Source organism: Agelaius phoeniceus, chromosome Z (genome assembly GCF_051311805.1).
Source record: "Agelaius phoeniceus isolate bAgePho1 chromosome Z, bAgePho1.hap1, whole genome shotgun sequence".
Classification (NCBI taxonomy): Eukaryota; Metazoa; Chordata; class Aves; order Passeriformes; family Icteridae; genus Agelaius; species Agelaius phoeniceus.
Window position 1 is genome coordinate 56,194,332 of NC_135303.1, and position 226,370 is coordinate 56,420,701.

Sequence of the window (226,370 nt, forward strand, 5' to 3'; positions counted from 1 at the left end):
GCCGCGCCAGCAGCGGCGAGCTCAGGAGGGTGGCTGTAGTCTGTCTGGCACACGTGCCCACACCGGATGGTCCCGGCCCGCACGGAGAAGGGAGCCTCAGCCACTGGCAGCGCTCTCGGGCACCTCACAAAGCAAATGCTTACGTGCTGTTTGCAGGTATTCTCTCACCAGGACAAAGTAATCACCATTTTCCAAAATACAAGATACAGTCTACTCCCTCTATAGGGTGTTGCACCTTATATTTGGTGTTTTCATGTCATCTTATGTGCTTCTGTCACTTCTCTGGCTCAGATTTCCCAGCACTTCACATTTTCTGCAGTATATTGGTCCCATGCCAAGTTGAGTACTGATTACATTCTGGACACAAGTGCTTTTTCTGTTTTCCTCCATCCATTTTGTTCAGCCTTTGAAAAGTACATGACGTCACATAACTGAGCAACTTTAAAGTTCCATCTGAACTTCGGAGTTGTTCAGAGAGAGAATTGCTCATCAAAGGTAAAAGGAAGTTCAATGCACTCATATGATTTCACTCCTGCTTGATTTAGCTCTTGAAAGAGCCTAACCTTCAGATACAGGTCAACAAGTACAGAATCCCTGATATTTTCTATATGAGTTACAGCATGACCTTGTGGAAGTGTCAGAAATGTTTTTCACTTCCACTGAAGTTATCTGTAAATTGAAGGGAGGGTATTTGGTTGGATTGCTGGATGTGAAGTTACACAACAAAGAGTTTAGATCAAGAACTATGCACCCTTCTATCATTTACAGCCAAAGATGCAGGAGTATGGATGCTCTGCCTTTTCTTCAGCCCATCTTCTACATGTTTAACAGGTTTTCAAAGTCATGACTCGCACAGTTTACGCTGTCAGATTTTCAACACAGCTCCAGGCTTTTAACTAACACAGGATTCAGGTTCAAAAGTTCATTTTGGTTTGGAGATTGCTCCTTTGCTGAAAATAAGGACAACCAGTGTAGCCAGTCCACGGAATTTCCAACACTCTAACCTTGCTTGATTCTTCAGGCTTTTTAACTTCTTTACTTCAGGATGTTTTATGGGGGCCCTGAGCTCATAGAAGAGTAATATTTCTTGTACCTTGTATGTATTTTGCATTGCAAGCAGTGCTCAAACATGCAATTCAGTACTAGTCTTTATGTACCAACCCTGCTTCAACTAAAGGAAATGGAATTTTGCTATTGATACAAGTAAAGCATGTGCACATTGGAATCAATACACAATAACTGAGATAATTACCAAGATGCAAAGGAACAACAGAAAAATTAATTGCTTAAATGTTTCTCTTTCCCCTTTCATTAAATAACTCTATTAGAAGATGGAAATCTTGCAACTGACACCTGTCCATCTAGGTCTGTGATGCCTGAATTCTGTTGTCCAGGCCCCTCAGTGACCACAGGGCTGTGTTTGAATCTCTTGTGGCAGCAGCAACAGCACAGGTCACCACGCTGTATGCATGAGGAGGAGTCATGCTTCACGTGACTGAAGTCAGCCACAACGCCATATCCCTGCCATGGCATACACAGATACAAAAGAGGAGGTTTGCCAACAGAAGCACTGTTCCTGTTTCTTCAGAGGAGTACTCACCTGGTTTTGTTTGATGCAGTCATCTTTTAAAGGGCTTGCCAGTTCCTGGTGGGACTCATCTGGCAGTCTGGGAACAGTTAGTCCTGGTGAGAACCCAGTCCCATTGCTGTGCCTTCAAAATGCTCATCGATGTTTATGAGAATTATTGGATTGTACATGCAGTAAATGGAATAAATAATTCTAAATTGCTGTCAAATATAATACAGCAACTGTGATTTTGGTTTATGCTTACAGGTTTAATAGCATATTGGATGAAGTCCAGCCCTAATAAACTTGGTGGCAGAATCTCCATGATTTCATAGTTCCATGATTTCAAGCCAGTGTGATTTTTTCACTTACTGTAATATAACAAAAATAATAAAGTAAGATTAACTCCTTGCTAACACCATTGTAAATCAGGAGTGATAGTGGTTATTTCAGTGTGAAAGAGGCTCAGGAGCAAGATTAGTAACAACAAATGTGTTTTCAAAGGAGTGATTTGTGCCTGCCAGATAACTACGTGAAGTGTCTCATACGTTTTGTTGTGTTGAAAAGCAAGTGTCCCGTTTCTCAGTAAATATTACAAAGAATCAAACTTGCAAATATGTGTATCGCCCAGCAGCGTTAAGTGAAAAGAAAGCTACATTGTTTCTGCAAGTCAAGTGACGTGTAGCACTCTTTAGCCACTTGGCTCCTGAACCTACCCGGCCTTTTCTACACAAAGTTAACAGACAAGGAGGCATATTAAGTGTATTGTTTCAGGATAAGTCTTTTCAATATCACTGTCAAATTATTTTCTGGCATCCAGGTAACATATCTCTCCTAACAATGTAAGATCCCAATTATGGCAAAGAACACAAATTACTTAGGCTGGATATTACTTCTTCTGTGTATAGTTTTCTTTTCGAGATCTGTGTTTGTTTTCAGCATGACTACGAAGCAATTTCCTGGGTTATGTGTGATAACCTCTGCTGATTTATAGGTTTTCCATCCCTATTTTAATTTCTTACAAAGCAGTCTAGTTACTGGTCTCAAAAATTGAGCTTCTCTATCCATCATAAACATCAGGGATGATAGCACAATTGAAAGGTGACAATCGGTGTCACAGAGCCACTTAGTCTTAGTAAACCCAAAGCACTTCTCCTAGAAAAGTTGCTCCAGGTGTGCCAGTGCATTTTGTGATTAGGTCTTGCATCACTCAGAAAGTAGACAGAAAACACTGATTCAAAAAGGCCTAAAGCTGCTGACAAGGTAGGACCTCTAGCCTCACAAGGCAGTACTTTTAGGGCAGTAACTAGACTCAGCTAAGTGGTGCAGAGTAAGTTTTTCTAGGTGGGAAAATAATTCCTTAGCCTTTCAATCAGTAAAAAAACTACTATGTTGTTTAAAATTGCAAAAATTCATTTAATTGCTGTCTTTTGGAAGACATATAGAAATAAAGTTCATAGAAAATTATCAGCATCACTGTTCTGGAAGTATCTCAGACTGATTAGTGCCTTTTTTATTCTCTAGGTCAGTTCCTCAGGGAAAAAAAAAAGGAAAAAAAAGTTTTTTCATCTCCCAAGAGACTTACAGCTAACCCAGCACCTGTAAACTCATGTGTTTATTCATCAGGGACCTGTACCATGTACATACCCCAACACGTGCTCTTCTCTACTGAAAAATACAAGCTGTTGATGAAAATAGGAAGAATTACATCTGTGGTGGAGAGATCATTTTCCCTGAAGCTGAACTGTGATCTGTGATGAAAACTTTTGACAAATGACCCAAGAATTATCACTAATCAAAATCAGGGCTAAATAGCAATTAGCATTCCTTTGAATTATAATAAATAGCATTCCTTTGAATTATAATAATTCTCACTTGTAGGTTTGGTCTCTGTGTTATTGTATGTTTCTTTATACAAAATAATCTGCAAATGCTTGATTTGAATTTTTTGTCAGAACTGTTTCTTTCTGAAAAGAATGTTTACTCCAAATCAAAACATTTTGACAAAGATTGTGTTAATCTATCATTTCAATGAGGTAGATGTATATTTTCTTATGTTTAGTCAAAATATCACTTTTAATAGTATATCTTTTTGTTGCATATTGGATAACATATTCTGTGGGGCAAAAATATATATGTTCTAAAGTAGCACAACTAAATCCTTTGTTTTTTTGACTTTTTAATTCTGAGCTCAAACAGTTGGTTTCCTACAAAAACAAAATAAAATAAATATGTAACTACATTTTTCATAAATTTTCTTGAGTCAGGCCAAAGGATATTCTAAATCTATACTTGAAAGTAGAAGTCAACACGGGTAATTCCCATGCTACCTCAAGAAATTTACAGGGACCATGAGGGACTTGTTTGTACTCTATATTGCACTATAAACCTTGAACTTGACTGTCATTTCAGTATTGTGATATGCATGTTTAATAATAAATTTTATAACATTTGCTGTGATAAAACCATGAGCTTTGCATCAGTTTTATGCAATAGGCATTAGATTTCCTGCCACTCAGTTTTGAAATATAAAAGTTCATCAGACCTACCAGTAATGTATGATACAACAAAAACTTATTTGCACTGATCAGTAAGTTTCATGAAGTAATGGATGACAGGATGAGAGAGATTTCCTGTTCTGTATTTATGTCTATTTATTCTCTTTTCTTTTTTAAGGGAATCTCTACAGTTCCAATCAGTATAGAAACAAAGAAATCAAGGTATACATATGTACAAAAGAAAAAAAACATTTAATAAGAGAACTTAAATTTATACAATTACTTTCATTCAGTGCTCCTCAAATACTTTGCAAACGTTGGTTCCTTTAATTATCCTCTCCTACACCTCTGTAACAGTTAGGTGTAAAGTAATTTTACTTGTAGATTCTGAACAGGTACTCCATGCATTCACCATACACGAGAACCAGCTTTAGAGAAACCCATGTGAAGGGTAGAAGAGATTGGTGGGATAGTGCCTGTGGCAGTTTATTTTGGTGCTCTAACTCACCAAACTTCCCACTCCACTTTCCTGCTGATGTCAGGTGTTAGAAGGTAAATGTGCCTGGTGACATGTGGCCTTGGCTCGTTGCCTGCCAAAGCCACCTGTGGGTTCAAATTCCTTTGGCATGGTAAAGTAATGTGGCGGTCATAACCTTATCCTTAGAAATAAATGCTGAGTAGTGTTTAATGTATAATTTTACAGATAAGGCATGGGAAATGCAGGCTGGATATAGAGTTTAATCCCCAAACCATGGATGTATATTTAGCTGCTGAAAATATTTTTTCTTTTTTAGCAAAGCATGACTAAACTGTACATGAAGAATGTCTGTAGGATCTGCATGATGTGCACAGTATAAGACTTGAAATAAGTGATGATGATTGAAAAAAGATGTTATCCTAACACTTAACTCCTTATTCCAATTAGAGTCTAAGACTGTCTCTGTCAGATACCGTGAGACAAGACACCTACACAGTAGTGTTTCCTTCAAGGATGCACTGTGAAAATCTGGATTTAAAGCCATTAATGCTTTTAAATGCTGCCCTGGATTTTTCCTGTCTCAGCAAATCTGGCTTGACAGATATACTACTGTGGAGTCCATAAAAAATACCTTGTTACTACAGCAAGTGTTACTATCTCTTTGGTTTTGAAAGCACATTTACCACAGGAATCTCAAATCTGTATACACTCATCAAAACCTCAGTCTTCATACTGGTGCTTGCATGTGCCTGTCACAATTTTTGTTGGAGAAAAGCTGATAATGCAAGACTAGTGTTAAACCAGAACAGATTTAGCAGGTGATATTTAAAGGTAGAAATGTGGGAGACTTCTTTTGTGGGACTAGTACATGATCCAGGTTGCTCAAAGTACTGGGGAATCAAGGGCAGCAGTTTGAAAATCATGAACTGGAAGAACGCATCAGCTGCCCAGCACCCTGACAACCTATAGGTGTTGTGTTAAAGGAGTAGCACTCTCCAGCTATTTGTGAAATGCCTATGTGTGAAATCATTGACATATGAAAAAAAAAAAAGCTCTCTTGCAGCCTTTGCTCTGTGTATTTGGGCATTTCTGAAAACAAATCAACCCTAAGCATGAATCTACAACAAACAGAATTTGTATAGAATTGTCTTCTAGATGTTAGGGAGCTAAAGTAATCATCTGTGGCATGTTTCATGCCCATACATTCCATCTGCCTATCTTGCTTACATGTACAGCAGACAATGAAATAATTGTGCTTAATTTCTGAAGAGAGAAATTGGAATTTTGTGTTCAGTTTCCTTTGTGTGAGGTTAATTTGCCAGGTATTGCCCACAACACAATCTGATTGTGCTGAGTGCTTCTCTGTGCGTGTGTATGTCATACAGAGAACTAGACAGAAGCACAACTAAACTTCTGCAAACTGGGGATTCATCAAGCAAGAGGAAAAAAAACCACAAGAGGCTTCTGTTATGTAAATTACACATAATCTTGGAGAGCTGATTAAGAGATGCTGTATATTGTTCAAATACTCTAATCAAGTCACTTGTAAGTTTCCTGTGGTATAAAAAAAAGTCCGTCCTGATGAAATTCCGAGTTTCAGAGCTTGATCTTTAAGTTTGCCTGGTATAAGTGGTACTGGTTGTGATGCTCCACCATTGCCTGCTGAAGTTTGTTTCCCCAGACTCTCCCCCTCCACTTTATTTTACCTAGTTGCATTGTTAGTTCAAGGTAACACAACCTTGATATGTCCAACCTTGCTGTGGATGGTTACAAAAGCCTGATGAGGATCAGAGAGCCAGACAGTTTACCTCATAGCACCTCTTTGCTGCTGTAGCTGGGAGTAAAAATGGTGGAGGAAGGACTCTGGGACAAAATAATAATTTCAAAATTAACACAGGGTGTATGTGTAACGTTGAGGACCAGTATTGAACTCTTCCCATGATGTGTGGTTCAGAGTGTATTAAAAGGAGTGTTAAAACCATTTTTCTCAGCTGAATGAACCCTTTCCAGAATGCCTTCAAATAATTTTGTACTTCATCTCTTAAATTGATTTATTATTGTATCACAAATAAAGCTGAACAAATGACTTGAGTTCAGGTACTACAATGGATGGGTTACTGTTGTATATTTTAGTGATTATCTTCTTTCTGTACAATTTTCAAAGGAAAAGCAGCAGCCATATACATACATACTCAACTGTCCCAGTAGGATTTTACATCCTGAGTCCCTGAAGGATTTTCCTTCTCCATATACCCTAGAGGCTTCTCAGTTACAAACAGAACAGGTGTGAAAAGTGAGGGTACTGCTGTATTGCAAAAACCAATATATATTTTATTATTTATTAGTCATTGTCACAGCTTCCTATTAGTATGGAAACTTCTTACAGGAATCTGAACCTGAGATTCAGGCAAAGCAGATCTGGAGGTCTAGATGTTAGGCATAGCAGTATCAGCTGTTAATCTGGTAGAGTAAACCACTGCTTACATTAGTACAGGCTGGAGAGTTTGTAATCACTCCGCTGGGTGAGCATCTCAGTGTGTAGTATCCTGTAGAATGAAGGGTGAAAGTCAAACTTATGTGCTTAAATAAAGGGACTGCTTTTCAAATCCAGAATCTCACCCTGACTACAAGACATAGGGAGCAGCATGGGTCCACCATTTAAATAAAGAATGTCATTCTAGCATTCTCATAAGAAAAGTAGCATCATGATTCATTCCTATTCACACTACAAAAATCATACATTATTTATATGCGTATTGCTCAAATAGATACCATTGTATCCATAAAGAATTACTAAATGGGAAGTAAGCATTCAGAACATCTTATTCTTGAATTAACAAAGACATGCATTAACAATGATGGGTCTTGTACCTGAAACCATATTTAGCAACTAATTTAACTGACAGGCAAGGAGAAATAGTTCTGTCATACAGACATGACCTTCAGCTATCAGATTGTTGCAAAAACCTAATGCATAATATTATGTGAAGCACTTTCAAAGCTCCTTTTTCTTTCTCTCTCTCTCTCTATTTTATTTTTTTTAACATTAGATACCAGTATTTAGACAAGCAAAGATATTTTACAATCTGGCCAATAAGAAAAAAAATCTAGTGATGATACATGAAAGAATAACAAAGACATATGAGTAAATTCAGATTAAATACTAGAAATTACTATTTAAAACCCGGTTTTAAATAGTATATTCTATATAATATAGAATATTGCTCAAGGGGAGAGACTGTCTTGAACACAAGCAAGGGAGATAGGTGGGTTGGTGACTCAGCTTCACAAACAGGACCTCTGTCTCTGGAGCAAAAGCAGTGGTAATGGAGAAGGACTGGGACCAGAGGAGGAGGAATGAGGAAGCTCATGTCTCTGCCATGGCCTTGGAAAATCTGCAGCTGCATTGTCTTTCATGACCAGTGAGAACATAAAGAAACACCAGAGAACACTAATCTCTATTCCAAATGAAGTGAAAACTATTCTGTAATATTAAACATCAGAAAGTTTTCCAGGGCTAGTTCTTCAGCTGCTGTTAATCAGTATGATAAACTGTTTCAGTTCTGTAAAGTAATGGAACCAGGATAATTTAAACAAGGTCAGTATTTAACAGTAATTAACTGTTTAACCACTTGACTTAGGAGGATTTAGTGCTAAAGAAAAGGCATGTGTGAATCCAGTGTTGGAGAAATATCCAGACAGTTCAAATGCCTGGCTAGATACTGAGCGTGAGAGTGGAAATGGTACATTGTTTCAGAATAATTGCATGGAAGCCAGGATTTTTCCTTTCCTGGTACAAGCCTGTTAAAATTAGATTACATTGTGTTCCAGTGTTCAGACTTGGGAGTGTGTTCTGCAAGCTCTCCTTGGCCTGTTTGTCTGCTACGGAGGTGTTAATTTTGAAGTTGCTGTGGTGCAAAGGAAAGGTGACACTCTGAATTAATGCAACAGCACTTAACCTAAGAAAATCAGGGTTGTATTTCAAATCTGATATTGTTTTGGCAATGAGGGGCTAGTGCAGGTGCTTGTTTCCATCTCTCCCAAGAGACAGAGAGCAGTGCTGTAGAGCTGACACCAGCAGTTAGTGCATGTGCAGAAGAGATATGAGAGTGCGGATGGACAGCTGCTCACAGGCATTGTCAAAGGGGACCGGACTGGAAACATTTCAGGCAGCACATCCTGTGCTTCCTCAGCACACTGAGAATTCACTTGTCGTCTCTATACCTGTCAAAACAACAACTATTGCATCCTCCACCCCAAAACATGCAGATGAATAAAGGCTGGGGGTGGGGAGGTTTTGCTGATTATTGACTCTAATGAAGGAGAGTGGGTGGTGATAGCACATAGCAGAAACCTAGAAGAAAGGCAGTATGATATAATTTCACCCTGGGAATCTATTGCTATGGCAACAAAGAACAGATTTTTTTTTTCTTTTTTTTATAGGGTTCAATACAAGTATCACAAAAGGAGAAATCACATTTTTGACAAACCCTTCCTCTTCCTTGCTTGTATTTTCTTCATTTGTATTTGTATTCATTTGTACAGAAATATTTGTAAATGTGAAAAATAAATGTTTGTGGCCACTAACATTTCTCTTAAAAGAAATAAAGTATGGTTGTGTTAGCTTTATTGACTTGGTATGAAGTGACAGCAAATTTCCTGTTTATGTTCTCAATGTCCAGGCTATAGACCACTTACATTTTTACATTTCTTTAACAGCTATTGAAGTGTTTCTCGAGATTTAACAAGATGTGACTGAGGTCAGAATTTGCTCTGCACCATATTCTATTCTATACAGATAAAAAATTAATGAAAATAATTACTTCTGGTTAAAGCTACAGAAGTAGGTTTTGATGGCCATTACAAGACATCCTGGCAGCAACATTTCTCTTTAGGAACTGCGGCAGCTTGGGATGGTGAATAGGTGCTTAGGGAGCCAATTTTCTACATTTTCTCTGTGAGAAAGGTTAAAGCTTTGCAACAACATTAAATGAAGGAACAGTTCTAATCGTGCCTCTTCAGGAAGAATTAAAGCCTTTTATCAGAATGCCAGATTAATATTGCATGGCTCTGTGCCAGCAATGCCTGCCAAAGCCCTGGGATCACCACTCTGTCTGCTGGAGACAGGCTGCTGTTACAAGGAAGAGTGACCAGTTCTGGGTTTACTTCCCTCTTCAGGGTTTAAATGAGGATTGTGATCTACTAGCTAGATGAGCTAAGGATTAGCCTTACTGGAGATCTGCTCCCCCGTTTCCCCTTTGAGGCATCTTCATTTCATGACTTTAGGCTTTATCTCACCCTGTTCTCCTAATGCCTGCACTATGGAAAAAATAATTTGCTATCTTTGCTCAGAAACAATGTTAATTTCAATTGTGTGTTCATGTTTATACTATTTTAGCTCTACACCAGGTGTAATTCTATTTTTTTACTATATTTTGTATTTTGAAATATCTGCAAGTTTTTGTATGATATTAAAATGATATTTTTCCACACCTTTTTTCTGACACAGATCTCCCAGAAGAGGTATCTGCTGCTGTGAGATACCCTAAGCTCCATGAACAAAAAACCCCTGGGAGCAGCAATAATATTGATAGTTAAAATACAAATTTAGTGAAGAAAGGCAGTACACCTATGGCAAGAGACATTGATTCAAACAGAGCAATTTCTTTCTATGACTAATTTGTATAAAACACAAACAAACCAGACCCAAACTGAAACAAGAACAGAGAAGAACAAATAAGAGCCAGGGACACAATCTGACAGAAGACAAAGCTAATGTACATTAGCTTTGATATAGGACCCTAACGGGTTTTTCCCTCCAATATGATGATGAAAAAAGGATGCTGTTCTGTTAAAAAACTCAGTTTAGAAGTACCTACCAAGCTGGGAGGTGCAGAAATACTAATTTACCACATTTTCACTATATTTAGCATGCATTTATAGCAGATTAGGTTCGCAGGCATTACTCAGCTTTTGACCATTTCAAAAAGCTGTTGGGATCTGAGTACCATAGAGGGATCTGTGGTTGTTGAGTATAGGAATCTGTGGTTGACATTGACCTTACTCATACAGCTCTGGAGCACTTCCTCATCTTTGTTGGCAAACAAGGCTGTAAACAAACCTTAGCATGTGTTAGGTGTCCTGAAATGAAAATCTCTGGCAAAGAGGGAAGTCTTCTTAGGGCATATTACGCAGTGTCAGCCTTTGTCCAGAAAAGAACATCTGCAAGGACCAGTGCTGCTGAGATATTTTCTGAGCTCAATTTTCACTCTCTCTTCAAGTGTCTTGCCTATAAATTATGAATTTTCAATCAAAGGACTCTATCTGGCAGACAAAGATTCTGCCCCAGAATTACTGCTCACAGGAACTGCAATACTTCTATCTGGATGTAAAGGCACTGAATTACACGTCTGTGACACTGAAGAAGTAAAACTTGGTCTCAGAGTTCTTGCTGCATAAAGAACAGGGACAACCTTATGTGCTTTTTGGCCTGGTATCTGCTTTTAATGTTTATGTGCTCTTCATGTTCTCACAACATCACTACCAGTTTTCCTGCTGGCAGGCCCTCTGGCAGGAAGCCCAGGCCCTCAGATGTGAGTGAGCCTTGGCACTGCTGCTAGTGTCAAGTGGAGTACCAGCTTCTTCTATCCCTTTGTGCTGCTAATGAAGCTTTAAATGAGCATGGCTTTCCAATGTGTTTATACAGAACTTCACATTGTTTTTTTTCAGAGTTGTACTTGACTTGTTTTTTAAGCACTAACCACGAGCACCTAAATTCACCTGTGCTATTACTATACCCTAGCAATAATATATGGCAGGCACAAATCCACTCTTTTTCTTCTTCTAAGGCTGATAATAAAGAGACCTCTGTGAATACTGTGGAGTACTTTGAGGTTGATGTTAGTTAAGCCTAAGTTATAATATTTTTTGAAACAAAGTGTGTTTAGTATGAACTGATTTTTGTTGAATATCAAATGCTTAGAATTTATGCAGCAGAAACCTCCCACCTTGTATGTAACAGAACAGTAGCAATTTTACCTTCTATTAAACAATACACATATATTCTGCCTTGTATCTGTGTAGGCTGCAGTAAGTGTGCATGTTTTTTCAATGGAAAATTCTTATTGAATTTAACAAGAAAGAAATCAGTAATATTCCATAGAAATTTAGTGCAGCTAATACCTATGAATGGAGAATTACATCCCTGCTACATTGTTCTCTGGGTAGTTTTAACCATTCAATAGAAAGCTTGTCATTCCTTATTAAACTCCATAGAAATTTCCCCTAAATGTTGGTTTTTGAGCTATTGCTACTGGAAGTAGATGCTAAGCATTGCAAGCACCATAATTTTACTGGACAATTAAAAGCTATTTTTTAGTTTGCCTTACATAGGTATCATTCTTCTGGGACCAAAAGACAATCCAAAATCTGAATTCCTTTATAGTGGTGCACTATAGCAGTGCCAGTGTAACAGGGGGAGAAAAGGTGGAATGTGTGGGATGTCATCACAGCTTTAACCTGGTAGAAAGAAGATAAATAGGATGCTCCGTCTTGTCTTTAACTCCAAAACAACAATACAACCCCCACTATACTGTACAGCTACACTACTTCAGCATTGATTATCGTTTAGGGTTCAGCAAATGAACATATTGTTAGGTAGGTTTTAATAAATACTGTGGTGTGAGAGCTGGAATTCTTTCTGCCTGTGGGCTGCAGGAAACCCTAGTGTACATCCAGGGATTGCACTTCTCTGAATGACACTGAGCCTATGTGATTCTAGTATCATAGCAATATCCATGAGTGACAATCTTTTTTTCTGAGATTTGTTTATACAAAAAACACTGTTAGTATGAGTCTTGCCCTTCTACTCTTCACCACAGTGAAAAGAAGGACTGCAAAGTGGTCCCACCAGCTTCAGTGTGAGTCACGGGGGAGTTCTCTGTGGTGGAAACCGCTTTGTGCTCGGTGCCTGTACAGGTATCAGCGCACACTGAGCTTAAATCACAAAAAGGCTTGGTTTGCAATGGCACAGAAAATAAAGAAATAACACTTATAACAATACTCAAATGTGCTTTCCTAAGAATAAGAAGGAATATAAGGAGTTATTGTGCCTGAACAATGTAAAGTCATATGGCTAGCCTTTTTCTTTGTGCTCACCAGGTCACGCTGTGTGCACTGCTCAGGAGAACTCAGCTCCAGAGAAGGAGTAGTGCTACTCCTGTAGCAGCTGAGAGTAAGCGATTTGCTTTGCCTAGGCTCTTCTCAGGTTAGAGAATGGAACCTCAGGTCTACACACTCCTCACTTCTTCCCTAACAAATGCAATAGAATTAGTGAACAGAGACTTTGCTTTAAATCAGGCCCACCAAGAAAGCAAAGGGGTGAAATTGGTGTAGTGAGGCTTTTGTTATCCTCTGCTTTGGCAGGTGAACACACTGAAGATGGTGCTGGAATTTGCTCATACATAGCAACACAGAAACACAATGCTGACTGTGTAGAAGAATAACTGTAGCATGAGTCCTTGGTCTTACAACTTTTGGTCAGGCTACTGCTTCCATTCAGTCCTGACACTTCTGTGCAAGAGGAAATGCTTTCATTAACAATTTCTCCAGGAAATTATAATCTACCACAGTGTCAACTATTGCACAGAGAGGAGACCAAGCAGGAAAATGCAAGGTAACCATAAATATCTATTTATTTCATTTTGTCTGCTGTCATATTAGTTCATGCATTTGTTTAAAGTGTAAAATAACCAGTTGTCATGACTTAGGAATAGCACTCCTCAATTCAGTGTCCCCCACCAAGACTCTCCCAAATGAGACACCACTAATTTGCTCACCCTACTTCCCCTTCCCCTTCTCTCTCAGGGGATGGAATTGAGAATTGGAGGCACAAAAACATGAAAATTGCAGGTTGAGATAGGAACAATTTATGGGAAACAGCAATGAGATAAGAAAATGAACAGTTACAGCAACAATATTAATATCAAAAGAGTACAAAGAGAGGCTGATATACATGGAAATTGCTCACCAAAGCCAGGAACATGGACAACAAGGTGGAAGGACCCTTGCCATACCCATGGCTGTGCTAGCTGTCCTGACTGGAAAGGGCCACCATTTTCAGAAGAGTGAGAGTGCCTTTCCCTCTGCCCTGGCAATGATGTAAGATAGTATTTAATAACATGATCTTGGTCATGCCTGCTGTCACTGATCTGGACAGGAACCAGGACACCACTTCTTAGAGCCACTGAACTTAGATGATATTGGCTGAAAAGAATGCACATTAAAACCTTCAAGCTATGTAGAGGGCAACAAAAACATACTGACTTTGTGCAATAAAACAGAGGGAATATTACATCAAATACATTATAAATTTTCATAAAATGGAAGAGATGTTTTAAATTTAAATTACTGATTCTGGCATATGGCAACATAGATACCACTGCAAAGAGAAAGCTAGTGCTAACTTAAGAGCTCAACCTTGCCAGACAAAGAGTGCTGTAGACACAAAAAAGCCTCAGGGTTCTTCATCCTCCAAATGAAAATTGGTTTTGCTGGGAACATGAACATTTTTGATCCTAATTCAAAATGTGGCCTTTGACAATAAACTAATTTTGATACTTCAGAGTTGAGCTAAACTACAAGGGATCAGAAATTAACAGTAAAGATGAAGATGAGGCATATGATATCATTGTAGGTGAAAAAAACAGTACTTCAGATCATAACTAAAGAACCTGGAAAGAAATGTAAGTTCTTGTCAGTGCTACAAGAAAGAATCTCCACACGCGCTTGTGCAGAGATAGGTGATGGTTCCACATGTGCATGCAGTAACCTCCAGCATTTCAGGAGGTTTGGGCTACAGGTAGTTAAAAATTAGTCCTGGAATTCTACAGTGGTCAAGTCACATCCATACTTCACACTTTCATTTGTGTTGTTAAGAGAGAGGTAAAAGATGTGAGTGATGCTGCGCTTGTGCATGAACCAAGTGTTTTGCTTTCAGGGAAATACTAACATACTTTACTGCTGAGCAGTCCAGGTCAGAGCTCTAAATTTTTAGCAGTTCTTTCTCCTTTACCCCAATGTGAAACTGGTAAGAGAAACATTTTTTTTTTCACATGATTTATCTATTATGTAGTATATCTGCTACATCAGTTATCTTTATTAAATATTGTAGACAGCTCTGGCAAGTAAGCCACAGTTCCTTACAGTCTGAACTATCTATATTATTTCTCAACAAGGTAGGGCATCCTGAGGAAATGGTAGAGATTGTAGAAGTCTTCCAGGGAGGAATGTGTGCCCTTGCTGATTCCCCTGGGATTTCTTCTTCCTGGAATTACAGGTGGACTATCTAGAAGAGCCTGACATTGTGTAACCCTCCTTTATTTTGAAATTTATTCATTTATTTCTATAGGAAGCTTGTTTTTATATCCATTTCACCCAGTTTAATCTCCTTGTATCTCTTCATCTGGCTTGGTTTCCTATCCTGTACTTTGGTTGCTGTTTTTGGTTGCTAGAGGCTCTTTCTGCCTTGAACACTTCCCAGCACCTGGGCTCTGTCTCAGGCAGCTGAGACTCAGTGCACCGCCTGATCCCACAGACCAGGGCCAGAGCTACACCCTGGTACAGCCCTGTGCTTCCTTCCTATGGCCTTAGACCATCAGTTATGAACTGCTCTTGATCTATCAGTCTGGGACCAGGGAACTTTGAGCCTTGACCTGCGATCCTCTTCCTCTTTTCAGTGATTCTAGAAATTAGAAAGAACACTGTCAGCATCTGTCTGAATTTTCTGTGAAAATCCTAGTAAAAAGGATGTTGACACCTTTCCTATTTTAATTCTACTTTGCAGTCATTATTTCTCAAAAACAATAATGAATTCCTGGCCTCTGATTTCCTCTGTTAACAGGGCTCATTAGTGGGACCTTGCAGTGCTTGGCAGCACCAGACACCAGCCCTTGTTTCTTCCTGACATTTATCAATCACTGAGGTGGTAATCTCTTTACATCTCATGAAAACCTATTTGCCTTACATGATGCTGCTGTCCTTGATCACAAAATGAGGGAACACTGTAGCACCTGGCTTTTTATGACTCTAAAGGGAAACATAGGAGCAATGGCACTGAGAGATAAATGGAAAAGAGACAAACAGGTGCTTGAAATGATGATAGGATGATGGAAAAAAAGTGTTGCCTCTTGAATAAAGTAGATAGTATCCAGGAAGTTGGTAACAAAAGCAAATCCATCAAATGAAGCAGATTTCCACAGCGGTTATATATGTTTTGAGAGCAAAAGATCTTTTGGGGAATCTCTTGCCTCAGATATAGTTGTGAAGGACACAAAGAGGAACCTCAGTTAAACATTTGCAGATTAGTCAAAACATTGGACCATCAGGGTTTTCATGTAATTGTTCATATAACAATGAAGTTGGCTCCTCCAACAGAAAAGAAAAGATCAATGGCTAACAACAGGATCTTGACATAAGAGATTACTTCTGCTGTTTCTACAAAATGTTCCCAGTTTGCAGACCATAAGAGAGAGAAGGCCTTCCCACACAGTTTCTGAATAAAAGAACAAGATAACAGAAGTCATACCCATGGTTGCCAGGATTTACCTCTTGACTACTTTAGCCATTGAGATTCCCAGCAAAGACCCCTATACTAGTCTTAAAAGGCCCCTTGTGGAAAGGAGAACAGTAACGTCCGTTTCCAGGTTTTTCCTATTCTCAATTGTTGTGAGGGGCTGCTAGTGGATAGAGTAGCTATTGCCTGCAAAACCAGAAATACTCTTATTTCAACACTTATGAAAAGAGCTGAAAAGTTATGCCTCATCAAAACAGGTGTCTTACTTTCATTCATTAGGTAGGGAGAAGGAGTAAAAAGGATAAGAGGGATAGTTCTTCCTTGTCCAGAATGAGACTATGTTTGTTAACTGCTCCAGATCTAAGAGCTCATGAGGTCTGTCTGTTTGAGAAAGTTTGCTGATAATAGACCCCTGACACCTGTTTGCAGCTGTGGGAATCAACAGAATCATCACACAGATGACTTAGGGTAACCACAAAAAGCCTGCAGCTGAAATGAGAATAAGTTTATTCCATTACCTCTCTGACTGGAGGATCCTGAAACAAGGCTGGGCAGCAGCGACACGAGTGAGGGCACAGGCACCATCAGGCTCAGCCCAATCCTAGCGGGTGGCAGGGCTGCGGCTGTGCCCATTTATCCGGGGCCTGAGCACGTGTAGTTTAGCACCATGCTGTGACCTCCCTGTGCTTTTTATGGTCTCTGCTTTGATCTTTCTCCCAACAGGGAGCTGAAGCATGTCTGGGATAGGGCCTACAAGTCTCTGTAAACACTTATGTTATCTCTACACGGAAATTCTACTTCTCCAAACAGATAGGGGAAAAACAGCAGTAGGTTTCACATGTGGTTTAACATTGATATTCTCCAGGCCTTGGCATTCCCAGCTGTAAGACCACTTAAGTGAATCCACCATCTTCCTTGCCATTCTTCCCCTTTTAACCCTTTCCTTCCAAGAGCAGAGCTTTAGGAAGACAGCGCCTCTCCTTGTAGTTAGGCTTGAATCTTTTCATAATTTGATTCTGGGTACTTAGAAGTTATAGGGAGTGACCACTACAGGTAGCTCAGTTATTCAGTTTAGATCCTTTAGTCCAACACACAACTTCATCTCCCTTCAGTCTGCTTCGTTCTCCCTTCAGCTAGACTACAATTTCTACATCGCATTTTCATCTACTTTCTGTGCAGTTCAGATTGTGAGATGGAGTTCACTTCCAAATGAGGTAGGTTATGTTAGGTTCTGTAATTCTCTCCCAACAGGAGAAAGATTGCTCACTGAGGAAGCTGCTAAAGTTGCCTTTGATTAGTACCTTTTCCTTTTAGTGGTGAGTCACCCCGCTCTTTCCTCCTGTGAAAGCTAATCTTGGTTGTTGTTTTTGGACAAATACTTTACAACTGCAAAGTTATTCACCAGCAGTGAACTCAATGTCTTTCTATTTACAGCAAATTTCTACACTCTGCTGTCTTGTGATAGATCTGAACTTAACAGAATCTCAGAGGATGGTACGCCCTTCTGCACTGAAAAAAGCTCAAGAAAAAACTGTGTGATACAGGAAGCAGAAAAGTGGTAAAGGGCAATGGAATACTCTTCCATGGAGATGTTTTGAAACATACATTTGTTTCTGAGGAGGTGAAAAGGAAGCTGAAGTAATAAAAAACAATGGGCCATTCATTAGCCCCTCACTATCCAAACTCAAGAAATCCTATGTCCCAGATTAGTAGAACATCTCTTAATACACAGCAAAACATCATCATGATGGAGAAGGTGAATCCACCTAAGAAAGGTAAGGCCTTGAAAGAAATGCTGTCATGGTCAATAATTAAGTTGTATGACTGTGTAAACACAGATAACTCTGTATGCCAAAAAAGTTTTGCTTTCTGATGGGGAAATTGTCAGTGATCAGAAAGTGTCTCCACCTCTGTTACAGGGAAGTGTAAGATCTGTTTAAATGTGTGTAATGGAAAAGACTGAGAACTAGAAAGCAATTAGCTGTCCAGGCTGTAGTGACAGTGGAATCTATCAACTTAATGTAGAGCTTTGTTAACCCTCTGTGTGTCCCAGAATGGGCAAGGTTGGGGGGGACCACAATGGGCCATCTGGCCCAACCTCCCTGCTCAAGCAGGTTCATTCCAGAGCACAGGGCACAGAATTGTGTCTGGCCAGTTCTTGAATATCTCCCGTGAGGTAGATTTCACAACCTCACTGGACAATCTGTTCCAGTGCCTGTTCACCTGCACAGTAAAGAATTTCTCGCTCATGTTCAGCTGGAACTTCCTGTTCATCAGTTTGTGCCTGTTGCCTCTTGTGCTGTTGCTCGGCACCACCAAGCAGAGCCTGGATCCATGCCCTTGAAACACCCACTTCAGATACTCACAGACATTGATTCCTTTGGTTCCCTCTCAGTCATCACTTCTTGAGCTGGAACAGGTGCAGCTCGCTCAGCCTTTCCTTAGACTAGAGATGCTCCAGTCCCATAATTTTCTTTGTGTTCTTCCACTGGACTCTCTCCAGCACCTTCATGTCTCTTTATATAGTAGAATCATGAATAGATTTGGTTGAAAGGGACCATATATTTTCAACCCCTGACTTTGGCAGGGACATCCCCCACTAGACCAGGTTGCTCAAAGCTGCATCCAATCTGGCCTTCAGCACTTCCAAGGGTTCATTGTTAGATGCTACTGTATTTCAAGCATGAGTTATTTATACGTTTTTCCAGGTTAAATGCACTAAAGTGGGAATGCAGTCTGAAGACCTAATAGCAGGGAAAGGAGACATCTGCAACTAATGTATTTTTGCACAGAACTGGTATCCAGGCTAACAAAGGTTTGTCAGTGCTGGCCTGGGGCACTTCACCCCCATCCTGCCATGGGACTATCATGAGTTTGGTTTGACTTCCAAGAAACTATACCCCTGATATGGCTTGATGAGATTGTGCAATATCTTTATATTGATGGTTGCTTCTCCAGAAAGCCTCATCCTGCTCTCATTTGCTGCTTTTGAGACAATCCTAGCATTACAGTATCAGAGTTGTTTACATGGTCCAGGACTACAGCTTGTAAAAGAAAATATTTATCACATTCTGTCTTCACCATTACCTATTGACACAAGATAGAATCCTGCAGTTGTTTTGCCTTTAAAAAAAAAAGAGAGACAATTGTAGCAATGGGAAAGGCACAATCTGGTCTTGAAACTTGCTCATGCTGCCTTATTAAGACATTTTGCTTTCTGAATCTAAGGATCTCTTACTCTTCATCATCACTGTACACCATCCTTGTGGAGATTACTTGCAAGGAAACAATTTTATAAAAGAATGAACCCATTTCTAGCACCACTTCTAGGTGGACCCATTTAGTCCACCTAAGTGGGTAAGAAATAAGGAGAAAAACCATGTCAATGAGCTCATTCAGTTCTTCACTGACAAGTGTGAGATTCTGAGCAAGAAAGTTTTGGTGGTAGGCAAATGTCTAAAAATTGCTTATTCTTACTTCCCTCTAAACTTTCCATTGAATATAATTTACCCCTTACCAAATAATGTTTACTTCTCTTTAGAAGTATTCTGCTGTTTTGGGTTCTAGATTTCTGTTCCAATGCATTTCAGGTGCCTAACTCTAATAGTTGGAAATGGGAGTCTGAAGAGATCTGAGTGTTGGGCCACAAAGTTAAGCGTATATTCCTAAGTTTAGATTTTTCCAAAACATGAAACCAAAAACCAGACAAGTTGTAGAATGTGGGATCTAGCAGCTCGTTCCTTTTTTTCTTTTTCTTTTCTTTCTTCTTTTTTTTTTTAGTATACTACAGTCACTTATGGAAGCAGTGCACATGTGCTTTCACACATATGTAGCTTTTGGATGGACAAGACCTGATTCTGCAGTTTGCCCAGGATATAAGGAATTAAGGAATCAAGGTAAAACATTGGTGCTCACAGGCAAATTGTTCACAAGTTTGTTTTAGTGTCTAGATGCAGAAAGATCACGACTTCATGTCTGCAGGAGTTAAATACTATCAGGCATAAATTCAAAGGAAATTCTCTATAATTTTTGTAATTCAAAGCAGTTTGCAGTATTTGCTGCCAGCACAGAATGTTCAGGTTTGGATGTTAACTAAACGATTAAAAAATACAAGCTCTGCAAAACTGGTCATTAACTGGTGAAGACAACTAAATGTTTACAGTGGAAGGCAAAAAACATGCACTTACTTTCTACATCACTCTCTCTGTACCTTCACTCTCCTTGACCACTTATTTCCTATCCCCAGGGCATTTCACTACAACTGTACCCTGGCCTTTACAAACTGCCCTTCTTAACTAGCATTTGGTGCCTTTAATAGACGTTCCAAGTCATGCTGGTTTGCAACAGCTCTGTAATATATGCAAAAGAGGAAAAACAGGATCAGAGCCACATGTTTGTGTTTGCTTGTAGCCTAGGGAGAAATTCGAACTTACGTTTGCAGGAGGAACAGGCCTTATCTTTATTTTTACAATTCACAGTATGTTTCAAAAATTGTTATGGCTTAAAGCCCACAGCTTAAAGCCTGTTGTTGAATTTGTGCTTCTTTTGATAAGAAAAAACCCACCCCACTGTGCTTGTGCAGGTTTGAAAGAACATAAAACATAGTGCCAAATGTAGTTCTTTTATGCAGGCAGGCAAAAATGCACTGCTCACTTACTGTTTTCTAAGATCTTTCGACAAATTGAGGCATGCCCTTTATGAAAAACTGTTCCCTGCTTCTGAAAGAACTCTGCATGAGTTCTGGCTTAGTAACTCAGGACACAAAGTAGGGTGGAACAAGACTTGCATTTTGCAAATTATTATGCATTTGATCATCTATAGTTAATGCTGGTCATAAGAACAGCAGTGCTAGGCCAGTGAATTCTCCAGTGAAAAGTCTGGCCTGTGTATTTACTCACAAAAAAAGCAATCCTGAGTGTCTCAGGAGGGAAGGGATGGGAGTTTCTACTCAAACAGCAAGGCTGCTGCTCTGCCCTCCAGTCAGCTGTGTGGTAAGGAGGCATTCGCTATTCCAAAAATGCCCAAGAAGGAAAGCACAGCAATGTAACTAATGCTCCTCTTCCTCATAGATCCTGCCAGGGTCAAGAGAGAAAATCTTTCCTAAGTCCAAATCTGACAGTTGTTTACGGGCTATCTGAGCAGGTGTCAGAAAGCTTCAGGTCTTTCAGCAAGTGATCTCTGCTGTGCAAGGTAGTTATGGATTCCACTGCAAATGTAACATGCAGATCAAAGTATACCTGGATAGCACAGTACACAGACAAACTGTGTGGGACAAATCCCAGACATTCTTGAATGAGGGTTTATCTTGGAGATTGAGAGTTATTATTTTCTTCTCTGACTTGCTGTGCAAAATTTTGAGAAGATAATGGTAACACTGTTCAGCTGCTCTTAAAAAAATACTTGAATGTAAATCCAAAACACTTCCTACAGTACTATTGATGCAAAGGTCAGAAAACAGTCATTTGACTATTATGAATAGACAACTATTGTGTGACTATTTAATCTATAATTTCATTCTAAATATTTATTTTCAAAATCTAAGTCAAGGGTCTACAAATGTGACAGAATTAATTCAAAATGAAACAGGATTTGATTCAGGTGATTTTAGTCATACTTTTACACACTGAAAATAAATTGATACAATATTCTGCATACTGTCAGGATAAAATGACTATTTAGTAGAATAATGTAACCATCTAGACAGTTATTATCAGTTGCTATTACGTGCTTACTTGGACTCTTCCTAACTGTCATTTACAAGGAGCTAAATTTTCAAATACTGTATTTCTATGAATTTCACTATATAAATATTTAATTTGAAGAACATATGTACGTAATATAAGGCTGAACACTTTTCCTAACTGGAAGCCAGAGCAAGCAAATTGAAAGGAAACATAAGGACAAAGACAGATTGATCCCTACAAAGTAGTGGATTAGTGCCTTATAACTGCTACATTTGGTAAATACAGCATTTCATTAATAAGTCTAATGTAAAACTGGAAGACTCATATATGCTGATGTATTTTATATTCTTTGAATTCAGAAAATTCTTTCATTAGTAAGATTCTGAGATTTGATTCAGAGCTCACTGGACACTGAGGTTCTGCTTTTATAAAAAGAGTTTTCTGACCTGTATGCATTAAAAAATGAGGATTCAAAAACCTGTGGGGTGTGCAATATTCCTAATCCCGTTCTTTTAAGTACTCTGTCAATTCAGGAAGAGTTATTTCTATCCAGACCTACTGTATTTTCGACTTACTCTGCTTCCTTCTCTCTGCTCACAATAAACAGTTCTTGCTGCTTGAATGGAAGGAGCCCTTTGATCCCTATTTGTCGTGTCAGCATTGTCTGTTTGTTGAATGAAAGAAAATTATGTGAAGCATCAACCCTCAGCTCATTCTCTTTTGGGGTCGAAAGACGTCTGTGCAACCATCAGCCTTAAGGCATCTCTTTGAGAAAGACTCCAGGCAGCTTTATACTCTTCTTCATTTTCAGGCCTCTCTCCTGCAGATGGAAGTTAGCCAACTCCCCACCAATCATTTTGGATCTGATAAATTCTAAGGTACCAGCTGTGCAACTCTGTCTCTGTAAGTAACTCTGCTCTTAAACACAGCAGGATTATCAGTTCATGTCAGAGAAAATGCTTTGAATTCTATTATTGTTCATTGACATGCATTACTCCAACTCTCTTCAAAAGTGCTTGCTCTGGAGCATGAATATTCACTCATTGTGCCAAACTTGTTTCTAAAACTAAAAGACACTGAGGCTGTGTAAATTTACAATTAAATAATTTATATTCTGACTTATTGTTTGATGCTTTTTTCTATATGAATATTTCAGAAGATATAAGTTACTCTGACAAATGCTGTTTCTATGTTGTGCATTCCATGTTGATAGTCAACACTCTTATCAAATTAAGTAAATGCTTTAATTCTTGCCCTTTAATTGTCACACTTGAAACAGAATACTACTGTGTGTGAGCTATTATTTAGCATACTTATTTATTTCTGTTTTTTGGAAAAGATGAGTAGCACATAAATACATAATACAGAAAAAAACAAGCTACAGTTTTTTAAAATTTGTTAGTAGGGGCATTTTACATAGGTTCAAGTATTGTTTGCTGAGACTTTTCAGCACAACTTGATAGCAAGAAGTAAAATATTTTAGAAGAAATATACATTTTTTTCTGTTCAGGTAAGCTCTCTTTTCATGAAGTAGCATTTTTAACTATAGAATATGGGTATTTTTTGATCTGTAAGTCCATACAGTGCAGCTGCTCTGGGGAAAAACTGTCTCCTCAATCAAAATGATGGTGAATTTCCTATACTATTGTTTTTTTCAGTAAAGTGATAGTACATTTGGATTCATTTAGAGTTGTTTCTATTTTCTTATTCTCATGGACCTTCAGCTTTAAAGTAGACAAGATACTGTATTTTCTTCCTCCTGGAAATAAAAGTACCATCATCAAAAGGATGATCAGCTTCTTTTAAGATACATAATTAATGCACACAGAGACATTTTTCTTACTCCCACAGTAGTTCAAGAGGCAAGTTTTCTCTCTATGCAAGCTCAAGATGAGAAGTATGTCTCCACCTATGCAGACAGCATTGGTTCAGCATGAATGCTGACAAATGCAACATGTTATTGCACAAGACAGGACCAGCACTCCTGCCTTTGCAATCCTTCTCTTCCAAGAATGCTTGCTGTATTGGTCACTGTCCCATGTCTTGCTTCCTCAGTCATTACCCTGAAGCCTGCAGAGATATCAGGCAGAGGATATTGAGTAATGTATTCTTTTACTAGCCTTCCTTGCCTTTAAGAGAGAAGACGGTGACCATAGTAACCACCATAATGGGAACAAGTGTTTGTGGCAATAAGAATGTAGAGACATTCCTTTCCATATCTCATCTTATAATGGAGTATCTGTTTTGTCATGCAAGATGCTGGAAAATTTTATTTTCACCCAGAATGCCAAGTTAAAAAAAAAAAAAGACTGGAAAATTGTAAGTAAGTGTGATGTGATTACAAAAACAAAGTTGCCTTGCAATGATGCCTACTCAATCTCACATGCTAATATCAAAAGAGAAGAATATCCCTTGTTTCCTCACATGCTTTATAATTAGTCATGAAAGAGATACTGAAGTTCTATCTATTCCTAGAGATACAGCAGGATTAGGAACTGTTACACTATTTCAAGCATTGGCTACAAAGAAAATGGAGACTTTTTTACAAGGAGTCACACAGAACAGGCAAGGCGTAATATGTACAAGTTACTCCTGGGAAGGTTGTAACACATGACACATGTTTAACACATGAGAACAGTGAGCCATTGACAAAATCGCCCCAGGGAAGTGTTGGATTTCCCAACACTGAACAGTTTTCAGCGGAGCAAGTTGCTGGGCTATCTTGTCTAGACTGTGCATTGGCCAAAATTTGGACCTTGAGGTCCCCTCCAAATCTGATATTCTATGATTCCATGATCTAAATAGAAAAATTCCATCATCCTATGCATCTGAATTCTCCTCATAAAATTCTTGGCTTTTCACCTGCATCCAAAGAAGCATTTACTTATGGCTTGCTGATGAACATTTTCATTGAAGTATATCATTAAATAAAAGGTGCTGTGCTAAAAATTAATTCTGTTATGCAGTGCCCAGCCTCCAGAGTAGCCAGGAAGCAGACCTACATGAATCAAAGTCCGGGACACTGGGTCTAAAAACTGGCCTGATTGCTTAATGTGTCTTTGCATCTGCAAGGTTGTATTCTGAAGCCAGACCTTGGTAACACATGGGAGGAGAAGTTTACTAACACTTTACTAATATTGACAGAGACTGTTGACTCCAGAAAGAAACCCCCAACAAAATAACTATCAGGTAACAATACTCTTTTAAAAACATCAAAGGATTAAACAAGTTTGCAACACCTTAGACCCTTCAGCCTTTTTTTCTTGAAGGCCAGAAAGCCAAAATTACAAAGACCCCATGCTAGAATACAAGCCAGTAAAAAAAAAAAAAAAAAGTTTGTGCATGTATTAGGGAGTAGGTAGGGAGTAGGGGAGTATCACAGAGAAATGACAACCTGCTTCCACCTCCCCATGGGAAGCCATGGGAAAGGCAATGCAGAGATCCGAAAAGACTGTATATGGATGTCCAGCTTCCAATGAGACATGCTGGAAACACTGGCAGACAAAACAGCTTTTGCAATATACTTCTCAAGCTGGTTAAAAGTTCTTGGCTAGGTGGGTGCCCTTGCATGGATCGCTGATAGCACAGTAGGTTCTGTCCCCATCCACCCAGCTCACAAAGCAGGGGTTAAGTAAAGAAATTTAAGTAAAATTAACCTTGGTAATTAAAGCCCGATCTGTGTCTTTTTATCCTGGAAGACTAGATGAGGATAGCTCTTGTTTTTTAATCCTGTATTGTTTTTTAATTTACAGGCTGTTGCACACTGGCATGGGTAACTGCAAACTGCTGTTGGAGACATTTAGTTTTGTAAAGCACAGAAGAAGCACAAAAAACAATGACAGAAGGTGAATCACATTGTCAACCATCACGTGGAACTTCTAAGGATGGTAGGATTTTTGCCCTAATGATATCACCAGCAGGCCTTATGGAAATGTGTCATTTCACAAGATGGGTGATACAGACCAAAGTGACCATACAGACCAAAGAGACTTCTGTTTGGCACCATCCCAAGAGTTGTAGCAGTTCTCTGACCATCCTAACACAGCATGCCTTGAGGTGAGAAAACGTTGTAAACCTTTGCCATGAGACTTAAGTAGAAACCATGGCAACAGTTACTGTGGCTGTGCCTTATCAACATTTAACTTTGTATTCCGGCAGAGTTTTAACTTTTCCAAGTCTAGAGTGACCAGCTGGCATGGGCACACATTTCCTCATCTCTTGGCTAGGTATGTTGGCTGAATTGCTTAAAAAATTACTTATGGAGTTACAGGTTCCTCTTTTACCTGGATTTTTCTTCCTAATATTCTACAAGGAATTTTTTTCTATGTATAATTGCAACCACAACCTACCATTCATATTGTAATTCATTATTTACTAGACCTATGCAAGGACTAAGATGGTCACTGGGTGAGTGATTTCTTCCTTAAAGAACTACCAATCTCATACATACCCCAGCATTTTATTAATTGCTAAAAACCACAGGCAAATGGGGAAAAAAAAGCCCCAGCACTGTGTGTGCTTTGCCTTCAAGAGATATTATCACAAAAACTAAATTCTTTGTGCATATCAATAAAAAATGTTATCAGGGCAGATCTGCTATGGAAAAACCCTACTAGACAGAAAGCAATTCCAAAAACTAAGGTTATGTAAGTTCAAAAAAGGTCTAATGCTAAAGAGAGATGAAAGCCATACAAATAATTTGCTTTCATTACAAGTGCTTCTGCTCTACATGGTACAAATTACCCTTCCTGCTGAAAATGTAGCTTGAGCATGAAGGCATATCCATAGAGATTAAAGGATACAGCATTGCTTTCTGCTTGTACTGTCCCTGTTCTATTTTTGCATTTCATAAACAACTTTCTCATAAAATAGCTGTGATTTTACAAGGCTTCATTCTGCAGGGCTCACCATCTCTCCTCCAGATTTGTGTTACAATAGGAACAAGGTTAGACAAAACCTCATGGAAAAAAAATCCTTCCAAGAGCTACCTCCTTGCTGACAAGCAAACCTTGATACCAAGCCATGCAATTTGCACAGGTACTTGTGTAAAATAGCAAACACTGACTATCAGACCTAGCTACATATGCAGCATCTTCCCAAACTAAGGCTTTACTCTCAGACCCTAGAGCCTTAACACACGGTCTTTGGCCTTGCTCTAAGCAAGTACTCCAATATAGTGTATGTTCCTCTTTCTCCATTTTCTGTGGACATTCTCTATTTCCAGTTGAATGTCCTGTACTTCTGAAGGTAGAGTCGTCAGACATTCTGACCTCCCTTCAGAGCCTTGCCTTTTTTGATTGATAAGGCTCCTTTTACCTCACACAAATACAATCTAATTTCTTGAAAGCTGCAGATAGATAAAAATACTAGTGGCCTTGACCACAATCATCCTGGTACTTGCAGGGTCACATCGTCTTTCCTGTACTATGGATAATGCAAATGCAGTAGATCGATAGGGCAGCTTGGCGACTTGGGGCAACAGAGAACTGCAATACACTGTCATGCAGCCATGAAAAGTCTACCACAAGCTGTGCCACATGGCTCCACTAGAAACTGCTGGGCCAGAGCTCCTTATTCAGCTGTTCCTCTCCAGCCATGCGTTGTATCTAGTAAGACAGGATCCATGTATGAGAAGAGCCCAAGTTAAAAAGAGAAAGCTGTAGACAACCTAGTAAAAGAGCAATATTGCAAACATTCACCATTGCAAACATTTAACTATGCATGCAGTTAAAACAAGGCATTCCTTAACATTATTCTGTTGCTGTGTTTTCCACCTTTGCTAGGGCTTGTCTAACCAAGGCCTTGTTAAAACAAGGAATGCCTTGTTTTAACTGCATGCATAGTTTCTTTAAGCAGTGTTACATATATATAAGCTGCTATTACCTTCTGTATCAACACTATTCTAAATCTTGGATTCTCTTTCTCAGAGTTTTATTTGGCCTATTTAGCATAATCCTTGAAATGGGACTCTGGAATAGATCCCAAAACCATTGAAAAATGCTTTGAATTGATTTTCTGAAACAAATCTTCATATGACTGCTTCATGTGGAGAATGATGTCTCTTTTAAATATAATGGAATATACCAGATGCTATGGTACGTTATTGAAATTTACATTGCCAGAAGTTTCTAGTGTGTTGGTCAGAGTAACATACAAAAGCTTCTATTTATACTTTGAAGCTATTCTTTCATCAGTATCTTAATCACCTCCTACTTTTACTCAGGGAATTTATTTTGAGGAGTATGTAGGAGAACAGCAATATTATTTGAAGGGAAAATATGAAAGAAATCTACAGGTTTCTGACAGCTTGGTCAGAAATGAAAGGGAAGCATGGAGAACAAGGCCACTGGTAAAAAAGCCACTTCTATTATGGCATGGGTGAAGACTTATTTCCCACAGAAATGTGTTGTTTCTTGGCATTTATCACAGTCTCTTAGTTAATATTTGAGATGAAATCAACTGCTGTTCATTCTTGAATGATACAGGTACAGACAATCTCCCCTCTCAGCACCAACACTGACAAAAAAAATCTTGCATTGATGTGGTGGTCTATCCTGGAGAGGACAGGCTGTGAAACAGCCATACCACAGGTAACAGTATTGGACCATGGACAGTGGGATGCCAGGATAGATAACATCCACTCAGGTTATGGTGAGAGGTGGGTGAGAAGAAAAGAATGATGGGAACAATTTTTTAAATTAAGTTGTTCCTTATGAGATTATGCTCTGAACCCTGCCCTCTGATTGGTTCTATATAAAGTAATGTTTCTATTTCTCTTTGTTCATTGGTTCCCTGCCCTGACTTAATGTCTATATAAGGTTATGTTTGCTTTATTTTGTTGTCTTCTGGAGTAGCTCTACATAATGTACACCTTATGTTTTGTTTGCACCCTTTTATTTTCCTTTATTAAACTTTGATTTTCAGGCGCTTCAGTCATTCCCATCCCTATTTATTTATTGCCACTCTCCTGGCTGATCTGGTCCTGGGGTTTCACGCCATGAACACTCTGAGTGTTGTCGCTCTGTTTCTCCGAGAGCACCTGTTTGGTCAGTAATACAAATGAAAATCAAGAAAGAACAGTCAGATAGTAATAGCCCCTGGAGAAAAAACCACATGAAAGCTAGGCACCTGGGTAAAAATACTGCCAGATACTGTTCTTGCAGCACAACACCAGAAATAAATGCTAACAAAACATGATAAGTAATAAATTCATAAGGGTTTCTTTGTTTTGCTAATTCAGAAAGCTTTGAAAGGTCAGTACAATGTTGTCATACATTCCTAAGCTTCTAGATGATTGGGTTTCATCATAATTAGTGAGTGTAGTTTTTCTAGATCTTTGTTAAGTCTTAGATACTGTCACTTACAGAATGTTCTGGACAAGTTATCTAGCTGTGAAATGATCAGGTTCACTGGGTGCTGGATGAAAAACCGGCTGAATGTCAGAACTTCAGGGGTTTTAGTGTGTGGGGCTGCATCTGCCTGGTGAGCAATCACCAGTGGTATTCCTCAGGAATTCACTGTAGGACCAGTTCTGGTCAACAACCTTATCAATGATCTGGATGCAGGACTTGAATGCACCATTAGCAAGTGTGCCAATGATACCAAACTGAGAGGTGCTGCTGACTCTCTCAAAGCACAAGAGCCTTGCAGAGGGATCTGAAATAGATTGGAACACTGGGTAATTATCAGTGGCAAGAAATTAAACAAGAACAAATCCAGATTCTGCCCCCTGGGATGCAGTAAAGCTGGGCAGAGGAGTGTGTGTAGAGCAGTATAAGCTGGGAGAGGAGTGTGTGTAGAGCAGCCCTGCCAAAGGGATCTGGGGGTGCTGGTGGGCAGCAGCTCAGGGTGAGCCAGCAGTGTGTGCCCGGGCAGCCAGGAGGGCAAACCCCATCCCGGGGTGCAGCAGACACAGCATCACCAGCTGGGATTGGGATCATCCCGCTGGATCCAGCCCTGGTGCGCCTCACCCTGAGTCCTGTGTGCAGTGCTGGGCCCCACACTCTGAGAAGGGTGGGAAGAAGGTCCTGGGATGGTCCAGAGGAGGACAACAGAGCTGGTGGCAGGGCTGGAAGGCACATCCTGTGAGGAGGGGCTGAGGGCTCTGGGTCTGTCTGGGCTGGAGAGAAGGAGGCTCAGGGGTGACCTCATTGCTCTGTACAGCTCCCTGGGCAGGGGACCTAGAGAGGGAATGCTGCTGTGTTTCTGGCATCTAGCAAAATGGAATAGGAATGGCTCAAAGCTGCATCAGGGGAAGTTCAGACTGGATATCAGGAAACATCTCTTTACCAAGAGGGTGGTGAAACACTTGAACACACTTCCTTAGGAGGTAACTGATATCCCAAACCTGTCAGAGTTTATGAGGAATTTGCACAAGGCTCTTCATAACTTGCTTTTATACAGCCCTGAATTGGTCAGTAGTGGGACTAGATGATTGTATTATGTCCATTACAACTGAAATATTCTATTCTATTCTATTCTATTCTATTCTATTCTATTCTATTCTCAGTATTTTAGTCTTGCAGATTTAGGGGCAATTTCTAAGGATCTGAAAAGGTGAGGGAAATATGTCCACTGTCAAAGGGCTGGAATTTAGTACACAGGACCACGTATACCCATCTGAAATCTTCTACATGTTCACAAGATTATAATTTAATATCAATTTTGTGCAAGATTGTCTTGAGGTTTTTTTAAAAGGAAAAGATATCCATTCTTGCTCTTTAAAGCCAAGTAGCTCCTACCCTGGGGAAATGTTTTGAAAAGCTCTCATTGCCATTTTTGTGACATCCAGTCTGACTATAAAGGTTAGAAATTGAAAGATTAGTAGGTGTTGCTCCTTTTTTTTCACTTAGTCTTTTAGCTTACACTTCAAAAAAAATAAAAGAAAATAAAATGAACACTATATTATATCCAACATCTTATGCTGCAACCACTTTATATATTATATCCACATATAGAGTGGGACCTGAATGAAAAAGCTGCCCCAACAAGGCTGGGGCAGATGTGTCTGACTATTGGCATGAGCTGTCTGCCACCAGCTAGTCCTTTCCAAAGCAATATTTTCACATGCCTTGGAATAGCTGCAGGATATGAACTTCTCTAAAGGGGCCCCACAGATGAAAATAAACTACTCCAGAGTGCAAAAAAGCTCAGCTATAAGAATTTAAGGCAAGATTTAATGCCAGACAATGGTCCCTGGCCAATTTTATGCACTACCGTAGACATAAACTAGGCTTGGTTTGACAAAGTAAACCCAGCTGTTGAAACAGCTACCAAAATGGTGGACTGCTCTTTCCAGAGTTGTCCCATTTAATCTTGATGTCCAGATCCAAGCAACAACTTTCCACAAGTCCTTCAACAGCATCTCAGCAACAGACTTTAGTTGCAGAATGCTAGCTGACAAAAGCTAACAGCTGAATCTGTTCTCCAGTGTCACACAGAAGTTTGCTTTTTATATTCCAGACTGGCTAGCCAGCAGCCCTGGGGAAAGTCACTGCAAATTTCCTGAAATATAATATAAATGCAGTTCTGTTTATCCTCTGCATTTCACAGAATACAGGAAAGGTTAAATGAAGAGCTCTATGCGCTGATTATTAAGGATTACAATTGAAGGTGAAGAGCATTTTAGACTTATAGCTGCTATTGTTCCACTTTTGAAAAGAGAGCTCTTTTTTTCAAATTGCAAAATACAGGTTAAAATGCTTGTCAGCTCAGAAAGATGACAAAATTCACACAAGAATGAGATAGGAATTATGGGGTGGTCATATCTTAGCTTTTTAATCTAGAATTAAAGGAAATCATGGGCAGTCTTCCACAGTCATTTGGTGCACTAAGTACAAAAATTCTTAAGTTTCCAATATATAATCTGTAGAATTGTTGCATGAGCATCTCCAGTCTTGATAAACTGGATACATCAACAACTGGACATACTAGAAACTGGAGACCAAAGGACTCAGCTAGTAACTAAAATGTTCTGCTCAGATTCTACACATTCTGGAATAACAAATGATACAAGTAATTATTTGTCTCTGAAAATTGCAACATTTATGAAGTGTAGTGTGCTATTATGGTCCAGAGCTTGGTTTTGTTTATTTTTTATTGAAGGTTTTTTTAATGGCCAAAAGGCAGTAAGATAATTGAAAATTGAAATGTCATGACAACAAATCTTTGCCATTGGCAATAGCAGCTGGTGATACACAAATAATTTTTAAGTCACAGAATACTAGAGGGGCACATTTCTATTATGTCAATCTTTCAATGTGATTGCACTTCTAAATAAACATGTATTTTGAGATAGATTTTTTTGTTTTCTGGTTTCAGGTTGCACTCCTTATTTATGTGCTTCATTGTAAGATATGCTAATTGTGTTAAGAGTCTGAAAGCCGGTGGCACAAAATGCTTTAGCTGAACTGTGGATCAAGCCATGCAGGTTTTTAACAAATAAATTGTGCCTCCCTTCTCATAGAAGTTTGAGGAACTTTATACAAAGTGAAACATCAAAGGTAAAAGCCTTGCTTCATTAATTGTACTTCTTTAAAGTGAAAAGCATGGGAATTTTGGTTAAGTAGGATCCAGGTAATTGGATTAGTTAGCTGTCTGCAGCTGTAGCTGCACAAACTGGGAATTTTTGGTTTCAAAATGGAAACTTCATTGCTTATTCTATGACTGCATCCTTCCCCTTGATATGAATCAACCATGCCTTAGTGCTCTTGATTTGTCAGTCAGTGACAAGGAGACTTCTGCCCAGGCAAAAATATCAATATATGTTCCTTAAACTTCTCCTTTTCTCATCATCAGTATGCATTGTTCAGTTCAGGATCTTCCACAGCAATTCTGCTCTCAAAGCTGTCATTGCATTCTAACTGTGGGCAACTGACAAGGTCATATAATCCAGTCTTCCTTAAGAAAATGAATGTAATAAATATTATACGATATGGTATGTGATGTTCTATCTGCAGATTTTTTCTTATTATCCTTAGGGTTTTAATAATCTTTATTACTTTTGCTGGGTCCTATCTGATATAGCATTCTTGTTTATCTCAAGCCAGAAAAATCTGTTTCCATATTTCATAATGATTCCTAAGAAGAACTTTAGAGAAATTAGAAATTCCTATTACAGTTCGACCTAAATAGCAGAGACACTTGCATGGCACAGCTGTGCTCCAAGAACACTTGTGTATTTTACTCACAATGATCTCTATAAGTGGATTTCTCAGTGCATGGATTACTGGAAATGGACATGTTCTTGTACTGGAAATTAAAAAACCAGTATCTTCTTTGTTCAGAAACATCCTTGAGAAACAAATCTTGGGTAAAGATCATTTAGCATTACTGAAATTGTTTCACTAAGACATGCTTTCATTGATGATCTATGTTGACAAATGGAAATTTTGTAGCATTTCCCACTTGCACTTGAACAGTCTTGCTTTGAGCGCTGCACCCTGTGTACTGCAACTGTCTAGAGGTACAGGGTAAGGTAAAGATACTGTTCTTTGCTTTTTGCAAAAAGTGCAGGACGACATCAGTGCTCGACTATGCAGAAAGGCAGCTCTGCTACTTTCTCAAGTACAGATTTTCCTCCAAACCAGAACAGACTTATCTGTTAAATGATCTTACTTGTGGAAGTAAAGGTGCTTTTTCTCACTCCCTTAAGAAGCATTTCAGACTGCTGAATGCATCCAGATCAGTTTTTCTACCAAACTTCTTCCTTTCTGCTACTAAACACACTGCCAGGTATCCTGTATTTCAGGGTAGGGAAGAGTAGTAAGAACCACCAAAAGTCTTTAAGGAAGAGAAAGAGAGAAAAAATAAACTATGACTCAAGGTAATATTTTCCATGGAACTAGGCAGGTGAAGGAAGTCTGTTTTCTGTCATAAATATGGGAAAGAAGTGCCTATATTTTAATGTCTGCAGCTAGAGGGCTGTTTTATTTTTTTGCTAACCAGTGAAAAATACAGATTTCCACTAAAAATCTTCCCTTGTGCAGATATATAGATGAGTGTCTAAAAACTAGTATTTTCAGAGTTTGACACAAAAATTGAATTTATTTCATAGAAGTCCGTGCTTAATTTCACATCTAATGCTCCAGTGACAATATTTGTGAAAACCTTTAATCCACTCTACTCAGCACAAAAAAGCCAAGGACTATCTGCACAGCCTCCTGGAGAAATGTCTTCACACTGTGCTGAATACAACAACTTGTCAGAAGCCTCAAGAGTATCTCACAATATTTTTCTCCCTTAGGTTATCAGGAAACCTGCTACTATACCTGTCTCTTTGTCACATTAAGCAGGTAAATCATGGAAAGAAGAAACTTCTCTTAAAACCATGAGTTCTATTTAAAAAAATCTAATTTACATAAACATTAGGCAGCCATCTTAGAATAATGAAGAAACAACCTGGATGCTCAGTGCAAAGTACCATTTTCTCTGAATCCCAGACACACAGATGCATTTAAGCATCATGTTTCATGTGAGACTTTCTGCCTCAGCCTGAACGCCTTCATTCTTCACCAGTGCTACTTGATTCCTGCCCTTTGATGTACTGCTCTGCCACCCACTGGCCTCTCTATTCCTGACAGTGTAGTGCAAGAAAAAACCCGATTTTCCTATATACCTCAAACTGATTATTTGAAGCAGATCCACCGGAATCATCTTGACAGCAAATGAAGCATTATTTCAATGTGGCACCCGTACCTTTCCAAAAATGAAGAAGTCTGTCTAAATGAAGTGTTGCTAAGGAGTGGGACAGGGGCCATCCAGCACTCCAGACTACCTGGGTCACACCTATCCCGGGTACCACTGGGATACTGAACTTTCCATGCACTTGACTCCTTCAAAACAGTGATGAGTAATTTCCACTGGCATTAAAAGGGAAATATGAATGACCCATGCCTCAGAAGGCTAAGACCAATAGGTATTTAATTGTGGACTGAACACTTAGCTATCTAAAGTGAGGCTACATATTCTAAAATCAAAACTTAAGGGTTAAGAAGCCTTGAGTTCTACTTACCTGCATATATGAGTTAATACCAAATGTGGGAAGAGAAATTCCCACAGACTGGAAAGGTCTCTCTTGCCATTGCAGAAATTGCAAGTGTCTTATGGCCGTGCTTTGCATGTTAAAGATCATGTTGCTTGTCCATGGAAGCACTAACATTAGATAATAAAGCTTATTGCACTTCTAACTCCTCACAAGCTATTTTTATGTTTTGAAAATTAAAATGATACTACTGAAACAGAACTATTAGGCACTTAAAATATTTTGGAAAGCTTTTACAGTTTTAAAGAAAAATGTAAAATATCTCCCCAGTATTAGAAACAATTAGCAGATTGTTAATGGTTTCTATTTTGACCTGTGAAAGAATTGATACTCATGGATTTTTTATTTCATATAAGGCATAACTATGATACCTATATTTCCATATTCATGTGAAAGCACAGCTTTTTGTAAAGGACATCCAATATTCTGCTATGATTAATGAAACCCCTTTCTGTAGCACACATCCAGACAACTCATGGACACCAAATGTTCATACTGCCCTACCACTTAAGTAAGAGTGCTCATTCCTGAATTCATGTCCTGATCATTAGAAGAATAGTAATCTTAAACAGCATCAAAAGTGTTACTCCTCTTGTCTTAGATAGTGTATCCTTTGAAGCTACTTTACCAAAGTACATTCTATTCTATTCTATATATAGAATATATAGAATATATATATACCCCACAACTGGCTTACACTTCTGCTTTCATTAATGAAGCATGGTAAGCATTAAGATGCAGTTACCCAGCCAACTTGAGAGCATGGTACATGCATTTATTAGAGAACAGAATAGTTACAGTTTTCATAGCCACCAAATTGACCCTGTTTTTAAGTGGTTTAAATTCTTCAGGGCTAAAACACAGCTCTGTGGTTTTGTCTTGTAATAATGAAGAACATGTTCCTTTTAATGATGGTCATATTAGACATTCTCTCAATCATTGTTACTTGGAAGCAATTACATTAAATCAGTTCCATGAAATATAGGGAAAGAGAAGACAAAGATCAAGATGTAACTCTGATACTATGAACAAACTACTGATGAACACAGAACAAAGGAGCTGGATAAAAAAAGTAATTCTCAATTAAAATGTATAAACAGTGATGAGACCCCAGAAGCAGCATCAACTACCACTGAAGCAGCATCAACTACCACCAAGTGAGGGATCTAGGTGAACGGTGAACCCTTGCACATTCTATGTAGAGGCCCAACCAAGTGTCAGGACCTGAAGCTGTGAACTGCTGCATCAGGAGAGGGAAGAGACCTGTACACCATCCAATGTCATTGATCAGACCACACAGCAATTCAAAAACAGGATCACCTTAGTTTCTGAAGTATTATTCAGCATGAAGGTCCTGTAGCTAATGTCTACCAAAACATGACACATATAATAGGGCACAATTGCTTTTCAACAGGCCAAAAGCAGATTTCTGCTAACACATCTGAGGCAAAGCTAAGTTGTTGAAATACTGAGAAGTCCAGGAATTTTACTACAACAAACGAAAACCAGGGAGAAACAGATCAGACATTAAGAGAAACAGATTGGCAAAATTTGTGAAATTATCTTCACTGACTCCTGATCCAAGCAGCACCCTTGTTAGCTCATTTCTATTCAGTGTTTATCTTATTGTTACCTAGCTAGACTTAAAAGTTATGTTACCACCATAGAAATTAAACAAAATCTCATTGTGTGTTAATTAAGTTTACTTCATGGGAATTTTGCCTTCAGGACAGAAGCAAGAGAATCAGACTCACAGGTTTTGGTGGTAATTACCTGTGCTAAAGTGCTTGCTCCACAGACTTACACTAAGGTACCATATGTAGCATTCTGCTGACCCCTTTGAATCAGATATTCAGCAGAATAAAATATTGTGTTAGTTTCATTATTCTGTTTTAATATAAATTAATATACTTTTAATATAATTTTAGTACACTCTACTACTTAATACTTTCATGTAAGACAATGTTCTAGTTGTCACAAAACTGGGAGAAGTTCAGCCACAACTGGAGATGCTGATCCCCATTTTTCCCTGCCTGGCAAAATGTCCCCTTGGACAGGTCAAGAAGTGGTAACTGGGCTTACTATCAGTTACCCACAAGCAATTGCTCTTCAGGTCTCAATCATGTGGGTGAAGTGAACCACCTACTGATGTTCTGAGTTGGAGGGAAGCAGGACTTTTGTTTGATCTTGACAATAGATTTACAGTTGTTCTCCTATCTTTACCTATGACTGATCACACTTGTGTAGACACTGAGCTCCAGAGCATCTACAAAAGAGAAAAAAACCTAAATTTCAGTATTTCTGTTATCTTGAGACATACTTTCTCTTAGCTATCTTCAGGTCCGCAATCAATTTGTCTTTTTAGCTCAGATTATTCCCAACTTGGGGAAAAAGCTGTCAGAGATATTTTTTTAACAAGCACCATGCCTGCCCATATCACTCTGCCAATAATTGTAAATCTGGATTGCTTTCTGTGGATTGTGTGTCAGGCAAAAGTGAAAAGAAATAAATTAGAGGTATTATAGTAGCCGAGATCACAGATTTTGAATGAAGCTGTTTGGTGCAGTATTTTAGATTCACATTTGTTAAAAATAGCTGTCAAGGTTTTATGTCAATCTGTTAGCACAATGTTCAATTTCTCTTTCTCAGCAAGGTTGCCTGGAAACAGGGAAATAGCCTGAGAAATCTTTTTCTGAAAGTGTTGTAACACGGGAGAAATCAATATGGCCACTTCGGTTTTATTCAGAGATTTAGAACCTCTGAGATTAAAAACAAAACCAAAAACAAACAACCAACTTGTAGTGATCTTAAACACACCTGGTGCAACTAGCAATTTGGAGACAAGTCTTTGTTCATCACCCACCGATCTGTCACTTTCACAATTAGAGTGTACACTGGTATCTCTCCTGGTGCAAGTAATTAACACATTCAAGGCAGAGTTCATCTTGTAATATATAAACTTAGGGATGATTGGCATCACAGGAAGAAATAAAAGCAAATTATTTGTAGCCACAAACCATGAAATTGCAGAATGAGGTGCAGCAAGACCACAGAAGTATCTGTACTCGGAAGATAAACAGAAGTCTTATGTCCAGAGTAGCTCATTCAAGTGATGCTGCTGAAGAAACACACACCGAGGTGTGTTGTCATTTCATATACTGTTTCATGTCATGCATGGCTGATAAGGGCAAGTAGGTAATAACAGGCAGCAATAGAGCGATGGCTGGGTCAGTTATATTAACTGGTCAAGGGGAGAGATGATCATGCGAGGCTTTTTAGAAAGAGTCCCAAACTGTGAGTCTCTCACTTGACTGTGCTGGAGTCTGTGCTGATGAATAATGGCCTTCAGGGAACACTTACAAAACATAAGCATCACTCACAGCAAAGAGCTTTTTGAGAAAAACAGCTAGGTTTCAGGATTTTTTTCTAATGCCAAAGGTATACCAAAACTTTTATTTTTTTCTTTATTGGATTCTAAAGAGGTTAAATAATCCAATACACCCTTAATTATATGAAAAAACATAATCACACAGGTTATTCACCTGAAGTTCTTGGGACACATGTATGAGTTTAAATGAGCCTTGATCAGGCTCCACAAGTTTTTGACAGCTGCAGCTTGACACAGGTGACCCTGTTCCACACCACCCCCTACTCCCTGCAGTTGTGCTCTTCTATTTTCCACATTTCTCAGTATTTTGCATTTGTAGATACTAGAAAAGCACAAAAAATGCTGAACTATGAATATACTGAATGTTAAACCATGAATGCAACAAGCACAGGTGGATGGAAAATGTTTCAGTGGGGTCAGTTGTACCATTGTCTAGTCAGGACTCCAGGCAGATGCAGGTAGAGCAAAAAAGAACAGTAGGAGAAGACAGTGTCTGCTGGAAGAGCAGGGTTAACAGTTTATATTGAATAATTAATATGCTGTGTCTCACTATTCTCATTCTTCACAGGTTATCTGTCAGCAGGCTCATTAGTATCCTTTTAATTTTCTGAGGTGAAAAAAGATCCAGCTTGATTTCTGTCAGTGATGTTTTTTGCCATCAGTGGGGACAAGAGGGAGCACTCAGGATGCAGACTCATCAGTTATACTACGGTCCTTTAGACCGTACAAACATGCCTGTTTTCTGTCTCCTTGCATGGAGAGTGCCATTCTCCAAAACCTGGTCCTGCTAGAACTAAATTTACTCCAGAATTACCATTGACTTGATATGAAATATCCTGCAGTCATATGCTCAAATCAAATCAGTGCAGCATGGCTACTTACAATGAAAATAAAAACAAAGCCTCAAAGAAGAGTTTATACCCCACATATATGAATTTTCCTGTCCAAAAGGTTAATTGTGCAGGGAGGACATGACAATAACATGAGTAGATCAATTCCTGTTCTTATTCATAACTGAGAAGGAGAAGTGTATATTCAAAAATTGTTGTACTTTATATATTTAAGGAGGAGAAGTGTAATTCATATTCAAAAGCTGTTGCACTTTAGATATTTAACAGCAAAATTCCACACAGGGCAGGACAGCCAAGAGTCCCAAGCAACCCTTTTGAGTTTTGTGGCCTTCAGCTAGAGCTATGATGACTCAAATAATATAACATGCAATTTCAATAACCCTACAGGGATGCTGTTCATGAGTAAATGCAAATTATGGTGAACTTATGCATCCCTGGAGATTTACTCAGAGAGCATACAGAGATGATTGCCTTTGGGATGAATGAAAACTGCAGTACGCACTGTGCTATACCCACATTAGCTTCTGTGAGCAAGACATGAAGAATGATGGCAACAGAAAGAAGAGAATTGTTCTCAGGAGGGTTCCAAAAGAGCTGCTCCACGAGTGAACGCTCATTAGAGAAGCTGGGGTATCTCCAGGGCAACTTGTTTCTATGACGCTCATGCCACAAGCATAAGGTATTGACCCGTACAACCCTATAGATGGAGGCCTTGGATTTCAGCAGTCTCTCAATATAGCCTCTGCATGCACTTTGCTGTAGCACTGTTTTCAAGAGCAGTTAATTCATGGAGCAAACTCGGCAGCTCTCATATGGACCCCAGCATATGCACACAGATAGATATAGCCTCTTCTCTACTGACGCAGATGTTTGTTTGCTAAGGTGCTCAAGGATACAGGGGAAATTTTAAGCATAGGCAGAACAAGAAACAGTCATCAGGAAACAATTATCAAGTAAAAAACCCATGGATTAGAATGTGTGGGTTTTTCAGGGAAATTAACCGTAAATGGTATTTAATTTATAATTTACCAATGTAAGGATCACTCTGAACCTTTTTCCTAATAATGAATGATATAAATGCTAGTACTTCAAGAGGCTCTGTGTGTGAATTGCAGTCCCATTCACCTGAGTTCCACTTCACCCCATATCACCTACTACCTCTAATGACCACTTCCTGTAGTCTGCTTTGTTGCTCAAGGCTGGTGGGAGGGTGTGCTAAAGTTTTACTCCCCAAAAGCTCCATTCACCTCACCGAAGTGTTATTACACTTGAAAACAGAGTAGTGCTAATTAATTTCAGACAGAGACAAGTGAAGTGGCTACAAAGTAAAACAGTGTCTTTTCTGTAGTGCCTTGTCTTTGTTGTGTTCCACAAGATGGTCACCCACAAAAGAGACTTTTCAGAGGGCACTCCTAACTGTTCAAGCAGAAGGCTTTATTCAGAGGGATCTTTAATTAGAGGCTGTAAGAAATGGTGGTGTGGAAAGTAGCATAGAATACGCTTGGGGTTATAAAACTGGAAGCAAAGGAAGAACTTGAACATTGTGGCAAGATAACAGAAGAGGGATATGGGTTAGAAATTACAGATGAGTTTTCGGGATGACTTGGTTGGGCCACTCACTGAAACTGATCTTTATACAGCCTACTTGAGATTTCTTGCCCAAGTATTGCAAGTTGCATGCTAACTTGATCAGATCAGAAGCTCTGATTAAGATCAGAAATGATCTTCTGGTTTGCCTTGCCACTTGCAGGTACTTATTATACACAACAGGTGCTTTGTGAATGGCTAAGAGTAGCTGAATTTTATTAGCAATGATAAGTTCAGTAAGTCTGAAACTCAGATGATGTCTAAGACCTTACCATAGATTTTCATACTTTGTTGGTCACATGGCTTCTGCATACACATGTTGTACTGACTAAATAGTCTGAAATTCTCTGTGGAAAAAAAATCTTATACAAAGACAAGGTGGGTTTCACTGACTTATTAGCCCTCCTTCCTTAGATACAACCAGCCACTGCATTTAGAGTAATTATACTTTGCACGGTCCATGAAATTTCTTGTCTACATGAGGAAGCCGGATTTGAAATCCATTTATTTCAGGAGTGCAGGGGAGGCCTCCTCCCTCATTGTGTTTCACATTCCTCTCCAAATCTCAATTGAACATATTGTTGTATTACAACAAATCAACAAAACCAAAAATGTTTCCTTTTTGGGTTGTCCATTTCATGGAAGGAGGAGGACGGAAATAGCCTGTTACTACATTTGCAGAATTTCCTTGTGTCTTCATCCTGAACAGTTTTATTCTCGTTCTGATACTGAACAGGAAAGAGTGCAGAGGAGATCTAAAAAAGAACCTGAAGACTGATTGACACGGAGAAATTCAGAAAGCTGCTGCGTCCTCGTGCTCTCCCTCCGCTTCCCGTTTTATTAAGAAACTGCGAAAACGGGAAAGAACGCCAAATATGACATCAGCACAATGGAAAACGTGCTGCCGTCCTCAGGCAACCTGCCGTGAGGAGCTCACAGCTGCCTTCAGGCCAGACACTAACGCCGGACGGCGCCACTACAAAAAATAACACTATTTAATTTTAAAAGCCAAGCCAGAACTCGGGAACAAAAAGCCGGTCACCGCAGCCCCCAAGCCGGATACGCGTCCGCTGCCCCTGTGAGGGCACGGCGGGGGCCGCAGCGGCTTCCTCTGCTCCCCTCTAGGGCCTTAAAATGGCGGCGGCCGAGCTGCGAAGTGGGGGGGAGTTGTGCCGGCATGGGCGCTCGCAGACCCTCCTGACAGGGGCTTAGACTGTGCTGCTGTGAGGAGGGAGTTGAGGGACTGCTGTGTAGCTGACAAGCACCTGCCTCAGGCAAAAGGCACTCCGGGTGGCGGGGGGCGAAGGGGTAAGAGGGGGACACGCAGCACTCGCAGCCCTCCCTCCTTTCCTTTCTTCGCTCTGCGCCGCCCGAAGCAGCGCACGCCAGAGCCAGCTGGGGAGAGTCGTTTGTGTCGGGGAAAAGCTCAGCCGAGAGAACAGTAATTAAGAATTTAAACAAAGTACCGGTGGTGGCTTTTTCCGGTGGGGTTTGTTGCTTTTGTTTTTTGTTGTTGTTTTGGTATTGATTTTTGGTTTTGAGGTTTTTTGCCTGTTTCCTTCAAACTTACAGACAGAAACTAATAGGCCTTGTATGATCTAATGGTAGAGTGGCTTTTCCTTCTTGTCATTTTTGCCTATGATCTTGGGAGCCCAGGAGATAATCACTGCTTAAATAATACATGAGTATACGCTGCACTTGATAGATAACCAGAATTTAGGCATGTTCAGGAACAATTATTTTTGCACTGGTTTCTCAAGGTGCTCAGGCCTGACCGATGACTAGTTATGTGACCTGAGGGAATGGCCTTAAGCTGTGTCAGGGGACGGTTAGGTTGGACATTAGGAAAGGATTTTTCATCCAGAGGGTGTTTGGGCACTGGAACAGCTCCCCAGTGAAATGGTCACCGCACCAGCCTGACAGAGTTCAAGAAGCATTTGGACAATGCTCCCAGTGCATGGTGTAACTCTTGGGGGTGGTGCTCTGTGTAGGGCCAGGGATAATTAGATGGTTCTTGTGGCTACTTTCCAACTCAGCGTATGCTGTCATTCTATAAAGTCAGGTTGAGCATGGCACAGGTGGAAAGATTTGTTTGCAAAAGCACAACCTTGTAACAACTGTAGCCACCCCTTTTTTTGGGTGTGAAATAAACCGTAGGATGCACACAGACAGTGTCAAGAGAGCACAGAGCCCTGCACTCATTTTGGATGGACTCCCTACTTAAAGCTGCTGTAGCTAGAGATGGGAAAGTAGGAAATACTTCTTATGTATCACTGAGCTCCGTCAGGTGGGATTACTGGCTGACATCTGTTCAACTCTGTCTTGAGTCCAGACAGCTGGCTGTCAGGCTGGACTGTCCAATTTAGGGAGGCAGTCAGTCTCAAGAGAAAATTTTGTAGTTCTTTATGTTCACAGAAACACAGAATAAACTGAAGGGACCCACAAGGATCATTGAATACAACTGGCCCTGCACAGGACCAGCCCCAGGAGTCACACCGTTTGCCTGAGAACACTGAGAGCTGTGACCACTTCCCTGGGGGTCCTGTTCCAGTGCTTGACTACTCCCTGGGTGAAGAACCTTTCTCTGATATTCAGCCTAAGCATCCCCTGATACAACTTCAGGCCATTCCCTCACGTTTGTCACTGGTTGCCACAGAGAAGAGATCAGTGCCTGCCCCTCCTCTCCTCTCACAGGGAAGTTGTAACTGCAGTGAGGTCTGTCCTCAGTCTCCTCTGGGCTGAGCAGACCAAGTGATCATACCTGCTCCTTGTACAGCTTCCCCTTAAGGCCCTTTTACCTTAAATTAATAATTACCTTAATGTCTTTCTCATGTTGTGGCACTCAAAACTACCCCCAGCACTCAAGGTGATGCCACCCCAGTGCAGAACAGAGCGGAAAAATCCCCTCCCTTGCCCAGCTGGAGATGCTGTGCCTGGTTCCCCCCTGGCTGCCAGGGCACTGCTGGCTCATGACCAGGACCCCCAGGTCCCTTTCCATGGCACTGCTTTCCAGCATCTCATTCCCAGTCCGTCCATACATCCAGGGTTGCCTCATCCAGCACTTTCTCCCCTGTTGATCTTCGTATGGTTGGTAATTTCCCTGGTTCTCTAATTTGTTGAGGTCTCTCAGCAAGGCCTCCCTGCCCTCAAGGGAGTCAACGTCCCCTCAGTTTTGTATCATCTGTAAACTTAGTACCCCTTCCAGTCCTTTGTTCAGGATATTGAAGAGCATGGGCCCTAGAGCTCCTAAGATGGAGCTCTATGGTTGACCACAGTTTCATCCCCCAGTCTCAGCCCTCACTTCTTCCCAGACCTGGGAAAAAAGCTCCTTTTAGCCCACTATTTTGCAGATCCAGGGAATTCAGTTGAAGATTGGCTTAAGTATTTAAATTTGCTGATTTCCTACTGTACTTTGATTTGCCTTTCATGGATTTTGCTGCAGCTACCACTAATGAGAAGCTTCAAGTGTAAATCTAGGATGGGATTCAGAGTAAAGTTCTCATTTTGGTACAGTGTAAGGCGTCTGTTATGAATTCAGGACATGCAACCTCTCTCACTGATGCTGAAAGAAATTATGGGAAATGAGTAGAAGGCATGCCACATACATGACCTGAGCAAGCCAGTTTATACTCTCAATTACACTGCTGTAAAAATAAGGTAGTTCATTAAATTCTAGTGAGGCCAGGTTTATACCATGGCAACAGTCATATATATGTATATATAAAAATGTATTTGCATTTTTCTTTAGCGTGATTGATCTAAGGCTTGGAAAGGCAGCTTGTGAGTTTACAGAACATTCACCGTTCATCCACAGAGTGGTGCTGTTGGCATATTCTGGAGGTACTGCAGCAGAGTACAGATGTTTCTTTAGACTGTTTAATTTAGCTTTTGTCCAGATGGCATTGTAACTAAGGACAGAATTTAAACAAAATACATTTATTTTCCAGGCATTCAGGCTTTCTGAACAATAAGGGTTCTATTCTAATTGCAATTCCATGTATCCAGATTAGTTTTTTGTGTTTTCAGGCAGGTTCATATAATGTTATTTGTTGTTTATAAGTGAAAGCTAGTATTCTTTGGCCCAGTGCAGGACTGGAGAGGACTGTCTGTTGTTGTCACATCTTTTGTCTTCAATGTATGAAGAAGTGTGACCTGAGGGTTTTAGCTGTGGACTCTACTGTCTGGAAAGGCTTCTGCCAGAGTGAGACTCTGCATACAGGGGAGCCATGTGGAGGAGCCAGGGTAACACCTCTTCCTCACCAACTGACGTGTGATAGTTACTGGTATTCTCTACTTCATGACTATGAAGAAACACAGCGTGGGTCAAATTTCTCTACATTATGTCACTACGTGCTTTTGTCTAAATTCGGCTATGACAGTTTAACTCTCTGAGAAGAAAAGAATATTTTGGTTCTGATGCCCATAAACTCTTGGCCTTTCTGAGGCAATTACCAGTAAATCCTGTTTATACCATTCTGTACCACACTAATAAATTACTCTTGCTCCTTTAAAATTTACTGCTGCATTGGTTATTGTGGAGAATTAGGCTACCTTTACCTGAATGACTTAACAGCTGCAAATTCACAAGAATCAATTTCTTTATATCTTCTCAGATAATCAGCCCTCGCAGGCCTTTCTGCCCTTTCCTGCATTCTCTTTTCCATGTACTTTGACTCCTTGACTGTTAATTTCAGAAGGAGGAAAGTAACTGCTGCTTCACAAAACAGTATATCCTGATTTTTCTTGGGTGTCACTGCATAGTTTGGCTTGGATCTCCCCTGATTGTACAGTCATAGTGTAAGTCCAGACTTTTTTGTCATAATTGTGAAGTAGAATTTCAGACAGTTTGGGTTTGAGATCTCAGTTGATGTGGCCAGTTCTATGAGAATCACTCTGACCTAGTTTTTAATCAGTGCTTTCCCAGCTGGCTTAAAATATTTACAAGATATTTGTGTGAATGTATTCTGAGGGACACTTGATGTATTTTATCAAAAATTTAATTCCTATTCTAGAATGGATAAAAGATTTCTAAAAATCTATGCAAGTTGAAACAAGAAGACTAGATCTCCTGAGGACAGAGTTAACCTTTTTATGAGAAATTTGGAGCAAATTCTGTGCAGAGTCTGTATTTCTTTACAGGGAAGATGCTTATTTTATGTCTGTAAGAAGGACTATGTGTATTAAGGCTGCACAGAGAATGTTGCAAAACATTGATGAAAATAGAACACATTGTCAGTGGAACACTTGACTAATGTGGACCATGAATCAGGTGATTTCTTATCTCTGCATCAGAATATACAAGGTCTAACTTCATGAAAGCTGACCATCATTTTTTCTTTGCTTAAACTTACTTTAAGATATACTTCAGTATCTAACTCTTCATTGTTTTGCTTATAAACTGTAAATTGCATATTACAAATTTCATTAAAATACACAAACTTTGCCAGTGGCAAGTTGTGAAAAACCTTTATTTGAAAGAGTAGTTTCTTTAGCTATGTCATACTTCCAATATGACTGCCACTGTTCTCTGAGATGCTGTTTTCAGTTGCCAGAAAGTTCACATCTTGAGGAGGAGAACTGTTCTGTGTTATGTGTCTGGTTGGGGCTGATATGAATCTAAAGTTTAAGCTCAAGAAGGTCTGCCTTTTCTGGGAATATGTACAGGAGAATAAACATTCTTTGTTGTTATTGAGAAGACCTGCATGCTTTCTAGAAAAGTTCTTGATGTGGCAGGTAGATTGCTCTTTTGCCAGATGGTGCTTTCTCTAGACTTGATCTGGTCAGGTTGTACCTTTGAAGAAACTTGATTTGTGCTCGCTCAATAAAATCTTTTTTGGGGCTCTGAGCTGAATTTTGCCTAGAGATCTCAGCTTGCACTGGGGGTTCTGTATCCTCTGTCACATCTTTCCAGCTGCCCATAATGTATACCAGTATGAGGCCCACAGAACAGCAAGAGCATACTTCCTTCCAAGATGAGCATTTTTCAGTACTTGCCCCACTGGGTATGTTAAGGGCTTCTTCCAGATCGGATGCTAGAACAGATAGGATAGCTCTCATCACTATCAGGGCAAAGCAGCATAAGGATCTTGTTGAAAAACCATTCCCTCAGGTAGAAAATGCTTTCTGCCAGAATTTGAGAGTTGAATGTGGAGTTTCCAATCTGCACTCTCCTCCATGGCCAGACAATTACGTTGAAATAGACTGGCAAAATATGTTTCATATTTTCCTTTATTGGCTTATCTAGTTAAGCATGCATAAGCAAGGGCTCTTTTAGCCCCAAACAAGAATCTGTATGGTTTGGAATTTCTATTTTTGCAGCTAAAGAGCAAAGTTGATAACATTACTTAATTAAAGAAATTTAATGCTCCAAAGTTAAGCACTCCACTCACTCAGATTTGTGATCTGCAGTCATTCCTCTTCTTGCCTTATTTTCTATGACTCTTCCAGATCCTACAACAAATAATTCAGGGATTCTGGAGACAGCAGCCTTATTTACTGGATAGCTTTCCTGCATTCCCAAACCATCTGTTCTCTACCCTGAATTTTGCAGAGGCTATTTGGAAAAACAGGCTATACTCATATGCTTAAAAACAGCAGAGTAGAATCTGCACAAAGGGGCCAAGTTTTAACAACCTTAGTATTCTTAGCTTCTACCTGAAGATTTTACACTGAAGAGTGTTGGATTTTCCTGAGTTTAATTTAACTTCATAGATGGAAAAGAGGTTGTTAGAGTAACTGAAGAAAGCCAAAATACTGATGCAGGAATAATCTTACATTGTTTGAAGTGGAAATAAACCAGATATCAGAACTGCAGGAATGGTGTGATGTAAACAGATTTCTCCCTTTAAATATTTATTAAATTTCCTTTAAGTTTCATTTTGTTTCCTTTCCCCACTGGTTATAATTAATGAAGAACTGGTGAGCTGCAATTTTATAAAAAGGCACAGGCTTAATTTCTTAAAGTACTTAGTTAAGAAAATGATCTTTGTAAGAAAGTATGCATCTGTTTAGTTCAAGTAACAGGAAGGCATTGGGCACTGGCCAGTGCCTGGAAGTCTGGGGCTGTGATCTTTGCAGGCACAGCTCCAGTGACTCCCCCAAATAAGCCCAAACACTCTCCTACTGTTTTTACTTTCTTTTCTCTCGAAATGGAATTTGGCATGGCTGCATTTCTGATCCTGTGGTGCTCTGACACATACTGGTGCAAAGCCCAAGGACTGCAGGTGGGGAGTGTTGTACATAGCCATGCAGAGTTAAACAGTGACAGCAATTCTGCGCTAGCAGTTGTTACACATCCTAATTTTGTGGTCAGCTCTTGAATTGTGTATCTATGACTGTGCTTCATGTACTGTTTTAACAAAGTAAAGAAAGGGAACTCTTTTCTGGCCTTTAAAATATTCTCCTTCCCTACTGTTAAACACTAGCCAGAATCAATGAGAGTATCTTTGGAAACATTTAATCTATTCAGCAGTTAGGCTTCATTATTAATGAATGGCTAAATTCACATGCCCACCTGGGTTCTTTGTAATACTAATAGCCAGAATTAGAGAGTCTGAAGTTTTGCAGTGTGAAATTCATGATTTAGGGTCTGCCTCCTAAAGAAAAGGGCTCCATGGCCTACTCTTCCTTGTATGTATTTTCTCTCTCATGTTCTTCTAAGGCATCATTAATGCTACATATTAGCCAGGTGACATTTGTCTGAAAACAGAGTCCTTTTGGGAAAATGTGTGGTTTTGCATAGGATGAGACAGCGAGTAGGAAAATAGCTGGAGATTAGTCTGTTTTCCTTTATACTTTATCCCTAATTATTTTTTGTTTGCGTTTGTTTTTGTATTAAATGACTTTGTGTTAAGTATTAACATTTGCTTTGGAAATCTAGTAACCTTCTTTGAAGATAAAGGGCAATACTCCATATATTCTGCTTTGATGTTTCAAAAGGATGTGGCTGGTTATGTGTCAGGATAGATCCACCTCACAGTACCCATTGCATTTCCATGTGGTAATCTGGACTTTCTCTGTTCTGGAGTTGTGTGACACTATTGTAAAAGCAGGCAGTGTCACTGTCATGCACCCCTTCTCAGGTCTCTTCTGGGAAGCAGCCTTGGAGATGCACTGGGGAAACAGTGATGTAGTGTGATATGGATCACACCTTGTAGAAGCCAGAGGCCTTTTATTTTAGTGAATGTGGAAATGTCTTTGAAAATGTCTAGAGAGGAATTGAGACAGTATTTCTGTTCTGAAGAATGTATGAAAGCATGGAGTTGTCTTTAGAGACTGATAGGCTTTCTGAAAAAGATGAGTAATTCAGGACTGTGTTTGTCTTGGTTGACTGGGGTAAGGATACAGCTTGTTGCCAAAAACGGAAAAGGAAGGAGTATTCAAAAGGAGATCAGCTGAAGGATGTGGTGTGGCAAGAGGGAAAAGAACATGTAGAGGAGATGCAATCAAGAACAGATTTTTTGTGTGTGACAAATTAATAAACTCTTACACTCCCTGGAATCCCACCTTCTCCAGTTGCCAGGACTTGTGTGTGGGCTCTTTCAATGCCATACTTCATTAATGACCCTTAAGGGCCTAACATTAACACCTGTTTGTGGTTATTTCCTGTCACTGTTTACTCTCCCAGATGGTACAAATACAATATGCCCAGTGTGTTAGGCATTTGGCAGTAATACACCCTTTGCCAGCTAAATGCCATTCATGCTAAATTTGGCAGCTATTTCATAGTCTGAATAATCTGTCCTCAGTCAAAACCAAAAACTTAGACTCTCAAAATAAATAGGAAATAAATAGCCCAATTGTTTATCTTTCATCTTATAGTTAGTTTTCTTGTACCAAAGGGTCGAACTGAGAAGAATCTTAAAATCTAATGGAGAGCTATGACTGAGATGGATGCTCCAGTGCAGTGGGATAGGGTGTACTCATGTGATTCTGAAACTATGATTTCACGACCAGAGGATGTGTGACTTTGTTCTGGTGACTGAAAGCTACTGATAATGGAAGATAACTGCTGCAGAGAAGAATGTAGTTTTGAGGTCTTGAATTAAGCCTTGCTGTTGCCTGAGAAATGTTTGAAGTAACTGGAGGAGTGAAAAGTGTTTTCTGGAGTGCTCTGAGAAGTCATCCAGTACTGGCCAAAATGTTTTGTGTGTGATGCATGACTTCTGTTTTCACCTCTCTCTGAGCAGGGAACATGTCTTTCTAGGACTGTGATGTTTCACGTCCATTTGGAGTTCTAGGGAAATGTTTTATATTGACAAAAATAAGAAAAAAATTGTAATTACTTGGCTTTATCAGAGATAAAAATGCTAAGGACATAGGCATTTGCTGATTTCTAGCCCAGTGGGCAGAAGTCTAAAAGGTGTCTAAAAGAAGTCTAAAATGAATAACTATGCTAAGCCATTGATCATCTGTTTGCTAAAATAATTGGTATATAAAATGCTACATTTTGCATAGGAAAGGTCAAATAGGGGGCTTATGCCAACAGTGGGCATAAAGATGCATTTTTCCAGATGACATTATTTTGAGGCTGAATCCCTGACAGCTGTGCCTTGGTGACAGACATGATGGTAAAGCATTTATCTCTGGATTCTGCACAGGCAAACATCCAAACCCGATTATTTTACTAGATCAAGCGGAGAAAATACCTTGTAGAGTTCTGAATGTAGTCATTTAGTGTTGAGGTCCTTACCATGGCACATGTCTGTCTTGTGTGTGTATATAAATGCTGAAGTCAATTAAGAATGCAAGCCACTTTCAGGACAATTTAAGATACAGATTTTGAATACTGGTTCTTCACTCATAAGATCTTATACATCTGAGTGAATATGAGATTATTCCTTCATCAGCTCTTCCCTCTATGATGAATAATTTGTCAATAATCTAGTCAAACCCAGAGACTTGGTTCTTGTAAGTAGAAAGGCTCTGAGAGAGAAGATAAAGAAAAGGCAAAAACTGCAGCTGGAGAAAAGCCACTGAATAGTCAGCAACCAGTTCTACATTCAATGCAGATAGTGAGATGTCATCTTCCACCAGACTGTTAGAGAAGAGAATAGTTTTTAATATAAGGAGTACATATCAGAAACAGGTGTTTCTATGTTTCAGTATGGCCCTTGCATCATCTCCATCATGCAGGGGAGGGCAGCTTGTGGGCAAAGGGTACCAAGTTAAATAACCACTGCAGTTGTCCTCCTCATCATGTTTTATTCTCCTCTCTTTGAAGTAGTCTTTAGGCATCTGTAGATCTAGAATATGGCTGCAGTATGCCAAATGTACTTATGGTAGAAGATTTTTCTGTAGGTTTTACCAGTCTTGATGGCCACAACATTTATTTATTTGCTAGAAAATCAACTTTCTTTTTCATTATGTGTGGGGCCAGACTCATGCATGTCACACTCTAGTGGCCATATGCAAACTGGTCTTTTAGGTAGATAGTTAAGTAACTGCTTAAGCAAATGAAAGGTGTTAGAAAGACAGACAGAAAGACTCAGGATGTCTGGCTTCTATAGTAATGGTTATAATGAACCTGAAGCTTCTTTTGCTCCCTTCTATTTGATGACCCTTCATTGAAGTGGGTATGATAAAAGAGATCATTTCTAAATTGAGATAAACTTTGCCCATTTTACAGTGTGGCTTCTACGATCACTGAATACCATTGCCCAACTGAATGGGCACACAGGATATGCTTCAGATTCTGGAAATGTCAAGCACCTAACCCAGGAGTTGACTTTTTCTATCCAGACAGCCAACAACCGCTGGTTTCTTTTGGAAGTGACCTCCTGCTTACCTTTAACTCCATACTGATTACTGAGGTTTGTGTATCTACTTGTACAGTAAAAAGTGAGATGTGTGTTTTGAGGCCCAGGCTTGGAATCAAAGGGGTTTGTGTGTGAAGAAGAAGCTAAGGTTTTAATTTTTTTTTTTTTAATGGAGGAGTCTGTGTAGTACAAAGCAAGCCTCTTTCACTACAAATGTTTGACAACAACTCTTATAACATATTTAAAGCTTTGAAAGTTTTTGGCATTGGACTAAAAAATTGGAATCTCCAGCAATGGTTGGGTCACAGATTTTGTCAACAACTCAAGAATAGTTTCCCCTGTTCTGGCATCAAGCAGACTGCCAGAGAGCCTGTTGTGTTCTTTCTGCCCGCTTTATCAATATCACTCACAAAAAACTAAATAATTTGAAATTACATGACGTTTAAATGCTCATAAATATTGAGATAGAATGGGCTTTACCTGGCTCCTCACAACTGTGATGACATGGCTGTGCTGACAGTATTAAGCATGTTTGTGCTTGCGTGTGTACATTCACAGAACAACAGGGCCAAGATGTTATTTTCAAGTTCAGGCAGAAAAAGTGTATTTCTGAGAGTTATATCTCTCTTTTTAACTTGCATTAGTGTTTGAAAGTGTCCACATGATTAATTTTTACAGGTCTGCTTGATCCATCTATTCTCTATCTCAAAAAAATCCCTTATCTGACTCTGAAAAAAGTAAATCTCATGTCATAGATGTAAAGAACATAGGCAGGAAAAAGTGGTGCCATGTCTACTATTCATTCTCCTGAAGAATATCCATAGAGAGCTATGGAAACTCTGTGGGATTCCTTTCCCTACAAGTTGGCTAACAAATAGTAAATTAGACATCCTTGTATCTATCATCTGAGACCTCTCTCTGTCTCTCAGGCATTGTGTGCAGGGCAGCCTGCATAACAGTCTCAAGTATTAGAAAGAGAGCTGAGAGCACCATTTTTAGTTTTGGGCAGAGGAAACATCCTAAAAGATGGTTTACTTCAGTCCAGACACTATTTAGCCTGGACTCTAGCTTGTCATCTCAGTGCAGGGGACATTTTTCAATGTGAAACTAGGATTTTCCAGTCAGAGCCCATTTGCACATGTTTGAATCCTTTTTATTTTTAATCACTGCTGCTCTCTGTTTTCTTGCTCCCATGTAACATACATTTTTTATCAGTAGAAAATGCTGATAAAGTTGGACAGGGGTTGCCATTCCGACTGATTCCAAATGAGCTTGAATTACTGTTCCTGAGACACAGGCTGCCTTTACAGCATATATGTACTTTTGTGTCCACATACAACTTCTGTTACCTAGTTGCTCTGCCCAAAGAGCAGCCTAGAATAACTCCTGATTGTAGTTATGCTAATGAAATTTAGCTTGGGCATCAGCTACTGGGGTGTTGTTTGTGGTCAGAGGGTTTTATAGCCTTTATTGACATGGATTTGGCCCACTCCAACAAGGGTTCTCCTCAAGCTGTTCCTGACACAACCTGGCAGAACAAAAGGCCCAGGGATAATTCTGAGCAGACTGTTCATATGTGCCTCACAGTCACAGAAGTGGGCTGTTCCATTCCCATACCATGCCTGGGAATGCCACTGTGTATATGTGTCATTTAATCAAGAGTTATACATCCCCAGTCAGGCTCAATGCAACCAACTTCCCCAATATCCTTGCAGTGCTGCTGGCCATGGTGTTTGAAACTTGAGGATCTTTTCTCTGCTTCATGTCCCTCCTGTATATGAAGAGGTAACATCCTTGTGACTGCTGTTATATGCAATCATCATAACTTTATGTGCCATGATAGGTCCCTTTTTTCCTTGTTCAAATGCACAAACTAGAAGACTTCAAATGAAGCCAAAAATTGTTTTTGCCATTGTCCTGTTGCTTGGCTTTCACAGAGCACTTCCAAGCATAAATGGCATGTGCTGGTGCAAGCTCAAAACTGTACTTGTGTATTTGGACTTAACCCAGCCTATCTATTTTGGCATTGTGATACAGAAACAAGAAAGAACAATTATTATTATTAAACAGAATACCAGCATATAGGATCAGTTGAATATTCAACACTGATCAAATTTCTGGAGGGCTGAACAGCCAATATGTCTACTTATATGTAAATTCCTACCAGAGCACTCTCAACCTGGTCAAAAAAACAGGCTATATATTTTGCTCCTCAGATATGGCCTTTATGCATCTGTTTCTGAACATCTGGCTTTAATGAACATGGCTTGTTTAAAATAATATCCTCTGGTTCCCTGAAATGCTTCCTAGAGCTTTGGGGGTAACACTTCTTTTTTTACTTTCTCCCTGGAAATTTTCTACTGGGATTGCAGCCTAGAGAAGACAATCTATAATAAGGCTGCTTGTGTCAGTGAATTGATAAATAAAAGACTGTCAGATTCCTTGCAAAGACCTGTTCCCTATAGTAGCATGACTATATTCATGGGCATGATGTTATACTAAGTCTTTATGGTAGAGGCAACTGCCTTTTATTATCTATCTTTTTCTTCCCTGAAGTCTTCAAGTCTTCAGGCTTCTCTACTTCACCTCTTGTTAGTGAGAGTGATGACTTTCAAGTTCTTGTCCTTCTTGCTGAAATCTTCACAGGCATTACATATTGTCTGCATCTCCTTCTCATCCATGAGGATTTCAAGTAAAAGAGAAACAGCCCTTTTTTCCAGAGAAGTATGTGTTCCAATAAAACAACTTAAACAATGAGAATCTTCCAAATCAATTTGTAGTCATTGAAATTAATTTCTTGCCCAGTGGAAAAGACCAGTCAGCTAAATGAAATTTTTTCCTGTGTGTAGAAATCAAGCTAATACTGTCTAATTTGCAGGGTTGTTATTGCCATATAACTATGATGTGTCTTTATACCCTGTGGGTGTTTTTTTGTTATTTTGTGAATAAATTTCTTTAGCTGGAATTTTGTTTTTCTCCTTTCTGCCTTGAAAATAATCTAAGAGATATGGAAACTGTGCTATGAATTATTCTTCAGTTTTCACAACAGAATTGAATAATTTTGCTATGGCTTTTGTCTTTGTTCTGCCTTCTTTTCTATTAAAACTCAATGTTAAACAGCTGTTTGACTTGCCTGAGTGGTGCTTCTACTTTAGTTCAAGACACTGAAGCTGTGTTTAGTTATTCCTAGGGAAGGAAGGCATTTTTTAATGAAATCTGTGGAAAGAGACCTGTAGCATTTTTTTGATGTAAGACTCCTGATACAAATTGTAAATTTGCTGTAGCGGGGAGGATTTTGTTATTATATTTGGTTCCATGACTTGTTTCGGGCTTGTTTGGCATTCTGAGCTCATTACTTTTTATTATTATTTTTTTTAATAATCGGGCTAATACATTTTTGAGGCACTTCTTCACAAAGGGCTGTAGATATTTTGTCTTTTCTGAAATTCCTTATTCCAGACCAATGTTCTTATTTCCTTCTTCACTGATTAGCTGGCTCAGATAGCATTGGGACAACTGTTTTTCCTCTCTCTTATTAGGTTTCTCTGCCTTTCTTCAAAGTTCCAGCATCCCATTTGGTACACTTAAATATTTCTCTGCTTTATTCTCTCTGTGTGCTGCTTTACATTTTTTATTGATATTATTTAGTTATGAAAGCTAGAATATTAGAGCTGTCAGCTATCTTTTGTGCATTTTGCGGTTATTCTGTAGTGTCTCTGAAAGTTCTTGTGGAGTTAATAGATGCTCTGCAAAACCAGCCATTTCAAGCATGCTCATTTTCTCTTTCACTGGCTATTTATATTCATCTGTTACTTTATAATTGCATTATCAAACTCATATTTTTTTGTTTGAAGTTCAGTAGTTCATCCTGCAAGATGTGCTAGAATTACTTAATATCACAAAAATTATGTGTAATTAATTCATATTTTTAACTAAAAATTTAAGTTATTACTTTTTTGTGTGTTTTACATAGGGAGTAAACTATGAATCCTTTTTATTTATATAATTATAAATAAATTATAAATGACACATAGTTTATGGGACAAAGTCTGCTTTTGTATTCCTTCTGGACTGATCATCCATCATGGGTAATATTCAGTTATTTCTCTGCAGAGATATAAGTGGCTCCACTGTTTCAAATGCAGACTTGGGAGTGCTGAGTTTCTAATGAAAGTGATTTTGGACCAAATTTGACCTGTTCAGACGATTTAATGCTGATGGGGAAATGTTAATTGCAAAAATACATCCAGTATGTTCTGTGCATACAGTATGTTCTTTTCTTTCCACATAATCTGTAAATAAGAAGACTAGATAAATTAGAGGGAAGTGAATCTTTGAGATTTGTGGGACTAGAAGATTGACTATTGACTTCAAAGAGAACTAAATGCTTTTAAACATCTTGCCTTTGACTTTTTTTGGGAATGCTTGCATAGCTGGACAATGGTCAATACAAATCTTTGACAGCAGAATGGCGCAAGTTTTCTGACTTTTTTTAGAGAGGTTTGCAATTTTCAATTTGCTTTATCAGCATAGCAGCTAGGTTCTGTTCTCTGAACTGAGGGTATTAAGATTTGGAAAAACTTGTGAAAGATATGTAATTTTGCAGAAGATGTAGAAAAGCTACATCAGAAACCATTAAGAAAAACAATTATTCAGAGATGTCTGTTGTGGCCTAACCAAGAACTATTTGACACAGCACAGCCCCAGTGAGTAGGTTTTATGCAAACTTTTGCATTCTTTAGTGGCTGATGACTCCACATGCCTTGTATTTCACTTCATTTTTAGCCTGTAGACAACATTGGTAAGGGGAATGGTTATTCTACAATCATCATTCCCTGACACTAAAAAGTCAATCTGGGCATTTGGAAATGACACAGTAATTTCTTGACCCCTGCAGCAAATCTCCCAGGGACTTTAGAGAGGCCATGGTCATGCAGACATGTCAACTTCTGTACTGTAAGAATGCATATTGACATGGACTCGGTATCTACAGTACACAAGATGACTGTCACTGTGCTGTTATTGTCAGTGTCTGCCCTTTGCTCACTTCCCAAGCTTCAGGGAGAATACTTCCTTCTGCTTTGTCCCTTTTTACCCAGTACAGATGGTACATCATTAGAGCTTCTCCCTGTTCTCATCCCTCAAAACTGTCCACATGGTAATGAAATACTACATTCTGGAAAACAAAGAGTATTCAGTTGAGGAGAAATTCTTCCTCTTCCTGCATGTAAGGTCTGAAAAACACCCAGCACTGAGGGATCAGCCTTCAGTCAGTTTGCTGCAGGCTGCTCAGTACTTTATTGCTGAACACCAAGGGGCACCACTCCTGACCTGTCAACCCTATTTCTGAAGAGGCTCAGCAGCCTTGAGCTTTTCAGCAAGGCCACTAGGGAGTCCTTGAGAGGGAACTTTGCTGTTCATGCCAGCAGCTTCTGGGGTAGCAGGAATGACAGGAAGCTCTACCCCAGCAGATGAAAAATTCCATCTGCTTATCTTTCTCAATTCTCTGAAATATCATGCCTGACAGTTGCTTCTCTCATACCTTATTTGAAGGTTACACCAATGCTTTCTGGAAGTCTAGAGTCAGCAGACTTGGTTTTCATGTGATGTTTACATACTCTTCTTATCACCTCAGGTATTATTTTACTTCCTTATCTTGAATGTGCTTGGTACATGAAGTTTTCTAACCTCTGTTCTTCCTCTCCCCTCCTGCCTTCTTTTCTTGGCAGCTGTAATTTCTACATATTCTTTCCATAATAAACTTTTATAATTTAATTTCTTCTTTTTCAGTCCTACTGTAGTTTGTACAGGTTTCTACTTGCCTGGAAAGTCCTTCCTAAAATTTCAGTTGTTCCTACAGGAAGCGTGAGTCTTGGCCTATATATCTATCCCTAATGTATAGTATATATTAGTGACATTTACACTTGACCTAATGATTTGTAGGATCACGTGACAGAGAAGTTGTGGGAGAGGGAGGGTATCATACTCCCCTTTATTTTTTCTGATAACTTCTGGTTTGTTGCTATGTATTTCTAGTTGTCTGGTTTTAAATATTTCTTTTGGGTGCTCAATGTGTAACCCAATTTAACAACTTTCACTGCTTGAAAAAGATTTGTCTCTATATTTTTTTTTTTTAGATAAGAAGCTCAACTTTTCCTTTCACACTCTTTTTCTTTACCTATTTTTGCATTATCCAAAACCACCTTTTTACTGTTGTATACTGAAATATTAGTGTCATAATGTGCAAAATAATATTATTTCAATGTTAGGAATAATTGAAAAGCTCTGCAGATAGGACCATAAATTTTCAGTGTCTGAAAATTAGGGACCTGGTGGGTCTATATTCACTTTGTGTGAAATTCTCTAAGTTTATTTGGATTTTTATGTCTGTAAAGGAGGCTCAATTTGCTTTTAGTGTTGGATGTTACATGTAGTACATGGCCAGAAGAGACTATTCTGATCCTTTTCAAAATCCCCACATTTAATATATCAAATATATCCACACTTGTTGACCAGTGTTGAATTGGAAAGCCATTCACTTGAATAACCAGCAGAAGCTCAAATCTTTTTCTGCATCTGCTTCCAGAGTAAACTCTCACCATGACCTCTGCCTCATTTTGTTCCTAGATGAATCAGTGTAGTGCTGACTTTCTTGAACTAAACATTGTTCTTTCTATGTACCTTCCCAAGTGATCCAAATTCAGAGGCAACCTGATCCTACCTGATTATTTTGTCCAAATTTTATTTCAGTGCCATCTTTCTAGGCTTCATTACAGTATTACCTGTCAATGTTAATTTTTTTTACAAAAAGCTATTGCAAGAACCACAGTTCTAATTAGGGTGACACTTTATTCCATGCTTCTTAGTTTTGTTTGTCCTTGATAAGAATAGTATAAATCTGTCATCACCTTTGGTGCCAGCAGTGTGGAGTGCCCCTGGAGGGTGGAAGGCACCAGTGCTTCCATTTTCTTCATAATAAGATATTGTGAATCTCCAGCCAGGTGCAGTACAGGTGCTACTTCCCAACACTGCTCCACTCTGCTTTCCCAGCCCAGCAGCCATATCTCTGACTACGCAGGAGACCCATTTATTAGGCCTCTCTTGCAGAATTTCATTTTCAATCAGTTCTCTGGTACAGAATTTTCATCATATTCTAAGCCATCTCAATACATGAACATGAACACTTCATTCAGACCTCTTGTACAGTTTTTGGATGCAAGTTCTCCATACCTGTTTTAGTTTAATTTTTCAAAAATTGCTTATTTCAGTAGCTGTTTAATGTGACCTTGGTTTTTTTTGTAGGTTTGTGAAGTTTTGTTGTTGTTGTTTTGTTCATTAATTTTCTTGTGGCAGGAGGGAAGTTTGGCTTTTTCTGAGCTATATGGTGAAGTTATATGGCATAATTCTGGGAATTGTATTTTACTAACAGTAATTAAATTTTTTTCTGGGTCTGGAATGCCTCTGTTACTGGGATTCTTTTCACTCCTTGCACTCTTAGGAATCATCTTACTGTCTTGAACTCTTGATGCCACTGATTTATGTCCTTTTGTCATGCTACAAAATTTCTATAAGCCTGGCTTATAACTTAGTTTCCTACATATCATTGTCCTTATTTACAGTAGAATTTGTGCACTTTACTTTGAACATCAAGTAGAAAGAAATTTTTTTTCAGGTAATTTTTTTTAATGCTGTTGTTAACCTTCTTACTGAATGTTGTTTTATCTGCTGGTTTCTTCTGCTCACAAGGAACAATTCTGACAACAGGTATTTGGGCAGAGTAAGCTTTTTCTTTCCTCCAGTCCTCTGCTATTCCTGGCACACTTGAACATCAGATAACAAACAGGCTTCTAAGTGCTGGTTTTGTGCTCCAGTTTTTTTCTTCTGCTTGTTTGAGGTTCATTATTTCTCCTAAATCATTGCCAGCATGAGCATTGGTAAGGAGACAAAAACAGCAAGAAGCAAGAGTTGTGCTGTTGGGATTATACTCTAGGTGACACTGAATGCTGTTTTCTGATATGATTAATCAGCTGAAATGCACAGAGCTTTTTAGACTGAAGTAATCCATTTTGAAAGGGAGTCTGTTTGGTTACGACCAAGATAGGAAAGTGAGGATTTTCCCTTTCCCTCACAAGATTTCTCCCTTCTCTTCATCAAGTGAGGACAGGGGGGAAATATTGGTAAGTAATATTAAGACATGAAAGTGGGGGAGGTAGTCAGGCTCAGCAGACAGGCCTTGATTTGTAAGCCACAGATATATGCATGGAGCATGACAGGGCTTTTGAAGCCAGAGGCAAGCGCAGGCTGCAAAGGTCCTGGGCAGAGCTCTAGAAATAGAGGACTTGGCTTTTGAAGGGCAGCCCCTAAGCCCCATTGTATACAGACAGCTACTGGGCAAACGTGGCCATGGGGAGGTGTGGCCGGGGGGTGCAAGAGAAGGGGCTCATTTGTTGTGCTCAACACATGAAGACCCCAGGATAGTCTTTAGTTAGGTTGGTTTGTTTTTAAAGGCAAAGAGAATGAAGAAAACATGAAACAAGCTGTAGTGCCATCATGGCACAAGGCTCAAAACCTCCACACTTTGATAGCAGTGGTCTCCCTTCATGTGGGTTGTGATTTCATATACAGGGCCTTCACACAGGTAGGCAATGCAGATGAGAGATGCTTTGCAGGGCTAAGTAATATCAAGAAGAAATCAAAATACTGGGAAGCCCTCTAGGAGATGCAAACATGCCTACACCCGGTCATCTTTCTGCTATGCTGATCTTGGAGGGTTTCTGTGTAAGGAGAGCCCATGCAGGGGTCAGGACATGCTGTGATTTACCCAGAAAGTGCCTCTGGTAATTTCATTCCCCATACCACTGAACAACAGCATTGGCTATCCTGGGAGCTATCCATGGGAAGGGTTATTATTAAACACAGGTTAATTGCTTCTTTTTATGAAGGACTAGATTAGGGGTACTTCCAAGAGTCAGGAACAGCTCAACAAGAAGGTTTAGAAGTGTCCTATCAGTATTGGCTTTGGTGGCAGAAGTGAAAAATTCTTGGATGTGGCCCTGTCCTAGTTCAGGGCAAATTTGGGAGAGAACCAGTTTGGGCCCAGTTTATTTTCAGGTCAGAGAAAGCTCTATATTCTTCCAACCTGGTTATTTTAATTGTATTATGAAAAAATTCCTGCAGGTTTGGCCGCTTCATGATCAGACCAACCTCTCTGTAAAATATGTCAGCAATTCAAGGGTTTTTTCAAAGGAAGAAGTATGGGAATGAGCATGTGTGCTTTCCTTAGTTCTCTAAAGTATACAACCATTTTTATTTTATATTTTTGAAAAGAACTCTTTCTCTCATGTGGTATCCTCTCTACCAAACCAGGCACCTCAGCACTTTTAAAGACAGAAACCTTTCCAAATTCTTCTAAGCTTGAAGTGAGGTTGTGTTGGTTGTGTCTTTTGTTAATAAAATATTACAGAAAAAATTCTGACAGGAGAGAAAAACTCTTAGGTTTTTTTTTCAGAGGAAATGCCTTTACATAAGCACTGATAGCAGCTGGAGGGTCTAATGAAAAAATACAGATTATTGATATTTAAAAATAAATATTTACGATGTGTAAATAGCAATTTTTTAGGACTGTAAAAATGTAAACCAGTTCATTTGCCACCTGCAAAGAAATTGTCTGGTTTTATTTTTAATGCCTATGGGTAGGTAGCAGGAAATTTGTACTACTTATGCGAATCCTAATACATGGAAATATTTTCATTTCTGTATTCATTTGGAAATTTTGTACTGGTACTGGAAAAAATCAATAAGAGGCTGAAGTAACACTGGTTTGACTATTTATAACAAGCCTAAAAGATTCTGCATCCCTGCCCCTCACCTGGAGGAACTAAAGTTTACTTGACATGCTGCTTGCTGCTTGCATTCTGTTTGATTTTCTTGAGTTTTTGTTTTTTTAGGAATGGGAGACTGGGAGGTGTATTGAGTGTAAACCATCAATGCCAGTAGCTCTTCAAACTTTTCCATTTGTTTGACAAAAATGTTCATGGTTTTGTAGTGGTATGATATTTAAAAGATTCAGTTCTGTTTAAAGATGAATATCAAACAGTTGGTTGTTTTAACCTTTGTCTTTTAAAGTTCTCATAGAGAGGAAAGTGATAGTAAATCATCATCCACTGAATGCAAAGAGACATTTTGGTCAGCTTTATACACCTACTCCCAGACTTTCTGTGCAAAGAGGATCTGGGCTCTCAAGGACACTTGCAAAATATTTCCTAAAGTGAGACAGCTATCAAGGTGCTAGAAAGGAAGCAATGTTCAGTTGGAAGCAAGTAATTCTCCAGTAATGCAATCTGAAAAACTGCTGGATCTGATCCCTCCATAGCAAGCTGCAGGGTAACACACTGCTCAGTGCAGTCTTCCCTGACTGTAATGCGCAAAGAGAAGGACAGTGGTAAGGCAAGATAGACAAATATCAAGTGTTTCCAAGTCTTGATGGCTGCATGTCATCAGTAGAAGGATCACAGATTTCACCAGCTCGTGGTGTGAAGTTGAAAACATGTTGAGGTTTGGTTTGGCCAATCACTGTTTGAAACAGACATGGGTAAATATGTTTTCCAAAAGTGGCTTTTATTTGCCCAAGCAACAGAGAGATGTTTTGAGTTCTTACCAAATACAGGCCTAGAGTATAAAAAACTCTGGGTCACTGGTTCTGATTTTGACATTTCCATTAGTAAGAGAAAGACTGAGCTCTCTGAGAATACACTAACACATAGAAACCAATTATTTGCTCTCACTTGAGCTCTACAGACTATCGAAAAGTAAAACAATACAACATACTCTGGCTTCAAGGCAAAATAAAACAGTACTGTATGCACAGTTTGAAGAATATGTTTCAAGAGAAAGGCAGAACTTTTGTATTTGACATTAGTAAATAAACCTTATAGTAAGTTTGACCAAGAAAGGCTATGGTTTTTTCATTCACATAGGATGATTATTATTGTTTTATGCCACTGTTTCACTAACACTACACCATATATGATACTCCAAGCTAATCAGCCAACAGGGCATATTTTAGATGCCATGAAAGATAGGCAATATGGCAGTGTAAATACCAAAGCTTTTAAGTGAGCTGCGTGCTTTACATCAAATGGCTGTTTCTGAGTTCCAAGGTCGTCAGCTAACTCTGTGAGCACAGGACTTTGCATGCTGGAGGATGTAGGGGCAAAAATGCTGTCTCTTAGGATTACTGCTGTATTTGAGAGGAGGTGTGGGGCAAGTGGGTTGTGGAAAACTGAAAGGAGGTTTTCCTCCATTCCTGCCCCATCTCCATCAGAGCATGGAGAAACTTAGAGATCCAGGGTGAAATCCCACAGAGATTTGTCAAGAACTAGGGAGGCCTGTGTTTAGGATGCATCCATAGCCTACATCACCATCCATGACCTGCAACTTGGGACTGGAAGTAGGATGGATACCCACAGATTCCAGTCACCAAGAAGCTGAGGAATATCTGCCTCTGTTATGACTTCACTCTACCAGGCTCAAAACTGGGCTAGAATATCTAGACAAAGTACTCTCACCCCCATAGCTCCCTTTGATGTGCAGAGAATTAACTGCCCATTGGTCAGCAACATTTTCAAGCAGCCTTACTATGAAGTGCAGCTCTAATGATAGACCAGGGTCATCTGCCTCTCCCAGGCTCCCTGTTCACTTGTGCAAAGTCAGGCAATGAGACAATGCAGCTGCTGGGAGCTTGAGTGCCTGGGAAGGAAAGATATGAGGTTTCAACTTTGAATGCCCAGCACTGTCATTTAGAAGGATCTTGTTTCCCCCCTTGCTTGAAGCCAACCAACTTGCTTTATTTAGAGAAAATTTTACTGTATTTTTTTTTAAGGAAAAAAGTCTTTGTTGACCACACAATTTTGTTTGGATTCTACTAGCTCCAGTAACATTGATGTGTGGAAAGTGATCAGCCCTGGAGTTTTAATAATACGTGAACTGCAGCCTTGCTCTGCAAGTGGACGGGACTCTAATACTGTCTGCTAAAACTATTCCTGCCAAAACAAACACCAGGAGAGGTTTCTTTTCCGTGTACCAAAGTCTCACTTTAGCACTTGCCAGGGAGCACTTTCCTTCTCCTGTCTTCTGCCTGTGCTGGACAAATAAAGAGGGCACAGCAGTACTGGAGGACTGCCTGAAAGGTTGTGGGTTACAGTCTTTAATGCAGTGCTCTCTGTATGTTCAGAAAGGGCTTTACTCTTTCATTTCAGAGCTTTTATAAGACCTTAGAGCTGGGGCCTGCATTCTTCTGCAATAAGCTCACAAAATTGGATTCCCTTTGGACTTGCAAACCTTGGCCACATTCATATTTTATGTGAGCCACTCTGCACAACTGATTCTTCTGGTGTTTATTTTTCTTGATGTGAAATAATTCTTACTTCCCTCTGAGGAAACCTTGCCTGTTAATGACTGCTAGCTGTAGCGTGCCATCAACTATCCTCAGGTCTTCTCCCATGGCTCTGTCTCATCTCATCCATCACCTCCAGACATAAGGTCAGAGGTTACATGAAGTGGAGGAAAAAAATTAATGCTTGTGAAGAACTGAATTGTTTTGCTTTAAAATGTTGTCCTGAGGTTAGCTATGGAAGCCTCCTTGGCTCAAGTGGTGTTCTCTCCTGTAGGAATGGAGACTCAAAATTTCCCAGTGGTTAAGTCATAGCTTTGGGCATACTGATAACAAAAACACATGCTACCATACTGACTGATGATAATTAGGAGGTGCTGTTTGCAGTTGTGCCACTGTATTTATCCATGTGGTTTTTTGGGGGGAGTATGTGTATCTCTCTGTGTGTTTGTAGTTTTTACTGTGAAAGTGAGATAAAAACCAGATCTAGATCTGTTCTTCACAGCCTCTTTGCCTCTCCAGACAGCACCCAGAGCCTGGATCCAAGCCCAGGAGTAATTTCCCTCGCACCAAGATGGGGAGCAGCCAGGAGCGGCAGTGAGATAATGGTAGGTCTCAGATGGAAGGGACAGGTTATTTCCCACAGACTGGTGTAAGTTCAAAGTACCATTTTCCTTTGACTATGAAATTTACACCTGTAGCTTACTTTTGAGCCCACCAACCTTATGTTTCAAGATATTTACCATAAGGAAAAATCTCCCAGTCCTTCTAGGACATGAAGCTCTGAAAGAGCATTTTGCAGCCATGCAAAAAAAACCCTATAGTATTCTGGATACCAACCAGAAACCTGTGCTTGAGTATGCATTGCTATTAAGGTGAGGAATAGTCATTTCTCTTGGATCAGACTTGCAGTGATGACCTTGGTGACTATCCTATATTATTTGAGAATATACACATAAGCCTTCTAGAAATATATGATTTATATTTTGAGAATATAAACATTGTCAAATCTTTGATAAGATACCATCCACTACCTTTTAGAAAAAGACACTTGTGATGCCTGATGGGATAAGAGAATTCTTGCCATGATCTGATATTTAATCTGTCTGCAGAGATGAGTCTTGCATTCCAACTTCTGATTTTTCCTTTCTTATTTTTTTCCCCATAACATGTAGTAATTGTTTTTTTTAAAATTCATTTTTTATCATGTGGGTAGACAAAATGTTTATCTCTGCTAAGCTGCTGTTGTAGAATGTAGACACTTACCTAAATTTGATATTGCCTGTTTTCACCTAAATGTTGGAAAACAACCTGAATCAAACTAAACATTGGCATCTAATATCAACTAACATCAATTTTCTACCTCCCATAGTATGGTCAGATGTAGAGATGCTTTCATTTGTCATAAGTCCTACTGCTTTTTCCAATGTTTTGGTGCTCCATTTATGAAAATCCAGTTGTAAAGTGTTACAAGGGAATCATCCTGTCAATATCTAGGTGCAAAGCAGCAAACACTTGGAAGACAAGCATGCACACTCAGTAATTGGTGGCCAGCTTTTGATTCCACTGAAATTTCTGATGTTCATTAAAGCTGGAGTTGAAACAAATAGCCTTGTAAGTTTTTAGAGAAACTGAAGGTTTTCTCAAGCTGAAATGCAGGTTAACAGAGAACAGAGACTGATAGTATTTATACAAGCTGCCAAGTAGAAGGAATTTTTTTTTTTTTTTATTTTCCAGACAGGTTTTATCTTCCTTTGAACTGACAGAGTGGCCTTGAGAAGGTGAAGAATAACTATCAGGTTACCCACAGATAAACAAATGCAGAAACATCTTTAAAAGAAATAAATTATTTCCTTATATGAGGTGAAATTTATAATACATTGTTTTATTGACCCAAATTACCTTTTTAATTATCTATTTTTTAATGCTCCTTCTTAAGAGAGAAGTTTGAGGAAACTCTACTATCATAAATCTCATGGCTGTATGAGGACAGTGATGGAGTTTTGCCATGGTGCTTTGACACATTATCATCCTAGTAAATGATCCAAGTGTTGAAATTCAGTGTGGAGAGATGGCTTTTGTAAAACTTTGCCATGTGTATCAGCTCTTCTGGAAAGTACAGCATTATCTGATGGTATATCTCTTGGAGAGGAATGGAAGGAGGCAAGGGAAAAGAGAATATGGGCTTTGTACGAGTAATGATATTTAAACTAAAGCTATAAATGAATAGAAGCTTCCTTGTAAGCTTGTACAATTAAGACCCATACTGTTTCTGAATCCTTTTTCTTGCTTTATAATTTTACGATAAAAAGCATTACCATTGCTTTTGGACTTATATAATACAACTCTAGTAGCCACAAAGAGAACTAAATGTTGTTTGTTTGTTTATTTACTTGTGAAACAAAGTATGCCACTCTGCAAACTTCACTATATAATTTGCACTAGATTGGTTGTTTAGGAGTATGCACATGCTAGTTTAAGTACTCCACTCTCTCTAGATTTCAAATTGCCATACAATGGCTATGACTTTAGTGAAACAGTTGCGGCGCATTGTATCTCCCAAAGTCAGAAATAATTTGTCATAATGGAGTCCCCCATTCAAATTTGCAGTGCCTATAATAAACAAAACATGGCTATCAGAATTTAAAGGGATTGCATTACAGTAAGAAACTGAGTACCTTTGAATGTGATTCAATAACATTATAGATTTCTCCCTATTTATCACTTGTGGTTCATTTTGCTTACCAAATACAGTAGGCAGTTAATGGTTAAGCTGATACAGACCAAGGGTTCCCTACCAAGAGCACATTCGTTTGAAATGTACCCTTGACATTTTCACTTTCTGTGCATTTGCATGCTTCTCTTATATCTATTTTCCTTGCTGCAACATATAGATATTATTCAGCACAGCCACAGTTGCAACTGGACATGTCATAATTTCTGCTTACATTTGCATTGGTGTCAGCCTCACTCAGTAAAAAATGCACTGTGTGCCTACAAGTGATAGTGTTTAGAAATCTGACCAAGGCTCTCTACAGGCTCTCAAAGCTAATGCTAAAAACTTGAAGAGTTATCAGTTCATATCAGGCGAAAACGACATAGTTTTGTTCTAGTTGATTATTATGTGTGCTGGTGGTGAGTTCTAAGAAGATCTAGACAGCTGCTTTCTATTGATTGAACCTAAATGGGGAAATCTGATCTGCAGTGAAATAATGTCTGTTAAGGAAAACACAATCAAGATTTTACACCAAAGAAAATCTTCCTCATGGTGGGTAGTTTTCTGCCTCATTTCATAGGAGATTCCATTGGGATGATGGTATCTTCTTCCAGATCTTGGTACAGGGTTGGCTCTGGTGCTCTGGGGTTCCCAGCTAACCTGGGGAGTAAGCAGGCATAGGTGAAAAGACCTTATCTAACCCTTACACAACTGGACTCCTCACAAATTATGGACAAGGGCAGTGGAGTTATGAGTTTTATCCTGCACTGGAGTCCATGGGCTACAGGGACAAAACCTGGCCTGAGCTTCCAAAGCCTCAAATGCATCCCTCCAGCTTTGCTTTCTTCCTGCCTTATTCCTCACTGCTGGTCTATAGATCCACGTTTTTGGAATCTCAACTTCTGTGTCTTTGCATGGTTTTCTGTGCCTCAGAAAAGCCTGTGCAGAGTGTCAAAACTGCCACTATACTTTCTTCCCTGAGGACTTGGCTTGCTTGAATGGTTGTATGGGATGGATGCTATGGCTCTTCAGAAGGAGTATTAAACAGCTGAAAATTAATGGATGAGTGCTTCTGTATATTTGCATGTGTATAGGAAAGTCCTCAATGGTCTTTGCATCTCTTATTTGAGGAAGTGCTATGGATCCCACTGACACTCAGTAGTGCCTCCCCATTGCCCTCAAACACTATTGCCACTTGAAGATCTAGCCCAGTTCTCAAACCTTTTGCATGTTTCCACCACCAGTTCATAAAATAACACTGTCAGAAATGTGATGGATGTGTGGGCAAGTTCAGTGTTCAGAGTGTACTGAGTTCTCAGTATTCACTACTAACAACTGCATCACATGTGGTAAAGGGGGTAGAAAGAAAGAGACAAAAGAGTTTCTCAGATAACAAGAGGGTTTCTTGGACACCAAACAGGGCTTTCTGCTGTTTTGCCTTTTGCCCTTGTGTAGTTTAGGTTTGATGTCAATGAAAGTGCTGACATTACTCCAGGAGGGCTTGTTTCCAGTTGTGCCTGTGCTGATGGATGAGATTGAAACAGGTCAGCTCAGCTTTATCATGTCCTTCAACAGTGTCTGTAATGAGGCAGGGAGGAACATGCTGGGAATTCAAGGAGCAGAGGTTTTTCTCTCTGCTCTTTGATGCTTGGTTGGAAATACCAGAGGAAAATAAAAAGCTGTATAAACAGAAAGCACTTTTAAGGCAATTATACCACACCTTATTGCTACTTCTATCTTTTTATGCTACAGATCTGCAGGAGGCACTTAAGGCATTAAAAATGAAACTCACAGGAGCAAGTGTGGAGGGAAGCATTTGCAACATGCTTCATTTTCTATGAAAGCAAATAGCAAGCAAGCAAAACTATCAGTGACAGGATTAAAGACATTCTGGTAAGAGCGCCTGAATTGAGCTGCCTGGGGAATAAGGCATATAACACAAAACTTCAGTCATCCCAGGTCATCTTCTCTTTAGAACCACTTCTCCCTTCCAGTCTTATGGTGCTTGGGACAGAGAGCCAGCCAGTCCTGCTGCAGTTTCTTGGACTGAACTGTCAATCTGTCTTCTCTCTTTTTCTTCTAGATCTGTGGTTCCATTTTTTCTCTCTTTCTCTCTGTTTTGTTTTTTTTTTTTTTATAAACTTATTTCTAAGGATTCTGCACAGTCCTATACAGGAACAGACCAGTTCTGAAAAGAAAAGTATGTGGCATTTGTTCTTCAGGGCTAAAGACATAATTTTTTTTTGTGTCATGGATGGGGTTAACATCACTATTTGCACATGGTTTTTGTCACTTTTTTGTATAAGTATCCATCCTACCTTTGTTAATTTACAAGGGGTAACTTTTTTTTCTGTAGTTTATGGCTTAAAAGAAAATAGTGTAAGTAGTATATATCAAACAATACTGGTTTGATATATACTAGAAACATTCTTTTAGGGATCCTGTGAATCTCCTATTTTACAGCTTTCTTATGTACAGGTACTGTTAGTACCTTTGAAATAAATTTCAAAGAAAACCAGCTATGCTGTAGCTAATTTCCTCATGGCTATATTAGTGTGACCATGGATGAATAGACTTTTCACTTGTTCTAAAGAAGAATGATGCAGAATTCAAGAGGTGGGTGGTAAGGAAAATAATTCTGAAGGGTCATTTCACTGTAAGTCTGGGCATGTGTACAGAAAATACTGTGTAATATAATCACTGTCCCTTAAAATACTCAGTAATCAGTCATTGGAGCACAGAATGCTCCAATGCTCTTCAAAAGCAAATGGAGGAATAGCTAAACCCAGTGCTCTCCATTAGAATTACATTTAGGAAGATGCTTTGCCACGTCTAGGCAGCTACATTCTTAAAATAGAGGACACATGACTTTCTACCAATTTCTGTCACATAATTGGAACTAACTCCGCCTGTCTGTTAGTAATGGATAAGAAAGGAAGCTAACACAGATGGAAAAAGGAGACTGCTGTGAAGACATTCCAGATACTATGACTTTATTTCCTTTTTTCCCAATTTCTGTCTTTGGGGCACAGTCACCTCCAGAAATCTCCTGCCAAGGGGCTCAGGCCAGCAACAGCAGGAAAATTCTCCAGGATTTCCTCCAGTTGTGCTTGCTAGTGCCCCCTTTTACCCAGAGATCAGTGCTGCATATCAGGTCTGTGTCTGTAGGTAGCAGCATGAATTATGCCTAGAAATAAGTACTGCTCTATGGAGAAAGCCCTTGTGTGGAGCAGCCCTCCATTTGGGCAGCACCAGTTGCCAAGTAAGTGTCACTCTGATTTGTTACTCATTACGTTGGCTCCCCGTGAAATATGAAGTTGTATTGAATGTCTCAGTGGTAATCTCCAAGATCCTGAAAGGACTTGGCAGAGTCAGACGAGGCAGTGTCTCTCTCATGGGAATGATGTCCTGGAACAGCTGCTTTCCCCAGAAACTAAGATGTCACTTTTGTGCCTGAGGGCGAAAGTGAATTGAAGAGGGGGGGCCTTTGTAGCTTTTGAGATGTTCTTGATCTTTGGTGGGAAGGTTGGACATACTAGGACCTTGTGGTCTGCAGCACAGATCCCCTGCACAAAGACTAAGAGAAGAGGAAGGAGCCTGGTGAATACAGAATTGAAAGGGAGTGGCAGAAAGAATTAATGAAAATTGAGAGAATTTAAATGTTTATGAAGGATGGGTATCTACACTTTGTTACTTCTCTGTATTTTTTATCTACAAAAGCATCTGTTTTTCAGAAGTGCTAAAAGGTCTGGATCACTACAATGACCTCAAACATTAGAAGTTGAACATCAGGCACACCCTTTGGAAAAGCTGAATCTTACTCTAATTCTGTAGCTCAGCCAGTGTCAAATATGCTTTTTGAAACTGTTTTTCTCCTTGTAGGCAGAAAGCACTCTGATACTTTTTTGTTAGTAGGTAGATTCAGGAAAGAAATCCTCATGTTGGTGGACTCAGGATTCAGCTTTCATTCGTTTTGTATCCATCTTGTATTCATCTTTCTTCTATTGACAGAAAAATATTTGCTTGTTGCTATGTGAAGCACTATTACACAGAAATTTGATTTCTAGAAGGTTTGCTGGCCATCTGTGGTCAATCTAGACATTTGGTTGTGCTCCAAGAAGATCAAGTGGAAAGCCACGTCTTCTGTTCTGCATGTAATTATTACTAAGAAGTTACAATGGGTGCATTGTGCTGCAACCTTTACAAGTGTCACTGATGATTAGACTGTTGCAATCCTGTTTCAGTAACTCAATATGACACTATATTTTAGATTTATCTGTAAAATACCAGTGCAGAATTTGGCAGCTTGGTTCTGGTTTTGTTTCCAGGACACATTTCTCAAGGAATTTCTCAAGTTTTCCTCTAGACAACCTGGGACCTGTCTCTTGGCCAACCATTGCTCCTTTTTGTCCTTAAGTGCCATGGCAGAGGTAGGAAGAATTTGAAAACTCATCTGGAAGTACAAAAGAGGTACTGGAAGTACAAACCAAGAGTACTTTGCCATGAGGATAGCAGTCTTGGTCCTTGTACCTGAACTCTGGATTTGAAAGACTAATTTATTGAACTTGAATATATTCTAAGGTCTGTCAATTTCTTAGCCTTTCAAGAGCATAGGGAGATTTGCCAGGGGGGACTGTAGCATCCCATGAACTGTCTCCTCTCAGTCAATTCCCAAGTCCTCTGCCCTGGCACTGGCAGTGACTAACTACCATAGAGTAGTCCTCCTGGGGGGAAAAGACAGACTCTCCCATGGACTTCTGTCTCACTGACTCCTGGTTCCTCCTTTCCCTGTGCCCTCATTGGTTGGATACCGCTGGTGGCTGTGCCCTCTCCCCTGGAGACCAATCCCCTCTGCCCTGTCCTCAGCTGTGCCCTCCACCACTTCCTCTTCTTAAGCTACCTGCACCATGTGTTGCATCTCTTTCTTGCCAGGTCCCCTTCAGGCTGGCACTCCACAGGAATAAAACCTTGCAAAAAGAGCCTTTCTTGCCTCTCTCGCTGGAGCCAGATGTGGTGAGTGTTGTGTGGGGGTCTGATTGTGTTGCCTGAATGTTAACCAACCTGCTTTTCTACAGGAGAGGTTTGTTTGGAACATATAATAGGCAGCAGCACCCACCAGTCAACACCTGCATTTTCAGGGGACCCTCAATAAAACTGTTGGATGTTTAAATAATCTTCAGTCTAGGGAGAATCAACATGGCCTTTGTACATCCACACAAACCTGATAACAGGTTCAAAAGGCACATAAAGACACATGAATAAAAGGTGTTTCACTGGCCAGATACTGTTAATTTTTCCAGAGACTTTTGAAAGACTTTTTTTAACCAAAATCTTTTAAGGAACATGACATGAGACAGAAGATCATTAAATAGATAAATAATTGATAAACAGTAAGAAATTGAATGTATGAATAAAGTACTAATTCTTGGAGCAGGGTTATGCAGGTGGATTAAATGGTGATCTGTGGTAGGACCTTTTATGTTCAGTGGGGAGCAGCATGAAAAAATTTGCTAATGAAATTGAATTACTGAAACCAGAAAAGATGAGGAACATCTGTAAAGAGCTGTAGAATAATCTATTGGATATCTTACAAGGTAGATAAAAATAAGATGATAAAAATAGGGGGAAAGTGGTCCTAAATCCACCCGTTAAATGGCAGTTTCTGAGCTAACCCGTACAGCTCAGGATTGAAACCATGGGTACCTGACACATCCAAGAAGATACCAGCTCAAGGTTGAGGAAGCATATAAAATAGTATGGTATTATGGGAGATATAATAGAGGGCATCATTTTGCCATTCACTTAGGTCCACAAGTGAGTCAGTTGTTTTAGTTGAAAGTTAATTGTTTTAGAACTGAAAAGAGACAGAAGAGGTCAGTAAGGGTACAAAGCATCTTCCTAATAAGTTGTCAATAATGATGTCGGGGATACCCTATGAGGTCAGTAGAGTGCGTCTGCCCTCATGTGCTGAGTCTTTCCCAGGCTCAGCTGAGACTATGTCTGGGGATAACTTCTGTCTATTTGTTTTAGAGTTGTCCCAGAGAGCTGCTGTGAAAGGCACTAATTTTTAGTGGATGTGAGGCTGTAAAAATAAACAAAAGTAATTTTGTTGAAAGTATCCACTCTGCTACACAGTGGCAGAATCAACCCTTCTGTAAACACAAGTTATTTTTCTTTTCAAAATCTTTTTCTTAAAAGCTAGTTTTCCACACCACTTCTCAACCACAGTCTCACTATTGTAAACAAGGAACATTTAAAACCTAGGAGTACTGACTTCCATACAAACCAGCAAGCTGCAGTTGCAAAAGTGAAGTTTTATCTCTTCTCATAGTAGAAAAAGGGAAAAGCTCAGTACAGCCAGCCATGTCTGGTAGACAGAAGAAAGACATTGAAGAGCTATTTTCAAGGTAACATGCCATCAGTTATGCTGCCTAGATCGAAGGTCCCAGATGCAGAGGGAATGCATTCCCCACTCCTTTTCTTTTTTTTCAGCTCACAGCCTCCCACTTGTTTTTTAAATTAATTTTTGGCAGTAACATAACTCCTGGAATCCTGCCATTTACTGCTTTAAAAATTGCTCTTGAAAAGAGAAAGGGAGTCAGAGAGAAAGCAAGGGGTAGAGGGAGTATGAAAACCTAATAGAGCTGATTGCAAGGATACATAACTAACATTTTTTTCTACAAAGATGATATATGATTTATTTTTCTGATAAGCCCAATTTTATGTTAGGCCCCATGGGAGAGAAGATGACTGTTTAGTAGAGATTACTGGGTATTTCAAAGTAGCAACAGGACAGCTAGGCAGAATTAAACATATTGGTATTTTATGGGGTTTCAGTAAAAGAATGCCTGTGTAACACAATCATTCCTTGAATCTTTAAAGCATGAAATGTTTATAGTTTAAGAGATGGAACCATGGAAACATAGCCATATAAAAGTAGGGTAAAGATTCTTCTTATTTTGGGTTTAATGGGTTCATGTTGCTGAAGAAATGGCACAGCATCCTCATCCTGCCCCAGCAAGATGCATCATCTGGTCAGTGTTTGTCCCTGACAAACACAAGTGATTTGGGCTGGGTCTCAATCTATTTTCATTATTGTCCTGTTTCATCATGCCTTTGTTCAGCTGGGATTGGAATAGCTTCTCTGCCCACTTCCTTGGTGTCCCATGGACCTGCTGCTGCCCTCATCTGGGGCCAAGCAGTGCCCTGTGCAAGCTGGGTGACCACATTGCAGAAAGACTGGAACTGGTGCAGGCTCTTGTGGCACTATTTCCTGGAGAATTCAGAGTAAAACACTACAGAAGACTCTCTTTATGCTTGTGGATTACTGCAAGTTTGAAGAGAATACATATAGATCTGTTCAAGTGTGGAAGAGTTATTTTTGGTCTTTCTGCACTCTTTCTTCTTCAGTGGGGAGACCTTGGAAGGGAAGACGTGTTTTTGCACCTTACTGATAAAAGCCAGAAGTATACATGCCAGCCACTGGGATATAGTGATGGTGGTGAGCTATGGTGTTAAGAATTAGGAAAGGATAGGGGTGTCATCATCAGTCACTGCACTGTGCTTACCTGGAGTCAGAGTCCCTGTTCTTCCTCATATTCTGTTTCCATTTTAGGGCTTTGCCAGCTACTGACCAGGCCCTGGGCAGCTGTCTGCACTGTCATGCTGCTCATCATTCAGCTCATCAGCTCCTCTTGTAAAAACTGCCGCCTTACAATTAACACTGACATGAGCTTCCTCTTTATTGTTTTCTGCTGTAATTAATTCAGTTCTACTGTAGTTAATTCAGTTTTTCCTTAATTGGTTTGAACTGAAGCCTTGGTTGGGCTCACCAGCTTCCATGTGCCTGGAGAGGAAATGCAGAATTTACCTATGTGTAGCACTGAGTAACAGGGTAAGTACCTCATAGTCCATATTTGTGATTGAAGAGCAAAAGGCAAAAAAAAAAAAAAAAGAGGGGATAAAATTGTTATTGTTAAAGGATAGAAATGTTTTTTGTCTATATATATTTCACCATAGACATCCTGATATTCTCAAGTAGGATATCTTTAAATGGATGCTGACAGTTGATTTATTCTTGCATGCTGAGCTGTTTTTGAAGTGACATATGTGTAAAAGAAAATGTGAAAGATATTATGGCATAATATAAAAGGAACTGTTGTTTTCATAAGTGACCACGTGGTTTTAAAATTTAAACACCGCCCTCAAATTTTGAAAAACAGTAACATCGTGCTGTTGCACAAGACCTACTGAAATTACGTTGGGGAGACACAGAAGTAAATCTTATTGTCAACATTGTCCTACAGAAGGGGAAAAGGGACTGTAGGTTATCAGACTGTAGGTTAGCAGCCTCTGCTCCAAGCAGTCCTCACCACATTCATCTGTTTCAATTGCACCATTCACCTCAAAGAACTAAAGGGTGCATTTTAAGTGATGTCTGAAATGTGGTTTTAAACAGCACAGCACTGCAGGCTGCGAAGCAGCACAAACATCCCTTGGAGGTCAGTCAATGGGCAGGTATGGACCATGCATAACTAGCCAAAATAAGTCATAGATCATTTTTTTGTGTCTCAGTTGCTAATGCTACTAAGACATGAAAATGTAGCAATTAGAGTTAATAATGGTGAATGAGGACTAGCTTTTTGCCCATCAAAGTATGTAAATTCATTTTACCTGCCTGGACTGTTGCAGGTTGGCAAGATTCCAGCAACTGCAACACAGGAAGAGCAGACCTGCATAGTGGAAGTGGTGATGCAAGGGCCACTGACTATGTGCTTGGGAGATTTTCCTTGGACAAGGTGTCAAGGAATGGCTGGACTGCATTAGTTGGCTTCCTGGAATGCAGTTGCTGGTCCAGCTTTTCTCCAAAAGCAACCATTTGGTGACCTCTGGGACTGCTCTTGCCATGGTGAATCAATGGATGGGAAGTGGCAGTGCTCTCCTGACCCTACCTAAAGCACTAATATGAAAGACACCAAAATGTTCAGCTTAATGGGAGTTGAGCATATGGTCCCAAGGGCAGAGGGGTCCCTGCCTCACAGGAATCCCTGCTCCACCCTGTCTCCCACCAGCAATCCCTGCTCCACCCTGTCCCCCATCACATCCTAACATTCACCTGTTGAAGAGCCCATCCCCACAGCCCTGTGGATAACTCTTTTGCCCTTGGTGAAAAATAGTGACATTTGTTTCACAACTGCCTGTTTCTATACGTGTGCAGCCTCCTCCTTATCTCTGAGGCATTTTTGAAATTCCCAGCATTGCACCCTGCTCTCTTGCTCTCCCAGGCATCTCACATAACTCTGTGCTTCCTTGCCACGCAGTGCTGAGCACTAGTTACTGTATGTCTGAGGGAACGTCCAGAGCAACCTTAATATTCTGTCTGGAAAGCAGCTGCTGGTCTCAGCAATTGTCCTAAGGAATGCTTTATAGTTGATCTGCATCCTGATGTGTCTAATACTACTGAGGACAGGATAAGTCAGATCTGTATGTCTCTGTATAATACCGTATTGTGAGAGACTTGCACCTTTTCTGCTGCTGCAGACAGAAAGTGCATATTGCTGGAAAAGGCAAGCCTTTCAGTTAAGTTCACCAAATGTGTGTTTCAGTTTTAGGATGATATCAGATGTGCTTCAGAAAATTGAATATTTATGGGTTTGGGATATTTTTACAGAGCTCTATTAAGGGATTAAAAAATATTGGCATCATTAAAACAGGCAAGGAAACATTTTTTAGGCTGTCAAAAATCATTGCAGCCCCAGATAAATCCATTCTTGCTCTGCCCCAGACTGTTTTCCTGTAACTCAGGGACTTGTCAATGGAAGAGTTAACATGACAACTGGCGTGCAAGGGTGAAATTATGAGCTGGTGTTTCACCTGTAAAAAGAACATAGACAAGCACATGTTGGGAATTAGTCCTTTAGTGAGTCTTACAATTCAAGTAGGACAGGGACTAGGCACCTTGGAGTTTCCTACTAGCCCTTTGGATTTGTGATGGCTCTAGTGAGGTAAATATAGACACACTGAGTCACATCAGTTAAAATCCAAGCCTAAAGTTTAAAAATTGACCAAGAGCTTTAGAAAGAAGTTTTCTATTTTTCTATTATTTTCAACATTGTATTGTCAAAAATACTTGATTAATTTTTGCTTGCTTTTCATGATTGTTCTTCATAATGAGAATCTCTTTTAAAGAAGAAAAGGTTGTAAAGGGCAAAATAACTGACTTATGTGATAGCCTAGCACCTTTGTCTTCCATAACATTATGCTTGTAAAAATCTGCTTTATGTTGTATCTATGCTGGGACAAGCCCGTGCAGAAGTTTGTAAGGAAAAATGGTGGAGAAGAATACTCTATATAGGAAAACTGGAATGTAGAGACTGTTAGACTGGATTATATCCATCATTCATCTAGTCTAGCATCCCACATCTGAGAGCTGTCAGTGCCAGATGCTTCAGACAAAAGTACAAGAAACTTTCAGACATGGGATTGTCTTGATTACTGATAGTTACAGTTTTGCTAAAGCTCTGAATAGTATGTTTTAATATTTCTTCCAAAATGCTTGTCCTTGATGTTTTCAAGGTTTATACAAACATCTAGCCCTTACTGGTGACCTTAGGGTCTGCTTATGGGAACAAATCCCAAGGTTCAATTCCATCTTGCATGAAACTTTTTTTCTGTACCATTCTGATCATTCTGTTTCATATAAACCTTCTTGTGAGGGAAGATAAAGAACAGAAGCTCTTTACATAATTTCCTCCTATGAGCCAGTGCTCCATGTGCATTTTATACTGCCCTGCTTTTTGTCACAGCTATGAGATGAAAACTCTGAACCTTAAAACTAGAAGAAAAAGAAAAGATTCAGGATGGCAAAATTGGTCCTATTTTTCCTGCGTTGAACTATTTGAAGCAGACAAATATTTAAGTATGCTTGTAGAATAAAATTTAAATCTGTAAAAGTGAATAACAAAAAGTGAGTCTTTTCTCAGTAGCAGTTTATAAAATGAGGAACAATTGTTTTTCCCATTTGAGAATCTGACAATGCAGTAAACATCTTGTTGATAGAAACTTGATAGCAATAACTTTTTGTTTCAGATTTGCTTCATATGTAAAAAATGCAAGAGGATTTGACTTTGGAGAGGAGAACAGTTGCTGTAGACCAGAATGTTTGATGTTTGGTTAAAAGAAATGTTAGTATTGTGTTTTTCACTTTATTTCTGAATAAAAAATGTTTAGGAGGGGGAAGCAAAACCACTGCATATACTTTTTATGTGCTTGGAAGTCGCTTAACCTGCCCTAGCCAAATGGCTTAGAGAATAGAAGAGGGTGAAGGGAGAATGAGATGTGTGTGGAAGTTTTCACATAGCAGAAGTGTTCTTGATATACTTGCAGATTATTTCTAGAGCATCCAGATGTTTAAAATACAGTTGTATGAGGAATTCTCACTGCCACATACAGTTAAATTATAGTGCTTACAACTCTTGTGGTTTGAAAATGTGTTTTTGTTGTTTCAGGAGGAGGAAGAGAGAATGGAGATTTTTGTTTTTGGCAGGATTCCTTTACAGAGAATAGAAGAACAGAGCAACTAGGAAAAGTAACAAAATAAAAGCAGTCAACAAGAAGGGAGTGAATAAATAAAAACGCAGATACTTTCCTTTTTTTTAATCTTATTTTTTCTTGAAATTATGTCAACTATAGTAAACTTTTCACTAGTTTTGCAAACAGCTCAGTAAAACTCAGGCTGTTTAGATGGATCTGCATTAGTTTGGGAAGTCAAACTATCAACAGTTTGTTGTTAACACTTTGTTGAATATGAAGGTTAATTTGAATGGTACATACTCCCAAGGGCACTAGCTGCATCCTGAACTGAGTAGTGAAGCCATCTAGGCATATGACAACACTGCTTTTTGAAACAGGAAAGGGACATCTCTAAAGGTGCTGAGCATCAGATATGAGAAAGAAAGGACCTTTAAAATCTGGAAATTGAATTGCACTCCTAGAAGCCTGTAATTATTTTTCTCCATGTTGTTTATACTTGTGTGAAGCAAAGTTCCACACAGTTTTATTGCCTTTATTTCAGCTTAGGCTTTACTTGATCACAGACAGCTTGGCTTTCATTCAAGTATGGATACTTAGAGGGAGACAAAAATATTTGTTGTCCATATTCTACTGACACATGCAATATTCAGCAATGCTATCGTGAGCATATAACAAGTGGAAATCAAGAAAGAGTCCTGATTTCAATGTTAAAAGCCCATGTCAGCTCCTCTAAGAAAGTAGGTAAAAAATATACTACTTCATACCCCTTCCCTCAAGGTGTTATTGGATTAAACCACCTTTAGCTGCTGTGAGCATTCATATTAAAAAATGGAAATGTTAACAATATGGTAAGTAATTGTGTCAGGGGGGAGGAAGAATATTTTAAATGAAGTGAATAGTTAACTTCATTTTTGCACACCGTGGAAAGGATATATAAATTGTTTTGACATGTCCAGATGCTTGTTTTAGAATCACAGTCTTTCCAGACATTACTCAATCCACCTGACATTGGAGAAGTAGGATTTGTCACTAGTTCCTGACATAATGTGTTTTCATGCTGAATTCAGAAAGTCTTAACTCTATTAATGTTGAGTCATTCATGCTAAAAATATATTTTTTTTCCACAGTCCAATCTATTCCAATAGACATTACTCGAGGGAGAATGTGCAACCTGATATGAATGGAAGAAGTTGGGAGTGGAGCCATTAAGAGATCCCTCCATCAGTAATTTTTAACCACTCTGCCTTGAGGAGAACCTTATTGTTTCAGACATTTACAGTTCTGTCATTGTTAAGAAGCAATTTTCCATGCTGGTTTATGGGACTTCATTAGAGGTTATTAGTGAGTAAAGATTGTATTCCTGCTTTCCTTCAAAACTGCACATGTGCTCTTTTAACAAGTTGTATTTAAAGTGATTTAGGTCAGATCCATTTAAGGTAATTTTTTATTTCCAGGAAGTCAGATCTTGTCTCACTATGGAAAAGCTTTCCTTAGTTTTGCTACAAAGTCACAGGGAAGCTGAGGCTGTCCCTGTGCCAGTAGAAGGTTTTGGGCAAGACCATCGCCATATGTGATCTAACACTGGCACAGGAGGATTATTGCCTGCAGACAATAAGAGTCTTCTTCCAATTAGTAAAAGAAGGTCTCATCTGCCTCTTCATTGCCAGATGGTTCACAGCCAACATCACCAGAATATTGCACATATTGGTTTATTGACTAATTCTAATTTATGAACTCTTTGCTGGTGACTGTGTGTCATCACCTCTATCCCCTGTTGTTCCCTGAAAAAAAGCTCTCTGCTCAAGGTTGGTCTGCCTCTATCATATGACATCACAATATCAGTGTTGCAGTCATAGTTTTAACTACAGTTAGATCAGGTTGAGGTAAGCCCTGGATTTCATTTTATCTCCTAACATGAAACTCTATTCTGCTTTTTATTTACACTCATTTGGGCCTACTATGCCCATTTCTTAGTGAAGGGAGATGTAAAAATACACCATGTTCATTAAAAAAAATCCATTACTTATCAACAAAAGATATTGATCTCTGAGGTGAGTCAGTGGAACTGTTGATTTGAGTGACTCTTTTGCTGTAAGATCCTAATGCTTGGGTGGATTTTACATCCCTTCTGATGGTTAGCAAGAGCACTCTGTGAATGTATTGATACTGAAATTGGTTGGATAGAAACTTTCAAACTGAGTTTTGCATATTAGAAAGCAGGCATTCTTTATTGCAACATGCTGGAATATGCTGGAAGGAAGATCCTTCCCCTAATCAATTGTGCCGAGTGTGAGGTAAACAGAGTTTTATACTACATGCTGATTACATACTCATTAGCTATCCCCACTTCCTTCACCTTATTTGACATAGTTGCACCCCTTATTGGAAGTCCTTTTATGATTCTTTTGGATCTATCTTTAATGTCCAGTGTCCTTTTTAGGTGTCTGTTCCTCAACCCCTGCATCTGAGTATGCTCAATATCATTGTTTTGTATAATTTTTGCTTTGTCAGCTTTGCAGAGCTGAGCTGGCACCCTGCTTGTGTTTTGCATGGCTTCTGTTTCCCTAAGTTACATCCTTTATCTATTTCTCCAAGGCTGTACTGTTCTGTTCACTGTCCTTGATAAGAGTAAAGTGTTGTTCTGTTTTAGTATCCTTATCAAATGAATAAAATGCTGTTCTGTCCAGTCTTCTTATCAGTATGAGCATGTAGGAAGAGGTATAGGATTTCCCTCAAACAACTAAATCACTGTAGAAATGATTTATAATTAATTCAGTGTGAGGGTTTTGGCTTATTCAGACGTAGGACTATGAGAAGTAATTTTCTTTTCTTTATTTCTTCTTTTTGTCCCCCAAACAAAGAGACTTTAAAGTCACAAGTGATGAAATAAATGTACCCAACTTTCTTATCCTCCGCTCTCCTTGAAAAAAAGTGTTGCAAGGGCATTCTTCAGTATTTCACCTTTCCATGGCTTGACATCCCCTCCAGTTTAATCTCCTTTTGATCTTCATTTGATTTTACAGCCACTTCCTGCTGAGGCAAAGAAAGGATCCCTTCCCTTCCCTTCCCTTCCCTTCCCTTCCCTTCCCTTCCCTTCCCTTCCCTTCCCTTCCCTTCCCTTCCCTTCCCTTCCCTTCCCTTCCCTTCCCTTCCCTTCCCTTCCCTTCCCTTCCCTTCCCTTTCCAAGTATTTCCTGTTTTGTTTTGTTGGTTTTCTCTTGTTTTCTGGGTTTTTTTTTTTTTAACCAGGAGTTCAGAATTCCTGTGCTCTTGTAGACCTAGCTGCTCGGCCCAGCTTCCACTTGCTGTGTCTGCTATGCACCAAACCACCTTCTGTGCTGCCAAATCAACAAGGCCTGCATGCCCCACACCTGGGCAAAGATGGGCTTAGAACCAACAACAGCAGCAGCAGAAAAGCAGACAACTTTGCCTGATGTGCTTCTGGAGATCATCATTCCCTTGGGCTCTGGGGGAATGTTTTGTGGCTACTGTTACACAGTAGTCTGGTGGCCAGCCCTCGCCTTCTTTACTATGTGCCAGTCTGGCTGGGGCACCCTGTCCTGAGCTGAGGTGTCACCCTCAGGCTTGGGAGCTCAGAGGGACCTCTGCAAAGCATGATGCAGAAAAAGGGCTGCTTGAAGCAGAGCTTCGTGTTAATGGCAAAACAATTCCAAATGTGTGTGGGGTGTTTGCCGTTTGTTTTCTTTTTTGTTACTGCAACTTCTTTACAGCTTTTCCACAGTCAGCTTTGCAGCTGCCAGCAGTTTTTCAAGTGAAATGCTTCTGATTATGGTCAGTGTCAGCAAATACAGTGTCTGCAGCCTGTCTGTAGTGTTTCCAAAAATGTGTTAACTTGGACAGAGGACTAATGGGTCAAAAATACTTCCTGAAGTTGTGATGGTAGGGAGGGCTACAGATGGTCTATCATGAGATGCTGAAATGAACCATTCACTGAGTGGTGGGCAAAAGGAGGGTCTGGTAAAGGTGTTGCTGTAAAGGAGAGCTCATGTTAGATAGCCACCATGATGTTTTGCAGAGCTGAAACTCCCCCGCATTTTGCTCCCATTGTGGTTTTTGACTAGGCAGGTGGATATGCCAGTGCCTGCTGAGACTTGGGAATGGGGAGGGCAGAAAAGGGACCACTGGTCCCTTCCCAGAGAGATTAGGATCTAAATCCTTGCTCTACCAAGGACATTTCTTCATCGGTGATGTCTCAGCAGATCCTGAGACTGAATGAAAGTACAGGTGTGAACAAATATTGATTTGCACAGTTACATTAGCTGCTGTTTAGCCATGGTTCAGGACTCACACACAAAAAAGCAGGCTGTAATCCACCCACCTGGGTGTCTAATGCCAGCATGACCAGACAAAATGTTGGGACAGAGTTGGCTAATATAGGATGGAGACAGAGCATTCAGGAGGAGCAGAGCATCAATAAGCGAGTAGGAGAAGGGAAGGATCACAGGACTAGAGGGGGGTGACAGTGCAAAAGGGGACAGGAGGTATGGATCCGCCTCTGTGGGAGAAGAGGTGCAGGTTTGCACATGTGGAATGACAGAGCACAGAGCATGTGGATTCCTCTGGGAGACCTGAACTATTCTGAAGCCAGGTCCTGAGTTCCACATCCTTTACTATGCTACACCTTATTATACCCTGGTGTTCAATCCCTATGTGGCATTTAACCTGTGGATCTCAAAGCAAGGCCTTGAATGAAGTACTGAGGTCCAATTCTCCAAAAAGGATGAAAGGAGAATAAACAGCACACCTCCAGAGCAGAGCTAAGGTTCAGCCTCCAGCCACCCACTGCCTGAGACACACTTAGGCACAGCTCTGTGGCTGTGGTGATTAAGGGCCCCAGGAACAGCCCTCAGAGCTGTAACCATTTGATTCTTGTACTTGTTTCCTGTTCCTCTTGTTCTGCTGGCATTTGTTCTTGGACAGAACTGGAAGCAGAGTGTTGGGCTTGTTCAGTACATATGCAGGAACTCTGTCCTTGGGTATTGGTACTCTGATTTAACTACAGTCAGAGAGGAGACAAATGCACAGCTGCCATCAGCTTAAGGAGGTCTCCTGCTTGCCATGTGTATCTCCTGAAGTCCTGCCCTGGTGCACGCCATGAGACTGAGGGGGGCCAGGCACAAGGAATCTCACTCATCATGTCCACCAGTGACACTGGGACAGTGGAAACCCTGTTTTCAGTGCAATCTCCATCTCTGGGAAGATATTTGCCATGAAATAGCTGTTTTTCCCATCTGTTAAGGAAACTTACCAGTCTGACCATCTAGAAGCCACTCTGGCAGTCGCAGTGCCACCACCACAGACTGTCACTGCTGAGATTGCAGCCCCTTCAGAGCCGGCAGCTCCAGTGAACCCACAGGAGCCCCAGATGACTCCCTGCACACCCCACTCTCACAAAATCAGACCAGGTTTCCCATGGCACAGTCTCAGATGTCTCATTCCACAAAGCCATTTATTCACAGTGCAGTAATTCAGAGACAGTTCAAGCTGGTGCCTCCGAGGACAACCCACAGGAAAGGAGCCCCATAGCTTTTATACTGTCACAGTCCAACCATGGAAAGTCTCAGATCTTCCTCCTGAGTTTCAACTTCTGCTGTGTCTCTGAGTGTCTGGTCATCTGATGGGTACCACAGGTCCCTGTTCCCTTTGTTACACAAAGAGTTATCACCAGTTCACAGCTTTTGCCTCAGGATCAATATGCACCTTTCTGCTGCAGCTGCACACTGAGATATCTGCACTATATGTATTCCTCTACACCACCAAAGAAAACAAAAGTGTGAAGCAAAACGTGGGAGCTTCCATCCTGTTAACTATCATGGGCAGGACATTCAGACCCACGTGAAAAACCACCTCTAGTCCATCCACTACAGCTACTTCAACACATCATGTGTGTACACTTCTCTTCTATCACCTATCTAGCTGTATTTATTTCTGCCTGATGATATGCTGCTGTGTCTCCCAGGTGTGCTGGAAGCTGCAAACAATGTAAAAAAGAAGGGGATTCAGTGAAGAATTGACCTCCTACCCATGCACATACTTTCTTTCTCCTCTAGTTCTCATATGTCTTCAAGAAACCCCCTACAGTGGTACCTTCCTCCATTCTCTTTTTCTTTCATTATTACTTCCTGGAGATTTGAAGGGACAAAGTGATGATTGTCAGCATTGGTCAGCATAGGGCAAGTAAGACTCAAAAAAAACCTATATATATTTATATATATATATATATAGGAATAAAAAAATCCTAATCCCAATCCTAATTATTTGGAAGGTGGATTAGGATAATTATTTTTTTTTTCTAGAAGATGATTTTGTCCTGAAGGAGCTTGTACAACATATATATGAGAAGGTAGTGGGCAGCACCTTTGTTATCCTTCAGTTACAAATAAGAACTGGAGAAGCAGCAAAAGTCACCCAAGAAAGTGCTTTTACCTCACTGTCCTGAGGTCCTGTGTCAGCAGCTCCAAGGAAGGACTGCTCTATCTTCCCATGCCAGCTGTTACCTGTACTTTCCCAGGCTAGGATTCCCTCCAGATCTGTGGACCATGGATATGTGTTAGCCTTGCTGATTGTACTAAGGAGACCTCTGTGACTGCACTGAATTACAGTTCCTCAAAGAGAGATAGGAGTCCCAGGGCCATGAACAATCCCACCCTGATAGCTTCATATCCTCATACACCTCCCTGCTCAAGAGATTCACGGTCTGGAATTCTAGATACATTACTCTCTGCTAGTCATCCCACTTTCTTCCTTCTTGTGCTGTCTGCTCCCACCCAATCAAAATTAATCTCCCCAGTAGCAGGAACCTGAATCACTGTGAGGCAGTTAAGACACTCAGTTGCCCTTAGTAGAGTAAACCCCTCGGAAACATGTGTAAGTAGAAGACAGCTACATGGCAGATGTTTATATATATGCACACATACACATATACACACACTCTCCCTCTTTCTAATGTCTTGACACGTGGAGAGCAGCTACACATGCAGCGCACTTTGTATTGTACATCAACTTCAAACGTAGCCCAAATCAACCATGGAAATGGCAGCAATTATGGTAAGCTGAAACCAAACAAACTACAGCAACCTAATGGTTTCAATGGCAGTAAAAAAAAGTCCCTCGTCACCCAGCTGCAGGGGCTGATATGAAGACAAGCCTCAAGGCAGCTTATGGTTTCCGGCTGTCATCAGCTATCAGCTTGGATACTTGATATATTGAATAATCAGTGTTTGAACTGATGGAAGTGACCTTAAAATGTACTGGGGAGGGGGGAATTTACCCAGTATGCTGTGGGCAGTGGAAATTGTGGTTGGAATACATTTACATGTATTTAAATGTTTGTACTATGGGGTGGAAGGGTGGAATTGAAACACAGTGAAAACAAATGCCTTAGTCACTAAAATGGTCAAATATGGAGATATATGAAGCCAGGGAAAGGGCTCTGTAGAAGACAACAGCAGTTTAAGGATGTATACATGTGGCAAGCTGTCCTTCTGAGGCCTGTATTTATTTACAGATGGCAAAACAAGGGATTGAGAAGCATGGGGGAAGATCTTCAATAGGCAACTAAAAAATGGCATTGAAGTTGTCTGCTCAGAAGGGCTTTAACAACAAGGCCCTTGAGGAAGAGCCTTGCTTCCTCCTACCTTGGAGGGGATGTTAGAGACCTGCCTGACATGGTGATGGCAGGAAGGATGGCAGGATGGCCAGCTCCAGCAGCCTCCACATTTGTGCTGCTCAGTGCTTCAGCAAGGAAGATGAGTATCTTTCACTGACCCTTCTCGAGACCTCCCATGGGGTTAGGGTTGTGTGCAGAAAGTGGGAAGAGCCCCAGGGGTTGAAAGGAGGGAATTGGCTGGCTTTCCAGGCTCCCCCTGCATCTGTTACAGGCATCCAGCTTTGAGGAACCTGACAGGAATGTGCTTGACTTTTTGCCAAGGTTTGTGTAAAATTGTATTCCTGAGTTGCTTTGTCCTTTTTAATTGGCCTTGTCACTAGCAAAAGCCAGGCTTTAGGGCAGAAAAATTAAACCCAGTGTGCAGATTTTACAGATGGGACAGTTAGCATGCAAGAGAAGCTTTTCTAGAATTGCAGATGCATGAAGCGCCGAAAGCAGAGAGGTACTGGTTTTGGGTACCAGCTTTCATCATGCATCTCTACTCTCCTCTCCAACACTGCAGTTCTTTAATTGAAAAATGACCTCTTTGGAAATTTGGAACACAGACAGATTTTTTGCTAAGAGACCGCCACTCACTTATCCCTCTTGCTCTTTAATTTAGGTTAAATTTAAAGGAAATAACTTGAGGTTTGGAAACACATATCTCCAGGGAGCAGGTCAGTAGTATGGTATGGAATGAAGCCAATAGCTGTAGAGATCAACTACTTTGAATTGAAGAAGGTAAAGACAGGGAAACCAAACCAAACCTTTTCTATATGCATTGCTGGTGCTTTATTTTTGTACTACATTGTGTCTCACAGAGCACTGTGCAGCCACGTAGAAGAGACCTAAGGTTAGCTGATAAATACAGCCAAGTTTTCAGGCTCATGGATATTCACTCAGCTGCCTACTGAGTGCCCTGCTACCTGTTTTACAACTCTGTGGTTTGGGGTATTATACTTCTCAGGCAAAACGGGGTCATGTTTCTCACATTTACCATGGGGCAGTAAGGTTGGTAAGCCTTTACCAAAGTACCATGGAACGGCTTGTACAGCATAAAGTTTGCACTTCTGCTTTCCCAAATGTAGATTTTTCACATGCCTGGCTGCTCTGGCGCACCACTCTACAGAGACAAAAAGGTCTTCTTCATCAGGGTTGATGGGGATGGTGAAGATAACCATGGTTTGTACCAGTACTGAGAGATACTCTGTCTTGCAGAGACACAAGGCTACAACCTTTCTTTTTCCTTTGCTGCTCTCTCTCCACCATCATAAAAATGTTTCCTATCCTTACCTAGTGGTAACTTTAGAGTCTGTGATGTGGGGCAGGAAGGCTGAGAAATCAAAGTCCTCTTTAAATCCTCAAACCACAGCAGGAGTACCAGTGGAAAGCCACACTGCTCTTCTACTCCACTTCCCGCCTGACCAATCTTGGTTGGGGTTAAATATACAGCCCAGATTTTACATTTCTCAGACACAGCCCTCTTTTAAGCAGGAGTGTCTTCACATTTCCAGCAGTGCTAGTGATTGATTTGATGAGGACCACAGACCCTTGGCAAAGGGGCTGCACCTGCACTTGCCAAATCTTCTGTTGTATTAAGCTGAAGTGAGGTTTTTATGCTGTAGTCATGAAGGTGCTGATTTACAGAGAGGCTCTGGAATGACCAATCTGCAGAGCAGGTCTGCCTGGTAATTTTAAAGGACTAAAAAAATTTGAAACAGGAAATTAGGAATATGCACAACTAAAATTCCTCTCTGCTCCCTTGAGTTGCCTTAAAGGCTCTGTTTTACCTCTGTATGACCACTCTTGCCTTTCTCTCCAAGTGATGTTATTCTGTCAGAAAGAAGATAGCATGTTATCCCAGACAACCACAAATGAGCAAGAAAACAGAATTCTGTATTTTTTTTTCACTTTCTTAAGCCCATCTGCTCAAATATGGCAATTCTCTGGTGTAGAGGAGTTCAGCCATTCTGCATCTGGCAGGTAAAAGTCATAAAACATAGAAGTCCCCAGGCAATTCACAGCCACTGTTTCTGTAAAGAACAAACAAAGCAGAATGATACAAGCTGTTTGCAGTAGACACATGGAAAGAGAGCAGCACATCTCTTTTTGTCTCAGCTTCCTTACCCAGAGAAACAAATCTTCAGATGCATTTGCAGGGAAATGTGCCAGAGGAGGCAGGGAGTGATGCTGGGGAAGCTGAGTACTCGTTATCTTAATGATGCACCAAGCCTGGAACATTTAAAAAATAGATGTAATCTTTGGAAAAACCACAGAACAGACAAAAATATATGTGCTTATCTTCCAATGTGGTCAAAAGAGACAAGTCATTCCAAGCACTTCTTCAAAAGTATTCTTTTTCTCTGTAAAATAGAATGCTGCAATGAATGCACTTTTCTGGTGAAAAGTGCCCATGAAAACCAAGTGCTACCAGAATGCTATTTTTGTGAAAGAAAGCCTGTTGCTTACTTAACTGAAATCTCATGTTTTCACAGAGTTTGTGGGCTTGGCAAGTCTTTCATGAAGTAAATATTTACCTTTCTTACCACAAAGTGTCAACACTGCTTTGGGCCTAAATGTTACCTGGAATAACATTTTTATTATCTAGATCAATTTCAAAAAGCAAGAAATGACCACAATTTCAAATTAAATTTGGTAATAAAAATGAATTAATGGACATATATGACCAGGCAGCTCACACCAGTCTTCACACTGAGTTACTTAGTACACCCATAAGTCTGTCATTAAACCCCTAAGTGTATGTATCACATCTAAATGTTTCTTTCAATTCCAAAGCACAGGATAAGGCACTAATTTTAGAGTTCAGATTTGTCAATGCAGACTTTATTGGACCATCAGTCAGGTGAAGCAACCAACAGTAAAAGAAAAGTGTCTGGCAAACACTCTTGTGGATAAGCATGCGGTAACTGTGATTTGTGGTGACTGGGTTTATATTAGATGTAAAGAGATGGAAGCCACAAATATGCCTAGATCATCTACAGGTTTAGTGAATTTAAACAGCAATAACTATTATCCTCAAATTCCTATCAGTTGCAAATCACCTTGGCTTTGCCTCTTAATGCCTTTGATACTCATAATTCTCCTAGTGAAAACATTTAGGCAGCCAGTAAGAAAGCAGAAAGGATAACATGTGATTTAGACTGGTTGCCCAAATGAATAACAAAAAGAGAGCAAATTAAATTAACATTTTCCAAATAGCTCGAAGCAGGAATGTAATTCTGCCGAGGTATTTGGTACATACTTGCAAATAATACATTTGAGGAAAGGCACATCTGGTTTCTAAGTAATTTGCTGAGAAAAAAAAAAAGTATAAATAACAAGTTTATAAAGTAATTTAGGAGCTTAATGATGCAGATAAGCATCTAGTGGGAGATTTATGCCTGTGTTCTTTTGAAAAAAATCCAAAACGATGTCCAATTTACAAACTTATGTTGCTAAATACTTTTAAGATTTGGTCTTAGTTTCAAAATAAATGCAACAAAGGACATTTGCAACAAAGTCCTTGACCCGGGTGAGTGTGTAGCTGCACACTTTTTGCCAGTCCATGCAGGTGTGGGCTGCAATGTGACACACATTCTGTGGCAGAGAGGTTCATATCCCTGCAGTTATAACAAGACCACACTGAATGATTAATAATGGCTTGGCAGAAAAATATAAATCAATTCCTCCACAACAGCACTGGGGTTGTGAATTGAAGGGGGAACCTGTAACCCTTTAGGTTTTGCAATCTTACATAGAGAATACTTGACATTACTATAGCAGGGGGAAAATACTTGATGTTGCTATACATTAGGGGGAAAACCAGGATTTGTTTTTGTATTCTGTTTATATTAAAAAGGGAAAAAAGAAAAAAGAAATTAGGGATTTCAGGGTTTGCAGAAGAAATATTAGGAGATAAATTATTCTGTAATATAGGCATGCTAAAAACCTGAAGGGATGAAAGGAGATAGTCACTAGAAGAATAAATTATTTTCTTCAGTAGGAGGAGCCTGATCATGTCTTGCAAAGAAAGGAATCTTTCTTACAGCAAATTAATTCCAGTCCTTATTGTAGAGGTTCGTGTTAAAAATTTTTCACAAACAGAAATACCTCAAGAACACAATTTCTACAGAAAATCCTACATAATTCTAAACAGGAGTTCACTGCACACAGAAACAGTTGTTTGCTGATGCAGATCCTAATTACTTCGGCATTGCTTCAGCTAATCTCTGTCATGCAGTTAAGGTAACATGAACCGTGCCATTTAAAATCAAAATGACTGTCTATGCAGGCTTTTATATCTCCGCTGAAAAAGCCATCATAAAGAAACAAACCAACACAAAAAGATCCAAACATTTGCATTCTTTAACAGCTAACCCTTTAATGGGAGTTTCTTTGAGAAAAGCCCTTCTGTAAGAGAGAATTCATGTAAGGGCACACATACTTTTCTAGCCTTGTGGCTTGTTGCTGAGGTTTTTTTCCCCCCTGGTTTTTATTTTATTTTTTGTTTGTTTGTTTTTGCTGGAGGTTTCGTTTGTTTGGGTTTTTAGTTTGGTTTTATTTCTGTGGGTTTTGTTTATTTATTTGTTTCCTTTTGTTTTGTTTTGTTTAGGGTTTTGTTTTGGCTCTAATTTATATGGTAATTTTTTTAATTAAAGAAACCTTTCTCCTGCAACAAAAATAGACATTTTCCCTGGCCAACTTCTCTGGAAAACTTTTCGTTTCCCTGATAAAGTCTCCAACACCCTCTGGGCTGTTGACTGAGCCACCTCTTCCTCCCGCTCGGTGCCAGTGTTGTCCAGCGTGATCAATAAGGGTTGGGCTGTGGGCTGGAGGTGCATTTGTAGCACATGAACATCTGGAAGTCATTCCCGGCTGGAGTGGACCGTGAGCACACTAGGCAGACAGGATCCTATAACATCTCTCCTGTCTCAGCCTTAGCTGCCTCCGATGGCCAGATAATGAGAGCAGTACTCTGAGTGAAAGTGTTTATGTGTTTATGTGACCGCAGGTATGAGCCTTTTTTGCTGCTGATTTCTCACACACTCTGCAGACAGTCAGCAGGGATGTCTGGGGACAGGGCAGACCTGGAGCAGTGTGACGGGGCACAACCCCCACCATCTCCAGGACTTCCTTTTCTCCTGCCTGTTGTAGCAATGTGTTGCCTATCATCATTAGGGCTTTCTTCCTAGAAAACAACTTTGACCAATAACATATTTACAAGAAGGGTGTCAGCTAGCATCATTTAGCCAAGTGGAGTGATTTTTTAAGGGTTTTTCTCTTCCAATTAGTTTTTGAATGAGATTAGTATATATATATATCTTGAGTTAACTCACCAAACAGTTTGAAGTCCTTGCACAAATTTAAAAGCCACAGAAAATCTTGCCAAGGTTCACATATATATAAGCATTTGCCTGACTATGCAGTCCCATTGGACCAGAGCAGTGAACATGGAAGTATATTCACCATACAGCTAGAATCCCACTGCGTATGTGGTGGAGCTGCCTGAGGAGACAGTGTAGTCCTCAAAAACAACCAGCAAAACACTTATCTTGCCAGTCCTCTAGGAGAGGAAGGAGTTTGGATATGCCTTTTGGAAGGGATTACTGAACGGTGTCTTGAGAGCAGCACTGAAAAAATTATTACTGAGCAGGCTTTGAAGGCTGCAGTTTGGTGGTACACTGAGAAGTTTTTTTAGCTTATGATTAGAGTTCATGACCCTTGTGACCAAAGCCACTGAGCACATTACAGACTTCAGCACCTTTGTCCTTCAAAATATCTTTCAGGAACTGTCATTACTGCTGTTATTACTCTTTCTGTTCCATGCAATGATCACATATTTGGCTGGTGTGTAAATGCAGCCTGGAGCCAGGGGCAGGACCCATCACTTCACTGGCCCATTGCACCATCTCAGCATGTATCTCCAGGATCATCCCAGCATAGCCCAGGAGGAGCAATGGGAAGAGAAACAAGGTACCTCCTGCTATCTTAATTTGGACACTTGGCATGAACTGATTAGGTGCCTTGTACCAGGAGCTAGGAGCATAGCTAGAGGCAGGAGTTCCAGCTGTGCTCTGGAGCTGGCACAACATTGGTTGGCTGCAAGATCAAGTAGCCCAGCTGCAATGTGGAACACTAGAGAAATGTGGCCCCAAAGCCACAGAAAGGAATGAGAGTGACTTGCTGGAATCATCGTAAGGAGCTCAGCTTAGAAACTATCCTGGCTTATTTTCATAATTTAAAAAAAAAAATCAGTTATGAAAGAATCCGTATCCTAATTTTCCTGAAAATTAATGTAACCATATTCTGCTAACTTTTTAAATGATTACAGTTTTTTTTTCACACATTAATATACTGCTTGCTTTTTGGTTAACTAGTTAATTGTCTACTGATATTACCTAGACAGGTGACTGGTTTATAATAGGTTGAATGAAATTTATTGACAGTTTAAAATAAAGAAGTTGGAATACAGATATACCTGCTAGCAGCCATAGGAGAATAGAATAAAATATTTTATATTTGTGAAGTAAATATCTACCTTTCAGCATTAGCTTGCATACTTTTCCTTTTCTAATCAATAAAAAATGGAAAGATATTAGACTGAAACTACTCCAGAATCTGTTTTGTCAGAAATTAAAGAGAACATTATTCCAGATTCATTATTTTCTAGTCCAATTGAAGTTAGATTATACATAAATAACAGAAAAATAACTTTCTCGCTTCAAAACCACTCTGGCATGAAACTCATAAAAATCCAAGAGTGTGCATGAACAATAACAGAAAACAGATACTAAAAAAAAAAATTTAAAATGTTTGGTAAATTTTGTTAAACAATTTCATTGGCAATAGAAACAGGAAAATGCTTTTTTTGGTGTCCTATTCTAATTAGTTACACAAAAATCAAAGGTATATATCTAAATAATGTGTCTCATTTTGATGTGTTGACATCTGCTGTTATTTTAGGTATCTACTTCAGGCACTTTGATTATTAGGACAAGTCTTTTACAACAGTTTTTGAACTAAATTCCCATAATCCATAGTTTACTCATGTTAAGAGCCTAAATAAACCTTTCTAGTTATGGTCTAAAGGAGATATTTTGTTTCTTTACTGCCAAAGAAAATGTTTGCTACTTCCTCTTAAAGGAATATCAGATTGATACAACCCTTCATGTCTAATCTACAGATGTGTTTGTACTCCTGTTTCTAGATGATGATCAACAAGAGGTATTGGCTTACAAACATTTGTGTCTAAACACACATGCTAAATTTATTTTATTTGTATAATTTTAGTAATTTAAAAAAGGTTTTTATAACATATGATTTAACGGTGTTGAAAATTATAGGATTCTCAGGTCCAAGTTGTTAAATCAGTTGTTGAAGTGGTTTGACAAGCTCTCAAGATGACCACAGGCTAGAAGATTCATTTCAGCGTGACAAGATTTCAGAGGATAGGAATATATTTATAACCTAAAGCATGTTTATTTAAAGCCCACTGGAAATAAAGTCAGTAGAAATGTGTTAGAACAATGCACTTAATTAAAGTACTACATCATGGATCCAGCACAGAAATTGTGGCTTAGTACTTTGAAGATGCTCATGTAATGAGACTAGTTTTTAAAAGGAAATTTTTAAACTGCAACCTATTTAGAAGAAAAGAATGATTATGGGAGTGTAAGTGAGAAATTTCAGGCCACTCAGGGAAGTGCTCAAGTCACCATGTCCAGAAATATTCAAAAGACGTATAGCAGTGGCACTAAGGGACGTGGTTTAGTGGTGGACTTGGCAAGTTTAAGTTTGCCGTTGTACTTAATGATCTCAAAGGTCTTTTCCAACCTTAATTATTCTGTAATTCTATGTTTCATAGGACATTTCTAGAAATTCAGGATAAAAAAATGTGAGACAGTGAGAAAGTGGCATCAGAAAGTCAAATGAAAAGTTCATTTGTTAGCATTTTGGAAAAATCTATATACATGGGGCTTTTTCCATGGATTTTCTTGGATTCTCAGTGTTTTACACACCAGCAGAGTATTTGAAATAGGAATGAAAGAACATTACTTGTGCTCATTTGATCTATATGGGAGACAATCCTTCTTAAAAAGAGTACGGGTTTATAAGGTAACTGAAGAATTTATTACAATGTGAGAAAGATGAAACAATGCCTCTCCCAAAGCTTCAATCCAGTGACCTTGTTGCTCCAGTCATTCAGGGGACATGCCCTATTGCCAAGTCCTTTCTTATTGTGCTGGTTTCAACATCTGAAAACAGCACCCTTACCTTCCAGGTGGACATTGTAAGATCTCATTCACTCATTCATCTCTGCTACTATTCCCTTCCCAAACAGTCAAAACTGCAGTTAATTCCCTTTTTTTGTTGTTGTTCAGCCAGTGAGGTAATTGTTTCTTTTCCCTCGATTTTTAACTGACTTGAGCACTTTAAACACTGACAGCGAATTTTAATCCTTGAAAGAGCTCAATTCTGGGATCCCAAGTGAATGGATGTGCCTTCCATTAAGACCTTCTGCCACACTTGGACCAGACTAGACTTTCTAAGTGACTTTCTAAGTGACTTTCACCACTCTGAGAAAGTGGGGCTCCTGCACCCTGTCTCTTTGGGTGTCACCATCAGAAAGGTCAGAGAGAGATACCATTGGAAAACCTTTATAAGTGTTCATTATTTCCTATAGGCCCTGGGCCATGGTCTCTCTCCAGGGAAGCTACACACCAAGAAAGGTATAGGAAAGGATGCTGAATGCCTGAGGAGATGGAGCCATTACATGAAACCACTGCACACAAAAAGGCAAAAAGAAGTTGAAACGGGGGAGGGAGAGATACGAAATGCCTGTGACACTAAGTACGGTACAGTCATGAGCAAAGTGGTGAACTTAGCTTGGGGTGCAGTGCCAGTTCAGCCAACATGACTGAGCAAGGACAAGGATGCAGAGAGAGGCAGGGACTGTACTCTCATGGCATTTTGGTACAGCTGCTCTCTGAAAACAGCTTTGAGGCTTGCTTGTGTACCCATAAAATTCCTGCAAGGATCACACTGCATTTGAAACCATCTGGTTCTCCACTGCACCTTTTTGCTGGTAAAGATAAGCCCTTAAAATTGAGCAGCAGTCTCAAAATATTGGCACAAACCAATTTTGCAGTTTGTTTGCTCTCATATGTTTTGCCTAATGTGCAGAACAGCAGCTGATGAAAGAACTGGTAAGGCAGAAACAAAAGCATAGTTTGTTGCATGAAGCCTAGCAATTATTAAAGCTATTGTGGATGAGGGTGATGAGCTACCTGTGTTTAAAGAAGACTTAAGGGCATGTTAATTCTGAACCTCCAGACAAAAAGAGCTTGTTTAACAGAGATACTTCCTCTCATACATTGAATAAGCAGAGATTAAGACTGAGGATTTGGTTTACAGAATGGCATGTTTTTGTTTTCATAATCCTTCTTTCAAGTTTAGCAGCAACCACAAAATGGCATTATGAAATTAAAATTAGTTTTTATTTTTCAGACCTAATAAAAAGCCAAATTTCTGTAACTTTGAGTGGATATAGAGTATATTTTACAGAAAATGCATTAGGCTGAAGGAAGTGTTGGAAATTCTTCATCCTCATGCTGAAATTTTGTCTTCATATTTGTGTTATCTGAATCCTTTTCCCAACTGATTTCACACTGAGGTGAAAGCCATCATCAGAAGAGGGGTTTTCAGATTTTCCAATGAAACAGTGTGTGTACAGATGTTACAGTCAAGATGAGAGACGGTGGACCTATCTACACAGTGACACAATGGGTATTACTGCACTGCACTGTGCTCTCTGTAACATACTGAGGTGGTAGTTGTAGGCTAAGCTAATGCCTAAGGATGGCCAAACACTTTAGCTATCTGAGCAAGTGGCTCAACCTTCTGTATTTCTCTATGATTTATTATGCCAGCCTCAGCAGCTAATCCTTCACAGAATTTCCAACATGCTGGATAGGTTGAGTATGGCGTGTGGAGGGTGATAAAAAGTCCATTATATGAACAACACAGGCAAGAGGAGAAAACCCCATCCTTAGAACAAAAGTGAGCTTGAAGATGAGTAGCTGTTTTTGTCTTTTTTTCTTTTTTTGAGAATCCAGGAGAAGAGTGCTTTTCTCCCTGTTCATCTTTGTGAATGTGTGAAGATATTATAGTTGCCATGTCAAGGACAGTGAGAAGCCTCTGAGCTACAGAAGGATCACAAAACAAGGCTGTGCTATGTCACACAGTTCAGTGAACCTGGGCATTGTTTCTGTGTCACTTCTTAAAGCAACTGAAACTTCTCACTGGGAATTTTATTACCTATGGTAATGTAAATTCTATGCAAATATATATTAAATATATATATATATGTATGTATTTTAAGAAAGAGGCTTACTCTGATTCTCCCAAGTGTGTTGTCGTTGCTATAGCAAAACTTACCTGACCTCATGAAGAAGGAGGAAATAGGTCTGCTCAGTGGATGAGTGATCCAAATGCTTCATACTCATCAAGAACATTGTGCTCCATGACAACCATTACAATTGTCATTCAGAACAGTTTTGCAGGTGGGATTCGCCCTGGCTTACAACACAGTTTGTGTGTTGAATACTGCTAGGATCTCTGCTGCACCCTGTTAGCTGGCTGCCCCTACTCCTTTCAATGCTAGTCTGCTTGCTTAAGCAGTTTTAATTTTGCCAGCATTTTGCTTGTGGCAGCCAATATTTGCTTGCAAAAGTTCAAACTTTTGCTAGTGGTGATGGAGCCTCTCCTATGTTGCACTGATTGGAAATTTCCAGGTTGTTGATAGACCTTTACAGGCCCCAAACAGCTGCAGCTCATAACTGAACTGTATTTGCTGCTAGTCTGGCTTGTTGCTGGCAAGGAGGAGGATATTAAAATCCTATAAAGATACTATCAAATTAGGAAATACTGCACAGTGTGCTTTTGTTTCTTTTAAGGATGAAGAAACCAGATGAGAGAGGACTTAAGCTCCCTCTGTGCATATACATGTAGAGGGGAAAGAAATTAGATTTAACTGACCCCTTGATGACAGTACTTAATATTTGGCTATATTTAATCACATATAGAAAAGACAGTTGCACTTTTCAACAGCTGCTGTTGCTCTGAGCTTCAAGGGGCTAGCGAAAAGATTAGGTCTGGGACAGGATTTAGTCCCTGTGTCTCCCTCCTCCCCAAAATCTGCATTTTTCATGATTTTTGGAGTTCCAGTGGGAAAATAAAACAAACCAAAACACATTCTTTACTGTGTTCAAAATTTTACTGCTGTTTCAATTATGTCATGGCAGTATAGGCGGAAGCAGATGGCCAGGAAAGAAAGCAGGCCCTGCAGGTGTGAGAGCATACATCACCAGCTTTGGGATCCCACATCGGTGGGGCTCATCTTTGCCCAGCTGTGGAGGAAAGGCTTCACTGGCTTCCCAGGTTAGACTGAATAGCAGTGTTTTATTTAAAGTTTTATTCTTTTTCAAGTTTCAGCCCAGTTTCAGGAAGACAACTGACCACAGGACTGGATACCTGGCAAGGCTTTTAGCAGTCTCAGTACACAGAGAGCAAGGTGGGGTGATTAATGGACTGAACTCTCTCCAGCCCTAAAGGAGAATCATTCTGAATGGGTTCACATCCTGGTATCAGAGAACTCCGATCTGCCCAGATGTGCCAAAATCCAGGTTAGGGATGTGGTACTTGTCCAACCTAGACATGTTGAGGGATGATTTCTGATTTTGACTTAAGCTTCTTTATATTCTTATAATAATAATTCTGTGTGTCCACTTCAGAGTGTGAATGACTGATTAAGAAATATAAAAGGAAGTTTATAACTTTACCAGGATGTGTTTGATACTGCCATCAGTATTTTAATTAAAATGTTAATTAAATTATTACTTCTCTTGGTCCTGTTTCACCAACAAGCTTCAAAATGCCTTAAAAATTATTAAAATTTAAAACAAGTCTTCTGGAGGGGAAACAAGTAGAATATTCCAGCAACTAGTGCTACTTTACACAAATGTAAAGACATCAGTTTTAAATGTCCAGATTGGAAGGTGTTGTGTGACTGTCTTGGTTTGAAGGACAGGTGTCTGCCAAGAGAGGTGGGAACCTCCCTTTAAATGGAGACTAGGACCTCTTTTCTTCTAAAATATTACTAATAGTTTGAAATTAAGGGGCTTTCAGGCAAAGATATGGGGAAAGAAATACCAGTTCTTTGTTAGTGTGTGTGTACTAGTGTGTGTACTAGTGTGTGTCTGTATAACCAGGCAAGCAAACAGCGGCACTGCTGGCACAACCAGCGAGAGCAGAAATCCCAGGGAAGTCTCTTTCCGCTCTTTGAGCGCTTTGGTGCGGTTCCGGTGGCGGCCGGCAGGGGGCGCTGCTGGCTCCCGGCGGGCCGGGTGGGTGCGGTGATTCCCCCGCGCCTGCAGGGGGCGCTGTGCGCGGCCTGGCCAAGGCTCCCTCACGCCGTCATGGCAGCCGGGCTGGGCGGAAGGGATGGAGAAGGAACTTCCTTTACAAACCCGCAGGGACAGCCAATCCCGGTGCCCCCTCTGGACAGAAAAAGGACCTGTGGCAGGGGTGGAACCTCTGAGCAGCAGCTGGCACATAAGGACAGGCTCACCCACAGCAGAAGAAGCAGGATGAGGCTGGAGTCCAGCAGCAGCAGCAGCAAAGTTCTACCCCAAGCAGAAGCTTGACCATCCTCCTCAGGAGCTGAGAGAGCAAGACAGCTAGGAGTTGCCCTAGCCCCCTAGATACCAATTCTCGTGGTATCTCTGCCCCTCCAAGAGGAAACCCTAATATAAGAGAAATGCAGCGAGGTGCCCTCCTCCCCCGAGCTTGGCAAATTCTTTCCTCTCTCCTAAGTAGCGGTTGTTCTGGTTTCTTAGCAACAAAATGAAAGAAAAATTCTCTAAGAGAAAGAAAACAAAAGGAAACACCCTAACCTCCAACAATGACATGGCCCAATATTAGTGAAAATAGCCTTTTTGAAAAGGTTATTGAAACTATTAGATAATTTAAAATCTAGCTTTATAAGGAAAAGCAATTTGCACAAGCCCTATACTGCAAATGCAAGGAGTAAAGGAAGGAGTCTGGTTTCCTGTGTTAAATGTGTGTGTCATCCATGTTAAAGTTAACAGCAATTGAGCATGGGGAGTATCTCTTCTAATTTTAAGCTTCAAAATGCACAAAAGGAAGGAAGCAGCTCAAATTACTTTCCCACCATAACACTGAGAAGGCCCAATGGGTGGTGAAATGGAGCAGCCAGTGTCTCAGCCTTAGGGCTTCTAGGTAAAGCTACAGAGCATTTGGTTCTCACTGGAACTCACAACCTTGGTGTATTGCAAGCATTAAATCATCCTTCTATTTCTTAAGCCAGTTAAATGCTCTTTTTAAAATGATCACCGGGAATATTTGTCTACACACGTGGGTTATTCAGAAACACATCACTTATTCTGATTACTACTGGGAGTTCTCGTTGTATAAAAGCATAGGCACAAGCAGCTTTGCTTCTTTTGAAAATGAACTTTCTGATTTAAATTGTGCTCATAACTTTGCATGTAAAATAGATGCAGTTGCACACTTCACACCCATGTAGATACTGATATGCAGCAAAATAACTTGACATGAAACATGTGGTCAAGAAACATCCCAGGGTTATGCCCATGCAAATATTTTCATGCATGTCTACATGTACTCAAGTACATGCTGGCATTTTGCTCTGGACTATGTAATTACTTCTGTAATTAGGTTTTTCCATAAACCACAACTCAAACTTTATTCTTTCACAAATGCACTTTAATTTTTATTTTGATAATTATGAGGTCTTCATAATTAGAAATAAAGTGCATTAGGAAAAAAAGAATATTTAATGACCTTAAAACAAAGTGGCAAAATAGTACTGCTTCAAGAAATATCTTTTGACAGCAATGCATGATTCAGTCCTGGTGCTGATTATCACAGGAAGTTCCTGAGGCCAAGAGCATGCCAAGACCATTTAAAAAGACTGGATATTAATGCAAATAAAAACCACCCCAAATGGTCATTCTTGGTTATTGTCAAAATACCGGAAGAGTGTTTGATCTCTGTTACCTTGCTTAAAACAATCTCTCTTGTAAGGACAGAAGGTGGGCCCTATGTTTGGAGATGCAGTCTAAAGATGAAATGGTTGGTTACTTCCCACATTAGCTGCTGGGAAAACATATTTATTCTTCTATGAACAGCTTCCCCAGGCCACCCCATAAGATTAATTTTCCTGATGCTTTTCCTTCAATCACAGAAATTCCTCTCCTGAGGAAAAGAGAATCAATAAAAGATATTTTTTCAGTTTAATCAAATGCTCCAACACAGTGCATTACGGAGTAAAGGTTTGTTTTGGTAATGCATGGGAAGCTTGCTAAGCTCTATTTATGCAAGCCCTACATAAATCAGTTGTGAAAGTCAAGTCCATTGTAATGTTTAGAGCTGAGCAAAAAGGTTTATTTTTTGTTTTGTTTGTTTTGGTTTTGTGCAGGTATTTTAAAAAGTCTCCAGAGTTTTAAATAAAATGTAATAGATATGAACATCCCATATTTAGATCTGAATATCTGTTGTAGTGTGAAATTTCATGAGGGAAGAGAAAATTATTTTTTTTGAAAATTATTATGTTTGTAAGGCTTCATTTCAGATCCTAAGCCTAGATCTGATCATATGTTGTAACTTAGAATCTGTCTAGGGGTGGTGGGGAGGAGTGGGTGCTGTGAGCAGTCAAATGTCCATGGCCTGGCTATAGACTCTGAGAGCTTTTGGGTGCAGAAGGCTGGTGGTGAATCCTCCCATGTTGCTTTCTGCCTTCACTGAGTGCCAGCATAAATAAAACACCCCCACATGTGGTTTAGAGGAGAAAAGTAAGGCTGCCCTTGACTCACAGTGACTGTCCTTGTGGCCCTGTCCCTACAGAACCATACTGAAGTGTGAGGACTGTTGTTTGCTTCACATCTTTAGCATTGGGGCTGCTTGTTTTGCAGTTTAGTTAAATCATAATTCATCCAAGTTATGGATAAACCATATTAATTTATACAAATATCCTACCTAATTGTACCAGACAAACCATTTTGGTGGGAACTTAATGATAAATGGAAGTTCTATACAAAATAAAGACAACTGTTTGGTGAGTGATTTTTTTTGGTGGTGAATGACTGTATTCCTTGCGTAAAGCTTTCACTGAAAAATGTGCAGCAAGACTTACATTTTTAATGATTGATCATTGCTTGCGTGCTAGTGCTCCTTTTCCATGTTTTTCCTGTTCATTTCCCATTTTTCTCCTGTTCTCTTCATCATAAAAATTTTTCTATGAGCAAAAATATGATGGATGTGCTCTGACTGGGAATACAAAAAAAGGCAAAAACATAACCACAATTCAGCAGAATTTGGTATAAGAACAAGCTTACTGAAGTTTGAAAAATTCAGTTAAGGTGTAATTGCCATTCCTAAAATTTACTTTATTTTTGTCACCTGCTGTTTCATGTTTTTACTAGACATTTTAAATCCAGGATATCAGTCTCTGGTGAACAGAAATTCCTGGCATTAGTGGCTCTGCCTTTATTGGAATTCTTAAATTTATACATTCACAAATGAGATGTAGTCTTGGTTTCAGAAATGGACTAGTTTCACTAGTATTTACATGTCTGAACCAGAACTCAGAGGAACAGAAAGTCAAGCATAGATTTTGTGGTTTTCACCTTAATCTTCATTCCTGGAAGCCATGAATTATTGTCTCCTCATGTTATTCATGTGATGAGCTAAAGACAACCTAAGTAGCCATGAGCCCATGGGAACATACTGCAAACTGAGGGCTGTGTCATCTCAGCTTAGTGTGAGCATAACATGGGGAAAAAGTGGAAGTGCCACTGTCTGAGATGGCCTCTCCCTGACATTTTTTGTTTACAAGAAGCAAGTTTCTCTGATCTGTTGTTTCATATGAGTAAAATGCTAGAGAGCTGACCTTTTCTGCAGCTGAGTGCCTTGGATGCTTACAGAAAGCTTCAAAAAGCACCAAAATTGATTCAACTTTTGTACAGAAGAATTTAGCCTCAGACCTAAAAACATTACATGGTGGAGGACATAGTGCTGCCTACATCCACATGAGCTGAACCATATGAATTGCTTTGGCTGACAAATGAGGCTTTTGAGGAATTTTATTGTTGTTGCTTCCCACCTCAGGTATCGGCAATGTGGCCTTGAAGACCTCCTTTCTCACTGCTTTGAGAAAGGTTGCAAAGCTGTGCTAGGATCACTAGAAAAAACACAGTGTCATTATAGACCAAGACATGACACTAAAATATGAGGGTGTGAAAGCCTGTCATTTGCAAGGCTGTAATATGCATTAATATAGTGTAAGAGAGAGCAGCTTAGATGCTATGGTGGCAATGTGCACTGACCATATTTCTCTGGTTTGGAAAGAGACCACAACACTTTATTTTGACAAGGGATAATATACATCTTTGAGAGTGACTATGAAAGAACATTTAGCTTAATATGTCAAGCAGTCCAACATGCAACAGAAAGCTGCTAACATCTGCTTAGGTGTCATGTTTTCTTGTGTGAAATTTACATCTCAGATTGTAGCAGCAATCTTTGCAAGAGTTACGCTATTTCAAAAGAGAAACACCACCTAAGGTGGAACATTCTCTGTTTATTTAAAACAAAATTAGGAACCAACAATGTATTATTCACAGTCTTCAGTGTATCCTGAGAATCTTGTGTGTTTCTTTAACTGCTATAAATACAGATTCAGCTTGCCACACACAGAGAACTTCATCTGAATCTTGTCAAATGAGTACATTATTTACATTTCATCCCATCTAAAAATGTGGCTTTCTCTTTTGAGCTTGTAAGTGCGGTAGCAATGCAACACCAACACAAGCATGCGTTACTATTTTGTGGACAATATCCTTTCCTGACTACAGTGGAGTCAAATGAGAAAGCCTTTCCTCTTCAAGTACCATTTGGACCTTCCTCAAAAAAAAAAAACAGGATCAATCTTCTCATATTAAAAAAAAATCAGGATGTCAACTTGCATCAATTAATCAAGTGTCCTCACTTCTCTTGTCTTGCTCTTTCCCCTTTTTTGCATGAGTAACTTAAAATCATGCATGCAATTATGTGACAGTTATTTCAATAATACAAAAATAATTTTAGTAATCCCTCTCCCCTTTTATGACTGGAATCTTTTCTCAAGTTTATGGCTCCATCTCAGGGTATGGAGCATATATATAACTACCATTTTTAGCTAGAGTCAGTGGCTTTTTTTTTCACAGATACACAAAATGAAGAAGTCTTGTTTGTTTCTGTCTCTATTTTTTTTCCAAGTGTAAACTAAACAACTGCTTTTACATCTCTTGCTGGTTAGCAGCCAATGTAAATGCTTATGCTAGGAGAACAAGCCCATTTCCTGCTGTTAAGGCTTTTTTGTTTATCCTAGAGCTACTCACTGCCACTGCCTGCCCCTGACAGACTATTAACCCCTGTTTCTAGCAGGAATACCAGATGTGGGTTTCTTAAGCAAATTATTGGTTATTTCACCACATGTCGTTTTTACATTTAAGTGTTTCCAGCTTCTCAGAACATTCCACAGAAACAACATCACATTTTCCTTCAACCTGTTAATTAGCATAATTATTTATCAGCCTGAAACCACAGCTAGAGTTTGTTAAGCTGCAGACAGATATGCACTGGGTAGTGGCCCAAGAGACTAGAAAGAGTGATGAGAGGAGGGAGGCTGTGGGAAGGCATGCTGTTTGCATTTGTCTCCACCACCTCCTCTGAAGACCTCTCCAGCTGATACGACACATCCCTCTTTCATGCTGCAGGCAGAGGAGGGTTACTTGTCTGCCAAGTTCTACCCAGCTGTAACAGGGAGATCTGGCTCCAGATGATCACCCCAAAAAGAGGTGATATGAGAAATATGCATCCTCTGCTATCTCTGGCACAAAGTCCAGTCCTCCCCTTGGATTGATATGTTCCTTGTGTATTTATCTAATCTCCCTCACTGAAAGGAATGATAAGATTGCAACATTTGTAAAACCTCTAGGATGTAGTTTCTTCAGTCAGCATTAACCAAGAGTGTCTTTGTCTAGCCTTGTGCAAGCAACATTCATCCTTAGGTCAAAAAAACCAAACCCTTTGCAGAATAATATAGTGGAAGAAGCAGGTGTAAACTACTCATTAGATCCGAGAACAGATGAAATAAAAAATTGGTTGATACATTTCAAATGCTCTGCCCCTTATGTAGAGGGTCTGAATCCGAGCAAACTAAGCCTCTCTTGCCCTGGGCCCCATATGAGTCTAGCACTAGAGTTGTTTCTGTAGGTCCCTCTGTGGGGTGGATGGCACTCACCTTTTGAAAGGTTAGGCAATTTTCTACCTGAATGTGTCTAGGCTGCTTTTATAGCTCCATCAAGTCCTGTACTTCTGCCAACAGCTGTACTGTGGTTTATGCATACCGGGTAATTGACAGGATTTAATGTAAAAATTATTAATGGTGGTATGGAATAGTTATGGATAAGTTTCTAAGTGGCTGCATTTGGCTATGAGCTGCAGTGGAGTCTATTTTTTTTTTTTTCAGTCAGACTTTGGAAAAATATTACTTGGCAAATGAACTAGAATGTTCTGTGACCACAGTCCAAATATGCTGGTTTTCCTAAAAATGTTCAGGACTGCGAATTATATTCCCAAGCATTGCAGTTCATTTGCAAGACTAGAGAAAGTAGAAAGTATCCAAGACTAGATTTCTCTGATCATATGCTTCCATGAAGTGATCTGTGAAGTGAAACTCAACTCACCTAGGCTGTCAGCAGAATTTCTCACAGTGTTTGCCAGTCTTTTTTCCATAGTGACCCCTCTTCATAGCTATTTCATTATATCTTGTATCTTTGTTATGTGAGTGAAAAAGAGCTGAAGCATTTTTTTTCCACAGGAAAAACTACTAAATTATATTATTACTCATCATTGGTACAAAGTTGTCTAGGCTTATGTTTTAATATGCTTAAATAAAGCAATAAAACATTAATAATGTTTGTTATTTAAGATTAGTTTAGTGAATGCAAGTATTCACTGCAAAATTTCAGCTGAGGGACAAATTCACTTTAATTTTCTTTCTCTTGTTTTCCCCATACCAACAAAGGATTTAAAATATTTTTAAAAATTAAAATCTTATTTCAAAAATCTCTTCTCTAAAGCCTTTCAGAACCAGTAGAAAAAGTACTATGATTTTAAGTCCTCCCACCTGGATGCCTTTTTTTTTTTTTTGAGGGAGTGTAGGGTTTTTGTGGACTTTAGAAAAAGGAAAGCCAAAGCAATTTAAACTAGAAACTCAATAAAACAGCAGCTGGTCTCAAGCCCTAAATACCCCTCAACTCTTATTGTTCCAGAGAGATGTTTGACTATTAAGTAGGGTTGAAAAGTTTGAAGGAGGCACTGTGTTATTTGAAACAGTACAAATTACCATCCTAATTAATACTCCTATTTATTTGTGAAAGGTCCTAAAATGTAGTTTATAACATTTAATTCTTGTTTCTCTTTAAGAAACCAAACAGGTAGCCTGCACAGCAGCCTTGAGCTTACTGGGGGAGCTGTCCAGTGTCCTTTTTAAGTGGCTGTTCCTTGACCCCCCTTTTTGACAAAGTGCAATATTGTTGTTTTGGATAACTTCTGCTCTTTCAGCCTTGCAGAGCTCAGCTGGCACCCTGCTTGTGTTTTGCATGAATTCTGTTTCCCTAAGTTACATCCTTCATCTATTTCTCCAAGGCTGTTCTGTTCTGTTCCACTGTCCTTAAGGGTAAAATATTGTTCTGTTCTACTATCCTTATCAAGTGAATAAAAGGCTGTTGTTTTACTTTCTACTGTCCTTATCACCTCAAAGCTATTTAAATTTTGGGATTTGTATGTGTGCTCTTAATTTATTATAGGCCCCAATCTCTGCTGGAATGTCTGAGAACAGCATTGTTGCAGCAGCTGTAGTGAAGGACAGTGGTTGCACAAGCAGGTTTGGTGCTGGTGCAGGCACTCAAGCCCTGTGTCCTAGGCACTCTGCCAGCTCTGGCACCCCCTGCATCCCTCCCTTGCTGCATGTGTCAGGGTCTCTGCTTCATGGCCAGGTATGAAGCCAAGTGGTTTTGCAGCTGAAGTAAAGGCTGTGCTCTTGAGAAAACACAACTGGTGCTTTGTTAAAGAGACCTGTAGTTGTCAAACTGGTATTTTTATGCTAGATCTCAAGTAAGTTCTTGCTTCTTATATTCTTTTACATGTCTTCCTGCAGCACTTTCCCAGTGAAGGAGAGCAAACAGGCAAGACTGGGTGTGCCACATGTCCTGGTTATCTGTGTGCCAGAATACTAATGGCACACAGGTAACCTAATGGCAATCCCAATGGCCAGCCTTTTATTTGTGAGCCCACAAGAGACCTGATTTTAGCATTGCACAACACCTTTGAATTTATCCAGGAAAGCAGTGAATGAATTGTATGAATATTTAATTTATTTCTATTTTAAAATGAAGATCTGCAGAGGCTTAAAGAAGTAAAAAAACCAGACAGTTCAGAACATGGGTGCCTATCTGACTGGCAGGCAGGACAAATTGATGAAGGGAGAACAGTGGATGCTGTCTGTCATGAACTTCAGCAAGGCTTTTGACACTGCTTCCTATAACATCCTGGCAGGTAAGCTCAGGAAATGTGGGTTAGAGGAATGGATGGTGAGGTGGATGGAGAACTGGCTGAAGGGCAGAGGTCAGTGGGCCATGACCAGCAGAACAGAATCCACCTGGACACCAACAGCCAGTGACATTCTCAGGGATCAATACTGGAACCAGTCTTGTTCAACTTGTTTATCAATTACCCCGATGAAGGGATAGAATGTACCCTCAGCAAGTTTGCTGGTGGCACTAAACTGAGGGAGTGGTGATCCACCTGAAGGCTCTGCTGCCATTCTGTGGGACCTTGCTAGGCCGGAGAGCTGGGCAGAGAGAAACTTAATGAGCTCCACAAGGGCAGGTGTTGGGTCCTGCACCTGGGCAGGAACAGCCCCAAGTGCCAGCACAGGCCAGGGATTGTCCCTACAGAGCAGCTCTGTGGAGAAGGACCTGGGACTCCTGGTGGATCACAAGCCATCCATGAGCTGACAGTGCCCCTGTGGCCAGGAGGGCCAAGGGTATCCTGGGGTGCATCAGAAAGAGCACGGCCAGAAGGTCGAGGGAGTTGTGCCTCTACTCAGCCCTGGTGAGGCTGGATCTGGAGTGCTGTGTCCAGTTCTGGGCTCCTCAGTAAAAGGGAGACAAGGAGCTACTGGAGAGGTCCAGCAGAGGGTCACAAAGATAATTTGGTGTCTGGAGCATCTGTCTTATGAGGAGAGACTGCAGGAACTGAGCCTGTTTAGTCACAAGAAGAGAGGACTGATATCTGAAAGGTGAGTGCCAAGAGAGTGATGCCAGAATTATTTCAGTGTTGCCTAGTAACAGGATGAGGACCAATGGCTATTAACTAAATCACAAGAAGCTGCACCATTACCTGAGGGAGAATGTCATGAGAGGTGGCAGAGCACTGGAACAGGCTGCCCTGGGAATTTGTGAAGTCTCCCTTTCTGGAGACATTCAAAACTCACTGGATGTGTTCCTGTGTAACCTGCTCTAGGTCACCCTGCCTAGGCAGGGGGTTGGACTGGATAATCTCCAGAGGTCCCTTTCTACTCTAACAATTATGTGATTCTGTGTTTCTCTGATGTACTGCTTTTATCATCATTGGATGTTTGCAAATTCTGCACTACTTAGCAACCACCAGAGTCTATGAGAGTGTGAAAAATTAAAAATTTCCTTAAGTGATACTCACCTTCACAGACGTGTATGAACATAACAATGTCAGTTTGGGTACAGGGACATGTGATGTCAGGGTGCAAGCTCTGACTGGGAGCACTTTTCTCTTGAAAACCCTTAGGGGAAGATGTGCTTTATGCCAGCAAATTGATGCATCTGTCAGAACTATTCCTTTACTCAAAATATGTTCTTGGCACTTCTTTCCAAGCACAGTAACTGTCTCTGTGTTGGACATGACTTAGTATACTTCCACTCATGCAGGTAATGAATTCTCGAAGTAATTTTCCATGAAACTGCTTCTAATATTTTCTGTAGACCTGTGGAGTTACAGTAGTGAGTGCTCAAAGTGACGCATTAGATTCAGGCCTTCTTACATATAATATTGTCTAGCTTTATTTTATTATATTGCAATATATTATGCTATATTTTCTTGTCTGGACAGAGACAGGGAGTGTAGCTCAGACTAATTCTCAGGCAGGGAAGCATGGCTTTGCTATATTGTATCATGGCTCTGTGACAAGACATCCCTTGTAATCTACAGGCCTGTGGTGCAAGTTTAGAAGGGAAATATTATCTTTGCAGTATTTTAATTCAAAGTTAAATATTCAGATTAGTTTAAAGAAGTCTCCTTACAGCAAATGTCAGGATCACTCTCATTTTCTTATCAGAAGTGTCACAAAAATGTCTCCATTTTGCAACCCTACATAGAATAACTGAATGACCCTACAATGCGACAACATTTCACCTTGGTAAGGTGGCCCTAGTGATGTGACATGAAGCATTAAGACATTTTGGATTAAAAGGAAACATTTAAAATCATATTTTTATGACCCATATGAAGAAAAATAAGGTTCCCAGAGTTAACAATGAGTTGTACTTAAAAGTTGGAAGTTTTCACACCTTTGCTCTAATTCATTTTTGTGTGTAGCATTCATGAAAAGACTGTATACTTAAAGATGAACTGATGGAAAATCTCATCTGGATTTTTTGTTAGACCTCTTAACCTTCTTCACAGCACTTCAGAAGCTTTGCTGCTAGCCAAATCCAGAGAGTACAGAACAAAAGGATATCAGAAGTAAGTTCACTATAGCCAGTTTCCGTGGCATCACTGATTTTGGGATTGGGTCAGGGCTGGTTCTTATTTTTTTCTGAATAGCTCAAGAGTTCGCAGGAAATTTGACACTATTTAATACAGAGATATAAGAACAAAATCAGTTTCCCATGCAAAAAGAAATTTAGGAACATTTCTATCCAGACTCCTAAAGAAAGTAGAAGCTTGTTGACCAAAGACAAGACATGAGAGATTTCTGCGAGAAAAAAAGTAATAATTTTTTTTCAATTCAAACACAACTCTAAACTCACCTGGGGCTTAGAAACCCTTTAGAAAATTTTTGATGTATCTGGACAAGCTAGAAAAAAAGTAAAAAGAGATTCTAGGACATGATAAAAAGGCTTTGTGGATTTAAAGGAGTGGTACTTTTGTTATCTTTTTTATAGTATAGTAATATTTTCTAGGATAAGTATGTCTGTCATGCTTAATTAAATTTTCTTACAAACATAAAACTGACCAAATTATGCTTCACTGGGGGAGATTCAGAGAGAAACCTGTAAACTCAATAGAATAGCCTATAAAATCATCTGAATTAATTCAGATTTGCCTACCACTAATTTGGAGCAGAGGTTGAGTACAGTTGGCTCCAACCTACGTAAAGTGACAGTGTGGAAATATAGGAAACCAAAGTCTCACCAAATCAATAGAGTGACTCAGAAAATATTGCCATTGAATCATGATTCTCTAAGCAGGCTACTCACTGTAAAAGAAATTCTCTCTAACCTTGCATCAATACACAAACAGTGTTTTTACTTTAATTCCTCTTGCAATGACCTCAATGTTAAAAAAGGTTTCTGAGGTAGAAACCCAGGATATTTCTTGAGGTCACTTCTTTTTTCTGTAGGACTTGTACAGCCTTTCCTTTGTGTATATACTTTTTTTTTTTTTTTTAAACTTCCATGTATTTTCAGGAAGTGATATCATATGAACATGCTGGTAAAATTACCCTGAGGCTTTTACTACATTTATATACAACAAAAGAAATCTTTGTCAGTAATTACTTGCGAACTTATTATTGGTCCCTTGTAATTGTGTAGCCAATGATTATGGCAGAAAAACAATAATTTTATGTAGTTATGACTAAATACCAGTACAACCCTCATATTATCAATAATCAGTGTAATAAAGCTGGCTTATTGTTCTAGCATTAAAAGGTCCCAGTATATACTTGAAGTTTTTGTTAGCTGGAGCTCTGTTTCAGCTTAATATAATTTCTGGCAATACCGAGATAATAAAAAATTACTGGCTTTCATATGATGCACATATGCTGGAATGGACAGTCTCTGTTTTTCAGACTGTCTCATTAATAAAGCTGGCTTCTTCAAAAATGACTTGGATTTTAATAAATCTCAGCGCCTGTGTGTATTCTTTTCTCCAGAGAACTTTCAAAAGATATCTGGCACATAGACTGTATCACCATTTTTTTTTCCAATTGCGTGCAATGGGATTTTATTTACTGGAATGTATAAAAGAGGCTACTTTGAAACATATATATGCCATATATAAGACAAATAATGTTGGATAAAGAAAAGTTTGATTGTTTATGGAACTTCAGAATCTGAGGTTGAATTTTATGCTCATGTATTTCTTTTTCTGCAATGCAAGGATATTTTCTGGTAGTGAGTAACACCCAATTTTGATGAATTTAGCTATATTGAAAGTTCTTCCAAATTCCCAGGGCAAATCTAGATTTTTTTTTTTTTTTTTGTGGGGAATTCTAAGAGATGATTTAATTTATGTTTGCCATGCTTTACAATGCTCAGAGAGGACTGATGGCAGGTACAGTAGCACAGGCTGGCTTTTACAGAGAGACCAGTCCCTGAGCACAGCTGCCTTGCTGCTGAAGCCTTTCCCATGCCCAGAAGCTGCCAGCATGAGTGCTGCCATGTGGCAGCTCTCTGGGCTCCCAAGCACAAAAGCTGCTGGGAGTTGGGCAGTCCTCACCAGCAGTGCCCACAGAGAGTTTGCAACAGACAGGACAAGCAGCTTCTGTAAATGGACATGAGCCCATGCAGCCTGTGCAGTTTGTCTTTACCAAGTCTCTGTCAGATCCCAAAAGAAATTACACTATCCAGTGATTTGGGCACAAGCCCACCACTCCACTCCCGCTTAATTTAAAACTTTTCTTCTACCACCGCATTTGGCCATGGTACCAGCCTGTGTTTGTTCTTCCACAGGTGAAGTAGGCATAATAATGTACTTGTATCAGCCTGAGAAGGAGGCATATGTATGAGAGACTGTCATTTTGTAGTGACACTAAAGAAAGCATAAAAATGTGATAAAATATAATTCTACCTGTCTTTTGCAACTTCATTGGAACCAGGAGTTCACTTTGCATATCTCTCAACATGACATACCACAGGGTAACTTGCAGGACGAGACACAGGGTAGGAAATGACATCTCCAGAGTTTCTCAGTGAGACTGACTGCAGAGGAAGCTCTCAAAACCAGCAATTCCATCTCAGGAAGGCTTTTTCTTCCTGGCAGGTCCTTGCCCAGGGGGAACAAGGGAGATACAAGCCTGAAGGCAGCCATATGCTGGTTGCAATATAAATTGGACTTGACTGTATTTATATATCACTGCTAAAATTTAAGAAAAAAGTAGTGTCTTTACAGATGCAGGATGGCTGCATAATGTGGCCAAAGTGAGAACATTCTACATAATTTGACAGTTACTTTTTCCTTTCTCAACCTGCTGCTCAGTTTAGCAGCATCAATCAAGATGCATGCAAACAGAAGTTTGTCTGACAATGTTTGTTCACAGTACAGTATTCCATGCATTCCATGTCATGTCAGTCAGAAGAATATTACTGTCTTGCTATTCTTAAATACAGTGAGGAGATTTCAGTACTTTCATTTAGGTCCCCTCCAAAACATTCTCAACCCCTGAAAACCACTGCTGCCTTTTATATTCTATAATAGAATGAAAAGAAGCAATGAGGGAGGCATGTAAGAATGTGCTTGCAGTTAATGACTCTACACACATGCTGAAAATTAAATGTACACTTCGTGTTTTCCTGGATGCGGGCCAGAGAAGGCAGCTCACAGGATGAAGTCACTAATGAGTATAGTGTACAGCTCACAGCACACTGCAGGGATCTTTTTCTCCCCTGCTGTATGGCAGATTTAAAGGAAAAGACTGGAGTCTTCCTTTTGTGCACTGCTGTTTTACACAAAAGGAAAGCATGATCTTTGAAGGGGTTTTATGTCATGACTCTTGAAAAGAGTCACAGGACTCTGATAATAGCAGTAAATTGACTTGCCCTGATCTCATGGGCAAGCACAGGTAACACCACATCCTGTATAGAAAAAGAGCAAATGGAAATCCAGCTATGGTTGTCAATATTATACTGCTTTTCAGTGTTTCTGCATTTCTTGGTTTTATTGTGTCAGCAAAATGACACACAAATGGTCAGTCACAAAAAATTGTGCCCTTTGCTGTGTTCCTCTCATCCTTCGTTGGGCAATAAAAATAGAGAAAATTGGCCTACCCTTTCCAGAAACACTGCAAACAATTAACAAGGAAATGTGGGCATTTCTTGCTCAAAATGGAAACTTAGTTGACTTAGAAGTTCCTTCTGGTTGATATGAAAAAGTAAAATATTTTTGTTCATTTAATTTGTTCTCTCCCCAGGCCAAAAAAAAAAGCCACAACAAAAAACCAAAGCAACAACCAGAAAAACAACAACAAAACAACCAAAACCACACAGCATTTTTGCTTTTGATTTAATTTGCTTTCCCTGGATTACTATTTCAATGCATTATGGAATACATGAAGCATGAGAATTTGAGAACTTGTGTTTATGAGAGATCATTCAGAAGATTGATCTTGCCCAGCGCTTCATGGTAAGGAACATGAAGATCGTGTGCACAATGCTATTGTGCAGAGGGAGAAAACAGCACATAAAGAAAATGTGTGAGGTTTATATCACCTTTTGGACACATCTGTTGACTTCAGGTGCATTAAGCAGTTCAACCAAATCCTAACAAGGATCAGGCAGTGGGAAGGACACACTGTGCAGCTGCAGAATTGAAGCTAGACTCAAGTTCAGGCAGCTGTGCAATGCACAGCAAATACAAGTAAGATTAGTGGGCAAACAGGAATGGAGAGGAAGCATGCCTATGATTTGTAATTTAAGCAAACACAAGTGGACCATGTCCCCTACAACAAAAAATCATGTCACTTCTATTTACAGTGCCTGTATGGAAATTGTCTCAGAAAAAGCCAGTCCTAGAAGCAGAGGAGCAGCCATGACACAGAACAAAACACTTTCGACAAAAAAACCCCAAAGTGCTGCCCTGCTGTCCTGATGAGCACCAAGGGTTACCCTTCCCTGTCTTTGTTCAACTGCAATGCCCTGTCACCTGTCTCAAGGAAACCTGTCTTTGTACAATCCAGCTTCCTTCTCCTGTAATCCTGTGGTAATCACATATCCTCTGAGCAGAGAGAGACATAGCTCTCCCAGGATCTTCCTGGGAAGCTGTGAGAAGCTGTGAGGAAGCTCAGAGGAAGAGTTAAAACAATTATTTTCTTGTTCTCTGCACCTGGCAGGCAATCTCTGTCAAAGATGCTTACAAGAAGGAGGTGTCCCTTCTTGACCAATAGGTGAGAGAAGATTCCTAAAGGCCAATCAGGCCCTAGGTCCACCATTGTTTCAATAAGAACTGTGAATTTCTAATAATAAATTGCCTTTTGAAGCCTTCTGGTGGTGGAGTCTTTGTATCACCTTTGTCTGTCCCCAATACCCCTTTGGTGATGTAATCCTGAGGATTCAGAGAAACGAGGGGTAGTCTTACATAAAACAAAGGTCTTCGGACTACAATCAATTTTCTTAAATTAAAAGTACTCCAAGGACATTCTCTGTGATTAGAAGGAAGAGGCTGCAGTGCAAGTAGCATTCTAATTTTTCTTTTAGTCTGATCTATCAGAGTGGAAATCAACATAATTACATGTTAATGAAGCATCTCAGTCTGTAGCTGCAAGGCTAGGGCAATGCATTTCTACAATCTGAATTCACCTTTTTAAATATTTTCTCACCCTTCCCCATCCAGTTGCTCAGGTGTGCTGGTGCTCATTTTGAAGTAAGCTTGCATATGTTTGTTGTCTTAAAATCTAGTTCTTCAATTCACGGGATTCTTCTCCTCTTCTGCTATGCCATTTATGTCAGGGACTAGCCTGTTGACAGTGACCAACTCTGGTAGCTGAAAGCCTCACTCTGGCTTTAAGGCTGCTGGCTTAGGTGCCAAGCATGGACCAATTGCAGCCTTGGCACTGTCCTCTGGATGAAGTGGGAAAGTACTTCAACTTCAGAAAACTTGTGTCTCTTCCAAAAGCTAAAGACACAGGAAGAAAATAAATGAAAAAAAAAATAGTGAGGGAATATAGTAGGGAAAATAGGTCTGGGTATTTATATTTAGTGCACTGTTTGGATGGTTGATGTGGGAGTAGAAATGTCTGTCATTTTCTGGACACCGGAGGCTTTCTTTTTAGTGTTACCTGTTGTAGTACTGTACTAGAAGGACAACACTGTACTATAGGTGCAGCTACAGATTGGGCAAAGCTTTGCCCTTGGTGATATTTTCCCAGCTTTGTTACTGGCTCTTCTTTAACCTGTTTACAGTCTCAAAATGCAAGCAGCAGTTCATTTTCTTACCTGTCCTTTAGCCCTGCACAAGTGGCACTGGAGATGAAGATTTTTAACAGGTGTTTTAAATCTCCCATTAATATCTTTGTTTTCTTGTATTTTGATGGCAGGCTAGCTGTTTCTCAAGACTCCACAGAACTGTATGAAGGAGGTGCTACAGTGATGATGTAATTGCTGAAGGAGGACAGACAGAAGGGGAAGACTTAAATCTCTAATCTTCCCCTTGCATGTGGCTTTCACCATGTTTAATTTTTCAATCTTTTTTTTTATGGCTTTAAATACTTTAAAATCATAAACAAATAAAGATTAGAAAAGTCAAACAGTCTGAGTCTGCCTCTGTGTTAACATAATGAATACTTTCATAATATAAAAGTTTATTTCTAAATAAGGCAAAGATGAGTTGTGACCACATAAGCTGGAGCAATAAAAGGAAAAAATATCATTGCTGCTGTTGTCACTGGTATTTTCTTGGGAACTTTATCACCATATAGCAGGGGTTTGAGGTAAGGGACACCTCCTGAGACCTGCAACTGAAACTGGTCAGCAGCATAGTGCAAGGCACCCCTGAACCGTCATTGTAAGAATGAGTTAAAACTCTTCTCCCCAAGTCACGCAGAAGTACACCCTTCCCTCTGAATATGATCATGGGCAACTTGAAATTGATGCCCATGAACTCAAAATTTAATAGCTGGTTCCCATTTTAGTCCTCTTTTTTGCTAGTCCTTTTTCTTGAGAGCTTTTGCCATGTATCTTGTATCACCACACTTGGTGTCCTGGGGTAGATCTTGTTCTGTGCAATTGCAATCAATGTAATCATACTGAATTCAAATTATACTGTCCACTGGCATCAGCCAGAGATACAAATAGGTCAGAGTGGTTCTTTGTGGCCCACACAAGTTCTGCAATCTGCTTCTATTTCTCTGTATCCAACACATGCCTGTCTCTAGGTATTTCTTTGTCCTCCTTCTCTTTAAAAGAGAAGACAACCTCTCTTTAAGATTCCTCCAAAGCCTTCTGAAGAGCACAGATCTCTCCTTAATGATAAATCTTTTGTTGTGGCAAGTATCAGTTACTAGATGCAAAAAACCCCAAACAATGGCATTCTTCTCTGTGGTACTTACACAGGACGTGCGGAACCAAGTTGTATGTACGGATCATTATACTGTTCCACATTCCCTGGGCACTATTTTTCACAAACATAACGGAAACATTTTCCATTAATATTCATTGGCAAAGTATTGTTGCTTTGATTATATGAGAAGATTTTTCCACAGATGGTAGATGAAGTAAGAGGAAATCAGATCCTGCTTTGGAAATGGTACAGCCCTGAACCCGGGGGGCTGGCGCTGCAGCGTTTGTCCCAGCTACGGGCGACTGTGTCTGTGGAGCTCCCTTGTTTAAATGTCGGCAACACATTATTGATTAGCACCTGCTCCCCGTGTTCAAGTGGGACATTGTGAGTTTATAGATCATAATGTTTCCTCAGGTGCAAGAACTAAGGTGGTGTGTTTGCACAGTTATTGTTAAGCTGGGAATGAAATTAATTCAAATGACTTGTGAATCTCCAGGGAGGCAGGAAATGGGAAGTACCAATTTCCATGGGGTAGAGTACACTTGGCCAAAATGGAGTCTTGGTTACGCTTCAGATTTTTTATCAGTTCCAGGACCATGCAGAGATGGGAGAGGAGTCAGGATCTGTCCCAGAGTCTATTTGCCTCAGCTTGTGTCCCAATATGAAACGTTGTTTGCTTCCCTTGCTTTTCTCCCCCTGCAAATTTTCTCCTCTTCTGTTTTAATTCCAGCTAACTTATTTTTGGCCTGTGTACAGTGGGAAGCTATCCAGACTTTTTCCACAGACTTTATTCTCTACACCGGCAATCACAGCTGTCATGACTTCATAACTATGAAACAGTACTGCAGGCGGGGGTAACAGGCCCTGAATTGTATTCGTCTGGCAGCAGACATAAAGTGGCAAATGCAACCTGTGTAATTCTTGACCACATGCTGTGTTATTGCAGAAAAACACTTTTATCATGCACACAAATCACTTTACTTTTTTTCTTTTTCCCTTTTCCTTATTTCATTTTCCTTTAGCTCAGAAGGTCAGTACACACTCTAACCACTAAAGAAAAAAGGTGCTCAAAATAAAGTCCATAAATAAGAATTGGTTATACTGTCTCCAGCTGAATACACGTAGTAACAAGCTGGTCCTCTAAAGGCCATGGCAAAGCTCCCACTGGCTTTATTTGGGCCAAGAGTTCATTCCTAACCTTCATTTTCTCTGCATTAAATGTGATGCTGGTACTATACTTTGATGAAGGACACATGAAGACCTACTTATACAGCTGTATTATTATATTTTTCTGTTTTTAGTGGAAACTGTCAGAAAATAATAATCTGCAGGAATTACAGTTAAATATACTGCTGATTTCTTTCTTACAGTTTTCTAGGTATTAACCTATGATCAAAGTTGTTCAATAATGGCAAAAGGGTCAGAAGTACTCCACCCACAGTAATTAACTGTACCACCACAGGGGGCAAACTGAACACTGAAATACTTTTCATTTGCTGACATGCTACAGCTCTGAGTTAAACAAGAATGAGCAATTTTCAAATTATGAAACTGAATGTATCTATCAAAAATAAGTAATTTTGCTTTATCGTTTGTATAGCTATAGTTAGCCAAAATAACTCCATTTTCCAAAATTTTACTGTTGCAATGACTCAAGTCTGCAGACAAAAGTCCTTCGCAATATTTCTTTTAAATATTTATTTTAGATTACAACTCCCTTGACTGAGGAATCATTTTGCAGCTATAACGTGCTGATTGTACAGTTGCTGAAGAACATACGTAACGGCAAGGTTGAGGTTTTACAGGCTCCACAATAATGTCCAACCTATTAAACATCAAGCAACAGCAGGCTTTTTTGCCTAACTGCATAACTCTCCAGGGAGAAGCCATAAAACATAGCCCTGTACAACATGTCATCCACAGGGGCTATACTGAGTTTTTGGATTACACTCTATCTGATTAATACTGATGTCTAATATCTGCTGACGGTGTAAATGCAGATGTAACCAGTGTAAGAAGATGCATTCAATTCCTTTGGTATGAATGCAGAGTGAATCAGCTAAAAAAGGGTAATACTTGTGAAGCCAGACCTAAGATTGTTTACCAGTACTAAAGTCAAGTACTCCCAGGTTTGGCTGGTTTTTTTTAAGAACTTAGTAGAAGAATCACCAACAACACAGACAATAATGGAAAATCCCTAACTAGACAGGGACAACAGAAGTGAAGCACAAAGAGCAGACTTGAGGATTCAGAGGCTGCAAAGGATGCTTTGGTTCCGGTCATAGCCAGGCAACCCAGCCACTAGTGCAAAGAACAGAAATGAGAATGAATGGAAGAATAGAATCTGTGATTTCCTTTATCTTCAGCTTATGAATTGTTCATCTGGAATCAACCAGCAAAATCTCAAGCCAGATCACAGACTATGTCTTGCATTATAGGGTGGTAAAGGTAAGTAAAGTAAGATATCACAAAATTACAGAATCAATCATGCTGGAAAAGACCACCAAGTTCAAGTCCAATATATGACCCAACACCACTTTGTCACCTAGACCATGGCACTGAGTACCACATCCAGTCTTTCTCACCCACATCCAGGTACGGCAACTCCACCACCTCCCTGGGCAGCCCTCTCCAACGTCCAGTCACCCTTTCTGTGAAGAACTTCTTATTAATGTCCAACCTAAACCTCCCCTTGTGCATCTTAAGATTCTGTCCTCTTGTCCAGTCACTGGTTGTCTGGGAGGAGACCAAGCCCCACCGGGCTGAACCCTCCTTTCATGCAGTTGTGGAGAGCAATAAGGTCTCCCCTGTGCCTCCTCTTCTCCAGGCTAAACAGCCTCAGGTCCCTCAGCTGCTCCTTGTAGGACTTCACCACTTGCTGCCCTTCTCTGGACATGCTCCAGCATCTCAACATCCTTCCTAAATTGAGGGGTGCAGAACTGGACACAGCAGTCAAGGTGTGGCCTCACCAGTGCTGAGTTCAGGGGAAGAATCACTTCCCTGGTCCTCCCAGCCACTATTCCTCCCATTATTCCTGATACAGGCCAGGATGCCATTGGCTTTCTTGGCCACCTGGACTCACTCTTAGGTCATGTTCAGTCCACTGTCAGTAACCCAGGTCCCTTTCTGCCTGGCCTCTGTCCAGCCACTCTGACCCCAGCCTGTAATGCTGCAAGGGGTTATTGTGGCCAAAGCACAGGGCCCAAAACTTGGTCTGACTAAACCTCATATTGCTGGCTTTGGCCCATCAATCAAGCCTGTCCAGAGACAGAGCCCTTGTACCCTCCAGCAGATTGACATTCACACCCAGCTTGGTGCCATCTGCAAATTTGCTAATGATAGACTTGATGCCCTCATCCATATACTCCCAGGAAGGACAGATTACCCATATGTTCTGCAGTTCAGCATGTGAAAAACATTACTTCTCAAAGCCTTCCTCTGAAATGGGCTTTGGATAGTGTGCACCATGGTCTGGACTAAGGACCATGTATATTTTCCATAAAAACAAACCTATGTGGAAGTTCTTTACTAAATTAGGAGCACTGTCTCTTGACAAAGAGAGTTTTCTGATGCCAATCCTGTTTTCATTTAATCAGTTTGGAGAAAACAAAAGGTTAGACTGATCACCTTGACAAGAGCAAGTCGTGTCTTAACTGGCACACATGCACTTATTCTAACAAAATGATGTTTCAAGCTTCTGCATGTCAACCAGCTGATTTCTTTCCTTCTTTCTCATAGACTGCAGTGCATTCTAAGAAATATTATCTGGAACTTATGTCTGCATCAGTGGTGTCTGCAGACACTATTGGTGGGCCAAGAAATTTGTAGTTGAAGCAACCAGATACCTCGACCCATACACTCACCTATGCAACACAGACCCCATGGCACCTTTTGACATGGAAGACAGGGAGGTAATTTGGAAAAACCATAGCAGCTTCACCAAGGGCAAGTCCTGCCTGAGCAATGCAGCAGTCTTCTATGATGGAGTGAATGCATCAATGGACAAGGCAAGTGTTACACACATAATATATCTGGAATTCTGTGAAGCCTTTGACATGGTCCCCAACAACATCCTTCTCTCTAAATTGGAGGTGAGGGAATTGGTGGGTGGACTATTGGATAAGAAAGTGACTATGTGACATCCAATGGGTAGTGTTTAATGGCTCAGAGTCCCAACAGACATCAGTGACCCCAGGGGTCTGAATTAGGACCTGTGTTAATATCTTCATTAATGACATAGAAATATGGATCAAGTGCACCCTTAGCAAATTTGCAGGTGACACCAAGCTGAGTGGTGCTTTTTATATTAGGTAACTGTGTTGTCCCTTTGCTTTTCTACAGCAGAATGTCAAAGAAGTTAGATGTGGAAAAATGTCTTCCTCATCTTCCCAACCACCTGACTATTTCTAAACCTCCTTCTCCCTTGTCTGCAATCTGGGTTTTATTCCAGCCTTTTATGCTTAATGCATATTCTGTATTAAGTCAAAAAACAGAGATCACCAGTCACTGGTTTATTTCCTCCTCCTAATGTAGCAGTTGATTGCTGGTGGTTAAAATCTCCCATTACTGCCACTTGGCCTCTTTTACATGCTTTTTTTATTTGTACAGTCATTTCACAGAAGATAAATCACAATTTAGTAAATCCACAGCACTGATAACACAGTGTTCTTTACTGGAATCATCAGTGTGAAAAACGAGATGTATGTCTGTAGGTCTGTCCCTGTGCTGCTTCTGCAGCCTTGCTAGCAGAAGGATACAGCAGTAGGAGGAAGCCATTCAAAAGTCTGCCAAAATGTGTTGATCATCTATTTAGTATTACTTTGCATTTACTGGCACATAATTCTTAAGGTATGATAGGTAGTACCCCTCTTGCCCACCTTTTTTTTTTAATACATTTTCATATATTTTTAGTTGCATTTTGTTGGGTGCCTGTTTCCAGGCACTAACTTCTGAAAAGACAACTTTTATTATGAAAACACTATTGGCATTCCAATGAGGAAAGGCTGTGAGAGTTACAGTTGTTCAGCCTGGAAGACTGAAGGCTCCAGGGAGACCTGGTTGTGACCTTTCAGTACTGGAAGGGGTTTTAAGGGAAAGACAGGGACAGGCTTTTTAGCAGGGCTTGAAGCAATATGACAAGGGGTGATGGTTTTAACAGGGTAGATTTGTACTACATAAAAGAAAGAAATTTTTTACAATAAGGTGAGCCTTTTAATTTGATACAGCGCCATCAAGGATAATGTGTAAAAAAAAAATAATCCATGAATAAACAAAACTGTGTGTTCTGCCAAGTAGAATTTTCAGTTATTTGTAATGCATAGCTCTGTGCTATAATACAAGACAGCTTCCCAGTAACATTAAAGCTTTCAACAAAACTACTTGTCATCAAGTTTTTCTTAATTTAATTTTGTTTCAAAGTTCTCATTTGTTATGCCACTTGGCTTTTCCTATCTCTCCTACCAGGTTCCAGAGAACCAAACCTATAACAAGGTGCTATTGCCTGCAAGATACCCAATTCAGCTGTTTTCTCTGCTGATCAAGAGCATTCTGTAAGAGATACTGATACAGTTAAAAGCCCAATGATTCCACTTTGAAGAGTTTGGTAGGTATTGTGGAAATGTCAGTCTGACAGCATTCCATAAAGGTACGTACTGGGGTCCTCATGAAGGAGCCCAGATGGGAAAGCCTCCCTATATATATGGGCTTGCTCTAATTAAAATGTGGCTTGTCTAGATTTTTTTTTCATATATCACACCAGCCTCAGAGGAAAAACAAAACCCTGAATCAAACAATATAATCTTTGCAGAGAAAGCAAAAAGGCCCATTACCACTCAGTGGAAAGTATGCAGGGCTCCTGGGATGGGGTAGTACAAAAATAATTTAGGGAAAGTAAGATGTTTTTGAAAGGATCCCAATTATAATTTTTTCAGATATCTAATTATTTATCAACTTTTAATATGTATTAATGTAAGGGCCTGAAAAGATGCAAAAGACTAAATTCAAAGCCCCAAAATTTCTGTGATTTTGGATCTGCAGAGCTTCAGTGAATACTGAGAAGGCACTATGTGCACCCACCATCCTTTGTTTACTAAGTACTTACTTAGGGGAGCAGAAGATGTTACTGATTACTAGCATGAATATTTGCTCTGTAATAACATTACACAGAAATTACTTGCTAGATGTTGCAGAAGAAAGTGGATTGACTCTCTCCATACACTCATCTTGAATTTAGGCTAGGCTGGGTGGAAAGTGTGAGAAGGATCAGACAGGGATGCTGGCATTATGAAGAACAAAGCACTTGTATTTAACTCTTTCATGTATATCTTCACCCTTTTGTGTCACTAAATATTGAGAATCAGGTGACATTAACTTTTGGAGGTGGAGTACATAATCGCTGGGCTTTACACACAAAGTCTGTATTGCTGAATTGATCTGCTGTTTCTGTCTCTGGAACTGGGAAAATTGCATGGGTGTTAAAGTGGATGAAGTTCTACTAGCCACCAACACTTCTGTGTCTAGGGCATAACCACAGGAACAGGGCTGGTCTTTAGATTCAGAGTAAGACAAAGACATACAGAGCACAGCCAGAAGGACTTGGTGGTCATTTCATCCCAGGGTGCAGAAACCTTGCAAAAGGATAAGTGATTGCTAGGTACATGAAATTTCCAATGAACTAATCTATCTACTAATAAAAGTATATTTCTTATGCCTTGATGATAATGTAAGAGCCACGTGATATTGTACCCATGGATAAAAATCAACTGCTTCCTCTCCAAGGCTGTTGTCCTGGGTTGCTCTAAAAGATCTGATCAGGAATGTGGTATGGTAACATGAGGATATAATAGGTCCCCTGTGAGGCAGCCCTCAAATATTTTTCTTAAAAGCTCATCTCAGCAGGTTACAATCACCTAAAAATCTTAACACATCGTACTTCGAGAATGTAGGGTGTGCTCTATGTTGTTTGCCTCAGGACAGACACCTCCCTTAATGGGGCTATTTTGTAACCAGATGTCCAAAAGAAGAAGAAATTATTATCCACAACCACGGGGTGCATAACTTCCTAATGCAAGAGTCTTGTTTTCATTTAAATCTGCTCTATGTAGGAGAAAGTTTACATGAATAAGTAGGAAAGATGTGCCTCAGAGGGAGAGTTTGTTTTGATCTCTGAGGTATTTTCCAAGCCTAGATTCTTTTCCACAGTATCATTTTGACTATTTTTTTCCAAGAGCATGTTAAAAGAATGACAATTTTACAGTCAGAATATAAAATCATGAGCAAATTCTCAATGGGAATCTCAATGGGATAGACTCTAACCTGGGAAAGAAAACATTTATATCCTGGTACAAACAGGTGTAATCCCCAAAGGCTCTTTGCACTCAGCAGTACTGTTCGGTGTTCAGTTACATGCACACTGTGTACACCCTGCACAAATGTGGTTTTATTATGACTTCATTCATCTTTGGGGCATACAATATAGTGCTTATGTACACAGTGGATTGCATAGTATCTGTGCACTTCAGTGTGCTCCGTAAGCTGAGTGTTGGCTAGCTAAACACAGATATGTGTGTGTGTATGGAGACTGGGTTTGCTCTTAATAACCTAAAAGTAACAAGCCAATTTCATGGAGAAAATGATGGGTGTAGCTCTACCTTGGGATTCCTGATATTATATTAAAATTTTTATTAAAAATATAATAAACCTTGCCACCTATCAATCATAACAAATTTCTATCACTTTCAACCCCCTCCCTGAGCTAGCCCATTTCACTATTTAAAGATGCAAAGAGATCATGGATAATAATCTTTAACACTGAGCAGTTTCTGCCTTTTCTTACTGACCCAGACCAGCCACCACTCCACCAGTCCTGTGACTAGCCCTTTTGTCACCAAAAAACTGCCACCCAGATGGAGAATAGCTGCACACAAGTAGGTCAGAACACAGAGAGCTCAGCTGCTCCTCTTACTTCATGGCCTGCCACCTCCAGTGTCCCTGCTGTGCCCTAGGCCCTGCCTCTCTGCCATGCCTTGCTGGCCTCATCGCTGCCATATTAGCATTTCTCTATTCTTGGTTACCTTCTTGAGGTTGATATGCTTCCTCCTCTAGCTTCTGCCCATCCTCAAGAGAGTTTCTTCTTTGCAGCTTTACAAGCACTTCTCAGAGCCAGTGTTGGCCCTTGCTTGTATGCTTGGAGGAGTTTGGGTGGCTGGAGAGCTGGGCTGTTGCCAGCTTACCAGTGCTTGAGCTCAGCATGAGACAGTCACTCCATGACTGACCTCTTTCTCAAGTCAGGGCTTTTCAACCAAAATACGAGAAGTTTGTGTGGAGACCTTTGGAACAATCCACTCAAGAAATGCCAATGAATTTCCATGGCCCTACAGTAGACCATAGCGGCACCTAGGCAGCTCTAGTTTCTTGGTGTTTGGTGAAAACAGCAGCAGGATGAGTAATGCATTGACCTTGGTGGTTCAGCTGGCTCAGCTGGTTCAGCTGGAGACAGACAGTACTACTGATCTTCAAGTTGTGGTTCCATACAGCCTGATGTTCTCCTCTTGTCTCTTCCTCTACATGCAAACATTTTGACCCTATGGTGCTTGTCGTGGTTTGACACTGGACCAATGCCAGAGAGAGAGTCACTTGCTCACCCTCCCCTGCCACAGCAGGGCAAAGGAATGAAAAGGTAAAAAAAAGTTAGCAAAGGCTTCATGGGTGAGATAAGAACCAGGAGAAATATTTCAAGGGCAAAACAAGTTCAACTTTAGTTGCAAAGTGAAATTTATTACTAACAGAATCAAAGAAGGATAATGAGAAGTAAAATAAGCCTTTGAAATACCTTCTCCCTCCCAGCCCCTCCCTCCTTCCCACAGACAGAGCAGGGAGACAGGGTATGGGGGTTTTGGTCCGTTCATCACTGAGATTTTCTTCCGCTGCTCTGGGACAGGAGTCCTTCCCCTGTGAGACCATGGGGTCCCTTCCACAGGAGAAAATTCTCAGTGAGATTCCCAGGTGTGGGTCCACTCTCACGAGCAGCAGCTGCACCACACTTGCTGCAGTGTGAGTGCCTCCCATGGGCACGCAGTCCTCCAAAACTGCTGTGACATGGGCCTCTCTTTCCATGGGGTGCAGCCCTCCAAGGACAGGCTGCTCCAGCCTGGAAGCAGGGCCCTCTCTCTCCACCAGGTCTCCCACTGGATCACAGCCTCCTCCAGGCATCCACCCACTTCAGCCTGAACACCTCCCCCACGGGCTGTGGGTGGATCTCTGCATCCCCATGGATCCCCATGGGCTGCAGGGGCACAGCTGCTTCACCATGGTCTGCACCAGGGACTGCAGAGGAATCTCTGCTCCGGTGCCTGGAGCACCTCCTGCTGTCCTTCTCCACTGACCTTGGTGTCTCCATGTTGTATCCCTAACATGTTCTCACCTCCTCCTCTTCTCTGACTAGGAGCAAAACCCTGTGACTTTGCTTTGATTTTGTTCTTAAATGTGTCATCACAGAGTCATTACCAACCCCTCTCACTGGCCCAGTTTTGGCCAGCAGCATGTCCATCTTCAGAGCCATCAGCCATTGCCTCTGCTGGATGTGGTGGGAAGCTTCTGCCAGTTTCTCACAGCAGCCACCTTTGTGGCCCCCCTGCTACCTAAAACCACTCCGTGCAAAATCAATACAGTGTCGAAGCTTTGAATCACGTTTCTACAGAGTTTGCTATAAGTGTTAAAAGTAGCAAAACCAGGATTCTTGAGTGCAATACTAAGGACACAATGTAGCAGTCTTCTCTCACACCTGTTCTCCCTGGGTGCAGTCCGCTCATGGGCTTCCACCTGGCTTTTCAGCAGCTGATTAAATTGAACATAATTAAAATATGGCATCTTATCTTACTGCAGCTGTTTTCCAGCTGCAAATATTTTCTGTGTCCCTTCCTGCATGTGGCAGTTTAAACTTGGAGAAGAATGGTATCTAACAAGGCAAAATACAAGCAGGTTCCTTAGAGGAAATTACTGCCTGAACCCTGCTGTGAAAAACCATTTGGTTGCTAGAAGTAGTCAGGATGTCGTCACTAAGGAGGCTGTTGGTTGAGATGAAATGATTTGCCAGCCTTTGGTAAACAAAAGGTCTCTGTGTCCTTCTGACTCATTGCGGAAGTGTCCTTTACAGCCAAGGAATGTATGTTTGGAGGATGAAAATCCTCTCTTAAATCTGACTTATCCGATGGCTGCACAATAACTTCCCAAACACTCTAGAAACTGAAAATACCAAATATATGCAGAGCTTGGACAAAACTCAGCTGTCATCCTATGTGTGGGTAGCAGCCTAATACCTGGGAAATCCTATTAATTGTGATAAAGAAGATACCAAAATAGACACTACCCCTGATTTTGGACATTTACTGAAGCTTGTTTAAATAATAATTTATTTCAGATGGGCACAACAGCGGCACCAGCAACAAATATGGATATTTGTGGATATTTAATTAAATCAATAGATCATAGTACATGTTTACTGAAGCATTCTTTAGCCACCTGTAGCTGGTAGGGTTGTCCTCCTTGCTGCAGCTGTTTACGGTGCTGTTGATGTGGCTCTGTACTGGGCGCTGTGAGTGGAGACAGCGAGCTCTTGTGACATCATATGCAATGGCTGGCTGCATAAATCACATTTCTCTGAGGAACTGACCCAAAGTGTCTCAAAAGCACCACATGCAACACTTTTCTTGGGGATGATTCCACTAACTTGGCTTGCATAATATAAGAAATGGCAAATTACTTTGGAAATTGCTGATATCATTCTTCCCTCTCTCCCCCCACCGGTTGTGAAAAGCTAACAGAGTCACTCCAAAATCCCTTACAATAGCGATTCTTCAATTTTATTGCTTTCCAGTTCCAGTTGTTCAATGGAAACAAGACAACTGGAAATTGATTCACAAGCCAGAACTAATCTGAAAATTATTTTACTTTTTTTTTTCCTGAGGTTTTATGTTTTGTGCAATTGCTCATATTCTGGAATTTAATACTGAATTGTTTCAAATTACATGGGCAGCACTGCATAGCCTTGGTTTAGTGCTCTTTGAATATTATGCCTGAATTTTTCCTAACTGTTTCGTAGGTGGTTTTGAGCTGGCTTCTACAACTGCACTCTTCATTTTGCTTGTCCAGAAATTTATGTGTTGTTTTTTGTGGTCTCAGATATGTGCATGCGAGTGGTATTAGCACATATCCACATGATCAAGCAGACGTGCTCTCAAAACATTTAATTCTATAATTGCAGAAATGCAATCTGAAGGTACAAAATCTGAAAACTGATTGCAAAAATCCTGTACTAAAGTTTTTACCACAAAAGAAAAACATTGTAAAAGTGACAAGAATGCTTATGTTTAGTACACCAACCTCAGGGCCCTCACTGAGAAGTACTTACTTGAGAGGGACATACACATTGTTAGCTATAACACAAATGAAAGCTATCCACAAAATATTAGGATGACAGTGTTGCATTCAGATTTAAGCTTGAGAAAAAAACTGCCCCCAGTTTTTGTGTCATGCAAACCTATTTTAAGAATTTGAGCAATGTATACATTTTCTGCAGAAAAGTTACTTTTTAGGAAATGTGGTTTAAAGTATTTTATTTTACTGACATGGAATAGTGTCATTGATTAAAAATTTCAAAAGAGTATCTAAAAAGTGAAGTGGAAAGCAAGAAATGTTTGATCAAGAAGTATAAAAAGAGAATTTGATACCAGATTTCTCAAGACTTGTAGTCTCCTAGACTGCTCTAATTTGAGAGGAGGAACAGAAATAAAAATTAATATTTCACTTGAGTAAAGAGTACAAAGGATGTCCTGAAAGGAACCCTTTAAAAGCCTTTTAAAAATTATCCATGGATTAGAAACTAATCTCAGAAACTGTTTTCTTTACATTCAGTATTTAAAGCCAAGTTCTTGTTCTTCGGAGAGTGTTACATCTCCATGTGAGTTGTCAGACATTTTCCAGACACATTTATGGTTGTGATCTTTGAAATATTATAACATTTTTGTTTCTTCTTCCTTAGCTTCTTGTGTGGTAAGTAGCACTGATGCCTCTAACTTCCAATATGGAGAAGATCCAAACACATTCACGAATCAATTTGGCATATTTTTATTCATCTAATTTTTTTTCTCTCCTACAAGCTGTAGATTGGAAAAACCCCATATTTTAGAATGTCTAGAATTCAGTGTTCAGTAGTATGTTGCTGAAGTATTATATATTATTTTTCAAGAAAATTTATAATGGATGAGAACCGTAAAGAGAGTATCCCTCAAAGCCACATGGACATGTGCATCCTTCCAAATATAATTCTTTTCCAAACTAAGCAAGGATTAGCTAAAGATGTTTTGGAACCACAAAATGTTATTTTTAAAAGGTAGCTCATGATTGAAATAGATTAAGACTAAACATGGCTGGGATCAGCCAAAACCACAAAGAGGTTAATTTGTTCACATATTTATGTCTGGAGAAGAATTTCAGGGCCTTCAGCAACCAAGGCCCTGAAATCCTCCAGCATATTTTGCAGTAAAATGATAGGTTGTTGGCTTTGCTTTGTTTTGTTGTTTTTTTAATGGACTTGTCCTTTTTAAAACTTGTGCCTTCCTCCCTCCCACACACATCAGCAGAACAGTTCAAACAGTGTCCCTGCAGGTCACTGAGTCCCAAAGCATTGCCGAAGGCTTTTAAAAGGCAGGAATGATTCAGCTGAGGGATGCTCCACAGCCTTGTGACTGAGGTCAGATTCACCCAGTGGCTCCTCTCCCACGCTGCCTCTCATTCCCAGGCACACAGAGCACTGGAGCAGTCTCTCCATGGACATATATTAGCATTACTGAGGAAGGGAGGTGTGAATGAGAACTGTGGATTTGTGTCCCTGATGAGCTTTATGGGAACAGATACTGATTATTTCTCAAAGGCAAGAGTTTCTCTGTTTATCTCAGTGGGAACTACTGTTTATTTATTTTCATTTCTTTCCAATTGTACCTATTTTAAGTGTGATACTGTGACCTTTTCACATTAAAAGCAGCGATGTCAAACAACAGCTTTGATGAACCCCAAGGCCCAAAGCCCAAAGATGTTTATGCCTTTTATCACCACCACGTGCTGAATAAATGACATTCATCATTCCATTGACAGACCAGAAAAAACTAGCAATATGCCTGTAACTTAAGCTGAAATCACCAAAAATATTTTTTTCAAAAATATAAAACTTCTGGCATTATAAGGCTGCATATTTTTTTAAGAAGTCCTCCTGCTGTTGGTCTGGTTTCACTTCAGTGGGACAAGGATGGTTAACCTGGGCTGTCATCATGGTAGCACACGTCACTCAATAGCCCTGACATTACTTTCTCCTTTCAAAAATGTGTTTAAAAATTGTCCCTGCGATTTGCTCTGTAGTGTTCAAATTGCTTAAAAAGCTGAAAACTAACTGTCAATATGCATATGTATATGCATACATGTGTGCATACATATGCATACACAAATATATGTGAGGAGAGAAGAGAGAGGGAGTGAGAAAGTGTAAGTGTGTGTGAGAGACAGAATGAGAGAGTCACTAATGCCTTGCTGTGCCCTATGCTAGCTAAAACATAGGGATCCAACTCTCAGGACACACTCAGTGATAGAGAACAAGACCTAGAATCAGCTTCACTGGCAAAAAAACTATTATTAAAAAAAAAAAACAATCTTAGAACATTCAATTTGGCCAGTGGTTTTAAAGGATTTATGTGTTTGTAAAATGGCATAAGGACAATATATGATACAAGAAATATTTAGATATATTCCCTAACCACAATACTGGATTTGCTTTGGATTCAGCTTTCCTTTCTTTTTGTTCTTGAATGCTACTGCACATTGTGATGACTGTGAGGAGGCTTCTCAGAAGACCAGACAGCTTCCAGCATGGCATGTTCTGCTGATGTCGTATCATTTTGCCAATAACAAGGCAGAAAATATATGCTGTAAGTGCAGCCAATTTATTTGACTTCCAAGGACAATAACAGAAAAATTTAATTACAGCAAATGAATTTTTTAGAGAAATATCTATTAATATTTTAGAGAAATTTTGGAGAAAACAGAAGATTCTTTTCCCTCCACTAATAGAAGGAGAGAGTGTTATTATCCCTGATTAATATAGGGGAAGGTGAGGTATACAATTTTTCTTAAATATTGCAAGAAAGAAACATTTGAAATCAAATGTCCTGTGAAAGGTTAGATTCTTCCAAGAAAGGCAGAAAAAGTAAAAGGGAAATAACAGGCTGATTGGTTTAATTCCTGAGTCTCACTATGCACTAGTGGACAGAACAGGCCTGGTGTGGATAGGACATCCACATTCTTCTTCAAGGGATGACCTTAGCTCACTTCACTCAAGTTCAGCAAACTGGCACCATGCCTTTGGTTTGTGAAGACTGAGACATTGGCAATCAGAGTTCATAAAAACTTGTCTTGGAGTGAAAAATATATTACAAACTTACTTGGAACTAGAAATGAATTGCTGAGCTGTATCTTTTGCACAGAGGTAGGAAATTGTTATAAGGAGGAATTTGGGTGTAATGCATGCCCTGTGTTCCATATAGTATATGAAATAAATGTAACATGTTGTGTAAAATAACCCTTGTTCTTTGAGAGAATATGGTTCAACAGGTTATCCATTTCTTCCGGATAGGATTACATCAATACTGGCTCCTCCTCCTTGGAGTCTGCACCATATCAGTTCCCTTGTAACCTGGACCGGCCCCATCCCACAACCCTGCAGCTGTCCTTCCTTGCTTTCCATCAGAAGATTGTCCCAGAGCCAGCAGGGTGAGAAACCTCCATCTTTCTTCTGGCTTAGATATAACCATACTTAGTATCTCCCATGACATCTTTTGTTGGCATTATTCTATACCTTAACCTACTCCTTGAATGTCATATACAGCAGGTTTTGCACATATTTTTATGACCCCATCTTCAACTCAGCCTTCTCATGCCTTGTCACTCCAATTTTTTTTTTTTTTTTGTGGGGCCAACAGACGGTCTTCTCACTTGGGACTGATCTGCCACCACCCCATCCTATTGCTAGTTCTGTCTTTCTTCAGGTGCCATTTGAATTCATCTCTCTTTGATCTGGTGTGGATGGAAGTGTAACCAGCTCTCCTGGATAGCTAGCTCTGAGTGGTCCTAGCCCAATAAAATCTAGACCCATATGTGCTTTTCTTGTGTTTCCTGTCTAATTATGTCTGATGGGCAGTGAAGCTTTCCTCCCCAAGTATTTTTTTCCATTGATCATTCAAGTAGCTTTGTTCCAGCTAACATATCTATTGTGCATGTCAAACTTTCCTTAGGCCAGGCACTGCCCGTGTGCATGCTTTAATAACCAACAAATGTACTTTGGCATGAAAATAAGACATAAATAATGATGCATAAATTCAGATACACTGATTAGTTTGTGAGTAAAGCATTCCATCACCAGTGCATGAGCTGAAGGAACACAGCCAGGAAATCCAGATTACAGTCACAAGGAGGAAGCTCAATTATTCTAGTCTTAGCATGTGTAATGGTAACACCATTAAACACAGTATTACCCAACTCTTTTAAAAAGTCTGTGTAAAACTTGAAGAAAGCTTTACACTTAGAAGAAAAATAAAACCATTTCAGGTTGATCATGTGAAGTTTTTGGGAGTTACTGAGTTACTCAAAGGCCTTCTGCACCCCTCCATCTTAACAAGATCTAGGATGCCAAAATTGCATGTACCAAGCATGAGGGACAGGAATCTTTTCGGTTTCTTTTGCTAAATCTTCGCAGTAAGTCTGGAGAAGTAATTGACATTTAGCCAGTGTCCTAAATACTCCAGTAATAAATGCCTTGGCAATACCACAGCTAGAAAAACATTAATATAATGAGTGATACAGAGACAGCTGTGCAACACTTTTTCCACTTTAAAAATATTGCTTTCAGTGTCTTATCACTTTGCCAAACAATTCAAGTTCAAATGTTGAGTGTCTGCTATGAGGTTGATTTTTTCTGGGAAAAATTCTGCTAGAATGGAAACATTTATGAGAATGAAATTGTAAGATGGGAGAGGGAGGGAGAATCAGCTGCTTTTCCATATTAAAAAACTTACTCCAGACATTTCACTGAGTTGTTTTTGTACTCTGGAACTGGGATTTATAGTCATGCCAAAATAGGGTATTTGATACTAAAGGTGTTCAATGTAGAATTCCAAGATCATGTCTTTAGAATAAATCCAGAGCAATAATCCCCATCTGATGCCTTGGTCAGATGATTAAATACTTCAGAAGGGATTTGGAAGAACCTGAAGTTATGAAACAATAACTACTTTGAGATTACATCTATGACAACAATCACTTCCATGAAACCTGAATTTCAGTCTCAACTTGTTCTTCAATGTGAACTTGGCCAAAGTAATTTGTGAAACAGTACAAATCTGAACAATGCCTTTCAGATCTGTGTTTAGTCAAAATGGAGCTGGCTTAGCTCAAGAAATTGTTATTACTGAGAACAAAGATAAAATGTGATATTTACTTTGACTGGAAATGAAAGAACTATAGCCCTCCAGCCAAAAGATCCAGAATATTACTGTTCTGGTTGTGACAGATACCACTATCAACACAGCACCTTGGGAGGAAAATCTAGTTCTTCTCAAGCAGTGAAGAATGCAGGACTTTGCCATAACGATCTCAAAATTGATCTCAAAATTCATTATTCACAGCATATCCAAAACACTCAAATGAAAGCCACAGAATGACAGGGGAAACTGAGAAGCTCTGGGCTCCCTGGAGACACCAAGTCTGCTCTGTTGCAGCACATCATGCTGATCATTACAGTGTGTTCATCTTTGACTCTTTCTAATCTTACCCAAACCTACAAGATTAAATGCCCTTCTCTGTTTTTCCTTCCTTTCAAGGCCATGAAATCTTCAGTCTGCAGGTATTGCAAATTTTAGGCAAATTGCATTATTATTATTAGTAGTAGTAGTAGTAGTAGTAGTAGTAGTAATAGTAGTAATTATAGTTTAGTAACACGTAGTAATCCATAGTAACACAATGGTAACAGAGCTGATTTTGACAGTGATATTCATGGCCTGAAATGAGCTGTCAGATCCACTGTGCCAGGCAACAGAGGCAATTACAAGCCTGCACACAACAATGTACTGAGCTATGCCAGGTCCTCGAGGTCCCAGCATAATTTCAGTCTTGTTGGGCTGGGGTGCAAAACGGGCCAGAAGGGACAGGGCACAGTGCAGCATGCAGGGCTTTAGGAAATGCCAAAACACAAGGAACAGAGGCAGGTGGCAAGTGAGAACTATGGAGGTAGCCAGGCAGAACCACACAACAAAAATACAACCCGTGCCCCTGGAAAGCTGAGCATACAGCACAGGAGAGGAAGCTAATCCCACAGTGGGCAGAGGAGGTTATGTGAGTGGTTTAAGTCCCACAGAACATACAGAAATGGGATCAACATCTTCCATATACCAGCCAATTCCCAGTTTGTTTCACCTCCCCACCCACTCTCAGGTGTCTTTCTGCTTCTGGTTTCCTCCCTGACCCTTTTCAAACTTACACTGAACCCAGCCTTTCCCCATGAGCCCCTGCTAACCCCACAAGGGATCCTGAGGGCCAAGCAGCATTTTGGGGCATTTTGGGCTGTTTCCATTGAGGCTGTTGAGGGGGCTGGAACATCCCTTCCCAGACCTGGCCAGGGCTGAGCTAGAGCAGATGGGGCCCAGGTACAGTGCTGGGCATCCGGTGCACCAGTGGGAAGCAAGGGAAAGTGGTTGTCAGTGGGGATGAATATCTGCTTTGTTTTCAGGAGCTGCTGAAGGCAGGAAACAGGAATGTCTGTTACTGATGTGTGCCTTCAGTTTTTAAGTTGAATTTTTGTTTCTTGTGAAAGTTTCAGGCCAATGTCCATGTTGTTTTCACAGTGTAAATGAAAGCAACTGGTCTGGCTATTTTCTTGTAAGGTGATAGGAGACTAATTTTTGGTTTACTACTTGTTTTCATTCATCCTTCATTGGAAAAATTATAAAAATTAACTCTTCTCATGGCTGCCAGCTAAAAATTGAAATATCTTCCCTCTCTCCAGAAGTCTTTTGGTTTAGCCAGAAGGTTGTTTAGCTTTCCCTAGGCTAATGTGGTTTTGGAGGTTTCAGTTTTGTGGTAAAATCTGTCATTTTTTTCTACAACAAGAGCTTTAGTAACGTTTAATAAAAGTTGAGGGGGCTAAACAGATCTTGAACCTCCAGTGAAAGGTAGGGAAAAAAGTAAGGCAGAAGTGTTTAATGCATTTGCTGTTTCTGTCTTCCACACAGATGACAGACCATGGGATGCTCAGTGCCCTGAGCTGGACGACAATGACTGCAAATGATTGACTCCCAGTCAACCCCGAAACTGTGCAGGATCTGCTCCTCCAGCTGGATCCCTACAAATCTATGGAGCCTGATGGGACTCATCAGAGAATCCTCAAAAGGCTGGCTTATGTCATCACAAAACCTCTCTTAGTGATTTTTGGGTGGTCTTCGGAATCCAGAGGGATCCCAGATGACTGGTAGCCAGCAAACGTTATCCCGGTTTTCAAGACAGGCAAGAGGAAGGAGCCCAGAAACTACAGGCCTGTCAGTCTCACTTCAGTGCCTGGTAAAATTATGGAGAAGATTATTCTGGGGGTACTAAAAAACACCTGAATAAATGCATCATGTGGTGGGTCAGCAGCTGGGTCACAGGTCAGGCACAACGGGTTACAGTGAATGGGGTTGTTGTGTTGTGTTTGTATAAGTTGGATTGTTCCGTTCCCCCCTGTGTTGTAATGGTTCTGCCCTGGTTCTCCCTCCCCTCCCTGTTGCTGGCAGTTGTTCCAACTCCTCCCCAGTTACCCTAGTGATCAATGTATCCTTTTTTAAACCCCTCCTGGTGCCCTGCCAGTCACTCTCTGCTCCCACCTTGTTCTCTAGAATCTTCTAGCTAGACCACGGGGTGATTGGCTCAGGGGCCGGGGCCCCTCCTTCATGCTGTTCCCATTGGTGATTTCCTTGAGTCAGTCCTTTGTATCCCACTCCCCCCTGAATCCCCATTCGCTCAAGGACTGACTCCTCCCCTGCATCCGTCTCCTTTTAAAAGTTGTTGTTACTTCCCAATCTTTGTCTTTGACTGCTGGTTTCCCCTGGGGCGTTAATAAATCAGGGCTTTACCCCAGCTGGAGAGCGCTCTCTTCATTCCTGCTGATTGTAGCCAGAGCCGGCCTCGTCCTTGCACAAGGAAGCGCTGCTGCTACAAAGCAGGGTGTTATCCTTAGGTGCTGTCCCAAAGCACTGGGAGTGGGACACTGTCCCCCGTACTGCTAGCGGTGCTGGCCAGCTAGCCAGGACGTCCGAGAAGGACAACCCTTCTCCAGCCAAGCCGCTGCATGGGGTCACATCAGACTGGAGACCTGTCACTACTGGTGTTCCACAGGGTTCCATGCTCAGCCCTCTGCTCTTCAACATCTTCATAAATGACCTGGACACGGAACTGGAAGGGATACGGAGCAAGTTTGCAGATGATACAAAACTGGGAGGAGCTGCTGACTCCCTCCAGGGCAGGGAGAGGCCCTGCAGAGAGACCGCCAGAAACTGGGAGTCTGGGCAATCACCAGCCATATGAAGCTCAGCAGGGGAAAGTGCTGGAATCTGCATCTGGGATGGGGCAACCCTGGATGTATGCACAGACTGGGAATGAGGTGCTGTAAGCAGTGCCATGGAAAGGGACCTGGGGGTCCTGGCAAGTTGAACATGGGTCAGCAGTGCCCTGGCAGCCAGGAGGGCCAACCCTGTCCTGGGGGGCATCAGGCACAGCATCACAGCTGGGCAAGGGAGGGGATTGTCCTGCTCTGCTCTGAGCTGGGGCAGCCTCACCTCGAGTGCTGGGGGCTGGTTTGGGGGCCACAATGTAAGAAAGATATTAGAGTATTAGAGAGTGTCTAAAGGATAGAACAGACAATGATAAAGCACCTTGAGGCAAAGCTGTACAAGCCTGGAAGAGACTGAGGGGAGCTCTCACTGCATGAGAGGAAGAGAAGGGGCAGGCACTGATTGGCCGTTACAACTTCCTCATGAAGAGGAGGGTCAAGCACTGATCACTCCTCTGTGGTGCCCAGTTACAGGACCTGAGGAAAAGGCCTGAAGTTGTTTCGGGGAGGTTTAGGTTGAGTATTAGAAAAAAAGTTCTTCACCCAGAGGGTGGTTGGGCACTGGAACAGGATCCTCAGGGAAGTGGTTACAGCACCAGCCTGACAGAGTTCAAGAGAACTTGGGGAATGCTGCCAGACACATGGTGTGACTGTGCAAGGCCAGGAATTGAACTTTGATAGTCCTTGTGGGTCCCTTCCTATTCAGCATATTCTGTCATTCTGTGTTTCTGTGATTATTTGATTTAAAAGTTGGTGCTAGCATTTCAATGACAAATGCTACCTATGGAACCTTTTCTAAAGTAAATTTCTTAAATAGTGGCTGTTATTTTCTTCATTTTTCTCCTCTTTTGTCACTTCCAAAATATTTATTAGCTATAGACTGAAGTATTATAGTACCTGATCACACAGCCCAGAAGCCTGAGCACCACAGGCTTGCTACCAATGATTGAAATACAGGAGAGGCTTTCTTTCCTAAAAAAAAAAAAAAAAATTGTGCTCTCCAGTAGGAAAACTCTTCTGAAACCAGGGCAAAACTGAGTGAGAGGGACTGAGAAATACATGTTGAAACAGAAATCCTAAAGGAGAATAAAGTGCAATTTGTATACCAATACATATACCTCTGTGCTCTCCTTTCTAAAGATAGAATAAGTCCCTGGACTGAGGCATTTCTTCAATTTGATGGTAAAACTGCTGGAAAATACCCAAGAAATATTATCTGGGCATTAAAGAATTGGAAAGAAATTACTTTAGATGCTCAGTTGTAGCTTTCATGAAGGGACAAAATTCAAACTGTAAGGTAACACAGTTAATATGTAAAGCTTTTGCTCTGGGTGAAGAAAAATGTGACTTAGATTTAAGGACAGAACTTTTCTCAACTTCCTTATTAAAAAACTCAGAACACTTATTTTCCATAACACTTATCCAGGTCCAAGACCTCAACATTCCCCATTACAAATCATCTTATTTGAGCAAGTTGGAAGGTCAGTCATAGAATCATAGAATATGCTGAGTTGGGAAGGACCTATCAGGATCATCAAGTCCAACTCCTGTCCCAGCACATATGGTGTGATTTCCAAAAATCACACCATATGCCCAAAAGCATTGTCCAAACACTTCTTGAACTCAAGTCAGGCTTGGTGCTGTGACCACTTTCCTGGGGAGCCTGTTCCTGGGCTCAGATTTTTTTCAGGACATGGAGACTAGATTGTTGAAACTCTGGACTTTCAGCATATTTATTTCCCTGGGGAAGTTTGGCAAGTGTGTGCCACCTCGAGTGCACTGCATTAACTGCTGTTGTTGCACTGATGAATACATGGGACTCTTTAGCTCAAAATAGTCAGCCAGAGCTACATTTGGCTGTTGAAGGGTGTCTTATATCCCCTGGCATTGCCTTCCCTCTTGTGCTGCTCAAGACTGGGATGCTATAATCGTCCAGAGTAGTCTGATTCAACCACCTATGCCAATATTTGAGCAATGATTGTGACTGAAACTACTTGTGGCTCCCATACCTTTATTTGATCTCAGTGACCAGCCACAAAGAAAAGAGACCACACAACTGAACAGCAAGAGGGGGATCAAGTGTTTGTAGGATCCACATGGTATTATGCAAGGACAAGAAGGAAAAGATTTAATAGATTTATGAGTTTCCTAACCAAAAACTGCCAGCACTGAGGAACACGTATAATCGTCTTGTATAATGCAGCACTGAATGCTGCAAAAACAAAAAACCAAAAAACTTGAGAGGGAAGAGAGCATATGTAATAGGGATGCATGGAGAGAGTCAAAGAGAGGATGAAAAAGGAAAAAAGGTTAATGAAGGAAACAGAGGAAAACAAGAGACAATGATATGTGACTGATAAACTGTATCATTCTTATTTTAAAATAAAATAGGCTAAGAAATTGTATCAGTTAATATATACACATAGATAAACATATACCCTGCCTTAATATGCAATGAACAGAGAGGGGTTGGCAGAATTTTAAAACAAAATACACGTATTAAATACATAACCAAGCAGCATCTGTTAATTTTTAAAGATGTCTGAAAGGCAGAAGAGAATGCTCTTCTTTATCTGTATCTCATGGAATCCTGGGGAACATTACCATATGAAATTAATAAAAAAGTTGCTGTCATTGGTATTTTTATAAATACGATAGAGGCTTTGTTATCTAGGCAAGAGGTGTTTTTCTCCTATACTGATTTGGTCAGACTCTAGTTAAGTGAAGCCTGAAACCACAGACTTCAGTTTTTTCCAATTCAGCACAGGCATGGCACTCAACATATGCTATGATGGAGTATGGCTTGCTGAGTGGTAATCTTGAAAATCATGCCTACAGTATTCGCTCGTGAGAATAATCCTTTTTGCTTATCTATTTAAACTGATAAACACACTTAAACTTAAAAGCATGTCCTGCAGTCCTGTTTTGCTTGAGGAAATAAACCCTGCATAGAACAATAATAATTTCAGGGACAGTTCTTTAAAGTAAAGTACGTTTCATACAACACCCATATATCTTACCAAGAAAGCTGGTTAAACTTAGGTAGCCTGATGTTTGCCAAACTACCCCTGTGGGGAGGAGACACTTGGGAGTGTCCCAGTATTAGTTATGATGTTGAGTGACAAGTAACAGACCCCAGGGGGGAAAAAAAAAAAAAAGCTTGAGGCTATTTTGGGCTTTATTTTATGTACTGTGGTAATTTTTATTAGCAATAGTCCACTGTGTTGTTTTTACATGGGCTTCCTGGGCTCTTTGACACACCAGGGGCATCCTATCCTCAGGCTATCCTGCTGCAGACCCTGTTGGCCATGATTATGTGCCAAATTGTCTCATGCAGGTAGATCCATATCTGCATCATAAGCATTTTCCATGGTACAGCCTCAGCAGGCTGGTCTTGCCAACAAAAGTGTTTTGTTTCCAGACATTTTTCCTACCTTTCAATCAGCTATTTCCTTGAGAAAGGCCATGTCGCAGATGACCAAGGCCAGCTGCTGGGCTTGGACTCTTCTCTCAAGTTTGATCCCACCTGTGCCTCAGTGGATGAAATCTGACTAGAAGAGCAGCTCAAAGCCTGGGTGAATGAGATCCATAGGCATATTTGCTTCCCACCAATTAGGGATCTTCAGTCCAAGGCTTGGTGATGTCTTTTGGACATATATCTATCCTATGCCCCTCCAGAACTTTCTGTTAATGTGAACACCAGGATACAAAGTCTGGAAAAGGCCAGCAGTCACAGTGTTTTGGGCTAATATTATCTACATATTCAGTAGGATAGGGAGAAAATCAGCTCCTATGCATGGATAAAAAAACCCAAGGAAATTGTTGAAATACAATGGAAGAAGGGTAATAGGCATATATTTTAAGTGTCCTGTGAAAGCTGTGAACACTGATTCGTATCTCTCAGGCTACAGTTTTATATAATCTGCGATAAAATAATTTAGCTATGTGCTGACTTTCTGCTGCTCAGCTGCTTTTGTCTTCTAGTAGCTGTCAGGCCCCTGTCCTCCAGCTTCAGCCCCCCACTTCTGCTTCCATCCTCTGCTTTTGCATTGCCTTTTCTCCCAAATGCCAGAGGTCTGCCACAATGTTGTTCTTGTGTGGGAGGAGGACTGTGTGGCCATTCAGTGCTTGTTTGGTTGCACTTCAACCAACACAAGCCATTTTGACCATGGTGTCTTTAGATGGTGTGTCTAGTTTTAGACCACCGCAGTGATGTCTGTGCTACTACACTTGGGAGCTGAGATCCATGTCACTGACAAAACTTATTTGTGCTGAAGCCAGTATATCAGAAAGAAGTGTACTTTGGCTTGGTCACTAAGAATTTTATGTGCAGTATTTTTACAGGAATTTCGTAACACAGCTAGAAAGGGACACAAAATGTTAGGGTAAAAAAAACCCGGATACTCCTCTCACTATTATTTTCAGACAACTGTGTCAGATCTTTAAAAGCTCAACCAGTCATCTTCAGCTGCCAAAAGTCCATCAAAGTTTGCCTCCATGAGATGGTTATGCCAGTCTTGCTCTGTCTACTTCCAAGCATTATTTACTCAAGACAAAAGAAATTAGGATCCAGCTTGTCCCACCCCTCTCTAACTTCCTTCCGTCAGAGGAAACAAAGCATTTTTCACCTTTACAGGGTGCTACTTCACCCTAAGTCACTTGTGCTCTATTGCTGTTTGCTGTTTGGGAAAACTTCTGTGAAATTTCTTGTAACCCCATGGACACATTCTTCCCCAGTCAGCACGGGGAAGTCAGCTGCTTCTTGTACTCCCTTTCAGTCATTCCCTTAGTGGTAATTGTAGGTATATTCCTCATTCACTCTTTATTACTCTGTTTTTTTGGCTTTAATCTCCAAGAAGCAGATACTTCCTCCACTACTGTCTTTTCAAGGTGTCTAGCACAATGGCACAGTGTTTTCCATGGACCTAGGCATCTCTGACTCCTGTAAGCACACTGTAAATTTAATTCACTCCAGGGGCATGTTGGATTTATAGCTTCAAAAACTTCAGCATGAACTGCTCAATATCTGTAAATCCTGGGCATGGACTACAGCACATGTTTTACCACAATAATAATAATAATTTGTAGCACAATTATGGTTTTCCTTTCCCAAAAGCAACAGAGAGGGGTTCACTCTGTGGCTTCATGCTGAAGAGATGTTTTTAACAGAAAGCAAATATTTTCTCCAACTGTCAAAAGTTTGTTCCTGACCTATATTTTACTTTCTCTTGGGGTTCCTTCGTTTTAAATATATATATATATATATATGGAAATAAATATGCATAGATTTTGCAATATATAGCAGAATTTAAAAAGTAAGAAATTTTTTTCCTCTGCAGATACTTCCCAGCCCTTTGTGGTTAATTATTATCACAGTGAAAAAGCATGAGTTGATAACATTACAGTCCAAGTTGCACTATAAGAACAAGAAAATAATGATCAGATTTAAAAATATTATTCTTAACAGGCCACAAAGAATGTCTTGATCTGCCTTTGTACAATTATTTAAAGTTTGTCCATGCAGATTCAGACTGGTTTCCCACCTATAGCTCTAGGTACAATTTCAGGTACCACTTTTTAAAAATGAACATAGAAGTGACTAATTTCTATTGGGTTCTGTGGCCCCAAGAAATGTTACATTAGATTCAAATGCTGAAAATGCTGAAAACTTGTTACTTAAGGTAAAACAAAAAAGAGACCTACTTCCTGAACTACCTTTCCCACAGTTTTCCTTTTAAGTGAAAAAAATGTATTATCTCTTACAGACAAAAGGCATTCCTTAGCTAAAACATCTCTGTTTTTTTAAAAAAAGCACCACCATATCTTCTTGGTGGCATCCAAAGACAATGCCAAGAAGGTGAGATTTGAAAGGTGGGGACTGGCTCTGCAAAAGAAAAAGGTTTCTATTGGAGAGCAGAGCTGAGCACATCTAGGTTTAACATGTTAAATTATGTTTGAATTTTGCCTTTTTTTTTATTTTTTCACTTTTTTTTAAGTAAGCTTGCTCTAGCAATCATATTGTGGTCCCTTGCTTGGCACAGAGTTGGATTTTCCTCCTCATCAGGGCTTGCAGGGCAGTGGGAAGGCTGGAAGGCATCTTTGAGGCTCAGCTGGATCAAGGCTCAGCTGGGAGCCTTGAATCATCTTGTCTGTGTCTAAATTAGAACTTTCTAAGAAAGGAGATGAAGGCCGAACAAAGTAGAACAATTAATAACTCAATTGTTGGTTCACATCTTCTTCCACTCTCTCAGCTCATTCCTCTCACAAAGCCATACAGTTACATTTGACAGTGACCTGAAATACGGATTCACATAGCTTATATCTTGTCTTTCACCAGGATTTAAATATTTCAGGCCTTGGCAGCACAGCTGGTTCCTCACTGATTAGAGCCTGATGAGGCTGGTTTGCTAACAGGGACAGGTTTTATTCATGGCCCTTCAGGTTCTCTGTTTCCCATCTTTAGCCCTTTATTTGCTCTGGGTAATAGCTGACTTTTTAAACTGTGCTGAGAAGGACTGCAAGAAGAGTCCTATTGTGCACAATGAATGGAGCCCTGGTCTCTCCCCTTCCCTGTCTGTTACGGGAAGGGAAGCCTCTTTAGTCCTTAGACAGACAAAAGAGACATTATCTTTCTTTTAGATTATTACTACTTGAAAAGATTATCTCAGAGCTGTACAAGACACTCATGGCAGGTTTCATATATGAAAACCTGCTCTCTGTGTAACTTATGCCCTGTCTTTCAGGGAAACAAGAAATAAAGACTGCAAAAAGTATTTGAAATCCGCTGGGAAGAAATCCTTTGGGTAACTGGATTTATTGATTCATTGAATACTTTGGCACTTGAAGGGTCACCAAATAACTCAGATGTGAAACTGATATAATGGATCAACAGGTAAAAATATACAGAAAGGCAAAGAGGGCAAAAGAAGTTGTACTTTTTATGTATGGGTGTCTTTCAGTGGATGCTTTCTAGCTGGACTACACTTTCTGGCAAACATCATGTGGCAGTAAGGGTACACCTTACGGTATTGCATTATAGACAGACTGTCAAACCAGAGTGGACCTGCCAGTTATCAAAGGAAATGATAGCCAGCTGGATCATTTGGGCCATTTTTCATGGTCAAAGTGAGAATTTAAGCCCTGTTGGGGGATTTCTCTGGGTGATTAAAAAAGCAGGAAAAGGCCGATTCTTGTCTCACCATTTTGGAGCTGGGTTGTGAAGTAGTGAGACTGAAATTCTGAGGTACTCAGGACTCCCCAGCCCTGGAGGCTTCTCAGAGGACATAAATCTCATCCCCCAGTCAAGCTGAAGCAAGTATGAACCATGGTACTGACCAGCAGCAAACTTGTCATATAGGATCACAATAAATCCTGAGCCTCTTCTATCTTCCCACAGGTAGGGGGGCAAGGGATCAGAAGGGCCCCCACACTCAGGACTTTGGGACACTAACAGAGCTGATCATTAAGATGATAGTGATAAATGCAAGCTTTTACTGCATTTGCTGCATTCTGAGCTGTCTTCAGCTTCAAAAACAATATATAGGTAGAGCACAACCCCAGAACATCCATATAATAGTCTGTTCATAACACGACACATAGCACAGCTAGTGATTATGAACAGTATGTCTATATTTCAGTGGTGCACTAACCAGTCTTAATAAACATTGCCTGGCTTATCTCTTGGAAATTAAAAAAGTGATTGATGTGCTTCTGAACTAGCATTTCATTTGAGACAAAGTTTTCACTGACTGATAAATACACCAGACTTGCTCTGGCATTCCAGCTTATCTCAACTTCATAGGAATAATGCTGGAGAAATGTCTCCTCAGCCTTTAGGAGAAAAAGCAGGAAGATAGTTCTGAGGCTTATCAGCCCATAAGATATGAGGCTTATAAGCCCATAGACTAGAGTCTATGCAGCCCATAAGTCTTACTGGTAATCTTCAGTAAAAACAGATGCATTGCTAATGTTTTTAAGGTTAACTGCAGACACTTTTCAGCACAGCACCAAAAGCATCCTAATTTCCTTTTCTCAGAATGCTTGCCGTTCCCCTGGGTTTTCCCAAATCCTCTTCTATAAACCAGTGCAGGGGCTGAGCAACCAAGAGGGAAAATCCAGGGAGATTAAACCAATTCAGGACCCTACAGTGCAGGACTCAACTCAAAGGTGACCTTACTTTTTCCCAAATGTAGTTTCTAATTGTCTAATCATGCAGCTATAATGTCAGTCAGTGCTTTGATTTTTTTTTTCAGGATCTGTTTCATAAGAATTTAAAACACTAAGAATAGCTCTTAGAGATAATTTATGCAAGGGTTAAATGTGGTAGACACAGCTTGAGAGTTTTAATATTCTATTCTTTACCCAAGGCAATAGACAGCTTCTTCAGAGTCATTCCATTCTAATGTGAAAATGCTGAAAGTAATTAGCCTGAGTCCTATGTGTATTAAAGTATTTAGGAGAAAAAACTTTGGAAAAAGTGACTTTTCATGAGCAGCTGCCAAATATTTTATAAAAGTTAGAATTACTAGTACTATAAGAAGATTTATTTTTTTTAAAGCATAGGCATTAAAACATACAATTGCAGAAAAGTATTTAGGTGTGCTAGACGTTTTTTTAACATTTCAGCAGAGGAATGGACACTGCAACAGCATCCACAGAAATATCTATGGCCAAAAACTATGTTAAATAGAAGTCCGTGTGAGAAGAGTTTACATTTTTGTTTAAAAAGACAAACTATTATGTTCAGAAGAGCTGAGACACCCTTTCTATTTTTAAAATAATAGCCTGAAGGGTTCTGAAGAATTGCTTAGCTGTCATTGTTACTTAGAGGAGAAAATATTTCTTGGGCTCCAAATATCAAATATGTTTCGTTAGTCTTGTGTATTGCACTGGGTTGCACATTTTTCTCTTCCTTTAAAATGCGATAAAGAGACAGCATTTTTCTGTTTCTTCACCCTTTGTTGCAGACTAAATGTACAGACTATTTAATGCTGTTTTATTTATAGATTTCAATTCCCTCCAAGAGGAGGGAATTAAATCTGTAAATAATATTTACATGCCCTCTGATGCCTGCAGTATGCCCACTGGCTGTTTATGGCCAGAAAGTTAGTATTCTGATAGAGATTAGGCATAAATAAGAACCAGACCCTGCATGACTTCAATCACTGGAGGAGGGCGTCTAAATTAAAAGTATGCTATAAAAAGACTTCAGCATTAGTCACGTCTGCCTGATGACATAAGGTAATGTCTGCTTAATTAAATATTATCAATTCTCTTAAAATATTCTGCCACCTAATGAAGCCAGTTACCACCTGTTTGCATATTTGACTTCTCTGGTTTTTGAGCCTCTTTATCCTGCACATGCTGTCACTGAAAGGCAGAAGGCAGAGCCGAGGCTGCTCATGGAGGAGGCTAGCTTTCTCAATCATCACCTGCCAATTTTATCAAAGTTAGCATTAAGCATGATGTCAAAAGGCTAATAACAAGTATATCAGTCTCCTTTTAATGCTTGCGTTTTCTCTACACAAAGAAAGAAAACATGAAACAAGAAAATTGGGCATGCTTTTAAATCACAGGGTGCTTTGTCTTGCAGCTCTGTCTTGTTAATACTTGAGGTAGTGCATAAACATCTCCCTGGCTAATGTAAGAGCTGCCAAATGACCACAGGGATACTAATTATAGGAAGACGTAATTGTTCAGATAAAAAAAAAAAAAGAGGATGTAAATATTGTAATTGTATTTAGTCATATGGGGAAAACAGGGATCATCTGCCAGAAGCACACAGCTTCTCTTGAGTTCATAGTAGGGATCAAAACTTCTCTATGGTTTGGGCCATTTTTGACCACTGGAATGTTCACCTTTACCCATTTGCATTTACACACATATCTTGGACTGCTCTCTCTGCTGTCTCTGCTTTTCAGTGGAATTGTGGCTTTCTGCACTGAAAAAAAGCCCAAGGGAAAAGGACTTCTAGAAGACTCTCCCAGTGTGCAGATATCCAGAAGACAGATTATATAAATAGGCAAAGGGATTTAGAGACACACAGGTCCCTCCTTTGGTGTCTGGGGTACAAAAGGACTGCAGTGTCTCCTAGGAATGTGAAGTCTGTGGGGAGTAGTTGAACCAGGAATGTTTTGCTTTTTCATATGTATAATATAATCCATTGAAGTGGTTGTTTGAACAAAAGTTGGATATGAACTGAGCTGAAATGTAAAGACTAATCTAGTATGTCTGAGAAGATTAGCTGAACAGATTGGTTGGGATTTTAAAACTTACAAGACAGGCTGACAAAATTTCCAACATGGCAGTTAATTCTGATCTTCATTTTACTCTATGCTCATAGACAGGTTGCTAGCCAGGTCACCATATTTTCTACTTATATCCTGCAAAAGTACCCTGCTCATGCATACGTGCACACAAGATTGGGAAGCGAGGGGCAACACAGATGATTTTGGATGTTCTTTGAAAAGGACAGAATTACCAGAGAAAAGTTAAATGTGAGAAATGCATGTTCATCTGAGGGCAAAACTGAATCCTAGAGATATTTGAACTCGTGTGTAGTGCTACACCAATGCTTAGATTTTTCTCAGTTTGAGTTGGGAGTTGCTTTATTCTCTTCTTTTTTGATATTCTGTTGTCACAGACTGGGACTGTGGAGGGTTATTAACACACATGCTCATACCTTTCTACCAACCAAGCCCAATAGCAATGAAATGTTAACTGCTAATCTTAGAATGTCTTATGTACACGGAGAACATCTGTACATTTATCGTAGTAGTGTAGTGTTTACATAAATCTTGTCAATTTACTATACACATACATTACACGTGTAGTCTTTATATTTAAATTTGTGCTTGCTTGAATATAAATATCAATGCAAAATGTAATATTTTATATAAACACATATTTTACTGCTGTATATATTGTGTGTATACAGAATTTGTTAGGAGACAGATACCAAATGCATTTTTAAAGATGGTCTTACTTGGTAAGATGAGAGCTCACATGACATTCTGAATGGCTTAACAAACTGGTAATGGGATACAAACCTTTACAACTCCACATCACAGCTTCAGATCCAGTCAAAGGCAGAAGTGATCAAAAATTATCAGTGTCCTGATAGTTCAGTGATGAGAAAGATTGAGATTGCTTGCCTTGGTCCCTACAGCTGTGTGTCTCCCGGAGCTCAGCACTGCTGGCATTCAGCAGTGCACAAAACCAGCATTAGCTACCCCCTGGCAGAGAAGGGATGTCCCTGGCAGGGAAGGGGTTGTGCCCCATGGGCCTCCAGTGATGGCTAAGACAGACATTATCTAGATTTTATGGTTTTGGTTGAATATTTTTAATATTTGTTTTGTTTTGGATATTTTTAATACATGCATGAGTTTTATTGTCATTCATTATCATTTATCCATCTTTGGATCTGACAGAGCTGCTGCTGATGTGCCTGGATTAAGTGGGTAAGAAGTACTTATTCAAGAAACTTGATTTACAGTTCTGGCTGGTTTGGTGTAGGATTCTTACAAAGAGATCGAAGGTGACTGCAGTGTTATCAGGTTGACTGAGGTAATATGTACCTCCATACAGGAAAGTCAGAGAAAGAAAAACACCCTCTAGCAGAGAGAAAGGTGTTGCACCTTGCCCTCATTTGCGCTGGTGGAAACCTCAAGACTGACCTTCTTTTCTTTCCTCTGTTATACGCCCCCTCAAGAATGAAGAGGCATTTTGATATTTATCACACTTAACTGTAATAGCTATAGTGCAAAGAAAATACACAGACTGTGACTTCTGCGGTTCTATGTAAGAGAATAGGATATTCTGGCAACACCAAATAGGCAAACCCACGCGTGGCTTATGGCAAAGCATCACTACCTGATGTAGTTGTGAAGGTAAGGAGAGGGCACACACAGGTTTTCCCTGATGTAAGTGACGTGGTGTCTGGACCCACATATCCACAGTACAGAGCCTGTGCCAAAGTGACAGCATGCGTGCAAGGTAATGCAGAGTCAGTGCACTGCAAGCCTTACTGCTCCTAAAAATGCAGGTATCCGTGCCCTGCTGGGGTGCAATGCAGCCATCCTATGGATGAAGCCATGGTGGGGCTGCATCCTTTCCTTTCATTCAATTACCAGAAAGAAGTCTTGTTCTTTTTACTGCATTGCCTGCATATTTATTCATCTCTATGGCATCTGACTGCTTTACCTATGTTGAGACACCCAAATTCTTAATTAGACAGATCAAACAATTATACTTGCTGCCTGAGGGTTTAGCTGTTAGCTCCAAGATCAAGATTTAATCAGTGAGAATGCCTGAACAAAGAGCTATCTTGTTGCTGATGACGATTGTTATGTTTGTATGAGCAATCTCCAAAAGTTGGCAAAATCCTGTTCTATACAGACTTGGTTTTCATCAGCACTTGCTTTCCCATGACTGTATTTCCTTCCCAACTGCCAGTCTCTGTCTTGATTAATCAGGGCTTTTTAGCCTTATTTTTTTTATGTTTTACATTAGTATAATTTCATCACATTAATTTCACCACCGCTTTCCAAAGCACTACTCCTAAAAAAAAAATGAATTTAATAAATCTGAATGTTCAGGTGTTTTTGTCATTATTGTTGTATCTGTCTGTACATGGACTGCATGAAAGAAAATCAGCTAGATGATGTAATGAACAAAGAGACATGCTTAGCTTAGCAAGTAGCATGAGATTTTGCTACTTGCTGCCAGTTTTCCCAGCTGCCTACAAACACGTCAGGTAATTAAATACTAATGTAATATTAAAATATCATTATACTAATTAGTGCAGAATTGCTGTTAGACTATTCTAACTCGATACAATATGCACAGTGCCCTGCTGTTCTTGCTGATGTATGGCACTTGGTGGAGCCAATATGTTTGGGCCTATTGTTGTTTTCAGCAGTTCAGGGCAACTATTTTGCCTCCTACTCCAAAGCAATGTAAAGAGGGTATGACATGTATTGAAATATAGATTGATATTTGAGTCTTGTCAAAGAAGTTAATTGCTTTTGCTAGTGTTGCTATCAGATGATTGGTCCAGTTCTTGGAGGTGTGGATATGGGTCTCTGCTTTTTATTTCCTCCTCATATGTTTCTGTTTGATGACACAGCCAAAGCTTTATCTGGTAAACTTATCTCAGTGCAAGGGGCTGTAGTATACTTACAAATACCCAGGCCAGGTCATGTTTAAACAAATTGAGGATTATCACCTTATTCAGTGGCCAGAAGTGGCACTAGAGGTGGGAATTAGTATAAAAATGTGAATGTTCCCAAACATGGGCATAGGAAATCTCTTTCATTCAGATACTTCAGCTAAAAAAAATATAAATCAAGGTTCCTCATTTTCAAAAAATGAGGTGTAATCTACTGACTTCTCCACTCTTAAAATGATGGTCATTTTCAACTGCAATTAACTTCCAGACCAGAAGGCCTACTTTTTATTTTTGAAAAAAGTTTTGTTAAATAAGAGTGAATATGATTGAAATACCTAAGGATGACTGTACTGTGTATGAGAACACATTGAGCTCCCATTATTTCATTTGCATGGACACGATTTTGCAAGCGCGTCCCCTTATGAGAAGCGCTCAATTTAACTACTTTAGCACAAAATTACAGGACCTGACTCTCTGATGCTTGCCTTTCTCACCTGAGGCTTCAAGAGAAACATTTAACAACGCCATCCATCCTGTCTTCTCTTCATTGATATCAATTAAGAAGTTTATTTAAGCAGACCGGCACTTGACCTCCCCAGCCACACTTCTCCCTGTAGTTAAGCTCTGTTGCTGCCCACCTGCTGCACGGCAAGATCGTATTCAATCACGATGCCTGGCACAAACTGTGTGCTTATAGTTGATGGCTTGCTTGAAGGAGAACAGACCACTAATAAATTGCACAGTCATTACCCTTTATGCATACTTGTTCTAATAGGTGTTGCAGATTCCTGCCTCCTAATAAGGAAAGGAAGTAGAAAAACACATAAATTCTCCCAAGGGAGTCAGACAGCCTGAAGCCATGTTGGACAGCTGTTACTGTTACCATGATCACCAAGAGCAAAACAAGGATTAGAAGGGTGAAAAAAAAAAAAAAAAAAAGCATTGCGAGGGATTTTGGCAAGATTTTCTTGGATATGGAATGTGTTTTGCACTGCCTCAATATATAAAAGCTCAGCACTCCTGTGGCACATGATGGAATTTGGAGATTAAACCAACATTGCAATTAATTAGCCCATAAATGAGTAATTTAGTTTATCAGAAGGTTTTTTTTCTGTATCATGTTGAGTTTTTAAACTTTCACTGTACACGCCAGCAAAAAGATTTCTGCATCTGATGTGAGCTTGGATGCTACAGTGTTATTAAATCTAATTCACAAGAGGTTTCAGAAAATGTTTTCACAGGGTTTACCTTTCATCTTGTACCCTTAGCTCTGGTCTTTCTCCTGGGGGCCAGCTAATAGGAATCGGGTGCTTCCTTGGCTGCCCTGGAGCTGTGCAGAGTTAGACCAGCTAAGCCTCTGTCCCTCAGTATTGTAGCTGAGAAATCCAAGGGGGAGACTCCTGTCCTCTGTAAAGAGGTGTATTTAGTCTATCCCACAGAGATGGTTTATGGCTTTGGCAGGGAAACTGTTGACAGTACATACTGTAAATATAGTTCAAAGTGAATTTGAAGTCTTGGAGCTGCAGCTCTCCCCAGGCTTGTTACATTAATTTGTTAAGGGTGCTCAGTGTAGGTATCTATGTACATAAAGATCAACACTATCAATTAAGCACACTCACTTGATAATATACCGAAAGTGGCAAAGGGGCACACCACATACTGCTGCTCCCTTTTTGAGCTTGGCGCAGAAACAAGGCCACAACACTGCTGGGCATTATGGCCCTCACAGAAGAGGTCACAAGCCTGCTGCTTTTGGCATCCTAGCCAAATTCTGGTTCCTGCAATTGCTGTCCATCTACTTAAAATGGTGTTTCAAGAAGAGACAGTTTCTTGCTGTTGACTTAAACATTGGAAGGTCATTAGGTTGCTGTATTGAATGTATGGTGATTTTAATTTTTATGCTGGCTAACTTCAGGTGCACACAAAGTGATTTTTACTTTTCAGGCCAAAAAACACATCTGCTTTTATTGGAAGACCAAAGTTACAACAGATCCCCAAAGCAGGAATAAATGAGGGTGAGAGTGCAGACTCTCACATAACAATCTACTGGAAAGGGCATCTCATGATTTCTGTATTTTATCATGTGATACCAGTTTTCTTTTCCCCCTTTGCCTTGCAGCTCTCCTTGAACACGAACAAAGGTGGCAGACTGCTTGTGGATGCTGACAAGTCCTCCATCCCTTTCAGAGGCATATATACAACCCAGTTCAGATCTGGCCTCCTATACACAACCAAAAATGTCAGTTAGTCAAAGCACTTCATCTGAGGTTCACCCTGAGTGGAGTAAAGCAGTGAGCAGCTTAAACAAGTAATAATGCTCACTAAAGCTTAAAAAGACCATGTAGCAGTTCCTATCTGAATTATGGTTTAAAAAAATCCACAACAAACTTTCTGATAATAATTGCCAAAACATTTCTAATAGTATTTGTGACAAACGAGAGTGAGCATTAATATTTCTTAATAGTATAAACCAGTGTAAGTTCCTGTCCAATGTCAGTCTTAACACAAACTAAAAATATGCTACTTATTGAGTTGGAAGAAGGTTTTGATTTACAATTATGTCCTGATGGATTACCTGAAAGCACAACCTTCAGGCAAACTGTGATTAAGTTGACCAAAGACATCTGGGAGAGCCATCTATGGCCTAAAATTATGACCTTGGTATTCTGGGCTGAAACTAGACACCATTTAAATTGCAGTGCTGAAAAACTCTTCTAGAGAGGCCTTTGTTTAGGAGGCCATCAGGTTTTTTAGCCTCAGCAGTTCAGCAGAAACACCTCCTGTGAAGTTACAGGGGGGAGAGAAAGTACTTCCTATTCTTTTGCATCCATTATTTAAAAAAAAAACAAACTCCAAACACTCCCAGCTTGTATGAATCAAGAAGCAAAAAACAATTAATAACCTAATGATTAGCAAATGCTGTAGACATAGGTTTGGATTTCACTTAGCAAGATTTATGGAGTTAAATATAAAAGTATGACTTTTGAAAGCCATGTGCTCATAATTAGCTCAAGTTTTACCCCTGGATACTGTAAAATCACAACATGCTGTCAGAGCCCATTTTCTGATCCTGTTATCAACATGGAATAAAGTTTTCCATTAAATGCAAAACAGATTTACAGGTGCTAAAACAGCTTTTTTATCAGTGGGAAACAGGCTACCTTTTGTTCTCTGAAAAGGCATTTCATGATTTTACATTGGTCAATTGATCGTACAACAAAGGGAAAAATAACAATTTTGATCATCTACTGAAACTGAAGAAGATATAATGTGAAAATGAACACAAGAAAAGTAACTGCCTCTCTGAATGTAGAATATACAGTCTTCCATATTATTAACTACTGTAGAAAAAATAGAATTAGATCAAAGCAATGCCATTTCCTTACTATTGCTGACTGTACTACATAAATCCTCATAGAAATCATGCATTCCTGCAGAAAAACTCAAAGGATAACTGTGTTCCAGGCAGCTGTGGACTTTGGAAATTAAATTATTCCATTAAAAAGATGCCCTGCAAAGATAGCAGTCCTTTCAGTGTAATAATTTCTACTCTGAGCTGTCATGTGTAGGGGAGTCTTCTTGGAATAGGCCCAAAAGGGAGGAGCTTTTTGTACCTGTGCTGTTGCATTCCCATCCCACACAGCCCAGGCCAGGGAGACAAGTCCTCTTCCTGTGTGAAGGAGCTGGCATTAGCTTGCCCTCCATCAGCCAGAACGGAGCTGAACAGCTTTTTCCTTGCTTGCAGGCTGGCACCTGGCATGGGGCAGCCCGCCTCTGCGGAGTGGTCTGGCTGCCGTGGGACCAGGTGGGCTCATCAGGCACTTTGAGCAACAGCTGATGGTGCTGGAGCACCCAGGTGCTCAAATAAAAGCAACATCTCTTGCCTTTCTGCAAAATGAGTTGTTTAACATGGCAATCAATGGAAAGTATTTTAGTGCCTGTGTCTGAATACTAGGCCGAGACACGCATGAAACTGGACTTCAGAGCCCTTTGGTTGGTAAGCAGACCAAGTCTTCAGTTACAATATTTCTTCCATCACAAATATTTCTATATTTCATAGCTACTTTTAGCTTCTAAACATTTAGATGGAGGTTTTGAAGGCACTTTCAGGGACTCAATGCATTTATTTCTCTGAAACCTCCCAGGCAACTTAAGAAATCATAACCCCTCTTTGTACCCAAGACAAAAAAGTGTGAAAGTACAGAAGGCAGGAGCCCTCATGCAGAAAGAATACAAATCACAATGTGAACATTCAGAGTTGCTTTAAAGTCCTGGCAAAACCAGCTGTATTAAACAGCAGAACAATGATGTTGATTTACAGGGAGGCTTCATCTGATGCACTTGCTAATTATACAGGTTTCTACAAAGAAAAAGCTATGGAAACAAGGTAATCCTTCCTCTGCCACAGTCTCAAAGCTTCCAAGACTCAGTGTAGCTTTATGAACTGGAAATGGCTCAGTAGCTACCAGTTCCTCTATCCTCTGTGCTTATCATTTTAGCTCAGCTGGTTGAGTCTGCATTGTTCAAAAAAAACCACCTCTTATTTTGTTGTAGCCTGCTGTGTGGCAATTCTTCTAGATCCTCAGTAGTTGTATCATTATGAAAAAGACTCTACAGGCACTTTCTTTCTTTCTCCTTTTTTATTTAAGACAGAAGATAAGTCTTAAGCAAAGGGCCTGGTAGTATCTCTTTGAGCAGAAGATGAGACTTTGCATTCTTGCCAGATCTGCGTTGGAGGACAGGGGCAACTTCTAAACAGAGACTTCAGTAAAAGACCTTCAGAGACCTTTAGGAATATTACTGACACTGTTTGAGATGGTTTACAATTAGGTGTGCAAGATGGCACTTTGCTGGTCAAATGGAGGGTAATTTAATGAACACAGTACACTGTTCCCACACGGTCTTCCAGATCAGAGAACAAACTTTTATTAACAGCATTTATATGAATACTGTACTGTGGGGGTGTCTGTCATCACCTTTGCTCCAAAACATCACATCACAGGAAGCAAAAAGGGAAAAAGCCATATATCTTTCATGGTTCCAACACAGCTAGTAGAAAATTCTACCAAAATATTGGCACAGACTTTATTTGCAGATGAACTCACAGGTTTACATACATAAGTGGAGGGAGGCTGAAAAAGCTACAAGGTGCAATGTTATAGGAAAAAACAGCTTTCAAAACCTTGATCTAGTTTGTTTTTTGAGGGAGCCAGAAAACAGGAGCCAAATCCTTTGTCCTGGATGACAAAATGAAGATACCCAGAATTTACATTTTGCAGAAACACAACACGTGGATCAGACAGGGGATACATAAGCCCTCATGTTCTGATGAAATTTTGCATCTTCCTGTATCTCATGCCATATCATTCTTCTTTTGGGTGACCCAGAATCACCAGAACCTTGGTCTCTCTATTCCTCCCAGTCCAAGAAACCATTTCTGAAGATTGACCTTCAAAGTGCTTGGCTATTTGTCAGAAACTTTCACAAAACTACAAAGAAATAACCAAGCAGTAAATCAAAAATCCGAGAGAGAAAACTCCTGCAAGGACTACAAAGGAAGAAAAAAAAAACAAATGGCATGGAGAGTTGATTATATCACCAGCAGTTTGCCGCAGCAAAGGAGAAACTGATACCAGATGCTTCTGGGAGCTCTTTCATTACCTTGTGCAAGACCTGCAGAGCCATGAAGGGGCCCCTTAAAGCACTACCTCTCCGTCTGGGATAAATGTGCAGCACTTGGCTGCTGTGATTCATGCTCAAAAGAGATCTGCAGAGCCAGTTATTATTTTATTTGAATGATGAATTTGGAAGCTGACTCCCTGTAAATTTGCTGCATCCTTTCATCATCTCCCAGCAAGTCTTTTGAAGTTAGCCCGTCTTGAAAAATTATGCTGTTATGTCAGGGTTTTTTAATGTCAGCAGCATTGCCATTTAAACAAGTGAAAGTAACAGATGAAAAATTAATCAAAATATGTTTAATATTGGGTGCAAGGGTTGCCAGACCTTTTGATCTTTGACATGTAGTTTCTTGCTTTCTAAATCCTTAGAGATTTCTGTCTGGTTCTTTAAAACTTATTTTTGATTTGACTAGCTATACAGCAATTTGTAAATAACAGCAAATAATGCAGCCATTTTCTTCCACTCTTCTAAAAAGGAAGGTCAGGTTAACTGCATGGTTTATGTTTATGCAGTATTTTCTGCAATGTTACTGACTGAGATGAAGAAAATGCAGAGTGCTCTAAGGGAGGCAAGGATTTTTATTCCATTCTGACTTTTTTGATTAGCGTAATTACAAAGTGTCGTGCTCAGCATCTGCTCAAAGCTCTAAATATACTGCATATCAAAACCATTTGGGAGGACTGGGAAAAGCTTACCATGTTATTGTTTTAAAAGTAATGTTTGTTTGTTTGTTTGCTTGCTTGCTTGCTTGCTTGTTTTCTTGTTTGCTTGTTCGATTAAGTCCCTTTTTAGTCACCTTGTGGTTTCTGAGCTTTTCAGGTTCACTTGCTTTTTGTTTCCATGGTTTTCTCTGCAAACATGAGGGATACAAATGCTCTTTTCCTAACAAGTGAAAGCAGAGAATGGATTCACTATATTGCAGTAGCTGAGGGTTTTTTTGCAAAAACACATAAAATATAACAGCTGTTGTAATAAAACTGCTAAAACTCCCTATACTGAGGCTAAGAATTCAGGAAAGGACAAATATGGAAAGAGACAACAGCAGTAAGCTGCAGCAAGCCAGTGGATGGCTGATGGGGACATTATGAGCAAAACTGTACCTGAGAAAGGTAAATGTTATCAATGTTAATGATTTGTATAATTTTGGGAGACACTTGGCAACCTTTGTGGAAACAGGAAGGCTACAGCAGCTTCCTGAAGGACATGAGCAGGTTTCCTTCCCAGAATAAGTACCACATATATGGTGATCTTCCAAAAAATTATCACACTAAAGACTGCTGAAAATTAAAAAAAAAAAAGCCTGATCATTGTCCTATCAACTTCCTGAGTGAAAGGGACAAAGATAGGAAAGCATCAGTGATGCTAGTTGTTCTGTACCCTGGGAATGCTCTAACCAGCGCCAAACTCACTAGCAGGTTCAGTTTCACTGAGTGGCTGAAGGAGGTATGGCACGATAGGTTAACTGTGTTTGATGAAAAAAACTCCATCTCCTACTCTCTCAGGGAAGGAGCAATTACCTTATTTTTCAGAAAGAGGCATACCAACTTGCCCTGCATGGAGGAAACTGGGTCAAAGCAGTAGAAACTTGTGAAGTTTATTATCAAGTAACCCTTCATATTGGAGTGAGAGAAAGAGAAAAATGAAAAATAATATTACCAGGGTTTCTGCACTATGTTGGCCATTGTTTTTCAATAATAACTTATTGAGGAAGAAATTACATCACTGCAATGCTGGGCATGTCCTATATAATACTATCAACATAAAGTGTGGGGGTGTTTACTGTTTCTAAATTAAATCGTTATAATTCTTCTCATATTCATCCTTATTGAATACATAGAAACCAGAAGAACATTCCCACTTTGCCACTACAGTTACAAAGCCATTTTCCTGTCCTTTCCTACATAGTGTGAGAGTTGTCTCAACATGTCTTTAGATCAAGTGACACAGATCAGGACAGAAGAGTTTATAAATAGTGCTATAAATGTAATCAAAAGCCATAAGAATGAAATGGAACATTCAGGACTTCTATAGTACTTAAGGAAATATATTCTGATTCCTTTTGAACAAGGAAATGCTTCTTACTGCTCTTTGTAGAGTACTTAACACTTGATACTTGTGCCGGATACTTAGTCTTAGCTGTACTTTGCATACACACTCTAGCACAAATGAAGAAGAAAAATTAGCTTTTGTGGCTGCCTTCTTCAGTGAGAAGCATGTGCAAACAGATAAAAAAATCTCACGAATAGCCAGAATAATTTTTTCTTTTGGCAAAAACGGGATGCAAACCCCAATCAAATATTAGCTTTCTATTACATTTTTCTCCCACCTAATTGTAAAACTAAATTGAGCTGTAGAAAAGTGGTTTTAATTTTTCTGCTGGTTTACAATACTAGAGAAAGGCGATGTGGTTTTTTTCTGCTGCTGAATAATCACCAGCCTCTTTCTGAGCCTTTCATTACTGAAGCAAGGATCTAGATCCAGAAAACTTCATGTATTTTTAGCTGAATTAGCTCTAAAGTGTTACATGGAACACTGGCAGTAAAGCTCAAAGAATTTGTCTGGATTTATGTTGGTAGAATTGACAGCATAATTTATACTGAAACTGTATTACTGTGAATGACAAAAGGTCTCACAATCCTTTTTTAAAAGGAAGCACGAACAATAGTAAAAATATGGCAGCAATATGAGGGTTGAATTTTTCTCCCATTCTGAATTATATTGGGTAAATTTTGTTGGTTTTTGCAATGTGGAATAATGTCACCTGGGAATTGATCAAGAAAATGAGGGGCTGAGTCCACTAAAGCAAGTTTTCCACCAGCGATAAGAAGAAAATTTTGATTGAAGAATGAGTAAAAAGAAACTACATTTCCAAAGGTAGACAATTCCATAACATCTGATGGCAACCCCCATGTACCTATCATATCACTTTCTGAACTCACTGAAAACCTTTGGCTTCTATGTCACCTTGTGGAAATGATTTTAATTAATATGTGTTGGAGAAGCAATTTACTTCATTTAGTTCATTTCAGAGCTCCCATCTGAAAATTTAATTTACTTTTTCCATAGCGAAGGTTTTAAGGAGAAGCATTTTATTTTCTTTCTCTTTGTTCATTTGAATTTTTAAAAATCTCTGCAATGTCTCCCCTTCATGCAATTAAATTTTTTCTCTTCTGTTATGGAATTTGTCTTGTATATCCATCAATCATTTTTGCCATTGCAAAAGGGGCATTTTTTTTCTAAGTAGGGCAACTAGAAGGGAAGGTAAATGAAGGTCAAGAGATATGTGTGATAAGCCTATGCTCAGTGACATATTTTCCGGATTACAGCCTATTCTTTTCCTTATAGTCCCTATTATTTTCCCTAATGCTTTAGACCCAATATGGACCCATGGTCCTGTCTTCTACTTTTTGACATCCCATCTAAGGGCAAAGCTGAGTCAGCACTGTGGGAAAATTCCAACTGAATTTTTCAGCTTCAGCCAAGAATAACTGAAAGTCAATGTTTTACAGCCTGATTTTCAAAAACTCAAATGATAAAAGAGCAGTATGAAAGAATACTGTAAGCAATCTCAAGAATATTTACAGTTCAATGATAAAAGATATGCTAGAGTGAAAATATTTTCCTTCAAATGCAGTGTTCACTGCATTGTACCACTGATCCATAGATAATGCTTTCAATGACATCTGAACTTAATATTAATGCAAAAAAATAGAGAGGAAGAAAAGAATCTAAACAACATATAGATGTTTGAGGAAAACATTTGGAAATCTGCAGAAACACTTGAGACAGCCAGGTAGTTCGAAGGCCATATCTATTGAATATATACCTAAATATACTCAAAATATACAGATCTGAACAGATTAAAAAGGAAAAAAAAGGTGGGAATTGAATACTGGAATTAAAAAAAAGGCAGCTTTTTGCTGCAAGCCTGCTGGAAAAATACAAGAGAAGGAAGATTCTATTAAAGAAATGAAAGTAGTCCATATGTAGGTGTTTGTTGAGGAAACTTGGGTTTTGGAGTATTGATGGTGTTTTGGGTGCTCCAGACCAGATACTGACATCTCCAACAGGCTAGGAAACAGGAATTTCCATTGCATCTGTAACAGCTATAACTGTGTACCTTGGAAACCTAAAATGTGCTATGACATATTTATCTTAGATTATGAGGGAGATGCTAGAATTCAGACCTGCTCCATCTCAAACAGAAATTATACCTTTTTGGCGTCACAGACATAGGAATTATGTCTCATTCCTTATGTAAAGACCTACATGATATCAGGAATTTTATTTGTTTGTCCTGGGTTCCAGGTTTTCACCTACAAAATGGGGTGAGGTTTCTTCTTTCTCAGGTGTAGGCATGTATAGTGGCAAGTAGTGTACTGTAGCTGTTCTGGTAATTGTATTAAAAGGTTCTTTGGTCCAACTTTTGCACTTATTCAAAGTGGCTTGTGACCCTTCTCCTGCCTGGTAAATATAAAATATAAGTTGGCAGAAGACTAAAACAAAATCCGTCCAAAGGCAAGAAGCCAAATAACCAGTTGGCTGTACACCAAAAGTTAGAGCGTGCCTAATGTCCCCAGATTTTCTCAACAATTATCCATTCTTTCCTAGAAGCAGTTGGCTAGTTAACTCAAGAGAATAAAAATCTGAGCTTTAACAGAAAGCCATCAAGGACAAAGCAACACTATGTAAGAAAAGTGAAGGAAAAAAAGCAAAGAAAATCTAAAAACAATAGGAAAACTCCCTTTTGTGGGTGAAATGGTCAGAGAACTGAAAACAAACTTTTCATACTCAAAAGTCAAAGCAAATCAAGCTTGGCAAAATGAGATTTCCAGAAAAAGTCAGATATTGTGGCAACATATAATGTTGAACTCTCTTCTTGCATAGGTGTCCCTAATACTTCAGCATAGGCTGGGGAACTGAAAGCGCCTGAGTGCAGAAAGTTTCTCTACCAATCCACTAACCAAGCTACAAAGAAGTTGCTCTTCTCTTTGTAGTCCAAACTGTTTCAAAGAAAGTGTTGTGAAAAATGAAGGAACTGAGGGTACTTACTTCAATGTACATATTGAAACACTCTGCTCATAATGCTACCTCCTGAACTGTTTCACAGTTCTTTAATTCTGACTTAATCAGAGAACAGCCATATCTGAGGCAGTTTTATCCTTTCTTTTTTGTATAAACTATAGGTAAAGAATGCTAAGACACCTTTGGAATTCAGGAAACAAAGTTTTCCCCTAGATTAAATGATTAAAAGTGGGCAAATTGGTTACCTGAGTCATCTCAACTTCTCAGGTGAAATTTTGCAGTCAGACAAAAACAGGACAGAGGATTGCCTGATGTTAGTGCAGAGCCATTACACAGTGCTCAAAATAAAATAAGCTAAAAAACAAGTTACTAATGCCCTGTTAGGGCAAATGGATTTGTAATGAAGGAAAGTCACAGGAAAGGTAACCTGAGAGCAACATTAACTTTTTATCCCTTTCAAGAGTCGAAGCTGACAGAAGGTGACATTCGTAACAGGAACATGAAGAAGGAACACAAGGTCTGAAGGCACAGTAAGGTCACCAGGCAAGCAATGCACAGGGAAAACTCCCATACAAGGCATATTCTCAGTATAGAGGTCAGCAAGATTGATCGCTGCAATGAAGATCAGGACATATGAAGACGTGTTTTATTATGGGTTAATGCAGCTCTGTTATTTTTCAGTTACAAGGAGGCAGCTATGCAAAGACACAATGGGAGAGGACTGGCTAAAGGGATATAGAGCAGAAAAGATGTGGAGGGTGACAGGGGAGGTGTGTCAGTACAGACATGAAGCTCTGAAGAGAGGATTTTGTAGTCCAGGCATGGTGAAGATCAGTGAGGGTCTGAGGGATAATGATCAGGACTCTAGAATGTACTGACTGCGAAGGAAAAGTGGAGCAAGAGGGTGTCTTAACTAACTCTAAAGAGGAGCTGACTACAGTGGTTACTGTATCCTTAAAATATGTAAAAGGAAACTGTAATTTTTTTCCATGTCCACTGAGCCTAAGTAATACCATGGGTGTATTAAGTAGGTTGGAGAGAATTATTTCTAGCAATAAGATCATAAACCACTGCAATTGTATGTACTAAGGTATCTGGAAATACCATTATAGCAGATTCTAAAAAAAAATAGGTTGAATAAGAATTTGGCTGCAGTGACAGGGTGCACTTCTGACAGAAGAGATGACCCCTCAAGATCCTGCTACAGAAATCCCTTCTCTGATTTTTTTTTAAAGGAGCACTAATCTTTTCCCAATCTTACTTTCTTTCTCTAAATGAAGTTACTTTGTTTCACAGTAGTTTTCTTTACTCTTGAAGTGAATCTAGGTAGAAAGGGTAGAATTGCCCATGAAACACCATTTTAAAAGCTGCTGTAGTGAGGATACCAAGGACACAGGCAAAACAAGGTGCAGGTGGTAATAACCCCAAAGATTGAGGTGAATGGAGAGCACCTTACTACAGACCAGGCGCCTTGGGCATATGTGACAAAAGCCTGAGCACAGATTTCAGTAAAACTATACCAATTCTCTTATTTCACAGCAGGCTCCATTCATTATTATCTTTGCTAAGGAAATTTTCTTTGAATTAAGATGGGAGTCCAGTCCTCAGCTGGTGTATGTTAGTGCTATCCTCTGGGCCTAAAAAGAGGCAGATTTATTTATGCAGTCTGCAGGTTTGGTTCCATACTTTTGTCTCAGCAACTGAGAAAACCATTTTACTTGGCCTGTCAGAGGTATTTGGTGAATTACCGTTGGTAAATAGGTGTTATTTTTGAAAGTGGGTGTGTTAATGAGGCAGGAAAGACTCCAGAGATGAGGAAATACTAACACCATGAGCTGTTCCTAGTTCTTAATGACTCACTGATGCTTCACCTGAAAATCTGGCCTGAAAATACCTTGTTCCAATACTGAATAATGCAGGCTACATCTGAAGGAACTGAAGTAAATGCTTGAGGTCTTCAAGGACAAGTGGGGAAAAAACATCATCGTTTCAAGGAAAATCTCATCAAAACAAGCATTAGTTTTCTGGAATTATTTTAATCACCTTGTTTTAATGTAAGAATCTTGGAGAAAAAGCTCTGTTTTATGAGCTTCTTTCACTCCTCCAAAGCATCATTTATTGCTTTTGGGCCTCTTTATCCCTCTTTTTTTTCAAGCATACTTTATATGCCTGCCAATAAAGGGGGAATATTATACTCTGGAATCTTCCTGTGTATGTTAAAAGAGTGTTTGGCAAAATGGTGCTGGAATAATAAGTAACAGCTTGCTTAAGATAGGGTCAATCAATTCCAGGGGAGGCTATTTACTGGATTATATACAGTCCTCTTGGAAGAAGAAAATCTCTCAAGTGCTCTCAGTTTGACAACTGCTTTTTCCATCATCTGTTTGGAATTTCTGTGCCAGTTAGCTTGCAGCCCTGCTATTTCCTCTGCATGTGTTCCGCAAACTGTGGAGAGGATACACTCGTTATTTTGAAGGAGTCAGGAGTGAGATGCAATTATGGGGGCCTAAGCACACAAGAGATAAAATCTCCTTCCTGCCAGCCAGCATAGAGGGCAGTCTGTTTGAGCTCAGAGGCAGCTGATCAGATCTGAGACTGAGTATTTGAAAAAAAATCTTAGCTGCCTATGAACCCCATTTGTTTATTTAGAAAGAAATTGTATCATTTGGTTGCTCCGACCAGGCAAGCAAAGCAAGTGTTGGCTTCAATATGATGCCTTTTGAAAGGTGTTCAAGTGAAGTGGATTCATATTGTGCTGCCTCTTGAAACATATCAAGCTGCTCAAGGCTACCAAGCTTTTCCAAATGTACTTTTGACATTTCAGGGCAGCTTATACCTAGATTTCAAATGAGGGGTATGTTTGAATGAGGGCAATTTTTTGTAATTTGCCTGAATTCTACATTTATGTTTTCTGTGGCCTAATCTGTTTAATTGAGATCTGTTCCTTGGCTGGCTGCCAGTATTAGCAGAGCATGTGGATAGCATATTGGTTTACCTATATATTGCAGAAAGACTATTTCTTTCACAATCTTAGAGGTGGACTTGCGTATGAAGCAAGAATTAGTTCAACAAAATGTCCCCAACACTGAGTGTTTACCATTAGCCTTTCAACCTGTTTTGGTTTTCAACATGTAAATGTGGCAGATAACTTTAAAAAAATTGTTTATTCAGTAAAGCCTACATTAGTGTCTGACTTGGAATATTACTTATTTTCCATCCTGAACAACAAAAAAATTACAGTGACATTTTCTCTTACTAAAGTATTGAGGAGTTAAGCAGGCAGTGGGAGAACTAAGGGGCCCTCAACCATCATAATTACAAAGTCACACCAGCTGAAAGTTTTCAATGAATTTTTAACTCTGGCGAGTTCGAAGAACTGTAAAGGCCCTTCTTTATTACTCTGAATGCTGAATATCTTAAAGAACCTGATTTACAATTAATTTTAAAATCTAAGATAAATATTTTAGTCTGAATCTCTGAGGAAGATGGCTTTGTGAACGTAGAGGCATCCATTTGAGAGCAAAGATGTTGACTTCATCCCATCTGACGAAGGGAATTGAATCCTGTCAGCACAGAACATCGACCATGGGAGATGCCTCACTTTCATTCAAAAGTTTCTGAAATCAGCTGGTCTCCACGTTCTCTTGAGGTAAGCAATGCTGTTGGAAATGAAGATGGTGGAAATGAATGTTTAACCCTGACACTCTTGCACCTGCTCTTTGCCTGCTGACTCCTCCCAGGCAGTTTCCTCAAGCCCCCTGCTCTCACTAATGTGACTGGTCAGTACCTCCCAATATTGCACATCGCTCACCCAGGTGTTGGCAATAATTACAGAGGCACCATTTGGCTTGCAAATGTAGCCTTTAAAAAAACAGCCTGTCTGAAAACTGAAAGAGAACCTAACTTCACCATGTCATGAGGCCTGCAAGCCTCTCTGGGTGAGAGGCAAGCAGCAGTACTATGCTTTTTAAAGGACTTGGTATTAATTTGCTCTGACCTCTGTAGGAACAGAAATTCCATAATAATCCATTCTACATTGTTTGAAAGGTGGAAAAGAACTCATCCTATGAATATTTCCATCTCCTTGCTAATACACAAGCACTTTTACAGAGTTAGGGAGGGACAAACCAGTTCCAATTTAGAACTACAAGGGGTTGAGTCCACTTAGGACTACAAGCTCCCTCTCACCTATGCCAATGGTGTCTCCTACTCCTGCAACCTGAGCTGGAGCCAGCTACCCATGACTTTAGAAATACTGAGCTAACATCTGCCTGCCAGCTTTCCCAGCAGGAACTCCTCCCACTCCTAGCTCATCTTTGCTTGCAAAGGTTTCAGCAAGCCTCTGGAAACAGTGACATCACAGGAAGTCTTAAACTCCTTTCTGACCTAAGCCTGGACATTCAAAGTTGGCTGCAGTGAAAATCTGAAAGAAAGCAGCACCTGATTGCTGCTGCTGGGATCACAGGGCATCATCTTCTCTTTTTATGGGAAATACAGATTTCTCTTCCTCCATGGCACTGGGTCCCAAATTGAAACATGTTTCACTTTTAACATGCAGGATTTTTTAAAATAAAATCCTTCTCTGTGCTTTATCCCTTGGCAATGTTACCAGTATGGCCTGCTCCCACTATCTTTGAGCCAGGGAGAAGCCGTAGCCTGCAGTGTCTGAGCTGAATTTCAAAATGGTTGTAGGGATATTACCAGAATGGGCAAAATCAAAATAAATTTCTACTCTGTCATCCAGGCAAAGTGGACAGAAGTGGGTGGTAAAGCAGCACCTGAATTTTGTTGTTGAGACAGACAATGTTAGCTCAGCATCCTGTTCCTACAGGCACTTAATGATTTTTATATCCTTGTTTTCCTGCTGCCATTAGTGAAAACATTGCTGTTTGCTTATAGGGCTAACTATTCCCCCATGTAGCTGTTCACTTATAAATATAGGTGTTAAATCATAGAAAACCACATTTTAGACTTTACAAATAAAGTGGGACTGGCTATACTTTTTTACTTGGTACATTCATGTCCAAAACACTTTATAAACACAAACCCTTTCAACTCAATTGTGAAATACAAGAAGTTTATTCATGACCTCATTTTATCAGAGGGGAAACTAGTCAAAGATGGTGTGCCTGAAACTCTCACAGGAGGAAGCATAAGTGTGATGATGGGAAGAGGGTCCTGAAACCTCTTCACCCTGTGCACTAAGCATTAGGCAGTGCTTCCCATTGCCACAAATGGGTCTATAGGTAATGCACCATCAGGAACTTCTGCAAGTTCAGCCATGGTACAAATGAAGAAAATGTCACTTCCTGACCCTATCCCTCTAATAAAACAATATCTCTTCAGCCTGGAAAGACTGCTTCCAACAATAATAATGACCCAGAGTAATTTCTACTACTGTAAAGTGGATACTAAATATTTGCCAAAGGTTCAAAAATTTTTCACTCCAAGTGCTTCGATACTTCAACTGGCCTTTGGGAAACTACATATTTAATAGGAAAATGCTATAAACTGGGATTTCCATAACTAAATCAGGCACAGAAATAAAGAATATATAGTTCTGACAAGAGTCAGAGAGCCAAAAATTTCGATGGACTTGATAAACATGGCTCCTTGAAATGCTTATGGGACCTTCTTGCTCTGAATTAATTACACACATCCATAAATCAGAGCAATCTGATGAGGCTACAAGCATCCAAGCAGCAGGAAAGCTGCCAGTTTACAGAGCACTTCTAGAAGAGTGCGTGACCATGTACATAGTGTTGAAAAGGTGTTGAGGTTGCCAAAGCTAGGGCTAGCAGCAAAGGAGTCTGGCATCCCAGCAGACTTGTCTGTGAGCAAGGGGGTCAGACAGAAAGACAGACAGGTGGCTTTGTAGACCTGGGTAGAGGGAAATGGGAAGAGAACCAAGGCTAGACTCTGTCTGAGAGACAACTAAACACAGAAATTTGTAAAAAAATTCTGGTTTATGTTTTGTTTTCACACTTGGAGCCATATAGTGTTAAGAGGGGAAATATGACTTACAGCTCCAAGGAAAATAAGAGTAAACAAATTTAAATTCTGCACTTTACATGGCTCATGACCACTTCAAACAGAACTTCAGGGCAAATTGTGCCGCACAGTGGAAATAAGTCCTGCTGTGTTGTACTCCTGATGATTTGCTCTGCCAGTAGAGCAGAAATTTGCCTGCAGATTTTATTCTGCAAACTGGAAACATGGATCCATTCCCTTGCTCTGCTTTCCATAGTGTAGCTGTCTATTAGCATCATCTTATGTGTGTTATTTGTCTGTAAGTAATCCCTCAAGCTTGTATAAATACACCTACTTGTGCAGTGTGCTGGAGCAGAGCTATGCATGTTATAACAGCTGGCGTTCGACTGTCTAATGAGTAAACATTATGTCCAGGGCTTAAAGTGGACTGGAATGGTTCCATCTTGTGTCTGTTAGAAAGCTACTAGGTTAAATATTTGGTTCTTCTCCTTACTCTTTGAAAATGTAAAGCATGTCTAAAAACTGAACCACACCAGTTTGTTATAACCTTCTTGGGAAAAGCTGTATCTGTGGCAGCCTTCTGCATCAATGAGCATTTCAAACTTTCAGTACTTGTTTCTGTGGTAAAATGTCCTTTAAATGTCAGAGAACTTGCACTTTATGTACACTTGGTGTATACCACAGAAATTCAGCATAGTAAAAACTACATCAAAGTATTAGCAAATTACATAAACACATCAAAGGTTGTTGTCAGATAATATGCTGGTTTTACAGGATACTCTTACCACTTCTGATGGCCCCTAATCCCAGTTCAGAGCTGGGTCTCCCTCTCTCTAGCAGGCCATGGAGATGCTGGGCTTAGCAGTTCCTACTGGCTCATGCAAGCTGAGAAAAGAAGCAGCTACAGAGCAAGTCTCCTTTGCTCAGTCAGGGTGCTTTGAGTGATGAAGCATTTGCCAGCAGGAAATAAAGAAGTAGGGGAGTTGGGCTACAAGTGCAACGTCTGTGTGCATGAAACAAACCATTCCCTGCAGAATAGGGAAGATGGAAACAACCATGAAACAGAGGGCACTGAGAGGACACTTCATCCTCACACAAAGAATAACACACACTGATTCCCTCAATCATGAAATTATTTAGACAGAGTTTGTCAATTTTAGAAGTAACCTACAGAAAGAAATAGAGGTTTATATTTATCTGGTTGTTCTAATTACTGAGATAGGAAACATTTACTCCTGTAAATAAAAATGAAAACATTTACCCAATACAGTAATTGTGTTGTAATCCAGAGATAGAACTACTGTTCTTTTTTACCACTCCTTTTACACTTTTCTGTTGTTTCTGCATATCCATCAAGAGCTGTTGCTAGCTCCACACCCAGTTGTGTTCTCACTGTTGTGGTTGGTTTCCTTCCAAGCTCAGATCAATTCCTATCTATGTTAGTGGAAGGACCTGTTCCTTATCTGAACCACTGGAAGATGGGCTTGCTCTGAAAACAACTGAAAAATTAAAATATTATTTTGTGCTGTTCCAGATTTCACAGAAAGATGCAGTTTCTTAACAGCTTTTATCATGCAATTACCAGTGACCTTACCTTGCAGTTGGTGTGACCAAGGAAATGTTCAACAAAAGAAGTGCTCCTCACACCTGGCATGGGACAATTTTGGACCTTCTAGGCACCCACACAGAGTTCAAGGGATTAGGCCAATATGTTCAAAATTGTCAGCTCATGTTGATGTACTCTGCTTTGCCCGAGATGCCAAAGGCCACAGATAGCTTAAAAAAGAACCAAAAAATCCAGTGGGACAAAATGCTGGACAAGGTGCCTGAGTAGTTGACTAAAATCTACAGTTACATTGTCCCACTGGAGAATTTATATCTATACTTGGCAACTCAGGAACAGAGAAGTATTGGATTGTCACCAGTTCAACTGGATGAGTGCTGGATATACAAGGTGCTGGACCCCCACAGGTGAAATTTCAAGGGGAATACTGATGCCATAACCATCACCTTATGGTTTTGTGTCTTTTCTTATTTACATATCTTTTCCATAATAAGGGCTAAAGATTTTGTAACTATAGAATGTTGGGACTTGAAAAACCTTTGCATTCCTTTCAGAATTAATTTTATACACAACTTAAAAAAAAAAAAATTGAACAACAGCAATATAATTATTCCAGTAGTTCATATGTTGCTTTATAAAATGTTTACATTGAACAAAAATGGATCAAAAGAGGTACTGTGTGACTAGACTTGGCTTTTGTGCCAAAGTATCTGAAAACTGAGACAGATCAGCTAAATAACACCCAGTAGGAAAACAACCAAGCAATGAAATAGCTCCAGTAATACAGGAGAAAAACAAGTGTGTTCCAAGAGAAGACATCTTCAGTCTTGCAAATGATGTTACTAAATAAGAAAAACCATATTGTTTTGATGCTAATGTTTCCTGTGTAGTCTACATTTTCTTATCAAGATCAATGTGAGTTTTTGTTTTTACTGGGAAACAAAATTGAGTTGGACAGAAACATAGAATGGAAGTCAGGAAACTGAGGTTTTTTTTTGGTTTCTTTACCATTTTGAGTAATTTTTCTAATTTCTAGATAGTTTGCCTTGTCCAGAAAAAGTCTTTTTCAAAAGTCTTAACGTTGGTTTACAAGGAACTGAACAACTAGGGTAAACAACATCACAGAGAGACTTCTCAGCAAATAAAAACTTACTGGAGATTTAGGCTTTGTCCAACAAAATATGGTTTAACCATCAGAGTTCAGGTAGAAGGATGAAGACACTCAGACCAGGGAAAGATAAAACACAGGAAACATGACTCATTTCCATGGGGATTCTCATTCTACCTGCCTCAGGGTAACACAGGAAAGAGAAGGAGAGGTAAGAAGGGGAAGGAATAAAATGTCTCCATGAGCAGGATAAAGGGAAAACAAAAGGACAAAAAAGGTCAACAGCAAAGTAATTATCTGTCTTGGGATAGGCTGTCAAATAAAGTGGTAATACTCAGCTTTCTGAAAATCATAAGCTACCGTAATTCATTAATCATCTACTGAGATGCTTTGCAAATGCTAAATAACCTTTGGTGGCTCTGGTTTCAATTATAATGTAAATGCTACCATCTGCATGACATGGTGCATGGTCTCCTTTGTGCCAAATGTGATGGAATTACACTTGTCTCTATGTGTCTTGATGATTTCACCCCCAAAAACTGAATTGCTGTTTTGCCTTGCTTCAGAATCTAACAATATTAAGCTTTACTCAACCCCAGCCAAGCGCTATTGTGTAAGGTGAGCCTAATTTGAACTCCCAGGATACAGCACTGAACTGCATCTTAAGAAAATTGCAAACGGAAAAAAGTGCCAAGTTATCACACACCCTCAGTTTCATTAACTAAATAGAATGTCTCAGCCTCCACCTAACTCGTGTCCTGTTTGTAGGTAATGATTTCTTGTCTTAGTCTACCTGGCTATTCAAAATATAAAAGCAAATTAACCCTAGGTACATATCAACGAATGGACACCGCAGTGATCATGTAATCTAACTGTGACCTCCTAGGCTGTCCTCACCTCCTGCACCAAAGCTTCCCTAAGGCTCAGAGGTCTTCAGCAATATACTGGCTTCAACCCTGCAAAACCGGGTTGTCAGTGTGGCCCTTCTGCAAAATCTTTGGTATAACTCCTTGGTGCAGTAGATTGTTTGCTCAAGAGGAAACAATCTCCCTATTCCCAGCGATTTCTGAGTGAATGTTAAGGATACACTGATGTGGTGAAGCACCTAAAGCAGGCTGATACCTCTAGATTTGATAGTAATCTGATCAAATGTATACTCCAGGTTTCCATATGCTCAGCCATTAGCATATGTGACAAAATTGTACTTTCACTGTAGCAGTGACCCTTGCCTAGGCATTTTGGAATTGGTACATAAAATGCAGCATGCATAATTGCAGCATGCATAATCTGTGGACAGCTAATTCTGTGCTAGTAACATTCAGCAAGCATTTTTGGATCCAGTGTAATTTGCAGGTTATAGCGCTGCTACCAGAATGCAAGGAACTCAAGAAAAAATTGTGAATAATATTGGGATTTAGAAGGATTTTTCTTTAGATGATTATTTGGTCTCTTATTGATGTTTTCAGCATTCACGTGAAACATAATTTTGGTGAAACAATGGAATACTTTTTACAAACAAGTAATTAAAAACCAATTACCAGAAAGCAACTACAAGATGTTTTCTGCTATCTCTATTCACAAATCTGACCTCAAAACAGCTCTGAAAATGTTGACCAGAGTATGTTTTCATCTGTCTTCAATTATGCAAGTCAGCCACAGAAGGCAAAAAGAGTCAACACTCTGCAACCAGCTTTCTGCATTCCATTACAGTACTCTGATCTTCTAAAATTAAAAAGCTGTGAGTCATTCCCAAAATCACGAGACAGGCTTAAAATTACAAGATTTCAAAAAATAGTTTGGGGGAACTTTAATTCATATGTTCAAGTGTTTGGTGGGGGTGCGGGGGGGGTGGTGGTCCTAGACTACCACAAGAATAAAAACACATTTGGTTTTTTGAATAAAAACATGTCTAGAAATCTGGGGATTTTAAGGAATGCCAGATATTAGTGGTTTATAGCAATATCATAAGATTTTGTAGCACTCTTCAGAGCACATTCATCCCTGCTGACCTATGGTACTCAGCTTTTTCAGTAAAATTGGCATTTACAGTTTGAAGAAGTTAAAAGTCATGGTCCCAAGTGAGGTGCTACTCTGAATGGAAACTAACAAACCATCTGTATAGAAACCATAATGCACACAGGAAAATATAAGACTGCCAGCATGATTGCTGGGATTCTCTGAATTTATGGAAAAGTGATACACAGAGCTAAAGTCAGTGGAAATTCAAAGAACTAGACACTTCCAATCTTCTTTCTGGATTTAAAAGGACAAAGAAAAAACATTAGATTTTAGTGAGGGATGACATAAGGGAAAGCCCAAATTAAATAATTGGTTTTTTGAAGATTACTTGCATTGTTCTTCAAACAACAGCATCTCAGTCTGTAGGACATCTGCTTTCTTTCTCCATCTGCTCTGACTGACTTCTGGGATAGTAGGAAGATATCACAAACACTCAATTCACTTGTTTGCAGCAAAGGGCCTTTAAAGAAAACAGCTTGTGGCTATCAGGGTTTTTTCCCAACTTGGATTTGAACATCTAGCTTCCTAATCCAGAAAGCAGATGTTTAAACAGTGCCTGGGAAATGATTTTTAGTATGTTTTATGTGATCTAAACATAATCCAACCAATAGAACTTGCTATTCAATGTTTAACCTTTTCTCTAAGATTCTTTTCTCTCATAGATTTAGTATTTAACACAGAACAGCTGGAGACTGTAATGTTTTTGGCACAGAAAGACTAAAATGGAAAGTTTTTTTCCAGTACAAAATTGTTTGCACTTTTTCTCCTGACAGTGCCACCTGATTCCCTCTGGAAGGATTAAATTTCCCCACATCCATCATATCCAAATAGTGCAGTGTCAGGAGACCGGCAATACCCTTAGTTTGCCCATCCATGACTGACATTTTGTACAATTTTGTCTAAGTAGAACTGGAGGTTGACTTCAAGGTAAATTCCAGACTAGCATCTTAAGACACAAGCCCTTTTGTGCACTGACTTTTGCTCCCACTTCTAGACTCTCCATAACCTCATTTGGCATTTAAAGCAGTTTCAAGCAGGAGCTTGTGTATTGCCACTTTGTAAAAAAATCCAGCCCTGTAACTCGCAAACATTCAAATAATAATAATAATAATAATAATAATAATAATAATCATCATCATCATCATCATCATCATCATCATCATCATCATCATCCAGCAAAACTGCCAGACTTGACAATAAAAGTGCCAGAATCTTAAAAGCACATCTCACAATGTTGGATCATATTACAGTCAATGTCAAAGTTAATGCATTGTTAACCTAGTAAAAGTACACTGCAATTTATCAGAGCATGTGTGCCTTGCCGGTCCTAATATTTCTTTTAACCATTTTGAATTGTAAAAGCAAGGCATGAATTTTAACTGGTATTTAATCTGTGTTAACTATTGGAAGATTAAATCCAAGAATTTGCGAGTATTTAGAAATCTTCACCAAGCCTCCTGGCTCAACCATATATTTCAAGAATCTTTTAAAATAAAAAAGTGTACTGAGTTTTTTGATTGACAATACTTACTATAGTCTGTCTATATAATATAATGTGGACACTTTATATTTTCATGCTGTATGTTGAAAATATTCTGGTTTTATTTTGGTGAGTACAAGTAAAACAATTAATATAGGGATGTTATTTATTTGATACCCTTGGAAATTGCACCTAGGATTTGATAAGAATTCAGAAAATTCAGGGTATGTCTCTCTGGGTGTTCAAAAGGAAAGGAAGGAAATGAAAGTTTGCTGCACTGTTTCAGAAGAGAAATGACAGCTCTCACATATTTACAATGCATCTTCTAAAAGAAGAATCTGTACTTGCCAAGTAAAACTACAAAATATTCCTGTTATTTTTCTACAGTGTTCAAGATTTAGTTCTTATTATGTGCTCTCTAATGTCCTCTATTAAATTGTGGATACACTGCAGTTCTCTAAAAGTCCGCAGTTTCAATAAGATTTCAATTTCCGGGTACTTTTTAGAATTTCAGAAGTGTTCTAACCCTTCTAAAAATGCGTTTCTTTGGATCTTGAGTCACATTCATTTTGCAAGCTAAGAATCTGAAATGGATCAAGCCTGGAAGTGGGATGAGGCCTCACAGTTCACATATATGGTTTTGAAAAATAAATTGAAGCAACTCCTTGTAAATTTGTTGAGCACATACTCACACGTAGAAGCACAGAAATTACTTGTCAAATTGTAACTTTTATTGTCCAGCTCATTTCAGCTGTCTCCTTCACTCAGGAGTTCCTCAAATTTTTATCCTTGAAAGGGGTCTCAAGTGTTTTTGTGTTGCTCTAAGGCAGGCAGTGTCTTAAAAAAATACACATAAACCAACTTTCTAATGTTTCAGAAAATATTTCAAAGTAAAATATAAGCGTTCTTAGATTTATTTGGCTTTATCCTATGTATAACAGCCTATATTTATTTGCAAGGTAAACTATGGGCTTTTTATTTGTGGTAATACAGACTTTCCCTAATGTCCGATTTCTTTGAAGCATCTATAGCATGATTAGCTTCCTACTCGACCCATGGTTACTTAATGAATAAAGCAGACACAGTTGTTAGGTTTCATGGGTAGAAAGGCAGATGGAACTTGCCATAGTGCTTTGAAGTTTTCAAGTGTTTTTTCCTTACTGATGCAGCCGAACAGCTGCAGTTTTTTTAGAGATTGTGCAAGTGAAATAATTTATTTTTACTGCACATTCCAGCACAATACACCATGGAATAGATTTACCCCCTAAAGAACAGGCTTTGGGCTAAGGTACTTGCCATGTTGAAAGGGAAAACAAATTGTGATGATGACTGCACTTGATTTGTTGAAATATTTCATCCTCAGCACTACATTTGACAATGCAAGCAGAATAGCTCCACTGTCTCCTAAAGATTCACTGTGTATGTAATCATCCTTAGACTGGAAAAAACCCTAGTGCATATTTGCAGTCAATTTAGTTTTAAAATTAATTAAAATTAATTAAAAATTGAACCTAGCTACTAGCTAAAATAACATGGATTTGGCCTGCTCCTAAGGGCCAGCATCAATTCCTAACAAGAGGCAACCCCTGGCCCTGCCCCATGCATTACTGGTATGGGTGTACAAAACTTTATTGGTGTACTACTGACAGAGATGTACAGTACATAAAGGAGCCTTTCAACTACCCCACAGAGAGATACCCAGTGTTTCTGTGTAAGCATGTTATTTGCTAATCAGCTGTAATGAGTGTATGCATGGGACTTTATTAATATTGAAGCCCGTGCCAGCCTCTGTGAAAGGCTGTGAGCTGCATGTCTAATGGACTTTCAGACACCAGCCAATTTCAGCAATGGCAACCCTAAGCTGTAGGTAGATGAATTCTCTTCCTTTCACAATATCAGCTATATCTTCACTAGGGGAACTGGCCTCAGAGGTTCTCATCAAGAAAAGAGCAGCCTGGTGAAGAGTTCTACCTCATTTATAGAAAATTTTGATTCATTTTATCCTGCTCTGGTCTCCATCTCTTCTGCTATCAAGGTGTCCAAATAAGCATAATAATAATAATAATAATAATAATAATAATAATAATAATAATAATAATAAGTAGCAGTCATTAGATATTCCTGACAGAATTACTACAGGAAAAAGTAATTTAATATGTGCAACTTCGCTATTAGAAAAAATTGGTGGAGATTAGACAGACTAGCACCTTCAGTCTGAAAAAAGAAACCTCTTTTTCAGACTGAAGGTGCTTCAATATACCACTTCAATATACCACTTCTAAGCGGTATATTGATGAACTCAAAGGTACTGTAGACAAAGCAAATCAGGAATGGCTCTTCATTGCTTCTCACAGTAGCAAAGCTGTTAATAAAGCACGTAGCAGATACAAAAGAAATCTCTTGCACTTCTTTACACGGTGCATAATTAAGATATGAACCCCTCAGCCTCAGGGTGTGGTACAGTCCAAAGGAATACAAACCCTTTCAGAAAGGAATTGGTTGACCAGGATGGACAAATGCACTGCAACTGCTGAACAGGGAGGCTGGGAAGACTGATTCAGAAGAGTGTCATCTTGCACATGCTCTGCTCCTGATGTGCTGCCCTGAGCGTCCAGTATCTAGCATTATGATCTCTGCAAAAATCACTTGACAGCCAGTGAAGAGACTACCAAACAGTTCGTGTAATAAGTGCCACTGCATTCTTTGAAGTTAGTCATGGTTGTTTGGCTCAGCCTGAAGAGGTTATGGTAAACAAATAGAAGCTGACATGTTCACTCTCACTATTACATTATGCTTAACAGTGATGTGGAGGACTCTTTGCATTCCACTGTCTGACTCTTCACACAATTTAGAAAAACCTTTTCTGATATTATTTAAGTGGAGAAATATTTCCAGAAAGTGAGCTTTGATTATGCCAGAGCAAGAGCAGAAGTTTGGCTTGTGCTATCCCATGCACATTTTGGTCTTCAGGTCACTCTGCCTCTGTGGAGTAGGAGACTGGTGGCACAGAATGGAAATAAGGGGCTAATTTCAGTAGTTTTGTGAAAATTGAGGAGCTCATTCAATAACTCTCCAGAGAAAAGACTTCCTACTTTATCCTAGAAGATCTAATGAGATTAGACTGCCAAGGGTCAGGCTTCAAAACACCATCATGGTTAAATGCCCTGGAAATGTTTGCATATGTAGCTTTTAAAAATGTTTTTGCTAGTTCTTACTGTTGTTTGTTTTTTGTTGTTGTTGAGTTTTCTTTGTTGGGTTTTTTTGGGTGTTTGTTTGTTTCACATAGCCTCAGTAGGACAGTTTTCAGATATTATTTGGGACAAATCATGAAAGTAAATGAAAGAACAGTGGTAGAAAAACACATTGCATTGAAAGTATAAAGTAAAACAGCTGTTCAATAAGCTAATTTAAGAGAATCAAAATAAAATTATTTCACATGAAAAGTCATTCAATGTTTGATCAAATGATAAATCTCGGATTTTCTTTGTGGGCTGTTAAAAGGATGGATCACCTCTCCAAAACATTCTGTTATCTTTATTGTGGCACCATGGCTATTCCCTGGACAGCTAAAAATTTTTCTGGTCTTTTCTTTCATAAAGGAATTAGACACAGGAAAAGAACAGAGAAAGTTGTAAAATATAATCAGAATTTGGTGTGCGTACCAATACCCCTAGGGCACTATGATCAAAGAACAGCAATAATTGCATATGCCATTTCCCTGAGGCCAAGAGTCTATATAATAATCCCCACCTTTTTTATCATGCAGTAACTCATTGTTAACTGAACACTAAAACTGCAGTGATAATAAGTCAGGACTAGGGTTATTGTTGGTCTGTTGAAGGTATGAATCCGTTCTGAGTACTGACTCCTCCAGACCACAGACAGCAAAACTGTTGGTGCTGCTCTCCTGGGAGAGCTGGACATGAGTCCTCCTGAAGTCAGTCATGGAATTACCTTAAATGCTATGTTGGTCAGGATTTACTAGGTTTCTTCTTATCCACTCTTTAGTCTTCACTGTAGGGGAGAAGGCCGCACAAAGTAGCTATTTCCTGAAATATGATTAAGAGGGCAGTAAATTGAGAAGTGTTTCTGGAGGAGAGGTCATTCCCACTTTCCCTGTTAAAGCTGCACTATCATGCAGAGAGGTATGTCTGATTAACGAGGCCAGAGAACCAGCCAACAAGAAAGTGCATGTTCCTGTCTCCCAGCTCCTAGACAGTATCTTTAACCACCAGGTTATTGTGAAAAAGACCTGACCACAATGGTGGGAATATTTCTGAACAAGAGTGACCAGAATTGTTTTCCTCTGAAGTTGACAGTCAGAAATCAACATATGCTCCAAGCTTAGATTCCCTGGGGCACAGATGGGAGGCAAGTGCTGCTCCAGTTTATAATTTTTTTTAATTGGAGCAAGGTGATACACACTGTAGTGTAGATTTAAGCAGACTAGGAAAATACGAGCAGTGCTAGTCCAGACTAGGAAAATATGCTTACAGAGAAGGAGCCCAAGCACACAGATAGGATTAATGTAGCTAGTTCTGCCAAGGTCTTAGCCCAGATGCTGAAACAAAGAGTGTAGATGCTACCTACAGAAGATGGCTCAGGTGCCTTCCAACTGGGTTCCTTACAGGCTTTTCATGAGCCAAGTCCTCCAAAGCATCAGATGGTTGTTACACATAAGCACAAAGGCAGAAAGAGGGACTGGTAATTTCTGGAAAGCTGTCAGTATCCTCTGCCTTACAGAGGTGCATGGACCAGACCCTGAAGAAAAAGAAAATAGGTGTAATTTGTCCAAACAACAATGTTGCAAACATTCTTTTTGCCAGAAATAGCATTTGGCTATAACGAGATTTTAAATTAAACTTCCCTTGGCAATGCAAAATTATGCATTACTTATGACTGTAGTCGACCTGACTTCCTACTGAATATGTAAAACACTAGGTAAGTACAAAGGGAGGCCCCAGTATGGCAAACAGTTGTGCAAGAATGACTCTTCACGTTATTGATGCAAAAATTTGGTGTGAGTAGGAAGCAAAGTAGGGGAAATGTGGGCAGGAGTCTCCAGGGTATAGGGGCCTTACGTACTAGTTTGAGTATTCTGTTTGCAATGGACTTGTCTCAGTGTCTTTTAAGAAAAATGATTTTTGCTTTTAGCTTCATTAATGAGAGTTCACTAGGGTGAATGTTTTCTGAGCATACCTTATTTCTGGCTTCTGGCCAGCTCTAAAAGCAGTTGCGGTTTCTTCACAGAAATATAGATCTTCACAAAAAAATAAAACTTTTCAGCTTGTAATTCCCCAGTGGTCGCCTCTCCAGCCAAATCACCCTTGGAAACATATTTTAAACCATTTGAGCAGGGGAAAATATTTGGAATTTTGCCTGTTTTGCTAAGGCTCAGCATCAAATTACACAGACAGAGCTTCTGTTTTTTTAAAAAATATTTTATGTCTATACTATTTTGAAGTACATGGAAAGTAGTATTTTTTTAAATAAAATAAAGCTTACTGGCGCCAGTATTACATCAGTGACTGTAACCATTGTGTGCACTGTATCCCTGGTAAGGATTTCTCAATCTTAATGCAACTGACACAGGACATCAGGCTAGATGCAGTAGGAGATGTGAATGCAATTAAGACCTTCCCTAAGTTCTTTAGGAAAACAACAGCACTATTACTATTTGATTAATGCTTCTCAGGTGATGTATGCAACAGCCTTCATTGTTTAATAGAGAGTATGACTGAAAACTGGGATCTAAGCCCAGTTTCATGTTGGAACATTTGTTTTTTTCATTTACAAATAAGAGCCAGAAATTTGCAACACGTACTAGGAGGAATAATTATGGGTTTGGTCTGCAGCTTAGTGAACATACATGGAGAAAGAAGGGCCAAGTCCTTAACTGGCACAAAACAGCAAAGGTCCAGAACTTGAAGGGATTTCAGAGGATCTCAGTCAATTTATGCTTACCACAGATCTGCCCACAGACATCTGTCCGTGCATATGTAGGCAATGTGTGTGCATGTGATAAGTGTGTGACATATTGTACTGCAGGGCATTTGATAAAGAAATATCCAAGCAATTTATCACATAGTAATGATTGCATCACCTTCCCATTAATCAGTCTCCCCAATTCAGTCTGGCATTTCTGGCTCTTAAACTACTTCAAATAGCACCATTTATATTTTAAAGCCAAGCTGTCATGGAAGTATTTCCTCCCTCCCCCCACCAAAGAAATGGAATTTCCTCAGAAATTATACCTGCATGAGGTCCAGGAGAGGCAAGATGAATTCTGAAAATTATGAAATTGTCCTGGTTTTAAAGCCATATGTGTGTATTGTCCTAGTGAATGAGGAAGAACTTTAGCAGCTTTCCAGCAGACCAACTTAGTGAAATGTAGAATCTGAGACACAGGGCTTTAAAACAGTGATTTTTTTTAAGACATGCAAGTGATCCTAAGTTATTTTAGATATGTTTTAAAAGTACTAGTTTTAATTTTTCTCTTCCTTGTGGAAGAGAAAAAAAATGCACTTAACTTAATGGGCCAAGAGACACAAGGAACAGGCTCCTGAAAATATTTTTCAAAGTTTCAAAGTATTTTAAAAGAGTTTTTATATAACATACATGGCAGAAACTGCAAATCCCAAACATGCTAATGAAACTGTACATATATATTCTTAAACACCTATGTCAAAAGATTGTCGTGGTTGGAAAATCAAGCTTTCAAGAATCAGGAATGAGAAGTTGCAAGGGTTCCCAATTTTAATGCTGTTTGTTCAACCCATATAAACTACCACGCAGCCACATAAATCTCTCTCTTACCCAGCCTAGCTGTGTTCCTCTTGATAAGCAGATGGCTTATCTCTATTTGTTTCCAACATTCCCAATTCTCAAGTGGGCTCCCAATTTATTTGATACAATTTTCTTAAGCTTCTGCACTGGATGCACAAGTACTCACTCCCTCTTAGCTGCTTTAGGGATGCTTTTAGCATGCCTTTGCTAGACCACTAGCAGGCTCAGTGACCTCCATTTCCACCCCCCAGCCTGGGAGTATTAAGTACTGAAAAAAGAACAGCATATTTATCAAAAAAAAGTGGCTGGTGTTTGATTTTTGGCATACCTAAAACCTGACTGCATGCTGCCTGTATGGGGCATCTGCAATCAGTTTTACTCACTCCTGTGTTCTCCCAGCCATTCTGAAAACCTGCCTGCAGATGTGTTTCTTGGATAATTATTTGTCTAATGGCCATGCAAGAAGGGACTGACTCAAATGGTCGTCCAGCAGAAGACATAGAGAAACAATCCAGTGGCTGAAGAAGATATCCTCTGCCTTAAAGAGGAAACTAACCCTTCTTTTGTTGCAAATTCCTACTCAAAAGAGTCAAATGATGACCCAAAAGCATAATTTGAGGGGAGAAAAATTGTACACAGATCCTGCTGGTCTCCTGTGGGCTCTAGTCAGTAGACAAGGACTCTGTGGTAAAAATATCTACCTAATTCTTCAGTTTCTGCTGATTTATTTAAAAAACAAACAAACAAACAAACAAAAACCCCCACAACAACAAAACCAAAAAACCAACCAAAAACCCATGAACCGACTAACCAAACTAAATCAAAAGCCCCCCATAAAACCTGACCAAATATGTAAGTAGTGTTTGAGTGTTTTGCATGCTCCACGCAAGAAAGAAAAAGAACCAAAGAGCACAGTCTTTCTGCCATGAGGGTAACATGCCTTCTTCCTTAAGGTCTTGCTTGAAATTGTAGAATTGGTGAGTCACCTGAAAATAAATTAACTTAAACATAAATGCCATACTTTATTTACTCCAAAGACATTCTAAATTCAATTTGAAGATGATACCCAGAATGAAAATCTTTCGGTCTGAAAAATTAAAGCAATTTGGCAAATTTAGCACCAATCATAAGAACAGGCCTTATAATGGGAAGCACTCAGAAACTGCAGCTGTAGGTAACACATCTGCTTATGAAATGTGGAATAGGAGATAGATGCTAAGCAGAATACCAGCTTCCGACTCTGTGCAGAAAATAATCTGCATCTATTTATTTGGAGCTTTATACTATGGCTTGTCATTCTTTTCCTGCATTTTTTTCACATCCCACTCTTTTGACACTTTGCTACAGACAATGTGAAAATATCACAATAGAACATTTTCTTGAGGAAATTTTTCATCTGCATAAATGATAACAAAAAAGGAACTATGAAAGAAAAAGAGCAAGGGCTACAAATGAAGACACTGACATGGAATGTATGGTACATTTATTCTTTAATGAGTTTGTTATGTATGTATGGTACGTTTATTCCTTAATGAGTGTTGTACATAAATGCAATGGGAAAGTGACAGTGGCACAGATTAAGGAAGTTGAAAGAGGACATCATCGTGGATCTTGGACAGATTGGAGAGGAATGAAAAGAAAAGTTACTAAGGAACTCTGAAGCCAGGGATGAGGAAGTGAAAACTGACAAGTTGGACAGGATGTAGGTACAAACTAGAACAACTCTGCTCCTTCCTCTCCTTCACTCTTCCCCATCTCACTCATCTCATTTAATCTCATGTAATTTCTGAGAAAACATTAAGTTTTATTGCATTAATTAATTTGTTCTTAGGAGTCACAAATTATACTGTGATTTTTACCTGTCAAGTCTGTGCATGGATCTGGAATGCTACAGTCAAGTCTTTATGCGAACATAAATCAGCGTCACCTAGAGATTTCCACTAGCATGAGCTTTCCTTCTTTTACACCACTTTGTTCTGAAGGACAGATGAGAGGGTTCAGCATTGTTTTCATTGCTTTATTTTTTTATTGTTAGGCTGAAGAACCTAGCAAAGAATCCTTTGTGCTCAATCCTCTGCACCCCATTTGCCTCAAGGCAGAGACAACATTCTTCTTCCAAGGTTAATTTGTTGTATAGACTCTCTTTGATAAATCAGATATTTAATTTTTACTGCTTCCTTTCAAACCCAAGTTCAATAAATGCCTAGGAAAATCCGAGCCAGTGTATAAAAAATACCTCCAGTCCCATTCTTTTTTGGACAAAATGCAAACAGGCAACCCATAGCCCACATTTCTGAAATTGAGCCTTTCTCCCTGCCACATATTCACTAGTTTTCCCTGGTCTAAGATTGAAACACTGACACAAAGCTTCTGTCACCCTCTAGTGATTTTCTCCAAGGTGAGAATTGTATTTGCCTTCCTAAATTTTTTCCCCTGCTCCCAGTTCCGCCTCTGGGTGCTACCTAAAATACCTTAGTCTTTCTATGCGCCTGTGGAAGTGCACACAAAGCCTGAAGTCTTGGAAATAGAATTCCACTAACCTATGCTTCTTGTCAATTGCACAAACTGCAGAGCCCTGAAAGCTTACATTTTAAGTGCCTGCAAATGAGGCTCTCTTCCTTTTCTCTTATACAAATTGCTGCTTCTTGAAGCCACACAGCCACTTTTCTGCTGAAGCCATGGTGCATGAACATGTGGTTCACATGGAGCTTGTCCAAGTCCCATTTAGCACCTGTCTTGGTCTCCCTACTAGATGGAAGGACAATTTAAGTAATTACAGTCACAATGCAAACAGCTCTTCTGCCTCTGCACTCAGCCTTAAGGAATCAGATTGTGTATTCAATACTCCTGTGTTCTGCTATGGGCACACACAATATCTGGGATTTTGCCTGGCTGGTCGTTATGGACAATGTAGAACACAACTGACAGTGTGTGACAGGATTCAAATTCGTAAATCCTCCAAAAGCTATGATATCTTACAGTCCATATTGTTTTGCTTGCCATTGTGTCCACTCAACACAGACAAAGGCTTAATTCTATGATGATAGCACCTGTGCCTAAATGGTGATTACCATACACCTTTGGTTGTGGAAGACAGTTCCTGTGCCAGCTACCAAGCCACTGAGCTCAGTCCACCCATGTGAGCACAGGAGCAATTCTCCAGTAGCAATGCAGAAACATATGGCTGCTTCCATTTGAAAATCCAGCTTCCCACTACCAATGAGAAGAGAGCTGACCTGAACTGAGAGGATGGCCTATGAGACTATTGCTGTGAAGTGTGCATTGCCACTTTGTCACTGTCTTGTCTCACACTCTCTCATCACATCACTGCCCAATTCTTGGCAGGTTACTAAAGGCCAAGACAGGGTTATACCTGCATCTGTTTGCATTGGATATTATTCAAGGACTTCATATTCTTTGCTTCTTCACCTTACACCTGGCCTTGTACTCTTTAGAGAAAGATGTCATTTGTGATTGCATTCTACAGACCTTTGGATGACTGTCCAAGTCCATTAGTTATGTTTTTGGAAATACTTCCTGCTAGTGATCTTTCAGTTCTTCCCAGATAGCAAGCAGAAGCAGTTCTTCTTATGTCTCAGCCATAGAAAATATGGTACAGAGATACAGTGCACAGATGTAAATGGAATAATGCTGAGCAAGGCCAGATATATATATATCTCTGCAAATAGATATATGGTATGACATGAACAATAGATGCTGGTATATCCTGGTAAGGTTGAAAACCAGAGGACTGTCATAAGAATATTGGGAGCAGATGAACAGTCATCTGCACACTGACTTAATACTGGGTAAACCAACTGCACTTTTAAAATAGCAGTATAGAACATGGATTTTCTCACCAGCTAGCATGTACTAAAACATAGTCATGCAAACAGAGATCATTTCAAACGAACCATCTATTCCCTTCCACTACCTTGCAGGCAAGTAGCATGTGTTTTACCAAACAGTCCTTGGCAGTTCTATATTCCAAGCCTTAGCACTTTAAAAATGGACAGAAAATTGTTTTGGAAAAGAACCAAACATTAACTATTAAAACTCAAACAAAGAAGTATGAGTTGGGAAAATAATCTCTTTTTATATATCTGAAAAGAGAAATGAACTTCAGTTTGGAAAACATTTTTATTAAAAACTGTATCTGTCTGTACTCTGAAACACCCTGGAGGTCTAAAGATGATATCAGTATATAAATATTCAGGGCTTCCTGAATATTTCTTTTCAGAAAAGACTTGGGTTTTTTTTTGGTTTTTTTTTTTCCTTACAATTTCTTTGACCTTTAGAAAACAGTCACTATTTGTAGCTTGATTTTTTCAAGATGTTCGCTGGTACATAAAGATGGCAGGGAATTCAATTTAAAAGTCAACTCATGAAACACCATATAATAGTCAGAAGATAGTATTGCTTTAGGCCATGTTTTATTAAGTGAGCAGCCATTCAAAGCATTTTGGAGCATATTATATCCTATTTGAAGGAGTTCGCTTCATTCAATCCTACAGAAAAAATATTTTACAACAGAGATGATATTTGAACTATCCACAGGCATATGGATAAAATGGTCAGTACTCAGATTTAGCAGAGATGAGTCTTGCTTTATGGAGGCCTGTTAAAAGGACTGATTTATAAAAAGGTCAAGGTTTTTTTTCCTTTAAAGGGAACAGGACTTTCACGAGGTCCCATAGAACAGCTGCAAAAATACCTTTAGTCTGTCATCCGGAATTCCTGAAGGTGAGTTGTGGATTTGTGGCTAATGAAACACTGCAAAATAGAACTCACCATGTTATAAAACAGCCTTAATGCTTTATTAGCCTTTTACAGGTCAAAAAAGGAAAGGTGCCCAAAGCATGTTATTCTGTTATAATTATATAAAGCCAAATTTAGAGAGAAACACAACAGAACCGAACATACACAGATGTTTCTGTGACCTCAAAAGTGGATCACAGGTTATTTATGACACTACAAAGCAATCACTGGAGACCTGGGGTCCAATTAAGGATTCTCACTGATGAAAATCAGTACACTTTCTCATGATCTACAATGAAGAAAGATCAAAATTTGGTCATCAAACCTTATTTCACTTGACCTTATAAAGCACAAGAATTTGTTCCTGGAACAGGACTAGCTCACTCCACAGATAAGCAATCTGATAAGAGTAGCAGTGGCCAATAGATTACTTGGGGTTGAGAGCAAGGAAAGGGCACTGAGAGGACTGTGTTCCTGATGGTTCAGAAAACACAGTATGCTTTATGAATCATAGAAGGCTTTCTGATATTTCTGTTTTTCCTACCTTTACAAAACAAAACTTAGGAAATTACAGGAAATTACCCCATTTCTAAATGAATGACCTTGTACACTACCTCTTAAGCTGAATTAAAGAGAAGGCTCTGTCCTCCTAAACAACACTACATTTCAATAATTTGAATTTTTGAGGTAAAAATACCATACATTTTTAATTTTGCAAATACAAAACAGCTCTAATAATTTTCTTTTGTTGAGTTTTGTTTTGTTCAATGTATTTCAGTTAAAAAATCTATGGCAGATAAAAATAATCCAGTGCTATTCAAGGGGAGAAAGCCTTCAGAGATATGACTAATAGCTTTACATTCCTGGAGAAATATTGACGCAAATTGCAGGACAATACTTGCTGATGAAAATGATTCCTATGATTCTACACAGCTGCCACTGGATTTTCATCACATTGCCAATGTGGACCAGAGTTTTCCCCTCACAGTTTTCAGGGCAAGTTCAACAAAAAAAACTCATCTCCACCAGTTTTTCTTAAGGACAAAGACCTGATTCCTTCAATAAAATCTTTCCAGACATAGATGGGATACATAGAAACTCCTCTTCAACCCTAAATGTGCCCAGTTTTAAGCACTTCAATTGTAGTTGTGGGAAGAGGACTTTTGTTCTGGCTGTTTGTTTGTACAGGGTGATTTTCATCCATAATGACAATAAATGCTACCTATTTCAGAAGAAATGAAAATTGTATTCTGTGCCTTTTCAGATGGGCAGTCTGAGAACATTAACTTATTTATTACATAGCTGTGTCTATATAGTGGAAATTCTCCCATCAAGAGACATCCTGCAGACATAAATATTACTGGGATTACACTGAATCTGAAAGGCCTAAAGTGGAGAACAATTATGATGCTTTTCACCTGTGATCAGAACATTTTCCGTACAACATTCATGTATTCTGAAATAAACTCAACTTGCTCTTTTGCTGAGTTGTCAAATCAATATATGTAAAAATGAAAGATGTTTTATTCATTGCTAAGTGATCCACCACAATAAAAGTGAGCATGCTAAAGATGAAAATGATAGTTCAATACCTGCTAGTTACTTGTTCAAAAACAAGGAAGAAGGGAGGAGAAATGTGCAATTTCTCTTTTGGTCAACTGTTGACCATTTCTTCAAAATATTTTACTAGAACTTGTATGTTTCAAGGCTGGTTTCAAACCAGGCCTGGTTGAACTGAAGGGAGAGTTTGCACCAGGCACTTACATGCTACTGTCTCAGGCTGGATGAACTATGTCTGCCTAATTCGGAATCCCCTTGAACATCAAAGGTCTAACTCACACTTCAGGGTGAGCAGGGTCACATTCCACCTAAAAGGAGCCTAATACTGCCTGAACTGTTCACAACAAGCTTCTTGTTTGACAGTTTTTGACCCATTTTTTGTTCTCAAATGATGTGCAAGCAAACTTATATTTTGCCACATTCTTTAATAATTCACTAAACACTTCATGTGGATTCATTCAAATGGCTTTCTCTGAACTATCTGCTCTGAGCCATGCACATCTGTAGTGTGTCATTCAGGCTGCAATTTTCCACCTGGTTGTAACTTCTGGTCTCTGGAACATTCCCAAATCCACAGAAAAATTTCAGGATGGCCACCCAAATGATCCTGAAAAACTCTCATACATCTGCACCTAGGTATGCACTTGTACAATGCTTTACCTTTAATAAATAATTTTGTGAAGGGAAATTCCATTAGGAAAGTTGGTAAAAGGCAACTGGAGAGGCCATAGCAGTATCAGTAAATATGGTCAAGTAGAAGACCTCTGCTGTTTTTTTTTTCTAAATGTGAGCAGGGACTGAAAAATAAGAGGGAAAAAGAATGGGCCTGAGTGGGAAAAATACCAGGGGAAAAGATGGAGGCATAGGGAAAATAAGTATAAAGATGTTATCACAAAAAGGAAACCATTCCTCAGTGGAACAAAAAATGTTGAAAATATTTAAAGGGCACTAGTTCTAGTGCATATATGATCCTTTGATCTCCCTGTGAGGAAATTCACTGTCTTGCAGTAAGCACCAGATTCTCCACATCAGAACACACTGCTAAACTTTTCAGTGTGCAAGAATTCACTAGAGTTGAATAACAAATAACATGCTGTAATTCACAACCCAAAAAGAGCAACTAGTTAATGATCCCACTTTTCTGTCAAAAAGCCTCCATGTCTAATGCAGTTATATATGTTAGGTTAAATTTAGGTTAAAACCAACTATGAAATACAGATATCCCTTGAACAAGGTATTACAAGAAGTTTTAAAGCAGGACCAGCTTTGCAATCCCAAAAGAGGTACCATGGGTGTATTGCAAAACCTCAACTCTACGGCATGTCTATAGCATGTTCCCACTGGTATGAAACAAACATAACAAAAGCAAGTCTTCTGTGAACTTAATTCAGACTTTTGCTGGAAGAAAACCAACTTGTACCTTAAGAAAAAGGCAAGCAGGTAATAGGGAATTTTCTCTTTTATGGTTAAATTTAGAGAAGCAAATGCCAAAAGTAGAAAGCAAAGACTGGATATAAACTTGTAAGGCTGTTTTCCCCACAAGATGTCTTAATCTACAAAGTATCTTTTCCACTGTTTCTAATTTTTTATGCAGCTTGTAGCCCATAAGCACAAGTAGAGTATCCAGAATGGGGTAAAGGCTGTGAACAGCAGAAAGAAGGAGGCACTAAACAGATTTGTGGGATGAATGTATGAAGCTGATGTTAGAACAAAATGAAGCAAATTTAAATGCTATTATCTTGATTTTACAAGAATATTTGCAACATTGTTATACTAAAACCTAACCCTAGTTTGCTTCAGTATAGTGTCTGAATACACACATTTGACACAAGTAATGAGGCAATGCTACACAAAGAGATGCAGTTTAATGAACTGAAGTGGCATGGGTATCAGTCATTACCCTGGTAATTAATTTTATGAATACACAGGAATTAATAATTTTAGAAAGATACCTGGGTGGGAAAATGAAATACAGCCATGAACAATCATAGCTAAAATTGGTAATTTTACATCAGATATAAGACATGTTTCCAAACAAAGAAATCTTTTGAAAGAAGGTGATAGAAACCCCTAAACTTATCACCTAGGACATTTAAAAATAGATCAAAATTAACTACTGGAAAATTTAACACAATGACTAATCTCACACTGACTGCATAATCTTGCAATAGGAATGGAGAATGTTCCAAAGCTTCTTTTCCATCTCTAATGTGTAATATCTGTAACTCTCTGGACGTGTTTGGGCTATCCAACTGTGGATATTGGGTCTGGCTCCAGAAAACAGCATGATACTAGCATACAACTTAGTTCCCAGAGATTGGAAAATCTCCAGAGTGCCACTGTTGCTAACCATTTCCCTCAAAGTAACAACTTTAGTCTCATCTTCACAGTCATCCTAGAACTGATCCATCCCTCGTGCAGAACTTTGAAAAGACCAGTCGCCTCAGCAAGCAGAAAGAGCTCACCTAAAATCCACACACAGAATGATTGCTGTTTGTAGGAAGAACACAATACCCATTTGCAACGCAACTGCAGACAGCTGGTGGCTCAGTGTATTTTGATACATCAAAAAAATATTTACATATTTTATACATATTTAATAATTCACCTGAAAACTACAGCTACTATGTTATGTTGTTACTTAGATCTCCCATCTCAATACTTTAATGCCTGTTATTGGCACAATAACAAGTTTATGGCTGATTGTATTTCTCTGTCATATCTAAGGCCCTTAACTTTTGTTAGCTGCAGAAAGGAGATATGTTTTCAAAGCTATCCAAGACTGTGAATAATTACGGTTTGAATGTCAAATAAGAAAATCTGATTTTCAAAGGTTAGGTGCTCAGCATATTCTGAAAATCAGGCTGTCTGGAAATGTTTCAGACTGTAACTCTAATAAGGAAGTAATCGTATCATTCATCACTTCTGCAAATTAAACTTTTAAGACAAAGACATTTGCCTTTCATCCCAGCATTCAGACACCACAGCTAAGGGTGTGGTAGAGGTATGGAGTAGAATTCAGCTAACTGCTTTGACATCTTTTAATTTTAGGTGACATGTAGGAAGAAAGATACATGTACCTGCATGAATATAGCTGCTCTTCCTGTAATAAAATCTGCCAATTATCCATGCTATTTCCCTCCATATAGAAATCCACCTTAATTGATTCTTCTCCTCTGATATTTCAAGCAAATGAACAAATGGACTTAAGGCAGTGTAGGTTGGTGACCATATGAAAAGTTACACTAACTATAATTGCCTTTTAAAAGACCTAGTTAAATCAAAGCAAATCCTTGCCTAAGCACACTTAGTTTATTTATTGGGTAACACTGATTTATTTGAATTGGTAATCTGGGTCAGGACTCTGAAATATTTGCATGCCTACTTCATGTTTAGCACACTATTTAGTCTAAACACATTTTGTTTCAGTAGAATGAAAGAATGAAACTCTTCTAAAAAAGGTGTAATAAACAAGTCTGACACTCTTTTATAGCAGGTCAACTCAATAAAGACATCACCATTTCTTGATGATATGAAGCCAGCTGTGCTTAAAGAGACCTACTGGAAAACACCCAAAGTCAGTTTGCTAACTCACGATTTATGTTGAATTAGATTTTTATTGCTTTAATCAAATTGTTTTGAAAGACTATTTTATTTTAATCTCAGCTAGTTTAGTGTGTAAACAATGCTGTAAGCAGATATCATCACAGGATACATTAAGGAATAGCTACTAAATGAAACACACTGATATATTTCTGGATCGATGTTTCACTACAGTCATCTTCAAATTCTAATACAGAAATTGAATTTGGGAGTAGAAGAAGTAGGAGATCAAATTATGTGTTACCTTTCCAGAGTCCGTGTTATACTTGTGATAGTATAATCTGAAATGACAAAAAAATGAAACCACTACTCTTATTTTTGTGCATATTGAGTGGAACTCCTCTTACCCACAAAATTACTTATTTCTTCATGATTCACCTGTAGAAACATTCAGAATTTCTGACTTCTTACAAGCTGGTATTATACACATTTCAAAGAAGCACACCCAGAAAATGAAACACAAACCTATTAGCTGCTTCTGGGTAGTTGTAAACATTTGAAAAATCTGAAAGTAAAAAGGTTAACAAACCAAAACAATCCAGCAAGCCAAAAATCTAACTGCTTCTGTGTGTATGTATGTTGACATGTCCACCAAAGAACTCCCATAAAACTGTAATGGTTGAAATTGGTTTGACATGGAAGAACAGTAGACTCTTGGTCAGACGTGAGAAGTATGATACTGATTTTGTGGATGATTATGATTAGATTTATTGCTAATACAGTATCTCAGTATAGTCAATGAAGTTTATAGTATAACCATGTCTTAAGGGTTATAATATAAGCAGGTTCAGCTAGAAATGGGCAGGTTCACGGTCTTTGGCCTTTCAGAATGTACAATCACAAAGCAACATAGCACCTATATAGTTAAGAATTTTATCTCCACATATAGCTAGGTTTCACTTACCCTCCCAAAATTGAGTGTTTCCCTGTCCTCAGGTTGGATGTACAATGCAGGCGTCCCTGCCAGGGACGGGATCCACCTAAAAGCTGACTGCAGCCTTGGAAAACCATTTTGTCGGACTCCAGCAGCATTTTATATCCTTTTGCAGGCTGATGTGTTACCATGTCAACCTTGATCAACACAGCTTCTCCATCTCCGGAATGCATTCATTAAGTGAGCATCCAGACAGCTCATCCTGAAATTCCTACCCAGTGTTCTCATCTTAGCACAACTCCCACCGAGTGTTCTTACCTAAGGCCAAATCACATTGCCTGCTGGAGACAATCACAAAGCAAGAGGTGGTGTGTGGGGCAGGGAGGGTGAAGGGAAGACCCGACTATCCTGTCACACATATTGACAGTGTGTATGGTTCATATTTACCTTCATGGAATATGGTTATTTAAAACCTGTCTCTAACTGGCTTAGCAGGTGACCAGGAATCACTTGGCTTTGCCATTACTTTTGCCCTCCTTAGGACAAAAAAAGGGTTGATGTCCTACTTAGATTTGTTTTAACAGCATGTGTGGTCTAGTTTGTAGTTTAGATTGGAAGAGAGTTCAAAAAAGAAGTCCAGCAATACTGTATTGTGCAATACTTCCATGTTTACTTTACTGGATGCACTGGGTAAATCTCTCAATGATACTTACTATTTCATATATAAATAGCAACCCTCAACTTTACAAGGATTCTACTCAATTTTTAAGTAAATATTACAAACGTAAAATTCATATTAAAAAAGGATACAGTGGATTAAAAATCTATTTCAGGCAAACTTGTGTATCCTCAGGAGTTGATGGACCTCAAGGCAGGGACTTGGGGGAGCAAAGTCCTTCCCACAGTAAGAGAAGAACCTGAAAATACGTAAGTCTACCTGACTTGATGAAATGCATCCTAAACTCTTGAGAGAATTGACTGATCTAGCTGGCAAGACACTCTCCTTGACATGTGAAAACTGATACCAGTCAGGTGAAATCCCAGGTGACTGGAAAAGAGACAACATTGCACCCGTCTTTTAAAAGGGTAGAAAGAAAGTCTAGAAACTACCAAACTGTCAGCCTCCCCTCTGTCCCTGGGGAGACCATAGGACAGTTCCTCCTGGACACTGTGTTTTAGCAGGTGATTCAAGACAGCCAGCACAGCTTCACCAAGGGCAAGATCTCTCTGACCAACCCAGTGGCCTTCTGTGATGAAGTGACTACATCAGAGGACAAATGAAGGGCCACAGATGTCACCTATGTCACCTATGTCATCTATATGTCTTTCTGTAAGACCTGTGCTATGGTCCACCTTATTCTTCTCTCTAAACTGGAGAGAGGAGGAGTTGATGGGTCATCTATTTTGTGGATTAGGACTTGGCTGGATGGTTGCATCCAGAGGGTAGTGGTCAATGGCTCAATGTCTGAATGGACATCAGTGACAAGTGGCTTACCTAGGGAACCATATTGGTACCAGGATTGCTTAATATCAGTGACATAGAAAAAGGGATCCAGTGCACCCTCAGCAAGTTCACAGGTGACACCAAGCTGACTGGTGCTGTTGACACTCCTGAAGGACAAGATGCCAGCCAGAGGGACTTGGACAAGATCAAGAAGTGGGGCCGTGTTCAGCAAGACCAAGGGTAAGGTGCTGCACCTAGGGCAGGGCAACCCTTGATATCAACACAGGCTTGAGGATGGACAGATGGAGAGCAGCCCTGATGGGAAGGACTAATGGGTACTGCTGGATGGCAGGTGGACATGAACCAATTGGTCAGAGCCTAACAACACCAAGGCAGTGGGTTCAATTCCTTGTTGTGCTAACAACACCAAGGTAGTGGGCTCAATCCCTCTATGGGCCATCCACTTAGGAGCTGGACCCAGTGATCCTTGTGGGTCCATTCCAACTCAGGATATTCTGTGATTGTGTGACTGTAAATGTGCATTTGCACCCTACCTGGAGTGCTGTGTTTAGCTCTGGGTCCTCAGCACAGGAGAGACGTGGGCCTCATGGAGCAGGAACAGAAGGAGGCCACAAAAATGATCAGAGGACTGGAGCATGTTTCCTGTAAGACAGACTAAAACAGCTGCGGCTGTTCAGGCTGGAGAAGACTTCAAGGAGACCTTACTGTGGTCTTCCAGTGCCTAAAAGGGGGTCACAAGAAACATGGGGACAAAACTGTTAGTAGGGCCTGTAGCAAAAGGACAAGGGTAATGGTTTTGAACTAAAAGAGGGTAGATTCAGACTAGAGATAAGGAAGAAATTTGTTATGATGAGGGTGATAAAACAATTGAAGAGGTTGCTCACAGAGGTGGTGGATGCCCCATCCCTGAAAACAGTCAAGGTCAGGTTAGATGAGGGTTTGAGGAACCTGATACACTTGAAGATGTCTCTGCTCATTGCAGGGTGTTTGGAACTAGATCATGTCCTATCATAAAATGCTTTGAGTGGGAAAGAACCTTAAAAATCATCTCTAGTTCTAACCCCCCTGTCATGGGCAGGTCTTGGTATAGCTTAGTATATGATGGGGCCTGTGATGCAGGTGCAGAAATTAGGTGGAAGTCTTGTGGTTTGTGTTGTCATGGCATGAGGGGGCAGAGGGGAATGTGGGATGAGGTGTAGTCTCTACAGTCTTGTTCTTCAACCTGATACCCAGAAATGTTTTGTAGAAACCAAGTACACCACCTACAAAATGTGCCCACATTGCCCATACAAAGTGCCCACACAGGCTTGACCACAGTCCCATCCACAGCAATTCACACAGTAGTGGTTATAAAATATACCCCAATTTTTCTTCTAATCAGGGGATGAGAGTTCAGTGTGAAATTGCAGGGACAGATCGATAGATTTGTTCTCCTTGCTCTCCCCAGAAGGGATGCCTTTTGGTAAGCCCGATGTCCTCAGATATGCTGAGTGCTAACGCTGATATTAAGATCGTGATTGCAATTACACTGTTACTGCTATATACAGCTACTCTGCAGTTAATACATTGTCACCAGCAATCCAAAAGAACCGTTTATGTTGCACTCAATGAGCTGTGCTATTTGTGAATCCGACTGGCTCCTTTGATTGCAACCAGACCTATAGTTCATGGACTCTTTGTGCATCTGGTGTGGGACCTGTAGTTATGACTTTGCAACATGAGGGACACCTTTATGTCATCACCAAAGATGACCTTTAAAGCTCCCTTCCAACCCAAACCATTCAATGATTCTCTGTGTGCAGCTGACCATTACAGCACACTTGCAGGACCCATAACATTGTAATGTTCATGAGACTTTACATTGGCAAAGACAACCTCAAAAATGTATAGCAAAAAGAACTGAACCTAAGCATGAAGTGTAGTAGTGTCAGCAGCTATGAGCTGCAAATCAAAACTGTTGGTCAACAAAATTACTTACTATCCTCCCTGTTCATTATTTTTCTTTCAGACTAAATCAAGAAGAGAAGGCATGGTCACACTGGGAAGTCATGTCCATTCTAGTAAATAAGAAGTTACTATTTTGGGGAAAATTCCACCTAGTTTAGGTGGCTAACTTAAGACATGAAAGTCCCAAGCATTCCTGCAGAGACAATAAAAAGATAAACTACTCCAGATGTGGAGAACAAACTTAATTTAAACGCCTTCACTCTCTCTTCTCTATTGAAACAGACACCACTTGAATGCATTATATTCATTCCCCTGCCCCCAGTTTGTGCTGGGAATCTGGTAAGTCACAAAGTTATTCTTTTGTAACTTTAGAATGCAGACATTATTTATGGGTCTCTGAAGGTACAGCAAATCCAAGAACTCTGTTGTATGCACATGTCCATATTCAGTCATCTGCACAGGCTACTATGAGTGACACCTTACTGGGCCATTTCTACAGGACGAGTGTTGGTCTAAGAAGCAGGACTTTCTCTGCCTACCATAACACCAAGATTCTGACAACTACTGACAGAGTTTCTGCCTTTCACTGACAGGTGAAGTCTATTATTATAAGAGAATTAAGTCCCTTCTCCAAGAAGAAAAATTGCTCTCTGAGTATCCCTATCAGGCACATATTTAAGATATTACCAGATGCACATACTGAAATTGTATCAGCAAATTAATTCCCAGGACACCTGCCAGAAATTTTTAATAGCAGTTGTAACTCTCCAAAAATGAAAAAAAAAAATCAATATAAGCCAATAAAAAATGTGCTTGAAAATAATTTGAGAGGAATTAACCACATATACTGGCCATGTATTTTCATTTTATTTTCATTGAATGTGAACTTTTTAATTTTAAGGTCACCTGGCATGGTGTCTACTTTATTTTCTTGTTTTCTAAATACTCTTGATGTAAAATAGGTCAAACAAAGAACTAAAGAAAACTAAAGATTTGGAAAGGAGATCCATTAGGAAAAGGTGTGAAATAAAAAAAAGGGGAAAAGACATCAGGATTAGACAAAAAGGTGCCCAGGAGTCTTTCCAATAAATCCAGATCATACACATTGGCTTTTCTGGTTGCCAAAATGACCCCTAGTGCTGGATGACAGTTACTCCATAGTAATGTGGTGTGCTGGTGTGAACTACTAAATCAATTGCCGAGACTGGAAAGGATGGCACAGAAAAACCTAGCAAACATGGGAATTCAAAAAGTTACCAGGTCTTACTCTACTGTCAAGTTGTGGAATGTATTGTCCAATTTGGTGCTTTGTGAAACAGAGGAAGAATTGTCTTCCACATTACTTTTATAGCTACTCTGAAAACTGAAAAGCTGGATTTGACAATACCACTCTGGCTGTTAAAAAACCTGGATCAAAGTGGGGGCAGAGAATTATTTCCCTAGGTTTAGCTCCACACAAGAAAAGATTTCTTTCCTCCAACAGGGCACTGCGAACACCAAAGTCCTCACCCAAAATTGTAGTTACAAATACAGGCAGAATTCAAATCCTCATTAAATAAAGACAGGACAGAAAAATGCTTTAAACCATTTTAAGAAGTTAGTTTATTGACAATATATAATCCTGAATACAGATAATTATATTCTAGACAGGTAAAAGGTGTGGTAATTGAAGAACTCACCTACTTTCTGTTAAAATTTTTGTCAGTATGATACCAAAGGTAATTCCAAACTTCAAAGTCAACATTTCCATTATTATTCCATCACTGTATAAAATATTCATTTCTTTAACTAAAAACTGTTTGTGAAAATTTCTGCCTATGAATAATGTGATGTTTCATGCCACGCCCTGCCGCTCAACACACGGTCCAGCCAGGGAAGTCCATCAGCACTAGTGGGACTAGGTACTGACCCCGTCCCTGCCCCAGCAGCACTGCAGCAGCCTCCGCGCAGCAGCCACACCAGGATGCAAGGCCAGCTCCTCTACTCCCCCTCCTGGGAGGCCCGAAGTTCAGCTGCTGCCTTTCCTCACAGAGCACAACAGCCTGCTTTTTGCTCCAGAAATGAAGTACAGCCGAGCTGGATGGATTTTGCAAATGAAGGCAGGAGCTGGGAGGGGGCAGAGCTCATCATCCAGCTGCCTGCAGAAGGCAGCCCCACTGGGACTCCTCTCTCCCGTGCTGAGGAAGCTCAGGAGGCCCCAGGCCACGACCCTGCTCCATTGCAACCCCCTCTCTCAGACTCTCTTATGTCTGGAACATCCCGACATCCAGACCCTCTTCCCTCCAGTGGCATCGTGGGGAATTTTCCCTAGGAACCAGTCAGGGCAGCAGTACATTGAACAGCACCTGCAATGTCATTTTCAACTGAGACACCCAAAACTAGCTGATTTCCACCAATAACAGTGGTGTGATCAGATAACAGAGCAACAAAGCAATGCATGAACAATCCCAGTGTAGATAGCAATTTACATTTACTACAACCTGCATGAATGGCATCTGGCATTTTAATACCACTATTCAACAAGAATTAAAAGAAACAGCTCTAAATTAGGCGGATGGAAGCAGGGTTTCTAAATACAGTTTTTCAGATTTAAAAACACAGTTTTTATACAAGAATAGGCAAAACTATACTGAAGGAGAAACACAAGCAGCTTGTAAAACTGATGACAATGGAGCAAGCCCTTATGAATGCTTCTCAACCCATCAATCATACTGACTCCCAGCCACACCACACCACCATTCCACAGTCTACGCACTTTGAGACAGGCATGATTTTACACCACATGGGATTCCAAGATCCCCGAGTTTCTGGAAAATAGATTTTGTCCCAGTTTTTGTGACAGATGGAGTTGATAGTCTCAGGATGAAAAAAGCGCCAGTTTTGACAGGCAGCAGATACCGATGCCCCTTGTGGTTGGAGACGATGTTGCTCCGGAATTAAGGTAGCACGGAAACGAAAGGCAGTGGGTAAATGCACGACTACTTTGTTATGCTCCTCTCCTAGTGCCTTAATATTTTTGCTTCTACTTCCTTATAAATTGAAAGTGTAATAAGAAGGCAGAACTTCAGCAGGGCAGTTCGCTTTCAATTAAAACTAATAACAGATTTTTTGAGACATTTTACTCGTTGGCAGATCAAGTATCAAAGAATTACACTGGGAACTACTGTAGTTCTGCCAACAGGCACCCTCGTAAGTCAGTGTCTTAAAACCTGCTCAAAAATCTCAGGCGAGAAGCTGAGCTGAATGACTTTAAAATCGGGGGGTATGTGGCAAGTGGAAAGTTGTAATACTGAAACTACAGCAAAGGAGTACTTACATGGTCGCACTACACCACTAGTGGGTTAGCTTTGCTCTGCCGGAGAGTACTAGCACACTGAAACCAGGACCTCTGTTTCTACTTCAGTAAGAACAAAGTCGGTCCCACTTTGAGCCTAATCCTCTTTGCCGTTCTGGCAGCGGCTCTGCCCCCACTTGAATCACCGGGAAGTTTGGGTACACGCGTTACCCGAGCTAGAGAAGTTGGTTTTCCCCTCCTTGTGGTAGGGAACAGGACCAGTGAGAGTGCCATGCCCGCGACACGGGCGCGGAGAGCGGAGAGCCTGCCTTGCCGCCCGATCCCAGCGCGGTGCTGCCGAGCCCCCGCGGGCGCCGCCGCCGCTCAGCGCCTCTCGCCCGGCCGCCGCGCCGCCTTAACGGGAGGAGGGGCTCCTCGGGGGGCTGTCACTCTCCTTAAGCCTTTCCTTTCAAGCTTTGAATGTGAGCTGCCCTCCAGCCCCCCTCTCTCTTCCCTCCCTCCAGCACATCGTAAAGAGAAGGAGGGAAAAAAAAAAAGAAAAAAAAGGTTTCAACAACAGGCTGGGCCAATGGCAAGTGGCGAGGCAGGGAAAGGGGGCCGAGCGAAGGGAGAAAAAGTGGAGAAAGGGAGAAAGAGAGCGAGAAAGCGCAGGCTGGGGGGGTTGTGTAAAAGAAGAAGCGTTGCTAATTTTTTTTGTTTGTTTGCTTTTCCATGCATGCATAATGAAGCCTAATCAGAGCACGTTGCTGCTGCTTGGAGGGCACTTTTGTATTTAAAGCCTTGCAAAGAAAAAAAGATCCACAGACGGATCCACAGAGCAGCTTGCAGGGCTTGTTGACAACAGAAGCAGCATCAGTCGCCCGGAGAGAAAGAGACCGCGAAGGCTGACTCTTCTCCTTTCCCAGTGCTCTCGTCTTGGTAGCGAGGAAAGACATTTCTTCTCCGCGCCATCCGAAAGCGTGATCCGAACCGAGAGGGAGTGAGCGGAGCCGGGACTGTGAATGGGATCGGAGCGGCTGGCATGTGCAGAGATGCTGCGAGCGGAGAGTTAAAAGCTCCCGAGGAGGCAGCAGCAGCAGCTGGGCATTTATTTTGTGGGGGAAAAAATAAAAAAGAGAGAAACGGAACTGCATGAAGAGCAGTACAGCACCATGAGCTCCCCCGGCGCAGCTTGCGATTCCCCGAGCGCACTACGGATCCGCTGTCGTCCGACCCCCGGTTTGCACTGACTCCCTGCACCTCCCCGGGCGCCTTCGCCGCCGCCTCGCCGAGCCCGGAGCAGCGGGTGGGGGACACGGGAAGGCCCCCGGGCGCCTACTTCGTACCGCCGCCCCGCCGGCTTCAGCTCCCGGGGGCTAGAGAGCCCCGGGCCCGGCGCGCATGGATTGATGCGAGGAGACCTCATGCACACGGCCGGCGGGAGTTTTGGAAACTTTTCCACGGGCGGCAGCTCCTTCTCCTCCTCCTCCTCCTCGTCCACCAGCGCCTCTTCCCAGCTCGCCCGCGGCTGCAGCCAATCCCCCCGTCCGCGATGGTGGCCCGCTCGCCCGCTCGGCACGGAGGCGGCGGCCGGCGCTGGCCGCGGGCGGCCGCCTGGCTGTGGCTGGCGGTGGCGCTGGGCGCCGTGTGGCCGCCTCGGGGCTCGCTGGTGCAGGGCCGGCGGCTGATCTGCTGGCAGGCGGTGCTGCAGTGTCAGGGGGAGCCCGAGTGCAGCTACGCCTACAACCAGTACGCCGAGGCGTGCGCCCCGGTGCTCCTGCAGCAGCAGCCGCCGCCGGCGGGCGGAGGGGACGGCCCGCCGAGCGCAGCAGGCGCGGCCGCCTCGTCCAGGCGGCGGTGCCCCAGCCACTGCATCGCGGCGCTCATCCAGCTCAACCACACCCGGCGTGGCCCGGCGCTGGAGGACTGCGACTGCGCGCAGGACGAGAACTGCCGCGCCACCAAGCGCGCCATCGAGCCCTGCCTACCCCGCACCAGCAGCCCCACGGGCGGCGGCCCCGGCGGCGGCGGCCCCGGCGGCCCCGGCGTCATGGGCTGCACGGAGGCGCGGCGGCGCTGCGACTGGGACAGCCGCTGCAGCCTGGCGCTGAACCGCTACATGACCTACTGCGGGAAGCTGTTCAACGGACTGCGCTGCACGCCCGAGTGCCGCGCTGTCATCGAGGACATGCTGGCCGTGCCCAAGGCCGTGCTGCTCAACGACTGCGTCTGCGACGGCCTGGAGCGGCCCATCTGCGAGTCGGTCAAGGAGAACATGGCCCGCCTCTGCTTCGGCACCGACATGGGCGGCAACGGCGCGGGCAGCAGCGGCGGCTCGGACGGCGGCCTGGAGGAGTACTACGACGAGGACTACGAGGAGGAGCCGAGCCAGAAGGGGAGGGACGACGTGGAGGACAATGCGGGCGCCGAGCCCGGCTTCCCCGTGCAGGCAGATAACGCTGGCCGGCCCGCCGGGGCGGCTGGAGCGCTGCTCGCCTCCATCTTGGTGCCGCTGCTGCCGCGGCTCTAGCATCCCTCCCTTCCCGCACCCCTCCTGCCTGCCTGCTTCCCATCGCTGCCTCCCTCCCTAACTGCTTCCCTCCGCACCCCTATCCCCTTCGCCGGGCCGGGCCGGGCCGGGCCAGGCCCCCCGCGCCGAGCCGCCGCGGGCCTCTAGTCGAGCCCTCCCGCGGCGGCCGGGGATCCGGCCGGCGGGGCCCCTCGGCGCGGAGCGGCTTTACACGCTCTGGCCGCGGATTCCCCGACCCATCGCCCCGGCGCCCCGTCCCCTCGCGTCTCCCGCTCTGCCTCCGCTGCTGCGCGCAGCCCACCCCTTTCCCCAGCCCGGCGCTGCGAGCCGGCCGCTGGAGCGGTGGCCGGAGCGCAGGGGCCGCTCGTGTTTCGGGTGTTGGTCTCGAGTGTGCACTATGCAATTGCTGCCACCCTGCCTTCGTGTTACTAGCGAGCGGAGCGGCTGACAGAGACTGCGGGTGAGGCCGCTAGCCGCCCCCCGGTACAACCCGGGATTTGTGGCATGCTGGTACTGGAGGTCTTTAAGAGTTTTGACATGAAGGTTAGTAAGAGGTGAGCAACCCAAACTTGCTGCCAAAGCGTTGCCGTACTTAGTTAGTCAGCAACTTGATTATCATTAGCCGCATCTCGCTCTTCTGATGCAGTTGTGCCCGAAAGGGGCTTACGCCTCCTCTGCCATTAAATCTAGGGAAATAGCAGACTGAATAAATTTGGTGGTTTACAGCACTCCCCCTTGCACAGACAAATTCCCTATAACAAAAGCGTGCCAGCAGCTGTCTCTTCCTCTGTAACCTAGCGACATTAAAAAAAAATTGTTTCGGAGTTGTTGGCTATACTGAACAATGCAACTTTTGTTTTAAAAGAGCTCTGCACTGCCATCTTTAAAAGACACTTTTAAACTCGAGAACATGTATGTACAAATATCCTGAAAAGTTTTATTGCCTCATCATATCAGGGTGCTGACCTCTGGTAAATCTTATATAAAAAAAAGTATTTAAAACTGGGATTTGTTACCAGTCGCTCGTCATTGTATATAGAATTCTATAAATTGTATGCTTTGGGGATAATTTATTTAAAAAAAATAATTAAAAGTTTTAATTCCATGTCCTATCTGCCAGGTAGCTGCATTTGCTATTCGTTTCTGGAAAGGTACAGATTTCACTTTATGTTTAAAGGGATACCAGCAACAGTGATTAAGTGAAGTATTCTCTAGAACGTCAAATGTACAGTGTATTTTACAGATTGAAAGTTAACTTTCTTATTTGGAGAGACTTTATGAACGTTTTAGAATTGTATAAACGCCTATTTCTGAGCTGCCTTAAACCTTGTATTTTTGATAGAAGGCATGAAAAAGGCCTGTCTTTTAAATATGTATGGCTTTTTTGGATTTTCTAAACGTGTAAATTAGTGAAGAAAGAGCTTTAAATAATGCAGTGATATTGTTTTCCAAGGACACTTGAACTCTCAGCACCCGAAATGTGTGGGGAAGAGAGGCAGGGGATCAAACCACAAAAAACAAACCAAAAAACAGTTAAAAAAAAAAAAAAAAAAAACAACAACAACAAAAATCTGTAAATCTGTGTCTGCCTGTAATACTTCACATAGATGTAAATTACTGCTATTCTTACTTTAATGGATAATTACATGCAAGAAGTAAATACAGCTTTGAAAGTACTTTAAATGAGTGGTTGATTTTATAATGCGTTGGCATGGTAACTTGCCAGTCCCAGAAGAGTGTAAAGCAATTCAAGGACACTGCTCCTCTATATGTACGTGTAGAATTACTTGTGCACCGCGCTTCCTTCGTGCAGGCACGCTGCTCTCGCTGGCGCTTGTAGAAGTGCTCCTGGGCGTGCAAACAAGCGGTGGGAAATACATCACACGGAGGCGGCAAGCGTGTGGGACAAGGCGTCGCTTCGCGCGGGCAGGGGCGCACGCATCAAGGCAGCTGCAACAAAACGCAAAGTTTGCTATTCAGCCTGCCTTCTCCCACAACGAAGAATGCGAAAGTAAACACGCTGAAGGGATCAGCAATTACTAGATCTTGTAATACTGTGCTTAGGCGATGCTTTGCATCGTGCTGAAGCCTGGTTTGCTGCCAGAGCTACTGATCTACACTCAAACGCCCTTAGATAAATAATTACACTCTTAAGCTGTGTCGAGTGCTGATACACTTGACCTTGTAAATAGAAATGTTTGCAGTAGGAATAAACTCCAGCACTGGAAAATCTTTTAAACATTAACACAAAAGAGAGAGCTCAGTCCTCTAGGGATTTGAGTTTGGACTGCGTCAAGCTAGGCACTCACAAAAAAAAAAAAAAAAAGAAAGAAAGAAAAAAAAGGAAAGTTTATTTATCTTCTATTCATGGTGTTTATTTAAAGCTTTTCGTTTTAAAGGCTATAATTGGAAGGCAAGCCAGAAGTTTAAAGTCTACCACAAATAAACTTTGACTGAGGGGGCGACAGATTAGCAAGATAGTGTCTTTTTCATCTTACCAGATCTTGACAGAGCACAAGTCCACATCTGTCTGTTGTATAAATCAACAAAATTAGAAATCCCTGCTTCTGGGTTAGTTATTTCAATGGAGGATTATTTTATTATTTATTTAGGGTGTGAATTTGATTACGTTGCCCAGCAATAAATGCACATAAGTGCACACGCACACACATAAGCCAACCCCAAATAGTTGTGATGCCAAACAAGTGTATGACTATGGTGTGCGGCTATGATCTGAAGTTTGTTTTTAAAGTCATCTGAACGGTTGAGTAAGCTTATTGTTAAAACAAAGCTGGAAACTGTTTCTTCGGGAGGAGGACAGAGTAGTTGTGTGAGACTTGTAAATAGAGTCAGCTTTCTTTACAAAGTGCTGAGTTCACAATGGGGTAAGGATGATCTTAAATACTTCTTGCATACATGACCAGAAACATGCTTTTAGTTTGTCAACAGTTAGCACCCACAAGGGCTATTTAACTAGTTGTTGATGAAAAATTAAGTCCCAGCTAAAAGCCTTTATTTTTCTTCATTTAGGAGTAAAGACATTAACACTAGAAAAGGACTGATAATTAACTGCTACAATAAACTCAAGATTTAATTTTACAGGCTTCTGTCAAAAGCATCTGCCTGAAATAAATCAACACCAAGCACCACTAGGCAGGGAGGACTCATCTGTATGCTTCCTTCTCCAGAAAAAGTGGATTGTTTTAATTTAAGTTATTGTGCAATAAATACAGCTGAACTGATTCTTCCTATGAGCTCCTCTCCATAAGGAGGTAGCTCTGGGTTTTGCTGTATAGTCAGAGTCAGCACTATTTCCAGGATGAATGGCTGCCTGTGTTGCTATTTGTCCCAGCCAAATAAGCCTGTGCAGATGTTGATGTCCATCAAATCTGTATTTCTTTTCCTTGATTTTCAGACAAATGGAAACCTTGAAATGTCAAGTGATGTAACAAGAACAGATTTAAGCTAGGGGAAGACTTCACCTTTCCTGACAGAGGGAGATTTTTCACAGGAAAGTCAGTTCTCTCATTTGTCTGGCTATTTGGCAGTGCTCTCTGCTGAAGTCCTATCCAGGCTATCTCTTCCAGGGGGAGAAGGAACTCTGCATCATTTCATGTAAAATAATCCAGAAGGTTCTGATCCCTTTTCATTCCCAGTTACCAGGTTTGAATTCTTGGTGACAGTTTATTTGTCTTTGGAGGCACTTCAGTGACAAATGTTTAAGGGAGTGTGGGACAATGGTGGAGAACAAGGAGGCAGTTCATTGAACTGACAGTGACCATACAGTAAATAGAGGGAGATTCAAGCTTCACTGATCACCCAAGCGCACAGCAAATCTTTTGTATGGAATCACAATGGACATAACATAAGGTCTCTGTTTATTTTCAACAATATACACCAATGTATACAGACAGGCATACATACCTTTAAAATTGTTATGAAATAAAACCTTACAATGACCATAAGCAAAGCTCTGGTTTGGCCAAGTCTTTTCATGGTCTCATTGGAAAGCATGATGGATTTTACTTAGAATCTTCACTCCTCCTAAAAGCTGTTGGTCTACCAGATGTCTCACTGCAGACACGCCTCTATAGTGCATATCTTAGGGCTGCAAAGATGGCTGCAGGCAGCTTTACAGGTAGGGAACAAGACATTCCATCTCAATGTGATGCAAAACTCGTGCTTGGGTTTTGGTTTGTTTGTTTTTTTTTTTTTTCTTTTTGAGCGCACTGGAGTTTGAGAGTTACTCCAGAGGAGCCAAAGCGTACTTATTATAAGTAGTGGGACAAAAAATCATCACCATTTGAGTAATGGAAAATGCTGCTTCACTGACTGAGTTGCACAGTCTTCAAATGTCATCAAAAAGAATTTAGACCTTCAATTGATTTTGTTCCTGTCTGCAGTAATAACTTCACGCACTTCCACACTGCCTGTGGTAACACACCCATTGCAAGTCCTAGGGAAAGTAGGTAGTTGTGCCACAGAAAACATTTCAAATGGGAAGAGCAACGATTTCATGTCTGTGATACAGATTTGTAAGCAGTGAAGTTGAAAGTTACTGTATTTTACTTGAGGCATTGGCTGTGCTAGACAGTTGAAAAGGCTCACATTGACTGTCTGAATGACATAAGTAATGTGCTATTAGCATAAATACTTTCTAAGACATCCATTTAATCAATTTCTTAAATAACAGAATGATCTACTACAAAATAGTGGACTGTATACACTATATTTTGGCACAAAGATGGTCATTCTCCCACTAGTAACCAGGGGCTCTAAATAAATGATTTCAACAATGTTTTATTAAAGGAGGACAAGAGCCCTCGAGCTGCATTAATCGGGGAGAAGTCGAGTGGCACTTTTGTTATGGAAATGTTAAACACATAATAGTTCAGGCAAACAATGTGGAGCCACTTCATTCTCTCAGCCATGCTGACACCTCTTAAAGAGGAACTGCAGGGAAGGATGTGGGAAAGATTCACTTTCTGAGGAAGCTTTCAGCTAATATTTTGATATTTACCTCCAGAATTCAACCAGTGCAAATGTAACTGAAGGGCATAAAAATAAAACAATAAAGAGGGATGATTTATGCAGCTACTGCTAGTGATGAGAGTTTGATGCTCAAAATCAAAATAGTAATTGACAAGCCCTCCTTTTCTTTAAAGTTTCTTTTTTTCATGAATTTATTATGAGCCAAGTGGATATTATAGTAGAAGGTGAACGTGCATAAAGAGAGATTTTTGTTAACAACTGAGGTAATAGTGCTAATACTATACCCTGGACATCATGGTGGGGAAAGAGGAACATCCTAAAGTAGGGTAATAGACTAAGGTTTAGTAGGATGGTCATGAGGTGAAATGATGTTACAAATACATTAATAAAATGTTACATAGTCTGCATAAAGAAAGATCCACGTTCAAATGTAGTATTTTGAATGGGCCTGAAGAAGAAAGGGTAGGGAAGAGGAGATGACTGTTATGTATAGAAGTTTTGGAGAATTTATCGTGTTATTGCTAATAAGGAGTAAGAAGCCCCAAAATAATATCAAGAAGTTAGCTGAGAGACAGATTGAAAATAATGGGGGAATGCAGAAAGAAAGCTGTCTGTCTTCAGTAATGTTGGCACAGCCAGGAGGTAAGAGTAATGTGGAAATAAGGTGAATATTCAGCTCTGGAAAATATTTTTTTTCCCATCTCCAGAAGATGGAGATGAAAGCTATCATCCCCATATTCTTGGTGTTCCTGAGAGTGCACCTCAAACCCTGTGTCTGGGTTTCAGACCACTCCTCTCTCAAGTTCAGGAAGGATGTTGGGAAACTTGAGGGGCTAGTAGAAGTCTGCCAGAATGGCTATAGAGTTGTGACCAACAAGGAAAAGATGAGGGAGCTGAACTTTAGTCCAACTGAAAAGTGAATCTAATCCACCCTATACCATGGAAAGAGAACTTTTGTAAAGCCTACAGGGTACAACTTTTCTCAGTAGTGTAAGAATTTATGACGAGCTACAGCAGGCACGGACTGTGGCCGGTAAGTTCAGACTGAGCATTAGGAAGAACTTTGCCAGGAGGTGAAGAAGGTAGTGCAGGTCTGAGACAAGTTTCCCAAAGAAACCCTGTCATATCCATTTTTTGAGGAGTCCAAGGCTTGGCTAGCAAGAGATACAGGTGATTTTTTTTGTCTTGGCTGAACACAGCCTCTGGAAAACGCTGAAAGTAGATGATCTCTGGAGGTCCCATTAAATAAATTTCTATTATTCTATGATTTTAATGTTGACCTGATGATGGGAAATCCAAGAGGTTCCTTAGGCAGATGTAGAATGAGGTCAGGCTGAAGTATACATATAGCATATTTCAATGGAGGCAGTGATGCTTGGGGTTTGAGGAGAGAAGGTAACTGTTACACATCCCCACAAGGCCAGAGAGGATGGGAACAGTTGAAAAGGGGTCAAAGGGGAAGTTTAGGAGGAGAATAGAGACCAAAACATAGAATTTAGTCCAGGACTTGAAGACAAGAGGAACAGAGGAAGTATAATACAAGCGATATTGTGAAATACAAGGGAAAATAGTGAGGAAAAGGAAAGTGTCCACTTAGGAGTAACACTTATCAGTTGGAAAATAGGCAGTTTAATTGGAAAGGGAAAGACAATAATAGGAAAAAATTTGTACAAAACTGGGAGTTCAGAAGGGACATCTCTTTCCTTTGCAAGAGAGAAATGCTTGTTTATAAACATGTTCTTGGCCACAGTATCTTGCTGCCTGGAAACAATAGAAATAAAATACAACTGAACCTTCTCCCTTATATGTATGTCTACATGCAAATATAAACAACGCAGACACAGTTTGTATTTTTAACTATCTGAGAGATTACAATGCTCTGTGTAGTCACAAAACACACATCCTCATGTAAATAAACATAGCTTGCTAGATGTTCTCTAGCAATGCAAAAGCAAGACACATCTGTTTATAATGTATTATACTAAAATAATGCAATCACCTACTACTTTATAGCATATATGAGAGTGTAAATCTGGCTTCTACTAGTTTTAATTGTTTAAAAAATGAAGGAAATTAGGTGATTTAAACAGACTAAATGCATGCACTGCAAGTTTCCAGTCATCCACTGATGATGAGTTCTAATTCAAACAGTGGTAGTAGTTGTAGTAGTAGCTGAAGTGGTAGTAGCTGAAGAAGTACTGCATTCTGACATATTGCATCACTACAAAGAGGAAATCAGGGAAGAATGTCAGGAGGCCTGCATGGATGAACAAGGAGCCCCTGGACAAATTTAAAACACAAACAGGTAGATTACAGAGCATGGAAACAGGGAAAGGTAGCCTGGGAGCAATACAAAGAAATTTTCCCAACAGCCAGGAAGATGGTTAGGAAAGCTAAAGCACTGGCAGTTGTAAATCTGGCCAGGGACATCAAGGGTAACAAAAAAATCTTCCCTAGGTACATTGGCAATAAAAGAAAGACCAGGCAAAATGTGGCTCCTTTCAGGAGGGATATGGAAGACCTGGTTATGCAAAACACGGAGAAGACCAATGTACTCAATGACTTTTTAGCTTCCGTCTTTGCCAGCAAGTGCTCCAGCCAAACCTGAGATGCAGAAGGGGAGAGCAGAGATTGGGAAAATGAAGAACTGCCCTATGCAGGAGAAGATCAGACTGAAGAACATCTAAGGAACCTGGGTCCTGATAAAATGAATCTGAGGGTCGTGAGGGGACTGGCTGAGAAAGTGGCTAAACTACTGCCCATTATATTTGAGAAATCATGTCAGTCTGGTGAAGTGCCCACTGACTGGAAAAGGGGAGATATAAGCCCCATTTTTAAAAAGGGAAATAAGGAAGACCCAGGGAACTAGAGGCCAGTCAGTCACACCTCAGTGCCTGGCAATATCATGAGTTTCCTCCTGTGCTAAGAGAAACCATACTAAGAGATATGGAAAATAGTCAGGTGATTGGTGGCAACCAAAGTGGCTGCATTAAGGGCAATCATACCTGACTAACTTGGTGACCTTCTACGATGAGATTATATCGTAGAGCCAGTGGTGGACAAGGGAAGGGCAACAAGTGTTATATACCTGGACGTGTGGAAAGCACTGAACAACATCCTTGTCCATACAACATCCTTGTCTCTAAACTGGAGACATACTGGTTTGATAGATAGAGGGTTCAGTAGATAGAGAATTGGCTGGATGGTCACACTCAAATAATTGTGGTCAATGGCTCAATGTTCAAGTGGATACCAGTGATGAGTGGTGTCCTCAGGGGTCGGTATTGGGACTGGGACTGCTCCACACTCTGTTGGTGACATGGACAGTGGGGTTGAGTGCACTCTCAGCAAGTTTGCTGATGACACCAAGCTGAGCGGTGCAGTCAACACACTCAAGGGAAAGGATGTCATCCAGAGGGACCCTGACAGACTTGAGGGGTGGGCCCATGCAAACCTCATGAGGTTCAGAAAGGCCAAGTGCAGGGTCCTTCACCTGGCTCGGAGCAGTCCCAAGTACAAATAGGCTGTTGGAGGAATGGATTGAGTAGCCCAGGGATGACTTTGGGGTGTTGGCGGATGAAAAGCTCAATATGACCCAGCTGTGTGCAGTTACAGCCCAGAAAACCAACCATGTCCTGAACTGCATCCGAAGAGTTGTGAGCAGCAGGTCAGGAGAGGTGACTGTGCCCCTCTACTCTGCTCTTCTGAGACCCTGCCAGGAATACTTCTACCTGGGGTACTGCATCCAGGTTTGGGATCCCAAGCATAAAAAAGATGTTGACCTGTTGGAAGGAGTCCAGAGGAGGCCACTAAGCTGATCAGAGGGCTGAAGCACTTCTTCTATAAAGACAGGCTGAGAGAGTCAGTGTTGTTCAGCCTGGAGAAGAGAAGGCCCTGAGGAGACCTTTTAGCAGCCTTTCAGTATTCCCTTTCAGGAAAGGGGAATTTCAAGAGAGCTAGAGAGGGACTTTTCACAAGAGCATGTCATGATAGGACAAGGGGGAGTGGCTTTAAGGGAAAGGATGGGAGGTTTATATTAGTTATTAGGAAGAATATCTTACTGTAAGGATAGTGAGGCAGTGGAACAGGTTGTCCAGAGAGATAGTGGACTGCCCAGCCTTGGAGGCATTCAAGACCTTGATGAGGCTTTGAGTGTTATGGTCCAGTGGAAAGTTCCCTGCTCATGGCAGGGGTGTTAGAACTGGATGATTAAGGTTCCTTCCAACCCAAACCATTCTGTGATTCTGTAGGTATTCACAATACACTCTTCATTGTGTAGTGATGATCTTCATGTTATCTCTTTTCAGGAGTTACAGTATCCTTCTAAATCCATTCAAGCATTTTCGATGTCATATAAAAATATAGCAGGAAGTAAAGCAGCAGTCCACAGAAACTCTTATGGCTATCTTATTTTTCATATTAGTGTATTCAGGTGTATACCACATGTTTGCAAATTAGTCTATAGGACTAGGCAAAGTTGAGTATAAACAGATGTCTTTGTCTGTCCATATCAGGAATTGAGGCCATGGAAGAAACTTCAATACAAGAGTGTGGATTTTATAGAAAGAACTGAAAGAATATATGTGCAAATAATTTGTCCAAAACATCTCACTTTTCTCCAATGTAAAGTCTTGTTTGCATAGTTCCAAATTTTTGACTCCTGTTAGAGGTAGTTGAGTTTTCAGTAGTGTAACTGTTGTCAGAATTCAGCTTTTGGCTTTCTTTCTATACTTACAGAGAAAGATTACTCAGTTAGTTAAATGAAGCATATGTGAATCAACAGGCAGCTAAGTGGGTTTGGCCTGGTGTAGCTAAACATTGGCTAAAACCTACTGCAGTGAGCTAAAACCTACTGAAGTGAGCAAAGATGGGTGCCTGGATGTGTTCATATAGGATATATATAAATATATCCTCCCCATTCTAGCAATACCTATTATGCAAAAGGTATTGCTAGAATGGGGAGGATATATTTATAAAAGGAGTGGATAAGAATGATATATGAAATCTGAGAAACTGTGAAATCTTTTCTCTTTCAGGCTGTTCAAAACTTGGGTGGTTCAGTTTTTGGCAATTTTAGGCTAAATCTTAGAACATACCTACTGCATGAACAGCCTGAATATAGTCTCTCCCGTTATATTCAGAAATAATTCTGCCTCTTTTCAGATCTCATTGGGAGCACTTTAGTCAGAATATTGTTTGGATTTCTCATTTCTGTGCGCAGTAAGCAAGGAAAAAAGCTGTAGCAACCAAGCTCTTCCTCTGTATTAAGAAACATCCTGTCCCACAAGCTAGCTGAAGTCATGATATCCATGGGAACAAATTTTATTTTCTCAATTAATGTTATAGGGAAAATTTGTTACACTTAAGAGACCTAGTGAAAGTATTGTTGGTGATGCTCTCTCAGTCCAGATTTTAAGCCCAGCATTGTCTTAATACTCCTCCATGTGAATCAAGGGAGATGGTTACTCACTGTTACCTCTGACTCAGTAGATGCTCTTGTTTTGCAGTAGGGATAACTGAGGAAGAAACTGTTCCTAACCCTGTCCTGATTCTACTCAGGTCCTACCCTCATCCTGGGGTATAGAAATGCTTTAACACCTTCCTTTCTGTTGTGTTCCAGAATGCTACATCAGTACTGTGCTGCTGTTTGGAAAATATTTGAGCCTGAATCTGTTTTACCCTTGCTGTCCTTCTGGGTAAGAAGACTAAGACAGGGTGCAAAAAGCTGGTTAAATTACCTCCATTCTGTCTGGAGAGTCTTCTGCCCATTCTGGCAGTTCTAAATATCATGTTTGCTGCCATGATGGGCAGGGACCCTGTCAAAGACTTTTGCCAGCAGAACTTCTTTTAAAAAAAAGGTAATAACTGTAGTAAATAAGGTAGAGCCTTTTGAAATGGTACAAATATATCCTTGACTCGTTGTAGTCTGTAGGAATCATGTAATTTCCATTTGCTTGAACTGGTTTAGTGATTCTTTAGTCAGCAAGCTTTATGGCAAAATATTTCTGCAAACAGTCAGAGCTGCTTAATATTTTATGTTGTCTGTTTTGGGAGGAATAGTGTGGAGAAGAGATAAAAATGTCTGATGACAATAAGCTAAGTGTAAACATTATTTTGGAAATATTTCCCTAACTGTTTATATCTTTTATGAGTTTCAATATTTAGTTAAAAGGAATGCATAAATACTGACAAAATTACTATGAATGTATCAAGAGGCAAGGTCAGGGGGAAAAAAAACATTACAATGAAAAGTATTTTCTGCATGATAGTATTATAAATTGTTTACTGTGGAAGATAACATATAAGTAGCCCTAGGCCAGCAAGACAATCTAATGTCTTCTGTCATAAAAAACCTCCCATTATTTTAGATTCATTAAACTGAAGACATAAATCCTAAGAGCAATATGTCACTTCAAAACAAATTTAATCTTTAAAACAATGGCATTTTTATTAAAAATTGCATTTTTCTTTTTTGAGTTTCCTTAAATAACTCTGAGGATATACATATCTTCAAAGAAGACCATTTAATATCCCACAGGGATGAGACTTTAAGCATGAAGACCTTTAGGAAATTCTGATCTAGATGAGTGATATTTTTGTTTTATTAGATTTTTTTTTTTCATTTCAAGTAACTACCTATATTTAACAATAGCTAAATACTCACAGTGAAGAAAAAGTGATGAATTGTAGATATATACCAGCCAGGCTTGCTTTTCTCCTGAGATTTCTATTCTTCTATTTGTTTCAGATTTGCTTGAGAAAAAGAATGTGAAAGACACGGTTTCAGCAACACACTGCCACTTTAAGAGGATACAACATGCCTATTAATAATTGTATTACTCCTCTATTATTGTTAAGAATAATGAAGGAATGGGAGCGTTGGCCCCCAAGCTGAATTTATCCTGAAATGTTTTCAATTAACTCTTGGCACCGGCAGGAAAGCATCAAACCTTTCCCATGCTGAAATATGGAAAATCTGCAGGGAACATCCCAGCAGGAGTGGAATTTCATTAAAACAAGCACATCATAATTCAACGACTTCTGCACCCTCTTTAAGCCTTTCTATTGATAAGGAGTCCGAGGTGATTTTTATGGATTTGCAAAGAGAAATGATTTCATAAGATCTTTTCAAAGAGTTTGTTTTGGCTGAGGCATTTGAGTTATTATCTGCTCCCTGATGAAAAAAGAGTAAGACATTTGGCACAACTGTGACTATTAAATAAGAGGCAGAACTGAAGAAATTTTGTGCAAAATTTTATCCCTCAGACAGAGTTCTGTAATCTCTGTAGGAAATGACTCCACAACTATTTTCCCAGATCTTTTAAAGAAAGTATTGCCATTAAAACCTTCACTTTTGAACAACTACATGTGGAGACTAAAGCAAGCTTGGGGTTAATTACACATTCAAATACAGATATTTTAATATTAAATACACCCATGCATTTAGTCGTGATATATTACATAGAAGTGCATATTGGTTTAATAATATGCATATCTGTTTGCCTATTCATGGGTTGTCCTGAAATGTTTGGCTATCATATATGCAAATAAATTAACATATGTGCGGGTTGTAGTGTATTATTAAACACTGCTGAAGGCCTAATACTTTTTTTGCTAAGTCTTGCATGACTCTTTATATATAACTCTCTACCCCTTGCAAAATAATTTTTCTTGTCAGGATATAGCCAAGGTATAGAGACAGGAATTGTTGCTCGTTACAGAATATTAGAATTTATATTTATCAACAGTTATGGTAATGAAGTATTTTTGCTAATCCCCAATAAAGGCTCAGGCTGGCTCTATTTAACATATAAGATTGAATATCTGTGTCAGTCGTAGTTTCTCTGTTTTGAAGTGGTATTGAAAATATACAAGGAATATCTTGTCTTATTTTCTACCCAATGTTCAAAAAAATCACTTGCATATTTACTGCTGTTCCCTCTGTGGCACCATCACTCCTGAGGCAGGAAGAGTGCCATGGAGGGTTAGGAAAGCAAGCTGCTGAGGCAGGCACCACACAAAGACAAGTTGTGTGGAAGATGCTAAGAAGCAGATGGTACTTTGGGTGTGCTTTCTATTGGTAGAGGAAGCTCTTTTTTCCCATCCTTGTTCCATCCTCCTAAGAGACCCCCAGGTTAAGCATCTCAATGCTGCCTTGAGTACACAGCCTCTCCTTCTGAGACTAGAGTGGTACATGCTAAGTGATGCCTCAGTTTGACACATTAACAAGTAGTTACTAGATTCACATGGTTATCCTTTAGCGAACTTGGATGACAAGAGTTCTTTCCAGCCAGGCCAAGACTGGAAAACTCATATAAAATCAGCCCATGTGATTTGAATCTTGACTGTCACAACTTCAATGCATGTCTATTTTTCAACATGAGCAGGAGGATTTAACAGACTTAACAGATATATACGCACATTCTCACAACAATCTGCTTTTTGGTTTTTTTTTTAGCAAGAAAGTTTTATTCTGAGATTTCAGTAGAATGATACTCATGTGTCACTTACAGTTTTTCTGTCAGTATATGACAGATGAAGAAACAATGTAGAAGTTAGAGTACTAAGGGTTCTATTTTTCTGGAAGCACACTGGGATTTTTCTGCCTCCAGTTAGCCGTGTTACACCTACATCTTTCATGTCCTTGATAGCCTGCAGCAAGGAGTTCCACTACTTAACTGCACAGTTTTGAGAGGTTTTCCTCTTCTTTGGCAGGACTTTGCCACCTGACCTCTCCCTTGCCTCACAGTGATTTTATGGCACTTTTCCACATCCCTTTTCAAGTTTCAAGTTTTCTTTTTCCATGGAACCATTCCATCAGTTTGATCTTTCTTCCTGCTCTTTTCTCTACTACACAGAGTTTTATTATAATGTGGTGGAGATAGGAAAAGCAGAACCACAGGACAACACTCTTTCTCCTTTATTTAGATGGCTTCTAAGTACCAGACTATAGAGATGGATGATGATTCAGAGGATGATTCAGAGAATTAGTCATGAAAGATGTTTTTAGCTTGGGCTATCTGAAAATTGATGACCAAAAATGGCTACTAGTGCTGTTAATGCAGTGACTTGGATGTCTCAGTTGAGTTTGCAGTGAACAAGTCTAGTTGAGGATAGGAATCTAATGAGGATTAGATTTTACATTTCTGTAAAAGTTTGTTGCAGGATGGAGCAGGCCCTTCAGTTTTTCTTTTTGGTGTCATTAAAAGATTGATAACATGCTGTGACCTATACAGACATGGAAATTTAAATTCAGTGATTTTTGTCATACTTTTGATGCCCAGTAATGGGAAGATTTACCAAGGAAGGATTGCACTACACAATTTCAAGTTTATACAAGTTTATTCTTAACCATTATAGACCAGGATTTCTGCTGCCTTGGTAGTCTTGCCATAATCCATTCAATGAGCATGACAGACATAAGAAGAGAAAGAAATGTTGAGACTTTTAGACTCCTTTTAGACTACTGATCTTCCTACTTAAATACAAAATCTTGCATTTTGTGGTTTTTTTTCTCTGAGTGTTACAGTACTCTGCATTCTACTGAAAAATTCTTGTGTTTTCTGTTTCTTCTCCTTGTGATTGCCCACCATAAGAAGAGTTTAAAGCAGTCCTGTGGTGTGCAGGACATCCCCAGAACTTATCCAATTATCATGAAGTTAGTGTTATTTTTAGCCTTATTAAGGTAGCGCCTTATGACATAAGAGCAACAATATTCAAAAGGCATTTCCTGTGAAACCAGAAATACCTTTTATACCAAATTACTCAGGTCTAGAACACCTGATCTAGCCTGCTGATAAAATATTTCTGATGAATAAAGCTTTTTAAAAGTAGGATATTAATTTTTGCATGTAATTGTAAAAAAACTTTTCAAAATGGGGATGGGGACAGCAAAGTAAATACTGACAGCAAAGACAATAGTGTTCAACAATATTAAGATAATAATTATCTTGAGTTTTATTCTCGAGAAAATCAGATGTTCACAGTTTTCATTGACACCAGTTGCTGTTAGAACCTCAACCCCAGATCTCAGTGGCTTATGAATTACAATTTCACCTGAGATAATTCACTATTCTGCCTTGTCTTCCCCCAGAATTACTAGAAACACAAGAAGAAAATCCTCTTTTTTTAGTTATCTTAAACAGATTTTGAGGTGCAATGATAAGAATGCTCAAAAGCATTTTTCCTTTTTTATTTTCCTTGATTACAAATTGTTCCTTTAAAAGGTCGTATACAATTAGTATTTGTTTTGTGTATCAGTAGATAAAGGACAAGAACACGAGCCAGAATAGGAAAATACTGTTTGAAACAGTAGTTGAATCAATTAGATTTTTACATGACTGTAGTTTAATCCTCTTAAAATTTAACCAAGTTGGATGAAGCAATTTCAGGGAGAACCTTTAGCAATTATTTCTAAAATATTATAAAGAGTAGATGAAACTTTGGAAACCAAACCAAGACAAACTCATTGTGAAAATGGTGAAGAGAAGAGGGCAAGGGCCAAGGCAGGGCAGGAAAAAGAGTGAAAAGGATAAGGAAGGGAAGAGAAGGGAACTAGTGAATTGAAGTAGTAAAAATTTTCAACAACATTAAAATGTTGTTTCAAGGAAAAAGGGAATAGGTTATTTCCTGTATTTAGAATTAAATGGATATCTACTCAGGAGTAAATTTTCACTCACTGACAATTTGTAAGAACATCTGACAAGATGTATCTGGTCTGGACTAGTGTTGTGGCTCAACCCTGTAAGCACTCAGCCGCAAACAGTCCATTGCTCGCTCCCCACCAGGTGATGAGGAGCAGAATCAGAGGGCAAAAGTGAGAAAACCCATGGTTTGAGATAAGGACAAGTTAACAGTTCAATAGGTAAAGCAAAAGGAGGACTTCCTTTCTTAATTCCTGTCAGCAGGCAGGCATTCAGCCACCTCCAGAACAGCTGGCCTTCATCTTGCATCATATATATTTGAAAAGACAAGCACCATAACCATGAGTGTCACTCCCTTTTATTCAGTTTTTATTGCTGAGCATGATGTCTTGTGCCATGGGATATCCCCCTGGTCAGCTGGGGTCAGCTGTGTCACCTTACAGTCTCCTGTCTACCCCCAGATTACTTCAACAGAGGGGCAGTTTGAGAAAGAGAGGAAGTCTTGACACTGGCAGAACCATCTTGAACAGTGTGTTTTCAAAACTGTTTTGGTCACAATTCCAAAACCCAGCACACCATATGAGACCCTATGAGGAAAATTAGCTCCCTTCCAGTCAAACCCAGGACAGCGAGTCTTAGAGGACAGGACGAGATTATTCTGAGGCACTCTGGAAAACTCAAGACTTGCCCAAAATAAGTGCTCACATGAGGAGAAACAGCTGAAATCAGAACTGTAAATTTAAATACATTATTAACACCACAGCATATTTCTCCATCCTTTGCCATCTTACCTTGCACAGGTTCTGTTACTGAATTTAGCTGCACACAGTGCACTTTTTTGTATTGTTTGTTTGCTGTTCTTTTTTCTTTATAAGTCATGTTTAATAGTTGACATATTTAAAACACAATCTAGATGTCAGTCATCTCAATAAATATGCCTAAATTATTTGAGATTTTCTCAACAGGCTGAGTGTAAGTAAGAGTTACATCCCTTGTCTGTAGTTTTCTGTCTTTGTCTTTTGGAGAACTTAGCAGGAGACATCCTTCCTTTTTTCATTGTCTTCTTGTATGTATTTATACATGTATAGACACTCCTATACATATTTTATGCTGTATGATTATCTTAGCAATAAAAGGTCAGAGTGAATCTGCTGTTAGAATGAAAGACGATGGGTTTTCTAATAAACTTTTAAATTTATATATGTGATCCATGGTTCCACAGGCTGGCACCAGTTTTTCAGAAAGGCCTGTTGCTTGGAAAGGTGAGTTTCAGTCTTTTGGTAGATGACCCCAAAGTGTCATCAGGGAAGAGCTATTGATGTATTTCATTCTCATATGCAGTGAGCTTTTCTGGTAAGTTTTTACAGTCTTACATTATAAACCTATATAAATTTCTTTCATGCCTCAGGGATATTTTCTAATCAAGTCTTCATACTGCATGAGGGTTTTGTCAAATTTTAACAGAAAGTATCTATGAGAAGGGAGAATCTGAGGATGCTTTACCTTTCCATGTAACAAAAAAGGGACATAATTTCTTTTGTATAAATGTTACAATCTTGTGTAATTTGAAAACTGTTGTCAGTTTTAGTCAGTGTAACAGGATGAATGGATAATATATCCCTCATAGACAGTGTATGGTGATTACTAAAGAGGCAGCATTGATTGCTGCATTTGTCTTGACTGTAACCTCTCAAGGCTGAATTATTTTGTCCCTTTGTACTTTTAGCATGTTTTTCCTTCTAAGTACCTACCTTATAAGGGGTTGTATGCAATTTTCTTTGTGTAGACTTTCTTATAAATTTATAACTTAGTTTATTAACATGCTCTTTAAGCTTGTGTTTCTAACTGCACGTAAAACTTCACCTGGGGCCAAGATTAGTATTTGCTTTTATGGAAAAATTTATTTGTATTTGATTTCAAAAATGTGGGAACTACTGGCACGCTTCACTGCAAAGAGTGTGAATGCCTTGAAGCATTGTAGTGCACTTCCCTCAGAAAGACTTTGTGAAATAGGTATGCTGCTATTGTCCCCAGGGTGCAGGTGAGGATTGGAAGATCACAAAGAGGGAGCCTGCCCTTCTTCCCTCAGATAGGTGAATGAAGTGCTCTCATGTCTTTGGGGTCATTTAACACTTGGGAAGTGTCTAGGACAACAAAATAATAGTATTAATTACCACATAACACATAATTTTTGTAGCTATTGTTATTTAGCTTCACCTGTGTTAAGACAAAATCTTCTATTATTGTCAGTAAGGGAATGTGTTAAAATCAAAGCACAAGAGCCACTTATCATTAGTTGACAGAAGTTATTTTACTATAAGGTTATTCTCACTGGAGTAGGTACTATTTTAGAAATGGGATTTTTTTTTTTATTTCCTCACATATAACTTTCTTTTTTATACAGGCATTAGTGCAGTTACCACACATTCATATCCACTGCAGCCATTCCCTCAGATCTAGACTTCAGGAAGCTCAAATCCAAATAGTTTTCAAATCCAAGCTGCCACTTTGATTTCATCACATCAAACCCTTGTTGAGATCAAACCTTTGAAATGAGAAAAGATTTTTAATCCATTTACCCCAGATGGGGTACAACTCTCCAGGTCCTGAGAGCTGCAGGATTAGGAATTCTCAAACTCCCCTCACCCACCCATGAACTCACATGCAGGGAACAAACAAGCTGCCCAACTTTACATGTTTTGCTCAGAAACAGTACTGCAAACAAACCAATGTCTAAGAAGGGAGAAACACCTTTGTCCCCTCTTCTTTCTAATACAATGAAATGTGGATATCCCCATCACAGTCAGCTCTGTCTTTATTTTGCAAATCTAATTTTTCTTATTCAATCAAATTATTTTGAAAACTGGTTAAAATTCATAGGAACTCTAAATGAAGCAATTCACTGTCTACCTATGACATGATTTGTAAATGAATGGAGTGAGATTTCTATTTCAAAATATCTTTGCTTCACTTTCCTTAGGCTTGGATTTAGTCTTTAGACAACTTTCTCCTTAAGACAAATGTGGAAAGACCATGAATTATTTGCTGTGCATGAAAGCTGAAAATAACAATTCCATTATCCTGATTATAATTTTCAGAACCAGAAATTGTTATGCTTTCAGATTCAAATTACATGAGGGGATAATTTGTGGCAAAAAAAATTACATTTTTCAGCTGACTGATGCATTCTTACAATGACAAGAATTCACATGAATTGATGATGTTTACTAATACTCTATATTATTGTAATTTTGGTGATATCTAAAATGGTGACATCATTTTGAACTATATCTAAAACGTATGTATATACTGCTATTAAATAAGTTGCTGTATTGCTCTGTGACCCATGAAATGGGATTGAGAAATTAGTCATGAGCAGAAAGGCAGAATATGATGGGTAAAAGCATCAGTGAGAAAACAAAGCCATGTTTAGTTTGTGGCAATTACAGCTGGCATTTCTCCAAGATATCAAGTGGGTGTCTGTTTCTGTGTCTGTGTATCTGTGTGTAAGCATGTATGGAATTATACACACAGCCACACAGGATTTATTCATTATCACTTTTATCTTTATTTTTTCTCAATTTTTGTACTGGTTGTTTTAGTCTTTCTAGGATAAGCAGCCAAAGGAAGTGACTGTTTTCATTCTCACAAATGTCAGATTACTTAATGTAGTTTCTATTCCACAGGTAGCAAGATAAAGACAGAAGAATAAAGAAAATTGGGCAATAACATAAGTAGAAAAAATTTGTGATTGTTACTTTTCTAAGGGAACAACAAAGAAGAACACAAATGTCTTTTGAAAATTACAAGGAAATAAGGCAATATCCATAAACCTCAGGTTTATGCTACTTGCCCCACTGCCTCCCCCCGAATGAAAGTAAAGCAGTTAAATTTTAGTCACAGTGAGCAGCAGCCCAGAAGTAGACAGACAGCCACCTCTGTGTGGGGAAGATTTATAGGGACCCCTCCCGGGCCCTTTGCAAGTCCAATTCATGGGCTCCCCTGACCAAGGCTCAGAGCTGTCGCTCCAAAAAGGGAAGAAGGGAAGGCTTGTCTTTTTTTTTTTTTTTTTAAATCACCATTTGTTATTAGAACACAGGCTTCCAAATGACGAAGGAGAGAAAGGGTTGAGGGAAAGATATTTTTCCCCTCTCCCTTGTGTGGTCCAGCGTATTCAAAGCAGGGGCCTGTCTAGTTTTACTGAGAAGAAGGAATGAGCTGATTTAACATGGATTGCAGCACTGCTGAGAGAGGGGGAGAGCAACTTCCAATCAAAGTGTGAGCTGTTTTGGTGTCCATGTGTGTGGATGTACAAGCAAGAGAAGTGGCCAGTCTCTAGGCACCTTCTTTCTAAGAGCTCAAGGGCAGATAATTGATGTGACAGACAATTCTCCTTAACCCCCTGCCAACAAAACAGCTCTTGGGCAGCTCAGAGCTCTCCTTACTCAATAAAGGCCTGAACCCACCACAAAAAACATGGGAAAGATTTACTTGTTGTGAATAGCAGCAACGCAAATAGGAATAGTGACCAGCTTCCCCCCACATACTGATGTGTGTAAAGAAACTGAGGTATGCAAGTAAACAAGTGGAATGGTAAGTCTATGGGATGAGCTGGTTGGTCCCTGATGTCATTGTCTCTGCTAATACCCAAGCAGGATTATTGTAGTGCTGTGATAGTGGCTTTTGTTTAGTGTCTGTACATCATCTATGTAGAAGGTAAACTGCAAGAGCTTTATTCTGCCCCTAGCCCCACCTAATGGTACCCTACGGATTCATTTATCAAATCATTTGTGCCAACTACAGAGAGTACAGAAAGAAGCCCATTGCTGCTAAAGGTTCTTAAACAATGTTTCCTGGTCCAGAGTCCTTTGGCTAAAAGTCTACTTATCTCATGAACTCATGTCACATCTGTGAAAAACATTACGAGCAACCACTCAGTAAAAATGGCAAAAATTTCTTTTTTTCCACAGTCTTGACAATTTTTGGTAGTCTGGTGAAGTTCAGCTCAGATTGTGTAGGCAAACATTTTTGTAGCATATTGAGTGATGCACTGGCTGTGAACAGCAGGTTGTACCTGGGAACAACCTGGGGAAGGCAAGCAAAAAATGCCCAGTCCTATTAGAAAATTAAAGCCAGTGTAGAATACCTTAATATTTAATCAAACATTCATAAACTAGAGGTGACTGAATATACAGGTAGTCAGACCTCATCCTGTGCAATCAATATGCACAGAAACAGTGGAACAAGTAAAGAGCTTAATCAAAGTATCCCTGCATTAGAGAGCCCTGGCACAAATAATCCCATTGAAATCATTGTCCTGGGTTAGAATAGAAGGCTAACTGCAGATTGTGCAAGTCTAAAGCCAGAAACTTTTGGATGAGTTATTGCATATGGTGTGATGCAAGCACTTCAAACTGACAATATTGTGTATATGTAAAGTATATCTACATACCCATTTTTAAAGACTGAAAGATGTAAACAAGTCAACATATTGGCTTCATATAAGAATGGAGAAATTCTACTTGAAGCCTTTATTGGCTTACTCATTTTCCAAACAAAGATTTACTAAACAACTTTGACTTGACTGAAGAGACATAGGGACTATCTCCTGTATAACTCAGTGTCTTGAGGTATTAGAGATATTATATGGAACAATAATTTTCAGCTGCTGGCCATCTGTACTCTGTGGCTGTAAGCATCCTCAGGACCCATAAGGAAATCAGACCACCAAGCCCAATATCAATGTGTTTAAATTAATATTCAGAGTCTGAAGTTTCCAAGGAATTAAAAATCAAAAGGAGATTGGAAATGACTGACACAGAATATTGGTTGATAGGTTTGCAAATTATTCTTTCATTTCTGTTTCCTCATCTCTTTCTTCCCCTCATACATCCCTGCTCTGGCAGACTAAACACTAATGTGATTAATTTCTCATGCTTTAATAAGCTCTTTACTCTCTCGTTCTTTACAGAGTGAGGATAGGGGCCGGGGGACAGCAGGGACTGCTATTGCTTTTCCAGCAAGATGCTGCGCCTATTGCCGGGCGTGCTTGTGCATGCGGTGTGCCCCGGCGCAGGAGGCCCTGCCCTGTGGGAAAGAGGCATCTCCAGCAAGGAGCACAATCCTCCTGCTGCGGCAGTGCGAGCGGCACAGGGCTCTGCTGGTGCCGGAGCTGCAGCATGGACAGATTCCCTGGGCGCAGAGTGGAGGGAGTAGCGGAATAGCGCTGGGAAGGCAGAGTAGGTGCTTGCGCCTGAGTGAGCAAGGAGGGCTGCCTTTGCCACTGGGCCCTGGGGAGAGGAGGAGGAACAAAACCCTCCATTTGATGGCTCTTCTTCACCCATCAGCTCCATTTACTCAGTCTCAATAGCCGGGGCTCAACAGCAGCCGTGGCAGCAGCTCCTGCAGGGCTCCCACCTCCTCCCTGGATGCGCACTTCCCAGCAAAAAGGAGAATGAAGAAGGGGACAGGGAAAGAGAAAGAAAGAGGGAGAGTGAAGGGGGGAGGGTAGGGAAAGAAAAGGGGAAAAAAAACCTTGCTGACACGGGGCATAACTTAATTTTCACGGTGCCGGGACAGCTGTATCGTGTAATCTGCCATGGCATGCCATTAAAACTTCAATGCCTTTACTGACCCAGAAGGGAAACTCAGACCGTGGAGAGCCTTTTGAAAAGAAGTGGTGATCTTTCACGATTTATGAGCTTGTCTTAAAGCAACAGACTCCACTCACTTTAAATTAATCACCCTTTTCAGGGTACATTGAAATCTGGGGTCTCTCAGCTGAAGACTGTGGAGACCTGGTACCTTATGAATGCCTGCCCTGTCTTTTTTATTATTTTTATTTCATTTTATTTTTATGCTTACCAAAATGGGTTGGTTTTCAGGGGAACTGTATCTTGCAAATTGAGGTGCAAAATCCAATTACACCAATTCAGTGAAAGTCTGAATGGGGTGGCGGTGGCACTTACACATTCTTGTCCCTGCATACATTGTGCAAAGGGGAAAAGAACCTGAGAAGTATGAGGAGTTAAGGACTAAAACACTAATGAAATGTGAGACACCCTCTCTGATTCACCAGCTAAAAGTAAAATAGCAGCGAGTCTCCTGCTTCCATTCTTCACACAGTCCAAGGAACAAAGAGCTGTAAACTCATACTAATAAAACCTAAACAATTCTGAAATCATAAAAAAGGCCTGCATGTTACAAGGAAGTGTAGATAAAACTCTTCCTTACTATGTTCCCAGAAAAAATGCTGTGATTTACAAGAAGAATGCCTGGGTATTGGATTCACAGAGGATGTAAATCAGCATCCTTCCATTGTCTGACATTAGTATAATATCTGATTTACTCCAGCTGTTTGTCCAGTCTTCTCTGCAAGCACTTACTTTCCTTGGCCAGCAGTATTTCTTAATTGGCATATTTTTCATGCAGAGATGATAAGGGACCCCAGAATATGAGGATTAAAAGCAATGCAGTAGTGATTTTCACTTTCTTAAAGCTTTCCATACCTAGCAGAAGCAACATGCCTTTTGTTCTTTTGGTGAACTTATTAAGGAGTAGCTTAAACTGAAGCAAAAACTTTGTGAATCTATCAGCAGTGATAGAAATAAAGTAATAGATGGAAAGAAGATCTGAGATTAGAGTGAAACTAATATATGGAATCTGAATATCTGAATTAATTAAGCGACCCCCATCGTAGAATCCCCTAATGCTCTCAAGTACCATTCATTCCACTTTTGCTAGCAGTCCAACTTCTGACAATCTTTAAACTGTTAAATATTATAAATACCAGAAGTGGCTACTCAATATAAACTACTCCATAGCTTTTAGGGCTTAGAAGTTTTGCCTATTTCTCTGGAGTCTGTAATCAGACAGAATTAGGGCATGGAAACTCCTTTACATATCTAACAGTTCTTCAGAAGGACTGCCTAGACATACCCAGATGTGTGTGCCCGTATTTTTCAGGTCTAGAGTACCCTCCAGAACTCTGGTTTATATAGGGCAGGTTTGTTTGCATTATCTGCCTCCCTATGTTGGTACACTGGCATGCTCCCCAGTGGTTCTGACATGCATTTCTACTAATGCGGGTGTCCTTTTTCAATTTTTAAAAATATATGCTGCTGCTGATACAAAGCCTTTCTGTGAGTCAGGTGTACTAGATATGCAACAGGAGCTTGTACCACATTTCCATTTTGTAGGTGATGTTTTTTTAGGTCTATTTTACATCTGCTTGTTACATTCAGAGCACTCAACAGTCACATTTCTAAATCTATGTACTTTTTACAAGCAGTTTTCACTCTTACTCACTGAACTGTGACCCACTATGAGACATTATAATGGCAGATACATGAATTCCAGGAAAAAAATATGCCTTATAAAAAACATTTAAGTAAGTCTGTCTCAAGGAACTAAGCTTAAAAGTGATGAGGAAAATCTATTTTGCCCACCAATAGAAAATAAAAATACCTGCTTTTCTGCAGAATGTTCAAATTTTTTCATCACTTTAGACCGTTTTCTTTGATGGTTTATACATCTTATGCATACAGAGCTTAATTGCATCACAATGTTCTTCACTTGTGGCCCAAGAAATCAAATTTTTGATTTTTAGATCTCTCCATTTCTGTTGGTATTTGTAATTTTTTTAAAAACCTCAGGCTGCTTCAGGCTTAGTATGGGGATGCATTTAAGTAAACCAGAATCTACCAGTGGCCTTCTAAATGCTAGTAACTGGAGGACAGACTATCTGACTATCCCTTGTCTATCTCTTCAATGATGTCTAGTCCTGCAGTCAGTCCAGCAGTGGCATGGTGCTTTTAATCTGAGTGTAGACATAGCAAAATTTTGGACTGTTACTGTACTTAATCTGTATTTCTGCCAAGACACAGATGTACAGGTCTTTCTCATTCAGAAACAAAAGTGAAGAGTGGCCAGACAGAGCAGATAACAGCTGCCATTTACAGCCATTAAATCTAGAAAAAGCCTTGTTGTAGTTTTGCTTTTGTTGTTGTGGCTTTTGGTTGTTTTTTGTTTTGTTTTGTTTTCTTTTTAATAATGTGTTTATGCAATTAATTACAGCAATATTTGGAACATGGCATGACAGTCTACTCTCTGTCTTGTGATGCCTTTATTTGTTTCTCCACCCTGGCCTGACCTGTCAGTTTTCAGTGGGGCTGAACTGCTGGCAAACCTGACACTGATGTGGCAAGGGAGCAATTTTACTGGCCCTTCAAATGGCAGAGTTGGTTATTGATATGGTGTGCTCCGTTGCAGAATGCAGGAGGACACTGCACTATCATTTCACCTTGTGGCATTTCCTTTTTCCAAAGGAGGCCTACACAGGTGCAAAACCTGTGTTTGTTTAGAGTAAAGTCATAGCCAGCATACAATGACCCAATAGGAATTTAGATTGTTCATGAAATAGAGTTCTCCTTAGGTTATGCATTATAAACATATGCATCATATGTGTCAGGAAAATAATGTTTAGTTCTTTGAATCTCTTGATGAAATGACAAACAACAGCTTATATTTGTGGAGAAATACTCACTCCAATGCTACGTCTGAAAATATTTCTGCAGTTCCTTCTCAAGCAGTATCTGCAAGCTGTGGGACATAAAGTGCTACAGGAAAGCGTGTGAAATAAGAAAGGGAGAGTTTGAAAGATGCTTTATCAAACTGGTGAAGTCATATAACATGCTTGCTGACTTTAGATGTTATTTCAGTTTTTGGGCATCTTCAGAATCAACCAAAGACAGCACAGAGAGAAGGGTGGAGGGTGTCAGTGCCTTGCATCCTAAGTGGAAAGTTAAGAAGCAGAACAGTTGTTTCATTTCATGTTTGTAGGAAAGTTATATGCAGGTACTTTTCCATTTTAATGCTGTAAAATTAGAATTTATATAGGGTGAGATTATAGCTAAAATAAAGTCTTAACAGTGAAATTAATTTTTTCCCAGTACAATTGTAGTAAAGGCAGTTGAATTATTTTGTGTTCTGGTAGGGGTTTTTTCCCCTGAAGATGCAGGAAATTAAAGCCATTACATTAGCAATGCATACAGACTGCCTAACTCTTTACAGGATTGAAAGGCAGTATAAAATCCTGGACAGAAAATAAAGTACTCCGAGTTAATCACCTGGGTACAGAAATCTATTCTGGTACTTTAGTTGTCATCATCACAGGCCATACACTGCTGGCACTGATGCAAGGCACTGGCTCTGAAGGAAATGGCCCAGCCTAGAAAGTTTTATGCAGGTAAGAAGTCCAATGAAATGCTAATTTTAAAGTGTTAAGAAATTTTCTAAATTACTCACACACCACAGCTAATAAATTCTGCTGCAAAAGAAAAGTCATACTTGAAAAATTTACAGATGTTATGGATATATATGCCAAGGAAGTGCTCTGACCATGGAGCAGCCATTTGGTATATCATAATTTTTTTTTACTTTAATCCCATGGAACAGAGAGCAATTTAAGTCACAGAGGAATAAGTGTTGGAGTTAGAATGGGGTGCAAAAACTTAAGCAATGTTTTTCCTAAATAGTCTGAAAATTGAACAGAAACAGTTTTTGAACAGTTAAGTCATCGTTCTACTCACCTGAAAGTTCTCCACAACAAAGTCAAAATATCTATTTAAACTATTTTACTCAATGTTTTTTCAAGTTTATAATTTACTAATGTATAGTTGTCGGTACATTTTCTATAGAGAGTAATTAAAGACACTTAAGTTTTTACGGAATAAATGTTCTAGATGTTAAAAAGGAGACATTTGGCATTGACAAGCCTCAGTCAGACCCATCATGCAACAATATTTAAAGTAGCTGCAGCAGTCTAGATATTCTCCTGGGTTACCAAAAATATTTGTGGAGGCTGCCTGACAAAGTAAAGCACTATCCTTCCCAGTAGGTTTCTGACATGTAGGAGGGCTATAAGAGGCCTTTTGATTGATCGGGAGCATGTTCTGAGGTTATGTTGGTGAAAGAGAGAAGATTGAAGGTGTGTGTAGGGGAGATTTTTAAGAGGTGAAGCATCCTCCTGCAGCTGAGATTGCCCAAAGAATTCTTACAAACTCCATGGTGTTCTCTCAACATAAATTACAAACATTTCATTTGAAGCATTTTTGGACCTGGAAAATGCCAAGTGAATTCTGGTTCTTTAGTCTGAGTGCAATTTTAGGGAAGGCTCATGTGTCTAAGACTCTCATAGGAGGCAATTTTTTTTTTTTTTTGTGTGTGTGATTACAGGTTGATTTGCCTGTCTGTGAACCTTTCACCTTTCACTTCTGCATAGAAATTTTACATTATGTTCAAGTTGGTATGTTAAGCCAGGGGCAACTAAATTTCCTGTGAAGTTTTATACTGCACTGGACCCTCTCACATTCTGGGCCCAGACGTCCTTGGAGGGTTAGTTAAGCTAGAGTACAGCTCTTAAAAAAATAATTTATATATTTGGAAGTAAAACTGCATTAGGTCCAATTCTTTAGATTGCTGAGATTTGTGCTGTTTAAATATCAATTTATTATAATAAAAACTTTGTCCTATGTAAGAAATTTTATTTTCTCCCTGGTTTGCCTTGTCTTATTATAGTTCTCTGCCTGCAGCAAGTATCCTGAATTCTGATAAAAATTAGCTAAATGACCCCGGACCATGGTTTCACATGAAGCTTCTCCTTTTAGAGCATGGGACCATGTAGTCTCTAGGGCTGTGTTTGCAGAGAATGAGCCCATTACATGCTTTTGCATTCACATCAGAAGCTGAGAAGTGTCAAAAGGGACCTCTGGGAAGAGGAAAACTGCCCACAAGCCAACTCAGGGGAAGAGAGGAGAACCTTGGTCCATCTTTGGATTTCTTGTGTGAGGCTGGATGGCCTTAGGACAGGTGTCATTAACTGAATATTCTCATGTTCTTTGTGTGTCTCTTCAGACACCTGAGGTGAAATTAATCTCACCAGATATAGATGTCTCAGACTTTCATCTAAGTGGTACATGAGCCTTTATAGTCAGGAGAAAGGTACAGCCAGTCTGGAAGATGGCTCATTCCACTTCCAGGAGCATAGCTAAGATAAGTGATACAAGAATTGTGTCCCTAAGAATTGTCAGGGTTTCTCCAGTGACTTGGTGATATCAGGTGAGAGGAATCTCTTGCCAAGAGACATGATGACATGTCAGAGTGTCAGTAAGAGTCAGTAGAAGCAAAGAACCTTTAAGACTGCTGAAAAATCAGATTGCACCAACAACTTCAGAAAGTAAGTGGACACCACAATGTTGTAGCTATTGTTTGTCAATGCATAAACTACCAAAGGATACAATAAGACTATTGATAATTCTCAGTATTGGGAGGAAGTTTGAAAGATAACTCTATTACTGCCTGGATTTCATTGAGGGTACAAAGCCATTTTAACTACTACACTTTATTCACTGGACGTTGAGAAAGAAGACTTAGGATACCCAACAGTTCTGCAGGAAAGTCTTTTGTATCTTATAATTTACCGCTCCTTAATTATCCATTAAGATCAAGAAGAATTGGACATGTTGGAAACAACACCATGAAAGCAAGTTATACCTTTTCTAAACTTGAAGAATCCAAAGGGTGAATGTATTACATACCATGACATATATGTATTACATATACATGTCTAGACTTTCTTCAGGTAACAGATACATAACGCTATGTTAAAACAATCAGAAATTATGATTATCTGATTTATATTAAGGATGGGAAAGGGTATGACTTAGATCATTTTACGGGTTTATGTGCATTAATCACAAAATCTGAACATCTGTATTGTATTCAGATTTGATCTCTCCATTTCCAAAAGAGAACATC

At 40.0% G+C, this 226,370-nt stretch overlaps 1 protein-coding gene and 1 long non-coding RNA gene across 3 annotated transcripts; one reads left to right on the forward strand and one right to left on the reverse strand.

Moving 5' to 3' along the window:
- Positions 1-86,532: 86,532 nt before the first annotated feature.
- On the reverse strand, positions 86,533-188,857 carry LOC143692168 (uncharacterized). 2 transcript variants are annotated; one of them, XR_013180019.1, is made up of 4 exons: positions 188,734-188,857; positions 188,074-188,110; positions 87,859-87,963; positions 86,533-87,764 (listed from the first exon to the last, which is right to left on the reverse strand). It is a non-coding gene; the product is annotated as an uncharacterized LOC143692168 (long non-coding RNA). The 2 variants fall into 2 exon arrangements; XR_013180020.1 differs by lacking the exon at positions 188,074-188,110.
- Positions 188,858-194,823: 5,966 nt separating this feature from the next.
- On the forward strand, positions 194,824-199,595 carry GAS1 (growth arrest specific 1). The gene has a single exon (XM_077171214.1). The coding sequence runs from the start codon at positions 196,942-196,944 to the stop codon at positions 197,917-197,919; it is 978 nt and encodes a 325-aa protein (XP_077027329.1). The 5' UTR covers positions 194,824-196,941; the 3' UTR covers positions 197,920-199,595.
- Positions 199,596-226,370: the final 26,775 nt, after the last annotated feature.

Excerpts from the sequence above, each read along its gene's own strand:
- GAS1 (XM_077171214.1), top strand. The coding sequence starts at position 196,942 with ATGGTGGCCCGCTCGCCCGCTCGGCACGGAGGCGGCGGCCGGCGCTGG.